Source organism: Marmota monax, unplaced genomic scaffold (assembly GCF_021218885.2).
Source record: "Marmota monax isolate L192 unplaced genomic scaffold, Marmota_monax_Labrador192_F-V1.1 WCK01_AAM20220418_F8-fsc00012, whole genome shotgun sequence".
NCBI lineage: Eukaryota > Metazoa > Chordata > Mammalia > Rodentia > Sciuridae > Marmota > Marmota monax.
Window position 1 is genome coordinate 34,904,987 of NW_026695227.1, and position 287,759 is coordinate 35,192,745.

Genomic DNA, 287,759 nt, shown 5'->3' on the forward strand with positions numbered 1-287,759 from the left:
AGTGAAATCATGCACAAAAGAATTTATAGCTTCTACCTTTTTCTTAAATTGCCCATTCTGGGGAATGTCAGTTGACATGTTGTGAGGACACTCAAATAGGCTGTACAGAGTCCCACATGGGGAGGAGCTGAGCCCTTTGCCAATAATCAACACTGACTTGCCAGATACGTAAGTAAATCCTTAAGCCCCAGCCAAGTCTTCAGAAAGTTGCTGCCTTGGCTGAATCTTGACAGCAACCACAGAAAGACCCCAAGCCAAGATGACTCAGCTAAGCCACTGCTGAATTCCTTCCTCACAGATATTGTGAAAGTAACAAGTATTTATTATTGTTTTAATACAGTGCGTTTGGGAGGAATCTGTTACATAGTAATAGATAACTAATGGATACAGTACAGGGCACAGAGATGAAATTAGAAAATGTATCTCTGAGATAAAGAAGAATAATGCTGTATGACTTAAAGAGTAAGGTAAGTTTGATACCAGTATTTTCTCAAGAAAGATGCAAAGTCATTGCTGAAAGTGTGTGTGGGGGGGAAGTAGGGGCTACAAAGTTGAGAATAGTAAAAGGACTGCAACAGTAACCAGATAAAGTCTAAAAAGCTTAATAGGAATGAATACCTGAGTTTAGAAATCATATCTGCTGTGGAGTCAGGTAGCATATTTGGTATTTTTTCTACGTATACTCAGTAACCTACAATTAAAAGGTGATGGTTTTATCTGACTTGGAAGTTGGGTCAAGGAGACAGAAATACAAAGGGGTCTAGGGAATTCAGGTTGCTGGTTTAGGCCACTGAAGAAACTGATCAAGGACTTCAAGTTGGCAGATACAGAAATGAGTTCAGGAAGAAATCTGTAGCGTGGGAGAATGAGAGGATGAGTACAGAATCAACATTTAGGGAAGTAGACTGGTACAGATGCCAAAACTGAAAAATTAGAAATCAGAAATCTCAGGTTACGGTCATAGTACATTATGACACATTGTGTATTCTTAGCAAAAATGCAATTTTCAGGTCTTTTTTTTCCCCTCCACCTCCTGGGTTAAAAAATGTAGAATGCTAAGAACAAACAGAGACTTACATATAGTAAGCACTCTGCAACTATTTTAACAATTATTCTTAAATGTTTTAGAATTATATATTACTTAATACACACATATGAAGCATAATAAACATCAAGAAACTATCTAACTTTTTGAACATACTACTAACATCCTTTTTCTTCCTGATCCCACCACCTTTGCCTCTTCCCTAGATAACCACTATTTGAACTTTGTGTTTTTCATTCTCTTTCCTTTCAAAAAATTCAGGTTTCACATTTGTACAGGATCAGTTTCTTCATATGTAAAATAAATCTTGGATTAAGTGCTCTCTAAGCTCTATTTCAGCTCTACATGAAATATGATTGGTGAACAACAAAATTACGTACCTAGTGGAATCACATCAATGCTTCTTTTTCAAGGGGTTCAAAAAGCTAAAACAGTGAATCGTTTGACAAAATCTCCAATTCAACAAAAGGATATCTTAATGGGGTTTCTAATCTCAAGATTTTCCATCACTTTCAATTTGCACCTCTGCTATAAAGATTTACTCTAGAGAAAACCAACACAAGGAGCTGTCCAATAAAAACTTCAAACTCAAATCTGAGGAAATAGAACTGGAACAGAGGAACTTGAAAAGCATACATTATTTCAGTGACAAGTATTTTAATGAAAATTAAGAGGCATGGTTGGGTTTGTAAGTAGCAGTTTTTCATACAACCTGAATTTCCTTATAACAATCAATTAAAATTGTCTTCAGATTTTCCTCAAAGTCTCTTATATCATTTTTGTTTCTTATAAGACAGTTTTAAAATAAGGAAAACACAAATGCAAACTGCTGACCAAATAGCTGTACTCTAGAATTGTTGTCTGGCCTAGATGCTGTTCTTCCTAGCTATAAACAACCTTAAATTCTGTATTTGTCTCACCAGTCACCCAGTTTTAAGGGTTAAGTGAGTGGAAACATGCAGTAGAAATTACTGTGTAAGTGGCAAATGTCTTTGTTTCTATCCAGGTTTACATTGATCAGATTTCAACGTGGCTAGAACAGAAAGTTAGTAGGGACTGTTGGTAACAGGTTAATGTGTCCTCAATGTTTCTGAAGAGGCCAACATTGTAAAGTAGGACGTCAATCTATTTAAATCCTACCAGTATCAAAAAGATAGTAATGAAAAGAATGAGCAAATACTATTGCTATATTATTTTTCTCATGGAATTTAAATACTTTTTCCTTATTCTACCATTGAATTGTCACATGAAATATACACATGTACTTTCTTAAGTCTCTTCTTTCTAAGGCCAGTCCAGCTTTGATCCTTTAAATATAGTACACAAGATCCCATATCAAAAAAAAAAAATTGTGTGTGTGTGTGTGTATGTATAGTATATATAGTTCTGGGGATGTAGGTCAGTGGTAGAGCTCTTGCCTAACATGCACAAGGCCTTGGGTTCAATCCCAGCACCAAACAAAACCAACCAATCAAAACCAAATACATAGTATACAAACTGCCTTGATTTTTATAAACTGCCTCTTTAAAAACAGTAAAAGTAAAATATTATTATTATTATTATTATTATTATTATTATTATTATTATTACTATTTTTGCCTATTCTGAAGCTTAACAGAATTGTGAAATGGGTGCTAGTATGGTATATACTACATACATTTTGTCTAAGTGACTAACACAAGCAGTTACTGTTCTGCCTCAGCAATAAAAGGGTAGTGCAGTGCATTATTTGAAATTAAATCCAAACACTCTCCCACTCTTTAGTTCAGATAAAACTGCCAGGAGAGTTAAGCATCACTTATCATCAACATGTGTTTATTCCTGGTGAGAACATTTGCAAATTACAATGGCACTTGTAGAAACCTTGCAGAGAAAGGCAATCTTCCAAAGAGCAAATCCTTTCCTTGAGGTAGAGTATGGAAGCCCTGGATAAGATGTAGAACTCAGAGTTTAGCTTTTTAGGCCAAGATTTTGAAACACTTCTGCTTTAACCTTTAACCATAATACTTGACTAATTGAAACTAAGGAGAATATTCAACTTTTTACCTTATACTATTGAGATTTCAAAGGAGGAATCTCTCTAAAAAAGAATGTTCCCAAGATAAGAGGGTCCCAAAGATCAGCAGCATCTCCCAATTTCTGACAGAAGTGGTAGAGATAAAGAACCATTTCTTTGTTCTGGTTTTTAGGACTCTCCAAACATTTCCAGAAAACTTAAATCCATACTAGTGAATCCTAGGCCCAATGAAAATTCCAAGCAGTCTTTTAAAGCTTGTGAATCAGACATAGTAGCATCTTTAATAATTAATTTACTAAGAAAACAAGAGGACTACTTTGTGAGCTATCAAAATTAACATTCTTCTATAATGAGTGCTATTCATGCTCCAGAAGGTTGGAAGATGATTTTGTGATTAGGTTCTAGTAGTCATGAGCAAAGAGATCTCCTCCCAAAATAAAAAACTAAGATTTTTTTTTTCATAAATGGTAGATATTAGTTTTCTTAGCCCTTTGGACATTGAAAAGAACACAAAGTAACTATTTTCTATTCAATTCCTTTGTTGAGTTTTATTGTGGTAAGATTCATACCTCTTGTTTTTCTTAACTAGTTAGGAGCTCCTGGTTACAAGTATTATATGGCCTGTTTTGTTCTGTCATCACCAAAATAAACAAAATCAAAGGGGTTTGTATCCAGTAGTATTCTTTAAAACAAAGTTACATTGTTGATTAATGCCCCAAAATAAATGTCCAAAATGAGGGACACCTGGGAGGGTTTTATTTCCTCAATATATTACCACCCTCTCCAGAAGAAATAATCTATTTGCTTAAGATCACGCAGGTAGAGGAAGAAATAGTATTGTACTGGGAGCTTATCTTGAACCTGTTTTTAGAGTTTGGAACAAAATAAATAAGACAGCTCTGCTTTTATTAGAAGAGAATCCTGTTTTGAGTCAAACTCTTGGAAGGAAGTATTGTAGTAGCCCATTCCCCTTCTTATCTGTCACCTGCAAACAATGCTAGAGAGAACATTTTTGGACGCATTTGTCAGCATGCTTCATCTCAGTCCATGTCTATACCAGATTTCAAGTCCCTCCCCAGGTCATATAGTTATAAAAACAAACTAAACTTCAAAACAACTGAAAAATTGGTCTAAATGTCTTGGAATGTAACTCAGGGATAGACTATGTATTTAGCATGCACAAAGCCCTGTGCGGGGAGGGAGAACCAAAACAACAAACTAATACAAAAATTGATCTGAGGAGATTCTGACATCTCTTTGTTAGGGCCCACAAAGTGCTATGACAGCCAGAACCTTGGGTGTTTCAGAAATCTAAACTGTTATGCACACATTCCACGGTAGTCACCAAGGCCCTCACATATTCAAGTTTCGAAGCTTAATCAAATTTCACACAACAGTGGAAAGCCTATCTTTTCTCCACACAAATTTGTTTCCCCCTCCATTTCAATCTTCATCCCTACCTAATCCACACCTCGTCTGACAGCTAGTAGTTTCTAGCTGAAATGTGGGTTGATAATAAAACGTTATCTACCCTATGTTGGAAATATTCAGACAGCAAGATGTCCTAAAGATTCTAAAGAAGAATGGGGTATTTTGCTATATAAATGCTATCAACACCTGAGAGAGTCTGGATTAATAGATCAGAAAAATCCCATTTCTATAAACACTTAAAAGGATTTGGTCCACATACATCATAAAATATAAATACATACTTGTTTTCTCCAATCCAAGTTTCCTGCCTATGTTACCTAGATTTTTTTTTTTTTTTTTTTTTTGGCTGTGTGTGTGTACACTAAGGATTGAACCCAGAGGCACTTTACCACTGAGCTACATCCTAGTCCTTTTATTTTTAGGCAAGGTCTTGCAAAGTTGCTAAGGATCCCCCTAAGTTGCTGAGGTTGGCCTGTAAAGTTGAATCCTCCTGCCTCAGCTTCCTGAATGGCTGGGATTGCGCGCGGGCACCACCATGTCTGGCTTTTGCAAGACCTTTTGACATAACTTCGAATCATTATGTTTGGGATGTGATTTTTGATTTTTGGGGCTGCACGAACTTAATCAAACTATCAAGTTATCTACCTTGATGGCTTATCAAGGAAGTCATTTTCAGAAGGATTGATGCAAGTTCTTCTGGGGTTCTTGCATCAAATGAATGAGAATTCAAAGCGGGGAAGAAAAAAAGGTACTTGTCAGTTTGAAAGTCACAGACAATTTATCATTCTATTATTAGATAAGGAGAAAAAAATGAAGAACCCTTGGGTAGCAGGAAGAAGCAAGAGTCTTCTAGGACCTGGCATCTGCAAGGAAACAAAAAAAAACAAAACAAAAACAGACAAAACAAAGAGAGTTTTTAGTTCCTTTCAAAGACAAAAGCACTAACTACATGGGACTACAGGCCACACAACTATAACCCAATTAAATTCTCTTGGTCAACTGGAGGAATCCAGCTGTTGTTAATAGCAGAACACCAAGGACCTTCTGACCTTCTTTAGTACTACTGGGCACACAGAAACTTGCTAATTGAATTGAAAACAACAGGCATTAATGTACAATTCTTTTTTTTTTCTTTGGGTACTGGGGACTGAACTCAGGGGTACTCAAATACTGGAGCCACATCCCCAGCCCTGTTTTGTATTGGATTTGGAGACAGGGTCTCACAGGGAGTTGCTTAGTGCCTTACTTTTTGCTGAGGCTAGCTTTTTTTTTTTTTTTCTTCCTTTTCAGTGCTGGAGATTGAACCTAGGGCCTTGTGCATGCAAGGCAAGCACTCTACCAACTGAGCTATATCTCCAGCCCTTGAAGGTGGCTTTGAACTCATGATCCTCCTGCCTCAGCTTCCCTAGTCACTGGTATTACAGGCATGTGCAACAGTGCCTGGTTTAATATATGCTTCATATATTAACAGTTTAATAAGTGAGGAGAACATCAGAATTGACTCTCTAGGCAACTGACACTTTCAGAGAATTTTTTTTCTTTTGGGTACTGGGGATTGAACCCAGGATTGCTTAAACCACTGAGCCACATCCCCAGTCCTTTTTAATATTTTATTTAGAAACAGGGTCTCGCTGAGTTGCTTAGGGCCTCACCAAATTGCTGAGGCTGGCTTTGAACTCATGATCCTCATGCCTCAGCCTCCTGAGCCGCTGGTATCATAGGCATGCATTGCCATGCCCAGCTCCTTCAGACAAGTTTGGACCAATTCCAATTAACTTTCATTGACCTTATTTTCCTCTTATATACTCTTTTTACTCATCAAGTCAACAATATTTTTTGAGCTGTTACAATGTACATTAGGGGATGAAAATTAATGTTATTACCTGCTTTTGAGTTACTTATGTATTAAAAAGTGGAATTGTTGATAGTGAACAAAACATTTTCATGTATATACATCCAAAATACTCCGCCCACACATAAATTCCTTAAGGGAATAAATCACATCTTCTATAATTCTTTTATATCCTCTAATGAAGCTAGAGAATTCTGCAACAATAGACATTCAAAAAATGATGCTTCATTTTTATTGAGGATAAGAATGTCTGTGGCTGCTTAAGGTTTCTTATTTAACCTGGGACAATTTTTTTTCCACAGAAAAAATAAATTTGCAGTGTTAAAGAATTTAATAGTCAAGAGTTAAGTTCTAAAGAAGTGTCTTAAATTATAAATAAGTTTCTACTAGGTTTTCATCTTAGAGTTGCCATTTTTACTAGCAAGCTATGTGTACTGCATGATCACCAAACATCTTGTGCAGCACATTAGAGAGGAATTCAAAGTTCACCATTTATCCAGGTCTGTTCAATGTATGCTTTCTAACATACCCCAATGCTATTGTCTCTCTTTCCCTTCTGAGGCTAAATCTTATTTTCTGGCTTTCAGATGTATTTGACAATTTTAAATCAGAATCTACAAAGAAAAATGACCAAAATTTACTGATAGATATTGTTGTCCTTAGCTAAGAGGTGTTTGCTTTTAGCATCTCTTTCCCACTTCTCAGCAGAAAAAAACATTAGTTTTGGTACAAAAATGAAACCTAAAACAGATTCATCCACTTCACTGTCCAGAGAGTGACATTGGCAAGCAACAGGCCAATTATTTATTCATTCAATAAGTATTTACCAAAGGCCTACTATCTGCAAGAGAGTTGGGATTAATCCCATTTTTCAGCCTTTATAATATTCCCTTTGCCAAGAGCAATGCTGGGCTAACTCAGCTAAGGCAGTATATGAAGCATGAAACTTGGCCCTGTCATGGGCACATATGGTAATCTAAAAGAAAGGCATCATCCTTAAAAAGTAAAAGTTTTGGGTTTCTTTGTATAAGTTTTGTGCGATTCTGTTAAACCAGATACTCAGATAATATCAACAGTGTAAGACTCTTAGAGATCCAAAACTTTTAACTGCTCATTAAAAAGTATGAATTTTTTGATGAGGATTAAACTGTACTGCACAGGGAGAGAATTGCTGAGCAGTGAAGCACAGCTGTCTGATTAATCTCAGTCCATTAAAAGAGGCGTGATAGATCTCAAATGCAACTTTGGTTAAAAAGAAAAAAAAGGCAATGTGTACTAATGTTAGCAAAAACAACTTAGCATGTTAACGGAATTCTAATTTAACCAGTAAATGTCTATTCATTAGCGTGTAAAGCCATAACAGAGGCTATATACTTAAAAAACATGTGCATACACAAAGCTTTAATTTGGTACCATAATCTGAAAGAAAATTGGACCGAAATTGCTTTATGTCCAGTTAAATCTTGCTACCATCTGAAGAGATACTGAAATAAAACTGAAACACTTACTTAAGATATTCAGTTACTGTGCATTTCCATCTGCAAGTAGAAATATTTCAAAATAAATACACCATGTCAATTGAAATTCACTCCATCCGCTATGCTTACTAAACACAAATGACTTATTTCTTGGAGTATACTGAATAATCATATAAAAGTAGAAGAATTTAAAGTTAGTGATCAAATTCCATTCAAGAGCATGGGAAAATAGTCCTTCACCTACCAAATCCTTTGGTGTAGAATTTGATGATTTCACTTTTTGGGAAATACAAGTATCCAGTGGGAGATGTTTTAAAGGGAATCCTCTGACTCCTCAAAAATTAGCTTAACTTGTAGCAAAGACTGAAATCAAGGGAATCTGAATTTTGGAATTAAATAAAAAATTACACTATTTTGGGTATTCTGAATGTGGGGATTTTGTTATCAGGGTAGTATAATTTGTATTTAGTTATCTCAGCATGTCCTTGGATATCTAGGGAAATCATCTTAATTCTATTCCTTATGCGGGCTCTTAAAACTTATTACTTCCTTTTTCTCCCTACCCATTTCTTTTTAGGACCTGCAGTACAATTTCTGATCCCAATTTCCTGTTGATGTTATGCCTTGAAAATCTGAGATGAACTCTTAGCCAAAATCAATAGTCTTTTTATTGGGCCCCAAATTTACTTAGGCTATTTCATGTCAATGGTCATCCTATCTCAAAATATTCTTTTGGTTTCTGTGGTCTTATACTTTACTCTTTATAATTTCTAATTTCTAACCAGGGCCAGGAGAAGTAGTGAGTGAATGAGGTGCTTAGAACACAAAGTTTAAGGAAGCACTTACTTTCAGGGTCATACAAGTGCAAGGTGTTTGGATTGAACACATCTGAATGATCAAGACTGTTTTTGGCATAACAAAGAAAGTAAAAGCATTTTGCTGCTATTTCACTTACTGTTTTTCCATGGCAGAACATACGGCAGAGACTTGGGAACCCGCATGCCCGAAGCCAGGTTACTCTTATGTTCCATGACTATGTTGCTTGCAGGACTGCAAAAATGAAGAGAAATTTGACCATGTCAGCATATCTGAATTCTCTAGGCAGGCACACAAAAGATAATCAAAATGTGTATTTTTGTAATTTGGGCAAAAGCAACAAGCTACATTCATCTGAAATGTAAACACATTTCCATTAAAACAGTCCTGCAATTAGGATGATCACCATTTCTCTGGAAAGTTCCCTGTTCTGTACAGGCATCAAGATGGGTCTAACCATTTTCACTTTTCAGAAATTGAGATAAACAGCAATGCCATCTACTGTTCAGTAGTATGACAGGCTCATAAACTCATTCAATAAACCTAAGAGATAAACTACAGTGCCATTCAAATTAAACAAAGGAAGCAAATCTCATAGAACTGATATAAAATTAAAGTTGCAACCAGTGGAATTTATCTTTAAGTTTTTCTATCTTAGGGCATATAGTTTATATTTAAAATTATCAGCTGATGGGGGATAGGGTTGTGGCTCAGTGGTAGAGTGTTCGCCTAGCATGTACAAGGTCCTAGGTTCGATCCTCAGCACCACATAAAAAATAAATAAAATAAATAAAATAAAGGTATGTGTCTAACTACAACTAAAAAAAAAAATTAAAAAAACTTTTCAGACTACTTTTTTTTGTAGGCATTAGTTTCCTAGAGTAAAAAATGATTCAAGAGGTATAACTGGAATTTTTTTCTAAGTATTAAAAATAATGTAAACCTCACAGAAAAACAATAACAATTAAACAAAACACAATAATGTCTAGCACCAATATCTCTCGTTAGACTCTATAGTAGTATTTTTGTATTCCCAGTGATCAGCATGGAGCACATGAGCTTTTTTATAAATCAAGGAATAAATAAGGGGAAAAAACTCCACTAAAATAATGTTTATACTTAGTTACTATCAAAGAACATTATCAAGGAAAAAAGGTGGATTTGAATTTTTTTTTTTTTTTTTTTTTGGTAATGGGACATTCTGATTTGGGGAGGCAATTCTGGGAATGAGACTATTTAATTTACCTGTTGTTGCCACAGAAGTTGGCTGTGCCCCAGACAAATGGGGTGCTAGTCTCTTCCCACAAATCTGCCAAAGGAAGCAAAACATAGTCTGTAGTTCTACTTGAGAAGATATCAGTTCATGCTAGTTGTGTTTGTAAGATGGGAAATAATACACCTAAGTTTGGAAATGCAAGTAAAAATTGATCAAGTACACTGCCGAAGTGACACAGAAGCAGGAATTTAATTGAAGGATATAAACACAAGCAACATAAATAATAATAAACGTGCCTAGTAACAATCAAACACAGATGGTACAACACAATTTATGGAAAAAAGCAGATGTAAAGGAGTGCTTTTTCCAATCAAGAGGGATAGGCTGTTCTACGCTGTCTGCACAGGGATACAAATGTGCTCATTTTGGGGCCCAATAAAAATAATAAGGCATTCTGAACAACATGGTATGTTCATAAAAAGGGAAAATCTTCCTTCTGTCTTAAGCAAATGACTTGGGATTTAGACATGGTGAAGAGAAAGATGTAGAGGCACTTTACCTTTATCCCAGTCTTCATCACAAGGAGGGCACTGCCATGTGCTCTCAGTCAGAGTCTCTTGTCCAAGGTTCCGGGTTTGGTTAACTGCAAGACAAGAGAGATCTGACATAAGAAGGGGACAGTGCCAAGTTATCATATTTAAAGGTTGTAGGGGAGCCTAATGGGTCTTTGTTTCTAAAAAATGGATAGTATAAAAACTAAAAAGGGGTCTTATCTCTTTGCTGACAGAAGACAAGAAAGAGAAGCAGAAACAAAGATATTTACCATATTTAAGACAACAAAAGGATTTTATTTTTAGATGGTTCATTAGTAAAGTGAATCAGACTATTCAGAAGAGAAAGGAGTATGACACATCAGAAACTGACAATCTATTGCTACTCTAAGATAAAAATCTCAAAGGCAGAAAAATATTTTTCTTTTAAAATGAAGACAGAAAAAAATTAAGCTGACAATGTAGCATAATACAGATCTTCAGGGGCTAACCTCTAGTACTGAAATAATTTAGCTAGTCAGGCTTACCCACATCCTGCTCGATACAACTCTTGTCATCACAACTTGAGATATGATGACTGATTTCAGCCCGAGGAACCTGGTGGCGAGCATTGAAGGGACAAGTAGCCAATTTGTTTGCGACATCAGGATGATTCTGTGGAACCAAATTGAGGGATTTGTCAGTTCTTTGGAAATCTTAAAGTCTAAGGGGAGTAGCTTAATTCTATAAATGGCTCCCTTAAAATTCCTCAATAAACTTACAGTTTAACTATAGTAGCCAAACTCAGAATAGAAAATTAATTTTTTTCGGGGGGGTACTGGGGATTGAACTCAGGGGCACTCAACCACTGAGCCACATCCCCAGCCCTTTTTTTTTTGTATTTTATTTAGAGACAGGGTCTCACTGAGTTACTTAGTGTCTTGCTTTTGCTAAGGCTGGCTTTGAACTCTCAATCCTCCTGCCTCAGCCTCCCGAGCTGCTGGGATTACAGGCGTGAGCCACCACGTGCAGCCAGAGTAGAAAATTAAGAGGGAATTATTTATCATTCGAATAGATCATATAGTCATTATATCAAAATGAAAAGATAAGCTTGTTAAGATTGTAGACTGACAATACAGATACTGGAATTCAAGTGGCTAACATAGAGCTACATAGTAAATTTGAACCATATCTTTTTCTCTGTTTCTGAAAGTTGCAAGATTCAGTTAGTGTAGTTGTAATGGTACCACTCTCTGGCTGTCTTTGCAAGCTGACATTCAGGATGAATAGTAACACTGAAACTCAGTCTGCAATGCAGTAGTGCCCTGCTATTGCAATCCAATAAGTGCTAGAAAATAGCTGTTGTAAGAGAGCTGCAGAAGAGACAAACCAATGATTTTTCAGATTAACATAGAGACACTTATTTAAAGCAATGATGCCTGAAATGAGGCTCTGAACAATTTAACCTTTATTTTGGCTATTTCACAAAAGAAAAACCCAAATGACAGAGACTACTTTGCTAACCAAGTTTCTTGCCTTAAACCTAAATAAAGGGTTTAATGTCATTCAAATCCTATGGCAAATATTCCAGCAATTAAGAAATTTATTTATTAGGAAAAGGAAAAAATATGTCACTAATAAAACTCAAAGTAAAAATAATGTAAAGCAGGGAAAAGGTTGAAAAACATTCTAAGAAACTTTTGAGGGAAGAAATCTCCATCAATTTCATAAGAGATATCAGAAATTCAATGCAAAGGTTTTGTGGCTAAAGATTAAGGACATTAAAAGACAGCAATTATAACAGTATCTTTATACCACTTGGCTCCCCTTCCCAATCTTTATCCTTGAGAAATATCTGAGAGCCTGGGTGTGGGTGTGTGTGGTGGTGGAATTATAGTAGCAAATGCTAATCCATATTGTTCACATTTAACTTTAAGGGATCCTTGCTCTACAGATTAAAAATATGGTAGAGCAATGATCAAAAAAAGGCATTTTATTTTAGAGATAATAAAATAAACACTTTTTCCCCCTCTTTTTTGGTGGTGGGAATCAAACCCAGTGCTTTTAAGCATCCTAGGCACACTCTACTACCGAGCTATATTTTTAGCTAAGAGAAACATTTTTTTTAAAGGATGTTAAGTCTGAACTGTATGCAGTTTGGATTAAATACTAAAATTTTTTCCAAAATAAATGCCTGCATAATTTTGGTCTCTGTATCTGACATTTGCATTCTAACAACCCTGTCAAAGTGCCTATTAATATAGCATTAAAGTAGTTTATATCAGCTAAGTAAATAAAAGAGTGACTAGAGAGAAAAATCCTAAATTTTCTTTTTAAAAAAGATGATGAAACTTGAAGAAACATCTGTTTTTAGGAATAGTATTTTCTTGGGCTAGTCTCTAGCTATTCAACTGCTCTAAAATTTCTAAACAAAATTGGAAAGAAGTGATTATAGCATTTGATTCTTATCAAGATGACGAATACATCAAATTTATAAGATTCATTGCTAGCAAAAATTAGTGTTTCTTTTGTTTAAAAAGGATATGAAAATTCCAGAGATGCTTTGTCACTAGTTAGGGGGAAGAAAAAAAAAAACAAGTAAAAAATTATGCACCCCAAGAAATAAACAAACTCCTTTCTATAAATGCTGGTGTTTAACACAGAGGTAGAGTCCCAAAACAATTCTGGCATTTGATTAAAACATTTATGCTAAAACTATTTGCTGCTTACAAAAGCTTGGCCTTTTAAAATAATTCAAGAGCGCATGAGAGGGCAAATTATGAAAATAATACCCTACCTTTCTGCACTTGATAAGATGATAAGGAAACCTGCAGGCCCTGATCTGGTGGTTTTTATCATAGGGGCACTGTAATAACTTTTCAGGGTCCAGGGAGTCGACTGAAAGAGAAAAATACAATGAGTATAAAGCATCACAGGTTCTTATAAAACTACAGCATTCCAGGAACACTGGATTTTTCAATGGACTATGTAATAATTGAATAAGATAGTCTAAAGAAAACTTATATTTAGCTGGGTGCAGTGGTGCATGCCTCTAATCCCAGCAATTTAGAAGACCAAGGCAGGAAGATTGCCATTTGGAGGTCAGCCTGGGCAACTAAGGGAGACCCTGTCTCCAAAAAAAAAAAAAAAGTTGGGGGAGCAGTAGGAATATAGCTCAGTGGTGCAGCGCTCCTGGGTTCAATCCCCAGTACTGCAACAAAATAAAATAAAACTTTCAATTTAAAAAAAGGGTGCCTAAACAAAGATGAAAATGTAACTTTGAGAAAATTTTGGTATCATTAAGTCTTTTTTTTTTTTCTACTTTTTTCCCCCTCTCCCATTCCCCATCCATTTTTTCTCTCAAGGTTAATAACTTTCTAAAGGCGGTATGACAGGGGATAGCCTTTTCCATAATATATCCTCTCCCTGACTGCTACAGTACTGAGTTCAGTGTCTCTTACTTATGGAAGCCAGACTTCCCAGGAAGGAGTGACAAGAGTAGATGCCCCTCCATAAGCCTCCCCATCACTGCCTCTGTCTGTCGGACTGGCTGAGTAAGACTATTAATAAAGGGACTGCAGAAACGGTTTAACTCCATGACTGTATCCTTTGAAAAACACCAAAGTTGCTTGAGGGGACAGGATTTCTCTAGTAGTCTCCCTCACCTCATAGTGTTTTCCCGGGACTTGGGCTTTCTCTGGGCTGGAAGTGGCTAAGAAGGAAGAATTTGGGGTCATGGAAGAAGAGTGAGGAGGAGCAAAAAGGGAGATGGAGGGGAAGGAAAATGAAACTGACTTCAGCCAGGGCAGGGAGTAAAGAAAAGGAGGCACAAGGAAAGCCCAACCTTGATGTCTCTCTGTTTCATCTAAAGAAAAGGTTTCAGACGGGTTTGCCTCCGATGAACCTGTAAGGGGAGTCAAAAATGTGGGGGACCAAGGAAATGGGACCCTGTAGATGCAGGAGGCTGAAGGTGGAGTCTTGAGGAGGAAGATGTGGTGCAAGACCAAGCCCTCCCCCATTACTGGATAAGTCCAGTGGAACCAGCAATTGTAGGGTATAAGGTCTCAGCTCATATTTGATTGAATATTGTTTTCAATGCTGGTTATCTTTACTACAAAAAAAAAAAAAAGAAGTTAAGCGGGTACAGTGTCACATGTCTGTAATATTAGCAACACCAAAGGCTGAGGCAGGACAGCAAGTTTGAGGCCAGATTTGGCAATTTAAGGACACCCTCAGGAACTTGGCAAGACCCTGCTTCAAACTAAAAAATAAAAAGGGTTGGGGATATCGCTCAGTAAAGTGCCCCTGGGTCCAATCCTTAGTAGCCACCCCCGCCAAAAAAAAAAAAAAAAAATTAAATCATCTTTTCCTGTTCTTTTTCTTTCAGAACTGGGGATTGAACCCAGGGCCTTATGCACACCAGGCAAACACTGTACCACTGAGATACATCCCTCTTTTCTTTTCCTAAAAGTGCTAATTAAGGATCATTTCTATTCTTTAGTCAGTCCAACCAGAATTTCCCAACCAGTGTGCTAAAGTTGGAATGGATTGCTCATGTGCCAATATAATATAATTTGCACTTGCAAATCCCACCATTCACCAATCCAAATGGTTGGGGCTGGTTAATTCCCTACATTAACATTGTAGTATCCCATGAACAAAGTTAGTAAGCACTGCTCTATGTAAACTTGAAAAATATTAGTGGATAGGTTTTTTTTCCCCCATCTGTCTACTTTAATTTACCTTTTTTTTTTTTTTTTGATCCTAAATCCTTGTACATGCTAGACAAGCACTCTACCACTGAGCTACATTCCCAGACTCCCTCTTAAACCTTTTTTATGTTGAGACAGGTCTCACTAAGATTCCTGTGCTGGCCTTGAACTTGTAATCCTCCTGCCTTGGCCTCTGGAGAACTGGGGTTACAGGCATGTGCATTCTTTTAATTTTCCCCATAAGTACTTCCTGGTGTTGGTTACTTTAGTTGCCTCTCAAATGAAACCATTCCTTTATCAGACTGGTGATTTTACTTTATATATTTTGGAACATGGATGAGAAAGAATACAAAAGAATAATCTAGTGACTGCCCAATTGGCCAGATAACAAATAGACAATCTGCAAAAAAACAGAACCACCTGAGGCTAAGACAATTGTAGAGATATAGAACTGCTCTATGAAAGAAAGCTTCTAACATATCTACCTTTAAAACTGTCTTTAGCTGGGGGCAGTGGTGCATACTTATAATCCCAGTGACTTGGTAGGCTGAGATAGGATCCCAAGTCAGCTTTAGCAATTTAGCAAGACCCTCAGCAGCTTAATGAGAACCTGTCTCAAAATTAAAAATAAAAAGAACTGGGGATACAGCTCAGTGTAAATGCCCCTGGGTTTAATCCTCAGAATCAAAAACAAACAAAACCCCCAAAATGTCAACATCTCTCCTGTCCTGCCTTTATGGTATACAAGATGCCCAGGCTGAGCCCCAAATCTTAACAAGCATGGCTAAGGAAGGGAAATTAAATGGTTAAGCATATTCTGAGGACAAGAGGCAACCCTCTTGCCACCCCTGAAGATAATGATAAAAGTAAAATAAGATAAACAATTCACAGGTGATAAGAAGCTTATAAACCAGGAGACTGCAATGAAAATCAGGAGCCAATAGGGAATTGAAACAGACAGTTTCACTGGAAGAGTGGTAAACATGGAATAAATTGCTAACCATGATCGTGATGCAAATGAGCCAGAAAGGTGACTTGAAGGACAGAATGAATAGGAAGAAAAAGTCTTAGAGGACAGGCAAGCTTATTATGCCAACCAGGCTCTTCTTGACCAGCAATCTTCTCAAATTTTGAAGCTTTAAGACACCCAGAAAGCATTTACAGATGAAATTCTTATTAGTTTCCCTTCATTTAATCTGTTTCATCACTAGTGAATGTTAGGCCATGTCAGCAACTGACAGACTGGACGTACCTTATGATTCATACACATCATACTGACTATACAGTGGCATATGTCAGATAATGAGAGCTTCCTACCATAATGCTTTACTTCTTGGTTTCGAGTAATTGCAGTCATTTCTAATCTGATTTTCTAGATTTAAATGTATTTTTAATTAAAACAATTACAACTGTGATAAAGTATAAAATTTACCACTTTTATTTATATATATATATTTTTTTTGCAGTGCTGGGGATCAAACCCAGAGCTTCATACATGCTAGGCAAGCACTCTACACTGAGCCACATCTCCCATACCCCATTTAAATAATTTTAACGCATATTCTTCAGCAGTATTAAGTATATTCACACTGTTATGCAACCAACCTCCAAAACTTTTATCATCTGGCAAAACTGAAACTGTCCATTAAATATCAACTCACCATTTTCTACTCTCCCAAGCCATTAGAATCATTCTAATTTTTAAAAATGAGTCTACTTTAGATACATAATTGAAATCATACAGTGTTTGCCTTTCTTTGACTGGCTTATGTCATTTAGCATAATATTCATAAGGTTCATCCAAGTTATAGCATGTGACAGGATTTCCTGTATCTTCTGAGATTAGCTTTTCTATTCTTTTTACTTAATGTTTCTTGGAGCTATTCCTGTGTCAGTACATATAAGGACCATTTCACTGCTTCATATGAATATACTAGATTCTTAATCAGTTCCCTTACTGGGCATTTAAGTTTCCAGTTTTTTACTACTATATACAATACTATGATTAATAATCTAGCATATGCTTCTTTGTGCATTTTATGAATATTTCTTTGGGCAGATACCTAAGAGTGCTGAACTGAAGTGAATGTACATTTAAAGTTCTTAACAAATACTATTAAACTACTCTGCAACAATTTTTTCTGGCTTCCCAAAAATATAACTTGCTTTGGAAAACAAAGTGGGTCCTGTTGACAAGCTTCCCCCCCAAAAGCAGAGACTCAGCTGTTACTCAAAATTAATTAAGGCTTAGAACTCATGGTGAGAAATTGAGGAAACTTCATGGGAATATGAAATTAGGCATGACAAAAGTATCACTGAGGTATAATCCAAGAATAGAACCTGAAGATCTTCGGGACTCTATCAGATTAAGATAAATGTTTCAGGTAAATTTGGGAAAGAGGTCAGCATTTCTGATGCAGCATTTCTCAAACTTTAGCAACATTCCCAGGTGTTAAATCACTTAAGAACTGTGTTAACATGTAGATTCTGATTCAGTAGGTCTGGGATGGGACCTGAGATTTTATATTTCCAACAAGTTCATAGATGAATTTTTTTTGTTAAAAAAATTATGCATAAAAAAGGAAGAACTGAGAGACCAAAAAGGGAGAGGTTGCTTTATAACTTAATATGTTGAGTAGAAAGCACCCAAGAGTAAATACATATACCATACACAAATTTCACTTTGCTTATGTGTGTGGACAAGCCCCATAAATATTACATTTTAAGTAAAAACATTTTAAGAAAAATAAAGAAGGTGGGGAGAATCCTAAAGAAAATCAAAAAGAATCAGCCTTCTAGATCAATGATTTTCAAAGTGTAGTCCTCAGATCAGCAGCATCAGCATCACCTGAAAACTTCTCAGAAATGCACATTTTTGCTGGGTGCAGTGGTACATGACTAATGCTTTCTACCTGGGAGGCTGAGGAAGAAGGATGAAAGTTTGAGGCCATCCTGAGCAATTTAGTAAGATCCTGTCTCAGAATAAAATAAAAGGGCAGGGAATGTGCTTAGTGGGAGAGCTGTTCACCTTGTAAGAGAGCCCTCACATTCAATCCCGGTACCACTAAGTAAATAAAGAAGTCCAATGGAGATTTTTATTACCAAAATATAGAAACTACAAAGAAATAGTCTTTACTAAACTGGGCATGGTGGCACCTGCCTGTACTCCCAGCAACTTGGGAGGTTAAGGTAAGAGGACGGCAAGTTCCAGGACAGCTTTGGCAATTTAGTGAGGAACTGTCTCAAAATGAAAAAAATAGCTGAGGGTGTAGCTCAGTGGCAGAGCACCCCTGGGTTTAAGAGAGAGAGAGAGAGAGATAGATAGATATAGAGATAGACATAAGACTCCTTCCCAGGATTTTTTTATCTTAAAAACTCAAACGCAGGCTGGGGTTGTGGCTCAGTGGTAGAGTGCTGACCTAGCACACATGAGGCACTGGGTTCAAACCTCAGCATCACATTAAAAAATGAAATAAAGGTATTGTGTTCACCTACAACTAAAAAATAAATATTAAAAAAAACTCAATGCACATCAATCAATTTTTTTTTTTGAGCTGTGGATCGAACCCGGGCCTTGTGCAAGCAAGGCAAGCATTCTACCAACTGAGCTATATCCCCAGTCCCACACATCAATTGTATTATGCATACTATATTACTTCTCAAAATAGAAAAACAGAGGTTACTATCCCTGTATCATAAATAAAAAAGGCAACCCACATTTTGAGTTAATAAGTCTAATTTAATAAAAATATTACTTATAATAGAATACATGCTTAGCATGTGCTGGGACTTAGGGTCAATTCCTAGTACCAACGAACAAAAAACAACAAAAAATTAAAAAGTAGTTTAACACAGACTTTTTTCTCCCTTGAAGTGCTGGGAAGTGCTCTACCACTGAGCTACATCTCCAGCCCTTTTTACTTTTTATTCTGAGATAAGGTCTCATTAAGTTGCTGGGGCTGGCCTTGAACTTTTCACTCCTCCTGCTTTAGCTTTTCAGGTCACTGGCATTATAGGCCTGCATCACTGCACCTGGCAACACAGGTGTCTGCCTTTTCAAAGCTCTATGACTTCTTATACATCTTTTAAGTAATTAAGTTTCAAGTGCCTCATTTAAATTTTGGGCACCTCTCTGTATTTACCACACAGACCTTTCCACACCAGCAGTTCAGGAAGAACTTTGAATTTTTCACAACACAATAAAAGCCTAGTTAAGACATAAACTACATGTAAATGATTTAACTTATTTTCTAAAAGCAACAGTAAGTACATACTGTAAGTGTCTTCCATGCTGAAAACGAAGGAGCTGAATCCAAGTGCTACAGGGGAAAAAGCAAGGTTCAAAGAATTAGAAATGAAATGTACCAAAAAGTAACCCTAAGAAGTAGAGTTACTTCTGGAATTGAAGCTACATAAATCCAGGAAACAAAATCTTTAGTGCATACCCTCCTGCCCCCAATTTTTTCCTCTGTAAAGCATTCTTTACTCCTTTGAAACATTTTAACATTATTGCTCAATTAATATTCTTGGAATAAATTTTAGGGTCCACCAATAGTTAAGAAAAACCAAATATGACTACTAATATGAACTCTATTAAGGTGACAAGATATCCGTGTATTTTAAGTGCTGTTACCCAGCCTGTCACTATTCACCTGCTATTTGGGTTTGATGTTATTTAACAATAGAGGGGGTGAATCGAGGCTATAAGACTACTCTTAAACTTCTGGATAGGGTACAGTTTTAAAAGCTCTCTTCCAAAATTCTTAAAAATTACAGGATGGGAAGGCTACTACTCTTGCCCTTCTTTGGAATATGGGAATGCTGGATGTCTATGTCAGACAGTGAACACCTAACTGATCCAAACCCTCAGAGACATTCTAATTTACCATATTCACGACTTAAACATAATTAGAAGTGCCACCCTGATAGTCCCCCTTTTTAGTGCTACTTCAATTTTACACCCCCAAAACTACTGTGCTAATATGACAAGACTTATGCTGGGCGTGCTGGCCCACATCTGTAATCCCAGCAGCTCAGGAGGCTGAGGCAGGAAGATTGCAAATTTAAAGCCAGCCTCAGCAACTTAGTGAAACCCTGTTTCTAAATAAAATATAAAAAGGGTTTGGGATGTGGCTCAGTGGTTAAGCACTCATGGGTTCAATCCCCAGTACCAAAAAAAAAAAGTTGTTGATTTAAGCCTCTCCAGTTAATAGCATTCCCTCTATTCACTGAGGGAAAACTTTTGAATATTAGGACTTAAGAACTATCTATGTTACAGTTAATACAGTTATAAGACAACAAACCTAACAGAAATGTAAAAGATTAAGAGAAATGGTTTTGTAGTTTGGATCCTTATTTACTAAAGTTCTCTTCTACTGAACATGTGATTAAATAAACTTCATGAGAAAAAAACTATTTTTTAATATAAAAGAACCCCCATAGGAAACTTCTGAAAATTGGTTACATTTACAGCTGTTGTCTCTAGGCAAGCTCTCCTTTGGCCTCTCATACAATTCCACACCCCTTCCCCTCATTCTATGACATAAGCAACATTAGAACCCAGGTTAGGAAATACAAGTGATGGGGCAGAGCCTCACTTGTTAATAACAATCATTAGTGAAACTATCTTAAAAATATTTTTCATGTTTGGATTAAGAAATCCTGACCTTTTTGGACACGTTTTACTTATATACAGTTACTTCATACCTTTTCACTAAAAATAAAAGGTTTGGGAGGATAAATCAAGAATTGTTTCTTGATTTCAAAGAATAAAAAGGAGGGATAAATGCCAGATTCAGTGACTTGTGGAAAGCCAATCTATTCCTTCCCAGAGAAAAGACTAAGGGCAATGAAATTCACAGCATCACCACTCAGCTGTGTTCCTTTAAGTATCTTCCACATCCAACTGTTGACAGGTGACTCTTTCCCTTCTCCTTAGCACTAGACCTGCGGTGGATTAGACACACTATGTGAAGCAGTTAAGTCTGGGAACTGGATCTACAGGGAAGCTACTGTTCAAATTTCTAACACAGAGGCCTCAGTAAAATAATTTTTCCTCCTTCAAAAAACAACCACCACCACAAAACCAAAAGCTGAACAGGGTTAAGCCGTGGGACTAAATACGAGAAGGCGGGGAAGAAGATTAACCTAAAAGAAGGGAGGAAAAGGTGGTAGGGAGGCCCTCGAGTGGACGATGGAGCGGAACCAGCCGAAAAATCAACAGAGCTGCGTTCAGAGTCCCAGGGCTGAAAGCTACTAGCGGAAAAGGGGAAAGAGAAGGTGTTAGATGGGGGAGCTATCCCAGTACTTTAAAGGTAGAGCGTTTGGAGGAGCCAAACCAGCGAGGGAATGTCCTTCCTACCTCAATCGAGAGGCGCTCTCCCCACCGCCGCCTTCGTCCTAGAGCCACGCCCCGGTAACGCCCACTTCCGGTCCCTGACGCTAGGGCGTGGGGCCCCCACTTCCTGTGACTGGCGTTCTTGGCGCGCCGGGGCCAATGGGGTCTCCTACCCTTGCCCCTTCTCCGCCAGGGCTCAGCTGCTGCTCTTTCCGACCCTCAGCACCTTCTTAGGCCCATCCTCCGCTGGCCTCCGGGTCGATAGTGTTTCTGCGTGGGTGGAGCTCCACCTTCCTTGCCTAGTCTTTGCGGCGGCCATCTTGGGCCTTTGAGGGAATGGGACTGGGTAGATGTGGGGAGCTGTTTGGAAGGAAACCTTGTTTGTGGAAATTGTTTAGATATATGATTAATGTTTTGAGGGGAAGAAAGAGCAATTGTAAAGGGCATAGGCAGAGCAGGCAATTACCAAGGGCAAGAATTTTTTTGTGTGCTTAGTGCGTGATGTAGAATTTCAAAATTCAAAGGGCAACAATATCAGAGAATGGTAGGTAGGTAATGGATGTGTTTGGAGGGTTAAAGGGATTTTTAGTTTGCTGAGGACAAGTGGGTCAGAAAGTTAAAACCTGATGAAAAACCAAATATATTGTGAGCCTTTGTTCTGCAGTTTTTAAAATTTTCTCTTTCTTTTCCTTTTTCTCTTTCTTTCCTCCCCCAGAGAATTGAACCTAGCATCTTGCATATACATGTTAGGCAAGTGCTAGTAATATATTTTTTAAAACCAAGTTGTAAAAAATGTTTTTGTACTGTCCAAAATGTAAGATGCAGTGTGGGTGCTAAACTATTGGTATTTCTGATACATTTCAGTGCGTTAGATTCTAAATATGAGTTGAGAGGACCTATTCTGACAGTAAAAACTATAGCTTTAATGAAAAGGATCTTGGAGTGGAACATATTATTTTTACATGAATAATTTGTAAACATAAATTATCAGGTCCCTTCCCACTCCAATTAGCAGTCCTTAGGTTGATGAGCATGTGCTTTTCATAGTCTTCAATTCAGATTAAACTCTTAAAAGATATAGGTGTTGATGGAAGACTGGGTTAAGCCATTCTTGTTGTGGGCTGGTGATCCTAATCATGTCTGCACATTAGAATCATCTGGGGAACTCTTAAAACATACCATGCCAAGTTCCATTCTCATTCCCTACCAATTAATCAGAAAGAGCCAGCCATAGTTATTTTTAAAAACCTACCCTGATGATTCTAATGTGCTGCCAGGACTGAGAACCACTGACCTAGGCACTGTTTTGAATTTATAAAAGCTCTTCTTTCACCTGGGTGGCCTGTATGATTCATAGGAAGGAGGAACAAGCTGTTAAAGTGCTTTTTCAAAGATAATTGCTAAGAATGAAAGCTTCATTGCAAGCTTAGCACAAAGCATTTTATAAGAGCTGCTGTTTTGGCAAGTCAGTTTCAGACTGTTAGGAAATAGTTTAAAAATATATACATATTTTTATTTTGTGGTACTGGGGATTGAACCCAGGGCTATGCCACCTCAGCCCTTTTTATTTTTATTTTTTTATTTTGAGACAAGGTCTTGCTGAGTTGCCTAGGCGGGCCTCCAAAATGCAATCCTCCTGCCTGAGCTTTCTGAGTGGCTGGGATTATAGTCAAGCACAACTGCACTTGGATGGTTTAAAATAATTTTAATGAAACACCAGACCTCTGAATTTATCATGATGTCTTTGAACCATAATTAGCAGGCCAGAGTGATTTGAACCAAAATATGATTTTCCAGGCTTTAAATTGCAGTAATTTGGTGCAGTTGTTGCCATGTTACTACAATCCATAAATTCTTTTCATTCAGTTACCTGCAGATTGAAATTTCTGAGGCAGAAAGAGCTAAAGGCATGAGAGGATAGATCCTGAACCTGAATCCAAAATCACGCTTCACTGTGTTCAGTAATGTCTTGTCAGGGTGACAACTGATAAAGATGTCCCATTTAGCACCAGTGAACAAGCTTAAGAATTTATAAACAAGAGCCAAACTGTCTTTTGGTGGTGATTTTGATATAAAAATGCACCACACATTTGTTCTTTCTACTTTTAAATGCTTTGTACATTCCTTTTCAATAGAAACATTCTACTTTATCTGAGATCCCTGCTGAGCTTTCTTTCATACTGGTCTTCAGTCAGGTTGATCATACTTGGAAAGGAAAAAAACAATGAGACCAAGAAACTTATACAAGCTTCATTCTAGGAGCTAGTAAGACTTAATACCCCCCAAATAGAATCTAACTCTTGTTGGTTCTACCTGTGTGTATACTAGATTTATCTCTAAATAATATATTTTTAAAATTAATAATTATAATTTAAAAATAAAGTCTATGGGCTAATAAGTGAGATCTGTATTTTGGTCATTGAATGTCTTTGTGAGAAGAATTTTTCCAGTTCTTAAGACTGAAGGAATTCCAATAGTCTTTGAGAGTCTACAGAAGTTTTCACTATTTCAGAAACCTAATAAAACTTAAACACTTGGAACATTATGACAGTTCCTCAAAAAATTGAAAAGAGAATTACCACATGATCCAGCAATACCACTTCTGGATATATATCTTAAGGAAATGATATCAGCGTACAAAAGAGATATTTGCATACTTGTTTTTGTTGTGACACTATTCACAATAGCCAAGATATGTTATCAACATAGGTATCCATCAATTGATGAATGGCTAAAGAAAAAAATATGCAGTGGAGAATTATGATTCAACTATAAAGAAGAATGAAATCCTGCCATTTGCAGGAAAATAGATGGAACTGGAAGATATCATGTTAAGCACAATAAGCCAGATACAGAAAGACAAATATTGTATGTTGTTTCTCGTATGTGTAAACTAAACGACAACAACAAACTGTAAAAGATGACATGAAAATGGAAGAGAGACTATTATGGTCTAGAAAGGGAGTGAGGGGAAAAGATAGGGAACATGATCAAAGCTTGATATATGCATGCATGGAAATACATACAGTGAAACCCATTAATTTGTACAATTAATATGAGTTAATAATCATAAAAATTAGCTTTTCCAGCAGCCAGAGGAGGCTGAGACAGGAAGATTGTGAGTTCGAAGCCAGCCTCAGTGAGGCACTAAGCAACTCAGTGAGACCCTGTCTCTAAATAAAATACAAAAAAGGGCTGGGGATTTGGCTCAGTGATTAAGTGCCCTGAGTTCAATCCCAGGTACCCCCCCCCCCCCAAAAAAAAATCAACTTTTGCTCATCAGAAAACTGAAATATTATCCAGGTATGGTGGCATATACCTGTAATCCCAGCTACTTGGGAGACTGAAGCAGGAGGATTATACATTTTTAGGTCAACCTTAGCAACGTAGCAAGACCCTAATTCAAAATAAAACTTAAAAAAGGGATGGGGTTTTAGGTCAGTGGTAGAGTACCTCCCTAGCATGTGTGAGGCCTTGGGTTCAATCCTCAGTATAACCGCCCCCTCAAGACTAAATTATTCTATTTCTTTGTTTCTGGCTTGAATTTTATCAACTAAGTCTTGATTTTCTCATCTAATTATGATTTCTGATTGGTAGTTAAGTGTATAATTCCAAGTAGACATTTGTAAAATCTTTGAAAACGAGGGATTATGGGGGGATGTAATAGGTGTTATTGGTGAGGATAGATTTGGAAATATTGCTTTAGAGGAAAATAAAAAGTTTGGATTGGTTATAACTGTTCAGGCAAAGTAGCAGGAAAGGTAGTGGAAGCTGATGAAAATTATAGTTCTAAAATTCCAATACTGCTCTTTGTCAGATCTGTTATTTTAAGGAACGTCAAATATTTAAATACAGGTTCATTTTCTCTCTGAAACTATCTTCTAAACTCTACTTGGGAGTCCTTACATTTTTTTTTTTTTTTTTTTTTTGGTAACATCTTTCTACCCTCCTCCCTCCCCTTGCCTTGTGCTGGTGGTTCTCAAAGTATGGTTCACAGTCCAGCAATATCAGCATCACTTGGGGACTTGAGGGAATGAAAATTCTTGCATATTATGGCAGATCTACTGAATCAGAAACTGGGGAACACGATGCCCTTCAATCTGGGTTTGGATTTCCAGTAGAGTTTGAGAACAATTGCCTTACACTGTAGTTGTTGATGTTGTTCCCTCATAGTAGACCTTGTTCCCTCATAGTAGTTCTTTTTTTTTTTTAATTGAGGTGCGATGACAAATAAATTCTCTATATTTAATTGTACAACATGGTGTTTTGATATAAATACACCTTATTCAATTATTCCCATAATCAAGCTAATTAACAAAACTACCATGGAACATAGTTACCTTTCTTTGGGTGTGGTGAGAATACTTGGAATCTATGCAGCAAATTCAGGCATACAGTACATTGCTGAATAGTAGATCTCTAGAACTTACTGATCTCCTAACTGAATACTTGTAGGTTGTGACCAAGTATTCCCCATTTCCCCTATGCTATTATACTTCAAACAGTGTTGCAAATACAGTAGATACTTATTTGACTTGTGAACACAGGTATATTTTATCTGGAGCTGCAGTAAATGTAAGACATCACGTATCTTGTAAGAGAGTATGTGGAAAGAAGAGACTGAAATATTTTTTTCTATCCTTATACTATAGGTGCATGGAAAGCCTGCACACAAAAGACCATAAAGTTTATATCAATCATAGGAGAGAGAAGGATGTGGAACCAATGGGATATGTTTTGGTACATATCTAGGACATGAGTAATGGGCCTTTGCAATGTTTCATCCCACAGTTCACAGTATGAATGGACGAGTGAAAAACATTGAAACTTGATTTTAGGGAAGAAACTTTATAGCTGGAAAATCATATTACTATTCCATGAACATAACTTGCCTTAATAGGACTTTTTGGAAAAGAGAAACTAGTTACCAAGATATTTAAAATGTTGATTTATTCGGATAGAAAATATTTAGCCTGAGTATCAAGTCTCTTTGTACCTCATCATGTCTATATAGATTCTTCACATTCAGTGACCTTGTTTGTGGGCACATAGTACATAGTCAAGATCATGTCTATCCTGGCGGGGTGGCTATATCAGTGGCTCAGAATTAGAGTCCCCTGGGTTCAATCCCCAGCCCAACAATAACAAAAAAGTATCATAAAAATTTTATAATTCAATAATAAGAAGACATGACAAAAGGTTACATGGAGACAGAGCTACCTGTTATGGAAGTGTGTGGGAATATTTAGGACTTTGGGGGAACCTAGAGAGGCTTTGAGGCAATTACTTTTAAACTTTACTTTTCTCTCCATAAGTTTGTTTATTCATTCATTCATTAATTCATTCTGGTACTGGGGATTGAACTCCTGGATGCTTTACTACTGAGCTAGATCCTTAACACTCCCCTCCTGTTTTGCTCAGGTTGGCCTTGAACTTGCAATTCTCCTGCCTCAGCCTCTTCAGTGGCTGGGATTATAGGTGTGTACACTGTGTCCAGCTCTTATTTGGATTTTCTTAAAGCTTTAGCTGATTGTTATATGAGAAGCCCAAAAATGATATTTTAGCTTCTGTTGTGCCTTCACCCAAGGACTCAAAACTTCTTAAAAAGTTTTAATAGGTATATGGCACCCATATTTTGAATGCCACAACTCCCTATTAAGTGATGTTTTCTCTCTTAAGAGTGGGGTGACTAATTGGTTTGTCTGGTTGTCCCAGGACAAATATTTGTAGAGCTCTTTCATGCTCAAAAGCATAAAAAATAAAAAAATAAAAAATTAAATAAAAATAAAAAGCATTCTGGGTTTAAAAGAAAATTTATATGGTGACCCTAATTAAGACTGGCCATTTAGGGGAAGATTTTGTATATTTGAAATATGATAAAGAAAGAATCTGGGACTGGGGATGTGGCTCAAGCGGTAGCGCGCTCACCTGGCATGCTTGCGGCCCGGGTTCGGTCCTCAGCACCAAATACAAACAAAGATGTTGTGTCCACCGAAAACTAAAAAATAAATATTAAAAAAATTCTCTCTCTAAAAAAAAAAAAAAAAAAAAGAAAGAATCTGGGCTGGGGTTGTGGCTCAGTAGTAGAGTGCTTGCCGCACACATGTGAGGCACTGGGTTCAATCCTCAGCACCACATAAAAATAAAAGTAAAGGTGTTGTGTCCATCAACAACAACAAAAAAGAATCTGGGGCTGGGGTTGTAGCTCAGTAGTAGAGTGCTTACCTAGCACATGTGAGGCACTTGGTTTGATCCTCAGCATTGCATAAAAATAAAAAAAAAAAGTATTGTGTCCATCTACAACTAAAATAATAAAAATAAAGACATCTGCTGCTATTGGGTCATCTTCTAAGGGAACGTTTTTTTAAAAATAGTTGTTAAATACCAAAATATAATTGAAAATGTGTAAGGCATTATTTAAGAAATGAGGACAAACTGGGTGTGGTGGCTTGAGCCTGTAGTTCCAACTACTCAGGAGGCCGAGATGGGAGGATAACTTGAACTCATATGAGTTCCAACCTGGGTAACATTGTGAGACCCTGCATGGAAAAAAAGTGTTTATATTGTGTAAACTTAAGGGAGAAAGTCAGTAGCTCTCCTTTATACACACCATACTAGGATGTACTAGATATTAAAAATGCCTAGTTTTTTTCCTTTCCATTTTCTGCTTTAAATGGAGAGAAAAAAAAAGATAATTTGAAAAGGATCTAGAAAATACTTGCATAAGGAAGAGACTCCAGGCAGAAGATATTAATTTGATTGTAATGATTTTTTATTTTTGTGGGACTGGGGATTGAACACAGGGCCTTAACTATGCTAGGTACCATTAAGTGCATTGAGTTGGGTCTTCCTAAACTGCCCAGGCTGGCCTCAGACTTGTGATCCTCCTGCCTCAGTTCCACCCTTTCACCTCCATAGTAGCTGGGGTTACAGACATGAACCACTGCAGCATAACTTACTTTTAATTATAAATCTAAATATACTTCGAATAATTAGTAAACTAGAAAAAAAAGCTAGTGTTATGTTTAAAATTAGAGTTTAAGGGAAAGTGATTTCAGTCTGCCCTAACTTAGGTCTTGGCATTTGAATATCTATTAGGTATACACAGCACCAGGCTTGTTGTGTAGCAGATACAAAACACATGATTGTGACTTCCACTATGAATATTCATGGTAGGATTGAGGTTGGAGATACTTAACTGTCATGTTAGAAGTCACTAAAGACAGGGAAATTTTAAGTGAGAAATAAGAGTTGTATTTTTTAAAAAAGCTAGAACAGGGATTTAAATAGTTGAAGAGGAACGGGCAACATTTAAAAATGAACAGAGTGACAAAGAATAAGGCATATTGGGCTGGGGATGTGGCTCAAGCAGTAGCGCGCTCGCCTGGCAAGCGTGCGGCCCGGGTTCGATCCTCAGCACCACGTACAAAGATGTTGTGTCCGCCGAAAACTAAAAAATAAATATTAAAGTTTTTTTTTTTTTTTTTGAGAGAGAGAGAGAACAAAGAATGTCAACAACATTCTGTCCATTATTAAAAAGAATAAGGCATATTAAGCCTGTAATCCTAGAGACTCAGCAGGCTGAGGCAGGAGGATTGCGAGTAAATTTGAGATCAGCCTGAGCAACTTAGCAAGGCCCTGTCTCGAAATGAAAAGGGCTGGGGGCTAGGGATATAGCTCAGTTGGCAGAGTGCTTGCTTTGCATGCACAAGGCCCTGGGTTCAATCCGTGCGCGAACGCACACACACACACACACACACACAAGTGGGGCTGGGGCTGGAAACGTAGCAAATGTAGCTCAGAGGTAGGACACTCTGGGTTCCATTCTTTGAGTAAATTGACTTTAGGGAGATTGGAACATGGCTCCAAATCTATCTTCCTAATTACAATTGTTATAAAAACTATTCTTTAAGCAGCACAGAAGATTTGTATAGAGAGTTGATTAAAGAAGGTTGGTCTACAGGGCATATAGTAAGTGACTTGGAGAAAAAAATTGGAGGATGAAGAACCTATATATGGAACAGCTTTTTAAACCCACAGGCTGACTGTATTTCCCCTGCTAAGAAAGGAAATGGGGAAATGAGCTCTGTAGCTGTTTGGTTGACAAATGAATGTGAAAACAAGGAAGAATAAGAAACCAAATGAAACTTGTCATTGGAAAAATATTCTTTATTTAAATAAATAAACATGTTAAGATGCCAATGACAAGAGTTGTTTCCTAAAATTTGACAGTTAAGATTTCCCTAAAGTTAAAAAAAAAAAAACTTAAAATTAAATCTTCTGTCTGCTGGCTCTTCAAAGTTCTCCATCAGTTTTTCTGACCTGTAAGGAGAAAGATTGAAGTAGTGTCATTTTGATAATGCTTTTATGGAGGATGTAAGCTTGAGGTGTGTTAGTAGCATTTCAAATATATATATTTAGACAGTATATTCCCCCCCCCCCAAAAAAAAAAAAAAATTGAGGTCAGCCTGAGCAATTTAGCAAGGCCAAAATCTCATTTGAAGCCATCAGGACTTTCCCTGTATTCTATTGTGGGTAGAGGAAGGACTTATATAATATGTTTAAAATTTTTTTTTCTTTTGGTTTGAATCCAGGGGCACTTAACCACTGAGCCACATCCCCAGTCTTTTTTATTTTTTAAATATTTATTTATTTATGCATTTTTTTTTTTTTAGTTTTAGGCGGACACATTATTTTGTTTTTATGCTGTGATGAGGATTGAACCCAGTGCCTCTTGCATGCTAGGTGAGCTCTCTACCACTGAGCCACAACCCCAGCCCCTCTTTTTTATTTTTTGTTTTGAGACAGGCTCATGTTAAGTTGTTTAGGGCCTCACTAAGTTGCTGAGGCTACCTTTGAACTTGTAGTGTTCCTGCCTCAGCCTCCAGAGCTGCTGGGATTACAGGTGTGTGCCACCATGCCCAATTTGTTTAATTTTTTTTTAAAGAAAGTTTGCTTAGTAATCTTTTTTTTTCATATTTATTTTTTAGCTGTAGTTGGACACAAATACATTTATTTTATTTATTTATATGTGGTGCTGTGGATCGAACCCAAGTCCTTGCACATGCTAGGCAAATGCTCTACCACTGAGACAGAACCCCAGCCTAGTAATCTCTTTTAAATACAGAATACTTCACAATTTGTGTGTCTTCCTTGCACAGGGGCCATGCTAATCTCCTCCATACCATTCCAATTTTAGTATATGTGCTGCCCAAGCCAGGACATGTCTAAGAATCTTTGAAGGTTTAGACTACAACATTAATGATTAGTGAAAACTCAGGTATTAGGCTGGGCATTGTGGTACATGCCTGTAATCCCAGAGGCTTAGCCAGGTGAGCCAGGAGAATTGGAAGTTTAAAGTCAGCCTCAGCAATTTAGTGAGGACCTGAGTGACTTGGCAAAACTCTGTCTCAAAACAAAAAGGGCTAGAGATGTGGTTGGGTGGTTAAGAGTCCTTGGGTTCAATCCCTACTACAAAAAAACAAAAAAACAAAAAAACAAAAACCCCCTCTGATATTAGTCTAAAAAAGTTATTTTACCTTTTCTCCAGGATTTATAATTGTTGGGATCATTATCATCTGTAACTTTTTTTTTTCAGGTCTCTTGGGTCACTGCAGGAAAAGACCATAAGTTATTTGGAAACCAGACTTAGTCTAGATAAAGTAATTTAGCCACTTAGAATTGGTTATCAAAGATAATTCTTATTAAGTCACAGAAATGATTGTTTGATTTTTTTTGCTAACTTATGCTTTATATGGTTTCTTTTTTTTTAAGAATTTTTTTTTTTTTTAAATATTTATGTTTTAGTTTTTGGCGGACACAACATCTTTGTTCGTATGTGGTGCTGAGGATCAAACCTGGGCCGCACGCATGCCAGGCGAGTGCGCTACCACTTGAGCCACATCCCCAGCCCTATATGGTTTCTTTAATTCCTTCCCTTCTCCCTGTGCATGTGGTGGTAGCTCCACTAATGGCTCCCATAACATTTTTTTTTTCTACTAGGGATTGGACCCAGGGGTGCTTTACCATTGAGTTACCTCCCCAGCCCTTTGTTATTTTAAGACAAGGTTTTGCTAAATTGCTGATGCTGGCTTTGAACTTGTGATCTTTCTGCCTTCAGCCTCTTGAGTAGTTGGGATTACAGGCATGTGCCACTGCACCTGGCTCCTTTAACTCGTGTTTGTGTTCTTCAAGTTAGATTGGTTGGGGATCCTGACCTGGTTCATGTAGCGTATGTTTATTCTTTCCCACAGTTTAAGGAATTGTTTTTTTTCATCTTTGAATATATTACAGATTCCAGAATGTTGTATATGCAAGTCCATCATGTAACACAGTCCTAAGTGGTGCCATTGAGAAGGAATGGCAAGTACTCAGCCCACCAGATCCTTTAAGTTCACGAGTAGTCCACACTTAAGCATCTGCCACCTAATGGCCTCCCACTTCAGCTCTCTAATAGATACTGAAAATATAGTTTCTTACCTTTCACAAACCAGCATTTTTGGAGTAAAAGTCTGAAGAACGAATGAAGGAGAATGATGCATGTTATCTAGAAAGAAGGAAAGGGAGAAGAAACAACACATGTAACTAGGCATTTTTGCATTGTTTGCAGCTTCCTTCCATAGTTGTTGCTGGGAAGTCACTACTCTGCCAGGGACCACATGCCCATTTCCCTTACATTTGGATGTGATCACATCGCTAGTTTTGCCAATGGAATATGAATTAAAGTATTTTACTCTAGGCTGAGGTGGCTAAAAGCAGTTGCACAGCAGGGCCAGGTGGCACACGCCTATGATCCCAGTGGCTCAAAAGGCTGAGGCAGGAGAATCACAAGTTCAAAAGCCAGCCTCAACAACTTAGCGAGAACCTGTCTCAAAATAAAAAGGCTGGGAATGTGACTCAGTGGGTAAGCACCCCTGGGTTCAATTAAAAAAAAAATGCAGTTGCACTTTCTCCATGTTCCTTCTGTAGAAGATAAATGTAAAAGGTGACAGCCACAGATGAAAAGAGCCCGTTGTCCTTGAATCAGTACCAAGTGAATGATTGTATTAGGATTTGCACAAGAAAACTTCTATTGTGTTAAGCCATGATATTTGCATGATTTGAAGTTTATATGTTATAGGAGGAGCTAGAATTACACTAACATACATTTTGAATTTTTTTTTTTCTTGGTGGTGATACAGATTGCACCCAGGGTCTTGCACATGTCAGAAAAGCACTCTGCTCCTCAGCTATATGTCTAGCTCCTATGTGATATTAAGGTGGAGGGCTGGAGTTGTGGTTCAGTGGTAGAGCACTTGTCTAGCATGTGTGGGACACTGGGTTTGATTCTCAGCACCACATTAAAAAAAAAGTAAACAAAATAAAGGTATTGTGTCCATCTACAACTAAAAAATAAATATTAAAAAAATAAAGGCCCATCAACATCTGAAAAAATTTAAAAAATATTAAGGTTGATTGTGAGGCAGGCTTTTAAAGATGAGGAAGATGTGCTGGGAAGCAACTTCCTTTAAGGTCACAGCAGATAGCCAAATCTAGATCTAACTGAAAGCCAATGAAGTATTCATTATAATATGATGCATCTTGAGATACAAAATATCACTTGAAATAAATTTCAACCTTTCATATTACAAGTCTTAGTTTATACCAGTAAAGTTTTCTGTACACGGGAAAGTGACCAGATACTGCTAATAAAAAACAAACAAACAAACAAACAAAAACTGTTAGGAGTGAATTTAGACTGGGTGTGGTGGCTCATGCCTGTAATCCTAGCAGCTTGGGTGTCTGAGGTAGGAGGATTGCCAGTTCAAATCCAGTCTCAGCAAATTATCGAGGCCCTAAAAACTTAGCAAGATCCTGTATCTAAATAAAAAAAAAAAAAGGATTTGGGGAAGTGGCTGAATAGTTACATGTCACTGGGTTCAATCCCTGGTACACGAAAAAAAAAAGTGTATTTAGATTTTACTTAGACTCCTTTTTACTGAGCTGCTTCTTTGGAGATTCTTAGATTTACTAATTTGATTGTTCTACTAAAGGATTTTATGGAAAGATAATTAAGACTCAGGGCTGTGCCTGTTAGCTATAAAGGCCTTAGGGCTCAGGCCTCCATTCATAATTATGTTCACCGTTTTACCCTTCCTCACCTTCGTTCCAGATATCAGTGTCAGGAATCTGATGGGCAGCATTAGAAGGTTTTTCATTTGGTTCCAAACTTGGAAAACTAACCTTTGGAAGATTAAATGGCTCTGAAATAAAGTAGACCAGAAATTACAGGAGTAGAGACTCCTTTTGTTTTTTCACTCCTCTCATTTGTTTAAGGATTCCACAGCCATGGGGTATGCAAAGCAATAGAACTTGATGTCACTTCCCTATCCCCCCAAATAAAAAACTTACCGTCATCTACTGCAGTTCTTTCAGTACAGTTAGCCTCATGCTCCTTGAGCCTTTCAATTGGGACCACATGACAAGCATTATATTTGCAGTTAGCCATCTTTTTAGCTATCTTTGGATTTTTCTAGAAGGAAAAAATTCTTATTAGGTTTTGCCTGCATTCTAATCTTTTTGGAAATGCTGAAGAGTTATCATGTTCCAACATTTAGACCTGGCAGGTACCACATATGGTTGGAAGCTGTAAGTTTTTTTTTTTTTTTTTGGTGCTGGGGATTGAACCCAGGGTCTCAGAGCATGCTAGGCAAGTACTCCACCACTGAACCACAGCTCCACCCTTTAAAAATTGCTTTATTTGGACACAAGATCTCCCTAAATTGTGATCTTTATACCTCAGCCTCCCAAGTAGCTGAGGTTATTGACATGTACCACCATGCCTGGCTTTAAAAAGAATTTTTAAAAACTTAATATTCTGAGCTTATTTTTTCCGTCTGGGGATTTACAGTTCTTACTAGGAAAACTTACCTTTTTGCATGATGCTAGGTGGTACTGTAACCTGCTGGCTGGCATCCTGTGGTTTGGGACATAAGGACATGTTTTTAAGTCTTCTGGCTCCATGAGGCCTAAATGGCAGGAACAATGGGTTAGCAAAGACAAGACTGACATTTAAGATCAAGTAGTCTTGATATAGGGCTTTTTTTTTTTTTTTTTAAATTCTCAAAAGTGACATGAGAGATATTGGTCTCTCAGGTCTTTTGAGAGAGAGAGAGAGAGAATTTTTAATATTTATTTTTAGTTTTTGGAGGACACAATATCTTTGTTTGTATGTGGTGCTGAGGATAGAACCCGGGCCCCACGCACACCAGGCGAGTGCGCTACTGCTTGAGCCACATCCCCAGCCCAGGTCTCTCAGGTCTTACCTATGAAAGTTTGAATTCTAAACCAATAGCCTAGCCAATTAGACAATAGGGGAAAGGTCTCCGTTTCCATGCCTTAGAAGACCAAAAATTAACATCTGTACAATAGTCTCATAGGTTGTTTTATTTATTCTGGTACTGAAGATTGAACCCAGAGGGACTTTACCACTGAGCTACATCCTCAGCCCTTTTTATTTTGAGACAGGGTCTAGCTAAGTTGCTGAGGCTGGCCTTGAACCTGCCTCCCGAGGTGCTGGGATAACAGGCATGTGCCACAACACTAGGCTTCACAGGTTATTTTAAACATAGTGCTTGGCTCCCGTATGAAGTATTAAATAAGGAGAAATCCTTAGAAAACTCAGACCTGGGATAAGATCTTTAACACTTTAAATGTGAGTATCAGAGAAAGCAAGGCTGGGGCAGCTGGTTCCTTTTCTGTTCATTATTGCTCCCTTCCCTTTCTTCTCCAGTTTATCACAATTGAGCTCTTTGTCAGGAAAGGATGCTAATTTTCAGGTCAGCAAAGCACTTCTGGGAGAAAGAATCAGAAGAATGAATAATACTATGGTGAAGTCTAGGTTACTTTGTAATTACCTGAGAATGCCAGTCTGAAATCTCTAAAGTTTTAGATATTAACACATGAAGACTCCTAGAAGTGTACTAAAAATATACCATCTCAAATCTGCTGCATTTTGTTGCCAATAGGAGGCCAACTTTCCCCTATGGCTAGCTGTCTTTAGCTATCCTAGCAGACATTCATTCCATTTCAAGGACTTCCAAGTTTCCAGGCAACAGCTAAATCTGAGATTTCTACAAAGCAGGGATGTATAGTATGATAGGGGGGATAAAAGATCAAGGCAGACTGGCATAAGCACTAGGGATAGAAAAATGACCCAGAACAGCCCATTTCAGTTCTGCTGTGCATCATGCCCAGGGCACAGATAAAGGGCACAGAGATAGACTGTTAAATGTCAGATTTTCCTGAGGGCATTTTTGTGATCAAATTCAGGGATTTAGATTCGGGTAGCTTTCAGGAACACAAGCCAGGTAGTTCTTTAAAGCTTTCACTGCATAGTAATTATTATATTAAAGCCATGAACAATCATAGTGAACTGACTTTCTAAAAAAAAAAATCAAGGCTGTAGTATATAACCCAATATTGTATACATTTTTTGTTGTTGTTTTGTGGTGCCAGGGTTTGAACCAATAATCATGCATCTTTATATTCTTAAAGATAAAGGAAAAGGGGCTTAATATTTAGATGTAGTCATTAGACAACCCCAAATCCTTATTTTAGCTAGCAACCTAGAAAAGTATGATTTTGACCAGCCTGGTAAGTATGGTCTTGATAAACTGACTTGCTTCAGAATAGACAGTGACAATTGGTGATGTTGGATGGTACAGCTAATGGTTGAAAGCCAAATGTCCCATGCAGGGATGCCAAGACTATGATGGAAGTCATTTGGCTTAACTCAGGTCAGACTTGGCAAGAGAATTTTAACATTGATGCCACCTTTACAACTGAACCTGGCCCAAAGGGTCTTGAGACCTACCTTATTCTCAAACTAGTGTCTCTCAAGAATCCCAAGAGGAGTGTCACTAAAAGAGGAAGACAATCTTTCTGTAAGGCACATAAGGTGAACAGCTGAGGTTTGAGGAAAGGGAAAGCATAATACCTTCCAGTCAATGGTGCGAATCGACGTGCCTTTTAAGCCTTCTGTTTAGTTCCTCTTCTCCCACTGTAGGTTCTGTGGTTTCTCAGAAGTTTGGAAGGTTTTGATGTCACAGTGAAGCCTTACAGAAGTGATTCTCGATCCCGTTGTGCATGAGAATCACTGAGTAGTTTTAAAGTGACAGATCCTTTGGTGCCACTCCAGAACTATTGGATCAGAATCTCATGAGTAGAGCCTGGCTGAGCGTGGCTTTAAAAAGGGTTCCGTTCCACAGGGGATTCTGGTTTGCAGCCAGGGTTACTAGGCCTTCATCTGCGGTACTTATATACCTTTAGAAGGGCTCCTCCAGCTCACAGGAGGAACTGCTGAATAATCTTTCCGATAAAGTTCCTTTGAAGACTACCAATTGGCATAATTAGCCCATCTTTAAACCTGGCCTTTTTCCTTATAAAGCACCTAACAGAACTCCACAAAAAGTAATATGAGAAGCTCACCACAAACTCAAAAATCAAAATTTTAATTTATTGTTTGCATACCTACTGCAATGTGCTGGAGCTTGAGCCAAATGCTTACATTTGCTAAATTATTTAATCACTTCCACAGTTGTATGGGATTATCACTATTTTATAGATTAGGAAACCACTCAGGGATGATAACCTAAAGTTACAAAGCAAAGCACTAAAAATACCCATCACATAGTGAATAACTAGGTTATATCACTTTGCTTGCACTATTTAATAGACATAATAGACCCATAAGATAAGAACTATTATCAATATCATCTCTATTTTACATGCAGGGAACCTGAGTTTGCTGGTTAATGATCATATTGGAACAAGAACTCAAGCTACCTGGTTCCAGAACCTGGGCTGTTAGCCTCTGTGTCATAAGGCTCAGCCCATTGTACTCAACTATGTTTGAGCCCAATTCTGACTGACAGCAAAATGTAGACTTCTCCTATATACCAAGTACAGGAGATTAAAATTTTCCAGGCTCCAGGGATCTTTCACTTTCATTGGGGAGGCAGTGTAATATAAAATGAACAATTAAAGTCAGAACCTGATTTAGGTGTGAAGGATGTAATATAGATTAAGTGCTATTGGAGTTCAGCAAGGGCTGGAGATGGGACTATTGAGCTAGATCCTGAAGAATAAAACAAGATTGTCTTGGTATGGTGAGTCTTCAACCAAATTTTTGGATAAAGAAATGCAAGTGAGAAAGAACCAATAGAACAATACTGACCCAGAGAAGGCTGGCACTCTGCTGTTGTTCAGTGGCCTACATGTTAGCATCTTACAGCCTGCCCTTTATTCTTCCTTATCAAGATAAAAAACAAATAGAAGTTCCACAAATGTCTTCAGTAGAAACTGGGTTTTGTTTGATAACAGCAGGTGACTCAAATCTTCAGGGCCAATATCACATTATACCAGGCCTGCTGTTAAATATACTGGAAGATAGATTCTCTTTGCATAACATTCAGAGTCTCATAGTTGGGTATGGGGGTTCCTGCCTGTAATCTCAGTGACTAGGAGGCTGAAGCAGGAGGATTGTAAATTCAAGGCCAGCCTCAAAAATTTAATGAGGCCCTAAGCAACTTAGGGAGACCCTGTCTCAAAATAAAAAAATAAAAAGGGCTGGGAATGTGGTTCAGTGCTTAAGTGTCCCTGGGTTCAATCTCCAGTACCAAAAGACCCCAAAACAAAGAAATAAAAAAACAAAAACAACAACAAAAAACAAAGTCTCCCTTAGAGATGTTTGAAATTTAACATGTTAAGCATTGCCATCTTTCTGTTTCTTTAAAGAAGATATTCTCTTGGGAGAAAACATATTAAATTTCTAAATAATAATGTTGATCATCTCTGTTTTTTTCTTACCCCCAGGATTTATTGGCTCTCTCATAGAACCACCAAACAGAACCTGACAGGGATTGATCTTGGTTTCTTAAACACCTTTAAGTATCACTGTACTACAACTGTGGTTCTCAAACTTGAGGGTGCATTGGAATCACCTGCAGTGTTGTTCAACTAGTGCTGAACCCACCCCAGAGTTTTGAGTTTAGTAGATCAGAAAATTTGCATGTCTAACAAGTTTCTAGCAGATGCTGATGCTGCTGGATCACACTTTGGGAATCACTGTACTAGAGCCTTGTGAAGGATATAAAGAATATTAGGTACAATTTCTGTCATTAAGAAGCATATGATGTAGTTGGGAGAGATTAGACAAAATTAACAAAAAATATTTTGTATATATATATGTGTGTGTGTGTATATATATATATATATATATATATATATATATATACACACACACACACACACACACACAATGTAATACAATATAATATTTTACATTGAATGGTGTAGCTAGGGCGAGATAGGATTTGACCCAGGTCCTAAAATCTGATAGTGCCCAAGGTTCAATAAAAAATAACAGAGTCTTTTTTTTTTTTGGATACCAGGGATTGAACCCGGGGCACATAACCGTTTAACCACATCCTCAGCCCTTTTTATTTTTTATTTTACTAAATTCCTGAGACTGTTCTTGAACTTGTGATCCTCTTGCTCAGTTTCTCCAGTTGCTGGGATTGCAGGTGGGTGCCACCATGCCTGGCTTAGAGCCATTTTTGATGGGATATAAAAGAGGGACAGTATAGAGGCGTGTGGGGTGGGGTAGTAGGTACTTCTTTATGTGGTGTAGGGCTTTTTCTAGGACTCTTATGGAGGAGTAAACCTAAAAAGATTGGTGCCACACTGTGAAGGGCCTTGAAAATCTGTCCCTTTCCCCAGCCTCCACCCACTTCACTGCCTTACCAAAAGAGGAAGTGTCCTCTGCTGAGTGTGCAAGAGGAAGAGCAAGAAGGCTCTGAGGGCCTAAGAGCCATTATAACTGCTTTCACCCATCAGCCAATTGCAGAGGCAACAGGAAGACGGGCGCACCAACCAGGCTGGGTCCTTCCGCCCAGAGGGAGGGTGTCACCACGTAAGCTGAAAGTATTTGGGGAGATCAGGCGTTGCTATTCGGATGCTCGTCTCTCTCAGAGGCCATCATGTCTTTGACCTCTGCTTACCAGCATAAATTAGCGGAGAAGCTCACCATCCTAAATGATCGAGGTCAAGGGGTTCTCATCCGTATGTACAACATCAAGAAGGTAGGCAAGAGACGGAACTGGTGCTAAAGACCCGGGCAGTAGTAGGGCGGGGAAGCCTTAGGCCAGAAGGTCCAGCAGTTAGATCCCCTCCTCTTACTGCTTTAACCGGCATTCCTCTACCCAGATGCTGTAGGCCAGTTCAGGGAGGCAGAAAGGGGCTTTCTTTCAAGCTTTCCCGTTTCTAGGTATGATTCTCACCCCAGTGAAAGCACCTGCTTTGCCCTGGGGCTGAGGGTACAGGTTGGGGTGGGGGTGGTAGGGAGAATAATTATGTTCTGAGTGATTTATATAAAGGTCTGAGGTTTAGAATTTTGGGCCTTATTATTTGTTGTTGACCCCTCACACTCCAAGGAGATCTTAAGGTGGGTCTCTGGCAAACACTTTTTTTGTGGAAGCATTTCCCTAAAAGGAAAAAAGTAAATAGATAAAAAAGGGATAGGTGATTTCCAAGGTGCTTCGGGGGCAATTCATGCTCTGTCTGTGTGAGTGCTTAGGATAGGAAGTGTGATACTGGGAGAAGCTGATGGTGAGCCAGGGCCTGGTTAAGCCAAAGGCAGAAAAGAGATAAAAGAAGGGGCATTGAGCTGGGCACCGTGCCCTTTGCCTGTAATCCCAGTGACTCTGGAGGCTGAGGCAAGTGGATTGCAAGTTAGAGGTCAGTCTGGGTAATTTAGTGAGACTGTCTCAAAATGGAAATAAAAAGGTCTGGGGGTGTAGTTCAGCGGTAAGGCGCTACTGGGTTCAGTCCCCAGTGCCAAAACAAACTACAACCTGAAAAAAAAAGGGGTGGGGGTAAATGTGGGAAGTTCCTGGAAGAGAAAATTGTGGGAGGGAGGGTACTTTTGTATATTTTGTAATAAAACAAATCACCAGAAACACAGTTTCTGAGTCCTCTAGTCTCCTATAAATGCCCTCTGGATAAGATTCTAATATAATGGACACACAATGAGTCTCCACAAAGCCTAACTCCTGAGCAGCTGGTTTTCTCATGCCTTCCGGCTTCAGTTGAGGGGGGGGGAAACTGCTTCCTCTTTGTGCTGGAAACAGTAAATGTTAAGCTTTACCTAGCAAGACAAGATCCCAGGTTGTTTATTAAGATCTGAGATAGTTGGCTTAATGTCTTAGAACGTGCTCACGACTTACTCACCTGCTTTTATAATAATTGTTGGATTGCCATTTCCTAAAAGAGATTATGAGATTATGCAGGAAGAGGTGTGTTTCCAAGGCGCAGGAGGAAGGGTAACATATTGGTATTGCGTGGTTTATCTGTGCAGACTTGTTCAGACCCCAAATCCAAACCGCCTTTCTTACTGGACAAGACCATGGAATCGTCTCTCAAGTACATCAACAAGAAATTTCCCAACATAGATGTCCGAAACAGCACGGTGAGCACTTGGTCCTGATTTCCCCCTTTCTCTGATTTCAGAGAAACTCCACACTGGGCTCAGATTCTGTCTTTTGACTGTTTCTCTACAAACTTGGCAGGGGATGGAGTAGCCCCTTTTGTTTTTCTAGGCTCAACCACAGGGCTTCAGGTTGTTGTAAAGCTTTAGGTCTCTAGGACTTTGAGATTAGATGGGAGTCCTCCAGGGTGAACTGGAGCAAAGCATCACCCCTTTCTCCATGAGAAGATTCATGAGAACACTTTGCACTTGGAGAACAAGGCAGCTCGACCCACCCAACAGGGTGCAATATTTTATTGTTGTTTCCGTTTCCCACTCAATATTTCCTTGCTACTTAGAGTTATGTATGCATCTAGTGGAATATCCCCCACTTTTCCTTTATTGAACGTTAGCCCTAGATTTTTCACCCATATTACCTGTAGTATCTTCTTATTCTGCTTCTTTTGTCTTTGACATAAATAGTAAACCTCTTCAGCTGAAAGGGACCTTGAAATTTCTTCTCATTTAACCCTCTGTATCACCTCAGGTTCAAATGCAACCATCCTACCTAGAGAGTCTCTTTTCAAAGACTTGGAGAGCATTGGAGACTTTCTAATTTCTCTGTCCTGGTTAATTTAACTCAGTGTTTAGGTATTACTCCTTGAGTTACTTTGATCAATTTTCTTCTTAGTTTGCATTTTTCTTTGTTTTGTTTTTCTCCCAGCAACATTTAGGACCAGTACATCGGGAAAAAACTGAGATAACTAGATTCCTCATCAACTACTACCAGTCATTTGTGGATGTCATGGAATTTCGGGTGAGCTCTCTTAAGCCCAAGTCCCCAACATAGGCACAAACTTTCAGAGGCTATACCTTCCTTATTAAATGTTCATTTATGTTGCTTAATACAAGTTCTTGACAGGAGAGAGAGAGAGAGAGAGAGAGAGAGAGAGAGAGAGAGAGAGAGGGAGACTGATATGGAAAGATATCTAAGTTGTATTGTTAAATGAAAGCAAATTGCAAAATAGTGTATGACATATCATATCTGTATTGTAAAAGATACATAAACTTGCTGGGCATGGTGGTGCACGTCTGTAATCCAGCAGCTCAGGAGGTTGAGACAGGAAGATTGTGAGTTCAAAGCAGCCTCAGCAAAAAGCGAGGTGCTAAGCAACTCGGTGAGAACCTGTCTCTAAATAAAATACAAAATAGAACTGGGAAGGCTGGGATTGTGGCTCAGCGGTAGAGTGCTTGCCTCGTATGTGGGAGACCCTGGGTTCGAGCCTCAGCACCACATAAAAATAATAAGTGACATAAAGGTGTTGTGTCCAACTACAACTAAAAAATAAAATATAAAAACAATATGGCTGGGGATATGGCTCAGTGGTAGAGTGCCCTGATCAATCCTAGTACACACCCCCCCCCCCAGAAAAAAAAAAGATACATAAACTTTTATGCACATTACTGTTTGTATTTACACAGGAAAAAGTTGGAATATTAGACATTAAACTGTTAAAAGTAACTATCTGGGGCTGGGGTTGTAGCTCAGCAGTAGAGTGCTCACCTAGCACATCTGCGAGGCTCTGGGTTTGATTCTCAGCACCACATAAAAATAAATAAATTAAAGGCATTGTGTCCAACTATACTTAAAAAATAAATATTAAAAAAGTAACTATCTTTGGAGATGTATTATGATTGGCTTCAATTTACTAAACTATACTTTAAATTTTTTTTCCTTAAAATTTTTTTTGTTTTAATTAGTTATACATAACAGAAGAATGCACTTATGCACTTTGATATACACAGATGGTATATGATTTCTCATTTTTTGATTGTACATACATGTTGTAGAATCACATTGGTCATGCAATCATATATATATATGTAATAATATCTGTTTCATTCTACTATCTTTCCCCATATTCCCTTCCCTCTCCTCCCTTCACTTCCCTCTATCTAATCTAAGGTAACTCTATTCTTCCTTAGTCTACCCACTCCACCCCACTGACACTTATTGTGAATTAGCATCCACATATTAGAGAAAACATTTGGCCTTTGGTTTTTTGGGATGGCTTATTTCGCTAAGCATGATATTCTCCAACTCTGTCCATTTACCAGCAAATGCCATAATCTCATTCTTCTTTAAAGCTGAGTAATATTCTATTGAATACACATACCACATTTTCTTTATTCATTCATCTATTGAAGGACACCTAGGTTGGTTCCATAGTTTAGCTATTGTGAATTGAGCTGCTATAAACATGTGACTGTGTTATTGTAGTATGCTGATTTTAAGTTCTTTGTGTGTAAGCTGAGAAGTGGGATAGCTGGGTCAAATGGTGGTTCCATTCCAAGTTTTCTGAGGAATCTCCATACTGCTTTCCATACTGGTTGCACCAATTTGCAGTCTCACCAGCAATATATGAGTATACCTTTTTTTCCCCATCCTTGCCAACATTTATTGTTGTCTATATTCTTGATGATTGCCATTCTGACTGTAGTGAGATGAAATCTTAGTGTGGTTTTGATTTGTATTTCTCTAGTTGCTAAAAATTTTTTATTGTAATACACAGGTCATAAAATTTATCCTCTTAACTGTTTTTAAGTATACAGTTCAATGCTATTAAATACTTTCATAATGTGATATACAATCATTCTATTCATCTAGTAAAACTGAAACTCTACACACTTTACACAATAACTGTTCATCTCCCCTGTCCCTCAGGCCCTGGAGACTACAATTCTACTTTCTGTTTCTATTATTTTCACTACTCTAAGTGTTTTATGTAAGTGGTATTTTTGTCTTCTTGTGACTGGCTTGTTTCACTTGGCAGAATGTCCTGAAGTTTCATCCATGTTGTAGCATATTGAAGAACTTCCTTCCTTTTTAAGACTGAATAGTATCTTGTTGTATAGATAAGCTGCATTTTGCCATCCATGCGTGAATGGACACTCGGGGAGCCTCCGTGTTTTAGTTGTTGTGAATAATGCTGCTATCAACATGGATGTTCAACTATCTCTTTGAGATCTTGTTTTTAATTCTCTCAGGTATATACCCAGAAGTGGAATTGCTAGATTATATGGTAATTCTATTTTTAATTTTTTGAGGAACTGCCGTCCTGTTTTCTACTGTGGCTATACCATTTTATATTCCATTAACAGTGCATAAGGGTTATAGTTTCATTTTTGCCAACGATTGTTATTCTCTGTTTTTTGGGTGTGAGATTTTTTTTATTTTTATTTATTGTGGTTGTAGACCTTGAACCCAGGCCCTCTACCCACTGAGCTACTTACCCAGTCTCATTGTAGTTCTGATTTGAATTTTGTTAATAATTAATGATGTTGAGCATTTTCTTATGTTCTTATTGGCCCTTGTATGTCTTCTTTGGAAAAATGTCTATGTCCTTTGCCTGTTTGTTTTGCTTTTTGAGTTTTAGTAGTTTTCTATAGAAAATATATTTTTTTTATATTCACTGAATTTTAAAACACTAAATTATTTTCCATCAATATTTTATTACAAACCTACTAAAAATTCCAAGAGTAGTATAGGTTGACCATCTTTAGTCTGAGAATCTAAATTCTGAAATGTTTGAAAATCTGAGAAATTTTGAGCACTGATGTGTGTGTCTACCATAAGTGGGAAATTCCATATCTGTCCTCATGTGACTGGGAGTGATCAAAACTCAAGTACATTTTTACAAAGTAAGAATATTGTATAAAGTTACCTTCAGGCTACGTGAATAAGTTATATATGAAACATAAATGAATATTGTGCTTAGCTTTGGGTCTTCAAGATATCTTACATGTGTATACCGGTATACTCAAATTAAGAAAAGGTGAAATATGAAACACTTTTGATTCTAAGCTTCTTGGATAATATATTCAACCTGTGCAAAGATCTCCTAATTACTAGTATCTTGTTGCATTTGATTATCACTCTATTTTTTCCTGAACCATTTGAGTTAGTAGCAGATATCATGTCATTTCCTTCCCCAAATATTTTAGCTATCTTTGCTATAGACTAAGGACAAGAATATTTTCTTACATAATTCTAATACAACTTTCATACTCAGGAAATGTACCATTGTCTGTATCACTATTGGCTGATACATGGCCTATATCCACATCTCTCCAGTTGTTAAAGGAGCTTTCATTGGATTTAGTTTTGTCTCCTTAGTCTTTAATCTGAATGTTTCCCAGTCTTTATCTTTATGACACTGACTTTTTTTTTTTTTGATACCAGGGATTGAACCCAGGGTTGCTTAACCACTGAGCTACCTCTCAGCCCTTTAAACATTTTTTTTTTAATGTGTCATGCAATGGTGCCATGTAAGCTGTGAAATATAGGTAAAGGGTCATAATCAGGAGTGAAATACAGTTCTTACACTTGAAAGTTTATGGGATATCTATGCTTTTAGAGTCTGGATAGGGAACTGGTATTGGAAGGTTGTATGAGGGAAATGTATGAAAAAATTAAACATTTTTTTCATTCTGAGATAGTCTTACAAAGTCCTTAGGGCTTCATTAAGTTGCTGAGGTTGGTCTCAAACTTGCCATTCTCCTGTCTCAGCCTCCCGAGTCACTGGGTTTACAGGCATACACCTTCGCACCTGGCTACTCTGACCTTTTTAAAAATTTGTTCTTTTTAGATATACATGACAGTAGAGTGTATTCTGACATATTTTACATACATGGAGTATAACTTTCCATTCTTATGGTTGTATATGATGTGAATTTACACTGGTCATATATTCATATATGAACATAGGAAAGTTATGTCACTCATTCTACTGTCTTTTCTATTCCCCTACCCACTCCCTTACCTTCACTCCCCTTTGTCTAATTCAATGAACTTCTATTCTCTGCCCCCACATTGTGTGTTAACATCTACCTGAGAGATCAGTTGGTCTTTTGTTTTTTTGGGGGATTGGCTTATTTCACTTAGCATAATAGTCCCCAGTTCTATCCCTTTACTGACAAATACCACAAATACCAAATATAAATTCTGAAAAAAAAAATATATATCACATTTTCTTGTTCCATTCATCTGTTAAAGGGCAACTAGGTTGGGTCCATAGCGAGCTATTGTGAATTGAGCTGCTATAAACATGGATGTGGGTGTGTCACTATAGTATGCTGATTTTTAGTCCTTTGGGTATATACTGAGGAGCGGGTTCCATTCCAAGTTTTCTGAGGAATCTCCATACTGCTTTCCATAGTGGTTGTACCAATTTGCAGTCCCACCAACAATGTATGAGTGAACATTTTTTCCCACATTTTCACTAACATTTATTGTTACTCAACCACTGAGCCATATCTGCAGCCCTATTTTGTATTTTATTTAGAGACAGGTCTCACTGAGTTGCTTAGTGCCTTGCTTTTGCTGAGGTTGGCTTTGAACTCGAGATCCTCCTGCCTCAGCCTCCCGAGCCTCTGGGATTACAGGTGTGTGCCACTGTGCCTGGCTGTTGTTACTTGTATTCTTGATAATTGCCATTCTGACTGGAGTGAGATGAAATCTCAGTGTAGTTTTAATTTGCATTTCTCTAATGCTAGAGACATTGAACATTTTTTCATATATTTGTTGACCATTCATATTTTTCCTTCTGTGAAGTGTCTGTTTAGTTCCGTTGTACACTGACCTTTTTGAAAAGCCCAGGCTAGAAATTTTTCAGAATATCCTTAAATTTGTATTTATCTTACTGTTAAAAAGTTTCTGGTAGCAATACAACACAGGAGATATTTATTTGAATTTTAAACAATAAGCACATACTTTTTTTTGTAAACATGAATAACCATTAGAGTTATTTAATACAATATTTTTAAAAAGACAATAATGTATTTCAAAATTGTTAAAAATTAATGAACTAATTCTACTTCTAGAAATTTGTCTTAAGGAGATAGATGTAAGTGCAAAGATAGATGTACAATAATATACTCTGTCGCATTATTTATGATAGTGACAACTTGATAATTGATATATCTGATAAAAACAGAGGTTTGGTGAAAAGTTCGGGGTATATACCTATAAATGGTTATTATGCAGTTGTTAAAGATGGTAACATATGTTTATATTAATTGACATGCAAAAATGTTCTTCACATGTTTAATGGAAGAGTAAATTACAATATAACCTAAGATGTAAGATGTCACTAAAATGTATATTTACACAGATAAATATGCATATTCAGAGGACTGGAATTTCTAATGGGCAGGATTATGGGAGGCTTAACATAAATTAAAATGAAGCTTGTCTGTATTTTCTAATTTTTCTACAATGAACACATATTATTTATATGTTCAAGAAATGTTGGAGCTGGGGATGTGGCTCAAGCGGTAACACACTCGCCTGGCATGCACAGGGCACTGGGTTCAATCCTCAGCACCACATAAAAATAAAATAAAGATGTTGTGTCTACCGAAAACTAAAAAATAAATATTAAAAAATTCTCTCTCTCTCTTAAAAAAAAAAAAAGACATGTGCACATTTTAGCCCTCTGAGCAGTCTAAGTTGTAGTGGTGGACTCTTTCTTCAGATGATGCAAGAGTTTGGGCTCTGCCTTGGGAGCTCCATGCCTACTTTGGGGAGCTAATCCATTTCTTAGCTCACATAGTGAAGAGAACAGTGGCAACAGGGGCGACTATGAGTCTGAGGGAGTGTCAGGCCAGAGAGTGTTCATCTTGGAACTGGGGTACCGGTTAGGAAGAGGGTAAGTGATGGTGGAGACAGTGGGAAAAATGTTGAAGCATACAAAATGTCTCTTACTAGGAAAAGAATTGGAATCCAAAGGGTATTTTATGGCACCTGCCAGTTGCCATGGTGGTAAAAGTCTGAGCCCAAAGTGTTTGGTATGGCTTGTTTAAGGCAGGAAGGGAAATACGGACACTGAATTAGGGTGCACTATAAAGAGGGTAAGCATTAAATTAGATGAGGTTTCAAATTTCAGCTTTACCACATACAAACAGAATGACTTTAAACAAGCCCCTCCCCCCATGGTTTGGCTTGAACCCAGGGCCTCATGCATGCAAGGCAAGCACTGTACTTTTGAGCTCTATCCCAGCCCTTCTCAGAGAAGTAATGTTTACTACATGTGGTATTTGTGAGAATTCAATGAGATAATGCATGAAAAATGTCTAGCTCAGTGTTTAGCATTAAGTAACAAGGCAACAAACATGAATTCTTTTCTCCTCTAATCCTTTTTTTTTAAGAAGTTCTCTGCAGACACAACATCTTTATTTGTATGTGGTGTTGAGGATCGAACCCGGGCCGCACGCATGCCAGGCAAGCGCGCTACCGCTTGAGCCACATCCCCAGCTCCTCTCCTCTAATTCTTGTCTGTAGCATATAAGACCTATGTAGTGACTGAAAGGGAACTTCAGCTATAACCTGTAGGCACTGGGTTGCAGACTAGAATGTAGAGAAGTGTTCCTAGCAAATGAGGCTGTGTATAGGAAAGGTCATAGGATCTCGGTGCTGTTTTTACCAGCTCTCTGATCCTGGGCAAGTTTCTTAACTACTCAGTCTCAGTTTCCCCATCTGTTAATTTAGGTATGGCCTTTTAGGAAGATAAGTTGAAAATATTTTTCTGGTACATATTAATAAACTTTGGCAACTGTGTATGCCTGTGTATCACCACTATAGTCAAAGTTAACATCATTACCCCCAAAGGTTCCCTGAGTCTTTTTTTTCCCCTAGTCAATCTCTACCTTTCCTTACTTGCCCCAGGAAACCACTGATCTGCTTGCTTGCTTCCTTCCTTCCTTCCTTTCATACTGGGGATTGAACTCAGGGACACTTATTCACTGAGCCACATGCCCAGCCCTATTTTGTGTTTTATTTAGAGACACTGAGTTGCTTAACACCTTGCTGTTGCTGAGGCTGATTTTGAACTTGCAATCCTCTTGCCTTAGCCTCCCAAGCCACTGGGATTACAGGCCTGTGCCACCATGCCGGCTTCTTTTTTTAATGACTCAATGGGTCCCTTTAAGACAATCTGCTTTCTAGAATAGAGTTTTCTTTTTCAGAAATTCAAATAAATGGAATCTAATTAGCATTTTTTATGTGTGTGTGTGTCTGGCTTCTTTCATGCAACATAATATTTTAAAGATTTATTTATGTTATTGTATGAATCAGTAATTCATGACTTATTTTTTGCTGAGAACTATACCATTTTATGGGTACAATTGGTTTATATGTTTACCTGTTGATGGACATTTGGGTGGTTTCCAGTTTTGGGCCATTATGCATACAGTGCTATAAATATTTAATTATAAATTTTTGTAGGGACATATTTTTCATTTCACTTGAGCAAATAATTTGGAAGTTCAATTGCTAACTCATATGGTAAGAGCATGTTTAATATTTTGAGTTTTTCTCCTTTAATTGACATAATAATTGTATTTGTGGTGTACAGTTTGATAATTGGCTTTTTGTACAATGTCTGGTGATCAAATCAGCATAATTAGCCTTTCCATCTGCTTGAACATCACTTCTTTGTGTTGGGAAACTTCAGACTCCTCTCTAGTTCTTTTTTTTTTAAAATTTTTATTGTTGGTTGTTCAAAACATTACATAGTTCTTGATATATCATATTTCACACTTTGATTCAAGTGGGTTATGAACTCCCATTTTTACCCCATATACAGATTGAAGAATCACATCAGTTACACATCCATTGATTTACATATTGCCATACTAGTGTCTGTTGTGTTCTGCTGCCTTTCCTATCCTCTACTATTCCCTTCCCCTCCCCTCCCCTCCCCTCTTCTCTCTCTTCCCCCTCTACTGTCATTCATTTCTCCCCCTTGTATTATTTTTCCCTTTCCCCTCACTTCCTCTTGTATGTACTTTTGTATAACCCTGAGGGTCTCCTTCCATTTCCATGCAATTTCCCTTCTCTCTCCCTTTCCCTCCCACCTCTCATCCCGGTTTAATGTTAATCTTCTTCTCATGCTCTTCGTCCCTATTCTGTTCTTAGTTACTCTCCTTATATCAAAGAAGACATTTGGCATTTGTTTTTTAGGGATTGGCTAGCTTCACTTAGCATAATCTGCTCTAATGCCATCCATTTCCCTGCAAATTCTATGATTTTGTCATTTTTTAATGCAGAGTAATACTCCATTGTGTATAAATGCCACATTTTTTTTTTTATCCATTCGTCTATTGAAGGGCATCTAGGTTGGTTCCACAGTCTTGCTATTGTGAATTGTGCTGCTATGAACATCGATGTAGCAGTGTCCCTGTAGCATGCTCTTTTTAGGTCTTTAGGGAATAGACCGAGAAGGGGAATAGCTGGGTCAAATGGTGGCTCCATTCCCAGCTTTCCAAGAAATCTCCATACTGCTTTCCAAATTGGCTGCACCAATTTGCAGTTCTTAATAAGAGTATTCGTTCCTTTTTTAAAAAAATATTGATTTACTTATTTATTTTAGTTGTAGTTGGACACAGTACCTTTATTTTACTTACTTTTATGTGGTGCTGAGGATCGAACCTAGGGCCTCACACAGGCTAGGTGAGTGCTCTACCACTGAGCCACAACCCCAGCCCCAGAGTATTCGTTCTTAATAAGAATTTAATTTTCTAAGAAACTGCCAAACGATTGTTTAAAGTTGTTCCATGTTACCCAGTGAAGGAATGGGATGCCAGGATGATAAGACCAGGGACAGTGTGTGTAATAGAGTTGTGACTCATGCCTGTGGATACATGGGCATGTGGTGGAGTCTCCTGACAGGGGCTACTGATGGCTTGCAAAGAAACTTCTCCTTCTTTTTAACAATGCCTCCCTTCCGTGACCTGGAGGTCTCTAAGGGAGTGCTCTCTCTCCCTCATATTCTGGTATTACATCTCATCTTCTCTATTCTTTTTTTAATTCATTGTCATCTTCAATTCCACCACCAGGATCACGTATATGAACTTCTCAACACCATCGATGCCTGCCAGTGCCATTTTGATATCGTAAGATCCATTGTAATTTTCTTTTACTATGGAATAGAATTAAAGAAGAGACTGGGTTTAGGATGGGACAGTATAGGGTGGGATGGGACTGAAAGAATGGACCATATAGTCCCTCTCAGGACCATAATTCTTTTGTAAAAACTGCCAAAGTTAAGATGTGCTTACAAGTTAAGTAGATAAGCAAGGTGATTTAATTAATTCAAAAATTACATAAAAACTTTTTACTTCACTTCCTCCAACCCTCAAATGCTAACTTATTTCCTGGTCTCCTGTTATCTTTGAGTTTGTATTTAGCTCCCTGGCTTTTGTTTCAATTTTCTTTTTCTGAATTTTTGATCCCATCAGTTCCTACTTCAAAACAGACTCACCCAGAGTCTATTTAGCACTCTCTGGAATGGCTGGGGAAGCAGGGAGACCCATAGTCATTGGGTTTCTGTCCTTGGGTTTCTGTATTTTTTTCCTTGTAGAGTCTCAACTTTGATTTCACTAGAAGTTACCTGGACTTGATTGTGACTTACACCTCAGTCATTTTGCTTTTGTCACGGATCGAAGATCGACGGATACTCATTGGCATGTACAACTGTGCCCACGAGATGCAGCATGGGCACAGGTGAGTGAAGGGGAGGTGAAGCCTCAGAAGTGGTGCTACGAGGTGGGGGTGGATAGAAAGGCTATGGATGCCATGACTTCTCAGGGGAGAACCTATGATCTACATACAGCTCAGGGAAAAGAAGGTACACTTTTACGTATAGTTAACTCTTGAACATCTATTAGTGGATTATCCAGTTTGCATTATCTCTGATCTATGTTTTTTTTTTTTTTTTTATCCTGGACTGGCTTCTACTCTGCTTTTCAGGTTATTGCAAAAGTCAAAGACAGTTCTTTGTAATATTGGTAGGACTAATACTAGTAAGGTTAAACCACCAGAGGTAAGTAATATATGTTAGTACATTTGAAGACAAATAAGAATGAATTTTGGACAATCTGCAGTTCTTCCCCCACTTCAGGAGTGCAAATATAAGCATTTAAGGGCTGATAAAATGAACACTGGAGGAATTTGAGTGGGAGGGCACATTGTTCTATGTGTGATGTTCATTCCCACGTGTCCGCCTGGCTACCTGGGCACACTCCCATTTGGTTCAGATATTTATATGTCCTTTTAGGTTGTGTACAGGCACACTACTTGATTTCTGACAAGTTGACACAAATTGATAGAATACCTATTATATATCCATCCCTATTTTGGATGCTTAAAAGGACAAACTTTCAAGGACCTGCCCCAAATTGTATGGTTCTGTCTAACCATGCCTGAGCCTGGAGTGGTTATCTGTAGGTGTAATTCACAGATTAGTCCGTCTGTCTTTGGAGGTGGTGGGAATGCCTGCCTATGCACAAGTCTTTATCCTATATGCAAACGTTTATGTTTCTGTCAGGGAGAAGGCCTAGAACTCCTCTGTCCTCTGCTTTCTTCCAGTGACCCCAGTTATGCTCGCCTGGGCCAGATGGTCTTAGAGTATGACCACCCTCTGAAGAAGCTGACAGAAGAATTTGGGCCTCACACAAAGGCAAGTTCCCTAAGAGAGCAGAGACTGCCTCAGGCAGAAGTCCTTGCACCCGGCTTTGACACTCGGGGTTGACATGCCTCTTCCTGCAGGCTGTGAGTGGCGCCCTCCTCTCTTTGCACTTCCTCTTTGTCCGGAGGAACCAGGGGGCTGAGCAGTGGCGCAGTGCCCAGCTTCTCAGTGTCATCAGCAGCCCCCCGGCCATGATTAACCCTGCTAATTCAGACACGGTGAGTTCCCTTTTCCTTCTGTTAAGGGAGGCATTCTCAGCCAAGGCCGTCTCTACAGAAGGTGCTTCTTTCAGGAAACGTCAGCCCTAGGAAGAGTTAGCCCTCTTGTAGGATATGCCTCTCGGTTGATCACTTCTTGTAGCTCAAAACCATGATTGAGCTTCCTTTGGGACCAGGATTAGTGTGTGTCTTCTCATAAAAGAAATTAAGTAACTGTTCATAGGATGAATGAATGGGTAGAAGTGGTTCACTGGGCACCAGTAGGAACTTGAGCTTAGGAGTCAATCATTGAATAAATTTTTTAACTACAATGGGCCCAAAGTCCTTCCCTCAAAGAACTTACTATTGCCGGTTAGAGTGGTACACACTTGTAATTCCACTGATTTGGGAGGCTGAGGCAGGAGGATTGTGAGTTCAAAGCCAGCCTCAGCAATTTAGTGAGGCCCTAAGTAGTTTAGCAAAATCCTGTATCAAAAAATAAAACAAAAAAGGGCTGGGGATGTGGCTCAGTGGGTAGGTGCACCTGGGTTCAATATCCAGTACCAAAAAAAAAAAAAGAACATATTGTTATATTGTTTAGGAAAGCTATTAGTCATGTTGTCGTAAAAATACAGCTGGTGACATGAGATTAGTAATAAGGGTCAAATGAGTGATTTGTGTGATAAAAGAATCCAAAGGAGAAAGAAACGATGAGGAGGTTTTGGATTCCATTCTCCTGTTAATAAAAGCCTCTGAACTGTTGAAGAGAAGTTATGTTAAACCTTTTGTTACCCACTTGAATCAAAGTGTGAAATATGATATATCAAGAAATTTGTAATGTTTTGAACAACCAACAATAAAAAAATTAAAAAAAAACAAAAAAACAAAAAAACCTTTTGTTTATCCTGACCTCAGGCTCCAGTTCCTTCTCCTTTTCTCAATTATGTCCTGTTCCCCTGGGTCCACTTCCAGCGCCTCCTTTTCATTGTTGGCAGATTTCCCAGCTATTGGCTTATCAAATAGCCCTATCCAGTGTGGTTAAAAAAAAAAAATTGGTGCTGGGGATTGAACCCAGGCCTTGGGCATGCCAGGCAGGCACACTACCCTGAGCTACACTCCAGACCCCAAAAGGTGGTTTTGATGTTCAGATTCTAGATAGATAGACTTTTGTCCTTCAGGGAACACTGAGTTAGATACCTGCTTGATGGTCTCTGTCTATCTGCTCTCAGATGGCCTGTGAGTATCTGTCCGTGGAGGTGATGGAGCGCTGGATTATCAGTAAGTTCTGTGGGTCACGTGCAGACAGATGTCGCAGTATCTTACAGGGAGAGCAAGTTCTAAAAGGCTTCTCTCACTCTCTACCCACCTACAGTTGGGTTTCTTCTTTGTCACGGGTGCCTCAACTCCAACAGCCAGTGCCAGAAGCTGTGGAAGCTGTGTCTGCAGGGTTCCCTGTACATCACCCTTATCCGGGAGGATGTGCTGCAGGTGCACAAGGTCACAGAGGACCTGTTTAGCAGTTTGAAAGGGTAAGAGGTGTGAGAGCCAAACTCATCTTTGGGGGAGTTTTAGCCTCTCCCAACATCTTTTTTTGTCTCAGTGTGTATTCTCAGAGTATGGGTGGTAAGGGGTAATTCTAACTATTGGAGTAGTATTTATTGAGTACCTACTGTTTCCTAGGTGCTTCACTGGGTTTTAGTGACATAATGATTAATAAGATAACAGAGGTGAAAAGCGAGGACTCTGAAACTAGACTGAATACATGCTTTACTATTTATTAGCTGTGTGACCTTAGGCAAGTTGATTAACTTCTTTGTGACATTGGCTCAATTTCCTCATCTATAAAATGTGGATCATAGTAATACCTTCCTATGACTAACCTCATAGGGTTATAAAGGATAAAAGAATCACTATTTGTGAAGCACGTAGAAGTGCCTAGTATATAGTAAGTACTATGCAATTATTAAAACCAACCAACCTAACCTGAGTCTCTGCTCTTAAGGAGTTTACAAATGATGGAAAATAGGCAAACTGTTGCAAAGGAGTAAGGAAAAGTGTTGTGGAGGTGTTTAGAAGGTCTTTAAACTGGCCTTGCAGGATCAGGAGACAGGTAGACCTAAGAGTTAAACAGTTGAAGAGTGTGTGTGTGTGTCTGTGTGTGTGTGTGTGTGTGTGTGTACACAGGGTTTCTTAAGGCAGGGAAGGGATTCTTTATTTTTTATTATTTTAGTTGTAGATGGATTCAATAACTTTATTTTACTGACTTATTTTTATTCAGTGCTGAGGATCGAACCCACTGCCTCAACTGAGCTCGGCAAGCGCTCTGCCACTGAGCTACAGCCCCAGCCTCCAGAAGAAGGGCTTCTAGGTAGAAAAATGATCAAAAATTTTGAGGCAAGAGTGCATGACCAGGGCTGGGGATGTGGCTCAAGTGGTAGCGCGCTTGCCTGGCATGCGTGCGGCCCGGGTTCGATCCTCAACACCACATACAAACAAAGATGTTGTGTCTGCTGAAAACTAAAAAATAAATATTAAAAATTCAAAAAAAAAAAAAAAAAGAGTGCATGACCAGTGCTAAGAAGTTCACAGGTTCAGGGAGTGAGCAACTGGTGACAGAGTGGGGACATCAGGAGATGGGTTTGGGGAGGTGAGTCAGGGCCTTCTGTGTTCTGCCTGGAGTCTGAATCTGTTCTGAGGAAGATATGGAGCCACTGAGTGAATTCGAACAGGACAATGACATGATCATATTTGCATTTTCAAAAATGTCACTCTGCTGCAGGGAAGAAAAGAGATTGGATGGGCAGAGGTAGAGGCAGGGATTAATTAAGTAAGTTAGGAGGAATTGAGGGTGATGTCAAGGCTTCTGACATGGATACCTGGCAAATTCCTTGACAGCGGACACATGAAGTAAAGCAAGTTTGTGGGGGAAAGTTTGTAATTTTTTTTTCCCTTTCCTTTCCCTTTTTGCTTTTTTGTAGTACTAGGGATTGAACCCAAGGTCATGTGCTTCTGTGCACACTAGGTGAACACACTACCCCTGGCTACATTCTCAGCCTTTGTGAATTCAGATTTTTTTTTTTTTTTTGCTATTGGAGATTGAACGCTCTGCCATGCTCTACCACTGAGCATCCCCAGCCCTTTTAATTTTGAGACAAGGTCTTGTTAAGTGTCAAGGCTGGCCTCAAACTGGCAGTCCTTCCTCAGCCTCCTGAGTAGCTGGGTTTACAGGTGTGTGCCATCATGTCTGATGTGAATTCCGGTTTGAACAGGTTGAATCTGAAGTATGTGAAGGACCATGAGGACAGATGTATTGAGCCTTTTGCTAGGTGCTCCTGGAAGTGAGGTGTGAAGTTTGGACTCAGATGTAGACTGGTAAAATGTTCACGAAGAATTGGATTAAGAAGAGTAGGGAAAATGTACCTCTGGGTATATTGAATTTTAGAGGCAGGGAAATCAGTGAGGGGCCTTGAGAAGAAGGAGGAAAACAGAAGCCAAGGGAAGAACACGTTGTAAGAAGGGAGGACTGGGTTTTGTAATGTTGATGGTGGTAAGAGATCCAACAAAATAAGGATTAAAAATGTGTGACTGGGCGTGGTGGTGCATGCCTGTAATCCCAGCAGCTCAGGAGGCTGAGGCAGGAGGATTGCAAGTTCAAAGCCAGCCTCAGCAATTTAGTGAGGTCCTAAGCAACTTAGCAAGACCCCTGTCTCAAAATAAAAAATAAAAATAAAGGGGCTGGGGATGTGACTCAATGGTTAAGTGCCCCTGAGTTCACTCCCTGGTACAAAAAAACATTTTTTTTATAGGGCTTGGTTTGGTTATAAAGATCATCTTAGTGCCCTCTTGTGAATAACCTCAGTTGAGTGATGAGGCTGAAAGCCAAGTTGCACCGGGTTTAGGAATAGTAGGAGATAAGAAATTTAATAACCACTTTGTTGAGTACTTTGACTGTGAAAGAAAGAATAGGGCTATAATGAGGAGGTGGTATGTGATCAGGAGGAGGGGGTATCAAGTTACCTATATTATTACTTCTGGTAGCAAATATGACTTTCAGGTGTGTACAGAATGTAAGCTGGCTACAATGGCACCTCCCAGAATAGTTTGATGTACATCCTCCAGATGCTTGTGTGTGTGTGTGTGTGTGTGTGTGTGTGTGTTTATATACAAACATAAAAGATGTGCATGTATTTTCAACCTTATATAAGTAATTTTTTAAAAAAGAAACATACCTACATTCTACATTATGCCTATAGTTTGTTTCCCCCCCTTACTATATTTTTGGGTATCTTTGAATATCAATCTATAGAGGCTTACTTTTTTTTTTGTTTTTTTTTTTCAGTACTGGGGATGAAACGCAAGGGCACTCGACCACTGAGGCACTCGACCTATTTTGTATTTTATTTAGAGGCAGGGCCTCACTGAGTTGCTTAGTGTCTCAATTTTGCTGAGGCTGGCTTTGAACTCACAATGAGGCTGGCTTGGAATTCACGACTCTCCTGCCTCAGCCTCCCAAGCTGCTGGGATTATAGGTATGTGCCACTGTGCCTGGCAAGACTTACATTTTTTTTTTTAACAGTTGAACAATATTCCATTAGGTAGTTATAACATATTTACCCAATCTCCTAATGGTGGATATTTGAACTGTTTCTGTTTGTAAAAAACAGTATAAGCCAAGTGTGATGGTGCATGCCTGTAATCCCAGCTACTCAGGAGGCAGGAGGATTGCAAGTTTGAGGTCAACCTGGACAAGTTAGTGAGACCCTATCTCAAAATGAAAATAAAAAAGGCGGGGATGTAGCTCAGTAATAGAGTACTTGCCTAGCATGTACAAGACCCTAGGTTCAATCCCCAGCACAGCAAAAATAAATAAATATATAAAAAATCATTATAAACAAATGTATAATGGACATCCTTAGACATATACCTTTGTGAACCTATGTGAATATTTCTATAGGGTGAATTCTCAGACGTGTAATTGTTAAGAATAAAGGAAATGCACATTTTAAATTTCAATAGCTTTTACCAAACTGCCCTCCAAATAGATTATATTATTAACAGCCTATGAGAATGCTAATTCCTAAGTATTATTTTTAGAAAGCATTAAGTCCTACCAAAATCTCAATGATGTTCTTTACCATACTAGAAAAAGCAAACCTATGATTCATATAAAAGCAAAAATGACCTGGTAGCGCGCTCGCCTAGCATGCATGAGGCACTGGGTTCGATTCTCAGCACCACATGAAAACAAAATAAAGATATTGTGTCCACCTAGAACTAAAAAATAAATTTTTTAAAAAAATGACCTCAATAGCCAAAACGATCCTGAGTGGGGGAAGAAAAGCATTGTTGGAGGTATCCCAATAGGCAATTTCAAAATATACTACAGAGCCATAGTCACATAAACAGCGTGGTTCTGGCATGAAAATAGACATGTAGACCAATGGAATAGAGTAAATGGCACCTACAGTCATCTGATTCTTGACAAAGGTGCCAAAACAAGTTGGAGAAAAGACAACCTCTTTAACAAAGGGTGCTGGGAAAACTGGATATCCTTATGAGGAAGACTGAAACTAAATCTCTCTCTCTCTCAATCTGCATAAAAATAAACTCAAAATGGATCAAAGAGCTACAGGTAAGACCTGAAACTTTGAAACTGCTAGAAGAAAACACAGGGGAGACACTTTAGAATATAGATACAGGCAGAGACTTCCTGGATAGGACTCAGGAAATCACAGCAAGAATCAACAAGTGGGATGGCATCAAACTAAAAAGCTTCTGCATGGCAAAGGAAATAATTAACAGAATGAAGAAACCTACACAAAGGGAGAAAATCTTTGCTGTATTTTAATTGGCAAAATTCTCTTCTGAAATAGATTTAATATAGAGAATAAATAAAGTACTAAACACACACACACACACACACACACAAACAGATAACCCAATCAATAAATGGGCAAATGAACTGAACAGACACTTCTTGAAAGAAGTACAAATAGCAAATTATTTATATGAAAAAAATGTTTGACATTTTTAGCATCAGGGAAGTGCAAATAAAAACTACATTAAGATTCAATTTCACTTAAGTCAGATTGTCTATCATCAAGGGTACAAAATGAGGGCTGGGGATATAGCTCCATGGTAGAGTGCTTGCCTAGCATGTGTGAGCCCCTGGGTTCACAGCACTGAAAAAAAAAAGTATAAAAAAACCAATAAATGTTGGCAAAGAAGTGGAGGAAAAAATGGAAAAAGGGACACTTATACAGTGTTGGAGGGAATATAAATTATTAGAGCTATAGTGGAAATTTGTATGGAGGTTCCCCCCAAAAAACTAAAAATAGGACCATCATATGATCTAGCTGTACCATGCCTTGGTATACACCCAAAGGGATCAAAGTCAGCATACTATAGAGATACTTGCATATTCATCCTTATTGTAGCACAATTCACAATAGGCCAAGTTATGGAATTAGCTTGTCAATGGATAAAAGTATAAAGATGGTATACATGATGGAGGATTATTCAGCCATAAATAAGAATGAGGCCGTGTGGTTTGCAGAAAAATGGATAGAACTGGAGATCATAATGTTAAGTAAAATAAGGCAGAACCAGAGAGACAAGTAGAGGGGAACTGAGTGTGCTACACATGCCTGTTATACAGCCCAGATACTTGGGAGGCTGAGGAAGGAGGATCATAAGTTCAAGGCTGGTCTTGGCAATTTAGCAAGGGACCTTGTCTCAAAATAAAAAATAAAAAGGACTGGGGATATAGCTCAGTGGTAGAGTGCCCCTGGGTTCAATTCACAGTATGGTGGTTGGTGGGACTGAGGGAGTGGATAAAAAAGCACTAATAAAAAAATCATTGCCAAAAAATAAAACAATATAAAAAGAGAAAAATCATTACCAGAGTTAAGAGAGTAAATTTAAGATTAATAATTAGAACTTGTAGAAAGTGGATTGGGGTATAAAGTCCTTGATGAAAAAACTTTGATGATGACCACTTCTAAGGAATGGAAGGTATAATTGAAGGTTGTTTATTTCCCCATCACTGAGAACAACAACCAATATATATGATTTATTGTTTAGGGAGTTCTTTGGCATAAGTGAGCTCATTTGATTTTCATGATAACTCAAGTGTTAAGTATTAATATACCTTTTTGTAAATGGGAAAATGAGAAGCTCAGTCTCAATGTCCCTCAGTTAATAAGAGGTGGAATTAGGAAAGAATTCTAGATTTTTTGACTCTTAATTCTGCCTGTCTCTTTCCTTTGTAATATATAAAACTTGAAATAATTATTCACCGGGAATGCTTTGGAGTTGAATCCTGATTTAATTAAGATACTTTAAAACTCCAAATTTCTTTGACTTCGTGCTAAGTTCAATAGACGAGTGGTTTGGAGAAGGGACATGAGAGGTTATGAAGTTCCATGTGGTGACGACAGGAATACTCAATGAGGAAAGACAGATATAGGGAACACAAAGAGCAAAGAGTCTGTGATTATGCTGGGATTCTGAGCACAGGTCACTAGTAGAAAAAAAGGAACATGGCCAAATGCTCCAGAGAAACCACAGGCAATGAAAAGGTTATTTAATTTGGTGATTCAGAGGTTCACATTGACCTCAGAGAGAGCGGTTTGTTAAGCATGGAAGGTCTTGTGGGATCCAAGGGTCAGTGAGAGGTAAGGAAGTAATAAGACGTCTCTTTGAAGGAGTTTGGTGGTGTGGGAGAATGGGTGAAATTCAGTGGCTTGTCAGGGTCATATAAGGTCTTTTTAGAATAAGGGACGCTTTGAACTTATTTGCTGGGAGAAGAGAACAAGTCCAAGGAGCGGGACAGATCACAGTAACAGAGATAACCCATAAGGTTACATTCCAAGAGGAAGTGGGTGGGGAGGGGACCCCTGGTACAGCTGGAGCAACTACTTTTGCTTGAGATCTGGGCCTGAGTGGTATTTTTGCTCTGCTTCTTTTATCCTACTTAAACTTGAAAGAGTATCTTGACTCCAAGGTGTCAAGGCAGGAGCACAGGGTGAGAAGTCCAGCCCCAGCTTTGCTGTTAAGGCCCTATGGGGAGCTTGGGCAAGTCATTTCCTTTCCCTAGATATTTTCTTTATCTGCAAAATAGAGGTAGAAGAGGGTGGCCTCTAAGCTCTGTGAGTCTTTCCCTGCTAGGTCAGGGGAAGAAGTAGGGCTCAGAAAGGTCCTGCTAGTGAGGGCTGCCTGTCCTATCCTAAGCCTATAGGTTGGAATCTGATGACATGGAAGGTGGGCAAGACCCCGGCCCCCCAGTGGTTTTATGCTCAACCCTGCTATCCCTCTATCAATCCTTAGGTACGGCAAGCGCGTGACAGACATCAAGGAGAGCAAGGAGCATGCGATTGCAAACAGGTAAAAGTGGGGGATGGGCTCTCTGAGAGGGGCTGGAATAGAGCTCTCTCCTGACTTCTGTTCTCACCTGTTTCAGTCAGCTTTTTCACTGCTGTGACTGAAAGACCTGACCAGCATGATTGTTGAGGAGGAAAAGTTTATTTGGGGGCTCATAGTTTTAAAAAGAGGTCTCTTTTCATAGATAGCAGGCTGCATTCCTCAGGGCTCAAGGTGAGGCTGAACATCATGGCAGAAGAGTGTGGCAGAGGGAAGCAGCTCACATGATGATCAGGAAGGAGAGAGAGAGAGAGACTCCACTCCCTAGATATAGAATATATACCCCAAAGCCACGGCCCTCAGTGCCCACCTCTTCCAGCTGCATCCTACCAGCCTTCAGTTACCACTTAACTGGGGATTGGGTTAAGATTCTCACAACCCAATAATTTCTTCTCTGAACCTTCTTGCATTGTCTCACATGTGAGCTTTTGGGGGACACCTCCCATCCAAACCATAATATCACCTATGACATCTTGAGTTTCTGGACAGACTTATTGCCTCAACCCAGGATCATGCTGCTGCCTCCCAGATTCCTGTATTTTATTCCCAAGGCTGACCTCAGCATCCAGCCTTCTTTCTTTCTGCCCGACACCCCTTCCTAAACCCTCTTCTTTCCTGCACTGCCTGTGGAGGGTTGTTACAGGCAGGAGAGGCGGTATTCTCTAGTTTCTGCTTTCCTTCCTCAGTGGCCAGTTTCATTGTCAACGGCGGCAATTTCTGCGGATGGCAGTGAAGGAGCTGGTGACTGTGTTAACTGATGAGCCAGGACTACTGGGTCCTAAGGCAAGAGGGAAATGTTGGGAGCAGAATGACGGCCAATGATAACTGGGGGAGTGACTTGGCATTCATGAGCCTTTTGCATTTCTGAATCTTTTGTGATCTATTTGTATGTGTATGTGCTGATTCCTTGAATTTTCCTAGAGAACCTCCCAACCTTTTTTAAGGTATTTTTTGGGCATTATCACAGAATGTCATGTATTATAGCTATTTGTGTACTTGTTCTTCTATATGAGTGTGGCTAAATGAAGACAGAGCTTGCTTTTGTGTGTGTGTGTGTGTGTGTTTTGTACTGGGGATTGAACTCAGGCGCACTTAACCACTAATCCACATCCCCAGTCCTTTTTTATAGTTTTTAAAAAATTATTTATTTGTTCTAATTTGTTATACATGACAGCAGAATGCATTTCAGTCCATAGTACACAAATGGAGCCAAATTTTTCATTTCTCTGGTTGTACACAAAGTAGAGTCACACCATTCATGTCTTCCTTCTTGTACCTAGGGTAATGATGTCCATCTCATTCCACCATCTTTCCTACCCCCTGTATTTTATTTTTAATATTTTTTTAGTTGCAGGTAGACACAATACCTTTTTATTTTATTTATGTGGTGCTGAGGATTGAACCCAGGGCCTCACACATGAGACGAGTGTTCTACCGCAGAGCCACAGCCCCAGCCCCTACCCCCTATATTTTATTTTGAGACAGGGTCTCGCTAAGTTGCTCAGTGTCTCACTAAGTTGCTGAGGCTGGCTTTGAACCTGCAATCCTCCTGCCTCATTCTCCCAGGTTGTTGGGACTATAAACATACACCACTGTGCTGGCACTTTTGTGTTTTAAACCATATAAGTGTCTAGTAAATATTTCTAAACTTTAATTTGATAGCGAGAGAGGGGGTACTGACTGAGCCAGTATCACATGCACACATATCTAATTTTGTGTCACATAGTTCAGGTTTTGCGTGGGTCTGTGTGTTTATTATTAGACACTGTTGGTAGGGCTATACAGTTGTATCCACATGCAGATTATCATGGTAGTTTTTCTCTGTGCTTTAAAATCTGTTTGTAAAGTTAAAAATTCTAACAATCCTTGCCTTCTCCTTAGGCCCTTTTTGCTTTCATGGCCCTGTCCTTCATTCGTGATGAGGTCACCTGGTTGGTTCGCCATACAGAAAATGTCACCAAGACAAAGACCCCTGAGGACTATACTGATTCGTTAGTACTTGACATGGTTAAGAACCTTGTCCTAAGATGGGCTGGGAAAGGGGAGAGGGAGGTGTCAAATGACCTCAGAAAGTTCTAGTTTCTAGAAAGTTTTCCCTGTTAGCACTGTCTCCATTCATATTTCTAGTCTCATCTGTCTCTCTGTTCTTGTCCTCAACTCCTCAGGAACATCGCAGAACTGCTTTTCTTGTTGGAGGAGATCAGGGCTCTGGTCCGAAGGCACCTCAAAGTGATACGGCAATACCACCTTCAGTATTTGGCCAGATTCGATGCTCTTGTGCTCAGTGACATCATTCAGGTGTGTTTACTTGATTATAATTTGGAGATTTCAATGTGGTCCCTGGTCATTTTCCTTTTGGAGTCATGCTGGTTGAATCTCATGCTCTGAAGATTAGGTGTCTAAACCCCCGATCTCCCTCTCTACATTTGTTAAAAGAAAAAAAGAAAGACAAGACTACTAATCCTATCAGTCCTTATCCCCCCTCCCACCCCAAGTGAAACTACATACAAATAGGAAAGAAAAATAAAGAAAAACTGATGTTAACATGGCAGGGTTTCTAGGAAGTTCTCTCCATCCCTTGCTGGCTTGCTCTGTTTTGGGCACTTGGCAATTCTTTCTGTTTTTATAGGCTTACGACCCTTATACTAGTTTATTTTTTTTAAATTTTATTTTAATTTTTAAATTTGTTCTAATCAGTTATACATGACAATAGAATACATTTTGACACATTGTACACAAATGGAGCCCAACTTCTCATTCCTCTGGGTATACCATAGACTAGTTCTTGTCTTGATAGAAACTATGCTCACTGACAGCAGCTCCAACCCTCTTTTAGAACCTATCTGTGTGTCCAGAGGAGGAGTCCATCATCATGTCCTCTTTTGTCAGTACCCTCTCCTCTCTGAATCTCAAACAAGGTAACTGGAGGTGGAGGGAGGTAGGGGAGGCAGGGTGTATATGAGTGTCATTATCTTTTTTTCTAGAAATATTGATCTTTTAGCCAGAGTATAGGGCCAGATGACTTTGAAAAGAACTTAGATTCTATGCAGTCAGATATTAGGGTGCTGTTTTATTGTTTCCTTTCACACTTGCTTCTGGTTTTCTGCAGTTGATAATGGAGAGACCTTTGAATTCTCTGGATTAAGACTGGACTGGTTCCGCCTACAGGTAATGGGCACCCCTCAGATTTTTCCTCTCCCACAGTCCCTTCTCTTTTATTTCCTAAGTTTTACTTTATGGAGTAACTGAAACTTGAAAACATATGACTAGATGGGAACAGCCAGGACAAATTGTAGTCCCAAAGCTGGGGACCCTTTTTATTCACCTTGCTTCTTCCTCTCTTTTCCCAACTCCAACCGCAGGCATACACTAGTGTGGCTAAGGCACCCTTGCACCTGCATGAGAACCCTGACTTGGCCAAGGTGATGAACCTCATTGTCTTTCACTCCCGAATGCTTGACTCCGTAGAGAAGGTGCTGGTGGAAACTTCTGACCTGTCTACTTTCTGGTATGCCTTCCCTGGGCTCTGTGGAGAACCATAATTTCCCTAGTCAGATGGAAAAGTCCTGTTTTCCTTGCAATCTTAAAGGTAGATGTTCAACTTCACAGCTCACTCATGCCCCCTTCTAAAAGCCAGTAATCCTAACAGGTAGAATTGAAGTTGATCCCCTTATGTTCTATATTCATCTTTGTGAGGAAAGTTCTTTAGACTTCACACTACTTCCTCTTCTTTAGGATAATTAAGCCACATGTCTTCTTCTAATCTTTTTGCATCTTCATTGTTATCTTTGGAAACTTCTTCAGTAACCCCCACCCAACTGGGGATCCAGCCCCTCACATGTGCTAGAAAGTGCTCTATCGTGGAGCTGCAGCCCAACCCCGAGCCCCTATAGTTTTTTTTTTTTTTAAAGCTCTCGGCACATTGGGTTTTAAAGAAATATGAAAAAATCTGGAAGTTTATGGTGAGAACTGAAGATAATTGAGAAGGTGAAGAATAGGACCTTTGGAGAATAAATATTTAGTTTGTTTTCTACAGGTAGCACCTGACATTTATTAGGTACATACCTGCATTCTTTGAAGGATCCAACAAACAAAACAATATGTTGTCTGTGCTCTCTGCAATCAATATAAATTGGGAGATATAATACTCATATGCCCAAAGGACATCAACATAATACTTGCAAATGTAAGAAAATAGAAAAAGAGACCATGAAGTTGTGAAGATACAGGGTTTAGGAAAGATTTCTTCTCCTAGAATTAATCTGTGAAGTTTTTCTGAAGCTGGAGTGTCAAACTTGGGGAGAAATGTGTATTTAGGACTTCTAAATTAGGAGGAATGGCCCAAATAATGCAAAGGTTCTGAGGGAAAAATAGCAAATTTTATGCAAAGAAAAGGAAGAAGATTCTCACTGAACAGCCTTGGGGCTTTTGTAAAGGTCTGGAAGGGTTAAGGTTCTTGGATTTCCTTCTATCTCCAGGGAAATTAGGAGGAAGTCATGAATATCAATAAATATTTGTTGAAAGAATGAATATTCTCTGCTTAGAGGGCTCAGCTCATAACCTTTAAGTCTCCTTCCCCTTGCTCTGCAGCTTTCATCTCCGTGCTTTTGAGAAGATGTTTGCCATGACCCTGGAGGAACCCAACATGCTGCGATATGCCATCGCTTTCCCCCTAATTTGTGCTCATTTTGTCCACTGTACTCATGAGATGTGCCCTGAAGAGGTGGGTGTCCTGAACTCTGAGCCCTGCCACCTCTCTAGTCATATCTCATGCTTATTCCCCCAAACACAATTCCAAGGATTGATTTTGGGCCCAGGAAGGGTACAAGCAGAGGTATGTGACATGAATCCCTAAGTATCTCAGTCTGATTTTGACAGTGTCTTCTCTTTCTGGACCTCAGTTTCTTCTTCCATGGCAATAGGCGGCTTAGGATTGGGGATGGGGGCAGTATTATGAGAAAGAAGTGGCTGTCCTGGAGATAACAAGTTCCCCTTCGGTCCTTTCGCCTAGTACCCTCACCTGAAGAACCATAGTCTTCACCACTGCAATTCCTTCTTGGAGGAGTTGGCCAAGCAGACCAGCAACTGTGTCCTGGAAATCTGTGCTGAACAGCACAACCTGAGCCAACAGGTGGGCAAAGTCTGTTTCTGTCTCCTCTCCAGCCCTTGGTGCCTTCTCCTCTCCTTTGTGTTCCTCTCAGATGCTATATTCTTCATCTCTTCCTCAAGTGGGGTTGAGGCTTTTGTGTATGTGAGTTGTCGGCAGGAATCCTTTCTTAGAGTAGTCCTGTCAGTCCTTTCTCCCATAGGACTAGATAGAGGTGTCTAAAAATACTCTTATTTGAACAGCTGCACTCCAACAGAATCTGTGTTCCATTTGAAGAGATCTGGAAGATGAGTTAACTTTCTCATTTACTCCCTCCCTCTCTTCTGTGTACACATGCTTGGGACCGTGGCCCCGATCCCTTGTCTTGTCTCCTCTGCATCCTCGCTTCCCCACTGGCTCTGTGGACATTTCCAGGCACCTCTTCTGTGTTTATTGTCAGGGATGCTTTCTTGTCTTTGTCTTCTTTTTCCCCCCTTCTCCTCCCTTGACTGACTCACAGCACCTGGTCACAATTAGCTCAACCTAAATTTCAGAAAATTTGAAAATGAGGAACTAGTTTTTGCTGTTGCCTTGGAGTGTTTTAGATTTCCCAGATGATCCACCCTTCCTGGGTTTGAATCAGGCTTTGTAGCAGCTTGGGTAGAAAGGGAGCCCATGTGCATTTCTGTGAAGCGTGTATTTTTTTAAGAACAGTTATACAGATTACTTAACCTTTTCGTTTTCTCATATGTAAAATGAAGATTAAAATACTTTCTTCCTAGAGTTGTTAGAAGGATTAGATGAAATAGAGTACGTTAAATATTTAATATACAACACTCAATAAATGTTAGCTCTTGTATTAATTGGTAGCTGCTGGACATTAAGCCCTTTGATAGATGTTTGGGGTAGGGAGGCAGAAGGAAGGCGCATGATCCCTGTTCTTGCAGAATGTTCTCATTTATGGCAAAGGGAGTAAAAATATATGTTTGAAGGAAATTTCAGTAATTAATGCAAGGAAGATGTGCAAGTGAGCACACTTATCAGCATATTCATTCCCAGGAATGTCTACCATATATGCAAGAGATACAGGTAAAGAGATTTGCTCAGTGCTGTACCAGGAATGCTAAACCTTAATGTGAATAATTGTTTTCACACAAGATCTTTTGTTATCTCTGGCCCTTCAGAATTAACATTTTGAGTAAATAATTAATGATGTTGCCATTACTGATATTGCTACATTTTAAGGACTGTTTATAGAATCTACCACAGACATTTTTATTATCTATCTATCTATCTATTTTTTGGTACCAGGAATTGAACCTACGGGCACTTTACCACTGAATCACATCACCAGCCCTTTTTATTTTTATTTTTTATTTAGATACAGGGTTTCACTAAGTTGCTTAGAGTGTCAGTAAACTGCTGAGGCTGGCCTTGAACTTGTGATTCTCCTGCCTCAGCCTCTTATATTACTGGGATTATGGGTCTATCATGCCTGGCCCCTACACACTTTTGGATAATCCCAGGGTTGATGCATTCTCAAGTCCATTAAGGTATACTTGTTTTTTAATTTTTCTTCTTGGAACAGGTAAGAGTTTGGATTTAAAAAAGAAAATGTGACCAAAAGTACAAAATTGTTTTTCTTGTGTGGCACTTTTCTATGTGTGGCTCTCAGAGGAATTCCAAGTGAGGAGTTTTCACACATGCTTTGCACATGCACAGTAGCTTTGGAATCAATGGAGAGAATTCCAAGGTGATTCTTTGAAAGCAATACCTGAATATCCAATTGTATCATATATTTTCTATATGGCTAACTGAAGAAGAGAAATGATGCAGGATTCATGTTTAACTAGAAAGAAATATATTTCTAAAAAAGAGGTGGGAGGGGAATGTTGGCCAACTCTTCACTCTGAGGTTTTGGAAGGCTTTGGTGCTGTGGGGAACTGTCTTCATGGAGCAGAATATGTAGGAATGTAGCAAGTTCCATCTAGCAAAAAATAGCTTTCCCAGGGTGGAAGACCCTAGAAGGTGGTTTAGGGGAACTTTTTGCTTGAGTTTTCCATTAGGAAAGTCTCTTTCAGGCTATAGGTGGGGAACATGGTGACCCCTGAAAGACACTGCTGTCTTGGAACTTTAAGGTTGTACATGGGAAGATATTTATGAAAACTGAAAGAAGTGAGCACGTTCCAAATAGGCCCAGATTAGATTAGAGAAAGAAAAGCAGAGAGAAGAGAGAACAGATGATAACGGAGAGACCTTCTTGTAACAACACTTTCAGCAATGAATCTCATTTCTCCCTTCAACTGTGTTTGTCTCTAAAGCTTCTGCCGAAGCACTGTGCCACCACCATCAGCAAGGCTAAGAACAAGAAGACCATGAAGCAGAAGCAGGCTCCCAGGAAAGGAGAACCTGAGAGGGACAAGCCAGGAGCTGAGAGTCACCGGAAGAACCGGAGCATTGTTACCAAGTATGAACCTGACCTCAGAGGGCTACGTGGGTGCTGCATTAAAGAAGGGAAGAGAGCTGAATGTTTTCTCTGATAAGTGGATGCTAATTCATAATGGGGGTGGGCATGGGATGAATGAGGAACTTTGGATGGGGCAAAGGGGAGGGGGCAAAGGGGTAGGAAAGATGGTGGAATGAGATAGACATCATTACCCTAGGTACATGTATGATTGCACGAATGGTGTGACTCTACTTCATGTACAATCAGAGAAGTGAAAAATTCTGCTCCATTGGTATACAGTGAATTGGAGAGCTTTCATGTGCCGCAGTCCGGCTGCAGCAAAATAACCGGGGGGGTGGGGGTGGGGGTGGTGACGAGCAACTTGTGTACATTGATACAGCAGGAGTGGGAGCCGTTTATTGTAGGACAGGAGGGGTATATATACATTCCACACAGCTTATCTTAATTAACATAAACTAGATACAGCAGTCAATCAATAAGGAATCTCCACACTTAATGGCTCGCTGGCATTACTTCACAAACCACTCCCTCTGGCAAAATGCCAGGCGCCATCCAGACTTGTTTACAGACTCTAACATTCATGTATAACTGATTAGAACTAATAAATAAATAAATAAAAGAAGGGAAGAGGGGAGGTGATAGAGGAAATGGAAAAAAAGTGGAAGCTGTGGGAAGTGATGGATATGGAAAAGCACTTTAATATTTATTTATTTATTTGTAGTTGTAGTTGGACACAACACCTTTATTTTATTTATTTTTATGTGGTGCTGAGGATCGAAACCCAGGGCTTTGCACATGCTTGGCGAGCGCTCTACTGCTGAGCCACAACCTCAGCCCCTGGAAAAGCACTTTCATGTGAATTTTCCACTTTGCTTTTGAAGGCAGCATTATGTGTACTATTCTAAGCTGAGGATCCCTACAGGATGAAAGGAGTCCAAGGCCATGTGCCTGGCATAATCCTTCTCACACCCAGTAGGCAGGGCCAGATCTGTAATCAAGGCTCATTTTATTTTCCAGCATGGACAAGCTACACCTAAACTTGACAGAATTGGCACTGACAATGAACCATGCATACAGCTTCTCTGTGTTTGAACACACTATTTTCCCTTCTGAATATCTTAGCAGCCACCTGGAAGCCAGGCTCAACAGGTATCACTCTTTCCTTGTCTACGTTGCCATTATTCTTTCCTTGTCTGGGTGGCAAAGCATGGTGGTCCTCAGTGTCGGACTTTTTTATTTCCTTCCTGGTGATTCTGTCTTGGTCACTCTGGCATAGATTCCAAGTTCCTCTGAAAAGCAAACAAACAACCCCAAACTTCTACAGGTGGTTTTGATGAACAGCCAGAATCCCTCACTCCTGGTTTAGTAGAATGAGCAGAACAGTTAGCCATCAGAGCTGTATAATATCCAGGCCATTAGTAATGACACTGGAGCAGATTAGCTTATTTAAGCCATTTTCCTTCCCTGTAAAGTAAGGATAATGATATTTACTTTGTAATTACAAATTACTTGTGGTTTAGAATTGGTAGATAATTAAAGATAATTATGAGTGCAAAGTTTCTGACATGTTATAGCCCTTAATAAAATAAATACCCTCTCCTCCTCTTTGCCCCTCATTGCATTGTTCCCTAAAGTAGGAGGAACACCCCCTTATATTGGAATTGGATGCTGCAGTCAGCGATTAGGGGTGCTGGATAGAATGATCATGAATAATCCTTTAGCCTTCTGTGTTTTGTTTTGGAATATGTAGCATGCTCATTCAACAGGTATTTATTAAATACCTAGTATGTGTCAGGAGTGTTCTAGAAGCTGTCAACACAGCAGTATACAAAACAGATAAAAATCTCTGCCCTATAAAGCTGCTTTCTAGTGCAGGAGATGGACAAACAAAATAAAAAGGTAGAATGAATGGTAGATAGTGATCATCCAAGTAGAAAGAGAGTGCAGGAGAGGGAGAATAGGGGCTGTGGAGGTGGGTGTGGGGAGGGTGGGAGTATTGTAGCTTTATATAGAGGGTGACCAGGGAAAGCTCCTTGAGAAAGTGACATTTCCCAAAGGAGCTAAGGAAGCCAGGGAAACCAGCATTCCAGGTGTAGGAAAAGCCAGTGCTTTTCTGAGGTGGGAACATGCCTGGTCTGTTGGATGGATGTGGAGGAACCAATATGGAAGAGCCATTGTGGCTGCAGCAGAACTAGCTGAGCCCTGTTGAGACTGGTGGGACTTGAGGTTAGAGAGGGTGGAGGAGTGGAAGACTGTAGGTGCTTACGTGTTGTTTCAAGGACTCTGGCTTTTATCTGAGATGGGGAACCTTGACTGGTTCTGAGCAGAGCTGTTGTAAGATTTGCCTCCGTATTTCTCTCTGGCAGTATTAGTAAGAGTTAGGACAGAAGCAGGGAGACCAGTTATGAGTCCCTGTTTTGTTTTAGTTTTGGTACTAAAGATTGAACCCCGGGGCTCTCTACCACTGAGCTACCTTCCCTGAACTTTTTTATGTCCTCCCCCGATTTTTTGTCCCTTTTTTTTTTTAAAATTTTTTTTTAGTTGTAGATGCCCACAATATCTTTATTTTTGTTTGTTTATTTTTATGTGGTACAGAGATGGAACCCAAGGTCTCATGTGTGAGAAGCAAGCACTCTACCACTGTGCTACAACCCAGCCTGTTCCTTTGTTTTGAAACAGGGTTTCTTTAAGCATTTTTACTTTATTTTGAGTGTGCTACATATTCCAATTTATTTTATTTCACTAAGTTGCCCAGGTGGGCCTCAAATTTGCCACCCTCCTGCCTCAGGTTCCAAGGTAGTGGGGATTATGGGTGTACACCATTGTGCTGGGCCTATGAGTTTGTTTTATTCATTTGTTTGTTTATTTATTTTGCAGTACCGGGAACTGAACCCAGGGGTGTGCCACAACTGAGCTCTATCTTTAGCTCTTTTTCTTTTCTGAGATGGGGTCTTGCTAAGTTGCTTAGAGCCTCACTATATTCCTGAGGCTGGCCTTGAACATGTGATCCCCCTGCTTCAGCCTCCTGAGTGCCATCATGGCCAGCTGAATCTGTATTTTGATTATGGGACAGGCAGATTTATTTTTCAATTAAGTTCTTTTTTTTTGCAGTACTAGAGATTGAATCCAGGGTTTTGTGCGTGCTTGGCAAATGCTCCACTATTGAGCTACATCTCCAGCCTCTTCAATTAGGTTTTTGCTTGGGTGAAGTAAAATTAGTTTGCATTCATTACATACACATTAGCTACATGGGAGAAAGTGTCTTAGTTGTATACACAATGTCAAGAAGATGGCAGTGTGATAATCACGCTTCAGAAACTGCTGGTGGTTGCTAGGTCCTGGATCAGCAGGGGTGTGAGAGTCTAGTTTCTCCATAATATCTCTGGTGCTTGCTTCATTGGGCATCCTGTTCCCACAGCCCCTAGGCTGGCCTGGAGGCTTGGCCTCAGTGAGAACTCTAACCAGGCTTGCCCTCAGTCCATCCCTTCTGTGGCTCAAGGGTCTTTTCCTTTTCATCTGGAGAGCAGACTCTCTTGTTCCCCATCCTGATTTGGCCATAAACATTAGACAAAAACAAAACAAAACAAAACAAAAACCCTAAATAAAAAAACTTCCAACAATTTTGTGGCTTTAAAGAAAATCTGAGGAACTCATTTATAATGGGATGCAAATGACTGACAAAGGCCTGGAGTGAGGTGTTCCTCCTTCTCCTACAGTTTACCTTTTTACAAGGACAAAGGCCTCAGTCAAAGGATTGACTTTAATGGAGACATCTCAGGTAACTGGGGAAGGTATTTTGGAAGGAGCTGGGGGCCTGAGGGGGAGGGGTTTGCTGTTGAGTACCCACAGTAGCGGAATGTGGACAGTTATGACTGTGGCCACATGCCCGCCGAGTGTGCTGCCATCCATGGCCACTGGGGACTGCATTGCACTTCCAGGGATTTCTAAGCATGTGTTTCCTTTCCTGTCATTGGTTGGAACCACTCTTTCCAAGTTAAGACAAATACTGGCGCTGAGAACAATGGAATTTGGAAGCTCAGATCTTTTACCAGCTTCCCCAATTTCTTCAGAGGAGGCAGAAGAGCATAATGGTTAGGCACCAAATCTTACTGGATTCTGCTCTTGCCTCTGCCACTTGCCAGTTGCGTGGTCTTCAACAAGTGATTTATTCTATGCCTCCGTTTTGTTATTTGTAAAGTGGAGATAATTGTCCCTACCTTATTAGGTTGCTATGAGGTTTAAATGAGATATTATGTGTAGTAAAATCAGAGCCCAGCATCTGGAGCATAGGACACACTCAATAAGTGTTATGTTATTTATCATTATGATTGTTATTATTATTATTATTATTATTATTTTTTAATCACTTAGAGCCATTGTGTGGCTGGCTGGCTACAACGCTGCAACCCAGGAGATCCTAAGGCCTTCTGAGCTATTGGCCGGAGTCAAAGCATACATTGGGTTCATACAGTCACTGGCCCAGTTTTTGGGTGCAGACGCTTCCAGAGTCATCCGCAATGCTCTTCTGCAGCAGACACAGCCACTGGACTCGTATGGGGAACAGACCATCACCACTCTCTATACGAATTGGTCAGTGTTGCTTACCCTTCCCCAGTGCCTTTCCTTCTTATTAGCACTTTTTTCTTTGTAGGGCCCAAGCATTTTAGCTTCCAGGATCATGGGCCCCCAAATGAAGGCTTGTTTCTGCTTGAGGATCAGGGCAGTAAGCTGGGACAAATGCTGACCGACTTCTGTTTCCCATGAGGTTTCTTTCTGAACTTCGAGATAACACCCATCAGCCCACCCTGCAGCCATTTGACCCCTTTCCTATTCATCTCCACTTCTTAACCTTCTTTTTCTAGATTCTTACTGTTTTAATTTTTAACTTCCTCTTTCAGATATCCTGATTTCTTTTTGCTCTAGCTTTTCCCTCTGAGAACATTCTACTGACTTCTCCCTGGAACTTTGTTTCCTCATCCCCAGACATGGCCATATCAAGTCTAGGAGATTATTCTTAATAGGAAAGGTGGCCTCCTTCCCCAGATTGGAGAAGGTGTAATCAATGCCATTTCCTCTGATATTTTTGAGGAGCTGGATTCCCTTTCTCAAGCCACTGGGTGGTGCTCTTAATCTAATATCAGTTTAGCGGGAGCCATCTGCAAAGAACCCCCTGAGTAAGGGGAGCAAAGTTTGCAAATACAAAGGTCAACAGGGATCAGGCAGGCAAGATAAGGGATGTCATGAGCTAGCTGAGGACTTTTAGAGGGTGGAGAGGGGATGCTCCTCTAAAGGGGACATCTACCATTTAGCAACACCTGAATCATACCCAGTAAACTCTTATTTTTGATGTAAAATATCTGATTAAAAACTTGATAACAAATTAAAATTGAAAGGGAAGAATATATTTGACAGTGGGGTTGGCCCACTGGTGGTTAACTTGTGACATCTGTAAAATAGACTCAGAGCTGGTGCCTGAGTAAGTAGTGGCAGGAGTTGGGCAAACCCTTCCCCCTGTACTGGCTGGCTCCTGGCTCCTCAAAACTCAGAGGTCAGGAGGAAATATTTGAAGAGTGGATGACCAGTGTTCATGGGGCTTCTCTCTGCCCAGGAAGTTTGACTTGAGGTTAACCTCCAGGTTCCTAGGTCCTCAGTCCAACCCTATTGTTGTTATCAGTTGACACTAAGTATATCTTAGAGGGCCCCAATTAGTAGGATTTTTTTTTTTTTTTTTGGTAGGAATTGAACCCTGAGTCTTGCACATGCTAAGCAGGTGCTCAAATACTGAGCTATATATACCCCAGGCCCCAGAAGAATTTCTTTTTTATGCCAGATTGAGCCTGTCTTATCTGACAGAAGGCAAGGTTGAAAGAATGCAATTGTTGGAAAAGAGTAGGGCTGAGGGATTAGACGTACGTGCCATTGCATTTTTCAGCATAGAGAAATACCCTGCAGATCAGAGGCCAGAGCTTGGGGTGTGGATTGTTGTATTGTCTTCTTTGAGTCTCTTCTCCCTACCCTGGTCTTTAGCAGAATTTCTCTTCCCAAGCCCAGTGGTAGTGGTAGGCAGCAGTGATTGGGAGAAGGGATTGGACACTAACTTATGCTTTCTTGGCCAACCTTGTAGGTACTTAGAAAGTCTGCTTAGACAGACAAGCAGTGGGACCATCATCCTCTCCCCAGCCATGCAGGCCTTCATCAGCCTTCCCCGAGAGGGGGAGCACAACTTCAGCGCAGAGGAGTTCTCTGACATCTCTGGTGAGCCCAGGGCCTGGTCTTTCCCTTCCAACAACACCTTGGCCCACAGACCCATCTAATTTTTTCTACCTGCAGAGTGATCCTTCTACATTCTCTTCATTATCTCTGCTAAGGATTTTGGGAAAAATAAAGAGATTCTAAGCAAGGCCCAGAATTGAGGAGTGGCCTGGGGGTGCTGAGAGTGGAGAAGAAAAAGAGTTTAGGAGCTAGGCAGGAATGTTGAAATCACTGAAGGGGTTTATTTTTCTACAGAGAATGCAGGAGCAGCACATTAGTGATGGGTAAAGCATAAGGAGGGCATTCTCATGCTTGAAATGATTTAACAGTGGTCTGATGCCATGGCATTTTCTTCCCTGGGGATAAATTTAGAGCCTTGCCCATGTTTGGATTGCTGATGTTTAATGATAACAATGATGATGGGACCATAAGTGACATTTATTGTGAGCAGAGTTCTAAATATTCACGCATAGTAACTCAGATAATCCTCACAACAGTTTGAAGTAGATACACTCATTATTCCCATTTTCCAGATGAAGACACTGAGATACAAAGAGTGTAAAAGCTTGCCTAAGGTCATGCGTTCATAAATGGTAGGACTGGAATTTCAACTCAAGCAAAAACTAGAACAATGTAGGGCTGCTTCTCAGTTGATAGAAAGCTTTTGTGTGGGGGTGGATGGGTGGGCAGGGGTAGATAAGGGCTGTGAAGGGAAAGAGTTGGGAAGCTGGTCTCTATTTTTCTATATTACTATTATTTTTGAGGTTCTGGAGAATTTAACCCAGGAGTATCTTACTACTGAGCTATACTGAGCTATATCCCCAATGTGTCCCCCACCAAAAGATTTTTTTAATATCTTCATTTTATTTATTTATTTTTACATGGTGCTGAGGATTGAACCCAGGACCACACACATGTGAGGCAAGCACTCTACCACTGAGCCACAAACCCAGCCCCGATTTTTTTTTTTTTTTTGACACAGGGTCTTATTAAGTTGCATAGGCTGGCCTTGAACTTGCCATCCTTCTGCCTTAATTTCCCCAATAGCTAGAATTATGGACATGTGCCACCATGCCCAGCAGCTGGTCCCTTTTTAAAGAGGGCTTAAAACCATACAGATCTTTTTTTTTTTTCTTTTTTTTTCTTGGTACTAGGGATTGAACCCAGGACCTTGCATGTGCTAGGCAAGTGCTCTATCACTGAGGTCTATTCCTGCTCTTTTTATTTTGAGAGAGGGTTTTGCTGAGGTTCCCAGGCTGGCCTTTAACTTGTGATTCTCCTGCCTCAGCCTCCTGAGTAGTTGGGATTATAGGCCGTGTGCCACAAGACCTGGCCAGATCCTTTTTAATGTTGTTTTATGGATTTAGTCATTCATGAACTATCCCTCCTTCTTCTTCCTCTCACCTCTATAAATCGTGGATTGTGCATGGTGACTGGGACAGGCAGAAGATGTTCCAGGGATCTTGTCCTCTATCTTTTTCCCTCCTCCTTTGAGGATACTAAGAAAGCCAGAGTGTACAGGTGTGTTTTTTTGGTTTTAATTTTTTTAGTTGTAGATGGACACAATATATTTATTTATTCATTTATTTTTATGTGGTGCTGAGGATTGAACCCAGTGCCTCACACATGTGAGGCAAGTGCTCTACCACTGAGTCCCAGCCCCAGCCCTACAGTTGTGTTTTTACACAGTAGTGTTTTCCAGTTCTGCCTCCTTACTGTCATCGTACCTTACCTGCTGGGGGGTTTTAGATGTCCCCTTCCCAACAGCTGTACTCCCAAGCTATAGGCAGCCTCTAAGATCTGCTTTAGGTCTTGCTGACAACTGACAAGCAGCAGGAGGTAATGTTCATTCCCCCTTCTGCCACCCCCACCCCAATTTCCTGGGGTTACCATGGCAATGGGGCAATGCTATTGCAAAAATAGATAGATAGAAGGAGAAGGATGTCCTGGGGTTACTAGCTGGGTGTAAGAAGACTGGAATAAAGAGGTTCCACAGATCCAAACCAGTAGATCAGTGTGTCTCCTCTCTGTCAGCTCCAGAGAAGGTGGTTCCCTTTCCTTCTGTCAGCCATGTTTAGCATTATCTAAGCTGACCAGTTAGGAAATTCTTGCATAATTCTTAGCTCAGTTCTCCCTATTACAAATAGGTGACTCTGAAAGAGTCTAGTGTCTACTTTGGACAATGTTCTGTGTCATCTGCTGTGATCAGGTTTGCTTCCTTCTTCTGTCATTGGGGGAGGTAGAGATCAAGTGGTCCTGCCTTCAAAGACTTGAGTGCAGGGCTTGACGCTTTTCTCCCTAAACTCTGATTAATGATAATCACCTTGCCTTTCTTCTACAGCTCTCTAGTTGTTGTTACTTCTATTCTTTTACGGTTTTTCCTGCTGGGATGGCCCATAGCCAAAGATCACAGCCAGAGTTCCTCCCTAGCAGAGTTTGTCACTAGTGCTTCCAACACGGAATTTCCCCAGGCAGGTTTTATTTAATTCACAAAGGGCAAAAGCAGTCTGGGTGGGGAGGAAGAAGGCACTGAGAAAGACCAGATTTAGAGGGGAAAAAAAATGAAAGGAAAAGAAGAGTGGAGACTCTGGGGATGTGTGTTGAAAAAAGAAAAAAGAAAAGGTAGCTTGGAAAACTTGGACACATTAAATAAGGAAAGTAAAAGAGGCATTGCATTGTATTTCTGGACCTGCCCCTGACGTGAATAAGAGACCTTGGACGAGCACCTAACCCCTCTTGTCTGTAAAGCCAGGATGAAGTGCCTGGGCCCAGACCTCAGAGAGCCGTTATTAACCAACACAAAAAGAATCCCTTGTTTGGGGCTGGGGATGTGGCTCAAGTGGTAGCGTGCTCGCCTGGCATGTGTGTGGCCCAGGTTCTAGCCTCAGCACCACATACAAACAAAGATGTTGTATCCGCCGAAAACTAAAAAAAAAAAAAATATTAAAAAAAATTCTCTCTCTGTCTCCCTCTCTCTCTCTCTCTTTTTTTTTTAAAAAAGAATCCCTTGTTCATATGTATCTTTATAGTTTTGTAAGGTTTTTCTAATGTAGCATCTTATTCTTACATCAACCCTGTGAGGAATTCACAGGAGACATGAATTTCTTAATTTTACAGAGAAGTAAATAGGCTCAGAGAGACTCAATGGCTTATTTGAAGTCTTAACAACTCATGAAGCTAGTATGGCAAGAGCCAAACCCAGGTATCAAGTGAAGGGCTTGGGAAAGTACAGATTCTTACAAGAAAGTGAGGTCATAGTTATCTTGGTGTGAGTCGTAGTGGGAAGAGGGTAAATTATCCTGTGGACAGACTAGACCTGTCACCTGAATGCAGGATTTCAAGCCATCTTTGCTCTTCAGCTTCCCACTTCCTTTCCTTGCCAGACATTTTAAAGTTCAAATTACCCTATTCTGTTGTACAAATGCCCCAGCATCCCCTGAGTCCCACTTGGGACCTCTAAAACTCTATTCCAGAGATGCGAGCCTTGGCTGAACTTTTGGGCCCCTACGGCATGAAGTTCCTGAGTGAAAACCTGATGTGGCATGTGACCTCTCAGATTGTGGAGCTAAAGGTACTGTGGAAACAGGTCCCCTGGAGAAGGGTCCCACCTTGGGAGAGAAGGGGTAGGTGAAGGAGGCTGGAGGAAAGATGTAACATTGGTGTCTCTCTCTCTCTTTTTTCCCCTACTTAATGTCTCACTGTTCCTGGGCTGCAGAAATTGGTGGTGGAAAACATGGATATACTTGTTCAGATCAGATCCAACTTTAGCAAGCCGGACTTGATGGCTTCTCTGCTGCCACAGCTGATGGGTACATATTTCTCTACAATGAGAAAGAACTATGCTATGGAAATGGCATTGTCGATGACAAGGGTTTTCAGGGACCTGAGGTTAGGCTGGGTTTGAAGAAGCAAAACTATCACTCTCTTAAGATCTCATCTCTAATATCCCTCTTTCCCCTCAGGAGCAGATAATGTGTTGAAGCGCATGACCATTATTGGAGTTATTCTCAGTTTTAGGGCCATGGCTCAAGAGGGACTTCAGGAGGTGAGTGTCAGAGAATCCCAGATGTTCTGTGGGTAGAGTTTGCATGAGAAGTTGTGAAAGGGATTGGTGAGCACTGAAAAGAAGCAGAAGTCCCAGGAGGTCCCGGTGACTAGATGAGCTGAGGAAACCTAGAGGCACGAGGGGAGGGATAGCTTGGATAGCTGATGACATTCTTATCTAAGTTGAGGCCCCTTTTCCACTTGTCCCCCCTTGTTTGGGAAGGTGCTGGCTGCTGCTCTGTGGACTCATTCATCTTTTCTTCCTCCAGGTGTTCTCTTCCCACTGCCCATTTCTCATGGGTCCTATCGAGTGCCTGAAGGAGTTTGTCACTCCAGACACAGACATCAAGGTAGGAAGGTGCCAAGTGGAATCCAGTTAGGAGACCTTTGCTGGGGGAGAATGGTGTAGCTAGGGACTGGGAGGGAGAGGGCTCTGAAGAACACTGCAGGAATCAGCCAGGATTCCAAGAGGAAAATGGGCAGCAGATATTCTTGGAGAGAGAAAGTGGAGCTAGGGAGACTTTGGAGGAATAGGGAGAGAAGTGGAGTCTGGGGAGGTTGGGGAAACATTCCTGGAGTGGAGATGTGCCTGTAGGCTTTCACCTGAGGTAAGCAATGTGCAAATTAGATGCCAAGCTGTATGCAGGCAGGTCCCCTCTTTAGACAGGAGCTCCAGTACTTTTTGTAAGGTTTGTTCTTCCCGTTCTCACCCACTCTGCCTCTCCTCAGAGTTCTTTTTTTTTTTTCCCTGCTCTTTTCTTCTTCCTGGTTCTTAACCTTTCTGGCCCTTTGTCACCTGCCTCAGGGCCCTTTTGCAAAAGAGGAAGAAGGGCTTCTACAGGTCACCTGAGTTAGATGTCCACACCCCTTGCACATCTTTTAGGCATCTTGTCTTTTCAATCATCTGGAACAAATAAGTATGTTACGTAGGAAATATAGCCAAAGCCTGGGGACAAGTTCTTTCCAATGCAAAAGCAGGTGGCTACTTTTATGATTCCTTTAAAGGAGAGAGGTTTGGTGAGAAGGAATAATTTAAGCTGGAGCCAGTGATGCATTCCTGTAATCCTAGCTACTCTGTGGACTGAGGCAGGAGAATTGAAAGTTCAAGGTCAGCCTGCGTAATTTAGCACGACCCTGTCTAAAAATCAAAAGGGTTGGGGTGTAGCTCAGTGGTAGAGTGCTTGACTAGCATGTGCCAGTATGAGGTTAAATCCCCAGTATTAGGGAAAAAAATTAAATTGGATATTACGAAAAACTTCCTTGCTTTGAGAACAAAAGAGTGAATGAAGTTTCTCCTCTACCTGCCTGAAATCACCTGAGGGGTGGTCATGGGGGCAGCAGGAGCGATGCCGATGCGTCTCTAGGTTGACTGCCCTCCTGAATGTTCTGATTTGGGACTGAGCCTGGGTTTTGGGCAGCTGCTTCTGTTGGGGCTGAACGCTCTAGCCTGTCAGGAGCTTGTCTAGCTGATATCTCCTGGGCAGCTGCGAGCTTGCCTGTGAAAAATAAGCAGGTGTGGGCAGAGAAGGGGGATGGCCTGTCCATCCGAGAGCTGTTACTTGCTCGAGAGATAAAAAGATTAGGAGGAGACAAAACAAGACCCTTTCAGGAAGTTACAGGCCATGGACCAGGTCCTGATCTGCTTGGCCATGGTTGCCACAAACAGGGTCAACTGGGGCCTAGGGGATTTAAGTAAAGGGCAGAGCAGAAGGTGGCTAAGGTTTGCCTTCTGGGTCAGTACCATGAACAAAGTGTGTGCATGTTGTGATGTCTGTATAAAGATGTGCTACTTAGAAGCAATTATTCTTGTTCTCTTGGAATATTGCAAAGTTTTATTGATTTTTTTTTTAATATTTTAAGCCTAAAAAGGAGTTTGAGTTCTTGGTGTGGGAGTGGGGGTTGGGGACCTATAACCTGGGAACCTTATTGTAAGTACAACAAGGGATTCAGGTATCAATCAATCAATCTTTTTGAACATCTTCTGTGTTCTTAGCATTGTATTAAATGCTAGAGAGGATAAAGAAAAATCAGAGTTCCTGGTTTTAAGATAAAGAGGAAAAGGCATAACAACATTTGCTCTGTTAGTCATTAGGGTAGACAGGAGCTTTGCCCTTGAGATCTAATTGAATTTTCACAATAACTCTGTTAGCTAAGTGTTATTATCCCAGTTTTACAGATGAGAAAATTGAGGCCCAAAGAGGTTAAGCCAAAATCATATTTTAATGAGTTGGTTGCTAGGATTTGAGTTTAGATCTGTTTTGTTCTAAAGTCACCTTCTCCCTTCACTATGCCGTGGGGTTCAAAAAGTTATAATCTATTTGGTGAGATCAGCCATATGTCTCACTTCCTTTCTGAAAAGATAAGCAATGCCAGGTGCTGTGTGTATCAATGCTAGAGGGACCAATTTAAGGGGTGGGGGGAGATGAGTTTGGGCTGAGGTAACCGGGGAGGCCTTCACAGGGCAGATTGAGATTAGAATTGAGCCTAAGGGATGGGCGTGACTTCGATGTAAGTAGAGGAAGGAAAGAGCCGAGAGGCAAGAAGTGAACCAAAGTGTAAAAGAAAGAAAGGAAGTTGTGGTTTGGGGACAGTGAATAAATTACCCTCGCTTCATTGAATGAAGCATTTAGGGAAATAAGATTGAAAAGTAAATTTGTACAGTGGAGTGTCCTGAATACCAAGTTAAGGCATTTGGGCTTTCTTCCTGGAGACTAGGGAAAGCTTTGAAAGAATATCTAGAAAAAATGATATAGTACACCAAAATCTTAAAATCTGTGATCCAGGAATTCAGGTTGCTTATAGCTTCTGTCAAGTACTTTTCTCCTGGATTCCTACCCAAAATGTTGTTTTCTTCTCTACCAGGTGACCCTGAGTATCTTTGAGCTGGCATCTGCTGCAGGGGTGGGCTGTGACATTGACCCAGCCCTAGTGGCTGCCATTGCCAACCTGAAAGCTGGTAAGATAGGGGACAGCTGGGATGAGGGAGGGCTTGTGCCCTACTTTTGGGAAAGAAAATGTCAATGTCAAATAAGCCTTTATTTGGGATTGTGAATTCAGAGGATATAAACTGGTAGGTATGGAAAGACCTGCAGTCTTTAGACCCCAACCTCCAGAAAATTAAAAAAAAATTTTTAGTTGTAGATGGACACAGTACCTTTATTTTATTTGCTTTTTTAATATGGTGCTGAGGATTGAACCCAGTGCCTCACATGTGCTAGCTCTATCACTGAGCTACAACCCAGCCCCAGAAAATATTTATGTAGGTGATTTAGGGTTCTCTGTATATTGCAAACAATTGATGTACCAATTAGCTAGATATGATGCTCTAAATGAGAGTCTGTTTGGCGCTCAGCAAGTGCTCACAGGAACTTATACACTGGTTGGGGAAGCAAAACTCATGCAAATGAATCAAAGAACAAGCCAAAATTGTACCTGATTTCCCGGGAAGTTGTGTGGTATGGCATCTGACTTCCCCACTCTGATCCTGTGTTCTTCCCTCCCACGTCATCACTTTGACACTATCCACTCCTTCCCCAGTCTCACACTTGTCTCTCATACTGTTCATTACACATTTCCTCTGAGTAGCATGTTCCTATGTACACACACCCAGAAGAGGATGGAATCCAGTGACTGGCAGTGAGCCCTTTTGAAATTGCCAGACTACCCCCCTTTCTCTAATGGCCCAGGAGTCTTCTCTCTCTTTCCTGCCTCTCCTTCCCTCCAGGAAGCTGACAGGTGTTTCAGGACTGCAGGTCAGCAGAGCCCTAGGCTAGGAGTTCTGCCCTGTCATCAGAGGAGGCTTACAGAATTTGAGCCATTGGCTTTAAGTGGATGCTAGTTCTGTCTCCTTTAGTCATAATCACTTTCCTATAGTGATTGACAGAGTGTGCTCATAGATATTTTCTCATGTGGTCATAATTCTGTGAAGCAGGACCCCTGCCCAGAAGATAACTCCTATTTGCTGACTTACTCGCTTTTCCTCTTTCCCTCTCACCAGACAGCTCATCCCCTGAAGAAGAATATAAGGTGGCCTGCCTGCTCTTGATCTTTCTTGCTGTTTCCCTCCCACTCCTTGCCATGGACCCTTCTTCCTTCTATAGCATTGAGAATGATGGTAAGTAAGGAGTAGGTGTGAAAAACCAAGGGTATTCAGGTTAGTGTCCTAGGGGTCACTTACCTGGAACATATAGATTTCTTTTTTTTTTTTTTATACCAGGGATTGGGTGCTTAACCACTGAGCCACACCCCCAGCCTTTTTTTTTTTTTTTTTTGAAAAGAGTCTCAGCAAGTTGCTTAGGGCCTCCCTAAATTACAGAGTCTGGCCTTGAACTTGTGATCCTCTTGCCTCAGCTTCCTGAGCCTCCTGAGCTGCTGGGATTATAGATGGGCACCACCATGCCAGGCTGGAACATACAGATTTCTGATTCAGGTGTAAATTTCTGTTTCAAAAAGCACTTCAGTCAAATGTCAGGAATATCCTTCCCCAAATGTCTTCTAGTCCTTTTGGTGTCAAATAGGGGTAGCCCAGCCTGAAAGAAATGAGAAATTACCTGTCGGGATCAACCTGGGGTGGCTCACTTTGTAATTTCTTTCAGGTTACAACAATAATATCCACTGCTTGACCAAGGCCATCATCCAGGTGTCTGCTGCCCTCTTCACACTCTATAACAAGAACATTGAAACTCACCTCAAAGAGTTTTTGGTGGTGAGTATGTCTAGATGATAAGGAATGGAAGATGGCCAAGGGTTGGAATTGGTTGTCCTCAAATCCACAGTTATTGTCAAACAGGCCTTCGAGGTTCACCTCTCACTGGAATCATTCAGTAAATAGTGAGAGGCTCCTCTGTGAAAGGCAGAAGTTTGTTCTAAACTCCCTGACAGCCGGTGTTTTGGCTTCTGCCCGAGTACTTGAAAAATCACTGTGCAAAGAAAAAATCTGAGTTCTGCCACTATACAAGATTGTATAACGTCTGAAGAGCTAACTTTTAGGCCTTCAGTTTTCCCATTTGTCAACTAGGGAGATAAAACTGAATCCATCGTTCATCACCTGGGTGTGCATCGGAATATCCTGGGGAACTTGTTAAAATAGATTCTTGATCTTTACCCTAGACCTACTGAATTAGAATTTGCCATGGGAAGCTGGGTTTCTGTGCTTCTAATTTGGTCTCCAGAAGATCAGATGCGCATTAAAGTTGTCAAGACACTGAATTTTATAACCTGCCAGTCCCTTTCCAATTCTATGTTGACAGTCAATGACTAGTTTTCAGATTTTACTGGAAATCAGAGTCACCTGGAGAGTTTGCACTTCCAATGAGTTTCTAGTTAAACTTGATGTCCTTTGTCTTGGGCTCTTACTTTGAGAACCACTGATCTAGATTTCTGTGGACTGGGGTTCACAACCAGAAGGCTGATTCCTCTATAGGTTATGTCCAATTTGTTTGAAAAACTGTTTCAAAAAATGTTTTCAGCCAAAGTTTGACTCCTGTAACTATCACCATTGATCTTAGTTTTGCCTCCGGAAAGACACAGAATAAATAATCTCCTTCCATAGTTGAAAGAGGCCCTAGTGTTTTCCATTCTAAATCCTCCACAGAGGAATCCTGTCCATACACTTCTTTTTTTTTTATTTTTTTATTTTTTATTTTTTTTATTTTTTATTGTTGGCTGTTCAAAACATTACATAGTTCTTGATATATCATATTTCACACTTTGATTCAAGTGGGTTATGAGCTCCCATTTTTACCCCATATACAGATTGCAGAATCACATCAGTTACACATCCATTGATTTACATATTGCCATACTAGTGTCTGTTGTGTTCTGCTGCCTTTCCTATCCTCTACTATCCCCCCTCCCCTCCCCTCTTCTCTCTCTGCCCCCTCTACTGACATTCATTTGTCCCCTGTCCATACACTTCTGATACATGGTCCATTATCCACTGCCAGTTTGAGCATTCTCAGTAGCAGGAAGTTTTTTCCTCTGAAAAGCTTGGTCCTGATTTAAGAGCTGGAGCCGCAATTTTTTTTTCTTCCAGGAGGAAACAGTAGATCATATTGTTGTTTCAGGAATTATACCCTTGTCCTGAGAAGTATATGTCAAGGTCTGTAGGTTGGTTAGAGGGACTCTAAACTGGGACAACCAACCATACAGAATGGGCTCTGAACATCTGAAATATAAAAAGAATTCACATCAGATTTCTAAGATGGGGTGAGAATGGATTCCCCGCCTCCTTTTCCTTTTTATCCTATTTGTTTGCTAAATGCAGGTAATCTAAGTATGGGATGTGAATCACATTTCTCTCTCCTGCTTTGATCTGTTGGGGGCCTGCAGGTGAATGGAGATGACAGCCCCTGGGGAGTTGACAGGAGGAGAATACCAAGAGCAAGAGTCTGAATCAGAGGCCTGGCTCTGGCTCCAGTCGTGAGGGGAGTCAGCTGTAAACAGCCTGATGACAGAGGTGTCTGGAGGCTGCCAGGGAAAAGAGAGATTAATCTCCTGGCACACAGCATCGCTGGCCTGTTTTCTAGGTTCTTCCTTTGCCCTGTGCAGCTCCTCCTCGGGCACCCTCAGCCACCTCAATTTGTTGGCACTGGCAGGCCAATGCGATCTGGGCTTGTTTATAGGCACTGTGCGTCTCTGAAACTGAGGGGACTTGCCTCTCCACCTGGAGTCCTTGGGAACATCCTAGCTGGTTTAACTCTCCTCCTTGGTCTGTTCTTAACTTCCTGTAGCCTGAGGCTGTCCTATTCTGACCTCCATAAAAATCTGCTTCTTTATAAATTCTTCCCTTCCAGGTGGCCTCTGTCAGCCTCTTGCAGCTGGGCCAGGACACCGACAAGCTGAAAACCCGAAATCGGGAATCCATTTCTCTACTCATGCGCTTGGTATGTATCTTGTTTAAACTGGTCTGAGAAAAGAGAAGACGACTCCTTTTTAGGGTCTTTGGGTCCCTGCCATTGTCGTCACCCCAAAACATTAACTAACAATTAAATTCTGCTTGGCCCTGTGGGTCTAATGCTCACATTCTGGCCAACATTTTAGATTTATGCTATAATCCCAGAGCAGAGTCTTCCTGGTCCCTTGCTGACTGGGCTCCTTGTCCTGCGTTGTTTGTGAGTCTGACCTGATGGCACAGCTGTGTCCCTTATCAGTAACTACCTGTTCAGCGTGTGTTTGGTTTTATTTGACAACTTCCTACTACTGTATTTCTTGTCCTTCAGGGTACTGTGAAGAGAGTCCTAACTAGCACAGAGTGGAACAGAAGAGGTTTAAGGGTAGGGCTCTCAGGAAGCAAAGGATTTTAGCTGTAAGGCAGGACCCAGTGGGCCATCAATCAGCCAGCACCTGCTGTCACTTTTTGCTTTTCAAGCTGTGGGTTTGCCTTTACTCTGGCAGAAAGTTCTGGAAACTCGACTTTGTCTCTCCCCCCACCCCTGTTTCATGACCCTCTTCAACATGCTTATTCACTCTTTTGTTCTAAAAGTGTGATTCTCCATGTTGGTACCACACTTAGATATGGACAGGAGTGGCTCCTGCCTTTGCATATGTTCTAGAGACCCTCCTGTGGGCTCTGGGGAGAGGATATGTTCACCTAGAGTCCCTGTCCCACCTCAAAGCACACACTAAACCTGTGTGGGTGTGGAACTTCTTTTCCAAGTCCATCCTACTGAGCCAGACTATGGGTGTACCTCTAGGGCCTAAAGTATATGTGACAGGAGTTGTATATGTGTATACAAAATCCCTCAAGCTGGGAGTGAGAAAAGTACGAGGATGGTGTTAGAGCCTGGTTCCCTCCTTTTACTCTGTTCTGTCTGAATTCTGAGGATTTTAAGGTTTGTTTGTTTTTTTAAAGTACTGGGGATTGAACCCAGGGCGCTGCCACTGACCTAAATCCCAGCTCTTTTCATTTTTCATTTTGAGACAAGTATCTTGCCAAATTGCCCAGGCTGACCTCAAACTTGCGATCCTCTTGACTTAGGCTCCCAAGTCACCCGGATTACGGGTGTGTGCCACCATATCTGGAAAAAAGCTTTATTGTTATTTACTTATGTGTGTTTATTTGTAGTAGTGGGAATCAAACCCAGGGCTTAACACATGCTAGGCAAGTGCTCTGCCACTGAGCTACATTACCATTAGAGTTTAAGAATTCTTAAGCTCAGACTTCCATGAAATTACAAAGGTATATTATAAAGGCTGAAAGATAGAAGATAATAGTTTGCTAGTTTATTTAGTCATTTGGTAGGTGGGCCTCCATTGGTACTATTGGCCTTGGTCCAGAAATTTTGGAAGCAGATATTCCTGGGACTCATTCCAGGTCCCCAACTCTAGAGTGGTATCTGTGTTTCAGTTTCTCCAGCTAGGAAGAGGCCTAGGCTGATCGGGGATAGGATGGAGGAGGGAAGGACATGGTGGTGTGTATGCGTGTGGGCTGTGTGTGGTGAGGGGCAAGAGGGCTGAGGAAGGGCAAAGGCCAGAAGTGGGCTAGGTGGAACATAGTCTTTGGAGCAGCATAATTCTTTATCCATAAAAGTGGGTAATAAAGCCAGGTGTGATGGCACATGTCTGTAATCCCATTGACTCGGGAGGCTGAGGCAAGAAGATTGCAAGTTCAAGGCCAGACTCAGCAATTTAATGAGACTGTCTCAAAAAAAAATTAATAAAAGGGCTGGGTGTATAGCTCAGTGATAAAGTATCCCTGGGTTCAACCCCCAGTACCAAAAAAACAAAACAAACAAACAAAAACAAACAAAAAAAAAAAAACGGGTAATAATCCTTATGATAGAGTGGTTAGGATTTATGAGATAAAATATACAAAATTGCTCAGTACGTTATAGGTTCTCAACAAATGCACTTCCCCCTCTGTCTGCTGCTCATTTTAGTTTCCAGATGATTTAGGCATTCTTCTTGTGGTTTTCCCTCAGTAAGGTTGGAGGTGGTTCTGAATTGCCACTGAGCCTACCTCCTCTGTTTTGTCCCTGTCCTCCATCCCACTGCCTCTGCCCCCAAACATGGGGAAATGTCTGTCTCTTGTTGCCGCCCAGGGAGGCCAGCAGAATGGCAGTAGCAGAGTTAGGACCTGGCATTATTTGTTGGAGGTGGAGATTGGAGGGACTAGCTGCTGCAAAGCAATTTAAATGCAAATGTTTCTACAGATAAATTGGAAATGACTGGAGGGGAAGGAGCTATGTTCTGAGTTAAGAGAGGGTAGCCCCAAATTCTGGCCAATACTTCTCTCCCTGGGATTTTCTGTCTTCACTGTCAAGTCTGGGCAGTGTCCACCCCGATGTTGCCAGCCTTTCCTGGCATGGTTCCTGGGGGCAAGAGATGGCTCTCTCAGAAAATCATGGAATCTGTGATGTCAGACCAGACCAGATCTTGGCCATTAGTCCAGGACTTAAAATTCATAGGAGGGGAAACTGAGGGAGAGGGAGAGAAAGATGATACTCAAGGTCTCCCCTGTGATATGAGAGCAGATTTGAGACTAGAACCTTAAGTTAATTAGGCTTCTACTCTAGGGCTGCTTTCAGTACCATATACTTCTACCAGTTCAGAACTCTGTTATTCTCTTGTGCTTCTCTGGGAACAGGAAGTCATGGGCCAGTGGATCCTTCTGGAAGTCATCACTCATTTCCCTGTACCTAAGAGTGATATCCTGGAGAGGGAAGCTCATCTCTCTCCTGCCTTACAGTTTGAAAGTCTTATGAGCAAGGAACTCTTTCTGTTATGAGACCTGGGATCTGCAAATTTGCCCAGGAGCATTCCTTTCCTTCAACCCACAGTGTCTGCTCTTCTGAGGCCGTTCTGTGTATTACCATGCGCATGTGTTTGAGAAGAGTAAAATCTTATAACTCGTAAAACTTGAAAGTACTTCAGATAGAGAAACATATAAGAGTAACTGTGGCAGATTCTCTTCCCTTGGTGGATTTTCAGAACTTGAAATTCCAGACATGTTGGGAAGGGGCCCATCTGTGTGAATTGCCAGGGAATAGGGGACACACCTCTCTATTGCTTTCTCTCTTTTTTTTTTCTTTCTTTTTGAACTGGGGATTGAATTTAGGGCCTCATGCATACTAGGCAAGCATTCTACCACTGAGGTAACCCCCAACCCTTATTATTTTATTTTGATAAAGGTCTCACTCAGTTGCCCAGCCTGACCTTGAACTTGTAAGCCTGCTGCCTCAGCTTCCCAAGTAACTGGGATTACGAGTGTGAGCCACCACACCAGGCCAGAGCACATTTTTAGTTCCTTAACCTCTTGGACACACTGCTTTCCCCTGCAACACAGGGCTGTGCTGCTCTTAGGGAACTCGCTCCCTTTGCCCATCCTCACCCCTCACCCCTACCCTCACCCCTACCCTCACCCTCACTCTTATCTGGGCATCTTGATCTATCTTCCTGCTTGGCTGTTGGAGCTGCTGGGATTACCATAACACACAGGCTTCTAATTAAACTAATTAATCATGCCTGCTTCTTTATGCAGCATCCTTAGTGTTCCCTAAACACGACGGAGCACGGGAGGAGACAGGCCCAACACAAGAGGACCCATGTGGATTCTAGACCCCTCTTCCTTGGCCTGCAGTGGCAATTGTTCCTCTCACTGCGAAGCTTTGTAATTGGCACTTTTATCTATCTTTACCTGCATCTGTGCTGCCCTCTCCCATATAATTTAATATCCAGGAGAGAATGTTTTTTTCTGCCACCAGGAAGAAAAATTTTTTTTCCACTGCCTTCTTCTTCTGTTTTCTTTACAATAGCCCTGATGAAGGGGAGAGGGGCCATTATAATAGATCTGAGGAGTCCACATTGCCCTCCTGGAGTCACACTAGGTGAGGGAGGAAGAGGGGAGTGTGATTTGGAACTCTGTTCTCTTGGAGCTCTTAAGGGCCTCAGAGATCCCGGGAGTTGCATGAAGAACAGTGTCACAGACATACATAATGCTGAAGGTTCTCATCTCTCGCCCTGTCTGTTCCAGGTGGTGGAGGAGTCATCCTTCCTGACCCTGGACATGCTGGAGTCCTGTTTCCCTTACGTCCTGCTTCGAAATGCCTATCGGGAGGTGTCCCGGGCCTTCCACTTGAACCGGGTGCCTGCCAATACCCACTGAAGGGCCCTTTGGACCTGCCTAGACCCACGCCATGGTGGAAGCTGTGGTCATTTTCTCAAGGGTGGGAGTGGGGATGGGGTCACTAGGGAGAGCAGGTCAGGCACCAATGCTGATGAACTGGTATGCAGAGTACAGGACTGAGAACCCAGAGAGGTGGGGCAGGCTCGGGGTGTGGAGGACACTTTATGGACAAAGTTAGGGGATTGGATATATATATGAATTTTTTTTACCAGAAAAAAAAATGAGTGACATACAAGTATATTTCCTATTCTGGTGACTAGAGCTTGGGCTCTGATAGGCATGGGTCTCGCCGACCTTCATCACTATTCTAGGATAATGCTGGCGGGCAGAGATGATCAATCATCATATTAAACCATAATGAGCTTATAATCCTCCCACTGGAGCTGCTATTGTCTCCTGCACATTCATTAGGACGATTATCTCCTCTCTTCCTCTTCCAAATGCATTCAGCAAACATGCAGCCTGCTCCCACTGCAGAGGGGCAGCAAAGGGACCCCTCTTCTCCTTTGTGGGGTTCTTCCTCTGCCTCTGCTTGACTGCCTTTCCCACTGGGGCAGGGAGGAAGTGCTCTCCAGAGGGTTTTGCTGCCTACCTGCTGTCCTACCCATTGTGGATAATGAGCAAGTTCTCTGCTATCACCCTGCCTGCTTTTTCTTTGATATCTCCCCAACCCATTGCAGAGGGAAGGTCTGGGTCAATCCTAGGTCACATGGCAGTGAAGCAAACCAGACTCCTATGGATTTTTCCTCCCACACCATTTGGGGGCACTCTTCTTCCTATTTGGAGGGACTCATTTAACCCCAAATCCTCTTTTCAGCCCTGGGTACAGCTGTTGCTCCAGGCAGGGATTTCTCTTCTAGATCTTAAATTTCACAGACCTCATTAGGTTGTAGGGCCCTGAGAGTGGGTATCCTTGAGGGACTACAAGCTGTTTCAACTTAGCCCTTTTCTGCACTAATTAGAATTTCAAGTGTCACAAAGCCTGGGGCATTCAGGATAACACTGAACTAGGTTTAGTTAACTCCATGGCAGGAAACAGTGGCCCATCCATCACTGCTGAGCACCCACTGCCAGAGAGGATGAGAGCAACAGATCATGTATGTCAGAAGTCCAGAGCAGTTGGAGTGGGCAAATATAATTAGCTCGTCGATTAATTAGGGTCATGTCCATACTTCCACAATGAAAGGGAAGCAATTGTTGGCTTTTGGCAAAACCATCCGGCCTTCATTAAACCTATTTGATATCTGTTGTTGGATTTTGAATGTGTGTTTGCTTTTTATTTCTCCAGATCCATGCTTAGTTAATACTTTCTTGACACCCGAAATCAACACACAAATTTTTCTTAGCAACGACTGTCTGTTCTTTAGGAGAGAAGCAACGGAATCCTGCTTCATGCATCAGCTAATCGTCCTTCCTTGCTACCGGAAGGACATTGTGTCGTAAGGAGTAATTCAGTGTCAGGCCTACTGAGACAGTGAACACAGCTGAGGAGGAAGAGAAGACTCAGATCTGATCAATGACCCCCACCTTCATATCTCTGCTCCATTCTTCTGCTTGAGAAGATAGAGACCCCTTCTCCATCTGCATGGAGAACTGCTTATAAAGTCCCTCCTAGAAGATAGCGAGATAAATTGTTACAAGAAGATGGAGGGTAGACATGATCTCTCTCTCTTTTTAGTTGAAAAATTTATTGAGATAGTTAATCCATATACACTTGAAAGAAGTCATTCAGAATGATCCATGTATCTTTGCACAGTTTCCCTCAATGGCAACATCTCACAAAACTATAGTACATCATCACAACCAGGATATTGACATTGATCTAATCCACTGATCTTATTCAGATGTCCCAGTTTTACTTATACTCATTTCTCTCTCTGTGTGTGTATTCAATTCTAGGCAAGTCCCTTATCTGCCAGCTCAGTCAGAAGACTGAGCAGTTCCTTCACCCAGGATCCCTCACGTTCCTCTTTTGTAACATGTTCACTTCTCTCCCGCACCTCCTTCCCTACCCCTCATTCCTGCCGACACAGATTTGTTCTTCATTTCTGAAATGTTGTGGTTTGACATAATATCTTTTTGTAAACGTATAATTATATGCATTTATCTACCACCTATACTTTTTCAAAGTGCTTTTGCATTCTTACAGCGATTCTGCAGGGTAGCCGAGGAAGGCTTCCTTATTTCAGGTCAGGAAACAGACTCAGCAGTGGTAAGTGACTTATTAAAGATCATGTGTCTAGTATTAGTGGAAGCAGAACTGGGACCTAAGTCTCATGTTCATTTCTAGACCTCGCTACCTGACCAGACCACCTCTTCATACGGCAAGACTTAGAAACCAGAGACCCTAGAAAACAGGAGGAAATAAGAGAAGGACACTGATGACCTTATCACCTGAAACAAAAAGTGACTGTCTGAGCTGGACACAGTGGCACATGCCTATAATCCCAGTGGCTTAGGAGGCTGAGGCAGGAGGATTCACAAGTTCAAAGCCAGCCTCAGCAAAAGCTAGGTGCTAAGCAACTCAGTGAGACCCTGTCTCTAAATAAAATACAAATAGGGCTGGGGATGTGGCTCAGTACTAGAGTGCCCCTGAGTTCAATCTCCAGTACTTCCCCCTCCCAAAAGAGTGACTGTCCAGAGTGAAGGGACAGACAGCTAGGGAAAACAGGACCCATCGGCATTTCAGGAAGTCTGCTTCCTTGACCAGGATGGTGTCCGACTTCTTACAACCTAGACACAATCAACTCTGAACTGCTTTTTTTGCTCTCAGATCCCCGGCTTGCTTACTTAGGCCACAGAAGAAGTGAGGAATGATGATCAGGAGAAGCTCTGACCCCAATTGTTTTGTTTTGCAGGCAGAGCGTAGGTTCTAGCCTCAGCATTTTCATTAGTGCGCGTTTTCATTAAAGTCTCCATTAACTTGTTTGCAGCAGTGAGATGGAATTACTCCTCCAGCAGGCTTGGCGGAGAGGCTTGCCAAGCCGCTCTCTTCCCTTTGGGCAACAGAGACACTGCCTCTTCCTCTCTGGATTCAATCCTGTGGGCAGGCTGGGAGGGCAAACTCAAGGGGCAGAAGATGCAAGGCATCTTGCCCTTTGGCACTTTTGCTCTGCAGGAAGGGAACAACTGTATTTTGAGCACCAGGACCCAGGAGAGAGGAAGGTCCCAGGTAGGGACAAGGCTTCCTTTGCTTAAGATCCTCATGCCTGCATGAGTTCTTCTGCAACAAAGTTTGACTTTGAGAAGAAGCTGGCACATGGTTGAAATGTACTCACGTTGTTGGGGGAAGAACATTCTTCAATCCTCCTCCCCACAGGGCCTCCTGCTTTCCCCAAGTACCTGTCATCAAAGGAGATGAAGATGAGTCCCCCCTCAGCCCCCACACCTCAGTGAGTTGTCAAGTACTCTCCCTCCCACCTGAATAGGAAGCAGGAGCAGCAGGCCAGGTTGCAGGTTGAGGAAGTCAGAAGTTAACTTGAGCTGAGTTTGCAGCACTGGAGAGATTGAGGAGCAGGCTTTTCTCTTGTCACTTTGGAAAAAGAGGATTGTGGGGCTGCCCCTTTAAATAGCATTCCTGTAGGAGGCAGATCACATCCATCCGTCACCTGCTGCCAAAGCATCATTTTTGGTCTCTATCAAACTCTGAGCTTGTTAGAAGGGACTATGGGGTTAGGGAGGCGAGGAGGCAGGGTTTCCAAGAGGGTAGGGGCAGTTCAGAAGCTGAAAAGGAGAGGACTGAGGTTGGGTAGAAGGAACCTGGGAAAGGTGGGGGTGGGGGCCAAGAGAAAAAGGCAGGGAGAGGAGAGTTGTCTTTTGAGTCTATGAATGGAACTATACACTATTCTCTCTTTAGAGGTTCGATAAAGCAGAAGTGGGATTGGATTGCCACAAGAGTAATGGGGTTGAGGCTAAACACCAGGACTGATGACTAAAAGTGAAAGGCCACAGTGTGGGAAAAGGCATTAGAAGAAGCATAAAAGACCTGGCTTTGGCTTTGTCACCGACTCTGTGGGACTATACAATTTTTCTGATCTCAGTTTTCCATTTATTAAGTGAAAAAAATGAGATGGACTGACTCCAAAGTCTCTTTTACAAACGACCTGTTTCTTAAAATTGGTTAGGAGTTGGGGTCCTGGGAGAACCAGAAGTGCCACTGTGTTGATAAGGAATGTTGAGGGATCTCTCTGGAAGTACTGTTTTCTGCCTTTAACCATGTTAAATACCTACCTAAATAGGGAGCTCCTTAGTTCTAATCCTAATTTCCTAATTAGAACTCTTTAGCTCTAATCCCAATTTACAGTCTTTTTAAAAAATTTCCAGCCCATTCCTCTTTCAATTGATTTTACAAAGGAGATTGCTCTGAAATTTTGAGAACTGGATTGTGGAGGAGTGTGTGACTTAGATGTAGCTGTTTCTTGGTTGCAACTGTTAACTCTGGCAGGAGAGACGTGGGATATGTGCTGAAGTTAGATGGACAGAGGGGAAATCCCAAGATTCTTTTCACACTTTTCTCCATCTCTGACTTTTCCCCTCTCCCTCTGCCTCTGTACTTCCTGGGAGCTGCTTCTGCCAGATCTGAAGCCCTGACCTAAGTTGGCAATTCTTTTATGTTGAGAGTCTCAGCTGGGACAGTCCATCTTTTTCTTCAGCTACCACTTCACCTTTGTTCTTTTCTTTTCCTTTGCCTGAGAAAGGGGGAAGGAATCTCCACCTGATATTTAGAATAAATACTTTTTTCCTGATTACCTCTCCTTCCAACCTCCAGAGTTCTTGCAATTAAAAGTCAATTTTTGGGATCCTGGATTAGGGGCCACATCTTAACAAGAAATATTGAGAGATCCTTCTGGAACAGGGACCTATTTTGAATGCAGCAGGTAGTGAATAGTCTCCACTTTCTGTTTACATTGAGTTTCCATGCAGATGGTCATTAGGGGAGAACAATACTAAGAAAGAGAGGTGGTTTCTGCAGGAATCCCAGGTAGTACTCAGTTGGATGGAAGAGGTTTAGCCCTGTCACAGGGTCTTGAGTTCAAATTCCATTCCCTGATTCCACAAAAATTTGTTAAGCAGCTAGTCTGATTTGTGCTGGGCCTTTAGCCCTTAGATTTCTTTCTGAAGACAGAATAAGAGGAAATGAGCTGGAACGCTGCAGCCTGGGTTGAGGCAAGCTCTCAGGAGTGATTTCCCGGCAGTGTGCCGTTATTATGTAGTCAGGCAAGATGTGGGGCTGCCTACTCTGGAGAGCTTTAAATTTGGAGAAATTTCCACAGGTCAGGCAAGATGGCTAGAGACACCTTAGGGGCAGGCCACAGCAATGGAGAGACAGGTCAGGGAGACCAAGCTGAGGGAGGCCAGTGGAGGTGTGGACCTTGTCCACAGCTCAGAGTGGACCTTGAACTTTTCCCTTCAAAGACAGAAGCACGGTTGGGGTCTGGTCTTTCTGGGTTCTGATGGTAGGTAACTTGCGCAACCCTTGTCCCGGTACCTCAGTGGGGAGATTATGGGCTTCTCCTCTACCAGTCCCTCTCACATGGGACACACAGGCAGTTGGGCACTCGTGGATACATGAAACCACATATGCACACACACAGAAACTCCAAACAAACACAGAGGGAACCCACACAATCACCCACACCGTCCTGCCCGCCGCCTGCGCTGCACTCTGTAAACACGCACTCACATTCACCCGCTCAGGGCACACGCCGCAGCCACTGGTGCCGGGTGCCCGTGCGCGCGCGCTCGCCCTGGGGCACTTCTGTGTGTGCCCCCGGTTTCCAGTTGTTCCTTTGGGAGGGGGAGGAGTGGCTGCGCGGAGTGAGAGACGGGCGCGCGGGCAGGCCGAGAAGGGAGGGGAGCAGAGGGAGGGGGGACCCGGCCGGCGGAGGAGGAGAGAGGAGAGGAGGCGGCTCTGGCAGCGCGCGGCGGCGGCGGCGGCGGCGGAGGTAGCGGCAGCGGCGGCGCGTAGAGCTCGGACTGGGAGCCCAGAGCTCAGCAGGGCAGCGGGAGAGCAGCAGCCGCAGGAACTGCAGCTCTGCCAGCTCGGGCTGAGCCTAGAGACACCGGCCTGGCTGGACCACGCCAGCCGCAGGTGGGAAGGGCCTGGGGTAGGGAGCGAGGGTCTCTCGGCTAGGGGCTGAAGCTGAGCCGAGGTGCGATCTCCTCCCTCTGTTCTCTAGACAGTGGCTGAGCATGGAGCTGTCCCCCCGCAGCCCTCCAGAGATGCTGGAGTCGGATTGCCCGTCACCCCTGGAGCTGAAGTCAGCCCCCAGCAAGAAGATGTGGATTAAGCTTCGATCTCTGTGAGTCCCTGGTCGGGAAACAGGGGGGAAGGGGCCGTAGGATCTTGGAGTGTGTGTGCGGGGGGCGGGGAGGGGAACCTGGAGCCCGGCTGATAAATTCTCTTGGGCACACATATTGGCAGGTGCGAGGAAACACGGCCCTGACACGCGTGTCCAGGCCACATGTGCCAGGCATGTGCGGAGCAAGCCGGTTGGTTGGAGCAGGTTTGGGAGTTACAAAGCTAACGATATACCAGTGCCTGTGGACCCCCGGGTGACACACGCAGCGCGAAGAGGCGGCACAGTATGTGCGGTGTGGCAGGGCTGCAGACCGGCAGCATTCAGGAGGTGCCAGGCTGACTCACACGTATCCATGTGCAGGGTTGTGCAGATGTGAGACACATCACATGCGTGTGCACGAGTGTCCGTGGGTCACAGAGCTGTGTTGTAGTGATTACACACAGCTGCAAATGTAGTGCATGGGGATGCTTGTGCCAACCTGTGGGTCATATATAGGTTGGTTGGGATTGGTAGTTTCTGCCCTCTGCATCCCACAGGGAGTAGAGGTGAGGGTGCCCCATACTTGGGTTGCTCATTTTTCTTGGGGCCTAGAAACTCACTCTGCATATTAATGACCCACCTGGAATCTGGAGGAGGAGGTGGAGCCCCCACCTGGGAGCTGGAGGAGGGGGTGGCAGTGAAGAAAGGATGAGTGACAGGAGCCAGGTAATTGGCTTAATCAAAGCCTTTTTGTTTATATAGGATCTCCCGGGATCTCCAAGCACATTTTGGCATCATTTTTTATTGTTGCAGGATCAGGGCTTGTGGGGATGAATAAATGGGGAAAGGAAGGACTCAGGTGTCCCACACACCAGTCTCAGGGAGGAAAGGAACTTTTCTTTTGCTCCTCAGAGGAGGAGAGGATTGGGTCAGAGACAAGCCATGCACCATATTTACTTCCCAGTCAGTTGCTATCGGGTAATAATCTCCGCAGTCTGTTGATTCTTAATCAGAGAACAAGGGAGGATGCCCCTTTCGCTGAGATGACTCCCTACAGCCACCAGGAAAGAGGCTGGATAGGAGAGGATGGATACTTGGTGATGAAATAGTAAGCATAACCTCTGAACCCCATTTCCCCCCAGTCACCTTAGTAGTGAACACTGAGGCTTTCTATTTCTGGGTTCTGATAAAGTGAGAAATGGAGGAAGGGGATGGATGGATGCGTATGGCTGTGTTCTTCAGATACTTCGCCTGTGGTGACAAGATGATGCTTTTATATTGGGTAGGTGGGTCTGATTTATACTCTCACTGCTTAGAGAGGCCTGAGGGAGAACTGAGGCACGGTGGGCAACAGAGCTTGGACTTCAAATGTGCTCCTCAGTCCCCCTCCTTTGCTGCCTCTGGCCAATGCAATTTGCCAGGTTCTATGAAGCGCAGCCTTGGAATGAGTTCTGGGATGAAGAAATGGAAAACTGGATTGAATTGATTTTTGTTGGGAGGAGCAGTAGGTGATTTTTGATAGAAAATGATGCTTTGCAAACGGTAACGAAGATGAAGAGAGGGGCAGGTAAGAAAGTATTTGAATGGCAAAGTGGGGGCCTTAGGGTCTATAAATGGGGGAACTCAGTTTCGCAGGATGACTTCCCCATGGCACTGGTGGCTCACCATATATTCACCTTGCCTGCAGGTAGTGGGGCCCTGTAGAAGAGAGGGTTTTACCATCTTTCACACCTTTCTAACTAAAAGTCTTTCCTGAAAGCAAATTGCTGTCTCTGCCTTGATTGTGAGAAATGCTCAATGATGACAGAAGAGGATCACAGAAGGCATTGAAACCTGGGGAAGAGAGGAGAGTGGAGGCAGCTGACTCTCTAGAGTGTCCCAGCTGAGATGGCCTTACATGGTGGACAAGGATCGTTAACCTTAGTGATTAGATTATTCTGGTTTTCACTCACTTCAACGATCTGGTCCTTAGGTCTATCAGGATGGCCTCCCCACAGCATAAATAGCTCATCCTATATGCACCTTGCCTCCATTCTAGCCAGCTATGTGTGCTAATTTAAAAGTACCATATTCCCATGATTAATCAACAGGAATAAATTCTCAGTCTCCTTTTCTCAAAGCAGAGAAGGATCTTTTTTTAAAAAAATATTTATTCTTAAGTTTTAGGTGGACACAGTATCTTTATTTTATATTTATGTGGTGCTGAGGATCGAACCCAGTGCCTCGTGCATGCTAGGTGAGCACACTACCTCTGAGCCACAACCCCTGCCCAGAGAAGGATCTTAATATCAAGGTAGATTCCAAATTGATGGCTTTCTGGATCTGGCATTGTTTGAATATTGGGGAGGTTTTGAAAAATCAGATGAAAGGAAATAAAAGGATTTATGGATTTTGCTGGCTAGGAGAATTTCCCTAACTTTCTGGGTCAGGTGGTTCCTAAAGAGGTGAGAAAGGAGGAATACCCTTAAATGGAAATATAGTCCTCCCTCCCTCATGAGCTAGGGAGGAAAAGGTTGTACAGTCTGGAAACAGGGGGTAGACATGATTATCTCAGGACTGGGTACTAAATGGAAACAAAGACAGATGGAATATCTAAATATCTATCTCTTTCTCTCTATATATGTCTTGATTCCCTTACTCAACACATCCTACCCCCCCCACACACTTTAATTTCTAATCTAGGATATCTAGATTCCTTTCAGAGGGACCATGTCTGGTGTTTCTGCCTCTGGTTAAAAAACCCCCTCTAATATAATTGTGGAGGAAAATTTCTTTTTGGGAAGAATATCCAGGAATTTTTTTTTCAACCCCAGGACCCTGTCAAGAGATAAATTCAGAATATGGAGCATATGAGCTGGAAAAAGTCTCTAACTATGGGATTTTACCTCTGGCTAGCCGGAAATTTTTCCTAACTAAGCAGACTCATAAACTGAGGCATGAGAGAGGCTAGAGAGAAAGTCTGGAAATGATGTTTTGGGCAGGAGGATTTTCAGAATCTCTAACCCTAAGATGAAGGATTTGACTGGACTGTCTATTGGTCCTCAAGACCAGAGGGCTTTGGAGAGTGTGTTGGGAGAGATCAATAGAGGTAGAAGGAGTTTCTGTGTCTTTTGTGAATCAAGAAAAACTATAAGCAGAGACTGGTTTGCTGCCTCAGCTCATTCATTCATCTAACAACTATTTGGTACTCTCCTGTGGGCCAGGTGGTATGCTTGATGCTGGGGTTACAGTGGTGGACAAATGGACATGGACCTTGTTCCCATGGAGCTTTGAATCTGGTTCAGCTCCATTCAGTGGTACGGAGAGTGAGGTAGGCACCCTCCTTTTGCTGTACCTACCCAAGAAGTAAAATTTTATCACTCTGGGTTTCTGCCTAATTTTGTCTTTTTGGGGGAGTTATATACACATAGGAAAGGCACAGATATGAGTTCCCTCTCCCAGGGTACTACAAGAGTCACTCTCATCTGTCTGCTCCAGTTTCTATTGGATTTTTATATTTTACAGATAGAACTGCCTCCTTCCTGTGGGACAGAATAGACATAATCCCTTTTTTTTTCTCTCCCTGATTGATTCACACACAGATCTCTGAGGTCTAGGTTCAATGTCCTATGCTGTGGTTCAAGGTCATTACAGATGAGATTGGAGCAAGGACCCAGTTGGGGATTATTTTTGTTCGTCTTTTTTCATCAGAGTCTTCTCTGGTACCTTGAGCATGATAAGCCTCAATAAATAGTCTTAAAGTAAGGAATGAACAAATGAATTAATGATTATACATCTATATGCCATGGAACCCAGTTCTGCCTCTGATTCTGTGGTGTGTGTACCTCCATGAAGGAGGTAGGAAATAGAATGGAGGAAAGGGAGTTTCTTTTCTTTTTTCTTTCTTTCTTTCTTTCTTTCTCTCTCTCTCTCTCTCTCTTTTTTTTTTTTTTTTTTTTTTTTGGAGAAAGGGTGATCCTTAAAAGGTAGGAGGGTTTGGGAGGACACAGCCTGGAACTGAAGGAATTATAGATAGGATACAAAAGCTATGGTATTTGGACTATGTGAATAATATATGTCAGGATGAATCTGTGAACGTCTGACATGTATACGTTAAGTGTTTGGGTAAAGGTTGATGTGCATGCTGGAATCAGGGCTCAATGATGACATCTCTGTTTTTGTGTTTCTAAATGGCATGTGGAATAGTAAATGGGTTTGGAAGGTATGTGCTTACCTGAGTATGTGAAATTGATTGCCCTAGGTATGAATGGGATGATTTATGTGTGTGTGTATATTAGGTAATGGGATAATATGTATCGGTGATCTTGTGCATGTATTTGTGACACACTCACCAAAAAAATAAGACTTTTTTTTTTTTTTTTTTTTTTTTACAATCCTAGGGTAATTCAGAGGGCAGAACAAGGATGCTGAGGGCCTGGACTGGGGGCTTCATTGATTTACCCTTCCTTTTGTCTTCATTTTGTATATGCGCTGTGAAGTGGTCTTGTGTGGCTCTTACCAGTTTTGAAAATCATGCTGCTATCCTTCATTCTCTGTATGTAACTGTGGAGCTACTGTGAAGATTGCAGGGTAAACTGTGTTTCCCTGGACCTCTGGAGAAAAGGGAGCATCATTTCTCTCCGGTCTCAGTGGGATGATTTTTTTTGTGTGTGCCGTCCTCCCTGGATGAGTCCTACCTTCTTCACTTCCAGCCATGGCACAGGGAATCTCTTCTCCCTGGTTTTTATACCCCCTCACCCATCAGATGTCTCCTATCTTGATTCCCTCCATCTGCTTTATTTGAATGAGGATTGCGTGGCATCTCTGGAATAGTGGAGGGTGGAAAATTCCTGCAGTAAGGTGAAGGGGAGGTGCAGAGACAGGGTAAATCAAACTCAGACCAGAGGAAGAATTCCACACACCTCTGGTTGGAATAGGTGGGAATTAGGGAGGCAGGATGATGATAGGAGAAAAAGCAGTGAATATGTTAGGATCCTGGAGTTTGAGTTCATATTCCCACTCTGGTAATCACTAGCCCTGTGATCTTGAGGTCTCAGTTCTTCATCTGATATCATCCATACGAAAGTGACTTTTAAATGACAATGGCTTTCAGCATAGGAGAGCTTATGAAGAGGCAGGGGGAATAGGAATGAATAGGTGACTACTGGCTGGGATAGGGGAGAAAGATAAAGACTCAAGAGGAAGGAATATGAATTATCTAAGAAGTTCAAGTTCCTGTGTTGGAGACATGATTTGGAAGACTTTTGTTGACAAATGCTTACCTGGAAGGGGCGAGGGCAGGTATATGAGCTTAGGAAATAGAAGGTTGGGTGGTGATGAAGGAGGGCTATACCACAAAGAATATGGGCCATTGAGGTCCAAAGAAAAGAGAGGGACTCCTTGTCAACTTGTCCCGGTGGTCAAACTAGAAGTTGGTGGAGAAATTGCAGTTCTGAGACGTGGTGAGTGTGGGGGACCTTACATGGGTGTATTCTTCCCCAGTGGCTTTCATCTTAAGTCCTAGGCCTGGGGTAATGCCTTCAGGCATGCCACATCCTATTTTAGAGAACCTCTAAGAGTTTTTTTAGAAACTAAATATCCCTCTGCTTGTCCAGGAGCCCCAGGAGGCAGGTTGGAAAAAGACAGAGAGGAGATTCCACCTCTGAGGTTGCATTTATCTCACTTTTGCCCAGAGGAGGGTGAAAAGGAGGTTGGAGATGCAGTGAGACTGAAGCCAAGGTGACTCAGTTGGAGAGGCCTGGACACTTTCAGATCCTTCTCTAGATCCTTCCCTACCTGCTCCTGCCCAGGGCATTATTACTAAAACCCCTGAACTGAGCGGTTGTCTCTAGCTTTCCCTCTTTTATTTGGTCACCCCCCTGCTTCCCCACTGGGATAGAGGAAAACAAAACCTGGAAAGAAGTCTTGCCTGTCTTTTGAACCCATAAAGGAATCATGGAGGATTTGTCTTCGACTCCTCTGCTGTCTCCTTTCTTCTTTGACTCTTTCCTGCATCCTCTCCTCTGTCCCTTCCCTCCTTTGCCCCATATTTCTTTCCTAGGTTCCTTTGCTCTTTTCCTGTCTGCCTTCCTCTCCCTGTTCCTGTTCCCTTATATTTATCTTCTCACTCTTGCCTTCTCTCTGCTACTCCTCCTTATTTGGGCTAGGAACCAGAAAATCCCTGGGGCACCCTCCCCTCACCCAGATGTTATGGGATGAGCTGGCTGCGGGCACCCTTTGGAGCCTTCGTAGGAGTCCAGCCTCAACTTCTGTGTCTGCAGGCCTTTCTCCTGCCTTTTCAATGATCTCATCCTCCCAGCTCCTCCGGGAGGAAGCCAAGTAATTGCCTTTGAATCTCAAGGGGCTGATTTTCTCAGGTACGGAAGTTGAGTAGCTATTTTCCAACTCTCTTCAGGACAGCGGCAGAGAAAGAGGGCCAAGACCAGGGCAGCAGGTGAGGTAGAGGTGAGACAACAGGGAGACTGGAGTTTGTTAGATAATGAGATTATCCCCTATGGGAGGAAGGCTAGATGGTCCAAGAGAACTGGGAGAGAATCCTAGGAAGGGGCATAGATGGAAACTGCAGGGCAAAGGCTCCTGAGCAGGGAAAAGGGGAAAACCTTTTTATCCACTCAATGCAGGGCTGTTCCCAGGGCCAGTGCTCTTGCCCCTCTGCCCTCATTCCCTAGTGCTGCAGCTGCTCCTGTCCCCCTAGCTCCTGCTGCATCTTGAGCTTATCCCTGTCTGAGAAGAAAATTTTGGGTTAGGATTTTATCTCAGCATCCCAGACCTGGCAGAGGTGTGTGTGGAGGGAGCTGTGTTGGGGTTTTGGGAGAGAGACAGGCTTGGTGGGGAAAAAGCCAGGGTGTATCCATGGAAAGACCTGGGGTTGGGGGCTGGGAGTTAGAAAGGGGGTGATTCAGGTTGTTGTTGGCTCGAACCTGGCTCTTAGGTCGGTTGATTTCATAGTTGCAATGAGAAGTCGGATTTGCAAATAATGATAGTGGCACTGCAGTGGGATGATTGGGCTGCCAGCTGGTATTGGCACAGTTTAGGTTGGGGAGGGAGCTTGGCCTGCTGGGGTGGGGGTGCTTGGTGATTCTCTGGCAGCAGGACCTGGAGACTAGGGCAGTTTCTTCCTTCATTTCTCTTCCTTGGCTTCCTGCTCCCCTGTTTATCAGCTCTTGCATATCTAGCTTGGCACCTTCTCCCTAGTTCTCTCCTTCATGCTCACCTTGTTTGGAAACTTCCTGGGGCCTGGGCTGAATGAGCACACATGCCAGCCCTGTTGCCAAGCTCTTGAAACCCTGACCATCTCTCTATAAGCAGGAGCTTTAGCTGTCCCAATGTGAAAGATAGAAGATAAAAGCCAGTCGCACTAGCCTTTGTCCTTCCCATTCTCTCCTCTTCCGCTCTTTGAAATGCCAACAAAGTTAGCTGTTGTTTTGATTGCAGCAAAATAGATTGGAGATAGACAGATATGCAGGAGAACTTCCTGAGAAATTCATGGAGGCCAGAATGTGACCTTTCTCTGACAAAGAAGAAAGTACCCTCCTCCTTTAATGCTTAAAGCTATGATTTGGGAGAAGCAATGAGTTAGAAAAAAACCTGGGAACCAAGGTCCAGGTTTCCTATGTCCCTAATGTCTCCACTCCAGGCCTGAATTCTGAGAGTCCTAAAGGGTTACAGAAAAGGAAACGGATGCCAGAGATAGATGGAGGCAGTGCTGGGACCAGACTGAACTCCTGCTGGTGCACAATCTAGTGTCCCATCACACCTGCAGCCATCCCTTGCCAAGCTTCCAATTCTCTTTTCCTTCCCAGGCCACCTTCAGCATCTGTTAGGCTCCCTGGAAGCAGGGCATCTGCTGGAAACATCTGTTGGGATGTGGTTTGGAGGGCTGGTGGGGTGGTCCATGTGGAAGTGGTTAATAAGAATTAAATAGCATAGGGAGGGAGAGAGGTGGACAAGTGAGCCAGGGGAAGATTCTTCTGGACTGCCTCCTGGGAGCTCCTCTCCCATCTGCCTTCCTCTGACATTCTTGCCCACTCCTCCCAACGCCGCTGCCTTCTCTCAAGGGCTGAAGCCCAAGGGAGAGGTGACTCCTTTGTGCACTGGGCTGGGAGCTAGGACACCTGGGTTATTATTAGTCCTGGCTAAGGCTCCAACTGTTTAGATTATTCCCTTCCTCATGTGATCGGAGCTGTGCTGGCTGTTGCTAGGAACACCTGTTAGAAACAGCTTCTGGGTAGAAGGCAGAGGGGGAGCTGCCTTCAGACACCGAGGGTGGAGCAGACTTCCCCCTCTTACCTCCCGTACTCTCTCCTGAAGCACCTTCCAGATCTTTCCTTCCCTCCCTGCTTTCTTAGTACCTCCTGCCCCTCAGATCTCATCTCTCTCCACTGCCTGGTTTCTGTGCTTCCCCAACTTATCTTCCAGTCTTTCCCCAGCCCTGCCCAATCCCTTCCCCGTCCCCTCCCCCTCCCATGCCTAGAGATCTCTCACCACTGCTGCCATGTCAACCTGAGGCCTGCTGCCTCCCAGGATGGCACCCCAGCTCTGCCACCAGGGGGGCTATTTTTATCTCTGGAGCCACCCCCGCCACTCTGCCCAGCCAGCTGCCAGAATTGGGGCTGCTCCTATAGCAATGGGAAGCCAGGGGAGGGACGGGAATGCTTGAGCGACGAGGGCTGGTTGCTCTTAGCTCTGGAGCTCCATGCTCAGCGAAATCCCTGGCTTCTGCTTCCACGGCTTCCCTGGCTTCTGTGGAACATGAAGCTAGAGAGAAGCCCCGGATGTCTAGAGTGCCCGTGGCAAGGTGACTAGAACTTTTTTTCCACCAGTAACCCAGCTACCACTTGGGGCCCAGATGGAAAGTTGGGTCCTAGGTACAAGGGTGGACACATGGGACTTTGTTTATGGAGGACTCTTGATAAATATTTGCTGGACTAAATAAAGGATTATATTAAATAATAATCCTTTGCATTCATGTATCACTTTATAGTTCCCAAAGTGTTCTCATACAATATCTCATAGGGTCTTTGTGAGAATTCTGTGAAGTACATTTTATTTACCTGCGATAGGCGAGAAAGTTAGACCTCAGAGTGACTTGCCCAGGTCACATATAGTGAGAAAGTCCAGGCAAATTCTCCTGACTTTAACTCATATTCTCTTCTTATTGAATTTGGATGATTTCTTTCAATTTCTGAGATTCTAGACCCTTGAGATGAGCAAGTTAGTCCCTTCACCAGAACACCCCAGGCCCTTACCCACTCCCTTCTGTGATGGGAGACAGTTTCCCATCCTTTGTTCCCTCTCCCAATTCCTGTTCCTCAGCATGGGTGGGGAAGCTGGGTGTGGGCAGGGGAGAGAGGCATTATGGTTGGACCCCTTTTTGTTTTTTTTAAATGTATTTTTCTTTTAGTTGTAGATGGACACAATATCTTTATTTTTACTTATTTATTTTTATGTGGTGCTGAGGATCAAACCCAGGGCCTCGCGTGTGTGAGGCAAATGCTCTACCACTGAGCTACAACCCCAGCCCCTCCTTTTCGTTTTTAACCTAAATTTATGGACTAAAGGAAAATGGATTCTAGACCCTTTGCTGGTGTCCTCACATCTTCGTACTTCCTCCCAGGTGAGTGACAGTCTCCTTAGCCCAGATAGAGGTAGAGTGTGGGCATGTGGAATTATTTTCTCAAGGAAGAGGTAGTGGTTGACCAATAGCCCTTCTTATTAGGAGCAATAAATAATAATAGGCTAGAATGAATGACATAGCATGTGCAGTGTGTGTGTATGTGTGTGTGTGAGAGAGAGGGAGTGATGGTGAGCAGTCATTTGTCCAACCAACTTAGGTATTATTGAGCAAGAGAGCAGAAGAATGGCCTTTTTTTTCTTTTTCTTTTTGGTACTAGGGATTGAAGCCAGAGGGACTTAACTAACCACTGAGCCACATCCCCAGCCTTTTTTTTTTTAAAAAAAAATTTATTTATTTTTTTTTTAGTGGACACAACGTCTTTATTTTATTTTTAAGTGGTGCTGAGGATCGAACCCAGTGCACCGCGCATGCCAGGCAAGCGCACTACCGCTTGAGCCACGTCCCCAGCGCCCCCAGCCCTTTAAAAAATATTTTATTTAGAAACAGTGTCTTGGTAAGTTGCTGCCTAGTCTAAGAAATTCCACCTTTCAAAAGGAGGATTGAAGTTAGTATATAGCAGGCCCTGGAGTGAGGCCACTTGGGAGAGAGAGGAGCTGGCTTGACTTGGAGGTGGCTGGTGTTTCAGGCTGAGTGTGACTGGCTCTCACCTGCCCCAATTCCCTTGGCCACCTCTCCAAGCAAGCATGTCCGGGGAATAGGCTAAATGACTTGTCCCTCATAACCTGAGTGACAGTTCTGTGTCTCTGACACTGAGTCCAGTCCCTTTTCTCTGGAAACCCATCAGCTTGTGGTGGATGTGGGGAGGGTGGAGGTGATGGGGCCCAGAGAGAACAAGATGAACAGAGTAGGTTTCCTTTCTTCCACAATCTGCAGAAGCCCTCTTCATATGGCCATCAGGAGTTCATTAAGAAAACCACAGGAGGTCTTTGACCTCCATGGCTCTTGTTGCTGTTGAAGTCCACTTCCACTCCAAACTTCATGTATTTATAATCCTTCAAGACTTTGGCATAGTGACAAGTTATTTTAATTTCTTTCTGCTTTTGCTAGGGACGAGGGAGAAGACTTCCTGTCATAAAATCCAAGCTCTTGGCCTGTTCCTTCCCTTTTCCCTTTCTCCCGCCATGCTCATCTGCAAGAGCCCGCTTGCTCGTTTCCACACCACTCCCAGCCTTAGACCCCAGATTAAGGACACTGTAGGTGCCAGGAACTCTTCACTGCAAAGCCTTCCTCTTCACCCACGCCCTCTCCTTCTTAGCCCCGCCCAACCCCTCAGCTGACCAATCGCGGCCCCAGTGTTCTTGTATTGGTGATGTCATCTCACAGCCAATCGGGAGGCTGCTGGGGCTGTGTGCGCACATCCACTCCGCGCTGCAGAGGCCGGTTCTTGCCTTCTCTGCCCGAGTGAGAGCGAAGTGTAGAGGTGGAAGGAGAGGGTTTTGGTCTCCAGGCTTCTTCTGGGTGACTCTTTTGGTCCCTCCTGGGCCATCTCATTACTTCTCTACCTTTGCGCTGGGTTGATCTCTCTCAGTTAAAATTCACCACTTTCCCATTATCTCCATTTTACAGATGAGAAAATTGGGGCTGGGAGTGTTAATTTGTCCAGTCTCTTGGTTTTTATGAACAGGACCTCCTGACATTCATTCACTTCATTCCTTCCCTCCCTATGAAACCTTGTCTCAGGATCACCTGGCTCCAAGTTTCAGCAAGCCTCACCCCTAGAGTTTCTAATTCTCTCTGGGAAGTTCATTCTCCTGTCTTGCTTCTCTTCTTTCAGGTGGGTTAGAACTCATTTTGAAGAATGGTCCCAGAAAAAGACCCTGAGAGGGAGCTGAATCTGCTTAGCCCCTCTAGGGGGCTTTATCAGGGCTCCTTCCCCTTCCACTCCAGACTTCTTTGTGACAGATTCAGGATAGTTCCTTGTTCCTGTATCCTAAAGCCTCCTGCTAACCCCTTCTTCCCAAACAGGAGCCCCACCTCCTCAGAACAAGGGGCTGGACTATGCTATTTCTGTCCTTTCTGGGATTCTTCTGACAACAGATTCTTGTTTTCAGTCTGATTCAGATGTGAAACTTTTCCCGCGGCCTCTCACCCAGTTCCTGTAAAGCTGAGTCTCTGCTTCTTCACTCAGTTCTTCCTCTAGTTGGGCCCCCTAAAGTGTTTTCTGGTCAGTCGTTGAGTTCTGTTCCACCTGAAGGAGGAACTTGGAGGCTCAAGAGGGAGTTGTACCCTCGTGGGGGCCCTGGGTCCCAGGGGTCAGCATTTTGATACACTAAAGTAGGAAATTTCGATTCCATGGCAAACCCTGTACCTGTTCAGAGGAGCCATCTCCAGGGTCCCATCCTCAGGTAGGTACTGGGGATGAGAGGGGAGGGGAGGGGAGGAGGAAAGAACAAGCTGTTTGTAGGTCCACCAGTTATAGTTTGGTGGAGGGGAGGGACCAAGACCTGAGAGTCCCCGTATGAGTTGTGTGTCTGTGTGCACCAACTTCTCCACCTTTTACTCCATCTACCTGCCTTCCCCTTAGTCTCCTCCCATTTCCATCTCTTTCCTTTTTTATCACTGCCTCCTGGCTATGGCAGGTGACTTAGCAGGGTTTCCTCCTCTTTCTCTCTTTCCTGATCCTCAGCGGTCTGGGGACCTCACATCCCCTTGAAGTTTCTTCCTTTTGTCTTAAGAACCCGAACTGGAAACAGAATTCTTCCTCTGACTCCCAGTCCTCTGGCTGGAGGCTGACTTGTCCTAAGCTCCCTACTTACAGTGGGTGATCTTTTCAGAATGGTGGGTGCTGGAAGTAGTGGCAGAGGGTGTTGGAAATCCCCAGAACATCAGCCTTGTGGTGATCCAAAGAAATGAGCTGGTGGGGGCTGGGGAAGCTGGGCTTTTCTGAGGTGTTGGGGTTTTTACTGCCAGGAGTCTTCTCTTCCAGCTGGCTGCCTAGAGATAGGAGAGGCTGGGCTTCCAGGGGTGAGGATCTGAGGCTTTTTGTGTCATACAGGGACCAAAGGTAAAGGAAAAAAAAAAAGTGGTGGTTGGGAATCAGGGGTAGGGATGGAGGTGGGAGGACTATTGGGAAGCTTTCTGTTTTCCTTGTGGCCGAATGAGAACTAGACAGTGCTGAGTATCTTGTTCTACAGGGAAGGAGACCAGTCCCTGCCAGATTCTCTGAGGCCTGAACCAGAGGGTTGAATTAAAACCGATGTGGGTGGGAAGAAGGACTTCCCGCAGGATAGTGAGGTGAGGGCTTTGGGTAGGTTTAGGAAGATCCTAACTCTGAAGGATTTTGGATAAGTGAAGCCCTGCTGACCAGAACGCTTATGTGTGTGTGTGTGTATGTGTGTGTGTGAGACTTCAGGAGGGTGCAGTCAACACCTGGATCTTTTCAGCTGCCTGAGTGCAGATCTCTTCTTGGACTCCTCCCTTGTCAAATTTATTCTTTAATTTTCCTTCCCTCCCTACCTCCTTCCTTCTGGTGTCCGGATCGTGTTTGATTCAGATTTCAACAGAAGCTGTACGTGAGCTCCTGGGTGGGATCTAGAGGCGAGGGAAGGAGGAACTTGGGGAGCAGTGTGTTGAAAGTCAACCTGCAGTTTCATTCTTCTCGCCAGGCTTCCCATTAGAGTTTCAGAAACTGTGGCTCAGGGAGTTCCATGGTGAGCTCTGGGAGATGGCCTCACATCTGATTAATCTGTCCCCTTCCCCTGATATTTATTTGTTGAGCTGTCACTAAGCACATATTATGTGCTTTGAGTATGGCAACCAAGAGAAATCAGTCTCGGTCAGTGTCATCCAGAGACTCACCTCCCATTGTCCCACCTACAAGAACACTTAAGGTTAACTGGCTGAGGCTGGAGAAGTTGTGGTGAAATGCTCTCCACATCTGTCCAAGCTAAGTACATAATTGACTTGCTTTGCCCTTCATGGTGTGGGGACAGAGGCAGGTCTTTAAGTGTGAGTTGGAGGCCTTGCCAACCTGAGATTGATTAATTGTGTGGCCTTCATAAGGTGCTTGAGAGAAACAAATGAGTCTTTTAATCATAAAGGAGAGATCATAGTCATTATCATCTTCTGTGTCTTCTGTTAGGGGGCTTCCTAATTATCTACCTCCATCCAAACGCAACTCTCTCTTCTCTACTGGACTTGGGGGAGAGCAGGCAAGTTCTTTGTGGGTTTGAAGGGAGTGTGGGGGGAGCCTCACAGGGCCAGTAAGATGCTGGTCACTTAATTTCTATTCAAATCAGATTTATGGAGACCTTTTGCATGTGCCAGGTCTTTTACATATATTATTTTGTTTAATCCTCTTAATAGCCTATGAGGCTGCTTCATTATCATTTTCACCTTTTTACAGATGAGGAAATTGATGCCCTAAAGAAAGTTCTTGAACTCTAGAGTATATTGGAATCATCTGGAGTATTAGTTAGAAATGCATATCCCTGGATGATCCCCTCACATCCTGGTTCAGCAGGTGCACAGTGAGGTCTAGAATCTAAGTTTTAACATGTCCCCAAGGTAATTCCACAGGGAGTCTCTGGGCCACATTTTAATAAATACTGATTAAGAGTTAGAGACTTGCCCAAGGGCTCACAGCAGGAAGTGACAGCTTTGAACCTGGGGTTCCAGCCTCCAGCTTGCTGCTTGGGTGCCCTGGGCCAAAGCAGCCTCCTGAGCCCAGGGTTTTGCATTGAAAACAGGGCTAGCAATTCCTTCCCTCCTCCCTCCCTCATAGGCCCATTGTGAGGATAAAATGAGATAATGTAGGAGAAAGCTCTTTTTAAAATGTAGAGCTGGCGGCATTGTTAGTGATTATGCAAATACACGCAAATGAGCACCCGCGGGCGTGGCTGTTCACTTGGGAGCCTGTGCTGGGAGGTGTGTTTCCAGAGGTGGATTGAGAAAGGAACCGGGAAAACTTTGGTGGTGGGCCTTGACCCCTGGGGACAGAGTTTTTGATTGTTGAAAGCTGAGGGACCTACAAGATTAAAGTAGAGGGAATCTGGGGGATAGATGGAACCATAGCCCAGAGAAGAGGGCTTTCTTTCATTCTGGAGAGTATGTCCCCAGATTCCAGGGTCCCTGGCCACCGGGACTGACCAGGAGAGGGAAGCCCTGGATTATGCCTGGGTCCTCAGGGTCCCTCTTTGTTCTGTGATCCCTGGTGTGTTTTGAAGATACAAGGGCCTGTGGCTCCTTTCTGGCTCATTTGCCTGGGAAAGCCTTGGTGAGGTCTATCTAGCCTCTCTGTCCATTCCTCCTGATGAAGCTGAGCTGGGGCTGAGCCTTGCTAAAGCCAGGAGCCCTCCCTCTTGTTAGACACCCGGCTGTCCCCACATGGAAACGGTCCCCAGGCCGGCCGCCACAGCAGCACCCTCCAGGTCCTTCACCCTCCCCGTCTTTCCTTCTGTCCCCTTTGCTCTTAGGCCGGCCAGGATGGCCAGGACTGCCAGGCCCTGAGGTGAGAGCTGGCCTGTAATACTTGCTGGTGCTGGCTATTTTGGGCACCCCTATTCCAGAGCTGCAGAGACCCCAGGATTCTAGAGCCGCTTCTGTTCAGGAATGCCATTGTTCAGCCCTCCCGCGGCATCCCTGGGAACTGATGCTAATTTCAGCCTCTGGTCCCTGACTCATTCTCTTTCCCTGACTCATGGGTGACCTTGGGTTTCTGAAGCCCCCTCTCAGTGGGGAATTGTAAGGGCTGTGATCTTACCCTGGTGTGGGCTTTTGGTGGGGCAGGGAGGGTTTTGGAGAAGAGGGAGGAAAGAGTGTTTAGTCACTTTTTAAAAATCACCATTTAGAATCAGAGAGCTTCATTTGCTTTGTGACAGCCTGGGCTGGACTTGCCAGACTTCTAAGAAGCCCCTCAGTTAATCACTGACCCCCAGAACTCCTAAGTGCAAAATGTGATTGTCCCTTTAGGGAAAGCATCCAGGATGTGAGATCCCTGGCCTCAACTCACCACTTTTGCCCTGAATGAAGCTTAGACTGGTCACAGGCAGGGAGAGGATGGGGACAGTAACTGCCAGAGCTGATGCACGACCGGGGAGGCAGGGGTTAACCCAGCCTTGTCCGGGTTGATGGATTCTGGAATCATAATCCATTAGCTCTGCCTGCGTGGAGTGAGGCCAGGCGAAAGCATTCAGATTGGTCTTTGTTCTGTGCCTTTGCCATCCCTGCCAGGGACAGAGGGGCTGTGGACATGTTCCCCCCTTCCTGCCTTGACCAAGAGACAATGAAAGAATTCTGGGGGCTGTTTTGGTTCCTGTGGATCCTCAGACCTTTCTCCTGGGTGACATAACTCTAGGTTATTCAAATGATGACACAAATCATCCCCAAAACATCACCCCAGAGGCTTGTTCCTGGCTAATTCTGCGGGACCCCGGCAGTTTAAAGAAGAGTTTGCAGGAAACAGAGATCAGATGGTGGATGGGAATGGTAGAGTCAGGAGAGCCTGGGATGAAACTTTGGGGTAAACCTACTTCAGGCAGTAGCCATAACTCCAGAAGAAAAAATTAGCTGCTGTTATCATTGATGATAGATTATTAACAACTTATAGAAGACTGAAGCTCTTTCAATAAAAGCTGTCCTATTAAAGAGTTTCATGACAAGGTAGCAATGTCTGAGCAGAATAATTGTCCCCATACCCTCTTGCAGGTTACGCTACATGGTGAAGCAGTTGGAGAATGGAGAGGTAAACATCGAGGAGCTGAAGAAGAACCTGGAGTACACAGCTTCTCTGCTGGAGGCCGTCTATATCGATGAGACTCGGTGAGCGAGACCTGCGCTAGCAGCTAGGCACACGTGTTTCAGAGACAGGGAGTAACAAAGTAGGAAAAAGGCCAGGTGGTGGCGCACACCTGAAATCCCAGCGGCTGGGGAGGCTGAGACAGGAGGACTGAGAGTTCAAAGCCAGCCTCACCAACTTAGTGAGAACCTAAGAAACCCAGTGAGACCCTGTCTCTAAATAAAATATAAAAAAGGGCTGGGGATGTGGCTCAGTGGTTAAGTGCCCCTGGGTTCAATCCCTGGTACCAAACAAAAAAAAAAAAATGCAGAGCAAAGACAGAGTCTGAGAGAGGGGAGGCAAATAGAAAGAACTCTTGAGAGAGATAAAGAGCCAGAGGAAGAGACGGATGCAGAGATAGAGGCAAAAGATAACCAAGAGGGGGCTCAGGGTGTAACTCAGTGGTAGAGCACTTGCCTGGCATTTATGGGAAAGAGAGAGAAAGAGGAGAGTTCATCCAACCTTAAACTTCCCAGTGCGGAGTATTTCTCTAGACCTGTGCTGCCCGCATAGGAGCCGCTGATTCTGGGTGGCTCTTGAGCTCTTGAAATGCTGCAGGGATGATTGAGATCCACATGTAAGTTACATGCTGGTTTTTCAGAGTCTTGGAAGAAAGCTTGTAAAACACGTCCTTCGTACATTTTCTATGGATTCACATTGAAGTGATATTATTTTAAAGGTATTAATTAGCTCAAATCCAATTTTTCATTAAAACAAATTTCACCGTTTTCTTTTTACCCTGTTAATGCAGCTACTAGAAAATTAAAAACTTCATCTATGCAGCCTGCAGTTTGTTTCTTTGGGCTGTGCTGCTCTGTCTGTGGCATCCCTTGGCAGATGGCATTCCACGGCCTGCTTGGATACTCCTGTGGTTGGGACGCTTACTACCTCATATAGTGAGCCGTTTCCCTGCTGGGGATGCCAGACAGTGAGACCGAAATAAAAAGATGTAGCAAAAGAAAGGACCGGGTGGGCAGAGACGGAGTGAGCTGGCATGTTACTAAGCGTGGCGTGTGGCTGGGTGCAGGGTCTGTAGCTGTGGCAGCACCTGCTGTCTCTCCTCTATGACTCCCCTCTGGGCTGCAGGCAAATCTTGGACACAGAGGATGAGCTGCAGGAGCTGCGGTCCGATGCTGTGCCTTCCGAGGTGCGGGACTGGCTGGCTTCCACTTTCACCCAGCAGACCCGAGCCAAAGGTCGCCGAGCAGAGGAGAAGCCCAAGTTCCGGAGCATCGTGCATGCTGTGCAGGCCGGGATCTTCGTGGAGCGGTGAGGTTTGCCCACACCCAGCCTCCCTTTGCCTCTAGCTCTGCCCCTCTTTCCCCACTGTCCTGGTCTTTTATGAGCCCACCAGCCCTGAGACCCCACATGCTCGTGGCTCGTCCCCAGGGCTCCACCTGGCCAGGTCCCTACTGCCTGGACTTACAGCAGTTTCTCCCTGTTCTGTCTTTTCACTGTTCTTTCTTAGGATGTTCCGGAGAACATACACGTCCGTGGGTCCCACCTACTCCACTGCAGTCCACAAGTGTCTCAAGGTGATCCTTGGGTTTTGGGGAGAGAGAAGATTAGGGGTTGGAATAGCCATGGGACTTCCAGACTCTCTTTATGATGTGATTTTTACCTCCCCTTTTATGTTTCCATAGTCCTCAAGTCAATTTTTGCCTACCCCAGAGGCAAATGCTTGCCTTTTCCCCTCTTCCATACTGAGAGATTTAAGGGAAGAAAGAGGTCCCTTTACCACCTCTTTGTTTTCCTGCTTCCCAGTTCTTTGTAATCTTGGTGAAGTCCTCCTTGAAGTCTAACTTCAAGCTGTTGCCGCAAGGAAACTCCCCAAAGGGAGCTTCTCTGCCTAGTTCATTGTTTCTCCACAGAACCTGGACCTCTGGTGCTTTGATGTCTTTTCCTTGAACCGGGCAGCAGATGACCATGCCCTGAGGACCATTGTGTTTGAGTTGCTGACTCGACATAACCTCATCAGTCGCTTCAAGGTTGGCCAGCATTCTGCCTCAGTCTCCAGGCAGGAGTCTCCACTCCTCTTATTCCTGTTCCGAAAGAGTCTCAGGAGTAGACTCCACAGGCTCCCTCTTTCAGTCTCAGTGCCAGGGCAGCCTCCCTTGCTGGCCTTGGCTGTAGTCCCAGCCTCTGACCTTCCTGATTGCTTCCCTAGGGGGATTTCAGGTCTGTACCTGTCTGGCCTGGGATTTTGCTCCCCTCTCCGCAAATCTGGGCGCTGCTCACCTCCCTTTCAGCTCCTGTCTGTGACTCTGGGGGCCTAGAGTGCAGATGCTGTCAGCCAGTGTCCTTTGGGACTAGAGTCTCCTTTTTTTCCTGGGCAGGGAGAGGGACACATTTGGTTACCCCTTCCCTTGACCCCCAGCTCCGGCCTCTGCAGCGAGGGCTTTTGTGGAGGGGACCAGCTCTTGACAGGGCTGGCGGGGTGCGTGGGCAGGAGGGGTCTCCAGGTCCTGCACTGGGGGGGAGCAAAGACCAGGAGGCAGCACTTCCACATGGAAACACCACACTGGAAGTGGGGGTGAGGGTTGAAGAGTCGCTGTGGGGGTTCCTGGCAGCTCCTGGGTGCACGGTGGAGGTTAGAGGCAGAGGGAGAGGCCAGTGTTCCCAGACAGCGCCATAGAGAGGCGCAGTCCAGGGAGTCCAGGCGGAGGGTCCCCTCCTAGCCAGGCTCTGGAAGGCCACTGCGGCCATCCTCGCCCCGCTCACTGTAACAGACCACAGTCCTCGCATCCCCGTGAGCCTCCCCTTGACTCTCCCGTCCTCCCCTCCCAACAATTCCCAAGACAGTTTCCAAACTTTCCCGTGGTGCTCAGCTGAGTCGTTCTTCCGCATTTCCTGCCGCCTGTCCTGCGGCTTCATGATTTTCCCTCCAGTCCTGCTGTCCCCGTCCCAGCTCTGCACTGGTCACAGACATATACATCAGCCACCAGTTTCCCCCAACTCTGCCTCTCTACCTGGAAGGGGCACCAGGCTGGGTTTGGCCCACCTCATCTGCGAGCTCGAGGCAGTCAGTGTGTGTGAGCGTGTGTGTGTGTGTGTGTGTGTGTGTGTGTGTGTGTGAGTGTGAGTGTGTGGGGTGTGGCACACACAGGCTTTTTGTTTGCTGGGCAGAGCCTCCGTCTTGAGCTCCACATTCTCTTCCCGGGCACCCAGCCCCTCCTTGCTCCTCTCTTTCCCTTCCCTTCCCTCCAGGGATGTCATGGCAACGCAAAAGCAAGGGCAGTTGTCATGGCAACAGTCCTTTAAAATTCCCTGAATTTGGGGCACAGCCCTCCAGGGGTAGGGGAGGGGGATGCGGGGTCTGACTAGTGGCATGTCTTCTGTCTCTGCACTTTAGAGCTCATCTCTATAGAAGCTTCCCAAAGTGCGGAACCTTGGTACCTTCTCAGCCTAGGACAGGTGAAGACGTCAGCTCCGCCCTCTGGGAGCCTTGAGCCTTTTGAAGGAGGCAGAGACACCCAGGGCATATATAGAGACAGGGCTAGACATGTGGATGTGTGTGCGGTGGGACCTTTGGGTGGATGGCAGTGAGTGTACTAGGGAGGGGTCAGGAAAGGCTTCTCTGAGCAGAGGGTGACCCACATCTGCAGGATGGGTGGGTCCTCTCTCCATCAACTTCTTTCCCCTGCTTCTGAGCCTTTTCCTGTGGTCCTGGATTTGGGAATGGGGCTATGTGGTTGGAAGGTAGGAGGGAAGCTTTCTTTCTTTTTCTTACAAATCTCCAAGGAAATAACAATAATTATAGCTACTCTTTAGAGAGCACGTTCTAAGTGCCTTGTACTTATCTCATTAAATTCCAGGTAGGTGGTATTATCTTCGTTCTGCAGTTAAGTATCCAAGGCACAGGGAGGCACAGTGACTTGCCCAAGGTCGTGACTTGCCCAAGGTCACACAGCCAGCAGACGATAGAGCTAGGATGTGAGCCCAGGTTCAGCTGGCTGTCACCCCTGTTCTCTCCCTAGGTCACACTGTCTTCTAAAGGACAGTGGACTTGCTCGTTGCTGCCATTCCTGCAGATCCTGATATTTCTCCATGTTCTCCCTCCTACCATAGATCCCCACTGTGTTTTTGATGAGTTTCCTGGAGGCCTTGGAGACAGGCTATGGGAAATACAAGAACCCTTACCACAACCAGATCCATGCGGCCGACGTCACCCAGACGGTGCACTGCTTCCTGCTCCGCACAGGGATGGTGGTAGGTGCCCGGAGAGCGCTTTCCCATAGCTCAGGGTCACTGTGTCAGCGTTGGGAGTCTAGGTCATCCTCCAGCTCCATTTCCCCCTTTCTGCTTCTTCCTTCTTTGGCATCCCAAAGCCTTTACAGAGTCAAATTGGATGAGCTCACTCTAGAGAATTCCCAGAGATACCAGAATTTCACAGGCAGTGCTTGGGGACAGTGCGCCGGGATGCCTTAGGACTGTCACAGGCTGGGGTGGAGGAGGGTCCTTGGCCATGACGGGAGCTAAGGTACCTGGATGCATTCGCCTAAGAGCTGGCCATGAAGACTGGAAGACGACCTAGTGGGGAGCGTCCCTCATGCTGACTCTTTCCCCCAGCACTGCCTGTCGGAGATCGAGGTCTTGGCCATCGTCTTCGCCGCAGCCATTCACGACTATGAGCACACGGGCACCACCAACAGTTTCCACATCCAGACCAAGTGAGGGGCCGGGTGGGGGAGGGGAGGCTGCCAGGGCCCCCCTCCGCGAGGACCAGACAGGACGACCCTGGCTCTTTGCAGGTCGGAATGCGCCATCCTGTACAATGACCGCTCTGTGCTGGAGAATCACCACATCAGCTCTGTCTTCCGCCTGATGCAGGATGACGAGATGAACATTTTCATCAACCTCACCAAGGATGAGTTTGTGTGAGCAGAAGCCAGCCCTTGGCCTCCTCAGACCCCTCAGCCCAGCCGTCTTCTCCCACCTCTGGGACTTCCTGTGCGGCAGGACTGGGAGGGCCCATCACCTGTCTTTTTCTCTCCATGCAGAGAGCTGCGGGCCCTGGTCATTGAGATGGTGTTGGCCACAGACATGTCCTGTCATTTCCAGCAAGTGAAGACCATGAAGACGGCCTTGCAGCAGCTGGAGAGGTGGCGCGGGCTGGGGAGCGGCTGGTGCCAGGCCAGAGGGAGGGGCATGTGAATCGGGGTGTGTGCTGGGAAGTTGGTGTGCTGGGTCTTTAGCTGGGTGTGGAGACTGCAGGCTCCAGACATCTTCCTGAGTGTATCCCTGTGTGAGAGTGAGTGTGGCACGTCTGACCGTGGCCCTGGGTTTGCGGGCAGCTGGTCACCTGACCTGCTGGAGGGCACTTGGCCCGGAGTCCAAGATGGGTCTCCCTTGTAGCCCGAGGATGGGCTTCCTCCACAGTGTCGGGAAACTCGCTCAACTCTTACGGATCCAGCGTCCTCATCGATGAAATGGCAAAAATGATACACTTCTCGCCACATCCGCTTGCCACTAGCTCCTGCTCTAATAGGGCCATTGGGAGAGTCGTGTGAGGTTAAGAAAAAAACCAAAAAACCCCAAACAGGACAAACCAAATGCTATAATTACATCTAGTGCTGCTTAGACATGGGGCGTATCTAAATGTAAAAGAGAACAGAATATGTTTGTGTGTGCCCTGAACGTGTGTGCCTATCTCTGTGTACGCTCTGTGTGGGAGAGTGTACAGTGTCACGGCGGGTCATTGTTGAAGGTACTATAATAATAATGATTATCACTATAAATAACATCAACTGAGCATTTATTATGTGCCAGACACTCTTCTCCATACTTATTTGTTGTATGTCATTTAATTCTTAGAACAACTCAACATGTGGTAGAGTTATTTTCATTTTAGAATGGAAGAAAATGAAATATGGAAATTTTAAGTAACTGGCTCCGTGGCACACAGCTAGTGTGCTATGGGTTTGGGGGATTCAAACCCAGGCCCTTAGATTCTAGGAGCCTGGCTTCCCACTCCCAACCTGTGCTGCTACCTGTATGCATATAGGTGTGTGTGTGTGTGTGTGTGTGTGTGTGTGTGTGTGCAGCTCAGAAGGTGTTTGGAGTTATGTGAAAGGATTTGTTTGAATGGGTCTGGGAGAGGGCATGGGATTGGCAATGGCCCAGGTTTCCTTTCTCTAAAAGTTCAGTTTCCTTTTCCTTGACACCTGCCCCACCCAGGATTGACAAGTCCAAGGCCCTGTCTCTTCTGCTCCATGCTGCTGACATCAGCCATCCTACCAAGCAGTGGTCAGTCCACAGCCGTTGGACCAAAGCCCTCATGGAAGAATTCTTCCGCCAGGTAGAGTGGCATCTTTGGCCACCCTCTGCCCATGGGGGCCTTCTCGTGGCTTTCATTCCGCAAGTTCCCTACTCCTGCTCCAGATGGTTCAGCCACCTTCTGCTGCTGACCTCATCCCGAATCTGGGGTATAAACTCCTCCATCCTCACAGCTTCACGGTGGTTGCCACAGTTCCGTTCCCTTGCACATCAGTCACTTCCAGGTCCCAGGCACAGAAACTCCCCTGCCCTCCTAAAGCCCCTGCCGTCCCAGCTGCACACCAGTCTGGTGGGGCTGAGGCACTCTCTCCAAGCTTCCCCACCTGTCCTGTCCCTGCAGGGAGACAAGGAGGCAGAGCTGGGCCTGCCCTTTTCACCACTCTGCGATCGCACGTCCACTCTGGTGGCACAGTCTCAGATCGGTGAGTGCCTTGCTACAGGAAAGGGGGTGTAACAGCAAGGGTCAAGGGTGCTGTGTGGGCCTGGGCCAAGATTTCTTCAAGTCCCTAAATACCCCCGAACCAATCCTCCTGCAGAGGCAGGGCTGCTTCTGCGCTCCAGCATGGGGTTCTGCCATGGGAGGCCAGGGGCCGCAATGGCAGGAGTAGTTCTCTGGGCTCACAAAGACATCATCCCAAAGTCTGTCCCCGCTGGGAAGGTTCCAGCCCCTGGTTACCTCCCCACTCTGTTCCACCTACAGCTGGGGGTCATGGCCGTGTCAGCTGTGTCCTCTGCCCCGGTCCTCTGTCCAGGTAGGACTCCTCTGTTGTCCTGCCTGCAGGTTTCATTGACTTCATTGTGGAGCCCACGTTCTCTGTGCTGACCGATGTGGCAGAGAAGAGTGTCCAGCCCCTGGTGGATGACGACTCCAAGTCTAAAAACCAGCCCAGGTGAGGGGGGCTGGAGTAAGCAGGTCTCCTGGTTCGGGGGGGAGGAACGTTCGATGTGCGGAGGACCAATTCCTGGGGACGGGGTCCAGCCATGGCAGGGCCGTGGGGAGGAGCACACTCCAAGCTTGGAGCCCGTCTGCCTCTTGTCATGCCGCGGGGGTAGACGATGGGACTAGGGCCTGGGACGCACCCTGCACCTTGCCACATTTTTGTTTCTTCCTTTTGTGGTCTTTACTGCTTTCCCAGTAGTCTTTGTTTCCAAAGAGAAGGCGTGGAGAGGGAGGGGTGACACTGGGGGGTGAGGGACAGGGACTTGCAGCGGGCCTAGTAGAGGGAAAGAGGACCTGGATCCCTAGGCCTCCTCTGAGCCACCCGTCTCCTCTGCTCCGCTCTGAGGGCTGTGAAGGTGGTACTGGAGTGGCTTGTTCTAACTTCCGGATCTGGGGTGGGGTCCTGTTCCCAGCTTCCAGTGGCGCCAGCCTTCTCTAGACGTGGAGGTGGGAGACCCCAACCCTGACGTGGTCAGCTTCCGTGCCACCTGGACCAAGTACATTCAGGAGAACAAACAGAAGTGGAAGGAACGGGCAGCAAGTGGTGGGTGGCCTTGCGTGTGGGGGTGAGCCTATCTGGTGGCGGAGAGAGCAGCAGCCGGCCTGGGCTCTCATAAGCCCTGGGGCAACTCTGACCCCCTGGAGTTGGGAAAGGAGCCAGTTAGACTAAAGTTAGGTCACAGGAAAGGTTGACTATCTGAGTGGCCTGGGTTGTTCTAGAATGGATGTGTGCCTCTGTAGATCTGGGTGACTGGGTGGCTCTGGCTCTTCCTTGTGGGGTGGGAGCTGTGGGATTTGGCAAGGCTAGAGAGGATCTTCCAAGGATGATGGGTAGAGGGGAGCTCGGCTGGGAGGAGGCAGAGCAGTGGGTGAGAATTCCCTATTTTTTTTTTTTTTAATTTTCTCCTTCACAGTTTTTTTCTTGGGGAAAAAATACTTCTTGGTCTAAACTCGGCTTCCTTTGCACCCCTCTGCAGGCATCACCAACCAGATGTCCATTGATGAGCTGTCCCCCTGTGAAGAAGAGACCCCGTCCTCCCCTGCAGAAGATGAACACAACCAGAATGGGAATCTGGACTAGCCCCGGCTGGCCCAGGTGAGCTGGTGGTGGAGGCAGGGAGTCGCATCAACACGGCCTCTTGGATGGGTCATTTATGGGCACCAGGGGATGTGAGGTTCTCCTGTCCCCAATTCAGGCAATAAAGTGGAGGAGGTGAAGGCACAGGGCAAAGGGGTAGGAGATGGGAAATACTTCCACCCTCTTTGGTCCCACAGACCCTGCAGGAAGGAAGGGCAGAACTGTGCAGGGTGGCACCTGCACCAGGCTTTGTGAGGGTTAGGGACAGCACACCCACTGGGGTACGGGCTTGGTGAGGTCAGGTGAGCCCAGCTCATACCCTCGGCTGGCTCGCTTCTGAAGGGCATTTTTGTACAACTGTACTTGGGACCAGTGGGGATCTGGCAGGACCTGGAGAAGCAGGTTGGGCTGGAGATGAAGGCAAAGACCAGAGCACTGAAGCTTCTCCCTCTTTCCCCAGGTCCTCACCGAGTCTGAAGTGTTTGATGTCATTAGCACCATCCATCGGGACTGGCTCCCCCATCTGCTCCCAGGGAGCATGGAGGTCATGGAAGAGACAACCCACCAGAAGGCCAAATGCCAGAGATTGTGGGGTTGGGGGAAGGGCCCCTCCCCATCTGACACCCTCTGAGGTGCACTTTAATTTCCCAGCAGCAAGACTGGGGAACTTCAGGCTCCCAGTGGTCACTGTGCCCATCCCCCTGCCTCTGGGCTCCCCTCATGGCCAGATGGCTACCTGGAAGAGGGGAGCTTCCTGGAGGCTTCCCAGGGCCTAGAGGGGAGGGTCAGAGATGCCAGCCCCCTGGGCCCTCCCCTATCCTTTTTGCCTCCAAGTTTCTAAGCAATACATTTCGGGGGTTCCCTCAGTCCCCCACCCCAGATCTTAGCTGGCAGGTCTGGGTTCCCCTTCTCCTCCCTTGGGAAGGGCTGGAATAGGAATAAAAGGGGGTTTTCAAAGCCCTGTGTGCAGGAAGGGGAGGGGGTTCCTTCAGGGCATGGTCCCTTTTTTGGACAGGGGTGGGGTGGGATCCTTTTGACCCCACACTTGCACTGCTTCGGCCCCATCTCTTGCCTGACTCCCTGTGATTCTCTCTCTCTCTCTCATGCCCAGATGGTGACTAGGGGAAGAGAGGAACCATGGGGGCCAAGGTCTGAGGGGAGGCCTGTCCTGAGGGCCTCAAGAGCTGGGGGCTTGTTAACCTGCCCTGGCCAAGTCTTGAGCCCTTTGCCTCCTTCCTGTCCCCAGGGCTAGGAGGCTCCCATCCGACCAATGTCTGTAAAGTGCTTTGAGGTCTCCACAGCAAAGCACCTTCAGGGTGTATTTTATGAGCACAGGCAGGAGAGACCAGCTGGGTTGGGGTTCAGGGCGTGTGGGGAGGGTGAGCTATAATCCAATAATCCTGTATTACTAACAGAGAGGGTCCCTCCCCTCCCTCCATCTTCCAGAACTGGCTCAGCCGCAGGCACCAGAAGACCCCTTCCCTGGGACCTTGGTGGGCAGAAGGCAGACAGTGGGGGTGGGGGTGGGGTCAGGGCCACTGCTGTCATAACCTCTGGGGAGAGCCCAGCCAGGCCCGGTGCCCCTTCCTCTCCTCAGGCTCCTCTCCCCCCCACCTGGCCCCAGGAAAGGCCAAAGTCCAGGTGACTGGCTCCTCCTTTCTTGTAGATAACCACTCATGCATTTGTACAGTGGACCCTGTTCTTGTGAAGTCCATATTCATGGTCTCTCAGACCTGCCATCCTGAAACTTGCCCTTCCCACCCCACCCTGAGTGGGGAGAGACGCATGTGACTCACCCCTGCCCTTGGTCTCCCTGGCCCCTGCTATAGCCAGAGATCAATAAAGAAGGGAGACTGGGCCTGGCTGTGTTTGTGTTCACTGGGTGGAAGTTGGTGGAGCTTCGTCATGTGCTGGATGGGATGCTGGTGGGGTGCTCCCCCTGAGCGTGAGCTGAGGGACACCCAGAGCTGAGGTCTCGTCAGAGGCACAGGAGGGGCCTTCAGAGTGCAGCTTACACCTCCCAAACTGTGCCCTTTTTCCCTCTCCACAACACTGCTGCTTCAGCAAGGAGGGCAAAAGAATGATCATCTCCTCTCTTTCTCTTCTCTACTACCCGGGAAAATCAAAGTCAGTGGCAGGAGAGGCCTGGCTGTGGGATCAGAGGACATTTCTTCACTTATGCTTGGTCTTTGTTTAACTCTGGCTCCTCAGTCCCTAGCACAAGGGAGAGATGACTCTTTACTTCCCTACCAGAGCCTCTTTATCCATCTTTTGCTAATGGATTGGAAAAAGGGCTGGTGGTCTGTCTCACTGCCGGAGGAGGGACACATCAATAAATGCCTCTTTTTTCCATGAGCTAAGGGCCAGAGTGCACTTCACGCTTTGTCCAGCAGATGGCGCCTGCAACCCAGTCACTGCTGGACAAGGGCACAGGCTTTAGGCTCCATGCCTTCCAGCTGCAGGGCATCCCTGCCAGGTGGCGCGATCTTTCCTCAGTGAAAATGAAGAACCAGGGGCTGTCCTTCCATCTTGGGACCCCGGAAGGTATACCTTGTACCTGAGACCCTTGTCTTTTCCCACATCAAATCAAGGGGAAGGATTCCCCTCTCAAGGCTTCTGCCCAGTTTCCGTGTTTCCTTCACCCAGAGGCAGCTGGTGAAGTGGTGGGGGATGCAGGAGGGCAGACAGGAGGGGAGGGAGAAGGATTCTCCAAGCCTGGAAAGAAGGAAAGTGCCAAGGACCTAACACCAAATTTATCACTTTTTAAAAACAAGAGATTTTCCCCAAAAGTGAAGAAATAAGAAACAGATCCAGTGTCCATGCATTGTCAAACTGCAGTTGTGGGTCCAGGATGCCTCCTCCTCTCAGACCTGTTGTGGGGGAAGGGGCAGAAAGGGAAGGTGACTGAGGGGCCAGAGGGTCATCTTGTCCCCTCTGGCCCACCCAACCATCTACTTCTCAGGAAGCTAGCTCTGGTGTCACAGATCTTGGTCCCTTGCCAAAAGGTTGTCTCGGCAATGCCTCTACCTTCAGGTAGGGCCGCTGTCCACTCAGTGTGGGCAGGTGGCAGTCTCTATTTGGATTCCAAATGCCCTTGATGAAAAAAAATCTGTGATCCACTTTTATTACCTGTTCCAGGAGCCAAAAGTCTTGACACAAAGTCTAACCTCAATCCCTCCTGTTTCAGCTCAGTCCCATTTCTCTTCATTTGTCTGTCAGAGGAGATGCAAGTCCTTTGCCCTAAAGGCTAACTTTTCGGCCACAGAAGCTGGTCCTTTGCTTCCCCTTTCTCTGATTCCAGATATTAGCCTCTTGCCCTTATGTACATAGCCTGTTCTCCTGGAGGCCTGGTGGCCCAGCCCTGGGCTCTTACCGAGTTGGCTCCCTGGGAATCCAATGGTGGTATATGGGTGCTGGGTTTCTCACTGCAACGCTCCTGAGTTTTAGGGATGGGTTCTGCAGGCTCTAAAGAGGGAAAATGGGAGGTGGGAGGTGAGGTAGCATTTATGAAGGCCTTGGAGAGAAGGGACTGCTTCTGCTCACTGCATCCTCCGGCCCAGTGATCCCTGAAAGGGGCCCAAGACTAAGCTGGGAACAAACTGGAAAGACCAAAACAGGGGTTTCTCTAATCACAATTACTGCTCTAGGCTCACTATCTATCTATTTATTTATTTTTAGACAAGGTCTTGCTAAGTTGCTGAGGCCAGCTTTGAACTTGCCTGTCTCAGCTTCCCAAATTGCTGGGATTACAGGCGTGCACCACGGAACCCTACTCTGTACCCCAACTGTTAAAAACATTTTTTAGAGTTTGTTTTTTCAATTTCTGAGAGTAGATTAAAAAAAAAAAGGCAAAACAAAAAACCAGTGAACCCGGTGGTGCTTGTCTGCGATCCCCAGCAACTGGCGAAGCTGAGGCAGCAATTTAGGGAGGCGCCAGCAACTTAGTAAGAACCTGTCTCAAAATAAATAAATAAATAAATAAAAAATAAAAAAGGGCTGGGGATATAACTTAGTGGTAAAGTGCCCCTTAGCTGAATCCCAGTTACCCCCCCATCCAAAAAAAAAAAAAAAAGTTGGGATAAAAGCTTAAGATGTAGCTAAAGCTGACCTGAACTGATATGAGGCTATTTTTAGTCTTTATGTATCCCAATTAGTAAGACTATACTTTGGATTATAGGATATTGATGTTTGATTATAGTGTATTATATAACATACAGTATACACACACACACACACATTGTATCACTTTCACAAAATTGGAAAACTTCTGAATTCTGGGAATTCATGTGGGATAAGGGACTGTGGACATGGATTAACACCACTGCCACCAGATGCCATTTACTGCAGGCTTTGTATGTGTCAGGTGCTAAGCTAAGAATCAGACTCATTTCAATATTCACAAACAACCCAATGAAATAGGCACTGTCATTATCACGTTATCATTTTACGGACTGAGGTTGAGTTGCTCAAAGCCTCTTAGCTGTAAAGTGGCAAGTGGCAGAGCCAGGATTCTAGCCTGCGAGTGGTGTTCCCATTGTGTGGGTTCTCCCGTCCTGCCACAGCAGGGACCTCTGGGGTCCAAGTTGGAAGGGCTCAGTCATATGGTAAGGAAAGGTGATGATTCAAATATGTGCAATGTGTGGACAGACAGACATCCACGGGTCGATTTTGGCTAGGTGAGAGCCCTCCCAGGCACCAACTCTTTCCCTTCCCCCAGGGGATAAGGTGTGCCTCTTGCAGGGCTGGGGGACAGGATGCCTGGGGCCCTCCCTGGCCTGCGCACGTACTTTGTGCTGTCCCAGAGGTGCCCAGGCGTGGCTCTGCTCCTGTGTCTGTGATCCCAGGTGGGCAGGTCTCCTGGGTCCCTGTGCTCTCAGTGGCTCCCTCAGGCTCGTCTCCTTGCTTCTGTTGCCCCAGGTGATGTTCAACCATCGTCTGGAGCTCTGGGGGCACACAGGAAGGGAGGTAGCATTAGACATACTGCCCAGAAACTCCCCTGTGGCCCCCAATCCAACAGCCCCACTCACGGACTGGTGACACATGGCTGGGTGTTTGACTTTCCCATTCCCTGAGATCTGAACAAGGAGGGACATTAGTTGGGCAACAGGGAGAAATACAAGCTAGAACACAGAAAGCCTTCTTCCAAAGGGAAGGGAGGCGCAGGGGAAGAGTCTTTAAGGATACCAGACAGATACTCCTAGCTTGCTGGGCTGTCTGGTCTCCCCTGGGGTAGGAGAAAAGACTCAATTTGGATTCAGGAAATAATTTAAGTACCTTCTTTGTGCTGTGCACTATGCTGATGAGTTCACATATATTATTTATCTGCCATACTGAGGTGGCATTCAGAGCTGGGTAGGTTAAGCAGTTTCTCTAAGGTCACTTGCTAGATGGTGGCAGAGCAAGGGTCTGGGCCCAGGACACCTAGCAATAGCTCCAATCTAATTAAAGTAGATTCAGTGTCCTCTCAAGCGCTCCTTCCAAAGGGTCATTGAGTCTGCTCCCGGGTTTCAGGCATAGAAGGGCAAAGAGAGATGGAAGGGTCTGCCAAACCTTTCATTGTGGGTGTGGTCCTTGTCGTCTTCTTTCGTTGTCGTGGAGACATTGACAAAGTGGACTATGAAGGACACAGAGCACAGATGGGGGTCAGCGCTTCCCACCGCCCCCTCTGCCTTACCGGCTAGGTATGGGCTTCAGAAAGGGCAGGGGGTGTTGGGGGAAGGAATTTCCTGCTTCCCAGCTGTTTCTACCATGGTGAGTAAGATGTGTGTGTGTGTGTGTGTGTGTGTGTGTGTGTGTGCAGGGGCATGGGTTCGGGTCCACTTGAGCACTTTTGGGGGACTGCAGGGAAGAGAGAGTCAAAGATTCTGTAGTGTTTTTTTTGTTTGTTTCGTTTTTGTTTTTCAGGGCTGGGGCTTGAATTCAGGGTTTTGCACATGCCAGGCAAGCACTCCACCACTGAGCTACCTCCCAAGCAAGATCTAGAGTATTAGGGTTTGGAGGAAGAATCCCCTAATGCCTCTGTAGGTTCTTTGGGCTGGGCTTAGTAGGCAGGGCCAGCTCACCTTGAGAAGTGGGTTGGGGATCCGGTCTTCATCTACCTCTGAGAGGAACAAGGGGAAGGAAAAGGTGATATGGACAGGAAATCCAGGGGACCCTGAAGATCTGACATCTAAGGGGAAAGGACTCTGAAATCACCCCCTTCCTGATCTGCCCCCCGGAAGCTGGTCTGCTCCCTCTAGCTCCCCTTCTGCTCTTCTGGCTGGCTCTGTCCTGTGCATCTAGTCCTATCCTTGACTCTGTGGCCCATCTGTGCCTACATCCTTGCCCAGCCCTTGAGGTTCCTGAAGGCAGAATTTGTGGTCTTCTTGCTTTGTCTCTCCCTCTGAAGTATCCATGTCTCTTTCTTCCAACTGTTCCCCCACCCCAAGGCCTGAATTGAGCCCTGCATGGGAAGGCACATCTGTAGAGAACAGTGGCTTTGTTCTGTGTAGGCTCCACGATAGTGCAATCATTTTGACGGGTGGAGGGAAAGTGGAGACCCCAGCATCATGAATTCTAGGCTGGCTCATTAGCCTGGCCACCATTTCTTCAGTCCTTTGTCAGGCTCCCCTGACATTCTTTGAGACCTTGTTCTCTCCCCAGACCTTGATGGGGACACTGGTGGCCAGAATCCCAGCTGCTCCCTGACTGTTTCTAACCTTCCCCGTCCCCTCTGGGGGCCATGAAGATAGCTGATGGAGGCGGGTCCTCCCCCTCACAGCTGTCACTGCCTCTGGGGGTGGGGGCAGCACATCTCAGTTGCTGGAGAAACCTGGAAAACTGTTGCCGCAGCAACCAGCACTCAGTTGACCATCCCAATTCCTGAGGGGCTTGGGAACCAGGTGGTCCCCCTCTCCTTCCTTGCACTGCTCCAGAAAAGGATATTCTGCTTGTCCAGCTACCACTTCCCTTCCTTAGGACAAGGAGATCCCTGACTCCTCACATCTGCCTTCTGCCTAGCACCCATCTGCTCTCACCAGAACCCTGCTGTCTGCGGTGGCCCCTAGTTCCTTCAGTGACCCATCCTTGGTTTACCTGGGGATGACTGGTCACTGGTCAGCACAAGGGTGGCCGGGGTGGGGCGGCGCCTCCGAATCTGGGGGAAGGTGGGAGAGAAGGAAGAGGTCAAATGCACATGGAAGTATTAAGCCTCATTCAAAGCCACTGAGAAACATAGTGGAGGCCAGTTCACTTAACCTACCTCAAAAAGTGCCATGTTATACTGACCCACTATTGTAGGGCAGACATCCTTGGATCCATCCCCCTCCTCTGGGGAGAACTACTCCTGACAACCCAAAAGACCACCTCTGCTCCCTACAAGACCCCCAGCCCCCTGTTCTGTCTCTCTCTCTCCCCCTAGTCCTGCCCCAGCTCAGCAGCTTTATCTCTCTAACGCATCGATCTTGGCCTGCTGTCCTTCCGTCCGTCCTGGATCAATGGTCAGAAATAACCTGAGAGGGCATAGGGCTTTCCCTCAGCCTCCCATCCTATCCCTCAAGCAGATATTAACTGTTTGGGGGCCAGCACCTGCAGGGAACATGCCTCAAGCCAGCGCAGTTGGGGAGATTATTTCCAGGAGGGATGGTATGAATGTGCAAGTCCCCTGGCCGTGGAATCCTATATAGGACCCTTGTCAAGGCCTAGAGGTTAGCTAAAAAATCTTGTCCCGGGTTCAAGGTCCCTTCTAAGATATAAACATATAAAGCTGATTGACTGTTGAGGCTCTGAGTTCCCCTCAACCCCCAACCACACCACCCGCTGCTGTACTTTTGTCCTGCAGTCAATAAAGTTGATTGTTGTTGAAGTCAGTCCGAGGACTCCTGGGATGTGTAGTTTTTCTCCTTCTTGGGATGCTTTAGAGGGTTGGAAGAGAGTGAAACAATGGGGTAGCAGAGGGCAGAAAAGGCTACTGGGGTTAAGAAAGGGGCTAAAATTACGCAGGGCTCAGAGGATCAGGGTGAGGATGAATGACCAAGCCCCTATCTTTGTGTGTCCATTATTCAGTATCATTACCTCTGGCAGTGAAGGCTGGGGTGGTAGACCAGTCCCCTTCTCTGTGTCTAGAAAGTGGGTACCAGCTACAGCAAGAGGGACTGTTTAGCCTGAGAAGGGGACTCTCCCCAAAGAAAAGGTAGCAGCACAGAATGACGGTCTGTGGGGGAAAGGCATCATTCCACGAGAACATAGTAGCATCTGTTTTTAGTGACATTTCAAGGTTCCTGGCAGCCTGAGTCCTGTGTATGTGTGTGTGTGTGTGTGTATACACATGCACAAACATTAACTGTGAGTTGTCTCTGGCTGTTTCTGGTGTGGTGGGTGGAAGACAGGCTACCTGACATTCATGTCTGACAGGTGCTTCATGGACGCGCTGGGTGGAGACCATACCTTTACTAGGAGAGGACTCCTCAATTTCTTTCCTGTCCTGGGTTTGGGGAGTGGTGGAACAGACAGGGAGCTCAAGGTGACTTTAAGTAAAAAAATGGCCTTTGAAAGGACAGCAGGGCTTTGTGATCTTGGATGGGTCCCTTTACTTAACCTATTTCCTTGCCTTGGATAAGATTTTGAGGCACTCAGAGACCTTGAGAACTTTGATATCTTTGAGAACTTTGAACGGCAGGAGGGAGGAAAGTCAGACTTCTGAAGGCACCTCCCAGGCACCTGAACTATTAGGAAACGAGTAGATGGCCACTTTTGTTTTTTGTACCTATCTCAAATCCTAGCTACCAACAGTACGTGTGACTTCCCCTTATTTATTTTCAAACCCATCATGCCAAAGTTCTGGTCGTTTGGGGCCCTTTTCCACCCCCTCCTCCTGGTACTTCATCCTTCTTAACTCAGAACTCCCAACTCCTTTCACCCTCCCTTTGGGTCTGGGCTAGGCTCTCCTGTCCCCTCTGGATCTTTTTGCCTCCGCACTTGGTAACACAGCAGGAGGGGCTGAGCCGGGTCTGCAGGTAGAATTTTAGGGCTGAGGAAACACAGATTTCTGAAGACTAGAGAAAAGCAGACCTAAGTCTCAGCTCTTCTTTTCCCTCTGGCTTCTTTGGACTGCCTGGTGTTCCTCCCTTGCCCCCTAAGTCCCCAAACCAGTGGGCCTGCCCCCCCCCCCCACTACTACACCTGCCTCCTCCAACACCAAACAGGAGCAGGTGTTGGGCCTGTCTGTCTGGTGGGAGGTGGTGCTGTGTGGACTGCCCCCCCCCCCCACCTGCCCACACTCCTGGGACTCTTTCCTGGATTAGGAGGTATTTTAGCAAGTCCCTTGTCTCTGGGCAGAAAAGCCTATTTCCTGACCACAGGGGAATGCTCCCCATGCTGGTGGTTCCTCATTCCCCACATCCTCAGGTCTGTAAGGTCTCACCACAGTCCCTCCTGCAGTCACACTTTAGAGTCTGCAGAGGGGCTCACCTTGGCCAGGGAGGAGGGCACCTACTGCACCCCACCTTTGGGAAGCTAGTTATAGAGAGGTACCCGCCTTTCCCTTCACATCTGGACCTTATTTTACCCAACAGCTGGGGCAGCAACAAAACTACTCTCTCCTGCAGGTCCCAAGGGGTCCCCAAGTTTTTCAGTAGGGGGCCTAGCCAGAACCTGGCAGTTGGCTGGGGCAGAGCATTGACCTTGTGGGAACTGGATAGTCTTAGGAATGGGGAGGTCTGTGTGAATGCACAGAGAACACAAAAGGAGATGGAGCCATGGGCAAATACGCAAATATTTGGCCACCCACGGCAGGTAGTAGCCCTCTCCACACACACCCGCCCGCTCTCCCCGAGAGACACCACTCACACACTGCCGCCTCTGCCTGGCTGCGTGAGCTAAAAATAGCCCAGGCCAGGAGGCTGGGCCAGGGCCCTGGTCTCCCACCCTTGAGCCAAGGCCCGCACAGTGCCTCGCGGATGGCTCAGCTTGGACCCCCGGTCCCTAGGCGGCACCACCTTTGGCCCACAGTGTCACTCCCTCTACACTAGCCCCGCTGCCAAGGGCAGGAGTTGGGAATCAGGACCCACGTGTCAAACCTCGCAGAAGGGAGCCTCAAGTCTGCGGACCTCCCAGCCCTGTCCCCTAAGCCCCCGGCCCGCTGGGTGACCTCAGCCCCTTCCCGTTAGCACTCTCCGGAGCTCCAGTTGGGAGGAGGCAGAGAGAGCGGCTCCTCCTTCCCCAACTCCCACAGTACCAGGCTCCCTCCATTACCGACCCCCGCCCTGCCCTCCCTCCCCGCTGCTGTGGGCACCCTGGGCGCCGCCACCCAGCTCAGGAACTCCGGCGGGGGCTGCCTGGGTGGGGGACGCGAGCTTGCCGAAGGGGGGAGGGGTCGCGTCCTCGGGCAGGCCCCCTCCCCCAGGGCTGGGGAGGAAGGGAGCCACACTCTGGGGGACCGACAGCGCCTGGACGCGCTCGTCCTTCGCTCCTGCTCAGAGAAGCCCTGATGGGCGACGTGGCTCCGACGGTGGGGGAGGGGGCAGGAGACCCCCAAACTGAGCGCGTTCACCCTCCTAAGGGCGCACGGCCGCGAGGACGAGGCGGGGGCCCCGGGTCCCCCCAGGGCACGGGGTCCCTGTCCTTGGCCGCGAGTCCCCCTGCAGCCCCGCCCTGCTCCGCACCTGCTCCGCCGCCTCGGGGTCCAGGTGCGGCTCCAGCAGCGGGACCGTGAACTGGATCTTCCGGGGACTGTGGTCCTGCTCCATGGCTGGGGCGGCGGCCGCTGGCCCGCGCCGCGGGAGGGGGGACGGCGGCGGGACTCGGGCTGGGGCGGGCAGCTCCCTCTCCGCTGCGCTCCGGCCCCGGCCCCAGCCCGGCGCGCTCGGCTCCGGCTCCCGGCTCAGCGCTCCCCGCTCGCCGCCCCGGGGACTCGGTGGCCGCCGATTGGCTCCGCACCCGCCCCTCCCGGCCCCCTCCCCTCCCCCAGCCCGGAGCCTTAACCCCGTCGTGGCTGCGCCAGCGGCTGCAGGGGTCACCGCCTCCGGGCGAGCGAGCCACTCCGTGGCCCGGTCACTGTCCTGGGCGACAGACAGCCGGGGCGGATACCCAGGTATCTTCGGAGTTCAGAGCAGGCAGTGGGTGTTGGGAGCCGTTACCAAGAACTTTTTCAAGCTGGCGCAGGTTTGAGGGTCTGGGAAAGTGGAGAGGCGCGGCGGGGAGGGGAGGCTGCAAACGCGAGAGGAAGATTTCATTTCTAATCCAAAGGGAATGATCCCATGGAGAAAAGATGGAAAGGGAATTTAGGCTTGCAGCAGGAGGAATTAAGGTTAGACTTGGAGAGGAACTTTCCTCTGAGAGGAAAACCCTAGAGTGGAGGTGAACACTTGGAGGGGAAGTGGGGGGGGGGTCTAGACCCCTGTCCAGTGCTCACTCAGCAACAGGGAGAAGGAGCTGAAGGCCCCAGAAGGTCTTAAAAGGGAGCCTCCCTTCAAGTGCCAAAGGGAGTGGGTGGAGGGCTTCGGGAGAGAGGACCATCTGGGGCTCGGCAGAAGGAGTAATGGGGGTGGGGAGCCGCTAATGCTTGTGAAATAGATTTCACTTTCGGCTTGCTGAATTATGGGGATCTTAAGTGGGTGAAAGGCTTGCAAAGGGAGAATGCTGAGGGATGGAAAGGAAGACTCCTTTGGTGGGGTGGCTTGTTTACAGACCGGGTTGGTTTCCAGTTTCATTATTGGCAGAATAATGAAAATCATCTGCTGTAACTGAAGGCATGGAAGTTAGACTATGTGAAGAACTTACTGGTTTGGTGTAGGACCAAGATGCCAATCAATACTAGCCAGTGAGGGAGATAGTATATTCATAGGAGCTGATGTGCCCTGTGCTAGGGAGGGACTGGGGATCATTGGACAGCTGGAGGGGAGGTGCTGGGGTTTGGGGAGGGAGGGAGAATGAAGTGGGAGAATTGGGGGGAGGAGGAGGGAGAGGGAGTGCTGGAGGAGGGGCAGCCTCCACCCGCTTTCCAGGAGATCTGTTTCTTTTTAAACTTAAGCCAAGCAACTGGCAAGTTCTTTACAGATTTACAGCTGGTTCTCCTGGGGCCGGCGGGGCCATCACTGGTCCTCCAAGGGGTCAGCTTCAGCGCTCAGTGGCCTCCTCTCCTGGTCGGGATTTCACGTGGCCCCTTCCCCTCTTACCTCCCAAAATAACCTCTCCTGCCTCCTCCCCTAGCCGGATCTCTTTACACAGGCCGGTCTCACTTTTCTCACTGCCAGGCTGCGGGTGTGGGGACCCAGTGGGCCCTGAAGGCTGTGGCCAGCACTTGCATGTTAAGTGACCCCTTTCTGCTGTTGACAGGTAGAGAAGTGCCTCCCTCTACCTGGTGGCCACCTGCAGGGCCTCTTTGCTCTGTCAAGGTAGCAGGGTCTGCCCCCAAACATCTGGTTGGGCTTCCCAGTCCTCCAGGTCCCCAAGTCTGTGCACCCGCCCCCCACCCCCCACCACCAAGGACATGGAGGAGGGCTTGGGAAGCAGAGGGTGGCGGTGCTGCCCACCCAGGGGCCCATCACCTCCCCTCCTGCCACATACAGAGCAGGACCTGAAGCCAGGATCCCTACACACTTATCTTTGTGGACTCAGGCTCCTCTCACTGAGCCTGGATCTCTTTAGTAAAAAAAAAAAAAAAAAAAAATGGCAGAATGGTGTCTGCCTCATGGGGCAGGGGCAGGTCATGTGAGGTGGCTACCTGGCCCCTGGAAGGTCCACGCTCACTGACAGCTGCAGGTTTTGCCCCCTGGTTCTCTCCTGGCAGGATGTCACCTTCCCAGGCTTTCAAGAAGACACCCCCCAACCTACAGCACCAGGTCACCCAGTGTGCCCAGCTCTCTTCCATGATCCCTTCCTTCCCTCAAACTTTGGTCTGGTCGTGGAGAGGCCTCCCAAAGTCTCAACTCATCTTTCCCTTCTCAAGCCCAGACCCTCAGAGCCCCTTGTCCTGAAAGCCACAGGTCGGGAGAGGGGCCCTGAGAGCTCAGGCCTTGGAGAGATGGCTGGCGAGGGGTTTCCTGGGAAGAGGGGGCTTTGGGAGCAGCTGGTGGGGGGTGGAGCAGAGGAGGAGAGAGTAGAGAGGGGGAGAGAGCTCCTGGGAGTGGGAGATGGGGGTGGGGAGCAGCATCTGTGGGTGGCGTGGTGGCGGAGTGTGTCTGTCTGTGAAGGTGTGTGTGTCGCTTTGACCTTTATTCATGCCCAGAGCCGGGTGAGTAACTGAGGGTGCCTGTTGGGTCTGCGGGTGTCGGCAGGCGTGGGCTGCTCACACGGGCTGGGAGTGGCAGAGGGCCTGTCACTGCACTTGGTAAGAGTGAGTAAGAGTTCGAGGTCAGCCTTTGCAGCCCCCAGCGTTCGCGTGTCTGAGTGTGCAAGTCCCCGATGCAGCCACAGCCTGGTGGCCGCAGAGCAGCAGCTGTTCTATGGCGCACTCTGGGGCCATGAATATTTAAGGTTACAGGGATGTGACTCGCTGATGCAGTCACTTAACGGCTCCCACTCTCCCTGCCCTCGTGCCTGGGCTCTGGGCTAATGGGGCCACTCTGGGTTGCTCTGGGTTTTTTGCTTCTGCTTATCTACCCCTCCTCACCCTGCTAACCTCCCCACGCCTGAGTTCTCCAATTCTCACAACCAGCCGGGAGGGCGGGCAGGCGTTATTCGTATCTTTATTTTACTTTTTGAGGGCAGAGTGGAAGCGTGGGGCCTTGCTGAGATGGGCCACCTGGGCAGGGATTTGGGAGGCCAGGTTCAGCCTCGGCCTCTGCTACCAGGTCCTTGGGTGCCTCTGGGATCCCCCAACACCTCCCTCCTCTCGCTGGGCTCAGTTTCCTCATCTACAAAAGGGGGGGACCAGGTGACCTGCAGATGTCTTTGTATTTTTATGTCTGCCCTGAGTTAGGGATGTAATGGTCCCTTAGCCAGGAAGCTTCAAAACCAGGTTTAGAACCCTGGAGGCTGGTGTGGCCGAGGCAGACTCCCGTGTGCTGAACACAGGTGCGCAGACCCGTGTTCACACACTGTTCTTTGGAGGTGGTTAGACTCCAGCCTGCTTTGAAACCCCCAAAGGAGCAATGACCCCATCCAAGTGGTTCCCCCCGGGGAAGCCATATGCTGTACCAGGGTGCTGCTGTTTCTCCAACATTTCTGGAAACTCTTTTGGAATCATCTCAGAGCTTGTGGCATATGCTCTGAAAAGCCTCACTGGGGAGTGCATCTCTGTCCTTTAGGGTGGCTTTCCTCTTTTGAAAATGACTGAGGGTCTTTAAGGGCCAAATCTTGGGAAGAAGGAAGGAGGCCAGGTGGGGGGCAGGCCTGGCCTGGAAGAAGTGTGGATGCCCTGCGGAGAGACTGTACCCTACAGGGCCTCACAGGAGAAGTTTCCAGTGCTTTTTGTGGGCTCCAGGTGCACCAGAGGTGGATGTGTGGCCTCACCTGGGATGGGTTAGAAGGCCTGGTGCCCTCTGACTGTGGAAGGCCCCATTGGCCTGTGAAGAAGCCCACGGCTCCAGTTCTGCCGGGCGTGGGAGCTCACCACCCCTGCAGCTGGCGCTCTTGGGAATGGGGCCAGAGCTGCTGATTCAGACGGGCTGCTCATTTCCACAGGGCTTTGTCTCTTCACCACCGCAGATACCGCTGGTAGAGGTGGAAGAGACCTCAGCCAACGCCACCCCCTAGAGCTACAGAGAAGCAGCTGCTCTCCCAAGGGCCAGGGCCAGGCCAGCACTTTTCCCAGTGAGACAGATTTGGTGGCTCTGGCGGGGCAATGGCTAGACCTGGAGCAGGGCATGGGCCAGGTGACTTTTTAAAAAAAATTTTATTTTTATTTTTTAGTGGTAGATGGACACAATATCTTTATCTTATTTATTTATTTTTTTGTAGTGCTGAGGATGGAACCCAACGCCTCACATGTGCTAGGCAAGCGCTCCCCCCCTGAGCCACAATATCTTTATTTTGTTTATTTTTATGTGGTGCTGACGATCGAACTCAGTGCCTCACACCTGCGAGGCAAGCACTCTGCCACTGAGCCACAACCCCAGCCCCCCCAGAGGGCCTCTTGACATACATTTTAATCATATGATCATCAAGACTCTGGAAGACCCAGTCCCTAGACCCAGTCCCTCTAGCTAGCCCCTTCCCTTCCCAACTCTGTAACAGGTTCAGTTTTTTTCCCCAACAAATACCGATCAGGTATTCATATATGCCAGTCATTATGCTAAGTGCCAGGGATACCGTGAATACAGTGGGACACAAAATAGATACTGTTTCTATTCAGTGACAGTTTTCAGCCTAGTCAGAGCCAGGGGATCAGTGGGGTGGCCAAGTAATTTTCAGCCATGAGTATTACAAAAGTGAAAGCACGAGACGTTATGGACTAAGGGGCAGCAGGAAGGAGGAAGGAGGTCAACATGACCTCTGGCTGCTTAGATCCACTGCTCCTCCTCCACGCTCAGTTCCCTTCATTGTGGTGGTCTGCCTGTGTTCACGTCCCAACTCTGCCATTTAGTAGCTCTGTGATCTTAGATAAGTTGCTTAACGTCTCTGAGCCTCAATTTCCTCAACCTTAGAACTGGCTTAAACAACAGGCATCCCTACCATAAATGGTGAGAGATGGGATGAGGTCATGTCCCCAAGTGTCTGGCACCTATTAAGCACTTGCCATGCTTTCTCCTTTGGCTCCTGCAGAAACAGGAACGAAGGAGGGGGTTTCAATGTAGTCGGTACTCGGTACTCGTACTCGGGAGGGAGTAAGGAGAACACCTCTTCCTCTTCTTAGCCGGGTCCTGTTCTTCCTCACCTTTGTCGGATCAGCTGTTCTTGATGTCCAGCTGTGTCCTCATCAGCATGGACGTGGACTGTGGATGATCACCCAGCCCTGCTAATTAACACCCACCCTGTTAATGATTAAATCTAATGACTTTGACTTGGGGGTGGGAGGATGGAAAATTCCCCTGCCACAGGACAGGACGAGGGGAGGTGGTAAGTGGTAGGAATGAGGGGAGGGAAGGGCCCCCTGGGCTGGGGCATGTTGTTGTAGGTGGCTGGGGAGCAGATGCCAGGTGTTCTGGGGCTGCTCAGCAGGGGAGTGTGGTGGGAGGGGGTCATTTGGAAGTTATAGCCCAGCACTCCTCCCAGGCTGCCTCTGGAGGGCGCGGGGCCTGGCCCCAGCCTTACGCTCCTCTTGCCAGGTGAGCCTTGGTGAAATGACTTCCTAGGACTGTGACAAAGTGCCACAACACTGGGTGGTTTAAAACAACAGGGGGTTATCCTCTCACAGTTCTAAGAGTGGGACGTCCAGAATCAAGGTGTCAGCAGCCATAGACTCTGGGAGGGACCCTTCTTTGCCTCTTCAGCTCTAATGACCCCAGGCATTCCTTGACTCATCCCAGCAGGACTTCAGTTTTTACTTTTATCCTTTTTTTTTTTTGGGTACTGGGGATTGAACCCAAGGGTGCTTAACTACTGAGCCACATCCCCAGCCCTTTTTTATATGTCATTTAGAGACAGGGTCTCGCTGAGTTGCTTAGAGCCTTGCTAAATTGAGGCTGGCCTGAACTCATGATCCTCCTGCCTCAGCCTCCCCAGCTGCTGGGATTACAGGTGCCACCACACCGGGCTTCACATCTGTCTTTTTATGGTGTCTCCCCTCTCTCAGGCTCTGTGTCCTCTCCTCTTATAGGGACACCATCATTAGATTTAGGGCCCACTCATAATCCAGGATAATTCTTCTTGAGATTCTTAACTAACTACATCAGCAAAGACCTCATTTTGTCTTCTGAAGTTCTGGGTGGACATGCATTTTCCTGAGACACTATTCACCCAGGATGAATGGTGCAAATACCCGACAGGGTAGGGAGAGGGAGGACCCTGGGATGCTCAGGGTCTGTGCTGGGACTGGCACAGGAGGTCAGTGGCACCAGAGCTCTCGCTTGTCCCCAAGAAGTGGAGGAAGAGCTGAGGGCCCTGGTTGAGGTTGGGCTGGGTCTCAGGAGATCTTGAAGGGGAGGCTACTAGGGGTGAAGAGGAGAGAGACGAGACCAGGGAGTTCTAGATGGCAGAAAAGAAGGCTGAGGGGCTTGGAGGGGAAACTCTTGTGTCCTTGTGATGCACAATGAGAACTTGTTATAATTAAAAAGTCGCACTTGATCACAGGACGCGAGGCACATTCTGTTTTCATGGTCTTGTTTCCCGCCATCCTTTGTGTAGTATTAGGGGGTGGGCAAGGGCAATTTTTTCCTTGCTCTTGGGTGAAACCTAGGAAAGCCTCCTCCCTGAGCCTCAGGTAAGGCGTAGTCTCAATTCAGACATTAGGACAACTGGGCTCATGTATGATGCAAATCCTGGACCCACCTACTCCCCTTCTCTAGCCTGCAGGGGTCCCCGCTTTGGTGGCAGACTGCAGTGGGAAAAGGCTGAGGACTGGCCTCCCTTATCTGTCCCATTCTCTCTGCCCTCGGCCCCACCCAGCCCTTCTCCTCCTCTCATAGGTGCTGTACCAGAGTGTGCAGTAGTGCAAGGTGGCCGAGGTGGCCGAGGTGGCCGTGGTGATGGTGGTATGGGGGGTGGGAGGGGTGCGGAGCAGACAGACAGCTGTGGATCACGTTACTGTGGGTTTGCCAGTCGGTGCTCAACCTTCTTTTCCACCACCCAGTCTGTCCTCAGAACTCTGTACTCTTTGGGGACCATTCTCTGGTGGGGGGATCTCTTGGCTCCTCAGAGCTCCCCTACCAGCCTCTTCTTCACCTGCCATCTTTTGTTCTAGAAGCTTGAGATTCTTTCTTCAGCTACAAGGTCCTTTTGTCCCTTGAGGTGGTCCTGTAGTCAGTCAGGTCCTGAGCTGGACCCATGACGGTGCACCTCCTCCCTCTCCAGGGCCCATAGCTTGTTCTCCCCCTTCCAGGTGAATTCTGGGAGCCAGGGTGTCTCAGCAGCAATCCCAAGGTGCCCACAGGGAGATTCCTCAATCCTCTCTCTTCTGAACTTCTGTTAGCACTCAGACTCCAGAACATTCTGCTGCCTACCTTAGGTGACACAATCACAGCTCTGGGGGTTGCCTCTGCCAGTGTCCCCACTAGGGCTGCTGTCAGGGTGGGTCGTGAGGAGATGGGGATGACAGCACCATTTTTTTCCTCACAAAATCCCTCCTCCCTGCTTCCCCTCCATACCATAATTCCTTTTTCTGTCTTTAATCTGGCTGAAGGAGTCAGAAACTTGTTCTTAAAGATTTCCTTTGAAATTCTTTGTATGAGATATCTCACTTTGAAGTTTCACCTATTGTATTTTGGTGTCTAGTTGAAATTATAATTTTAATTTCTTTTTACAAAAATAATGGGGGTAGTTACCATTGTGCCCAGGGAGAGGGAGGTCAGCCTCGAAGTCTGTACCAGAAACTTCTCTTTGACCAGAGGAGCTAAGCTCTTAAACAAACTGCGATGAAGTGAAATGGCCACCAGAGGGCAGAAGATCCTACTTCAAATCCTGTTTCCTGGGACTCCTTGGAAAGAGATGGCGTTATTCAATCTCTTAAGGTTGGGTCCCCGCAGGTGCTGAGGTTTCAGCTCTCTTGGTATTGTTACCCCGGTTACCAGTGACGAGTTCTGCTTCCTCACATGTTGAAGTTTGAAGATTAGAGAAGCATGACGATGCCAGCATATAAAGCAGGGTTTATTTAAAAAAGGGGTAACATAGACTTCCATAGATTTCTCCTGGGAGGGAGAAGGGGGCCATAGCTGGTATCCTGCTATTCCAAGAAGCGAGGTATTCTGCCCTTTTTATGTGTCCTAGGCTTCCTTTGTTCGCTTGCCCTCTTCCCCTTATCTTTCTCCATCCTGCATATGTGACTAGGCCTAGGAATGCTCATGGCATGGCTCAAAGGTGGGAAACAGGTGGGCTGAAGGGGGAAAGGCAGGATGGAACAGCCAAGGACACATTAACCACCTCATAGCTCCCTGTAGGGAGAGCAATTTCTGGGTTACCTTGGCAACAGGTTGGAGCAGGGGCAGGTTCTGATAAGGGTGGAGGATGGGCTCTGAAGGAATTAACAATCCTTCTGGGGACAGTCTCCAACTTCCCGGACTCACTCAGAATTGGCCTCCTTGATCTGATCTGACTCGATTTACCTATCTAGGCTGACTGCCTGTCTCATTCTGGCTTCAGTGTCACCTCTTGATTCCTGACATTGGCCTGCTTCTTGGATTTCTGCAGTCTGACCATTGTTCTTCCAGCTGAAGTATCAAAAATAAATCTGTTTGCATTTGAAACTGATGGTCATTTACCGAGTACCTATACTGTCATGGGTGAAGAGATTAAAGCCATAGTTTCTGCCCAGGAGAAGCCCAACTGGGAGAGAGACCTGAGAGCAAACACTCAGAACTGCAAAACAAGAAATAAGAAATAAGGGCTTTGTAAGCATTTAGGAAAGAACAATGGAAAGAAATTGGAGAAGACTTTTTAGAGGAGGGCACATAGGAGTTAGCCTGCGGGTCTTTCTTCCCTCCCTCTCTTCCATCCTTCTCCCCTCCCTTACCTCCCTTCCTCTCCCCTCCCCCTTGCTTCTTCCCTCCCTCCCTCCCTTCCTTCCTTCCTTCCTTCCTTCCTTCCTTCCTCTTCCTTCCCTCCTTTCTCTGGATGAGCGGGACTTTGAGGAAGAAAAATGTGAGAATAAGGGAAAGGCAGATTGACAAATTCCTGGGGACAAGGGAGGTAAAATGTTCAAGGGGGACTGAGGGGACAGCAGAAAGTGGCAGTTTGCTGGGGCTGTGTTTGAGGACTGAGAGGAGATTGGGCCCTCTCTGTAGCAATAGAACTTTCCCCCTGCTCCCCGTTTCACGGAGGAGGGTATGAGGCTCTGGCTGCAAAGATTTCGTTGAACTTGAAGCTTATGGGGGAAAATGGGAGAGGATGGGAGCTTTAGCTTTTCAGAGAAGAAACTCTTGAAGGACTTGATGCTGTTCAGTGGGCAGAGAAGGAGGCTCAGTTTGCTGGGGTGCAGGGAGTGAGTGCAGCTTAACAGAGGGGCGAGGGTGTGAGCTTCAGTCTGGCCCTGGAACAATCCTGCTTCTTCCAGTATGCAAGTGACCTGGGGCTGGCTGGCCGCTTTGCTTCTCTGAGCTTACTGCCTTATCTATGGAATGGGAAGAATGATCTCTACATTCTCGGGATGTTGTAGATATCGAATAAGGTAATGTACATAAAATTTTCCACACAGTACCTAGTAAGAGTTTGTTAAATGGTAGCATTTATTAATGAAATGATAATTGTTTTCAGATATTTTTAAAGTTGTCACATGGATGGCACTTAACTGTGCCACTCAGCAGGCTGAACTATGGATATGTGATGGAGAGAGTCTGGGGTTGGCTGGGAGGGAGAGTGCTCCATCCGAGGCCCAGAACCTGGAGGAGATCTCTGTTGCCGGAAGTGCCCAAGTGGAGGCTGTCCAGGGGCTTTTCCCAACAAAATGCTTTGGAATCCTGGGTCTTTCTGAAACTATCTATCCGAGTACATGGATGAAAGACTCTGAAAAAGGGCCCGGGGATCCAGAAAAAAGAGCCAGTAGTGGAATGAATCAGTGCTCTGCTAGTCTAGGGCCAGGTCATCTGAGGCCTCAGCTGTCCTGTCTCCTCGGGTCGGGGAAAGGCCTGCAGCAGGCTCAGTAGAGGTTGTCCTGTCCCTTCTGCAGATTCTGTGAAGGGAATCTGGGTGTGGTGAGGGATGTTCTGTTTTCCTAAGACTCCACCCTCAATAAGAGAAAGTAATCATCGAGGTTCCCCTGCCCCTGTGTGTGTCGAGAAGCCTTCCTGAAGTGGGACCTTGGCCTCCTCACTCTAGTGTCTGGATTTCTGATTCTGTGTCAAATTCCCGGGGCAGCCAGCCTCTCATCTCTCCAGGAATGCAGAGGCTGGGACCGGAGAGCTGAGCAGGACGCCTTCTCAGCCTTTCCCAGGGGTCTTCTCTTCCCAGACACTCTGAGAGAGGAAGGCCCTTATCTGCTCCCACTCCCTGTGCCCACTTCCATCCGAAGAGAGGAACTGGCAAGTGCTGGACAGAACCCTCTCTTCCTTACTTATGTCTTTCTAACAAGGAAGCAGCTGATTTCACCATTCATTCATTGAACTCATGAGTTCAATTCAGATTCATTCATTGAACTCTCTTTTCCCGGTAATATTGTTCAAGGTCTTGGAGAGAAAAGAGTAAATAATAGCAACTGGTAAGTTCCCAGGTTTCATGGAGCATAGGTTTTGTGAGGCGAAAAGCCTAAGAACAAGTTAACAAATGTATACATGAGATCACTTCAGAGCATAGGAAATGCAAAGAGGGGATATCAAGGGGAGGTGACAGAAGGAACTGGGGAGAAGGTGTTAAACGGTGTGGCCGGGGCAGCTCTCTATGAAGGCAGTGTGTGAGCCAAGGAGAGGGGGCACCTGCGCGAACAGCAAGAGGAACCCAGGATAAGAGCCTCGAGCTGGGGAAGGATGCCCTTGTGTCCAGGACCAGGGAGAATGGCAGCGTGGCCATGATGTATCCGGCAGGAGAGCTGGATGGTGTGAGCTGGGGGGTATTTGGGAACCAGATTATGCAGGGCCTTGTAGGGCCTGGTGGAGTTGGATTTTATTCGAAGTGAAATTGGACACCTCCTAAGGGTTTTTGAGTAGACATCTAATTAACATGATCTGATACATTCTTTACAAATTTCACTTGCCAGAAACAAACAAACAAACAAAAGATCACTTGTCTAAATGCTGAATGGAGGATGGATCAGAAGAAGAAGAGTGGAAGAAATCAGTCAGGAAGTAACTGCAAAAGTCCAGGTGGTAAATAATGGTGGTGGAACTAGGAGATGGGGAGACAGGGAGGAAGTCGAGATATGTTTTGGAGATGGAGTCTGCAGACTTGTTTATGTCTTGACTGGGGGCACTGAGGGAAAGACGGGAATCAAGATCAACTCCTAGGCTGGGTGCCGTGGTACACACTTGTAATCTCAGTGGCTCCGGAGGCTGAGGCAGGAGGATTGAATGTTCAAAGCCAGCCTCAGCAAAAGTGAGACCTCACTTTTGAAACCTCTCACAAAAGTAAGACCTCAGTGAGACCCTGTCTCTAAATAAAATACAAAATAGGGCTGGGGATGTGGCTTAGTGGTTGAATGCTCCTGAGTTCAATCCCTGTGCTGCCCGCCCCAAAAATTGACTTCTAAATTTTGGCTTGGGAAATGGAACATAGGTGGTGATATTTAATCAGTTAGGAAGACGGGGTGGGCAAAGGTATTCAAGCATTTGTTTAGGTGCAGTACTTAGGTCATAATGACATGGTATGAAAAGAATGGAAGTTAAACGGGGTGACATGGTGGCTGCACAACACCTGGGACTTCCTATCCTTCTGCTTTGTTTCACGATGTGGCTTCTCGTTGGTGGCTGCCCCAGCTTTCACCTCGGCATCTCATTCCAATCAGTGAGCAGGGTTTAGGAGACCGGGAGGACAGACTCCTCTTCTGTCAAGGACACCAGTCATAATTTGCCCTAATATTCGCTCACATCTGGTTAGATGACGGCATCCAGCTGTAGGGAAGCTGGGGGTAGTCATCAGGTACACGGAAAAAATGGCGGGGTCACTGAACTGGAGGTCAGGAACAGGTCAAGGATCCGTAACAAGGGGACTCTTGGAGTAATGGAGGTGGAAGGACAGGAGGTTGTGGCAAGAGGGTGGGTCCTTGAAATCAGGATTTTGGAGGTTCCTGTGGCACTGTGTGGGCTGAGGTGCAAAGATCAAGGACGGAGAAGCCAGAGTGTTGGTGAAGTGATTTTCATGAATGCTCAATGTCCTCAAGAATGAGGACAAGAGCAAGTGAGGGAAGAACAGGTGCTAAGGTCATCGATGAAGAGTGAGAGGGGCTGAGGGGCAGGGCAGCCTGGTCCTGAGCTTCCAAGGAGGGAGCTTTTTAAGGAAAGAAAGGAGATATGATATGGTTTAGAAGCAGTGATACAAAATAAGGAGGCCACCTCTTTGCACCTTCTGGTTCTGAGGTGATTAGCAGCTAAGGGAGCAGACAGTTTCCACTTGAGAGCACTGTAGAGGCTGTGGGATTCTCAGGAAGTCTTAAAATGTTATCAAGTTTAGTTGACAGAAGTCAGGAGCAATGGAACACAAATGTAATCCCAGCAATTTAGGAGGCTGAGGAAGAAGGATTGCAAATTTGAGGCCAGCTTCGGCAATTTAGAGAGACCCTGTCTTAAAATAAAAAATAAAAAGGGCTGAGGTTATCGTTCAGGGGCAGAGTGCCCCTGGGTTCAATCCCCAATACTGGGAGAAAAAAAAAAGATTAAGTGGTAAAATATACAAAATAAGACATTGGGAATATCAAAGAATTGCTGATTACAGGTCAGGAGTTCCACAAGCCACAATGAAAGGGTTTGGGAGGGAGAGACTGGGTAGAGATTGGGTTGGACCAGGGGCTGGCAGAGCCAAGTGGAATTGGGGGTCTGGATAACAAGATCCCTAGAGGCTTTGACTTGGGTCCTTGAGGTCAACATTAAGAGGTGTGACATTAGGAACGTGGTAACTAGCCCTCTTTCCTCTGAGAGCAACCGGGTTAAAGTGTAGATCTCAGTATCTGCCTAGATGGTTTAGAGTATCTTCAGAGACTGATTCCTGTGACCTAAGGTGACGGCCAGTCCCATAGGAGCAGGAGATATGTGCAAACAGAATAAATTTCCCAAATGATGTCTACATCCTAATCCCCAGAACCTGTGAGTAAGTTCATTTCTGTCGTGAGTGGAGAAATTTGCAGATAGAATCGAGGTGGCTGATCCACTGGCCTTAAAATAGGGAGATTATCTAGATTATCTAGGTGGGCCCAAGGTAATAGGAAGGATCCTTTAATGTGGACAAGGGAGGAAGAAGAGAGAACCTGATTGATGGCGGGTGAGAAGCCTTGACCAGATGTTGCTGGAACAGAGGGAAGGGGCCATGGGCCAAAGAATGTTGGAAAGAGCGAGGAAGCAGATTCTCCTCGACAGCCTCCAGGGAAGGAATGTGGCTCTGTTGACACTCCTTGATTTTAGCCTAGTGAGACCCTTCTGGGACTTCTGAACTTCACAACTGCAAGATAATAAACCTGTGTTGTTTTAAACCAGCAAGATGGATCATGGTAATTTGTAATTAGAAAACCGATACCAGATGAAAGGTTCTCCTCTCCTGGTGACCGCTCCCTCCTGTAGGGTTGGATGCTGTGACAGCTGGTGAGACAGAACTTTAGACCACGTTTCACAGAAGGGTGGAGTTAATGCATGAACAGGAATGTTCCTGAATAACTTGCCTTTCTCTCCTGCCCTCTCTCACAAGGGCACAGGCTTGGACACAGCTTCCCTTCCCCCCTCTTTCTCCTCTGCTAATTCCTTCTCTGTTTGGTGGCTCAGGCAGAAGGAAGGCAAAGTGGTCCCTTTTGGGCTGTGTCTCAATGACAGTCTCCAGTCCAGCTTTGCCAGCGAGGTCAGAGTGCTCTGGGTGGTGTGGCACTTGTCTGGCCGTTAATAAAATGGACACTTGGGTCTCCTTTTCTGTTCCTGTTCTCGTCCCCTTCTCCATTGACTGGGCTCAGAGGGATGGCATGCAGGTGGAGCTCCCTGGGGCCTTGAGGGTAAGCTTAAAGGGGATTCTATATAGTGGATTTTAATAGGCAAAAGCTCTGAAAGTAACTCTGACCAGCTGCTTTGTAAATGCAGCTGAAGCTAGAATGAAATTTCCCCAATTCCGTGGAGTATAGACAACCAGACTGTGAAATTTTGGCTTCAGATTACGTGTGGCAGTCTTCAGTAGGTGATGCTAGGTTGACTGTCCCAGTTTCCTGTCACTTTGAGATTGCACTCACGGCCACAGCAGGAATCATGGAGGGATTTAATTTATGATCTGATCACAGGCTTCTGGAATTATTTCCTGCCACATAATCTCCAGTTGGCTTGGAGTTGTACATTTATTAAGCTCTGACTGGGGCTGGGGATTTCAGAGGCCCGCTGTGGGACTAACCACAGTTATAAAGGAATAGGACCCCTGTAGAGAGGAAATGTCATTGTAGGAGAAAGTGGAAAAAACCTCAGTGGAATGATTACCAACCTGAAAGAACAATGAATAAGTCCTGTACCTGGAATGCTCTGTCCTTATAGAACAGACTTATTCAGGGAGCCTGGGGTTCATGTCAGAAACAAGTCTTGGTCTTTTTCCTTTTTTTCTTTTGATGCCGGGGAGAAAACTCAGGGGAGTTTAACCACTGAACCACATCCCCAGCCCTATTTTGTATTTTATTTAGAGACAGGGTCTGAGTTGCTAAGCACCTCACTGTTGCTGAAGCTGGCTTTGACCTTCCGATCTTCTGGCTTCAGCCTCCCAGGCTGCTAAGGATTACAGGCCCTCACCACAGTGCCTGGCTCAAGTCTTGGTCCTGTAGTGAGAAAAGTCAGAGAGAAAGGAAAAGAAAGAAGGTGTTTCTGTTGATTGAGCTGGGAGAAAGGATGAGATTTTTCTGGGAGAAACGTTGAGCTCTTAGCGTCCATGCTGAAGATGGATTAAAAGGAAAAATTAAGTGTTTATATGCTTAAGTACTTTTAAGGATAAAACTATAGAAGAGTAGAAGATTCATTCCTTACTAGACCAGGAGGGTGAAGGAGGCCCCAAGAAATTTAACAAGGATGCAAAAGAGAAGGAGGCCACTAGAGGGAGCATGGACCCAGGAAATATTGTGGACAGTGGCTCAGACCTAGAGGTTTAGTGTAGAGATTGCAAACGCTACTAGGTAAGTTTCAGAGGGACACAGTTGTTCATTTCTTTCTTTCTTTCTTTTTCTTTTTCATTTATTTATTTATTTTTTTGTGGGGATATTGCCCAGGCCTTGAAGAAACATGCCCAGGAGCCTTGCCTCACAGTTACTGAGAGGATGAAACTCGTGCACAAGAGAAATAGGTCTAGTTGAGTTAAATTGGGACTTCTGGGAACAATACTTTAAATCTCTAACTAGAACACGATAACCCAAAAGACAGTGCGCAGTACCACCCTCTAGTGGTAACTTCATGCCAGAATTAACCCTCCTTAGGAGAGTTCTCTGTTTGAGGTTCAAGTTTAAGTGGTGCAGACTGAGAGCATCCTCACTGGTCTTTCTCAGAAGTCTCCAGGTTTCTGCCACGTGTGTTGCTGGCATTACAAGCCAATTCCTGCTGAGATCAAAGCTTCTGCCTGTCTTTTGGAATTTGAGGAGGAGGGAGAGACTGTCACTGAGATGCCTTGGCATCACCGCTTCCCTTCCAGCTGCATCTGTACCCTGTGCCACCATGAGCTGCCTGCTGTTGACCCTCAGGAGGAACCCAGTGAGATATACACGGCTGGAGACCTTACAGCCACACACACAGAAAGTGCTATGGCTGACTCTGGCCTTCCATCTCTTCGTCATGCCCCTTGAACCTGTGTTAAAGGGTTCTCCCTGACCCCCCTCCCACCCCAGCACCACCAAAAACCATGCACTAGGTAATGGACACAGAATTTCCCTGGGACCTGAGAATATGCTGAGTTCCTAAGTTTTGTAGGTGTGGAGCTGGTGCCATGGACTCCCATGTGTCCTAGTTACACTGATTTTGAAAAAGATGGATCCCTGAGCTGCTTGGGGATGGAGTAAGTGAACTTTGAAGAAGCTAGAGGAAGTACTACCACTTCAGGGGGAAAAAGACCAGGATGTAGCCAATGGCCAGATCTAGATTCCTTTGCAGTGAGTCCCCCTGGCTAATAAGGAGCAAAATAAGAAATGGGTACCCGGGGAGGGTGTGCGTCAGACTTTTATTTCCTTTCATTTTAGTTTAAAAGAGAGTTTAATTTCAGTTTTATTATTTGCTCCTCTTGAAATTAGGAGGGAGTTTATGTTCAAATTAAGGGCATTTTATCGTTTGCTGGGGTTGAAATGTTTGATATTTGACGCTGTCACTCAGTGCTTATTTGGTAAGCCTCAAGGGAGCTGTATTGAGCCATGGGACTGAGCTGACTGCAGAGAGGAAGTAGAGTCTAGGGCACGGTACAGTTTTGGAGTTAATTCCTGTCCTACTAGGACCCAATCCAGAGGTCTCTGGGGCCGACGGCAGCTTGGCAACCTCACTGATTCCAGGAGGATACAAAGAAGAGTGGGTGAGAACTTGTACCCCACTTTTCCCCCCCTGGAAGTGTGATTAACAAATATTAAAGTCTTTTGCAAGGGTTGGGTGAGAAAATATGTGTAAAGCACTTGGAAATAGGGCCTGCCACATAATGAGAGCTTTATAAATCCGCGGGCCACATGGTCACGTGTTTGGTCACAAATGGCCAAATGTCTGCAAAATGGGTGGTCATCCTGGTGCACGGTTGGTCTTCTCCCTCCCACTCCCATTCCCGCCTGTGATTGATCACAGGCCCATCAGTTAAGCCTTCCGCATTGAGAAAAGAGCAGGTGCTCATGTTGGGGGCTTTCTCCTTTATATGTTCCCTTCAGACAGAGGAGCAGGTTGGAGGGAGCCCACCTTTGCATTCCTTCCTCATTCCCTCCTGGGGGACAGGAGATGGCCTTGGGAGTGAAAGCCTGGCAGTGGCTCCTCCCACTCTGTCTCTGCTCACTTAGAGAGTGGGCTGGGGTGGGGAGAGTCCGGGAGAGAGGAGAAGGCCCCTTTACTCTTTGGCCTCTTATCTAGTTTTAATAGGAAGCCCTGCATTTGGGCCTTATTGGCACAGCTGTCTAGTCATTAGTCAGGTGGACACTTTGCCACTGGGCAATGGGCCTCATGTCATTTTCTGTAGTGGTCTGAACTGGAGAGTGTCTTTCCTCCAAGACACTTCGATTTTTCTAATTTAATCTTAGGAAACCTTCTTTCCAGTTTCTTCCTGAACTCCACAATCTTTGATATTTTGGCAAGAATTTTTTGCAGTGTCTCAAGCAATGGCTTGAGAAAAATTCTTAGTAGAAATTTTCGTCTGGTTTGGTGGCATTGTGGGAGTGGGTACTAAGCAAGGGAAAGTGGACAGGTGGCTACTTTCTACACCAGGAGAAAGCAAAGGAAGGAAGGAGATTTTTGTATCTGTCTTCGGCTCTGAACACACTTCTTGCAGATATTCCTGGGCCAGGATACTGCCAGTCCTGCACTGTGGTAGGTCAGCTGCTCTATTGGTATCCTGAGTGCCTTTCCTGTGTCCTTGGAATAGGGTGCCAGAGACCAGAGGTGTCTTCCTTCCTGCCATCCTACCTGCCCTTGAGCGGACAGCCTTCTCTTCCTTTGGAAGACACAAAGAGACTTTCATTCTCTCATGTTCTTTTTTACCCAACGAGTCCCGCATGCCCAGGGCCACAGGGAGATGGGCACATTCTAGGTAGATGGGTCTGGCACATGGTGGATGTTAGCGGAGTGAGTAAATCAAAGTGATCCACCTTGAGAAGTTCTGGCAGATGAGGGTGGAGAGGAAGGAGGGTGGAGAGGAAGGAGGGTGGAGAGAAGGCAAGAAGGTATGACATTGGACTCTGGAACCCACTAGGAAATGTACTAGAAAATAAACAGGGAGTTTGGAGAGTGCAGTGTCCTGGAAACTTTCGAGGGGAATTTTCTAGAAGGGATCCAGTCCTCCATTGACAATGCAGAGTCAGGACTGAGAGGGAGCTGTGAGACTTGTTGTTGTCAGTGATTTGGGGGGGAATAGTGGTAGGCTATGGGTGGGCAAGGGCAGACTGCAGGGAGGTGCCACTCTGATGACGTGGAGGGGCAGGGCGAGCAGTGTCAAGGCTTCGCCAAGGATGTTGTGGGATGCAGAGACTTGAACAGGTCTGTAAGCAGAGGAGAATGAGAGGTTTGAACTCAAGGGGGTTGGGGAGTTGAGGAAGAATAGTGGGGGCCTCCTGCCTCCTTTCCCACAAAGTCACCACAGAGCTGCGTTTGGGTTGAATGCTTTAATGCCTGGATTTGAGGGGCTGCGAGATGGTGGTTGGGAAGAGTGCAGTGTGGGTGATGTAGGCACCTCTCATGGCCCAGCCTGGGATGCAGAGTCCTTGTCCTCAGGGCCTCATGACATCATTGGCATCAGGTATCAGGCTTTTCAGATAGTCCAAGATTCCTTTGATTGCTTTCTTCAGATCCTTCCCCATTTTATTGCCAAACTTGTTCAGTTTTCCCTCCGAGGTGGTTGCTGGGAAATATGGAGAGAAAAAATGTCAAGTTCAGGCTGGTTCTCTCCCAACCCTTCCCAGCATTCTGGCAACAACCTTCCACAGAACTAGGAATCAGTGGGGTCTTTTGATCTCACTTATATGTCATTCTCGTTCCCCCTCTATCTAACCCCGCTTTATTCCCATCCAAGTGGCTCCCCCACCCCTGCCCTTTTCTTCTCAACACCTCCCCAGTCATGTCCTCTCTTCCCTGGCTCATACCAGCAGTAGGAGTGAATTCTGTTGTCTCTTCTGTGGAACTTTTGGAACTGTCCCCTTGGAGTATGGGGTGAAGGATTTCAGGTTTTTGACTCATTGGTCTGGTGGATTTTACCACCACGTTCTCTTTGGAAATCAGCTCTTCACTGAAGAGGAAAGGCTCCACGGTGAGGTCCTCACTGGAGATAGAGGCTTTCCTGGGATGGTTGTTAGAAGCAAACTGGGAAGCTGGGACTAAGGAGATGGAGGGAGTATGGGGCAGAGAAACAGCTCCTGGTGAGAAGCAGTCAGCCATTGCCATATCCGTCCCTTAACTTGTTCAGGGCATCAGGGTGTATCCCACTTGTATGTTGCTGAACCAACATACAAGTGGGATAGATGTCCTGTGCCAAGCCAATTCTATGAGCACCGCCGAGGTACCTATTTGAGTTTGAATGACATTGATTAGGAATTACACTCTTCTCACCGAATCCACCTAACCAGTTAAAAGAAATTAACTCGGCTAACATTTGTCTGGTTCATAGGAGGAATTCATAAATATTGTTTTTTTTTCCTGTGAATTCTGGATATTATCACTTGAGATTAACCCATGTCTACAGATAATCTACAAAGTCAGACCTCCCCATGTGCATGGTTTTGGGATTATGGGGGTGAGGAGGCTGGAACTGGTGACCCTACGGCATCCTTGCCTTAGGTGAACTGAGGCCCTTTTCTGGCTAGCATTTGGATGTGAGGTGTGGTCCCACTCCAGGCTCTGATGACTAGTCAGCATGAACGCTGTTCAAATGGTTCCTGTTCCCCAGATCTTGGCCAGTTATTGCAGCAGGAAGGATTAAGACCAACACCAAGAGGGACTGTCTTTACTCCACTTCTTCAGGTGAGGAATTTGTCATTTATCGAACAACTTTTTACCCCCACCATCTTATTCTAAAGGACACTAGTGTGAGACTTACAGTCACTGATGACTTGAGTCTTCGAAGGGATTTCATCTTCTGATTCTGAAAAAGAAGAGATTAAAGCCTCCAGGGGTCTCAAGACAGCTAACATGTGAGTCATTCCTCTATAACCAACCCCATACCCCAACATTCCCAATCTCCCTTGCTTTTCTAATGTTTTTTTTTTCTCATTTCTAACCCTCTAGGTAATTTATTTAATGTTTATTATATTTTCTTTCTCCTTGAATATAATCTTATGAAGATTGAGGACTGTCTAGTCTGTTAGTGGATCCCAAGTCCTTAGAGCTGTGTCTGACACAGAGTAAGTGCTACTAAATAGCTATTGAATGTGTGTGTGTGTGTGTGTGTGTGTGTGATCATACAGAGAGAGAAGGAGGTCCAGGGATGGTACTGACTCTGCTTGGGTAGTTCACCATTGCCAGAGGCTGAGATCCAATCTGAATCTCTGTTGACCCATATTCCACCCTGATTTGGGCCTAGCTTATCTCCCTTGGCCCCAGTCTCAAGCTTTCTGGGTTTCAGGATCCCGAGGGTCATATGCCTTGGTTCCCTACCTCCATTCCTTGGTCATCCCAAGTGTGGACTTTCTCTTCTGCATCTCCCCATCTCTCTGCATAGCACATTACAAGGATTTAGAAAGGGCCTCCCTTGTGCTGATTCTCCCAGATGACAACTCGATGACCTCTAGGGGACTGAGGGAATGAGAAGGAGGCTATACTCACCATGAAGGATGGCCAGAGAGGTGGAGGCCAGGCTGGCCAGCAGCAGGACAGCGAAGAGCTTCATGGTGGAGCTGGAGCAGGAGCTGTTTGTCCTGGGGGAGGCTCTAGTGAGGAGGCAGTCTGGAAGGGGCCTTATTTATTTTGGGGGTAAGAATGGACTATGGGGAAACTGGCTTGGGATTGGAGCAAACCAGGTTTCCCCTTCTAAGTTCCCTGTTCTGAATATGTTTATTTTTGGGAACTGGAGATTCTGGGAAACTAGTTAACAGGAAAGTAAGGCCCCCAGCCTTCCCCCTGGCCAGGGCCATACCACAGGTGTGCCAGCCCCAGGCTCCATTGTGTATGCCTATGGAATAATTTCCTGGGTCCGAGTTCCCCTCCTTCATGGTACTCATGACTGGTATTTTTTTTTTTTTTACTTTTATTCATGCAATCATTCAATTAATATCCATCTCCCACAGAAGAATGGATCTTCCATGACGACTGGAATTCTACCCATTTTGCTGGCATTGTTTTCCCAATACTTTTCAAGTAGCTGGTACAAAGTAGGAGCCTGGAAAATATTAATTGGGTGACTGAATCAAGGAGGGGTCAAATTGCCCTCTAGGGTGCAGATAAATCTCCCCAACAGTTCAGGAGTGAGGCTGTTACAGGAATTCCAAGAAACTGTCCAGAGTTTGTTCCCGTGGGATATTTCATTTAATTCGTGACAGGAGGTTATTTATTGGCATAGAAATTCATATTCACGGAGGTGAGGTGATTTGTATAAAGTCACATATTTGGGTGCATTTGAACCAGGTCAGACTAGTTCCACATCCAGAGTCTAGTGGGCAAGATGAAGCAGGAGGTTTCCTGAGGAGGGATCTGGAGAGGAGGTGGAAGGTGGGCCTAGGACTTGGGTTCTGGTCCTGGGCCTAGGGACTGAGTTAGTAGATCTCCTCTGTCCTCATGTAGCTGGAAGTTTTCATGACCCTCTGAAACCTCTGTTTCTGGATCATCTCCTGGCAGGAGAGGGCTGCCAACCCTGAGACGGAGCGTCCTGCCCTCAGCAGGGAGCATGCTGGCTGGGCATGTGGGGTCCCACGGAGCGCAGCATAGGCCTATAGACCACAGTGAGCGCTGGGCTGTGCCAGTTCATTAGAGTCCTTCCTTTCCTGGAGAGGAGAGCCCCAGGAGCTGGCAGTTGTCCTCCAATTGCTGCAGGACAGTCCTCTCCTTAGGCAAGATGGTGAGGTGAAGGAAGTTTGTCTTGGGCTACCTCTCCCCTCTCCTTCCTTCCTGATTCCCTCTCTTACCATCAATCTTCCCTCCCGTACCTCAGGGGACGTAGGAGCAGGACATGGACAAATAAGGGCAGTCACAGTGTGTCCATGAGGACAGGATTTCAGTTCTGTAGGCTTATTTCCTGATACACCTAAAAACCCCCCATCACCGCTCTTCTGGCCTCCATTCTGTCTCCACCAAAATCCATCGTCCACACTAATGCTGGGGGGATCTCCTGAATTTCATGCAGCTTCCTACTTGACAGTCTTTAATGACTAGCCATTACCCAGGAGATCAAGCCCAGTATTCTCAGCCTTCCCAACCTCACCTCTTACTTCTGTGAGTTATTCCCCAGTCAGTGACCTTTTAGACCTGGGTTCATGCTACTTCTCTTTCAGAATTGCTGTCGCCTCTCCTTCTTCTTGGTATGTTCCTGCATCATGATCGAGACCAGACCTCCCCACTGGAGGGAAGACAAGCACCTTGGTCAGTCATCTCACCTCGGTGGCTCCACAATGTATTGTTCATATTGTTATCTTTTTATTATCACATTCCAGTACTATTTGTTGAGGAATGACATGTGCAAGTTTTGGAGATGTAATGGCAAACAAAACCATCTGGTCCCTGGCCTTATGAGGTTGATTGTCTAGCACTTATCACATTCTATTGTGATTTGAAATCTGTTGGTTTTACTGGTCAATTGCCATGTCAAGGACAAGAGCCAGAGTTTGTTTATCTCTGCATCTCGATTTATTTAGCATAGATCTTAACATTTGCAGCATGCTCCAGTCTGGCTTTATTGAATGAGTCAATTTGTTTATTCAAAGATGGCCCCTAGGGACATGTTTGCCCAATGAAGTGTCTCCTGAGTGTGTTTGAGATCTTTCAGAGGCTTTCATCAACAAATAAATATTTCAAAAAGAATTCAATGAGTGCCTGCTGTCTACCAGGCATGATGCGGCTTTTAGAGCTCTAACAAAACAGATCTTGTCCCTGTTCTTCCAGCTCAAGGTACCGGTTAAAATAGAAGTCACTCAGCCAAATGTCGATTTAATATAAGGAATGGAAAAAAAATTCAGAATAAGTATGTCTCAAATATTGCACAAGCCATAATAAATATGTCTGAAAACATATTTAATGTGCTCTATATTTATTTGCTAAATTTGGCCTTCAAGACTCCAGGCCAGCATCAGACTAGCAGGAGAAGCAGGGAAGACTTCCCATATATACTCTTTCTGACCTGTCACTCTAAGGTCCCGGCCTCATCCTATGTGCTTGGTTCAGGTGTAGGGAAAGTTGCCTGCCATATCGTAACTTCCTCCTGAGAAAAGAGGTCACAGGGGTTTTTGCATATAAATGTCAGAGTGACCTTATTATGTTGATCATTCCTGTTTTGTGAGGAATCTGGACTTTATTCAGAGGCAACTCTCAATAGGGTGGATATAAGGAAGACCAGTAGCTTCTGAGGAGGCCAGGGTGAGAGAGCTGTCTTTTCTGGTGCTCCATATTGGATGGTTTCTAAGTCAACAAGGTCCTCCTCAGTGAATTTTGAGACAGAGATACAAAAATAAAGAGACATAAACACAGTAGAGGAAGGAAGGAGGAAGCAGAGAAACGGAGATAGAGTTGGGCATGATGGTACATGCCTGTAATTCCAGTGACTTGGGAGGCTGAGGCAGGAGGATCTCAAGTTCAAGGCCAGCCAGGGCAACTTAGTGGCATCCTGTCTCAAAATAAAAAAAGGGCTGAGGATGGAAGCGAATGGCAGAGTGCCCCTAGATACAATGCGCAGTATCATGAAAAAAAAAATATGGAGACAGAGGAGAAAACGCATGCCTAGAGGAGCTCTGGACCTGGCGTCAGATTTGCCAGAGCAGCTAGAGGGGCTTATGGCTCAGTTACGTTTGTACCCTGTACTCCAGGAGGCCTCCTGAAATGGTTCCTGTTCTTCCTTCCTTCTGTCACTGGTTGTCACCTGAGTGCATCTTATAAATGGGAAGAAAATCAATTTCATTTGACGATATTAACTCAGAACACATGCATCTAAGGTTCAGCTCTGCTACCCCTTCCACTATATGGCCTCTATCCAGCCATGCCCTTTCTCTGGGCCTCAGTCTCCTCCTCAGCAAGGAGAGGGAAGGTCCAGATGGCTTTCCAGGGCCATCTAGGGTTCTTGTTCCAATATCTGACAGCCCCTTGGGTCCAGGGTAAACTTCTTGGGAGGTTTTCATTTTAGAAGGAGAAGGGCATCAGGCTGGTTAGACTCAAACTTCAGTGCACATCAGAAACAGCTGAGGGAGTTTTTTTGAATTTCTTTCCTCTTCATTTAGTAGGCCTGGGATGCAGCCCAGGAATATTCTTCTAAAACCAGAGTCCAGGGAAGTTCTGAAGTGGAGGTGTTGGGGACAACCCTATCTTAGGTTGACAGCATGGCTTCTAAGCAAAAGCTCAAACTTCTTCTGTGGCAAAGATTTGGGGAGTCAGAGAGTGTTATTGTGTGTGTGTGTGTGTGTGTATGAGAGAGAGAGAGAGAGAGAGAGAGAGAGAGAGAGAGAGAGAGATTCAATCATTCAATACCTATGTTATTAGCATTCTCAAGGCCCTGGTTAATCCCCAGCACTGCAAAACAAATAAATAAATACCTATGTTTTAAAGCCAGTACATCCTTAAACAAGGGCCCCTGTAATAACCCACACACATATCCCCTGAATAAATTAATAGAAATATGAGCATCCTTGACACATTGATGTGACCATAATGGGTCACAACCATATCTGTTTTAGGTTTTTCCTCAGTTCTCCTCAATAGCAACCTCCATCCCTCCCACTGTGCACTCAGCCATTTTTTATCATGGAGGACAGACATCCTGCCCCCAGGCTGCTTAACATCCAACCACGCTGATGTGTTATAGCCCTTCTCACAGCCCACAGTCCTCACACCAGGAGACAATCCCACAGACCAGAGTTCTGGACACAGAGCCTTCAATTTGGGAATTGCTTATGTAGCTTGAGGAGTCACTCCTAAGGGCTACAAGAGGATAGAAAGATGACAGCCCTGACCTTCATAGGTTGGGGAGTGACCGAGAGATGTGTCCATAACTGCAGCTTCCAGTGTAGCTAGCCTGTCCAGTTCTCACACCCAGGGTCACTCACACACACCGGATCCAGCTCACTGAGCTCCATGGGGACATTGAGTGGCCAGCCCACATGGACAACGTTTTTCAGAACCCATTCTCTTTCATATGGAGAGTATTTTCACAGACTGCTCAGGCGGAGCCACGTCTGGCTCAGACCTTCCTGCAGAGACAGTGGCTATGGCTGTGACATATGATATGACACATCAGCCATTGGCTCTGAAGGAGGAACTGGAGGCTCACTCAGGAGGAACCATTCGAACGTGACTAGAAATAAGGCAAAAGCTGCTCTCTCCCCAGCTGCTCCAGTGTGCTGTGAAAGTGGGGTCTTCCTGTCTCTGAGCTCCCCTGAATGTCATTCAGAACACTCCGTTTCCTGGATAACCTCAGCTGGGACCCTCTTGCCTGTGAGTGATGGACATTCTAATTTGGCTAGCTCAAACAATAAAAAAAGGTGCTATCTCACCTAACAGGAATACTGAACGAGGCTTGGTTAATTCAGCAGCTCAATGAAATCATCAAGGACTTCAGATTCCTTTTCTTCCCATGGCTCTTCTCTGTCCGGGAGCCTGTCTTTCGGCCATTTATCTTCAGTAGCAAGCTGGCTGTTGCCACTCTTTGCAATATTCAGAGGCAGAAAAAGACTCTTCTGTTGTAATTATGTATTTTTTTTGTCAGCAGAACCCACACATTTATTCTTTGGCTTATTGAGAACTGTTATGGTTAGAAAGGCCAAGTGGAAGTAGAAGTCTCTCAAACTGTTTGAGCCCATTGTTTGGCTAACACAGTCCATCAGAAGTAATCATGCACCAGATGGAATGGTAGAGAACAGTACTCTGTTCAGTTCTCTGGTATAACCCTTGCAAAAGCTGATTATGTCACAGCAGATGACAGTAGACTGTCCTAATTTAACCAAGTGGTAGCCTTAATTGCAGCTGCTGTGCCAGATGGAACATCTTTACTAAGACAGAACACTTGGTATGATGCTTTTGATCTTGCAAATGCCGTCTTTTCAGTGGCTACCAGGGAAAAGGCTCCAAGCAGACAGTGTTTATCCGTGATGGACAGCAGATGATGTTTATAGTCCTACCTCAGGGATAATTCTCCTGCTTTCTATCCCAATGTAGTCCTAAAGCCAGGAACGATGGCACATGCCTGCAGTTCCAGCTACTTGGGAGGCTGAGGCAGGAGGATTGCTTGAACCCAAGAGTTTGAGACCAGCCTGGGCAACAAAGTGAGATCTCATCTCAAAGGAGAAAAAGAAGAAAAAGAAAAGCAACAAATAATAACAATATAGTCCTTAAAAACCTTGATTACGTCTGGGGATATAGCTCAGTGGTACAACACTTGCCAGGTTTACAGAAGATCCTGGGTTCAATCCCCAGCACAAAAACAAAGAAATAAACGATACCCAATCAGCTTGACACAGTGATCCTACTGTAAATCATTACCACCTTGAAGCTGGCTATCCTGACAAAATGTTAGAATTATCTTTGAAAGTCACAGTAGAGCCTGGTATATTGGCACACATCTATAATCCCAGCAAATAGGGAGGAGGCAGGAGGACTGCAAGTTCAAAGCCAGTCTCAGCATCTTGGCAAGGTCCTAAACAACTTAGCTAGACTCTGTTTCAAAATGAAAAAGACTGGGATGTGTCTCCAGTGGTTAAGCACCCCTAGGTTCAAATCCCAGTACCAAAAAAACCAAAAAAACAAAAAACAAAAACACGCCACAGAGGAGCTACAATCTGCGGCATCAAGTCTAAAGCTACTCCTTTACGCAAGGTTGTGGTTAATATTATAAATTCTTTCTGCTATCCTCTCCATGTTTATTTTGCCTTCTGCTGGGACTTTAGCAGGTTAGTGTTCTTTATCTGGTAGACTGACTCAAAATTTCATTTCCAAAGGATCTGAATTCTCAGTGGTCCTATTTGGTTGGAATTGCTTAAATTCCTGTTAACATTTTGTTTTCTGCCATTAACTTTTACTAGTGAACATGGGAGTACTAAGAAGTACCATATAGAATCCTCTGGGTTCCAGATATCATTTTTCTGCCTCTGTAACAGCAATTCAAGTTGATAACTGGAGTGAATCATCACAGACAGTAACCTTTTTCTTCACCAACTGACAAGTGCAACGTGTCCAGATTTCAGTTTAATTGTGCCATAATTGTGTCCCCTAATACTATTTCTCCCTTGGGAACTAAGACGTTTCATGGGAGTTTGAAGCTGTTGGAATTTTCTCTTATTTTCTGACATATATATATATATATATATATATATATATATATATATATATATATACACACACACACACATATATCCAGGGAGAGGGGCTGGAGATCAAATTGAAGCCCTCACATGTGCCTGGGCAAGCACTCTGGCACAGAGCTACATCCTGGTCCTTCATCATTGGCTACATATGATATTTATAGCATAGACCAAATTGTGTAAGACAGATCCCATACTTTTATTAAGTGTTTTTTCCCCTCCATTGGGCATGAGAACAGAATCTCCAGTAAGCTGTTCCACCATTCATTTAAGCCAGCTGCTTCTCGGTGACAAATTACATGCAATATTAGTACAATCATATGCACACATACTTGCTGCTACTATTTGTTTGCTGGGAAATTATTCCTTTCATCAGAAGCACTGTGGTATGGATTTCCATGAAAGTGCATTCAGTGTTCTAAGTCAGTGGATGGTGATGTTGGCTGGAACGATACATGGGGAAGGCAGATCCTATTCAGAATGCATGTATTTTCTAGCAAGGGCAAATGGTGGTCTCCTCTGTGATAGACGGGGTCCAACGTAATCAGCCTACCAACACAGGGCTGGCTTGTCCCCCAGGGATATGGTGGACCAGTTTAAAATTTTGATCTCCCGTCTAGTTCAGCACTCATGTTCTCCATTTCCTCCTTCCTCTTGCTGGTCCTCTCTTTCTCCCAGTGTCTTTGGGTCAGGAGAAGGGGCTGGATCAATTAAAAGAAATAAGAGTCCCTATCTGACTCACTGGCCCAGACCAGATGACCACATCCTCTGCCTGGGAAGAGCTGCCTCAAGGAAGGGGTGTTATTTCGAGATCTTGGGGGTTCTATGGGTTTTCCTCACGGTACAGTTTTACCTTCCAACCTCTCATAACAACTGTTTCTGGCAGTATTTCCTGGATCTTTTCTCATTGGGGTCCCTTGTCAATTAACCACCCTCTTTGGGTGGGATTGCCAACAAGGGGGCTCAAGTCACAGATCTACCGACCTGCAGGGGACGCTCGCCTCCTTTCCTCACCAGTCAGTGGATGGCAGCTGGCTTGCCCATCACACTCTCCGCCCCTCCTGCCCTGCTGCACCTCTCCAATTACATGGTATTCTGTGTTCAAGTGGCACAGAGGGCAGATCAGCAAGTCTGCCGGGCAAGCAGGTGTTGAGTTTGGAATGAGACTTCAGTATTTTTTCCAGAAGGCCCTTGCTTCTTGGCTGGAGGGGAAAAACGTGACAATTCACGATCCCGATAAAACTACATTTTTTTTTCTCACTTATGTTCTTTACTCATGCTGGGAAGTAAGGTGACGGTGATACAACCAATTCGGCGACTTCTGAATCAATCCTCTGGGATATGTCTGGTGGTTCCTTGCTGGCTGTCTTTAGGTTATGGAGTGCTCCCTCTTTTTCACCTTGTAGCTCTAGTCTTAATGATGTTTATAGTCCTTAATAATGGGGATTTCTTATTCAGCATCTTATTTCAGGTACACACTTGAATATTTTTTGCCCTATGTGAAACACATTGCCTTCTCTGAAAGAAGACACCCCAGAGGTGCTCATCTATTTACTGAACCTCGCTGTAGATCTAGATCTCAAGTCTAGTTGTCACTCCTGATGTCTTATGGCTATGGTAAAAATTCCAATAAGCAATAGCGGAGGAGGAAGAGAATAAAGAAAATCCCATTGCCATCAGCCAATGATTCACAGTGCTGTTAGAAAGAGCAATGGTACCCTAGCTAGGATTGGAATGGAACCCTTGGTCAGCCAATCTGGCAACCTCCAGATCTGCTCTCCAGGAGGATTTTCCTTGTCTGTTGTCTTTTAGAACCTTTTCTAGGGTGGACATTGAACAGAGTGAATGCCTGCTATAGTTTAGATTTGGAATGTCCCCCAAGCCTTGGTACCCTGTTTGGTCTATTGGGAAGTGGTGGAAACTCTAGGAGGTAGGGCCACTTGGGAGGTTTTAGGTCAGTGGGGGCATGTCTTCAAAGAGGATTGTGGGACCCCAATCTCTTGCTTTCTCTCTCTCTCTCTCTTTTTTTTTTTGCATCTGGTCGGTGGTTTTGTTATGTCACACACTTCCTCCATGATGTCCACACAGACTGAAAGCAACTGAGCCAACTGACCATGTTCTGCAACCTCCAGAAGTGTGAGCCAAAGTAAACCTTTTCTATTTATGAATTAGATTATCTCAGGTATTTGTTACAGTAACAGAAAGTTAACTAAAACAACGTCCCTTTTGGGGAACAGCTTGGTTCTTTGCTCAACTTTACTAACAGCCAAATCCATTTAAAGAATTCTCTGTACTCATTTTCACCAATTTCTTCAAAACCCACTCTAAATCAGGCTTCTACCCACGCCACGCCCCCAAATTACTCTTGTCAAGAGAGTCCTGTTGGGGCTGGGGTGGTGGCTCAGTGGTACAGTGCTTGCCCAGCACACGTGAGGCACTGGGTTCAAACCTCAGCACCACATAAAAATAAATAAATAAAATAAATGTCTATCAACAACTAAAAAAAAAAAAAAAGAGAGAGAGAGAGAGTCCTGTTGTTGATTCTACTAGTCTCCCTGGATTGCTTTATCTTTCAGGAATATTTAACACATTTGATCACCTCATCCTCTTGGAAATTCATTTTTTTTTTATTTTGGCTTCTAGGACACCACATTTTCCTGATCTTTTCTTATCTCACTGTCTCTGTTTCTTTGCCTTTTTCTCCTAGCTTTCTCCAACCTCTAAATATTGGAGGAGATATTTTTCCTTCTATTTTTGCTTTCTATTTATAGTTCTCTCCTTTGGTGGCTTTAAATCCCATCTATGCCCTATCTATGTACTTATTATTCTTAAAAATGTATTTCCAGCTCTGCTCAGTGGCACATGCCTGTAATCCCAGTGGCTCAAGAGGCTGAGGCAGGAGAATTGAGAGTTCAAAGCCAGCTTCAGCAAAAGCCAGCACTAAGCAACTCAGTGAGACCCTGTCTCTAAATAAAATACAAAATAGGGCTGCGGATGTGGCTCAGTGGTTGAGTGTCCCTGAGTTCCATCCCTGGTACTAAAAAATAAAATAAAATAAAAATAAAAATAAAAAAATCTCCAGCCTAGACCTTTCCCTTTAACTCTGGCAGAGAGAGAGTGGAGAGAAAATGTTGGTGGGAAGAATTGGAGCTATGGGTATCTATATTTCTTCTCTAATGGGACAGGTACTTTATGCTTCTTTGTCCCTTTAATCTATTCCTCCATATCCTACCATGGTTGGTATTTTCCAGAAGTTTAGTTTTATATTGTAGATCTAGTTCTATGGTATTTCTTTTTTACTTGCTGTAGTCCTTTAGGTAATTATTTAATTATTCTCATTTTCCATATCTCTCAAAGCATCTTTCTGGATCAGTTTGTTGGAATGTGTCTTCCGTGATGGTTTTCCAAGTGGATCTTTTGGTGGCAAACCTTCTGAATGTGGTTTTTGATTAACAGTATCATTTAAATGAGAACATCACCTTAAAACATACGAATGTTGAAGCGTCAAATTACATTGCAGCACTTTTGGAATATAAACCTATGCTTTTTCTTTGTTGATCTTTGGTGCCTGTGATATTCACACATTTCCTAATTCTTTCACTGCTGGTATGGATTCACTCACAGCTGGATTCTGTTGCTCATACCTCATTTAGAATTTTGCCTCAATGTTTATAAGTGAGAAAAATTGATCTACTTTTAATGTTTTGGTGGGCACTCTTTGGCATTTTAAAATCAATGTCCTGCTGGCTTTGCTTAAATATTTGGAATGCTTCCTCCTCACTTTGTTCTGGAGAAGTTTAAATGAAATTGGGTTGTATTAAGAAATAGAAGGATTCACTTGTGAAATTCTGTGGGTCTGGGGCTTTTTTGTTGTGGGATAGTTCTTGATATTTTCTATTTCTCCTATGTGTTTAGGGAGTTTATCTCTACTGGGACAAGTTTTCTTGGATATGTTTACAGAAAATTTATTTCACCCATGTTTTAAAAATTGATTGCACAGATATAAGCAACATAATATTCTAATTGTTCAAGTTTCCTTTTTACCTTTATTATGTTCTAATTTCAAATGTCTATTTTTTTTATGCCCATGCTCTTGCTCTCAGTTTTGTTAGGTTAGATAATGGTTTATCTATTTTATCCCTAAATAATTAGCTCTTGGATATTTTAAGTTTAGGTCCTATAATTTTCTGTTTAACTAATTTCTGTTTATATTAAATTTAATTTGTTCTTAAGGCTTTTTTTGGGTGTTTAGTTAATTTTTAAAAGAATTTTTATTTGTTCTTTTTAGTTATACATGACAGTAGAATGTATTTTGATGTATTATACATACACAGAGGGTGCTTATTTATTTTTTAAAACCTCTTCTTTAATAAAAATGTTTAAGATTTTGATTTTTTATGCTGTTTTAGCTGTATCTCACAGATTTTGATATTCAGTGTTTTTATTGTTATCATGTTCTAGCTCTTCATTAATTTTGGTTTTGTTTTCCTATTTTAATCAAGAGTTGTTTAAGAGGATTATAAATCCTCATATGAAATAAGATTTTTTCTAGTTCTGTTTTTAATTTCTAGTTTTATGACCTTATGATCAGAGAAGGTCCATTTGCATTATTACTACATTTTAGAGTTTATTAAAGTATTGGTAAACAGTGTAGACTTAGATCCAGACTGCTTAGGTATACTTATAACCCTGAAAGAAATCGGCTGATATTAAGATCAATGCTCTCTTTTTCAAAATTGGTGTAAAGGGCTTCTGCTGATCTTTCAACTTTCAATCAAGTTAAAAACTTTCAAGTTACATGATCCTATTTCTATTGAATTTTTTGTTTAATTTCTACAAACAAGGACATCCTTATTGTCATCTCAAGGCACCGGTTAATATCAGGAGACTGTTCTATTGCTTTTCCCAACCATCTTCAGCTGCTTTGGTGCAAGTGGGTGTAGCCTATCCCCATGATTTGTTGTAACAAGTATTGAGCTTGACCAGGAGAAAGTCAAGGAAGTTCCAATTCTTTGTAAGTGATGACATGTGGGGTCATTAAATCCAAGTGTATTAAGGAAGGAACTAAGGAGGAAGGCCTGGTGATAGAATGTGCATAGACTAGGGGTCTTCAGGAAAAGAATTGCTGAGTGGGAATCAGCCCATGATTTAAAAGTGGGACTCAGAGACAAATGCTGCAGTCAGGAAGTGACACCGCTAATGGGGACAACAAGCTCAAGGGTGATGCCAAATGCCAGGTGAGGTGGGGGCACCTGTGGCCCCAGATACCTGGAAGCTGGGGCAGGAGGATCACTTGATTTCAGGAGTTTAAGACCTGCCTGGGCTCAAAGAGAAAAAAGAGTGATGCTTAAGTGATTTGGGGGCAGATATTTGTGGGTCTTTGATGGTTCATCCAGGAGGATATGGCATTGGATGAGAATTTCAGGGATGTTGTTAGGGCCCCAAATGGTTGTAAGAAATGTATTTTGGGGGGCTGGGGTTGTGGCTCAGTGGCAGAGTGCTTGCCTAGCACGTGTGAGGCACTGGGTTCAGTTCTCAGCACTGTACATAAATAAATAAAATAAAGACCTGTTGACAACTCAAAAAATTTAAAAAAAAAGGAAATGTATTTTTTGGGTGTCATTAATTTTCATTGAGATAATTTTTATATTGCTAAGTTCTCTCTTCACTCCCCACATTCCCTTACCCTTTCTTTTTCTTCTTCTATAGTTAAAAATTTTGCTCTGTGGGCTGGCAGTGCAGCTCAGTGGTAGAGCACTTGCCCAGCATGAGCAATGCCCTGGGTTTGATCCCCAGTTGTTGGGAGCCGCTCTGAACAGAAGCTATGTACACAACTGTAAGCCCTGAGTAAAGGGGTGCTGAATAGTTATTGCACCCCTCAATACATTGGGCTTTACCTCTGCTCAGATAAGGAAGGTGTGGCTCCATCAGTGGGCATCACACTATGGGGTTGAATTACACCCATCTGTTCCTTTGTCATCCTGCTACTTTGCCCTTTTTGGGATAGAATGTTCCATGGAAACTCCCCTTGTGTGTCCCCTATATAAAAATAAAGAATTCCAGTGGCCCTCTGTCTTTCAACGAACCCCTAAGGTCACAGAGCCGTCCCCCCGTATTTTAAAAAGGTACTTCTGTGTGTTTGCATGCTTTCTTCACTGTTTTCTTAAGTTATTAGAATAAGATTTTGTGAACCCAGCATAGGTCGCCAGCTTGGATAAATGACGGTATCCAGTGCCACAAAAATAAATTTGCTTTGTTACCATTAAAAAAAATTAAAACTTGTCAGTTGTCCCAATAATATCTCTGTGACAAAAACATCCAGTTCACCCTTATGTATAGCATTTAGCTGCCACACTTCCTCAGTGTTTCTTTGACTATCATGACATTGCCACTTTTGAAGATGAGAGGCCATTTATTCTATAGGACATCTCCCAATTTGGGTTCATCTGAGGTTCCTCATGATTAGACTCAGGTTGTACACTTTTGGCAGATATATCAAGAGGTCACACTAGGTTCCTCACATTAAGTTCTATCAGGTGATACATGATTTCAATTTATCCCAGTATTGTAATGTTAACTTTGAGCACTGATTAAGGTGATGTCTGCCAGGTTTCTCCACTGTGAAGTTATTCTTTTCCCCTTGTAATTAATAAAATTATTTGTGGGAAGTTACTTCAAGATTATGTAGATATTCATTTCTCATCATAATTGAATCAATTAGTTTTAGCACTCATTGATGCTTCTTGGCTTAATTGATTATTACTGTGGTTGCCAAATAGTGATTTCTAGTCCAATCACTCCTTCTATATTCATTAGCTGCCATTTTGCTATAAGAAAAACCTTCTTCACATCTCCATTTATTCATTTGTTTATATCAATATGGACTCATGGCTTCCTATTCATTCAATGAATTATATTTATTATTATAACCTTTTACGATTTTTTCTCTTTTCCATTGAACTTACTTTGCCTGGGACAATTCATTCAATTGGGATTAAGCTAACCTTCTTGTTAACTTCTGTATTCTTTGGATCTCTCTCTATCTTTCTCTAAGCACTACCTTACTTTCCAATACTAGAGGTATTCTGGGCTCCTCATGTGCCTTTCTCTGCCCTATCCCTGGTATCGGCCATTTATCCAAGGATCCCTGTTCTCTTAATAGTTATTTGAAATTGAGAATATAGGCTGTATGGGTTCTTATTTTTCTCAGATGTCAGTGCTTCCAGGCCCTCTCAAGGGTCAAGCTAGGAAAAGGATATACGTATTTATATACCTGTGTGTGTGTGTACTTATGTATATATGTGCATTCCTACAAATAAATAATACGTATTTATACCAAAATGCCTATATCTAGTGTATACATATTCATGGAGAGGTAGTCACTTATGGATGTATACTGAAGACCATAATTTCTCCTTGTTATCTCCAATTCCAGTCCAACATAACAGGGTAATGCACCTTGCACTATGTAGACCCCCTTACCCTATTTGAGCTTCAGCACTCCAAATCAGGCTGCATGGGTGTTCTCCTCATTCTCCTTGGGCTCACACCCCATGCCCTGTCACCCCTAGCAGACACTCTACTCATCTTCAGTTCCAACACTCGCTCCAGCTTTCAAGAAACCCCCCACAGCCTTCCCAAGCAGAGGCCCAGCTTCCTTGGCTCTACCTGTTGGCTTCTGCACTGAATTATGCGGGGAGGCAGGCGGGAACACAGCAGGCAGGAGGGGAGACAGCAGAAAGCATTGACTTTGTTCTTGATGAGGCTTTTAATCCATTTTTTATGGTTAGGTTTTGTGATATTATCCAATATGAGGATCATCTGCTTTTAAGACATGAGTTTGTGCTATTTTTATTTGTCATTTGAAAGGTGGGTTTGGAATGAGCTTTTTTGTCTTACTACTCTCCTTCTGTTTTTTCAGTTTTAAATTATTTATATGTTGCTATGTGATCTGTGTTTCTTTTTTTCTTTTTTTGTGTGTAATTATGATAATTAAAAGAATTATTTTTCTTTAAAGTCCTATTGATGTCCACAACTTCAAATGATGCTCTCAATTCCTTATTTATTTAGAGTTGGATTCCCTCTACTAATAATGATTAAAATAGTGTACTTTCCTTTCTTCCTCTTCGCCAGCTCATTTTCATGGATTATATTATTATTGTTACTTCTTCTACTGATTTACTTTATACTTTTATTACTTGATTTAGCAGATTAAAATATTTTTTGATCCTCTAACTATAAAAGTTGCATAAGTCTGCCTACTTACATTGACTCCCTTTCTCTAACATCCCCGTTCTGATCTTTTGTTAAATTCTTCTGGTTTATAACATTAGCTCTCTGCTCTGTAATCATAATTTCAATAGCAGTTTGAGCTTTGTCTTGTGCTCAAGTGGATTTATCACCCACAACTAATCCTTTTACTTCATTTTCTCCATTTATCTCTTAACCGGCTGAAGTTTATCTTCTTACTCTTTTCTTTTTGAGAAAGATGTTCATAGGAATGAATTCCTTGATTTCTGGTGTGCTTGAGAATATTTGTCTGTTTCTTTAATCTAGTAAAATAGTTTAAATACAAAATACTTGTCTATCACTTTTCTTCCCTCAGAGGAGTTGTAGGAATTTCTCCACTGTCTTTTGGTGTCAAAATCTGGAGCCAGACTGATCCCTACCCCCTCAGTACGTGTGTTGGTATTTTGCCTAAATACCCCAAAGTTCATTTTTTTCTTATTTGTTTTTAAAATAATTAGTTTTTAATTGACATAGTAGTTGTAATTATTTACTGAGTATAATGTGATGTTTAAGTACATGTATACAATGTGTAATGATTAGAGCAGGGTAATTGGTGTATTTATTACTTCAAACAAATTTATCATTTGTGTTGAGAATAGTCAAATCCTCTCTAATAAGCTATTTTGAAATACACAATTAACTGTAGCCAATCATAGTCGCCCCTCTGTGATTAGAACATCAGAAGTGATTCCTCATACTAGTGTCTGTTGTATTCTGCTGCCTTTCCTATCCTCTACTATAGCAATATGTAAATCAATGGATGTGTAACTGATGTGATTCTGCAATTTGTATACGGGGTAAAAATGGGAGTTCATAACCCACTTGAATCAAAGTGTGAAATATGATATATCAAGAACTATGTAATGTTTTGAACAACCAACAATAAAAAATTAAAAAAAAAAAGAAGTGATTCCTCTTGTCTGACTCTACCCCTGTGCCCATTGCCATCCTCTCTCCATCGTTTCTCTGACCCATCACTCTACAAAGGATTTTTTCTTTGTCTTTGAAAATAAGAAATTTTGTTAGTCCAGTTCTCAAATTTGGTCTTTTGGAATCAGTTTTTGCTCTCAATCTGTAGATTCAAGTTTTTTTTTTTTTTAAGTTAAAAGTCTTACTTTTGGTAAGATATGCCTAAAATCGACCATCGTAATTGCTTTTGAATACACAGCTCAACAGTGTGTTAAGTATATTCAGTGTTGTGGAACCAAACTCCAGAACTTTTTCATCTTGTAAAGCTGAAACTTTACACCCATTAAACAACTCCCTGACTCCCTCCTCTATCCAGATTCAAGTTTTCTTTTATTTTTAAGGAACATTTCCTTCAGTTATGTCTTCCTCTTCCATGTATTCTTTTCCAGGAGTGTTATTATACACATGTTCGGTCTGGTTACAAACAAGTCGTCCTTGTTCTTGCCTTCTGGATGTCTTCTGTGCTTTAGAGAAGTCCATGCCTGTCTGCTCCATCCATGACCCGTCCATATGGGACACTGACTCAGCACTCTGCCATTTCCACTGGACCAGGCAGAACTTTTCATAGAAAGTGTTACTTGGGATTATAAATGCTTTTGATTTTTCTAAGATGACATTTATATATCTGTCTTTATTTTTCTTATTGTAATCCTTTCAATTGGTTTTAGAGTTAAGAACTTGGTTGATCTGTCTTTACTCTTCTTCCTTACACTTGGAATTATGTTGTTGAGTGCTTTCCCCATATTTGTATCATTTGAATTTGCATCTGAACTTCTAACCCCAGGAAACAGGGAAACAACTGCAAAGCCAGAAATAGGCCTGTTTTTCTATAACAAAGTGTTTTTGCTCATTTTGTGAGATTTGGAGTAGAAGCGGAGGAGAAGGCTATCTGGTACGGACAGTTTGCTCCTACCTTGAGTAGTTCCTTCCACACAGTCCACCATCCCTCCCAATAAGGGCACATGTTAGAGTCTGCAGACCCACCCTGCAGCAGGGAGCTGACTGCCTCTTGTTTATCACAGGTCCTGCTCTTGCCACTGTAGGTTGAATGAGATTTCATCAGGGCTGAGAGAAGCTATTTTTCCCTCCATCTGGTTTCATTGTCATCGCTGTGTAAACAAAGTCACTGATCTGTGGGTGTGAGATGGTTGAAGTTTTCTCTCTTTGAGGGGAGTAGATCTGGAGTATGTTGGGGTGCTGCAGACAGATAACCCCAGAGCCTGGGTGGGGAGGACAGAAGTGTCATATGCAGCTGTGGCCTGAATGGACTGTGCCCTTATGACTCTCTTTCGGCACAGACAACTTGCTCACCACCTGTCACCTGATGAGCATTCGCCCTCCTGACTGCATTCTGCACAGACTTGCTTCTCAAGAGTTGCCTATGGTGAAGAGTTAGCAGACATGCAAAAACCTCTTCTGAGAACAGAACAGAGACATTAATTTCATAGAAAGGAACGGGGAGGTGGGTGGAAAGGGGAATTCACTCAGCATTCAGTTTCTGCTTCTTGAGTACCTGCTGTGTTCCAGGTGCTGAGGTCACAGAAGTAAAAAAGACAGACAGGTATCCTTACCTGTCTGTATTTACATTTGAGTGAAGAAAACAGACAATGAATAAATAAATTATGTGGAATATAGATAGTGAGGAATGCTAAGGACAAAAATAAAGCAGGGAATTCATGGGGGAGCATTGCAATTTTTATAAAGGCTGACCAGGAAAGGACTCATTGAGGGGGGAGCTGAAGGAAATGGAGGAGTGAGGCACCCAGTTACCTGAAGGAAGAGTGTTCTAGGAAGAAGAAAAAACAAAGTCTTTGAGGCAGGAACATGATTGGTGTTTGAGGAACAACAAGGAAGTCAGGTACAGATGGAACAGAATGAAAGGGAGTCAGTACTGGAGATGAGGCCAGAGAAGAAATGGCGGCTAGGTCTTGGGGCATTAGAAAGACTTTTACTTTGAATGACATGGAAAGTTTCGGAGCATCACAGCAGTAAGGTGGCATGAAGTAACACAAACAGCCATTGAGAATGGCTGCTGTGTTGAGAATAGCCTAGGAGATGGCCAAGCATGGAATCAGGCAGACTGGTTAAGAGAAAATTACAGCACTTCAGGCCAAAGATGATGGCAGCTTGGATGTGTTGGTAACAGTAAAAAGAATAAGAGGGAGGGTGGACTTCAGAGAGGAAGAAAGGAAAAGAGGTGGAAGGGTTATTCTGGGGCAGGAAAGATGTGGGCACTAACCAGGAGAAGGAACATTGGTAGATTGGAAGAATTTCCGTGTGGCTCATGAAGAGGGTGCATGAAGAGGAATAGAAGAAACAAGTTCAGAAAGACGATGGGAGCCGGGTCATGGGCCGCTTTGCTTGGTAGGACTACCACGGGTCGCCTGAATCAGCCCATGAGGTCTTGATGTGCATGAGATATGATGAGAACTTCCTGACTGACTTCTCTGTTCGTCGTACTCAGTATGAACCTTCTCATCACCATTATTATTGCTTCTTTCCTTGTAGTCCTGGCATTTAGCCATGGGAACACTCTTCATTTCTTCCTCTGGTGCTGCCCTGCCCACTCCTTACTTCCCATTTGGAAGCCCTGAATACCTCTTTTCCTATACAAGTTGTATTTTTACACCCTTCCTCTATTCCAACCTCAGCAACAAAATTGTCCCCTTGTGCGTTCACGCAGGACTGCGTGAGGGGAAGCCTGGTCCATAGGCTCCTGGGCAGGAGCAACCTCTGTGGGATCACAGAAACTATTTTCTGCAAAGGAGAAAACCGACTATGAGTCATCAGGTGGGAGCAGAGATGAACTGAGTTCATCCAGGACTCCTCAGAAGGTGTCCCAATTCAACACCTCAGCTTAGGATGAGCCAACCAGAGCTGCAGGTGGCAGTGGTCCCCCGACTGGCCTCCAGGCATTCACTCCTTCACATCCCTCTCTGGTCCAAGGATTGTCCATTCTGTCTAACTTCAGGATGGTCCTGACGTGAGGCAGAGTGAGAGTACTGTAGTCTTTAGATGGCTTTCTTGATCTGCATGGATTTCAGGTCCTGAGGTTAACTTGTCCATCCCTCTGACTTGGAACAGGTCCTATGTCAGCTGGATTGATTCGAGGGCACTTTCCCAGAGTGACCTGAGCCCACCCCAGGAAACCGCTCATGAGACACGAAGTGTTCTTATTCTTTGCAGAGGAGTTACTCTCTTAGAAATATCTGGTCCAGGTTAGGGATAAAGGGAGTTCAAATTCTTGAGCTTATGTGAATTGGGGATTAGGAGGAACTAAAAGTTTGCCAAAGGATGAGTTTGGGAGTGAGAACATTTACTGATTTCCCAGGGCTACCATAGCAAAGTGCTGACTACTGAGTGGCTTAAAACAACATAAATTTATTGTCTCATAGTTTTGGAAACTAGATGTCCAAAATCCAGGTGTCAGTAGGGCCATGCTCTCTCTGAAATCTGTAGAGGAGAATGTCAGATCAGGCGAGGCGGGCAGTGACCAAAGGAGGCAGATTTAAAAGGCCGTTGAAGGAGGCTTTATTGAGATATCACTCCCGGGCGGAACTCCATCAGACCCACAGAGGGGACAGGGGAAGGGTCTGAGGAGAAACTGCGTGGAAGCTCGACCGAACTGGACTTTTATGGGGCTTACAGCAGGAAGGTAAGGGCTTGGGTCAGGAAAAGGTGTTTTTAGGGTCCCTTGTCCCTTTGGAGTTGGTCAGGGGAATTGGCTGAACTCCAGGATTGGCAAGGGGGTCCTGTTGATTGGCAAGGGGGTCCTGTTGATTGACAGGCGTTAGTCAGGAGATCTGGCTGATTGATAGGCATTTCCACCGGCATCTGACTGATGTTCTTTTCCAGCATGGGCTGCTTTGTTCTAGCCACTAAGTCACCATCACCGACCTAACAGAGAATCCTTCCTTGCTTCTTGTAGCTTCTGGGGTTTTCTAGAAAGCCTTAGCTTCTCTTGTCCTGTACATGTGTCATTTTAGCCTGCCTCCATTGTCACATCACCATCTACTTTCGTTTGTGTGTCTTTACATTGGCTTCTCGGCTTCTCTCTGTGTCCAAATTTCCCTCTTCTCTCTTTTTCTTTCTTTCTTTCTTTTTTTGTGGTGCTGGGGATTGAACCCAGGGCCTTGTGCATGCGAGGCAAGCACTCTACCAACTGAGCTATATCCTCAGCCCTCTCCCTCTTCTCATAACGATATAAGTCCTATTGAATGAGGGTTCCACCCTACTTCAGTATGATCTCAATTAATCACATCTGTAATGACCTCATTTCCAAATAAGGTCTCATTCCGAGGACTGAGTGCTAGGACTTCAACATGTCTCTTGGGGAGATAAAATTCAGCTTGTAACAGGGCAGAGTCTACTCAATGTGAATGCTGTGTGTGCTCAGTGATGACTATGATCTATGAGCAGAGGGGTTCTTTCCCCAACGTACCCCACCCCTGCCTTGTGTCTTTGGCATTGCTTTCAGAAATGGAGGATATGTGTGGAGGTGAAAAGGGGGATGTGTTTCTTCATTTATTTAAAACAGTGTCTAGGCTGGAAGCTCTCCACACCCAGCACAGAAGGGGAGGGAAGAGATGGGGTAGGAGGGGGAGCTGTAGAATCAAGGACTCCCTAGGGATGTTAAAGGGCCAAGAGGCCACACACCTGCCCTGGGGAGGGGGCTGGCAGGAGAGCCGATTGTTCTTCCCTGGTTCATCAGTGTGCAAGGTGAAGTCCTGAACTATGATGGAGAAAAAAAAAAAAAAGAAGAATTCAGGGGGAAGAGGTGACCAAAGCCCCTTTGAGAGATTTTAGGAGAAAATAATTCACATGTCTAAAATACAGTCATAAACAGATTCTACACACTACCTGACAAGGATGATTTTAATGGATTCAGTTGGCCTTTTTTTTTATCAAGTGCCAATCACCTCTACCTCCTGTCTGACCTCATTAGCCATTGCCATTCACTTTGGCCCAGTGTAGACTGTAGGAAAAGAAGGCAGGATGGAAGAGTTTCTAATAAAAATACTAGACAGCAGCTTTCATAGAAATGGCCCTGACTTTGACTATTTTCAGGAGGATGAATCCTGGTTCTTTGGAGGTTGATTTAATTTTTAGAAGTGCTCAAATGTCACCTAGAGCCACGTGTGAGGAATAGGAGGCGGATGAGAACTCGAGTGGCATTTGGACTAGGAGACTCAGTGTGTGGACACGTGGCTGGGTGTGAATAAAAGGGCCCATTTTCTGCCCCGTGGGCAGCCTGGGACTGGCTGTGGGTTTGGGTTTGTTGGGTTTGGACCAGGACACCTTGGGTCAGAGCTCTTCTCCTCACAGCCCACTCCACAGAGCACAGGCACACAGTGAGTTGGATGCTCTCAGTTTAATGGCTTTAGGGCACAAGGGTGTTAGGCTTTGAATCCAGTGACCTCATTCTTTTCATTGTTCAGATAGAAAACGGGATTTACCAAACCGTTCTTTCAGTCCTTTTATAAATTCATTTGCATCTGAAAGGAAAGTGGAGATGAGAATGAGGCTTCAAGGGCCCCAGGCACTACCTCCACCCCCTCCATTCCTCCTCATCTCCATCTCTGTCCCCCAAACTCACTGAGCCCCTGGAGGGGCCACACAAAAGCTGGGGGGATGGAGGTTCAATACACCAGGGGTTGAAGAACCTTGGGAGGGGCAAGAGGAATAGGAAAAGGCTGGGATTAGATCTCAGGGAGAATCAGTAGCAGAGGACAGTAGAGAGAAGTTAGGGACATTTGAAAACACAAAGGGAAGGAGGCATCGGTGGCAGGGGCTGTGGCCATCCTGGGTTTCACACGTCAGAGAGAGTCTGGGAGGTACATTCTCTCCCAACTCCCACCTCTGGATGGTGGGTGGTGAGTATTATCATTCCCATAAAGCCTTGCCTTGGGATGCACTCACCTTCAAAGACTTTGTTTCCACCTTCGGCCCCAGTTTGTATTCCTGTTTTTGCTTTACTAGCGCCAGTTTTTGCTGCAGCGACACCTTTCACTAGGAGGAGTTCTAATTTGGGGGCAGAAGAAGAATCACATCAGCGGAAAGGCCACATCATTTAAAGACACCTCCTCCCAGACATCATCACTATACAAATTCCTAACATGGAGGTGTTTTGCTGAGGGGCCACATATGGTGCAGGCAACAAAAATCCACCATTGCAGAAACCCTGTGTGTGGGTGCAGCCTGTGCCCCCTTGTGTGCCTTTGTGTGCAGGTGTATGAGTCTGTCTGACTCTCCCAGGCTTGCCTCTGTGGGTGGAGATGTCACATGGGCCTGCTGTGAGAGACTTCTCTAGCTTGTTGATCTGGCATAGGGACAGAGACTTACTGAGGAAGTTGAGTTCATCAGGTAGATCTGGGAATTCTTCAGAGTACTCAAGGTCAGCAGAGTTTTTTTGAGCTGTGTTATCATCAGTAGCTACAAACACACAAATTTATTGATTTTTAACAAAATCAAAGTGTTTTCTTTCTTTTTTTAAAAAAAATATTTATTCTTTAGTTGCAATTGTACACAATATCTTTATTTACTTATTTATTTTTATGTGGTGCTGAGGATCGAACCCAGGGCCTCGCACATAAGCACTTTGCCACTGAGCTATAGCCTCAGCTCAAAATCAAAGTGTTTTCTTTTCCCTTTGGAATGGGTGGAAGGACCCCGAGATACCTAATGTGTGATAGGTGCCGAATTCAGAAGTGATATGGCATAAACCCTGCCCATTCAAGGGAGATAGGATTTCTATGTACCATGTGCCTCCTAAGATGTGCTGGGTATTGTTGGGCACTTAGAGTGGGTAGGGTTGGGAAAGGACTTGGTTGAGGTATGGTGAAAATCAGGGAGCACCTGACAGAGAAACTGGGTCTTGGAAAGGGGATCCCAGGGGGGCAGGAAGTGAGTCAGCAAGAGTTTGAGGGGAGGCAGGTGTGGGCCAGATGTAGGCCAGGTGTGGGGGATGGAAACAAGTTCAGCTGAGGGGGTGTGGTGGTACATGAAGGAGGGTCATGGAAAATGAACCTGATGCAAGAGACCATGGATACCATGATAGAGAGCTGGGAGACATGGAAGGTGTTTGCTGGTGAAGGTGTTAATACCATGTGGGATTGTTTGCCTACCTGGTTATCATTTAACCTGATGGTCCTCTCCCTTTTATTCAGAGCAGAACTTCCCCTCCTGCTCCCCACTGGCCTTACCTGCCTTGGTATCCTCTTTTATCCTAAGCCTTTCCCACCGTAACCCCAGCACCCCTCTTGACTGCACGATCTGCTCTTTCAAGAGCAGGGGCTCAACCCCTTCCTGCTAGTTTCTTCTTCCATCCTCTGCTCACATCCCCGATTATTAAACCCTCCCACCAAGGGCAGGGTTGGAGGGAGAGGAGGACTCACAGGGCACAGAGTCAGGAACAGAGTTGGGAACAGAGTCAGAGGTGGCAACTTCTGTAATGGAGGAAACAGATGTGAGATTTGAGTGAGGACGGACCCAGGCCTACCTGGGCCACCTTCTTCTTCCCTTTCTCCAAACACAGCTCTCAGAAATGTTTGGAGACAGAGAGGAATCAAGTTCCCTTTTGGTTGAATGTGTTTTTTTTTTTTGCCACATTAGTAGGTCCACCAGGGCATCTCTTTGAGGTTTACAATTTAATTCCTTCTACATTTTTTAAAAAATGGATTCTCTGCTAGGAAGTATGGTATCTCTGAGAATACTGCCCTCTTTTGACTTGCTCTGAATCATGAAACTTCCCTGAGATTGTGGACAAGGGACCAGACATGGTCAGAGGGGCTCAAGCTCCTTCAAAGTAGGAGAGGATGGTGTGGGGACCAAAGGTCATGCCCGGTAATTTCTGAGATTGGAACCCCAGCTCTTATTTCCTCTATTTTTAAAAAAAATCATAACATTTAACAAAGCTCTCTGCCAATGGTTGGAGATACAGTGCTGTAGAAGACAAACAAGATCCCTACCCTGATGAACCTCATGTTCTATTACAAAATTATTTAATTACAGTTGTGATGGCACCAGAGGGAAATAAACAGCATGGTGTGATGAGGGCAAACCGAATCCGATTTGTTCTGCGTGTTAATGGAGGGCTTTCCCCAGCAATCATATCTAAACTGAGATTGGATAGATGAAAAATTATTGGCTAGGTGACATTAAGAATTGGTTGGTTTGCAGGAATCAACAAATGGGATGGATTCAAACTAAAAAGTTTTTTTCTCAGCAAAAGAAATAATCTGTGAGGTGACAGGGAGCCTACATCCTGGGAACAAATTTTTTACCCCTCACATATCAGATAGAGCTCTAATCTCTAGGGCATATAAAGAGCTCAACAAGATAAGCACCAAAAAACCAAATAATCCAATCAATAAATGGGCCAAGGACCTGAACAGACACTTCTTAGAAGAGGATATGCAATCAATCAACAAATATACGAAAAAATGCTCATCATCTCTAGCAATCAGAGAAATGCAAATTAAAACTACTCTAAGATACCATCTCACTCCAGTAAGAATGGCAGCCATTATGAAGACAAACAACAAGTGTTGGTGAGGATGTGGGGAAAAAGGTACACTCATACATTGATGATGGGACTGCAAATTGGTGCAGCCAATTTGGAAAGCAGTATGGAGATTCCTTGGAAAGCTGGCAATGGAACCACCATTTGACCCAGCTATTCCTCTTCTCGGACTATACCCAAAGGACCTTAAAACAGCATACAACAGGGACACAGCCACATCAATGTTTATAGCAGCACAATTCATAATAGCTAAACTGTGGAGCCAACCTAGATGTCCTTCAGTGGATGAATGGATAAAAAAAAAATGTGGCATTTATACACAATGGAATATTACTCAGCAGGAAAAAAGAATAAGATCATGGCATCTGCAGGAAAATGGATGGCATTAGAGAAGATTATGCTAAGTGAAATTAGCCAATTCCCCCCAAATCAAATACTGAATGTCTTCTCTGATATAAGGGGGGGTGTCTCAAAATGGGGGTTGGGAGGAAGAGTAAGGGAGGAAGATTAACTCTAGATAGGGAATAGGAGTGGGAGGGAAAGGGAGGGAGAATGGGAATAGCATGGATGGTGGAAGGAGACCCTCATCATTATACAAAATACATGTATGAAGATGTGAATTTGGTGTCAACATACCTTATATACAAACAGAGATATGATAAATTGTGGTATAAAGGTGTATTAAGAATTGTAATGCAAAATAAAAATAAGAGAGCTTATGTATAATGGCATATTTTGGTGTGAACATACTTTATACACAGAGTTACAAAAAATTGTGCTGTGAATGGATGACTATGATTGTAATGCATTCCACTATTGTCATGTATGTAAGAAAAAAAAGTAAAAAATTTTAAGGACCAAAGGATCTTTAACTGATAAATGAAAACCAAAAATTGTCCAAAAAATAGGATACCAAGAGATGTGTGTAAGAAAGAAATGGCAAATGTTTTAGGAGATAGGTATATATTCCAAAATATACAGTGTTTTAGAATATACACCTATCTCCTAAAACATTTGCCATTTCTTTCTTAATTGGTATATATTAATTATACTAAATAGTTGGTATTCTTGTGGCATATTCATACATGCATACAACACATCACTATCCAAAGTACATGTATAAAGACATGAATTGGTGTGAATATACTTTGTATACAACCAGAGATATGCATTCCATTGTCATATATAAATTTTTAAAAATTAATAAAAAATTAATCATGCATTGGGTTTAAAAAAAAACAAAAGAATTGATTGGTTTGTTGGACAGGGAGAGGAGAAACATCCCAAGCAGAGGGAATAGCAAGAAGGAAGGTCCCAATGTTTGAGGAGCAACAAGGTAGTGCTGGCTCAAATGGTGCTTTTGGTGATTAGAATAGATGTCCCTTCCTTTTGAGAGATAGTCCTAGCAGGGCACACTGCTTGGCAAATGGAATGTGGGCTAGATTTAACTCCAGTCACCCCTCACCTTGACACCCCTGTGTAGGGGCCACCTGCCTAACTATTTGCAGTGCCCCAGAGGCAGTGGAAGAAGGTTGGTATGGCTGGAGCATCACAGGCAAAGGATGGTGTGTGGGGAGATCTGTGGGAGCAGGCTGGGGTCAGAGAGCTCCTGGTTCCCTGCCCAGGATGGTAGAGAGGCCATGTGTGGAAAACTGGGAGCAGGAGTCACTTGAAGAAGCAGGGGATCCAGGATAGCATGGGAGGGGAGGAAGGCAGGAGCTAAGGCTTCCCTGGATTATGAGGTCTCTAGTGGGGAGCCATACTTACGGACACAGTCCAGGGCCCCTGCCAGAGCTGTCACCAAGAGCAGAGTGGTGAATTTCATGCTTTGGGATAAGGAGTGAGTGTAATCTCAGAATCTCCTGAAGATCTAGGGAGTGAGTACTAAACTTTTGGGCCCTTTTAAGGATATCAAGGGCCAATGGGAATCAAGCTTGGAGGGGTGTGACTTCTGCATCCTCCTGTCTTTTCTAGAATGTCACCTGCTAAGTCAATAAGGGCTAGCAGGTGTCCTGCGGGCAGATTCTGGATAAGAGCCCTTCCCTACTAGCTTCCAGCCATCCCTTTCCTTCTCCCTCCTTCCTTCTTCACCCTACCTGTGTGGGCTCACAGTCCTGGAATCTCTAGGGCTGGAGGAAGATCATTTCATTTGGGGCTATTCCTGAACTTGCCTCTTGAGGGCGCTGGTGTAGGACTCAGTTATCTTTCTAGGAGGAGGTCAAGGGTTCAGGAGATCACATTGTGTATGTCCTGCCTCAGTCCCCACAGGACTCAATGTGGGCATGAAGGTTCCCCAGACTAAGTGAGCCTCTTTCCCCAGGAGGCTGCATCCAGGACTTTTGAGGACTGAGTATGTGGCTGCTTTCTCCTTTGTTCTGGAAATTGCTTGATCCCCATGAGGGAATCTTCAGCCCCATATGAGCCCCTGGGAACCCACATTTCTGGGAGTGTCTCCTAGTCAGAGGATGATGGGTAGTCACTGAAACTGGAGCTTGTTTCTCCCTTCAAAAGCCAAACTGGCCCATGGTGTGAATGATCCAGAAAGACAGATGATTCTCAAAGTAGTTTTCTCTGACTTAGGATTTCTTCTTTTCCTGATCTGGGATCCATGAGGATTAAGTTCTGAATTCTGGCTTTGTCACACACATATGACGATATACTACCATATCTTAAAATATGTTGGGATTTTCATTTATCACCTATGATTATGGCTCCTACTTACAAGGTCGTTGAGATTTGAAGTGAGATAATCTACACAGGAAACATTTGCGGGGACAGAAAGCTGCTTCCTGGCAAAGGGGCCTTGGCTGGGACAAGGGGTTTCCAGTCTAGAGTTCAAAAACATGCACTTCCCCCTTCCATTCTTACACAACTGTGCGTGGGTGAACCTCAGGATATCTTGGAACCAGGGTTCTCGTTTTGACATTAATCGACACTTACTCTCTGACCTCTTGGAAGTTTTGTTTTTTTTTTTTCTTTTCAGCCTTAAATTCTCTCTCTCTCTGAAGAATAGGAATTATCTTCCTGCCACCCCAATCTCCCAGGGCACCTGTGAAATGGACTAAGATGCTCTCAACAGGCATTTCTTTCTTTCTTTTCTTTTTTTTTTGGGTGGGGGTACTGGGGATTGAACTCAGGGGCACTCAACCTCTCAGCCACATCCCCAGCCCTATTTTGTATTTTATTTAGAGACAGGGTCTCACTGAGTTGCTTAGCACCTTGCTGAGTTGCTGAGGCTGGCTTTGAACTCATGATCCTTCTGCCTCAGCCTCCCTAGCTGCTGGGAATAGAGGCGTGCGCCACTGTGCCCGGCCTCAACAGGCATTTCTTGAGTTCTTATTCTGTTCTTTACAGCTTGGCTCAGGAAACTCAAAGAAATATTGTCTTGGCCCTTGTTTCCCCTGTGACAAAAGCTTGGACAAGCAAAGAAAAAAAAATATCAAGAGACAGGTTTATAATCCCTTTTTGGAAGTTTTGGGGTCAGATGTGTTTTAGAATGCTTCATTTTTCTAATTTTAGAAAGTATTAGGGAGCACATATTGTATATTCTAAGGTCACCTCATTGCCAAACTCATCACTATTTCAGTGACAGAACCTATGACTATTCATATAAAGTGACTAGAGAAGGACTATAAATAACATGTCAGTTTGAGTCAATCTTTTTTTTTTTTACCAAATGAACAAATCATCGGTCAGATTTTTCCACCAAATGATTTGTGAAAAGGCTTTTGGTTGTCAGAGCTTTCTGGATCTCAGAACTGTTTATAAACTGTGGGCCTGTACAGCAGGGTAATATTTAGAGAATGGAGGGAACAGGCATTCTCAAGTCCAAGGACCTGGAGATGAACTTTTGTGTCATCGTTTGGGGTAGGTGGAGTGATTTTGGGAAACATCAATCACTTATCTCTCAGTTCTTGCATCTGAAACATGTGAATGGTAATTCAGAGCTATTAAGAAAATGGATGGAACAAATATGCATGAATGTGCCTCCTCAGCTCTCTAAGGCTGATTGGCAGCTTTCCTTTCAGAGGAAGCTGGGCCTCATTTTTTGGGGGAGATATATATATGTTTTTTTTTTTTTTTGGCAGACACTGGGAACAGAGGATTGTTCATAGCACATCCTTATCCTTAAGGAACTCAAAGTTTACCTTGAGATTAAAGTTGGGCTATAGGTTTGACATTTGATATTTATTTGACATTTAATGGTGGGCAGTGGGTGAGGAGTTGAGCAAAGAATAAAGGGCTTGGCAATCACTCACTGCCTGAGGGACTGGGCCTGGGAACCTCAAAGGCTGTCTCATGTAGAAGGGGAAGACTAAGGGACAGGAGAGAGTGCCCTGGATGTGTGAGCATGTGTGAGTGTACATGTGTCTATGCTGCAGGGGAGAAACCCTGACTCCAGGTCCCAAGCAATCTCCACAGCCCATCTCAAGAGTCAACAGAAGCAAACTATGCTATTTGCACAAGCTTTTTCTAAGAGGAAATCAGAACTTTGGCATCAACACTAAAACTGTCACAGATCAGGGTCTTTCCAAATGTCAGCGCTTGGCCTCCCCCCGCCCCGCTTTAATCCTCCTCCTGGCCTTAGGAATTAAAGAGGCAGAAATTCACATAAATAGGGATAAGGCGGAAGGTAGTGACATTCATTTTATATAAAAATTTTATTACTTTATAGCAATGCCAAGTTGCGTGTTATCCCAAATTTTATGGCCTGGGAAAGGCCTTAAAAAGAGAAGAAAAGAGATACACCCACATGTTTTGGGTTGGGGGACTCTCCTGTTTGCTGTCTTGTCTTCAAGGGTATTTGACTTTCAAGATATTAGTTTGCTGATACATTTCCTTCACATTGTGCTGCTTGTTCTCTGTTGTAAGCTTCACTCCACATCTGCCCATCTCTGCCTCAGTCTGCAAGGATGACCTCTGTGGGCTGCATAACTTGGGCTTTTTTAATCTTTTGGCTTCTAGGTGAGTTTGGCTAATGGGAAACACTGATGGGAGATGAGAGGATGTGAAAGAGGAATAGATCCAGGAGTCTGTACCTCCGGTCCCCTGCTGTGCCGTGTGTGTGTGTGTGTGTGTGTGTGTGTGTGTGTGTATGTGTGCGCGCGCTTTTAATATAGTTTCCAGTGATGCCCCCTTCCTGGCATTCATGCCCTTTTGTGGTTCTGTCTGCTTAAGCATGGGCTGGACCCAGTGTTTGTTTCTAACAAATAAAAGATAGCAGAAGTGATGGGATAATTACTTTTGGGATTATTGTTATCAGATACTATGACTTTGATTTTGCTTACATTCCCTCTGGATTTTCTCAGCTTGCGTGTTCTGTACAGTCAGCCGCTATGGTGTGAGCTGCCCTATAGAGAGGGCCAGGTGGCAGGGAACTAAGGGCCTCTAGACCACAGCCAGTGAGGAATGAAGGACCTCGGTGCAACAGTCTGTGATAATACAGAAGGTAAATTAGATTACAAGAGCTGTAACCTAATCAGTGGGTTAATCCAGTTGGTGGATTAATAATTTTAATGAACTAACTGGGTGGTAACTGTAGGCAGGTGGATCGAGGCTTGAGGAAGTAGGTCACTGGAGTAGGCCACATGCTTTAGGGGTTATATATTTTGTCCCTGGAACCTCATTTGCTCTTTCTGCTTCCTGACCACCACGAACTTAGTAGCTTTCCTGTGCCACATGCTTCTTCCATGATGTTTTGCCTCAAAACAAAACAAAACAAACAAGAGCAAAAAGAATGGACCTTGATAGCAATCTTGACAGAGACTCTGAATCAGAGGGCACAGTAAAGGTGCACCTGTACCCGACTCACAACCATGGTGAGGTAAGAAATAATAGTGTTCAAAGCCACCAATTTTGCAATAAATTGTTTTGCAGAACAGGTGATTATGAAGCATGGTGTGGCAATGACCATATTTCTCTATGACTATAGCTTGTGACTGGCGACCCCCACAACTTGATCTCTCAACTGGTTTTAAGTAACATCATTTTCTTTCCCTTGTTGTTTCAGTTTCAAAGATGGTAATTCCTTTGTGCTATTGCTAGTCCTTATTTGCATCTTTGTAATTTTTTTTTTTAAATTAAAGAGTCTCTTAAAAAAACCCTTCTGAGTCAGATGCAGCGGCACACGCCTCTAATTCCCGCTACACATGAGGCTGAAGCAGGAAGATGGCAAGTTGGAAGCCAGCCTGGACAACTTAGCAAGACCTTGTCTCAAAAATAAAAATCAAAAAAGGGACTGGGATGTAGTTCAGTGGTAGAGTGCTCACCTAGCATGTGGGAGACCCTGGGTCCAGTTCCTGGCACTGCAACAACAGAAAAGGGCCCTTTTTTAGTGTGCTGTCTGTTTTCTTCTAGGACCCTTCTCCTCTACTGATATACCCCTCCCCATATTATCTGTGCAGAAAGTCTTTTCCTTGTTCCTCTCTTTGTGTGTTTGCACCCTATTTTGGGGAGTCAGAGGGGTAGCAGAGACTCCAACAGGTGGGCATGAGCTAGACTCTTTGGGCAAACAGCTCATACATTCTGGACATAGACAGGAGTTGTCTCTGAGAGCCATTGTACTGTATTCCTGTGGCTGACATGGTTTGCCTTCTCTGCCAATCTCTCATGGGCTTGCCCAAGGGCTGCCTCCCTCCCCTAATGAACTTGCTCTTCCACCTTGGCCAACCCAGGAGATGCGAAGACACAGCAATGGAGGGGAGTTTTTGTGGAACTACAATTCTGTTTCCTTAACACACACACAATAGCTGTACATGCCCAGCACTGTTCTCAGAGTTTTACAAATTTTAATCTCATTTAATTCTCTTAACAACCTAGTGAGATAGGTACTATTAATACCCTCACTTTGCAGATGAGGAAACAAAGGCAAAGGCAGGTTAAGGAACCAGCCTGTGATGACAGCTGGTAAGTGGCAGAGCTGAATTTCAAACTCAAGGCTTCTGGCTCCAGAATGTATACATTCAACCAGGACTCCCTGTTGGAATGGTAAATTCCATTTTTATAATATATGTTGGCCTCTGTAACATTGTTTCTCTAGTCTTAACTAATTGGTATCTGTTTTAGTCATGCTTCTTCAGGGAAACCACCAACAGTGTGTGTGTGTGTGTGCGTGTGTGTGTGTGTGTGTGAGAGAGAGAGAGAGAGACAGAGAGAGAGAGAAGACACACAGAGAGATATAGAGAGTTGTTAAGAAATTGGCTTACATGATATCATGGAGGTTTGCAAGTTGAAAATCTCAGTGGAGTCCGAAGGCCATTTGCTGACAGAAATCCTACTTGCCTGGGGAGGGTTGATCTTTTGGTTTAGTCAGGCCTTCAGCTGATTAAGCGAGGTCTACCTAAAGCTTGAGGGCAATGGGCTTTACTCAAAGTCCACCAATTTAAATGTTAATCTCATCCAAAAACACCCTCACAGAAACATTCAGAATAATGTGTGATCACTTATTTGGGCATTGTGGCCCAGCCAGCTGGGCGCATAAAATTAACCACCACAGCACCCTTTGAGATTTTGATTCTGGAAGATTTAATGGACACCAAGTGGGGCCCAGAGAGGAAAAACAGATGTTATGTGCAGCTTTAGAAAGTGTTTTCTAGATCACAGGTGAAGGACTCTTTTTTTATATTCCTAGTTTCATAGGTGAAGGGTGAGTTCCAGGGAGCCACAGGAAAGTTTATGAAGAGAACCAAGGAGCTGGCTCTCCTTCTTCCTGTGGTCTAAGCAGAAAGAATTCTCATGGCTCCTGTGGCCCAGTTACTTCACTTGGCAGAGTCCAGATGGGGACTTGGGGTCAAAGGTCAACATTAGAATTGCAACTTTCAATGGCTTTTGGAGTCAATAGGTAACATAAATGAGCCAGGCAGCCCAGGTGTGAGTCAGGCAAGAGCATAGGTGCAATGAGGAGTGACAAAGGGCCTTCCAATTTCAGGTCAGGTAGAGCTGGAGCAACCTGGAGTGTGCCCGCCCCATCTGGAGTGTCCAGCCATACCTCTCTTGAGCTGATTGCTGTCAGGCATTCTCTTTCTTCAAGAAAAGTTGGAAATCCAGATTTTCTTGTGAAATCTCCTGATTTCTTTTTATTTTAAATACATTTAATGTAAAATTTTCCTTTTTATTATTTTTTAAAAATTAACTTTTTAAATTGACATAAATCATGTTTATCACACATGACACGATGTTTTGAAATATGTATGCATTGTGGAATAGCTAACTAAAGAAATTATAATGTGTATTACCTACTTTTCACTTTGAAATTACTGCAGAGAATTTGCAAAAATATTTACAAAGAATTTCTACATACTCTTCCCAGGTCCACTGGAGACTAGAGTTTCCAGATGTTAACATTTAATTATGCTTGCTTTATCATTCTCTTTTTCTTTCTCTCATCTTTTTTTTTTTTTGTACTGGGATTGAACCCTGGGCACTTAACCACTGAGCTACATTGCCAGCCCTTTTAATTTTTTGTTTTGAGTCAGGATCTTGCTAAGTTGCTGAGGCTGGCCTTGAATTTGTGATCCTCCTGCCTTAGCCTCCCCAGTTGCTGAGATCATAGGCACGCACTGCCATGCCCAGTTATCCTTCCTGTCATGGACAGTCATAGAAGAAAGAGGAGATGAGATTGGAAAAGAAGAGGAAAGAGAAGAAGTCAGAGAGGGAGTTGGGGAAGGAGAGGAGGAGGAATGAGAATGAGGCTTCAAGGGCTCCAGGAGTCAGCTCCACTCCTTTCAATCCCTCAAGTTTCCTGATGCTCCAACCCCCCATCCCCCTTTTCATCTCTTCTGCCAGCACCCCAGGGATTCTTTCTCTGCATCCCTCTGCTACTCCTCTCTGCCTTCCCAATCATTAACCCTCTCACCCAGCGCTGGGGCAGGAGGGAGAAGAAGGACTCACAACTCACGGATCCTGGGGCACAGGCAACCTCAGGGTCACCTGCAAAGCAGGGAACAGAGACCATGTCAAGCATGGTGCAGCAGATGAGCCAATACCCAACGGGCTGCCCAGAGTTCCCAGACCTAACCTCAGGATGCGACCATGGGCAGACAGAGAGCAATCTCTGCTGCACAGGGATCCACCAGAAATGCTATTTGATATCTAAACCAAACCCCGATTTCTCTTGCCCTCCCCAGGGACCTAGGCTATGAGTAACAGCCCCACAAAAACGGAAGCATCCCCTCTTTTCCATAGCTTGTTAGATGTCCAAGCCTCATAATTAAAATTGAAGGAGCATGATCTGGTTGTTGTGATGGGGCTGGATTAGTTTGGCTTGTCACCTGATATGAGGACACTCTGTCTTTGTTCTGCAACAGTATGAATGAGGCCACGATACGCACCTGATAGTGTTCTAGAAGCCAGGGACATAGCTATGAGGAAGACAGGTCTTTGCTTGGGGAAGCTGGTAGTCAACCTGGGGATCTGGAAGCATTAACATAATTACATTAGTAATTATTAATGATATTTGTGATAATGCAAGGAAGAGAAAATACAGGAAGCGATAAAATAAAACAACCAGAAATCCCAACTATTCTGGGGCTTCAGGAAGGCTGAAGTAAGGCTGCTTGGAGCAAATGCATTGACACAGTGAAGAAAAATTTAAAAATTGGGTAGGAGGGATGTAGACCGTGGGTGAATGAAAGAATAGGGCAGGGAAGAGGCAAAATTGGCTCATTGAAGGAAAAAAAAAAAGAGGCCAGAATGTCTGGAGTTGAGTGGGCAAACCTGAGACAGGGAGGAGACGTAGCTGTGGAGCCAGGCAGGGGCCAGAGGACTCTTCATTCCCTCTGATGGGGGGAACAGGGTCTTTGTGAGGAGGACCCAGCGGGAAGCAGGAGTGGGCTGCAGAGACAGATAGGGGAGAACTGCTTCTGCTGCTGAGAGGAAGAAGGGAATGAAAGTTACAAGGGTGGGTGCAGGGGAAGGGCCATATCACTGGCACAGACCAGGGCCCCTGACAAAGCTGCTAGAAAGAGGAGAGTCGTGAATCTTGTGCCTCTGTGTGCTGGAGCCCATATGCTACAGAATCCTTGGAGACCATTGGAACTAGGATGTCAGTGCTCTCTGTCTGGGCTTCTTTTAATCATGACAGGGGCCAATGGGAGTCAGTCTCCCAGTGGTGTGTTTTCTGCTTTGCTTTCTCTCCCACCTCGGTGACCTGCTAAGTCAGCAAGGACTCGCTGGGGCTGGCTAGTGCCTACCTTCCCTGCAGGTAGGTTCTGGTCAGGAGTTCTGGAGCTGCCGCCATCTTGAATGGCATTCTTTGCCTCTTTCTCCCCCTTCTCATCCCACCTATCACCTGGGCTTCCATCTTTGAGGACATCTGGGGTCTTGAGCGAGACTGTGAGGGGTTTCTGGAGAGATCTGTGGTAGGAAGACTGTGACCAGAAATCTCTTCCTCCGTTTGGAAACAGGAGGGTGGCTCGGGACCTCAGGCTCAGCCTTCTTAGGGTAGAGTCCCAGTGGCTGGGGCTTCTCCAGAGTGGGCCAACCACTTCCCAGAATGCTGCAGCTGCTAAGGTCCAGGGATGTTGGGGTTCTCTCTTGGGGTCTCCGTACTGTAACCAGGGTTTCCCAGTCACTGTAGACTCCAGTAAGGTGTCTGCAATCCAGGGTAACAATCTTCAACTCTGGAAAAATTCTCCTGGTAAAGTAATAAGAGTATGAAGTCAGTTCCCAGCTTATCCTTCAGATAGGGGAGGACAGCAGGCAGTGTGGATCATCCACATTGTGGGGGGCGGGTATAAAGGTGCTTCTCTCTGCCTCAGAATTCCTTCTTATTTTACTTGTGTTTGCTCTGGGATGGTGGAAACAGCCCTGGAGATACAGGTTTATGACTTGATTTTGTGTTTACCAGCTGTGTGGTCTTGAGAGGCAACTTCTATGCCCTCCTTTGTTTTATTTATAGTTCTTAAGCTACAGGTTTACTGTGAGGGGTACGTATATAAAGACTGGTCATCTCCCTCTTCCATCTATTCTCAGCAGCTGAAGACAACATGATCCCAACAAAACCAGTTACTTCCTGAGATGTCTTCTTTTTATGGAGTAGGTCCTGGGGGTGAGTCTTTGTCCATTTCCTGGGGCTGTGGTGAAATGGACTAAGATTTGTTTTACAAGATACGTTCTCTGTGCCAGTGTAAGGAGGGCCTTAGGCCTTACCTTAAGCAACTCCATTTTAACACTCCAGTTTGAAACCTGCAGTCTCACCAGGCACTCCTATGGAGCCCTCCAGTATGGCTCTCAGGCACAAACAAGTCACTTCTCCCCACCCTGACAAGCTCAGAGTGTAGGCTCTGTCATGTTGTCCTCCCCAGATGAGGGGAAAAGGCAAGAAAATCAGGGTGGGGGCCACCAGACCAGATGCTTTAACCCCAGGGCAAATGACATCCCTGAGAAATCCGGTGGCAGCTGATAGGGATTGAAAGGGTTGTCAGAAGACCCCAAATTTAGTATCAATAATGGAACAAATGAACAGACATTCAGTCAGCTGACACTGATGTACATAAGCCTGAGAACCTGATGAGGACCTAAACTGACATCCCAACTCTTCTCATCTGCCTGATCCTCTGCGTTGTTCTCACTACTCTCAAACTCTACAGCAGCCTGTTGACTCTGGTGAGAAAAGGACTTCTTCCTATGACCCTCATATCAACTGGCCATCATCTCCACCCCAGGAGAAGCCTGCCTTGGTTCCTGACCTGATCACTGTGGTCTGAATGAGTGTGCATCTGCTGGACTTAAAGCCTAAGGCTTGAGACTTCTGATCTGACACTTGAGCTTAGCATGCAGAGGGAATGTCTGTCATGAGCCTGTCACAGTTTAGTGTGTCTGCAGTGCTTAGAATTAATCTAGAATTGTTTGCTGTGAATTGATTATGTCTATTGCAGTTCCTAGCATTAAGAATTGTCATTTTCTTGTTTAAGAACCTATAGGGGCTGGGGTTGTGGCTCAGCGGTAGAGTGCCTGCCTAGCATGTTCGAGGCACTGCGTTCCATACTCAGCATCACATAAAATAAATAAATAAATAAATAAAATAAAGGTATTGTGTCCAACTACAACTAAAAAAATAAAAAAATAAAAAAAATAAAAAGAGAACCTATAGAGTGAAATTGTATTGAGTGATTTGAGTGAATAAAGTATTGAAAAGGGCAGAAACATGTGGACATTCTTTATTTCTCCCCCTCGACTGCATAAGTTACGACTTTTGCCCATTGCAACAGCCAGGCACTGTGCTGGGCCCAGGCAGACATAGAATAGGTTGTGTCTTGCTTGGACCACGGCCCCAGACAGGTGAAGAGACTACTGGGATGAGTGGTGGTAGCAGGAGACTGATGTCCTGAAAGAAGCACATGCCCTTCCTCATCCAAAAGGTTGGAATCTGCCCCACCATTTGGTAGCCGGGTGATTAGGAGGGTGTCCCGTAATCTCTCTGACTCTCTGTCTTTGCAATGTGCAGAATAATCCAGGGTATTTGTGAAATTCAAATGGGAGAAGCTCAATTGGAAAGCCTTCTCAGGCTCTCCCTGTGCCCTGGGTGTCTGTCCCCTCACCTCTGCAGAGCACTATTCTTCTCTCTCCTGTGTGACAAATTGTGAGCCTCTCTTGGATTTTTTTTTTTACACTTCAACATGTGGATATTGTAGGTAGAAACAAACAAAATGTTCCCTTTACAATATCCCTTTCTATCTTCTTCCCAGTCCTTTAACAACATTGCTTTTGAAAACAATTATATTTTTGCCTCAACCTCCTTGTTTTCCTTCATGTTCTCATCTGGAGTATTTCTACCACCCTCCCTGGAACAGAGAAAAGTCCTTGCCAAGGTACACAAATATAATTGCCACTTTTCATCTTTATGTTATTTGATTTCTATGGGCTTGTGACACTGTTAACCACTCATCCCTTGAAATTGTGGGATTCTTCCTCTTCCTCCCCCTCCCCCAATCACCTTTCCTGCCCCTTCAGTATTACCCAGTGTTCTATTCTTAGCCCTTTTCTTCTCTCTCCTCTTACACACTCTGGTGTATAATTTATTCCTGGAGTCACATTTGTGACTCTCGAACCTTCATTCCAGCCCAGACCCCTCTTATGAACATTAATATCCACCAGCTTGTGGGCAATGACAGGATGTACCAAGCCCGTACAAACCCTGTGGGTTGTACCAGTCTCATCTATTTCTCCCGTCATATTTCCCACCACCTGCTCACCCCTTTCCACTGTTTTTGTTTCTGATTAACAGTACCAGCATTCACCCAGTAATCTAGATAGAGATCAGAGAGCAAATTTACAATCTTCCTTACTCCCACATGGCAGGGATGTGGGTTCTACCAAGTCTTCCTCTTCACATGCTGCCTTGTTATCAACCCCAGGGCCTCTGGCTTAGAAACCACTGTCTCTGGCTCTTGCCATTTCTTATCTTCTCTAAACAAACAGCCCAACCACTGATCACTTCACCTTCCGTCTACCTGCCATCTGAGTGATTCCTGGTAAATTGTGGTGGAGCACACATTGCCCCTGGTGAGCTGGCTCCTGGCTGCCCTTCTTATCCTCCTTCCTCTTCCTAGATTGGGTGAGGATTCTGGGTGAGATGCTCCTGTAGGATCCCTGCTCTTCTATCTCTTTCTGTGCTTCAGCCAGCTTGTCCTGGATGACCTATTCATGGGTGGTCTCTCACACCAGACAAGCTGTGCAGTGTACATGCTTGGTTTGTTTGTGTTATGCTAGCCTCATTAAGATGACTGTCATGCAGTAGCTTTTGGTGAAGTGAAATCAAATGAGTGGTGCAAGAAACCCTTAGAATTGGGGCCAAAGGGATGTGAAGCTGCTGGATGGATCTTAGGTAAAACCAATAATATTAATCTGTCGGAAACTTGGAATTTCACTTACATGCCCAGATCTTTTTTTTTTTTTTTTAAATAAGATTCAGTATTGGCTCATACTTTTAAAAAATGAGGTAGAATTAATATACAATGAAAGCACATATTAACAATATGTTGGAGTTTTGACAAATCCATCTACTGACTCTAAACAAGTTATAAACATTACCAGCAACTCAGAAAGTTCCCTAATGGCCCTTCTTAAGAAATTCCTGTCCAGGCCCCTAAAGATAAATGCAGCTGCTTTTTAAATGTACTGTTCACTGGAATATTTGTAGGCTTTGCTTTAGGAACCTAATCTGACAGCCTCCCCCTCTGTCTTGCTGGGTGGGCTTGTGTTTATAGAAATCTGGCAATTCAGGCCATAGGTTTCCTTGAGTCAGAAGAGATCTTTGCATGTCCTCAAAGCTTGGAGAGCCTCTTTGGGGTTCCATGGTGAACAGGGCTAACACTGGCCCTTGACTTTCTGTGTGGCTCGTGGTGGGGTTCCCCAGAAGGTTCCAGAGGAGTGGCAGGGAGGGGGCAGAGGTTTGTATGAAAAAGACCCTTTACCCTTTACCAGATACTTTTTGTGAATTTAGAATAGGTCTGTAATGATCCATTGCCAAGCTGAACCTGCTGTCCAATATGGAGATGAAGGCACCAGATGGGAATAGGGGCAGATGATGCCTGGGAGAGTAATACCTTTTTCCCTGGATGTGGTTAAAGAAAAACATACCCAAGTTCTCCATATTCCCTTAGAAGGGAGCTGTCCCTGGATGCCTGGTTGAAGATCCTGGTTACTGTTGGGGTGTGGATTTGACTCTCCTCCTCTCTTCTGTGAGTTCTTTTCCTGTTCATTCCTACCTGGAGAGAATCCTATCCCAGACATTAGGGTAGGAAATGTAGAATACTAAAGGAGAAGGTTACCCTACTTTTAAAAGGATGGGAGTGATACTTCCTGCATCTAAGACATAACGTTCCCATACCTGTCCATCTCACACTGAACATGTCTCCTGAACTCGCTGTTCTTTCTGTTCAGCACCCATCAGCCTGCAGTGATGAGCTGCTTCTCCAAACTGGTAGAAGCTCACCAATCATCTTAGTTGAGTGCTCTAGGTATGACCAGGTAAACAGGCTGAATTTTACACTGACAGAAAAGTATCCTCAGAATCATTATCCCAGATTTAAATAATCTCAAGGTGACACATAATGTACCTCTATAATTTTAGAAGCCCATATAGGATTCGTGTGACTTCCCAAGACTAGTTTAAAGAACTAGTCTCATGGAGCTGTGGAAGTTCTAGTTATTTATGACATAGCTCCTCTCTCCTTATTACCACCAAGTTCATACTTTGCTTCTGGAGTTCTTTAGCCCATTTAGTATATTCTGGTTTCTTCTATGCTGAGGGAGTAGAGAGTTGAGGAATCATCAGACCTTGAGATATTACTGGAGAGAATCAGTCTGGGGAGACTCTGTAGGTAGAGGCCTGTGGCAAGGAGATGGGAGAGTGAGCCTTCAGTGCTGGGGACTTGTTAGTGTGAATCTTGGATGCAGAATCAGGGCACATCAACTATGTGGAATTGACTTTGAAGACCCTTAAAGTGAGGGCATAACAGAGCTGAAGGCAACAGCTGTTAAAAAAATAAAGATAAATGATTACAATGGAGTTTTGAACAGGAGGAAGGAGATGCTATCTTGGTCACCTGCCATCCTTTGTTTCTGGATAACTGGACCCAGTTCTAAAGGATTAATAGGGCCCGAGGACTAATAGGATCCAAGTCTTCCCCAATTTCTAGGCCTTGTGATCTATCTCTGTAATTCCCAAGAGTACTAGGGGATCAGATGCGGATGCACAGAAAGCCAATTTCTTCATGGAAATAATCTGAACAAATAGGATTCTTATGTTCTTTTTCATTCACATGTGAGCCTGGGGCATTGTGAGCTGGGGGCTCAGGAACTGAGTTGCCACTGAGGTTTGTAGGAGGGAACTGGTCTTGTTTTCTGTTCGGATTCTAGGAACTCTAGAAGGCTGCTCTCCTAAAATGCTCCCAATTGGCCACAAACCCTGGCTTCCTCTAGTCCTCTGGCTCTCTCCTGATAGAGCCAGGCTCTTTCTCTTCCCTGCTTCCTATTCTGAGTTAATGACAAGGAAGGGACCAGCTATATAAGTGGGAACATATAACCCCTTCAGAGGTCTAAGGACACTTAGAAGGGCAGATTGTGGAGAGAAGTTGTTCCATCCATCTCCATGAGACTGGCAGAGAGGGGGGAAGCAAACCGGCCAGGTTGAGGGTTTAAAGGAGGGAGTGAGTCATTCCTTTTATCCAGAGGATACCAAACTCTGCAGGTGCTCAAGACCTCTACATAAAATGGTATAGTATTCACATATAACCTGCACACATTCTCCCATATACTTAAAGGCATCTCTACATTACTTATAATACATAATACAACGTAAATACTATATAAATAGTTGCAAATCCGTACTGTTTAGGAAATAATGACAAGAAAAAAAAATCTGTATATGTTCAGTACAGATACAACTTAAAAATATTTTCAATTCCTGTTTGATTGAATCCTGAGGCTGCAGATGAACGCCTACACTTGTTTTTAAAACGCAATAAATAGACCTGACTCTTCTTCCCACTGGGAGAAATCGAACACACTCATCAACATCTGTTTGGGTTCCCAAGAGCTCTGGTGGTCACTGTTTCCATGACTTCCTCTTCCTGATGAAGCATCCGTTTCTTTTGCATCTTGATTCTTTCAGCTGTTCTCAATGTCCTGAATCCCTACAGACATGGCGCACAGCCCCTTCCTCTGATTTCACTGAACACACCGAGACAAGGTTTTTGTCTTTGCTAAAAATTGGGGTTTAAATTCCAGATGCACGGCACTTTTGTCAGTGACTATTAGTAATACACACCCAAATTTCAATGCTCCTGGGGATGTTGGACCCTTGCAATTCCTTGCAGTAGGGACTTTCATACAGTCCCCTTTAGACCCTCTGTCTACCCTGGCTGTTGTCCTTCTAGCCCGACCCACCCAGTTACTTAATTTTATTCTTTATTCGTTCATCCATGCATGTTTATTCAGTGCCTGCCACGTGTCAAGCACTGTTCTAGTCTCTAATTATTTTAAATTGTTTAGTTCTTTTTGTCTCCCACCACTCAGGGGAACTTTACCTTTCTCCACTGAGAACTCAAAACTGACAGTTGTCTATGCTGACATTTTAATCAAGCATGTGTGTCACACAACTCAGAACAAACCAGAACTCCAAACAGAGACTTGACCTCCATTCTGTGAGTTGTTGGCTGCCTGGTGGAAAGAACTTACTTCTATTACAATACCAATGTCTGCAGATGAGGCCATGACCTGGTGGGTACAGCAATCATGTGAGGAACTGCTATTTTTCTGCTAGTGAAATAAGAAACAGATCAATTGGTATTTTGCTGTTTCTCTTTACCTGCTGTGTATCTTATTCAAAAGGCACAGTTCTTCTAAATGAATTCCTTGTAAACCCTGCAAATAAAAATCCTTTATTTTAAATATTCAAATTTACCTCTGAGTTTTTTTTCTTTTAATCTTGTTCAAAAGGTCTTTTGATATTACTCAAAGCTCACTGAAATATTTTCGTAAGCACAAAACCATGTACGTCCGGATAAATTATGCCATTATTTGGGGGGTGGGTAGGAGGTCTACAGCCAGTCATTTCCGTTATAAATATGATAATAAGAATGATACAGTTTGGTTTGTATGTATGAGGCAGGCCTTGGGAGAAGGCGAAAAGTCACCACCTGAAGGGTGAGGTAACTCCCTGGGCCATGGTTGTCCCTCAAGTCCCTGCTGGTCTGATGTACTAAGTCTCTGGCACAGTCTCACCTCTCCTCTGTGCCCCCAGCCCCCTTCACCACCATCAGCAACTTGGTGTGCACTCCCTAGATTTCTGGATGATGCCACAGGAAACTAGAACTGGCTAGCCAGTCCTAGGAGAACTCATGAGCTTATGGGAGGCCATTATCATCATTAAGTTTCTGGGTGGGAGGAGGCAGAGACATCTTTGGCAGGAACAAGAACCAGGGGTCAGAGAGGATCAGAACCCAGGCAGAGTATCTGTAGGTTTCTGTTAGCTATCAGGAAACCAGGAAGCATCCTTGTGAGTTATAAGACAGCCTATGAGCCCTGGCAGGTAGCACTCCTGGGTAGGGGTAGGATTCTGTTGATCGGCCTGTGTGAATCCAGGCTTTATTTTTTGTTTCTTTTAATTAATTAATTAATTCTAATTTGTTATATATGACAGCAGAACGCATTTCAATTCATATTTCATGCTCTGGTTGTACACAAAGTAGAACCACACCATTCATTTCTTCATACATGTACTGAGGGTAATGATGTCCATCTCATTCCACCATCTTTCAGGTTTTTGTTTCTTAATTCCCTGTATATTCTTCATAAATAAAGGAGCTAGGGTGTGACCTGTCAAGATGTCAACCTGCTGACTGCAAGACATCACAAAGCAAGAGCACTCCTGCTGGGCCAGATGAGTTAAAGAAAGCCTGAGCTGGGAGGACTCCAGGGGCATTATGTGCTGGCATGGGAGCAATATTCTCCAGAATGACTCATGGGGACAGATTCTGGCTGCCTGGTCTGGCTCTCTCCCCTCTCTCTTCCATCCCCAAACTCTTAGCATCTCTGAGTTTAGAACTAAGGAAAGAGGACAGTTCCTACATCCAGGACTCATTTCTTAGTTTTCACAGGGGATCAGGGACTTGGGGAACGACATGAAAATTCTCCTTGTCTGGGCACAGCATCTGGGCGAAACACAGGATCACGTGATAAGATAGTGTTAGTCAGACTGTGGAAAATTCTCAGTGTGGGTTGGAGCTGTCTTAGGGATATGCAGCCGTCTGGGCTAAGTCATTAAGCAAAGCCACCCCTTACTACTGCTCTGCCATTATCTTAGAATGTTTTCCAAGTCTGTTGTAGCTAGTGTTTACAAGCTGTGCATTTCTGACTACAGGTATTTGCATGGGAAATATCCTGCCATGTGTATGGTTCACTTCTGGTTTACAAATAACATTTCCAGGGAACATATTTGCTAAGTGTCTGAGAGAAACTGCCTTCCCACTGACTCACTGGGTCTTCCTGGAAAGCCACTTTGGCCTCTGTCCTCTCCTGTGATAAACAAGTGGCTCCATCAGATCCTTCTAAGGCCTTCACCAGTTCCAACAGTCCCAGTGTGTGGGTTGGACCCTCCCAGGTCTCCCAGTGCTCCCTGGCTGATGCAGGACTGAAGCTTAAGGCTTGAGCCCTGCCTGGGTAGATGGTCCACTCCTCCAGAGAGCATTCTGAGTTATGTCCTGGACTGGCCGTCTTCACCCACCTCACACCCCAGCTCCAGCACACTTCTGCTTTAGAAAAATTTACTTCCCTCCCCCTCCCCCTGCAGTTTTGTGTGTCTTCTGCCTCTCCAGGTTTGAAGATCTATTCTCAAGATGTGGAGGCTCTTCCTTGAGTGAATGAGGACAAAAGTGCATGTGGAAGGCAATGCCTAGCCTCTTCCCCAGGCTCCCCCAGAATTAAGAGCTCTGTCTTAGCAGGCCTAGGAAATCTAGACCAGCAGATACCCTATTGGAACAACCTGATGGCCCTGGAGGCCCTGTTGCCACCAGAGGTATCTCAGACAACCCTTGCCTTTAAGCCACTCTCCTTCCCATAGCCCAGTTTAGCCCCTGCCCTTTCCATTTCTGTGATTTCCATGGTGTACACAGAAGGTGTGTACTTGGTGCATATTTGTCAAATGAATGAATAGATGCAAGAAACAAAAATCACTTATTAGTTTCTACCTTGTATGGGCAAGGAGAGACACCCTTCTCTCATCCATGTTTTACACTGAGGCCTGCCTGTTGCTTCAAAGTGACTGGAGACCATGGGCACAGGAAGGTCCAGACCTGAGCAGCAGTGTTGGGTCAATGCCCTGGTTGTGTTTGGGTTCTACTCTTTATTTGTCTAAATTCTGGAGAGCTTCATCCAAATTTAAGAATATTTCTGAGGGAGAGAGGGAGAGAGGGAGAGAGGGAGAGAGGGAGAGAGAGAGAGAGGGAGAGAGGGAGAGAGAGAGAGAGAGAGAGAGAGAGAGAGAGAGAGAGAGAAAAGAAGAATAAGAAGAAGAAGAAGAAGAAGAAGAAAGAAGAAGAAGAAGAAGAAGGAAGAAGAAGAAGAAGAAGAGGAGGAGGAGGAGGAGGAGGAAGAGGAGGAGGAGGAAGAGGAGGAGGAGGAGGAGGAGGAGGAGGAGAGAGAGGAGAGACTGATTAACAGAGAGTCATGGAGTCAGTGAATTTCAGACCAGTTCTGGGTCCTCACTGGCAGACAGGTGAGAACTGCTTTCCTGCCATCTCATGGCTGAACACCAACCAATGACTTAAAGTTCTGGAAGACATGGGATAGCTTCAAGGGGAAGACAGCCAGCATTGGAGGGTTCTTTTGCCCTACCCAAAGGAATCCAAGCCACCCTAAATAGCCACTCTAAGTCTTAATGTCTCAAATAATTAATAAATAATAAAACACAAAAACCCAGAAATGTATTTCCAAAAGTGAAGGTCCTGATAGATCTAGTCCACATGGGTTCTTGAACTAGACAAAGACAAAATGGCTCTGGTGGTTTATTTAAGGGGGTACATTAAAGGCAGGGGTAAGGTTCCAAGGGCAGAGTCTTGCTTTGTGATGTCTTGCAGTCAGCAGGTTGACATCTTGACAGGTCACACCCATCTCAGGTGCTGCATGGGATTTTAGGCAGAGCTTGAGGGGGAAGTTCACCTGCATCAGGTGGTCAATCCCTGTGGGGGTGCCCAAGGGAGTTCCCAGTGCCAGGCTTCTCAGGAGGCTACTATATGCAACATAGTCCACACAGAGCCCACAGGCGGCTCGTGACAGGACAGGGAAAGCATGTCTTCTTCCTGCTCTGCAGCTGGTTCTGGTGCTCAGTCTTGGGTGAGGCCTGATGTAAGGAAGGGTGGGGTTATGGCCTTACTGCTGCAGTCTCGTCCCTTGGGGAAGAACCCAGGCTCTGGGGGTTTGGTATTGGGTATTTTCTTTAAACACCTGCAGAGTGCCAGGTGATATACCAATGGATGGGTTAGGCTTTCCAGGAGTGCACAGTTTAGCAGTGTGGAGAGATTGAAGGAAGAATTCTTCAGGGGTGATCTGTGATATAGTGATTCTAGAACTCAGGTGCAAGGAAAAGAGATCAGTAGGAGTGAGGAGAACTCATGGACCAGAGAATGTAGCTAATTCAGGCAGGAGAAGGCAGGGGATTGGGAGCTGAGACAGGGGATAGGGGGACCTGGTAGTGGTGGTAATGGGGACATGTTGCCTCTATCTGCAGAAAGGATGCTCTGGATTATAGTGAGAGTGGAGCCTGAGTGGGTCATTGTGGCTAGATTATGTATAAAGGGGCAAAATTTTCTTCAATTTTTAAAATTACTGTTTTTGTTTGTTGGTAGGACTGTCTGAAAACACAAGGGTATATATTCCCTAATGAAGAAAGCATGCTAGCAACATGCATTACTGTTTAGAGCACAAACTCACTGATTCGATAAATTCCAAGTCCTCCTCACATCACTCTCTCCTAAGCCCAAGCTGCTATTTGTAGTGAGCACAACCTCCTAACTGGTTTCCTTGTCTCAATATTTCTTCTTCCCATTGTTCTCATGGAATGAGATTTTTTTTTTTGTACTGGGGATTGAACCCAGGAATGCTTTGCCACATCCCCAGTCCCAGTTCTTTTTATTTTATTTTTTTACTTTGAGACAGGGTCTCATTAAGTTGCTCAAAGCCTAAGTTGCTGAGGTTGGTCCCAAACTTGAGATATTCCTGCCTCAGCCTCCCTAGCTACAGGGATTACAGGCATGCGCCAATGTACCTGGCCTCAGAATGAGCTTTTGAAAAGGTACATCAAATCACACTAGCTTTCACTTTCAGAATCTTTGTCAGTGCAAGTAATGAATTGTAAACTTCATACCATGGCCTTAGGTCTTAAAAAAGAAAAATTAGTGCCCATTTAGAGGCTTCTGAGAAAATGGGGCAACTATGGCATAGATTTTGAATTTTTCCAAATCCCCAGTTGGGAGAACTAGATAGGAAAATCCCAGACATGTGGACAATATGTACAACAAAACTAGTTAACAAATATCCTGAAAAACCCTAAATAAAAGGGAGAGGACAAAGCACTAAGTGATGCAAACCTCTGTTTTGGTGTCCACAGAGGAGAAAGCTGAGATAAGATGTGGGAATCCCAGCAAATTTAGGGAATCCTGGCAAATATCCAGCAGGTACTTGCAGGGAAGCAAGGCAGATCCCCTGAAGGAAAGCAGCAAGGGGGGAGATTTTTCTCTGTCCATTAGTGCATGGGTGCGGGGGATGCAGGGTCAGGTCCAAAGGGGCTGGTCGCTGTGATCCAGCCCTGAGCATTTCAGAAGCTGAGTGCTTTGTGCTCTCTTCCAAATAGGAGAAATGCCGGGAGTGGATGAAAATTGAGCAGGCTGGGGACAAGAGTGACAACAGGTAGGGAAGAGAAGGTAAAAACTGAATTGGGGCAGAGCCAGTAAATCTCAGAGAGCAAGCTGCCAAGGGTTTCCTTTAATTCTACATGAAAAGAGCAGAAGAGGGAGTTCTGCGAAGTTGGAAAAACTACCCTGAACCACTTTTCCACCTAAAGAGCCAGGAATACTAATTTCATGTGAAAAATGAGCAACAAGAAAGTATTGGGGTCAAATTTTCTAAAAATTTCTTTTTATAAAAAAGAAAAAGAATCAGAATATCATCCTTGTAGATGAGGAAAGCATGCCAAGAACACATACCCACAGAGCAAGGTCAAAGATTGCAATCTTTTATTTCAAAATGAGCTAAGAAGCATTGAGAAAATGTAAGACATAAAGGAAAAACACAAATTAGAATCATGACCTCAGAAACAAGGGGACAACAGGAGGGAGAAATAAAAGAAAAATCATTTTATAAAGGAACTTAACTAGAAGGAATGTAAGAAAGAAGGAACAGATAATGCCTAAAGTAAAGAGAAAAATAGGAAAAATTTAAAAATAAAAAGGAATTAAGGAAAAGATAAAAGGGACTCAAGAGTAAGTGGCAGATATTGAAAACAGGCAAAGAAGATCTTCATATATAACAGAAATCCTTGAAGAAGAGAACTAGAGAGGAAATAGGACAAATAGGAAAAATCATACATGAAGAGTACTTTCCAGAAACAAAATAATATTTGAAACACTAATTGAGAGAGTATAGCATCTACCTGAGAAAATCAACCCAGAATGACTGATACCAAGATATAGTGTATGTAATAAAATTGTTAGACTTTGGGCTAGTAGGCAAAAATGGTGGCTTGGGAAGGAAAGATAATTAGTTCAATACTAGGCTTTTGAAATAATGCCATTTGTGCATGAAGGAAATACAGTAACATATTTAAGGCTGCTAGGAAAATGTGAGCCAAAGTTTATTTATCCAACAAAACAGAATTTAAAATATAAAGGGTACAGACAGACTGCAATTAATGTGCTATTCTGAAGAATCTACAAGAGAAGGAGATACAGACAATCAAAATAAGAGGGAGCTTACCATAAGGAATGGTAGTAATCTTAAATTCTTCTTCTTCTTCCTTTTTTTTTTGGTACCAGGGATTAAACCCAGGGGCACTCAATCACTGATATATATCCCCAGTCCTATTTTGTATTTTATTTAGAGACAGGATCTCACTGAGTTGCTTAGCACTTCTCTGAATTGCTGAGGCTGGCTTTGAACTCTTGATCCTCCTGCCTCAGCCTCTTGAGATACTGGGATTACAGGCATGAACCACCACACCTGGCTTAAATTTTAAAAAGAGTTACACATTGAATTAAAATGAGATGAGAGTTAGATAAAAAAAGAAAACTCTGAGATGGTTGTTTTTTTTCAGTCAGTTTAGAGATGGGGTAAGAATAAGGAGAGGGCATTGGCAATTAAAGACAACTCTTCTGAGTATTGAAGATGGTTGTATTGACATTGCTATGCTCAAACTATTGTGTGTATAATGTGAACAGAGTGAATGAGTAATTATGGGCTGCTCTATCATCTTCTTGTGGCCTATGAACCAGGATTTTTTAAAAAATATTTTTTTAAATTATTGATGGACCTTTATTTTATTTATTTATATGTGGTGCTAAGGATTGAACCTAGTGCCTCACACGTGCTAGGCAAGTGCTTTGCCACTGAGCTATAGCCCCAGCCTCTGAACCAGGATTCTTGATGTGGAAGAAAGCTGATATAGATATAACAGAGAAGAATGGGTGAGAAAATTCTGTACTCTTAAAATGAATGTAAAGAATCAATATAAATTTATGAGGCATTTTAATATTAAAATATGTATACATATATATATATTGATCTGTGTGTGCATTTGTGTAACAATGAGCAGCTATGACCATTGGATCAAGGGGCTGAAATTCTATTTTTTTTTTTTTTTTACAAAAATAAACCAGGGCTTATTGAAGAAATGACTGATTCAAGGTCTGGGGCAGGAAACGTACAACATGAACTTGTCATACCAGTTGGTGAGGAAGCTGTCAAAGAGTACTGGGATCACATCAAAAAGAACACAGGATTCAACCTGAAGAGGTCCCAACTGGCCCAAGAGAGGACAGTCTTGGACAGGGTAATAACTGTAATGAAAACCCACAATTGTTTAAATTCTTGAATTCCTACTGATGTTAAAAATACTAACTGGTCATTTTTAGAGGATGATAGGAAACTAGTTCATATTCTTTAAAACTATTAAGTAAAATCAGATTAAGAGAGGGGGAAGAGAATAAAAAGGGGAGGTAATGGAGAATGAGATTGATCAAATTAAGCTATGTGCTTATACAAATATGGCATAATGAATCTTACTATTATGTATAATTATAATGCACCAATAAAAATAACTTTAAAAACTATTAAGTAAAAGAGAAGAATTGAGTATTTTTTCTGCTTTTCCTATTTGAACTACCACTGAGAAACCAAATAGTAAGGGAGGAAAATGTCTTTCTATGAATACATTCCAACTGATAAATGAAAAAAAATGTTAGAATATCACCACTTTGAAACCTGAGTTAATTTTTTTTACTATTTATTTTTTAGTTGTAGTTGGAATAATACCTTTATTTGTTTGTATGTGGTGCTGAGGATAGAACCCAGGGCCTCGTGCTTGCTAGGTGAGCACGGTATCACGGAGCCACAACTCCAGCCCGAAACCCCAGTTAATTAAAATTTAGATATTAGACATCAATAACTGATAATGTCACTTGCAAAACAAAAAATAAAAAACAATCAGGCAGGTATTACCTGCCTCTTGGTGAATGGACACACTACCTCCTATAGAGTCTTACTAAAATGGTTGAGCATCAGTCTGACCCAGTCAGCCTCTGGATCCAGTCGTCAGTTTTTAATAAAATACAGAGAAGAGAGAAATGGCATGAACTGAATCATAAATGTGGATTTGACAAAAATCGAGACTATCTGGGCACGGTGGCCCATGCCTGTAATTCCAGTGGCTCAGGAGGCTGAGAGAGGAGGACTCACGAGTTCAAAGTCAGCCTCAGCAATGGCAAGCAACTCAGTGAGACCCTAATCAACTTGAATTATGAATTATAAATCTTTAAATAAAATACAAAATAAGGCTGGGGATGTGGCTCAGTGGTTGAGTGCCCCTGGGTTCAATCCCTGGTATATATATATATAAAAAAAGACTATCAGGAATTGTGTAGATCAAATGTCTATCCATAGGCCAAACACCTATCTTCAATAGACACATTAAAAGGAAAAGAAATGGATGGAAAGGAAATTGATAGATGAAAAGAGATTTGAAAAATTACAAGTTAAGAAAAAGGAATTGTAAACTATGTACACTTGGGTGAACATCAGATAAGCAGAAGTAAGCACAAGGAAAAGATTACAAACATCAGGACGCTGGCCACTTTGGGTGGGAGGAAGGGAGTGTGATTGAGATGGGGCACTTGGTGGTCAGCAAAACTCTAGGACATCTGAGGTACATGGGTGTTTGCCTTAAAATAACTCATTAAGCTATATAATTATTTTGTGTGGTTTTCTGTACTATGTTTTATCATAAAAAGGTGAAAATAAACCTAACCCTTTTCTATCAAGATCTCCTCTCTGTATGCCAGTCCCCATGCACCCCTTTGATTTCTTCATTCTGAGCACTAATGACCCTCTGAAAGACCAGTGCTCTTTTCCCACTTTAGGACTTTGTATATCTGTTCCTTTTGCAATAACCCTTCCAGGTGCAAAGTTGGCATGGTGTCCCTGGTTGGCTTATTCCTAGACCTGGCCCATTTTGGTAGTGTACACTCTTCCTCATTCATAATTCAAATTGATTCAGAAATTCGCCATCATGCAGCTGTTGCGATTTCGTAGGTGACAATCTCCTGATCTTGCTCCATGAAGACTGAGATGGGGAAAGGGGTGGGGGTATCTTTCTTTACCTGCTTTTGTTCTTGGAGATGCCCATTTTCTTTAAGGGCCTGTGGCTTTGGAACTCAAGATTCTTCCTTCTATTCATTTCCTTTTGGGTTTATGGTCTTTGGCACTGCTCATTTTCCTCTTGGCAACCAGAGAAGTTTTAATCTTCTTGGTCTTAACTTTAGGCAAGAACGCACTGTATGTATTTTGGCTTCCTTTGTAGTCTCCAGGTCACTCATTTAGCAGTTGGGAAGGCTGATGAATCCAAAGCAGGTGAGTGCCTGACCTTAAGTTCTTGCACCAGAGAGGTGGCCAGTACAGAGAATGACCAAGGGCCAGCAGCACAGTCGTTCCAAGGCTCAAGTCATGGTTCCTTTATTTTTCTTTTAAAAGTGACAGATAAAATTGTAGGCATTTGTCACATACAACATGATGTTTTGAAGCTTATATACATTGTGGAATGACTAACTTTATGTAATTAACACACATTAGCTCACATGGTTATTACTTTTGTGGTGAGAATACATCTACCCTCTTAGAATTTTTAGGATAAAGGTTCCTCATGTCCTGCCCTTGTTCCTTAAACTCAACACCAGGCAAGAGTTTCTATTGAGGGGCTTTTGATCATAGGCACATGTTGGGTTGGAACCAGCTCCCCGCCATACCCCACCCTAGGCCTTGTTTAGTAAATTCCCTTGGAGGCCTCTGGAGTCCTTTTCTATGAACAGATCCCTTTGGGATAGCCTGAGTCAATGAGAGGGGAGTGTACTACTGTGTAATTCCAGAAGTCAAGGAGCCAGGGTCTCCATACCTTTCTCCTTGGAATCATTGTTGTTATTAACCCACTTTTACTCTGGGAATCTGCTCTAGCTATTAAGAGTTGTAAATAAACAAGTCTTATTTAGGCACATATCAAAGTTTTAATGACACCATTTGTCTCTGTTATGGGCCAGGCTATGTGGGCAATGACCAAACAGACTCCATTTTACCCTGTGACTCCATATCATGTAAGAAATGCTTCTCCCATGGGAAAGCCCCACCTCTGTACCCGTTAATAGTTACCTAGCATAACATACTTGGAAACACAAAATACCAATTCTTATACAAGGTAAAATTGTTCTCTTTGGTTTCCATTTTTCTTGGGCAATGTACCTTGACAGAGATTGATTGTCTAGTTGGTTAGTAAGCATTCTCTAACATGGGTAGGGTCATTTGATTCACTTCCCTTCTGCTTGCTTGCTGCTAAGCCAACCTGGGAAGTCCCATGGGAAATACCAATGTACCCATTGCATTGTCTCACGAACTGCCCAATCCAGCTTTTGTACCTGCTTGCTTGCAGCTACATCAACCCAGATGTGTTTTTTGCCGTTAAATATCCAAAAAGGCTCAGACTCAGGGCTGTTCCTTGCAGAGACGGTTATGGGTCCTGTGGGGAGCAGTTGCCGGTTGGCCAGCTAAATAGACTCTTCAATTTGGATAAAACTGGGACTTGGTGTGTTTCCTGAGTGACCTGCCCCACAACAGCCCCAAGAGAGTGAATACTTATAGGCTTTGCAAGTGCATAATCAAAAGTATTATTCAATGATTTCTAATAATACTACTAAACTGCTCAAAGTGACTTCTTCTCTGTAGATGTTTAAGAGACTGGTGAAATCTTAAGTTCTGCATTACTAAGCATACATAAATACTGTACAAATAGTAATTTCAACATGTGTATTTATGAAGACACTTATAACTTGTTTGCTATAGCTAATTGGGGTTGGCACATTAATTTTATATAATTCAAAATAAAAGGAGAATTTCATATTTTGTTTTCTTTGCATCCTTATTAGTTACATGTGTGATTACCATTAGAGTTTTTGAAAGAGGACAAGTGGTTAGAGGACTCCCATTACCACTTTCATGGACCACAAAGTTTTGTGGGTAGTCCAGGAAGGGAGATGTTTTATGTGACACAGACAAACAATATATTCCATCTCAACCTTTGCTAAAAGGAGATGCTGCTTTGTGCCTATAAAGATGCATATCCTGCTGACATGCTTGTCCATGTCTATCACAGGCTCTGCTGGGCAGTGTGTGTGTTTGTAGTATACATTCCAGTCGCTCAATGGGAGGGGCATGTACTACTATGTAATTCCAGAAGGGGAAGAGTCAGTATCTCCATCCTTTATTATATACATATGTTTGTGTTGTAGAGCATTCATGGGGGAAAATAATAACTAATGTTTCAAAACAATTAAAAAATTTAAAGTCAATATATTTTCACATACATTAGATTATTCAAATTTTTTTAAATTTTTTTAGTTGTAGATGGATGCAATACCTTTATTTATTTATTTATTTTCATGTGGTGCTTAGGATTTAATTCAGTGCCTCAAACGTTCTAAGCAAGCACTCTACCACTGAGCTACAACCCCAGCCTACATACATTAGATTATTTAAAGTGACTCCAAGAACAGTTTATCCAGAAGTAAAGATAATGCTTGGGTTCTTCAGAATTTAGGTCAGGCTTCTAGAATAGAGAGAAACACCATGTACGTGTGTGTGCATGTGTGTGTGTGTGTGTGTGTGTATGAATGTGTATGTACATACATACCAACACATATCAGAGGACTCACTGAGAAGAGCATAATTCACATGGTCAAGATAGCAGAGATTTGATATCCACTTGAGACCAAGAGGCACGTACGTGTTGGGAGACTCCTTCCTTTTTTCCACAGTATAAAATTGTTGAGCTCCTACTGTGTACCTGACATGTTTGTCCTGGAAATCTAGCTAAAAAAAGAGACTCATTTCTTGACTTCCAGAGTCATAAGATAGTGGTGGGAATAGATAAAAAAACTCATGATTATAGTGCTGCTTCAGAGACTGGGGCTAAGTGGCTAGAGACTGGGTAGTGTGTAGATTTGAATCCTGCCTCTTCTCTATAAGAAGCCATTGTGATTTTCTATGTAACTATCCAAATCTTTTCCTACCAATTCACAAATATATGAATAAGTTTGAAAATTAAGAATAGGATTACTTTCTATCTACAGCTAAATGTTTTAATGGTTTGACTTATCTTCTTGTATAATTTAATTTTTTTTGTACTTGTAACCATATCTCATTCTTATATAACTACAGCCCCATATTTCCAAGTATACTATTTTTTTTTAATTTAACTATTTCCCTATTAATGGATTTTTTTGGGTTGTTTCTATTTCCCCCCTCTTTTAAGTAATGCTGAATTGGAATTCTTTATGTATAAGGATAGACTCAGAAGTTGAATTGCTGGTTCAAAGGATATGCTTATTTAAAGTCTTGATATTGATACTGTCTTCCAAAAAGTGGCCCAGTTACATCTTTGCTAATAGTGTCTGAAAGTACCTGTTTCCTACACCTTGATCATCACTAGTTACTGTTCGTCTTTAGATTTTGGCTAATTCCTTGGGCAAAAAATAACATTTTGTAGTTACTTGGATTTGCATTTTTCCTAATTGCCAGTGAGTCTGAATATCCTTTGGTAGGATTATTAGTCTTTGGTATCTTCTGTTCTGTGAGTCATCTGTTTATGTTCTCAGGCTTCTTTGTTGTTTGTTTTTAAACTTTTCATCCCTCTGACAGTAGCTCCTTAAATATTTTTCTAGCGTTGTTTTTGTCATATATTGTGAGGAGAGTGACCAGTTTTCCTCAATCTGAATGTTTTTATGCTGAGAAAACTCCATGCATAATGCTCTCTCTTCACTTCTAAGTAAGAGTGACTTAATGCTGTAGGGGAGTTTGGATAACTGGATAATTCTGGGTCCAGTGATGGAAAGTTTCTTTTATAAAGATATGAACTTTATTCTTATCTTTTTATATAATTCCATTTTTATTTCCCTCAACATTGGAAACTTTTCTTCCCTCTGTCCTGTAGGCATACTCACTGCCTACAATCTCTAATCTTCCACAGAAAAGGACTGACTGAGGCGCAGTCTGAGAGAAACACATCTAGATTCTTCCAGGCATAACAAATCAAGAGACTTAAAATGAAAGTAGAGAAGTAGGTGCATCAGGACACTGAAGAGAGACTTTTTAATACCCGTGTAACATAGGAAAGAAAAAATGCTTGCCAAGGACCAGGTGTGTCCCATTTTTGGAGAGAATGAGCAATGTTTCAGGATTGCTTTCACTTTGTCTAGTGTGTAAGGTGTCTCTTCTCTTTCATTAGCATTTTCCTTCTTCAAAATTACTAAGTTCCTGGAAAGTAGAGATTTGTTCTTTTTTTTTAAATTTTTTATTGTTGGTTGTTCAAAACATTACATAGTTCTTGATATATCATATTTCACACTTTGATTCAAGTGGGTTATGAACTCCCATTTTTACCCCATATACAGATTGCAGAATCACATCAGTTACACATCCATTGATTTACATATTGCCATACTAGTGTCTGTTGTGTTCTGCTGCCTTTCCTATCCTCTACTATCCCCCCTCCCCTCCCCTCCCCTCCCCTATTCTCTCTCTACCCCCTCTACTGTCATTCATTTGTCCCCCTTGTATTATTTTTCCCTTTCCCCTCACTACCTCTTGTATGTACTTTTGTATAACCCTGAGGGTCTCCTTCCATTTCCATGCAATTTCCCTTCTCTCTCCCTTTCCCTCCCACCTCTCATCCCTGTTTAATGTTAATCTTCTTCTCATGCTCTTTGACCCTACTCTGTTCTTCGTTACTCTCCTTATATCAAAGAAGACATTTGGCATTTGTTTTTTAGGGATTGGCTAGCTTCACTTAGCATAATCTGCTCTAATGCCATCCATTTCCCTGCAAATTCTATGATTTTGTCATTTTTTAATGCAGACTAATACTCCATTGTGTATAAATGCCACATTTTTTTTATCCATTCGTCTATTGAAGGGCATCTAAGTTGGTTCCACAGTCTTGCTATTGTGAATTGTGCTGCTATGAACATCGATGTAGCAGTGTCCCTGTAGCATGCTCTTTTTAGGTCTTTAGGGAATAGACCGAGAAGGGGAATAGCTGGGTCAAATGGTGGCTCCATTCCCAGCTTTCCAAGAAATCTCCATACTGCTTTCCAAATTGGCTGCACCAATTTGCAGTCCCACCAGCAATGTACAAGTGTACCCTTTTCCCCACATCCTCGCCAGCACTTGTTGTTGTTTGACTTCATAATGGCTGCCAATCTTACTGGAGTGAGATGGTATCTTAGGGTGGTTTTGATTTGCATTTCTCTGACTGCTAGAGATGGTGAGCATTTTTTCATGTACTTGTTGATTGATTGTATGTCCTCCTCTGAGAAGTGTCTGTTCAGGTCCTTGGCCCATTTGTTGATTGGGTTGTTTGTTCTCTTATTGTCTAATTTTTTGAGTTCTTTGTATACTCTGGATATTAGGGCTCTATCTGAAGTGTGAGGAGTAAAGATTTGTTCCCAGGATGTAGGCTCCCTATTTACCTCTCTTATTGTTTCTTTTGCTGAGAAAAAACTTTTTAGTTTGAGTAAGTCCCATTTGTTGATTCTAGTTATTAACTTTTGTGCTATGGGTGTCCTATTGAGGAATTTGGAGCCCGACCCCACAGTATGTAGATCGTAGCCAACTTTTTCTTCTATCAGACGGCGTGTCTCTGATTTGATATCAAGCTCCTTGATCCATTTTGAATTAACTTTTGTGCATGGCGAGAGAAAGGGATTCAGTTTCATTTTGTTGCATATGGATTTCCAGTTTTCCCAGCACCATTTGTTGAAGATGCTATCCTTCCTCCATTGCATGCTTTTAGCCCCTTTATCAAATATAAGATAGTTGTAGTTTTGTGGATTGGTTTCTGTGTCCTCTATTCTGTACCATTGGTCCACCTGCCTGTTTTGGTACCAGTACCATGCTGTTTTTGTTACTATTGCTCTGTAGTATAGTTTGAAGTCTGGTATCGCTATACCGCCTGATTCACACTTCCTGCTTAGCATTGTTTTTGCTATTCTGGGTCGTTTATTTTTCCATATGAATTTCATGATTGCTTTCTCTATTTCTACAAGAAATGCCGTTGGGATTTTGATTGGCATTGCATTAAACCTATAGAGAACTTTTGGTAATATCGCCATTTTGATGATGTTAGTTCTGCCTATCCATGAACAGGGTATATTTTTCCATCTTCTAAGATCTTCTTCTATTTCTCTCTTTAGGGTTCTGTAGTTTTCATTGTATAAGTCTTTCACCTCTTTTGTTAGGTTGATTCCCAAGTATTTTATTTTTTTTGAAGATATTGTGAATGGAGTGGTTGTCCTCATTTCCATTTCAGAGGATTTGTCGCTGATATACAGGAATGCCTTTGATTTATGCGTGTTGATTTTAATATCCTGCCACTTTGCTGAATTCATTTATTAGCTCTAATAATTTATTTGTAGACCCTTTTGGGTTTGCTAGGTATAGAATCATGTCATCTGCAAGTAGTGATAATTTAAGTTCTCCTTTTCCTATTTTTATGCCTTTAATTTCTTTCATCTGTCTAATTGCTCTGGCCAGTGTTTCGAGAACTATGTTGAACAGAAGTGGTGAGAGAGGGCATCCCTGTCTTGTTCCACATTTTAGAGGGAATGCCTTCAATTTTTCTCCATTCAGAATGATGCTAGCCTGAGGCTTAGCATAGATTGCTTTTCCAATATTGAGGTATGCTCCTGTTATCCCTAGTTTTTCTAGAGTTTTGAACATAAAGAGATGCTGTACTTTGTCGAATGCTTTTTCCGCATCTATCGAGATGATCATATGGTTCTTATTTTTAAGTCTATTGATGTGGTGAATAACATTTATTGATTTCCATATATTGAACCAGCCTTGCATCCCAGGGATGAATCCTACTTGATCATGGTGCACAATTTTTTTGATATGTTTTTGTATCCGATTCGCCAGAATTTTATTGAGGATTTTTGCATCTAGGTTCATTAGAGATATTGGTCTGTAGTTTTCTTTCTTTGAAGTGTCTTTGTCTGGTTTAGGTATCAGGGTGATGTTGGCCTCGTAGAATGAATTTGGAAGTTCTCCCTCTTTTTCTATTTCCTGAAGTAGCTTGAAAAGTATTGGTATTAGTTCCTCTTTGAAGGTTTTGTAAAACTCTGCTGTATACCCATCCGGTCCTGGGCTTTTCTTAGTTGGTAGTCTTTTGATGGTTTCTTCTATTTCCTCAATTGATATTGGTCTGTTTAGGTTGTCTATATCTTCCTGACTCAATCTGGGCAGATCATATGACTTAAGAAATTTATCTATGCCTTCACTATCTTCTAATTTATTGGAGTATAAGGATTCAAAATAATTTTTGATTATCTTCTGTATTTCTGAAGTGTCTGTTGTGATATTGCCTTTTTCATCCCGTATGCTAGTAATTTGAGTTCTCTCTCTTCTTCTCTTTGCTAGCATGGCTAAGGGTCTGTCGATTTTGTTTATTTTTTCAAAGAACCAACTTTTAGTTTTGTCAATTTTTTCAATTGTTTCTTTTGTTTTGATTTCATTAATTTCAGCTCTGATTTTAATTATTTCTTGCCTTCTACTTCTTTTGCTGTTGTTTTGCTCTTCTTATTCTAGGATTTTGAGATGAAGTATGAGATCATTTATTTGTTGGTTTTTTTCTTTTTTTAAGGAATGAACTCCATGCAATGAATTTTCCTCTTAGAACTGCTTTCAATGTGTCGCATAGATTCCGACATGTTGTGTCTGTGTTTTCATTTATCTCTAAGAATTTTTTAATTTCCTCCTTGATGTCTTCTATAACCCATTGATCATTCAGTAACCTATTGTTCATTCTCCAAGTGATGTATGCTTTTTCCTTCCTTCTTTTATCGTTGGTTTTCAGTTTCATTCCATTATGATCAGATAAGATGCATGGTATTATCTCTACTCCTTTATATTGTCTAAGAGTTGCCCTGTGACATAATATATGATCTATTTTTGAGAAGGATCCAAGTGCTGCTGAGAAAAAAGTGTAACTGCTTGATGTTGGGTAGTATATTCTATATATGTCAATTAAGTCTAGGTTATTAATTGTGTTATTGAGTTCTATAGTTTCCTTATTCACCTTTTGTTTGAAAGATCTGTCCAGTGGCGAGAGAGGTGTGTTGAAGTCTCCCATGATTATTGTATGGTGGTCTATTAGACTCTTGAACTTGAGAAGAGTTTGTTTGATGAACATAGCTGCACCATTGTTTGGGGCATATATATTTATGATTGTTATGTCTTGTTGGTGTATGGTTCCCTTGAGCAGTATGTAGTGTCCCTCTTTATCACTTTTGATTAACTTTGGCTTGAAATCTATTTTATTTGATATGAGTATGGACACTCCTGCTTGTTTCCGAAGTCCATATGAGTGATATGATTTTTCCCAACCTTTCACCTTCAGCCTATGTATGTCTTTTCCTATCAAATGCGTCTCCTGTAAGCAGCATATTGTTGGGTCTTGTTTTGTGATCCATTCTACTAGCCTGTGTCTCTTAATTGGTGAGTTTAAGCCATTAACATTTAGGGTTATTATTGAGATATGGGTTGTTCTTCCAGCCATATTTGTTTATTTATGTTACTAAACATGGTTTGTTTTCCTCTTTGATTATTTTCCCCCCCTTTACTGTCCTACCTCCCACTGTTGGTTTTCATTGTTATTTTCCATTTCCTCTTCCTGTAATGTTTTGCCGAGGATGTTTTGAAGAGATGGTTTTCTAGCTGCAAATTCTTTTAACTTTTGTTTATCGTGGAAGGTTTTAATTTCATCTTCCATCCTGAAGCTTAATTTCGCTGGAAACACAATTCTTGGTTGGAACCCATTTTCTTTCAGTGTTTGAAATATGTTATTCCAGGATCTTCTAGCTTTCAGAGTCTGTGTTGAAAGATCAGCTGTTATCCTGATTGGCTTACCCCTAAATGTAATCTGCTTCCTTTCTCTTGTAGCTTTTAAAATTCTCTCCTTATTCTGTATGTTGGGAATCTTCATTATAATGTGTCTAGGTGTGGATCTCTTATGATTTTGCACATTCGGCGTCCTGTAGGCTTCTAGGATTTGGGATTCTGTCTCATTCTTCAAGTCTGGGAAGTTTTCTCGTATTATTTCATTGAATAGATTGCTCATTCCTTTGGTTTGAAACTCTGTCCCTTCCTGTATCCCAATGACTCTTAAATTTGGTCTCTTGATGTTATCCCATATTTCTTGGATGTTCTGCTCATGGTTTCTTAACAGTCTTGCTGAGCTGTCTATGTTCTTTTCCAGTTGAAATACTTTATCTTCATTGTCTGATGTTCTATCTTCTAAGTGTTCTACTCTGATGGTAGTATTCTCAATTGAGTTTTTAAGTTGGTTTATTGCTTCCTGCATTTCTAAGATTTCTGTTTGTTTTTTATAACCTCTATCTCCCTGTATAGTTGATCTTTTGCTTCTTGGATTTGTTTATGTAATTCATTGTTGAAGTGATCTTTCATTGTCTGATTTTGCTGTCTGATGTCTTCCTTGAGACTCCAGATCATCTGGAGCAGGTATATCCTGAATTCTTTATCTGACATTCCATCTGCTGCAGCTATTACCCCTTCTAACGTTGAGTTGACCTGCATTGCTTGTGGTCCTTTCTTTCCTTGTCTCTTCATACTGTTCGCGTTTCTTTCTGCTTGGTGAAACTGTTGTGCTATTGAATTTTCCCCTCTATATATTTATATTGGTCTTGTATAGTTGCAAAGTCTCCCTCGCAGGCGCGGGCGGTGGCTCTGTCCCTCTGCGGGCCGCTAGGCTTGTTCTGTTGGTGGTCCCAGTTCTGCCTACTTTGCAGGTGCAGGCAGCGGCACTGCCCCTCTGCAGGCCTCTGGGCCTGTTCTGCTGGTGGGTCGCAGGTCCGCCTACCTTGCAGGCGTGGGGGGGGGGTGGCTCTACCCTTCCGCAGGCCTCTGGGCCTGTTCTGTCTGTCGGTTGCAGGTCTGGCCTGTTTTGTTGGTGGTCGCATGTCCGCCTACCTTGCATGCGCGTGGGGCTGCTCTGCCCCACCGCGGAATTCTGGGTCTGTTCTGCCGGTGGGTCACAGGTCCGCCTACCTTGCAGGGGGGCGGCTCTGCCCCTCAGCAGGCTGCTGGGCCTGTTCTGCCGGTGGTCACAGTTCTGCCTACCTTGCAGGCGCGGGCGGAGGGGGCGGCTTTGCCCCTCAGCAGGCCACTGCGCCTGTTCTGCCGGTGGGTCACAGGCCTGCCTACCTTGCAGGCGTGGTTGGCAGCTCTGCCCCTCCGCGGGCCACTGGGCCTTTTCCGTTGGTGGTCACAGTTCTGCCTACCTTGCAGTCGCGGGGAAGGGGGGCGGCTCTGCCCCTCACCAGGCCGCTGGGCCTGTTCTGCTGGTGGTCCCTGTTCCGTCTACCTTGCAGGCGCGGGCGCAGGGGGCGGCTCTGCCCCTCAGCAGGCCGCTGCACCTGTTCTGCATGTGGGTCGCAGGCCCGCCTACCTTGCAGGCGTGGTTGGCAGCTCTGCCTCTCCGCGGGCCACTGGGCCTTTTCCGTTGGTGGTCACAGTTCCGCCTACCTTGCAGGCGCTGGGATTGGGGCGGCTCTGCCCTTCAGCAGGCTGCTGCGCCTGTTGTGCCGGTGGAGATTTGTTCTTCGTTCCTAAAAAGTGAAGGAAAACACTCCTTGTGTGGAGACTGGAGCTGCTGCCTTGAGGTTATGGGAAATGTATTGTACATCACACTAGAGGCCCTAAAAAAGTGCTTGCAGAATTATTCACAAACTTTAGTTGTTCTTCCCAAAGATGCCTGTGGTACCCACACTCGGCCGCAAGCAGGTCCGCCCCTAGAAAACATTTATTCTAAGGATCTCTGTGCAGACATTCTTGGGAAGTGGTTCCCCTCCTGGATTCTCGAATTTTATGCTTCATTACCAATTCTATCAGTAGAAAAGATGATATCTTGATCATCCTTTATACTACTCTTTAAGAAAAAGGTGAACTTTTTATTTTGAAATGCTTTAAAACTCTAAGAAAAGTACAAGACTGGGGCCATAAGTAGAATAAGATATACTCCGTGTTTGTATAAACACATCAAAAATATACTCTTCTGTCATGTATATCTAAAAAGAACAAATAAAATTCTAAAAATATTTTGTTATAATACTAAAAAAATCATGTAAACTCTTCACCCAGATTGCCCAAATGATAATAATTTATTGAATTTACTTTATCACCTTTTCCCTAGTTTTAAAAAATATATAGTACATTATTGTCTTCTATAGTCATCTCCCTGTGCAATACAGCACTCCAGAACTTCTTACCCCTATCTAGCTATAACTTAGCACCCATCGATCTGCTTTTCCTCACCCCAGCCTTCCCCTACACTCCCCAGCCTCTGGTAGCCACCATCTATTCTTGACTTCCAAGAGATCAACTTTTCAGATGCCATTTGAGCAGCATCATGCGATACTTTCATTTCTGAGGCTGGCCTCACTCATTTAATGTACTGATCTCCAGTTCCATCCGTGTTGTCACAGAAGATAGGGTTTCATCCTTATTTTTCTGACTGAATCGTAGTCTACTGTGGACATGTACCATATTTTCTTTATCCATTTGCCAGTAGATGTTCACTCAAGTGGTTTCTGTTTCTTAGCTATTCTGGATAGTGTGGCCATTGTGAATTTCAAGCTTTCTTGAGCACGTGTGAAAGTGAATTCTGAACTGATAATTTATTGCTTCAATAACTTTGCAACTAAAAGATGTTGGTTTTGGAGGTAGGTGACCCTGGTCCCTGGTGAGTTGGAGCTGCGGCTGTGGTGGCGCAGGCAGGCCTGAGGGAACTGCTCATAGGGGTCTGGCCATCACGATGGCCCTGTCTGTTAATTTTGGAGGAAGCCACTGCATCATGTACCGCGTGGAAGAGCTTCTGATTTCTCATGGTACAAACCATCAAGGAACTCCCAGCACCATGTAAGGATAATCCTAAGGGGCCAGTAAATGAGGACAAGGACCAGAGCTGCCCATGACTTGCTGAATGGGTAGGAGTGTGGCCCTGTGGCCTTTGAACACAGTAAACATTTATGGGGAAAGGAAGTGTGAATGACTCTGAAAACCATGCAGCAGCACTCTGAGAGGCATGGGAGTGCCACAGTGCTTCTGCTTCTAGAACTTCTTAGGTGGGGTTTTATAAGCTGACCCACCTTAGCATGGTCCTTTTGGTCCCAGATGGGTTTCCTCCAGGCCCATTAGAGAAGAGGAGGACAGGAGATTGATATGAGCTTGGCAGAGCAGAGAGGATGGGATGAAATGCTAGTGAAGCCTGGGATCACCTTAGTTTGCTAACTGCTTATTCTCTGATTGAGTCCATCTGCCCATTTTGCCCAAGCAGAAGCTGACAGCTGCTGGTTTGTAGTGTATCAATTCCTCCTTAATCACTGTCGGTAGGGGACTCCTCGTCCGTCCGTATAGAATTGTTTATGGAGATAAAGCAATAGTCTGTTGAAACCATCTGTTTTTCTAGCATGAAGATCTAATACCTATATGTAAATAGGAGTTTTCACATAAACTCTTCTTCCTGATGAACTTGGCCAAGCTGATAAATAGTTTGGTGTTCATCTGGTTCTATGTGAAAATGTAAACATGGAAGATGTGATGAATGATTTTGCAAGGACCCTGAATGATACCAGTTCTCTTCTGTGTCTTCATGGCCTGTGGTCCACACTTACACTCAGTGGGTAGGGACATAGGCCTGTGCCAGTGTTTGGGTACTTACAGTAGAAGGTAAATGTGAATGAATATATATGACCCATTTCGGGCTGGGGTTGTAGCTCAGTGGTAGAGTGCTTGCCCTGCATGTGTGAGGCACTGAGTTCAATTCTCAGCACCACATAAAAATAAATAAACAAAATATATGATCCATTTCTAATCCATTTGGCCTTCTGCTGCAGGGAATAACTTTATTTTTTTGTAAGTAACTTGCCATTAGAGAATAAAAAGCATTATATTTTTTTTAAACATTTTTTTTAGTTGTATTTATTCATTTTTATGTGGTGCAGAGGATCGAACTCAGCACCTCGCACATGCTAGGCGAGCACTCTACCGCTGAGCCACAACCCCAGCAAAGGCATTATCTTTTAAGTTTCTAAAATGTAACATCTATCTGTACTGCAATATACTAAGAGCATTATTTATCTGGCAATGAAATACTTTGGTCGTTTGCAAACATTCTGTGGTCCGCTTTGCACTCAGGATTATCTAATTTTATTTTCTGTACAGATGTTTAGAAATTCTTTATATGAAAAATAATTGCTGGCTTAAAATAGACCATTTTAACAAAGTAACTGTATTTCTTTTTACAAAATTGTTATTTTTTTTCTATGATGTAAACAGTTGTTAGGTGGCAGATTTTTAAGAAAGTGCTATTTTATTTAAGAGTCTCTCCCTTTGTGTGAGAGGAACCCAGAAAGGGTCCACTTTTGCTTTAAAGTGTATGTCCCTGACCCATTCTTAACTCTGCTTCTATTTCATTTTAGAAAATGTCAATATAAACCTATCACAGGGTTAATAAACATTCACTCTTTTTGCAAATGTGGCTGTAAGGTTATATTAGAAAATAACCCTCTCAAAACCAACCTACATCTCTGCCACACACTTTACTATCATATCAATTAAAATTACCAAAAAAAACATTGTTTCATCTTTGTATGTCTGTGGGGATCTGCCCCAAGACTATACCTCCCTCCCTCACCCCAACCCTGCCTCTTTAAAGAAGTATGTATTTTTGTCTAGAATGATTTTGAATTTGTCTCACATATTTTTGAAAAGTGCTTGGAGACATTACAAAAGTGTTATAGGTTTATGTTTTCTACTATGATTAATATTGCATTAACCTGCACAAAATTTATGCATTTTTTATGAATTTGTCTCTTTTTTCTAAGTAAGGTATTCTTGTTAGCTAACATTTTCTAGATGGTTTCTTATCTGCTTCTCTTTTTCCCTTCCTTTCTTCTTTCCTTCCCCACATTCCCCTTTTATGGTTTTTTATTCTCTCTTTATTAAATTTTTAATAAAATCTATTTTTAATATCATCTATTTTTAGACATTTCATTGGCTGGTTGGTCCTTTAACCCTAAAGAAACTAATGGGGCTTTTTGTGGCCTACTCTTACCTGTCCCATATGATTTTATTTTATAAGAACCTCATGAATTTGGATTGGAGCACACAAAACAGAGTCTAAGTCATCTTGACAATTCTTCTCAAACACACTTACCTGCTGTTTTGGTTCCTGCCTAGTCCATTCAGTCACCTCTTTCCAGAGCTTGGCTCTTATGAGAAGTTGGAGGAGAATCCAGCTTTCTCAGCAGCAATCAGACGGGCCCAGTCTCTTCCCAGGAAAAATCTGGTGGGGAAGAGGTCAATCCTTTGTTATGAGTGAAGAATCACTTAAATCATCTGATAGAACTAAATGAGGGCTGAGCCACTTTGAGGTCTCTGTGGGGTTTAACTTCGTTCTTTAAAAAAGCAAATGAAAGGTACACGCATAAATACCTAAGTGCACACACCAATGAATGCTTATGTTCATATGCATTTCATATACGTGAGCTTTATTCTGACTTCTTAATTTTGTTCAGACCAATTCAAGATTTTTTTTTTTAATAAAAAGAATTCAATTTTAGCTTCTACTGCAATGGAAAGAGAAGGGTCTTCAAGAAAAAGAAAAAGTCATTATGTATCTTAAGGCTCTTCTGTTTTTATTCTATTCTAAATTGTATCAATTTTCTGGAGCCATTCTATATTTGGTAAAAATTATTTACTTATTATTTTTTAAAAAATATTTATTCTTAAGTTTTAGGTGGACACAATATCTTTATTTTACATTTATGTGGTGCTGAGGATCGAACCCAGTGCCTTGTGCATGCTAGGTGAGCACTCTACCGCTGGGCCACAACCCCAGCCCACAAATTATATTTATATTTTTAATATTAGTTTTTCTGGATTCAAGCCTGTGTCATTCTTTTGGGGGAGAAGGTGACTTTAAAATTAGTAGCTTGAAAATTTCACTTTTAAACTTTCATATTCTGAGATAAATAACATTTTCTAATAAAAATTGAGGTTTTGAATTTAATATTAATTATTTTTCATTAATTCTATTTCTCATACGTACACATCTGTGGCTAGAAAAAAAATTTTCATGTTTTACGTTTGTCATTATTCTCACACACATGATTTCATGTTGTGTTTAATGGTTTTGAACTTGTAAAATTAAATTAAAAGTTCTAATTTTGACCATTTGAAAAAAAGATGATGATTTTACATCAGGGTTCTTAGGCATTATTAGAATTCTAATAATGTTTTCATTCCCCTCCAATTAATTTCTAGAATTAAAGCAAATCTTTTAGAAGTTTATTTGATATTATTGTGAATACTATTATAAATTTAGCAATAAGGTTTAAATTTGAAGCTAACATGCTTTTTTGTGGTGAAAATAAAATTTTTGGTGGATCACAAAATTGTGATAGGAAAATTTTAAAATAAAATAACTTATGGAATAAAAATTACCCAGGTGTACATATAATTTCTAATTGAGGACAAATAAATGACAATGTTTTATCAATCCCAAAATAGCTATAGTAGTCAAAATTTATAAAATGTAACATATATGTTGTGTATGTGTATATAATTTGTGTGGAAGTTGCTTTTAATCAATTTAAGTGTTTTACAGTGGCATTAGAGTTTTAAAAATAAGTGGAATAACAATTATTATATGTTCATGGAAATTAAACTGTAAATTTTGAGTGCATTTGAATTTTTTTAAACCTTTATTTTATTTATTTTTATGTGGTACTGAGGCTTGAACCCAGTGCCTGGCATGTGCTAGGTGAACACTCTACCACTGAGCCACAACCCCAGCCCTTCATTTGAAAATTTTATTAATGAAAATTTTTACCAGTAAAGTGCTGGAAACTTTAGCTTTTGAAGGAGATTTTGGATTGAAAACAAGAGCTTCAAAGAGGAAGAAACTGAGATTTATCTGCCAAAGATTAATTGAAAAACTGAAAAAATTAAGTGATGAGTACTTAAATGGTTTATAAGCTTTCAGATTTCAGACCACCTCAACTTTATAGGAAGAAGATTTTGTTAAAGTTTTTACATTTAAATGAATTAATTAATATTATTTTATGATATTTGATGAAATTGAGAAGGCTTATGATTTTAGCATCTAAATCTACTGAAACACTCAAAGAACCATAAACAAAAATAACATTAATTTATCTTACCTTTCAAGAATATTTGTACTATTACTCTGAGCTGAAATATTTACACTGATTTTAGTGCAATAAAAATATTCTTTTATTTAATTCATATATATTTAATACATATATATATGTGTGTGTGCGTGTGTATATTAGTTGTAGATGGACACAATACTTTTATTTTGTTTATTTATTTTTATGTGGTGCTGGGGATTGAACCCAGTGCCTCACACATGCCAGGCAAGTGCGTTAAGCCACAGCCCCAGCTGAGAAAAATATTCTTTTGGTAGAATTTTCTGAGTTTATCAGGTACTATAACAATTGTGTACAAAATGTTTTCTCCTTACAATATTATGCTTTGTAAAAAAGTGTAATTGAAGGTGTCCATAATTTTAAGTTTATTAATCATAAAATGCAACTTTGTCAAAGATTGCAGATTTTTTTTTTTTTTTTTGGGCATTGGAGATTGAACTTGACCACTGAGCCACATCCCCCAACCCTATTTTGTATTTTATTTAGAGATAGGGTCTCACTGAATTCTTTAGTGCCTCGCCATTGCTGAGGCTGGCTTTGAATTCACGATCTTCCTGCCTCAGCTTCTCCTGCTGCTGGGATTACAGGTGTGCGCCATGGTGTTCGGCAGAAAATTTTGATAAAAATAAAATTATTTATTCTTTAATAATAAGAACATGTAGAAAAATACTCTTCAGAACAAAGTCAGTGACATGGTATTAGAGGTGAATAGGCTGAGAAACAGATAAATGACTGTGCTAATAATTATTGTATCAATGTTATTTTCTAAGGTATGGATTTGAGGCACGATATAGCTATTGCATTCTGGAAACATCAATACTTGAATTATATTAACTTCTTAAAACCTACTGTGTGATCATGATTCTGTAATTTTCTGTGTTCTTTCTTGAACTGTTGGAAATCAATATAGTCCTTTAACTCTCTAGGTGGGAGTTGTTTAATCACATGCCAACTTATGGGGACTTGAGGAAAATTATCAGGCCATCAGAATGAATATTTCAGAATACTTAATACTTGAAATGATTTATCTGTCAGGAATAGTCCACCTAAAAGTTCAGGCCTTGGAGCTGCCCTGTTGCCCCAGGCCTTTGTTGTCTGAGTCTTACTATTTAGAACAAGAGAAAAACATCAGTGCAATGTCCAGGGACAAAGGTAGCTCTGGATTGTCAGATCTGACCTGCTGAGAGGGAAGAGTCAAGGCAAGATTGCAGGAACTTCCTTTGCCAGAACTCATGCCTTACAGAATTCAAAAGGGATGGAGAACTCAGGAAGCTATCCACAGAGTTTTATTTTATAAAATGTCAAGCAACAATTTCAACCATTCCTGAGCTTTAGGAGTCTTGGATCATGATTTGATTCATCTGCACAGGTGATTCTCTACTAATCTTTTTTTAAAAAACCAACAACTCAGCTTCCCGGCTTTTGCCGCACTGCCCCATCCTCCACCCGCCGCAGTCGCTCGGGCTCCCCGTTCCACTCACCCCACCCTGCCCTTCCCCCACCCTCAGCTTCTCCAGTGACAGCTCAGGCGCTTGGCTCCCGCAGCCAGCTCTCAACCCCGCGCATCTCAATAAGCACCTCCGTGATTGGCCCCTCCGCCTCCCAGCAAAACCAACACTGATCAGAACAGTGGGCCACCATTATGCCCATCAACTCTAAGGCCCGCCCCCCGGCTTCCTTTCATGGGACCCGGTCCCAGGAATGCCCTGAAATGAAGCCTTTTCCTTCGCGCCTCGGTTATCCCCGGGCCTGCCAGCCAGATCCGCGCCTCTCTAGCTTCCCTGAGGAAGGCACTGGCGAGACCCAACCTTTTTCACTTCAAAGCGCTTCTTGCCCGGGCCGCTGTTGGTGCTGCTCGGGGTATCCACATCCATCGCTGCCGCCATTCCTCTGAAATGGAAATGAGGACAACCACTCCATTCACAATATCTTCAAAAAAAATAAAATACTTGGGAATCAACCTAACAAAAGAGGTGAAAGACTTATACAATGAAAACTACAGAACCCTAAAGAGAGAAATAGAAGAAGATCTTAGAAGATGGAAAAATATACCCTGTTCATGGATAGGCAGAACTAACATCATCAAAATGGCGATATTACCAAAAGTTCTCTATAGGTTTAATGCAATGCCAATCAAAATCCCAACGGCATTTCTTGTAGAAATAGAGAAAGCAATCATGAAATTCATATGGAAAAATAAACGACCCAGAATAGCAAAAACAATGCTAAGCAGGAAGTGTGAATCAGGCGGTATAGCGATACCAGACTTCAAACTATACTACAGAGCAATAGTAACAAAAACAGCATGGTACTGGTACCAAAACAGGCAGGTGGACCAATGGTACAGAATAGAGGACACAGAAACCAATCCACAAAACTACAACTATCTTATATTTGATAAAGGGGCTAAAAGCATGCAATGGAGGAAGGATAGCATCTTCAACAAATGGTGCTGGGAAAACTGGAAATCCATATGCAACAAAATGAAACTGAATCCCTTTCTCTCGCCATGCACAAAAGTTAATTCAAAATGGATCAAGGAGCTTGATATCAAATCAGAGACACGCCGTCTGATAGAAGAAAAAGTTGGCTACGATCTACATACTGTGGGGTCGGGCTCCAAATTCCTCAATAGGACACCCATAGCACAAAAGTTAATAACTAGAATCAACAAATGGGACTTACTCAAACTAAAAAGTTTTTTCTCAGCAAAAGAAACAATAAGAGAGGTAAATAGGGAGCCTACATCCTGGGAACAAATCTTTACTCCTCACACTTCAGATAGAGCCCTAATATCCAGAGTATACAAAGAACTCAAAAAATTAGACAATAAGAGAACAAACAACCCAATCAACAAATGGGCCAAGGACCTGAACAGACACTTCTCAGAGGAGGACATACAATCAATCAACAAGTACATGAAAAAATGCTCACCATCTCTAGCAGTCAGAGAAATGCAAATCAAAACCACCCTAAGATACCATCTCACTCCAGTAAGATTGGCAGCCATTATGAAGTCAAACAACAACAAGTGCTGGCGAGGATGTGGGGAAAAGGGTACACTTGTACATTGCTGGTGGGGCTGCAAATTGGTGCAGCCAATTTGGAAAGCAGTATGGAGATTTCTTGGAAAGCTGGGAATGGAGCCACCATTTGACCCAGCTATTCCCCTTCTCGGTCTATTCCCTAAAGACCTAAAAAGAGCATGCTACAGGGACACTGCTACATCGATGTTCATAGCAGCACAATTCACAATAGCAAGACTGTGGAACCAACCTAGATGCCCTTCAATAGATGAATGGATAAAAAAAAATGTGGCATTTATACACAATGGAGTATTACTCTGCATTAAAAAATGACAAAATCATAGAATTTGCAGGGAAATGGATGGCATTAGAGCAGATTATGCTAAGTGAAGCTAGCCAATCCCTAAAAAACAAATGCCAAATGTCTTCTTTGATATAAGGAGAGTAACGAAGAACAGAGTAGGGTCAAAGAGCATGAGAAGAAGATTAACATTAAACAGGGATGAGAGGTGGGAGGGAAAGGGAGAGAGAAGGGAAATTGCATGGAAATGGAAGGAGACCCTCAGGGTTATACAAAAGTACATACAAGAGGAAGTGAGGGGAAAGGGAAAAATAATACAAGGGGGACAAATGAATGTCAGTAGAGGGGGCAGAGAGAGAAGAAGGGAGGGGAGGGGAGGGGAGGGGGGATAGTAGAGGATAGGAAAGGCAGCAGAACACAACAGTCACTAGTATGGCAATATGTAAATCAATGGATGTGTAACTGATGTGATTCTGCAATCTGTATATGGGGTAAAAATGGGAGCTCATAACCCACTTGAATCAAAGTGTGAAATATGATATATCAAGAATTATGTAATGTTTTGAACAGCCAACAATAAAAAAAAAATTAAAAAAAAAAGAAATAAAAATAAATAAAACAGTAAAAAAAAAAACCAACAACACACATATGAATCTCTTTTCAGTGGATTTAAATGTTTAAAACATTTTATTTCTTTATTTTTAACAGCGATAAGACTTGCATACAAATAGTAAAGTATCATGTGAAGATGCCCAGAAAGGCTGAAAAAGTCCCTAGAGATGGGTTTACAATAATCTGGGAAGAATGAAAAATGTTATTTATGGACACTCAGGGATTGGGATATGACCCAATATTGTTTATCCTTGTCCTTTGAGGTAATAATGTAGTTTATGTTAAATTGGTCAAAATTTAGTTTAAATGAAAAGAAGTCTGGCATAGAGTCCCAAGCAAATATGTAATGATTGTTTGAGAATTCTAACCTTGTGTACTTGGTGTCTATTTCTATAGCTGACCATTGGTGGATAAAATCATATGCTCACTGGTCTTAGTTTAAACTGATTACTACAAACCTACACTGGGCACTTCTCATTGTCTGACAGCTCTGCAACATAGCTCTAGTAAATGTGCTTCACCACTCATAAGAAGGATGAGAAATCATATAGACTCCACAAAAAACTGTTAGAACTTGTCTTAGTTTGCTATGATAAAATACTTGAGTCCAGGTACATTATAAAGAGGTCTATTGAGTTCACAGTTTTCAGGGTTAAAGTCCAAGGATGGCAGCATCATTTGTTGGGCTTCTGGTGAGTCCCTTTTACATGTGTCACAACATGGAGGAGAAGTAGAAAGGGACATGGCCATGTACAGAACAGGCCCAGCATATGGAGTGGCCTCATGTTATAACAACTCACTTTTAAGAGAACCAACTCAGTCACACATGATCTAACCCCTTCCTGGAGACAATATTGATGCATTCTTGAGGTTGGAACTTCCAGGACCTTATTACTCTCTTCTAGGCCCTACCTCTTGAAGGTTCCACCACCCAAACACTGAAATTTGACCAATTTTCCAGATCTGAACCTTTTAGGGGACAAATCACATTCAAACAATATCAGGACTAATAAATGAATTCAGCAAAGTTGCAAAATACAAAATCAGTTACACAAATCAATTGTCTTTCTCTATGCTAGCAATTCATTATCCAGAAAGGAAAATTAAACAACATCCTGTTTATCATATCATTGAAAAGAATAAAATACTGTACTAAAGGATAGCCTCTTTAACAGATGGTGTTGGAAAGCTAGATAAAAATATGCCAAAGAATGAAATTGGACTCATCTTACATCATATGCAAAAATCAAATAAAATGAATTAAAGATTTACATGTAAGATTTAACACTTTCATAACTCCCAGAAGAAAACATAGGGGAAAAACTTCACTTTGGCCTTGGCAATGATTTCTTGGATATGACACCAAGAGTAGAGGTGATGAAATTAAAAATAGACAAATGGGATTATATTGAACTAATAAGCTTTTGCAGAGCAAAGGAAACAATCTGAAAGTGAAAATCAACATAAGGAAAGAGAGAAAATATTTGTAAACCATATATTTGATAAGAGGTTAATATCCAAAATACACAAGGAACTCCTGCAACCCAATAGCAAGAAAACAAATAACCCTATTATAAAGCACAAAGAACTGGAATATATGCATCTCCTAAGAAGAACTACAAATGGCCGATAGGCATATGGAAAGGTGCTTACCCTCACTAATCAGGGAAGTGAAAATCAAAATCACAATGTGATATTATCTCACCTGTTAAGATATATTCCAGAATAGTTCTAAAAACACAAATATGGTCCCATCATTACTTGCTTAAAATTTTCCTGAGCCTCTCAACTGCTCTTAGGGATAAGACTGTCCTGGATATTATGTGCACTGCATGTTGAACTCAAAACGATCAGGAATTAGAAGGTCTAGAGGTCAGCTGATTCTCTGGTCAAGAGTGTTTGGGGGAGACTTCTGGCAGTGTGGGAGGTAGAATGTGGGGGTCATAGCTCGAGATGGGAGAGGGTAGGTAAAATTGCCCTCCATTTATCTCTCAAACTTTTGGTAAGTTATTATTAGGTAAATGTGGCAGATTCCTGTTCTTAAAGAGATTCATAATCAGGTATAGCATGAAAATTTACATAAAGAATTTGAAGTGAGTCTGGTTTCTAATGGAGAACCTCCCAAAAGAGGGAAAATGAGGTTCTAATGTACTTCATGGCCAGTGGGTAGAGAATAGAGGATATTTTGGATAAATATTCAGAGGCAGCATGAACTCTGGAGTTGATGAGTTGAGTGAGGAGAATGTCTTGGGGCTTGAGTCTGGGAACGTGTGTGTGTGTGTGTGTGTGTGTGTGTAGCATTTGGGTGTGTAGAAAAAGGGAAAGGCTCTGACTCTAGGACCCAAATGGTCTTGATGGAGCAGAGTATTGGAACCAACCCTTGAAAACTTTGAAATTTGCTTGTCTTTTCTAAGAGGAAATCAGATCTCTGGCACCCACACCAGGACTGCCACAGAGCAGGGTCTTTCTAAATACCACGACTTACCATTCACCCATTCCTCTAGTTGCTTCACTCCTGGCCCCTGATTTAGTGAGAAATAATTCATAAAAATGGGGTTATGAGAAGTACGGGTATTTCCCTCATTGTTTTATATTAGGTCCCAGATTCAATACCTTTCTAAAACTATTGAGGGAAAGGAAGGAATTAAATGTGCACATTGGCTGGATACTTTCTGGAACCTGTTAAAAAGAAGACTTCTCCCTTCTTATGTGTTCTGTCAAAGGCCTGTTTTCCAGGAAACCCTGTGGATCTGATGAACATTAGAACTTGTAGCAAGAAATCTCTAGTTTCGGCCCTCCCTGCCTTTCTCCCCTGCCCAGGGTCAGGAATTAAAGAGGAATGCACTCCAGGGATGAAAGGTAGGGCAAGGATCTGTGTGGTAAAGACTTTTATTAATTAGGAAAATAAACACCTAGGTCCAATGTCAACCCCTGATGATGTCAGAGGGGAAGTCATAAGGTGGGAGAAGTAGGGGTTACATCAAAAAGGGTTATTTTGTTTTTCTTTTGAGATACGCTCAAGAGGCTATGCTCAGCAGAAGCCTAGTGGAAGTTCCTAATGCCTAGGTGTCTGACTGTCCTGCATGTACCTTCTCTAGTCCTCATACCTATATGTGGAGTCTTGCCCTTATACTGGGGAATGGAGAAGGTAGAATCCCATGGGAGGGAATGATCCAGATCTCTCAAGGTGCTTCCCATCTGAGGGTGAAGATACCTTACATATTCAAGACACTGATAGAAACTCTCATGACATGAGCACCTTTCATGGATCCCTTTGACTTTCTGTCAAGCATCTACTGGCACTGCAGGGGTGTTTCTTGAGCAGATGCAAGTTGGCCATTCAACTTGGTCTAGAGTATTAGGTATGATCAGAAGGCAAAGAGGTCGAACTGTATATGAACTTACCAGAAAAACACCTTAGAATGAGTTTCTCATGCTTTGAATACTTGCAGTGTAATATATCACAGACCTATAGATGCTGGGTTAATATTTGGAAACAGTCAAATGCTATTAAGAATTAATTATGGGGACTATTAGGAGAGATTTAAGTTGAAAACAGAACTTGGCTACACTAATACAAGCTTTCTGGTTTGGATCACCTGCTAAAAATGTTCTTAAAGTCATTATAAAAAAGAAATTTCCACAGATATTTTTGGATCAATGGGTGATTTTTTGGAGTAATTGCTTTACATCCAAGAGTGACTAGTTTGAAGAGGATAGGGGCCACGTAGACATAGAAGTGCTTTTCATCTCACTATCTCCTACTTGGACTCTTGCTTGGCATTAGCAAAATCACTGAAAGCTAAGCTCCTTTGTCCCAGAGGGATGGAGGTGTGAGGCACCATTAGATCCTGGGAAACTGGAGAGACAATGAATTTCAAGGGACTTCCTGAAGGAAAGAACCTATGTGATAGAATTAAAAAGGAGGGGAGGTAGAAGTGAGGGTCTCAAGGGTACTCACAGTACTCATGGTACTGTGAGTCTTGGATACAGAGGAGGGAGGCAAAGCCAGAATGAGCTCACTAAATTGATTTTGGGGATCTCTGTAAGTAAAGGATGACAAAAATGTGAGGTGGAGGGTGGTTTCCTTAGTGGGAGGTTATAATTAGATGGGGTTCTAAACATGAGAAAGGGGGCTTCCTGCTTGACCCTCTGTCTCTTCTACTTTTCGCATTTGGAGACACCGCCAAAGTACTGATGGGGCCTTGCCAACTTCCAGTCGTCCTGATCTATCCCTTTAATCCCTGAAGGCACCAGGGAGTCAAGCCAGGTACACAAATTGCACATTCCATCATGGAAATGACTTGGATAAATAGGATTTTTATGTTTCCGTTGGTTCACGGGTAGGGAGAGGGAGGTGGGGAGAAATGAGCTGCTCAGTGGGGTGTGAAGGACAGGAGGGTTCCTGTTCCCTTCTGAGATTCCGGGAACCATAGGAGGCCAGTGTGTCCTGAAATGCTCCAAATGGCCACAGTCCCTGCTTAGTTACCTCTGGTTCTCTCTTGGTAGAATTCCACTCCCTCTCCCTCCTTCTATTCTGAGGTGGTAACAAGGGAGGGGCCAGCTGGATACGTGGAGGAATTTAGTTTTGTTAATGATTCAGGGAGACTTGAAGGGAAAGGGCTTAGGTGGGCGTCATTCCATTCATATCTGTGAGACCGACAGGGAGGAGGGAAGCAAATACCCTGTCTGTATGTAGTGGAGTGTACTGTGCATAATTGAGCCAGGAGAGAGCTCTTTTTTGGTACTGGAGATGGAACCCAGGGCCTCACACATGCTAGGCAAGTGCTGTACCACCAAGCTATACCTCAGTCCCAGGGTGAATTCTTTACTTTGATTTTACCCTTTTCTGTAGGTATGTAACTTTGCTGTATGCCTAGATGCCGGATTGTGTATTTTTCTCATCTATCTCAAGGCTGGGAGTCTCCTTATCTTTCAGACTTCTAAAATATCTCCTTTTAACATATGGGGCAAATCCAGCGCACTCCCCAATATTGTAACCAGTGGTACTGGTTACAGATGACAAGTCCTGCTTCCCCACATGTTGAAGTATAACATTAGAGAAGCACGCTGAGGCAAGCATATAAAGCAGGGTTTATTTAAAAAGGGGTAACATAGATTTCTCCCTGGAGAGAGAAGGGGGCCATAGCTGGTATCCCGGTATCCCCAGAAGCGAAGGTGTTCTGCCTTCTTACACGTCCTAGGCTTCCTTTGTTCTCTTGCTCACCTTCCCTAATCTCTCCTTCCTGCTGCTTGGTGGGGTGAGAAGCAGATGGGCTGGAGGGGCCAAGTTGGAGTGATCTGGGCAGGAAGGGGTGTAATTAACAACTCCCTGTAGGGAGGGACAATCCCTGGGACAGGTTACCTTAACAACAGGTTGGAGAAGGGGCAGGTTATCTTGGAAGGGCTCTGAAGGATTAACATTTTAATTCCTCCATTCTTTTTTTTTTTAATTTTTTTAAACACAATACCTTTATTTTACTTATTTATTTTTATGTGCTGCTGGGGATTGAACCCAGGGCCTTGCACGTGCTAAGTGAGCATTCTACCGCTGAGCCATAATCCCAGTCCCTCAATTCCTCTATTCTTGATTGACCCTTGCCTATCTGCCTAATTCTGGCTTCAATATTGCAGATCCTTGGGCTTCTGTTTTCAGGATCCTCTATCCCTGTGGTTTCCTCTTCTGTCTCAGGGGCACCTAGTTCCCTGCAGCCAACCTGTCAGCCTTGCATTCCCCAGATGTGAGCTCCAGTCTCCTTTTTCTGAACCCTCTGAGCAACAGCAACATGAAGCTGCTGTGTGACAGGCCCTCCTTGCTGAAGGATTGGGTTGATATCACAGCATGACAATTTATGTTGACCATCAATCAATCACCTACAACTCATGTTCATTAGCTGTGCCTGACAGAGCTTCTCTCCATCCTGCCTCCTCTTCAGGTCTCTCATCCTCCCTCTGTCTCTCTCCTTGGACCTCTCTCCTGATTATTTCCATTTTCTTTTTGGCTTCTTATTTACTAATGAAACAGGAGTCCCATACACAGGGACCTCGTGCAGCCAATTTGTTCCCCTGCTGGCTTGTTCACCTCTCACCAGCAGCAGGCCTTTTTAAGCAAAACAAAAACAAAAACAAAAACAAAACAAAACAAAACAAGAAAAAGAAAAGCATCTGCTTCAGAGTAAAAGTTGTCAGTCTTCTAGATGGCAGAAGGTCTGCAGTCAATTATTTTATCATGGTGTTTCTTAATTTCTGCTGTCCATAATCAGGACAAGGCTACCAGGGGTTGTGTATGTGTGTGTGTGTGTGTGTGTGTGTGTGTGTATGTGTAAAGACTGGGAGAACAGGTCCTATGAAAGCTGAGGAAATTCCTTGGGCAGTAGTTGATAGTATTTGTTCATAGCAGGGCTCTAACCTTGACCTCAGGATCTGGTCCTCCCTCTTTCCCATGCTCCTGGTGTATGCCTGGTCCTCTGGTCACCTACCTCTCAGGGGTTGCTACTGCATAGCTGATCGTACATAGGAGACAAGGTAGTCTTATGACTTTAAAAGAGGAGTAGTCTGTGTCGGTGACCAGCTCCTGGGAGATGCGGTGTAACAGCTTCCAGGCAAGAGTGGAGCAGGTTCAGGAGATTCTTGCTAATTGTTTTTTTTTTTAATCAGGAGATTGAGCCTAGGGGGCTCCCCTGAGGCACATTTCCAGCCCTACCTCCCCAGTGCTCTTTTTTTTTTTGGTACCAGGGATTGAACCCAAGGGCACTTAACCACTGAAATCACATCCCTAGTCTTTTAAAATAATTTATTAGAGACTGGATCTCACGTCCCCAGCCCCCCTCCTCCTTTTTTAAAGTTTGAGACAGGGTCTCACTAAATTGCTTAGGGTCTTGCTAAATTGCTGAGGTTGGCTTTGAACTTGAGATCCTCCTGCCTCAGCCTCCTGAGCTGCTGGGATTACAGTCTTGTGCCACTGTGCCTGGCTTGGTCATTCTTTTGGAGGAGCATGGGGGCATTTGGGGAGGCAGGAGGCAGAATGGATCAGTCTTTGAGCTGGGGCTGTGAGTTCCCCAGCCTGAGGCCAGGACCCCATTTGTATCAACATAATATAGTCTTGAGGGACAGAGTGCCTGGTTTGATTCCCAGCTCTGCCCCTTATTTCTTAAGTCACTTTTAGAAGATCCTAGGCTTTTTTTCTTTTTTTTCCATGTGGATGTGCATGGAACATGGATGTGCAGGGTTTTTACCTTTTAGCCTGACTAAAGTTGAATCCAAGAACTGGAGGTCAGTGGAGCCTGTAATGGAAGGGAGAAGGCCAGCAGGGAGAGGGTAGAGTCTGATACAGTTCAAGGTCAACGGGTACTTAGAAGAGGGGATGCATTAAGCAAATTACAGTGTTAGCAAGGACAAGGCTTGGCATCTGAGTGGACATGGGGCCCAGGGAGAAGGAGAGGTGCCACAAGCCAAAGGATTTCAGGGTAACGGTGCTGAGAGCAGTGCTGCGGTGAGCACGTGTTGTGCCTGAGGAGTGTGTGCCCATGCTATATGTCTGCATGTGTGTTGTGTGTGAGTGTGTGTGTGGCGTGGGGTCTCCAATGTGTGGTGTGTGCATATTGTGTATCCGTCTGTCTGTGAGTATGTGCACAGGCTGCATGTTGATTTAATTTAATTTTACTTTTCCAGGGTCAACTTTAGAAGAACTGCCCCAGGCAGGAAGAATGTACACAGGGAGGCCCATAATTGAAGAGGACGTTTGTGGAGTGTCTGGGCTGAGTCAAGGAGGCCCTTTGCATGGGGTCCTATTGCTCCATTGCCTCCCCAAGTCTCCCGAGTGACGTTCTGAGTTAGGGCTTGGGCTGTGTGGGTCATCTGTCAGGGGAGATAGGCACTCAAGGAGATTCAGAGAAAGCCTTTCCTATAAGATCAGTGTCCCCACCACAGTCCCCACCATTCTGCTTTTACCATGACCTTGGGAGAGTGAACTGTAGGGCAATAGTGACGTCAAAGTAAATGCCAAGCTGGTGCTGGCTCTGAACCTGGAAAAACACGCACCAAAGAGCAAAGAAGATGTCCTTGGGCAGCAAAAGGTGGCTCAGTGGACTAGGGGACAGGTGAAGGATAGAGGGGAAAGGAACTGAAGGAGGATCATTTTGGCAAGGAGGCCTGAGCCCTGTGTGGGCTACTGAGTATATTCATTCTGGTGTTTATGGATAAGGCCTTTCTGGTAGAACTCACAGACTTCTGGGTGTAGATTTTGGTGTAGGATCGTCCCAGGGAATGTTCAAATGAGTCAGGAGAGAGGGAATCAGGAAAATGGGATGAGCAGGGTCTGGCCTGAGGGTGAGGCATAGAAAGTGTGGATGAACAGACCCAAAGAGACAGACAGACAAGCAAAAAGAGGAAGGAAGAGACCAAAGGGAGGGGGAGACATTGGGAAGATAGAATAGTAAGAGAGATCAAGAAGGGAGTTAAAGAGGCAATAAAAAGAAGATTCTGAGAAACAACTTCCTCTTCAAGTTTGAGTTCAGGAATAGAGAACTGTGGTTACTCTGGTGGCTGCATTCTGAAAAGGTCCAAAGGTCCCTGCGAATTGGGATAGAATTGGTACCTGCACCTACCCAGGATGGTGTGCTTTACCCAGCTGGAGAGAAGCTGGGGTCTGGGAAGGTGGGAATCTGCTGCAACCAGCAAACCCATTAATTCAGGAACTTAAGGGGCTATGGGGGATTGAGAAAAACACACACAGACACACAGAGAGAAAAAGCTGGGTGGGTGAGGCAAGCCCCGGTGAGGCTTGACTGTGCTCACCAGAGCTAGCTGAGCACATGCAATACATAGGTTTTATCATCAGAAAGGTTGTTTGTGAGACAATTTTAGCAAAGCAGGCATTCCGAAGTACACAGCGAAACTGGCAAGACATCGAGGTCATCTTGTTTTGCCCAGAATCCTCTAGTTGTGGGAGAAGGGCTGAACTCAAGGACTTGTTAAACTCTTAAAGCTGCATGCCTTCACATATGGCCAGTATTACCATAGCAACTGGGGCATCATGATCTATATTTTGCATAGTCAACTCCCAGTGCAACACAGCCATAAGGGAATCAGAGACCAGGGTTCGAGTCACTACTTTCCACAAGAATCATTCTTCTGACGGGCGTGGCCCCACTTCTCTATGTCCAAAAGGGAGGATGCTCAGGTTTCTCTATGTCCAAAAGGGAGGATGCTCAAGGTTTCTGGGAGACATCTCTCTACTTGGGTGACAAGGAAGATAGCCCAGTGAGTGACGGGCCTTGAAATCATTCTCCCCTATTGGGGTGGAGGGTTCAAACAGAGTCTTAGGTGGCATCTGATTCTCTTAGGGTTGGTGACAGACTACTGGCAACCTGCAGTGGACATCTGTGCTGCTGCCTCTTTGGCTGTGTCTACCACCTGCATGCCTGCTCTGGAACAAAATGATGAGCAGGGCACATCCAGCAGGCCTCCTCCAAGTGTATGGGAGAGGCTGAGAATAACTTGAACTACTAGACCAACCTTGCCCTTGGAAACCCCAGCCTCCTCTCAGGGTTTTCTCTGTAGGGCCCCATCCCTGTGTCTCTCCCTGGGAGCTACAGCTGCAGCCCCATGGGCGAGCTTGCTACCACCCAAATGACCTTTCTTGTATTTTCACCCTCTTCTCTCCCTTTCATCATTCTTTGGATAGTTTCTCAGTCTTGCTCTTACATGCTTTAAATAATCAGATTTATTTCCGTTTCCCAGGTTGGGACCTGAACAGGATAGAACAGTGATCAGAACAGACAAGTCCCCTGTAGTCCTGGAGCTTATGTACTGGTTGGGGGCGGGGGAGGTCACAGAAAATAAATAAAATAAATATAACATGTCAGGAGGTGATAATAACATATGAAAATAGGTAATAGAGAATCCCATGCTGGGGTTGGGGTGGGAAGGGAAGACCTCTTTGATGACGTGACATGTGAGCTACAGGAAGTGAGAGAGTGAGTGTGGTGGATATTGAAAGAAGAGATGCCAGCAAAGGCCCCACAGTAGAATGTCCTGGCACACTGGGCCAGCAAGAAAACCCTGTGGCAACAGTGGGGTGAGCAAGATGGGTAGTGGTGGGAGGTGCATTCAGAGGAGGAGAGGAGGGCACACCATACAGAATCTTGTGGACCACTGCGAGGACTTTGGCTTTTGCTTCCAATGAGAAGGAAAAAGACTTTCAGAGGTGATATAATCTGACCTACATTAGAAAGGATCATTTTGGCTGCTGTGTGGAGAATAGATTATAGATGCAGATAGACTGGTTTATCATGTAGGCTTGCTACATATGACAGAAAACTCAAGATCTGTCTTTATTTTCATATTAAAAACCCAGAGGACTACACTGCAGAGCTGGTGAGGTAGCTGTGTGAAGTCTCCAAGGATGCAGAGCTCTGTAACTCCACTTCACCATCCTGCCATCCATCCTCCTGGGTGCCTCAGGCTCCATAATGAAGGCTGAAGCTGCTGCCCCTGGGCCCTCTGAAGGCAGCACAGGAGGAAGGAAGAAAGGCTGGCCTGTTTCCTTTGAATAAGCCTTCCCAGCATGCATCAGTTCTAAGTCTATCATGGGGACCACAACTTAGCCCATGGCCCCACCTAGCTGCAAAGGAATCCAGGCACCAAAGCTTATCTAGCACACATGTTGTGTAGGTTTTCATCACAAGGAAGAAAAGGAAGATGGACATTGGATAGCAATTAACATCCTCTACCAGGCAGCAGGGAGGCCATCATAGTAATCTAAGGGAGAGACAACAACAGCTTGTGTCAGGTAGTTGTGGAAAATAGTTGTAGGTGGTCAGATTCTAGATTCTGAAGGTGAATTTGGCAGCATTTTCTGGAACATTTTATGTGGGGGAGGGGGGAAATGGGTGCATAAAGAAAGAGAAAGGGAGTGAGGGAGAGGGATCAAGGATGAGGCCAGGTTTTGGACCTGAGTGGGTTTGCTGTGGATGGAACTGAGACAAGAGCTCTGTGTGTGCCAGTTGGGAAGGAGTGCTATCTTGATGGTGTCACATCTGAAGGGCCCATTAGAAATGTGGGTGGAGCTTTCAGGAAGGCAGTTTAACATACAAGGCTGTAGTTCAGGGGAGATTTTTGGGCTGAATGGTATCTGGAATCAAGCAATGAGATGAGGTCACCCAGAGCATGAATACAGATAGAGAAGAGCCTGAGATTCAGGAAGATGGAGGAACCAGCAAAGGAAATGGGCCACAAGGTCCAGTCAGGAAAAAAGGGAATGGCGATGGATGTACAGGAGGCCTCAAAGATAGAGTTGTGAGGAGGCTGTGGCTGCCTATGTCATATGCTGCTCACAGGCCAAATGAGACCAAGGGGGTATTGATCACAGTCGAAAGATGATTGATCGCCTTGATCAGAGCCTTTTCAGTGTACTTGTGGGGAGCTAAAACCCGATTGGAGTGAGTTCGAGAAAGATTTTGGGAAATACTGTGGACTGTAGATTCTGAAATTTCCTTCCATGATCAAGCAAGTATAACCTACATAGAATATATCTTTTATCGCATTATTGGGCTTACAAGAAGTCAAAGAATTCTCCAAGGGGTGAAAATTGTCAAATAAACCATGCCCTAAGACAAGAGAGATGAGCAGTAGGCTGCTCCCATGGGCGAGGAGACAGGGTCATCGGCAGCCGTAGTCATATCTACTCAAACATCCTCCTTCCACGTTCTTCTCCTTCTGCATCAGCACCCTATCTTTAGCATGTGACACCAGGACGGGTGAACTTTTGATTGGTGTCATGGCTCTGAAACCTCTGAATCACACCCTGGTTGTTTTCTTCAGCTCTGTCTTCTCTGAGACTATAGGAAATAGGAGAATCCTTCAAAGCTGCCATGAAGGCCTCCAGTTTCCCACATGCACTTCTGGTTGTAAACTCATAATTTACAATTGCTCTCCCTTTTTCCCAACTACACTCTGGCACTGTGAGAACAAACCAGGTAACTCTATAATTTTTTCTAAAACACCACCGTTGTCATGGCAACTAAGTGCCCGAGGCACTCGCTCTCCTGTTGCCTTCTCTGCCCTCCACCTGCACTTCTTCCCATGTTACCACCAGTGATCGTTTGAGTAATACGATGTGGCAGGCTCAAAACATGAATTTCTAGACTTTTAGTTTCTCGCAGCAGGGAAGGTTATCCTGCCTTCTGTGGAGAAAATCACCAGCCCTGAGGGACCTTGCCAGGCTCGAGGCACAAAACCACAGGAGAGTAATAAATAGAATGCAGAAGGTGTACCTGGGACACCACAAATTTTTCCTATCACGGTGATAGGGTGCATGGTGGAGTGTTGACAGGATAGGGCCTCCCCTTCTTCTTGTCCCTTCCTCTGCCCACTAAGTCCATGACAGACAAAAATCTGTGAGTAGTTCAGGGTGCTGCTGGCCTGGAGTTTATTTTTCTGATAGCATAGAAATTATCAACATGGTTGCAAGGATATTAAAAAAAATGAACAGATGAATCACAGTAGAAGAATTTAGAAGGTGACTAAAACTTGCATTAAAAGGGTATAGGGATCAGCTGATTTTAGAGCTGAATTATAATTCAACTTTAGAGTTGTGCTTCTGAGTCCAGAATGCTAACCCAATATGTAAAGGAACTGCCACATGCAATTATAATGCACATATTATTATAATATATTCATCTTATTGTGGGCCAAGAATATAGTATACATTTTTCAGATTGACACTGGTATGGGGACCACATTTTAAGTAGCAATGCTTTAAAAAGCACTTAGTTTGGTATTAATTGAATTATTCCAGACCATAAACAAGATAACCAAGTTTTATGAGGCTTGGATAACTAATGGAAAATAATAAAGGAATTATAAAACTAAAACTATAAAAAACTTGTTAACAAAGAGGCAAAGATATCTAAATCAAACATTAGCAAATTAAATAGGCATTATATTGAGTGTATTAGGGCATATTAATAAACATAAGCATGATTCTTTATATAAAATCTTATTAAGAAATATTTCAATGTGTTTTATCAGTTCAACAAATGCAAGGAGAAAGATTATATTAATAGATTATTTCAACTTAATAGATTCTCCAAAGGCCATTATGATATTCATGAGCCATTCTTAATTAAACTCTCAGAAAAAGTTAAGGCAGGAAACCACAGAATTATAGAGGATATGTATTAAAAAGCAGTAACAAACATTGTACAAATGACAAAATCCTAAAATGACTGCCATTAAAATCAGGAGAATATGGGGTACTTGGCATCTCCATTATTATTTAACATTGTTTTGATTTAATATATTAAATCAAGATAAGGAAGTAAACAGAATTAACATGACAAAAAGAGAAAATTTACTTTCATTTGAAGCTGATTAAATGATACATTTCTAGAACATCTAAGATATTCTGTTAACAGCAACCTATGAAAAAGCTATAAAAGAACTTGGCAATGTTTGAATGTGAGATAAATACAAGAAAAGCCAATAACTTTTCCCTAATCTGGAAAAATAAATCCAGTTAGAATTAGAAAAGGGAAAATACATTCTTTCCTCAATATTGGGGAAATGTGTGAGAACAGGTAGCCACTTTTGGAAAAAGAAGAATTAGAAGAGAACACCAATGTTCCAAATATTAGCATTCCACTGTTATAATTCATTCATTTATCCAGGAAATGATTTTTGACCCCTACAATGGAGAAGACATTTTTTTTGAGGTATTTGACATTTTTTTAGGTATTGGGGATACAGGAAAGAGAATATCAAAAGCAAAGTTGCCATCCTTATGGAAGTTATATTGTGGTTTCCATGGGGGAATAGACAAATAGACATTTGGTGTGGGACTGAGTGGAGAATCCATACTGCAGAGAAAAACTCTAATTGGAATTCAGATAAGAGATACAGGGCTGGGAATATAGCTCAGTTGGTAGAGTGTTTGCCTTGCATGCACAAGGCCTTGGGTTTGAACCCCAGCACCACACACACACACATACACACACACAAAACAACAACAAAGAGATACAATAATAATTGACTTTTCAAAAAGATGAAAATAGTTTATTTTCTCATTTTATGTATGAAGTATATTCCAGATGGTCTAAAAGTATAAAAACAAAAACAAAAAGTTAGGTAAATGTGAACACTTAGAATATGTAAATCACTTGGGGGTTAAAAAGATAAGCAAAAGAAAAACAATTTAGAGAAACTATAAAAAGGAAACAGACATTCTTGATTACATACAAGTTTATAAGTTGTTCATGTCAGAAGGTATTGTAAATATTAAAAGACAGAAGACAGACCAAGAACATTTTTTTGGCTCATATGATATTCAGAGGTTACTATCTTTCTTATACAGAGAATTTTTATAAAATGACAAGAAGGAAGAAATGATTACAATCATAAAATAGTCCAAGTTTCCAGAAGAAATCTACTGAAGAGCAATATATATTGTTGGAAAAAAAATGTAGAAATCTCCTCTTGTTAGGGCAATAATGATTAGAACAACAATTGAGGAATCATTTATCACCCATTTTATTGATGGTAAATAGAAGACTGATGGCACTGAGTATGGTTAGATATGTGGGAAAATGGGTATTCATGTCCTGTCAGTGGGAACATGGTTGTCCAAAACCTTTTTGGAAAATAATCTGATCATATCTATTAAAATTAAAAATGCATACATAAACTTTTTGTCCTAGTACTCCCATTTATGAGACTTTATCCTATGGAAACAAAAGTATCCTTACCTAAGTTTGAGTAGATGAGGATGTTTAATCACAGACTAGTAGCAACAAAAATAGACACATAATACATACATGCATTCAATTAAAAAAAGGAAAACACAACTAAAACCACAGCAACAAAATACCTGGGTGTCTATCAATAGGAGGATACCCTGAAGATTATGGTACAATCCCAGTACTGAATACCATACAGCTGGTAAAAGGGCGAATTGGATTAGCCTAGTGAATCTGGAAGGATGCTCATACCAAATCCTTAAGTGATAAAAATGAGTTATAAGGACATATGGTAAGATTTCATATGTTAATACAAAATAGGACAATTTAAAAAAAATATGATCTTAGATAAAGATGTGGAAGAATATATACAAAACTATTAACATGTTACATCAGGGACTGCGACTAGAGAATATGAGAGAATAAGAGATTGTGACCTTTTCCTGTTTCTGTGGAATTTATTTATTACAAGAAAATGAGCTTTACCAAGGACAAGATTTTTGCCTTGTTCATTGCTAGCTCTCTAGTAACTAAAATGTATCAGTCATAGTGGATCCATTCAATAAAACAGGTTGAATAAATAACATTTTTTATTTCTTTAATTTAAAAAAAGAGAGAGAAAATAATGGGATCAGACAATGGAGAAATTAGAGGAGAAATAAGAGCAACCCCAAAGAGACAGGAGATAGCTACTGCAGAAATAAAAGCTCTCTTCCCAGAGGAATCAGGGGGAATTTTTAAGTCAGGAATCAAAATGATAGAGAAGAGGATAGTAAAGGTGAGGCAAGTGCTTTACCATTGAACTATATCCTAGATTATTTAGTTATTTACTTACATATTAGTACTAGGAATCAAATCCACGGGTGCTTTACCATTGAGCTATATCTCCATCCTTATTTATTTATTTTTATTTTGAGACAGAGTCTTCCTAAGTGGCTGAGGCTGACCTTGAATTTGCAATCCTGCTTCAGCCTCCCTAGTAGCATGTGTCACCATGCTCAGCAAGATCTGATGTAATTCCAAGTCTCCAAAATAGTCACAGAAAGAAAAAAGTCTACGTTACAGAGGAACAAGATTACTAGAGCCTGTCCCTAAGAGCAAGATCACTGTGCGGTGCCTGTTGGCTCTCATCCCCACACCCTAAGGGAACATCACCAGCAGTTATCCTCATCCCATCAGCCTGAGGCTGCAGTGTGCCCGCTCCAGGAGACACAATCTTCCTGCACAAGTACTGAAGGGTCCAATGCCTGGTGTCCACAGTATTCAACTTAGCTTTTCATTTAAAGCAAATACTTGAGGAAAACGTGCATCATAAACACAGAAGGGCCAAGAATAGAAAGGATGACAAAGGTATAGAAGATGAAGAATAGTTTTAAAAATTATATCTGTATTCAGAAAATGTTGAGTGGATGTAATATTCATAAATCAAGGGCTAACCATATATAAAAAGTTCTTGCAAGTTAAAAAATTGCTTATCAGAAGAAAGCTCCAAACTACTGGAAGACATGGCTGTAAAGTGAATCATGACTGTAAGATGGAAATCAAGGGGTGCTCCGAAACAGAGACAAGGACCATGAGGATAAAGATAAGAGACCTGGAGGACAGGTCCTGAGCTCTAATACTATATATATATATATTGGCATATATAGATAGATATTAGTATATATTATATATAATATATATTGGTGTATATATTAGTATATATTTATTTGTATAATAATATATTAATATATATTATATATAGTATATATAACTATTATATAGTATATATAACTATAATATAGTATATATAACTATTATATAATATATATAACTAAAATATAGTATATATAATATATTTTTATTATATATATTATTTATTATATATTATTTGTTTCCACACAAATAAACAAAATATATATAATATATTGTATATATGTATATATATATATATATATATATATATATATATATATATATATGCAGGTTAGAAAGATACTATTGGATAAGGAAGAAGAGGAAAGTTTAAGAAGTGAAGAGACACTTAATACTTTGGATTCAAACTGCCTGTTGAAGGTAGGAGGGACAACCAGGTGGAAATTCTACATTCTAAATTTTTGGGTTGAAGAGAATAATTGACAAGGTTTCAGAAAAAATATACTCAAATTTGCACCAGTTGTAATGGCATAAGACTTGTCTATAAAATTAAATGCCAGGAGAGAGTCGAAGATGGCCGCTGCGTACGGCGGTTGCTGAAGTGCTGAGCGTGGTGCTCAAAGCAGTGGCTTTAATAGAGATTTCGCACAGTCTGTTAGAGCTCCTTTTACCGTTAATCTGTAGCGGACCACTTTGCCAAGGAGCAGGAAGAACAAAGAAATCGAAAAAGAGACGCTTGGCTGCTCAGAGCCGCGGGCGCTTTGCTCCCATCTGCTTCCTCTTTCGCTTCGCTCCGGGTGGAGAAGCTGAATGTGTAATCAGCAGTGGATTGTAAGTACCCGAGGCAAAGAAAGCTCAGTGCGCCCCGCCTTTTTTTTTTTCTTCTTTTTTTTTGAATATTTTTTATACAGAGAGAGTTTGTAGATTGGGATTGTTGGCGGGGCTGTGGTTTCTGTGCCGAAAATCCACTCCGCAGGAGCCGCCATTTGCTTTCTGCTTGCTGTCTTGATGGCTCTGTATACACTGTCCGGCAGCCACACCTAGAGGTTGGAGCTGGGCTGCGTGCCGAGCCCTGTCCTCCGAAGGCTGGACTGCAGCCTCGAGTGTCTCGGTGGCCTGTTCGCTGCTGCACCTTCGGGCAGAGCCTGCTCTGGGGTCGTTCTGCACCCCCCTGCCAGGGGACCCGTGCTCCTGAGGAGGGGGACGGAGAGCCGCGGCAGCAGCCGCTTGGGCCCCTGGGGCCGGGCACCGGGCTGAAGAGCTGCGGAGGCCAGGGCGGCTCTGCTACGGTCGCAGACAAGCGCGGCGCTCGTGAGCACAGCCCAGAGACGGAGGCGACGGCGGCAGGGTTTCATTTCTAGAAATCTGGACTGGAAACAGAAGCAGCAGTTTGTATAATCCCAAGAACTTGCTTATACCAGGAAGCTGTAAGGGCAACATGAATATCACTGAGGAGATGTAACATGGTGGCAGGCGCAGAGAGATCAAGTCTCTGACATCTTCAACTGCGCAGGCATAGGGAGCCGTAAACTGTCTAAATGCTGTTTGCTCAGGATCACTAGGCAATGCTGAGCTGACGTGGATCTGGGGTGTACAGGCTGGGCCCCTCAGAACACACACACAGAGCCCGAATCGGAGGCAATTAAGCTCCGGTTCTCCTGCTTCGTGTGACTCAGCACTAACGATCCCACTGAAATAACTGGTCGGCCCTTCTGAACTTACAGAGGTAAAAGCCAACCGAGCCTTCATAGGCAGTGGCCACAGGACTGAAACGGGGATTGGGAGAGACAGTCAGGACCCACCCGTTGCATTGGTCATCCGGCAAAGGGAACAAACGGTCACCATTTGCATGGGATATCACCATGGCAGAGAAATGGCATCACGGGCGGAGGAGATAACTGCATTGAAACCAGCGCGACAGGTGTGTAATCCCCTAGCCATCTCTCTCCACACAGCGGGGAAACCTTAAGGGCCACTCCCAGCTCTCCTGTGAACGCAATAACCAGACCGAGGGAATCAGGAGTGGCGCGGGACTCGCGGCACGGAACTCCCGGCTACCGCTCCCACCAGTGCTGACAACTGAGGTCTCTTGCACCAGCTACCGGGGGCGTGGCTACAGGAGGGCAAGCAAATTCGCTGGGGGATCTCAGCCCCAAGCTCTACAAACTTAGGGTCTGAGGGAGGCAAACAGGGAGAGTGAGCCCAGGTGTTCATGAAAACAGGGCTCCCAGGAGCAGCAGACCTGGCATGTAGCCAGTATTGTGGTGAGCGCCACAGGTGAGCACGGCCTGGCTTGAGGAAACACAAGACAAGGCCCTAGACACTCAGGATTGGAGACCCGCCCAGTCTAGGAGAAAGAGCTGCTGCACAGTGAATGGTTCCCACCTATTGAGAGGAGAAGCTTGGCCCAGTGGGCACAGCTCCACCTACTGGAAGAGAAGTTAATAGAACTCTAGGACTGCATTTATTATTATTATTATTATCATTTTTTTTCTTTTCTTTTTCTTTTTTTCTTTTTCTTTCATTTTCAATTTTTATTTGTTGTTGTTCTTTAACTTTTTTTCAATGTTTCTATTTTTTTTTAATTTTTAAAATTTTATTATTATTATTTTTTTTAAATTTTAAATTTCATTTTTTTATTATCGCTATTATTTTTGTTAAAAATTTTTTTTAGTCTTTTCTTTCTTTCTTTATTATCTAATCTTTGTTATTCTTGTTTCTTTTGTCTTTTCATTTCTTTTCAATTTTCTTATTCCCCCTTCCTTGAATTCTACCTGCCTACTCTCATTCTCTTTAGTGACTTCTTCCCTTCCCTTCTAATATCTTTTCTCTCAAGCATCAAATAAATCTATAAGAGTAAACAGTAACTCAGCAGTCAAACAGAACAAGAAGTAACATGAGCAGCATAAAAAAGCAAGGAAAAAAAGGAGTACAAACAATGAAGGACAGCCTAAATATTCAGGAGGACCTAGAGTCAGCAGAAAAATGGTCATATAAAGAACTCAAGGAATACCTTAGACAGATGGAATGGAACCTTAAAGAAGATACGAGACAGCAAATCCAAACAGTGAAAGAACACTTTGAAATTGAATTACATAGACAGATAAAAGAAGAAGTTAAGCATCTTTATCAGGAGATTGAGATTATAAAAAAAAACCAAACAATAATTCTAGAAATGAAGGAAACGATAAACCAAATTAAAAACTCAATTGAGAGTATCACTAACAGAGTGGAGCAAGTAGAAGCCAGAACATCAGATAATGAAGACAAAATATATCATCTTGAAAAGAGCCTAGCCAACTCAGAAAGGCTGGTTAAAAACCACGAGAAAAACATCCAAGAGATATGGGATAACATAAAGAAACCAAACCTACGAGTCATCGGGATAGAAGAAGGTACAGAGATTCAAACCAAGGGAATGAGTAACCTGCTGAATGAAATAATTACAGAAAACTTTCCAGAAATAAAAAAGGAAACGGATATACAAATTGTAGATGCATGCAGGACACCGAGCACACAAAATCACAGTAGACCAACGCCAAGACACATTGTTATGAAGATATCCAATATACAGAACAAAGAGAAAATACTAAAAGCTACAAGAGAAAGGAGGCAGATTACATTCAGGGGTAAACCAATAAGGTTAACAACGGATTTTTCATCACAGACGCTGAAAGCGAGAAGATCCTGGAACAACGTATTTCAAACACTGAAAGACAATGGATGCCAACCAAGAATTCTGTATCCAGCAAAATTAAGCTTCAGGTACGATAACGAAATAAAAATCTTTCATGATAAACAAAAGCTAAAAGAATTTTCAGCCAGAAAACCAGCATTGCAAAGCATCTTGAGCAAAACACTACACGAGGAAGAAATGAAAAACAATAACCAAAACCATCAGTGGGAAGTGCCTCTATAAAGACAGAGGGCGGGGGGAAAGCTAACCATGGAGAAACAAACTAAATTAAAAAAAAAAAAGAAGAAGATAAATAATCAAACATGGCTGAAAGTAAAAACCATATATCAATAGTAACTCTAAACATTAATGGCTTAAACTCTCCAATAAAGCGACATAGGCTGGTAACATGGATTAAAAAAAAACAAATCCAACAATATGCTGCCTCCAGGAGACACATCTGATTGGAAAAGACATATACAGGCTGAAGGTGAAAGGTTGGGAAAAAATATACCACGCACACGGTCCTCGTAAGCAAGCAGGGGTGGCCATCCTCATATCGAATAAAATTGACTTCAAGACTAAGTTAATCAAAAGGGATAAGGAAGGACATTATATACTGTTAAAAGGAACCATTCACCAACAAGACATAACAATTATCAATATTTATGCACCAAATAATGGTGCTGCGACGTTCATAAAACAAATTCTCCTCAAGTTCAAGAATCAAATAGACCACAACACAATAATTATGGGTGACTTCAACACACCTCTCTCACAATTGGACAGATCCTCCAAACAAAAGTTGAATAAAGAAACTATAGAACTCAATATCACAATCAACAACCTAGACTTAACTGACATATATAGAATATATTAACCATCATCAAGTGGATATACTTTTTTCTCAGCAGCACATGGATCCTCCTCAAAAATAGACCATATATTATGCCATAGGGCAACCCTCAGTAAATATACAGGGGTGGAGATAATACCATGCATTTTATCTGATCATAATGGAATGAAACTGGAAATCAATGATAAAAGAAGGAAGGAAAAATCCTACATCACATGGAAAATGAACAATATGTTACTGAATGATCAATGGGTTACAGAAGACATAAAGGAGGAAATCAAAAAATTCTTAGAGATAAATGAAAATACAGACACAACATATCGGAATCTATGGGACACAATGAAAGCAGTTTTAAGAGGGAAATTCATCGCTTGGAGGTCATTCCTCAAAAAAAGGAAAAACCAACAAATAAATGAGCTCACACTTCATCTCAAAGCCCTAGAAAAGGAAGAGCAAAACAACAGCAAATGTAGCAGAAGGCAAGAAATAATTAAAATCAGAGCGGAAATCAACGAAATTGAAACAAAAGAAACTATTGAAAAAATTAACAAAACTAAAAGTTGGTTCTTTGAAAAAATAAATAAGATCGACAGACCCTTAGCCATGCTAACGAAGAGAAGAAGAGAGAGAACTCAAATCACTAACATACGGGATGAAAAAGGCAATATCACAACAGACACTACAGAAATACAGAAGACAATTAGAAATTATTTTGAAAACCTATATTCCAATAAAATAGAAGATAGTGAAGACATCGATAAATTCCTTAAGTCATATGATTTGCCCAGACTGAGTCAGGAGGATACTCACAACTTAAACAGACCAATAACAATAGATGAAATAGAAGAAGCAATCAAAAGACTTCCAACCAAGAAAAGCCCAGGACCGGATGGGTATACAGTGGAGTTTTACAAAACCTTTAAGGAAGAATTAATACCAATACTTTTCAAGTTATTTCAGGAAATAGAAAAAGAAGGAGCTCTGCGAAATTCATTCTATGAGGCCAACATCACCCTGATTCCGAAACCAGACAAAGACACCTCAAAGAAAGAAAACTACAGACCAATATCTCTGATGAACCTAGATGCAAAAATCCTCAATAAAATTCTGGCGAATCGGATACAAAGGCACATCAAAAAAATTGTGCACCATGATCAAGTAGGATTCATCCCTGGGATGCAAGGATGGTTCAATATACGGAAATCAATAAATGTTATTCACCACATCAATAGACTTAAAAATAAGAACCATATGATCATCTCAATAGACACAGAAAAAGCATTCGACAAAGTACAGCATCCCTTTATGTTCAAAACATTAGAAAAACTAGGGATAACAGGAACTTACCTCGACATTGTAAAAGCTATCTATGCTAAGCCCCAGGCTAGCATCATTCTCAATGGAGAAAAATTGAAGACATTCCCCCTAAAATCTGGAACAAGACAGGGATGCCCTCTATCACCACTTCTATTCAATATAGTTCTCGAAACACTGGCCAGAGCAATTAGAGAGACGAAAGAAATTAAAGGCATAAAAATAGGAAAGGAAGAACTTAAATTATCACTATTTGCAGATGACATGATTCTATACCTAGAAGACCCAAAAGGGTCTACAAAAAAACTACTAGAACTCATAAATGAATTCAGCAAAGTGGCAGGATATAAAATCAACACGCATAAATCAAAGGCATTTCTGTATATCAGCGACAAAACTTCTGAAACGGAAATGAGGAAAAACACTCCATTCACAATATCCTCAAAAAAAATAAAATACTTGGGAATCAACCTAACAAAAGAGGTGAAAGATTTATATAATGAAAACTACAAAACCCTAAAAAGAGAAGTAGAAGAAGATCTTAGAAGATGGAAAAATATACCCTGTTCATGGATAGGCAGAACTAACATCATCAAAATGGCGATATTACCAAAAGTTCTCTATAGGTTTAATGCAATGCCAATCAAAATCCCAATGGCATTTCTTGTAGAAATGGATAAAGCAATCATGAAATTCATATGGAAAAATAAAATACCCAGAATAGCAAAAGCAATTCTAAGCAGGAAGTGCGAATCAGGCGGTATAGCGATACCAGACTTAAAACTATATTACAGAGCAATAGTAACAAAAACAGCATGGTACTGGTACCAAAACAGGCGGGTGGACCAATGGTACAGAATAGAGGACACAGAGACTAATCCACAAAGTTACAACTATCTTATATTTGATAAAGGAGCTAAAAGCATGCAATGGAGGGAGGATAGCATCTTCAACAAATGGTGCTGGGAAAACTGGAAATCCATATGCAACAAAATGAAACTGAATCCCCTCCTCTCGCCATGCACAAAAGTTAACTCAAAGTGGATCAAGGAGCTAGATATCAAATCAGAGACTCTGTGTCTGATAGAAGAAAAAGTTGGCTCCGATCTACATATTGTAGGGTCGGGCTCCAAATTCCTTAATAGGACACCCATAGCACAAAAGTTGATAACAAAAATCAACAAATGGGACTTACTTAAACTGAAAAGTTTTCTCTCAGCAAGAGAAACAATAAAAGAGGTAAATAGGGAGCCTACATCTTGGGAACAAATTTTTACTCCTCACACTTCAGATAAAGCCCTAATATCCAGAGTATACAAAGAACTCAAAAAATTAAACAATAAGAAAACAAATAACCCAATCAACAAATGGGCCAAAGACCTGAACAGACACTTCTCAGAGGAGGACATACAATCAATCAACAAGCACATGAAAAAATGCTCACCATCTCTAGCAGTCAGAGAAATGCAAATCAAAACCACCCTAAGATACCATCTCACTCCAGTAAGATTAGCAGCCATTATGAAGTCAAACAACAACAAGTGCTGGAGAGGATGTGGGGAAAAGGGTACTCTTGTACATTGCTGGTGGGACTGCAAACTGGTGTGGCCAATCTGGAAAGCAGTATGGAGATTTCTTGGAAAGCTGGGAATGGAACCACCATTTGACCCAGCCATTGCCCTTCTTGGACTTTTCCCTGAAGACCTTAAAAGAGCGTACTACAGGGATACTGCTACAACGATGTTCATAGCAGCACAACTCACAATTGCTAGACTGTGGAACCAACCCAGATGCCCTTCAATAGATGAATGGATAAAAAAAATGTGGCATTTATACACCACGGAGTATTACGCAGCACTAAAAAATGACAAAATCATAGAATTTGCAGGGAAATGGATGGCACTAGAGCAGATTATGCTTAGTGAAGCTAGCCAATCCCTAAAAAACAAATACCAAATGTCTTCTTTGATATAATGAGAGCAACTAAGAACAGAGCAGGGAGGAAGAGCAGGAAGAAAAGATTAACATTAAACAGATACATGAGGTGGGATGGAAAGGGAGAGAAAAGGGAAATTGCATGGTAATGGAGGGAGACCGTCATTGTTATACAAAATTACATATAAGAGGTTGTGAGGGGAATGGGAAAATAAACAAGGAGAGATATGAATTACAGTGGATGGGGTAGAGAGAGAAGATGGGAGGGGAGGGGAGGGGGGATAGTAGAGGATAGGAAAGGTAGCAGAATACAACAGTTACTAATAGGGCATTATGTAAAAATGTGGATGTGTAACCGATGTGATTCTGCAATCTGTATTTGGGGTAAAATTGGGAGTTCATAACCAACTTGAATCTAATGTATGAAATATGATATGTCAAGAGCTTTATAATGTTTTGAACAACCAATAAAAAAAAATTAAAAAAAAAATAAAAGAAAAGAAAAGAAAAAAAAATAAAATAAAATTAAATGCCAGTGGACAAAACAGGCAGGGGTTTCTTGGTTTTGAGGAAAAATAACTAAGAACCTGAATTTATGTGGTTAGAAAAAAAATCAGAAAGTCTAGGAATGTGGCTCAGTGGTAAAGTTCCCCTGGGTTGAACAGCCATTACAAAAAAAAAAAAAGAAAGAAAGAAAGAAAGAAAAATGTTGTAAATAATGTATAAAAATTAGGCAAAACCACAGGGGTTTTAAAAATGTGCTATTCATACACCATTTCTGAAAAAATTACTCTGATAAAATTAAAGAAAGAAAATAGTGTAGATTATAATAAGTATTGGTAACGAAGGAAGCTATTATAACTTAAACTATTATGACTTAAATTATTATAACTTAAACTATTATAACATATTATATTGTATTTCATACAATTGTTAAGAACTAGTTCCTATAATTATAGAGTATATAGTACAAAAATTGATCATAATTTGGAAGCATAATTTCACTAATATTAGGAGCTATGTTTGGGAAACACAGAAGATAGGGAAAGACATTTCTTATTTTGAGGGGCGATCACAATGATTAATTGTTGGTATTTATAGAAAAATACTTTTTAAAAATTAAATGTAATAGCTGTTAAAATGTAATAGCATGTTGATTTTGGCTGAGCTTTCAGTTGCCTATCTAATATCTTTTCTCGTCTTCTTTCTTAGAAACAGAATGAGGTGGAGCTAGCCTCACCTAAGACCATTTTTCCAGCTATCCCTTTTTCTGGTGAGGTATATTCTAAATATATATAGTCACATCCATGTGGCTGTGTTCTAATTATGTGTAAGGGGAAGTCTGTGTGGAACTTCAAGGGAGAATCCTCCACTGGAGCTCACTAGTGGAGACACACCCTTTCTTACCTTCCCCCATGTCTTCTTCAAGATGCATAGTGCTTGGACCTAGAGGTGGGAACACTAGCACCCACCTTATGACTTTGAGAAACGAAATTACTCTCTATGAATGGTGTAGCAGAAAAAAAAAGAGTGGTTAAAATATGTGTGCATATACAAATATTGATGTGTGTGTGCATATGTGAAACAATAAGCAGTTATGACACTGGATCAAGGGGCTGAAATTCTATTTTTTTTCCCACACAAATAAACCAGTGTAAGGGACCCGCGAACGATGGAGGAAGAGACCACCAAGAGACTGACTCATGCAACAGCAAAAGGGGGTTTATTGAAAATCCAGCGTGTTGGGGCTCCATGCTCACTCAAGGAGGGAGAGCAGCCAAGAGCCCCGAGAACAACTTGAGCAGGGTTTATATACATTTTTTTAGGGAGGGCAGGGACTTTACATACATCACAGTCCCCTTCAACAAATCGCCATACACCGCGGGAAAATCAAACAACAACATGATTAGTACATTCATTGGCGGGAACAGGTCGTGTGGGGGTGATAGGTTAGTCCTAAGGTGGGGTATACATTCAAACTGATTGGTTTAGGCCCCGGAGTGCGTACGTGCTGAGCTGCTTGGGGTCCGGGTTGTTAAGCAACTAGGTAGTCAAGGGGGGGGGGATTCCGACACACACCTAATGGGCGGTTCCGGGAATTGTCTTAACTGCCACAGGAATGTCAGGCTTTGAGTGTAGCTTAGAAACTTTACAATACCTGGTCCTTTACATTTTAACTCAGGCTTTGCAGCTTAGAAGCTTTACAATGCCTGGTCTTTTACATTTTAACTTCAATTTCTTTTATCCTTTCACCAGGGCTTCTTGAAGAAATGACTGATCAAGGGCTGGGGCAGGAAATGTACAAGATGGACTGGGAACATCTTGTCATTCCAGTTGGTGAGGAAGCTGTCAAAGATTACTGGATCATGTCAAAAGTTTTCAGAAAATACTATATATATATATATATATATATATATATATATAAAATACTATATATAGTATTATATATATGTAAAAGGTTCAATTGCCAAGAAGCTAGAAGTCATGAACTTTTATATATACTCAGGATCTAACTAACTTGAAGAAGTCCCAGTTGGCCCAAGATGGGACAATCTGAATGTCAAGCAGGGTAAGGGAGCCAGTGTCAACGAACACAGTGTCATCTCATCTCATTTCTGTACTGCCACCCCCAGACTTGTATGTGTAAGAATATATGTTCTTTAGCTACTCTTATTTTGGGGATTCTGCTTTACTAAGTGGAATTAAGTACTAACTGATAGATTCTTGAAACCATTTGAAAAGAGAAAGAAAGAAAGAACAGCAGAAAACTCAATCAATCTTGTAAAGGTCAGTAAGGGAAAAAAAATACAAAGAAGGAGAAAAAGCCACAATGACATAATAATTGGCAGACTCCAAAAGCAAAATGCAGAAGTATGTTCTTTATGAGGTGTGCTAAAAATAAACGGACACAGCAAAGTTGAAAAATACATAGATTGGTAAATATATATGAGGGATCTACTAACTGAAAGAAAACAAGGTTAGCCAGGGAACTTTCAGACAAGGTAGAATCAAGGCCAAGATCTTTGAATGGAATAAAAAATACTATTTTATATATATGTAAAAAGTGGTTCAATTGCCAAGAAGCTAGAAGTCATGAACTTTTATATATCAAAACTACCTTGTGTTGAGACAAATGAAACAAAATCTGTTGAAAATAGAAAGAAAAAATAATCACAGTAGGGGACATTTAAAACACTTCTCTTCAAAAATACAAAATAAAACAAAAATAACAGGGAAGATTTGAGTGCTATATTGAAGAAGTTTTGTTAGGGTTTTTCACCCAATAAACAAAGAATAAACATTATTTTCAATTCCCAGGGGGTGTTAAAAGTGGGACATTGATCAATACTAGGCACTGAAAAATCTCAATAATTCCCTAAGGTTGAAAAAGGTACAGGCCACATTTTCCAATCCAATGCACTATTGGTAGAATTCAAAACAAAATTATGATTAAATAATCTTTAAACCTGTTGGAGATATTTTAAACAAGGTTTTCTAAGTATCTCTTGGTGAAAGGGAAAACAAGTACTCAGTTCCTGGCTATTTGGGAATTGACATTACAGGCACTTGGCATCTTAGCATGGAGTTGCAGAGCATTTTTTGTGTATTGTGATTTTTATTGCAAAATGAGATATGTTAAAAGTAAATGAAAAAACATTTAATTTTCAAAAATAGAATACAAACTCAACTAAACTGAGAAAAATAGGAGGGAATTAATAGATATAAAAGCAGAAATAATTTCAATAGAAAACTGCAAACAGAACAGAGTGGGCAGGAGACCCTTTCCTGGGTGGCCCCAGCAGGACAGTCTCTGGAGCTCAGAACAAGTTCCTCAGGGCAAGAAGTGGTGTCCACATTGGAGACCTTGGTCTGCACTTCAGCCTCCAGACAGGATGGCTCCCCCCTTCTTCCCCAGGCGCCTGTCCTCTGGCTAGCCCCGCTGATTGCTTCATCTGCTCACCTCCCAGGCACTCCTCTTCCTTCATGTAAGGCTTTGACTCCTGGATCACCTACCCCACACCCTGCCAACATCCTGGATAAATTTTGTTCTCTGGAGCCTCCCTGTTTTTTGGCTTCATCTCAACTGCTTTGGCATAACGCAGGCCTAATTCATTTCCCAACTTTTCCCACTTATGAAATCCTTAGTTCAAATATCTCCCAGCCCTGACCACACCCTCCTCTTTTTCCCACATGGATATTTCCTTTGTACCTTTCTTTCACCTTTAGTTCCTTGGCTGCTTTAGTTTCCCTACTTCGGTCTTTATAATCTTCCCTTTCTGCATTAGATTTTGGATCCAATACTCTCAATCCATGAAATGTGACCGACGTGTTCTCCTCACTTATCATCATTCCTTGGGATGAGCTCTCAGCAAGTCACTCGCTGACTTACTGCAAAATTAAATTTTTATGTCTAGGGAATCATCGGGAGCCCTGAGTAGTCCTCAGGCTTTGGGAATGGGAGGATGATGTGGGGAGGCTTCAAGAAGGGAGAGGCCTGAGGTCTGGCTGGTGGGGCACTTGCCCGTAGGGAAAGAGGTGCCACAGGTGGGTAGGAATGCCTTTGGGTGCCCAGAGAAGTGAAAGGCTGGTGCAAGCCTGTGAAGGGGCCATAATGTCACCACAGTCCCATCAGAACAGAGGGAAGATGGAAGTGCTTGGCACAGAATACGGGTGAGGGAATAGTTCTGATCTCTTTCATGATTCCAGGAACTCCACCTGGCAATGAATCCAGAAGTCCTCCAACCTGGCCATGTACCCTGGACCCCCGTGTCCTCTGACCTTCCCCCAGACAGCATTTCAACTCCCTTTATCCTAAAGAAGTAGTTAGCAGGGAACAGGACAAGCTTGCTAAGGTAAAGCACAATCAGAGGGAAAGAGACTCAGGAAAGTGGTCCCATCCATATCCTGCTCAGGTAGGAAGAGATTGGTGTTGTCCCTCCTGTCCTTGGGTGCTCAGGGGATGCTAGGGCGTGTGTGTGTGTGTGTGTGTGTGTGTGTGTGTGTGTCTGCTTACTAGGGACAGAGGAAGAAGCTCTCCATGAAACTCCTATCAGTCAGCCAGGCCTTGGGGTGGGAGGGACAGAGAGGAAGGAGACACACTAATGTGGGGACATCATCTCAGACTGACATCCAAGGCCTTTTACAACCTGATTCAAATCTCGTTCAGCCTCATTTCCCACCCATTTGCCTTCCATTCACAGCTTGTTCAAAACACATAGTTCTTTTCTGCACCTTCTGAGAATGTTCCCATCTCCTTGCCTTTACTGATTCTGCCCCTTCTGCCTGGAGGACTCTTCTTTTGCTCTTGTCAAAATATTGCCTGTTCTTATGGCCTGCACAAAAGCCATCTTCTCTGTGCATTCTCTAAGTCTCCCTGGATCAGCATCAATTATTTCCTCTTGGCCTTCTCCAGTGCAGGGCTGAGCTTTGAAAGTACATTTTGTGTGTGTGTGTGTCTCTGTGTCTGTCAGTCTGTCTGTTTTGACCTGTGTTATAGGCACTGCTTTCCAAAGGCAGGAAAATTTGTGCACCATGCTGGCATAGCATAGGTGCTCAATAAGTATTTCTCAAAATGAAAACAATTCTTGTTCCTCTATGTCCTGAGGGACTGCAGAAATATTCAAGAAGTAGAATGACCTGGAGCTGTAGGGGAAGGCCAGGAGTTGAAGTGTGCAGCTGTCTTCATGCCAACACTGGCTGTGACTGAAGTGTGACAGACAGAAAAATGCACCCTCCACTTAAAGATGTCCACATCCCCAGGACCTGAGAGATGGTTGTGTAACATGGCAAGGTGGAATTAAGTTTGCTATCACCTGGCATTGAGATGGGAGGATTATGTAAGACTATCTAGGTAATTGCAAGAGTCCTTATAAGTGGAAGAAAGAGGCAGGGGGTTAGAGTCAGAAGAGATGTGAAATAGGGGTAGGAGAGATGTGTCTGCTGGCTCCAAAGATGAAAGGGGGCCATGAGCTGAGGGATGTGGACAAACTCTAGAGGGAAAGGCATGAAAATGGCTTCTCCCTGAGACCCTCTTGCTGATGCCTTGATTTTAGCCCTGTGGGTTCCATTTCAGACATGTGACTTCCAGAACTGGAGGATTTATGCTCACTACTAATTTGTTTCACCACTCACTACTAATTTATTTCAGCAGCAATAGGAAATAGATGCTGAGGCAGATCCCTTTTGGCAGGCTACTTTGCCCAGCTGCCTTGCCCCCAGGGAGATTCTCCTAGAGCAAAGCCCTGAGCAACTCTCAGTTTTGAGCCAGCATGGGAGGACACTTGTGTTGCAGCTTCCTTGTGCTTATGGGGCTGGCGAGGGTGGGGAAGGGGACTGTGTTAGCCAGACCTGAGCACAGCATCTCTGTAGATAACCGTGGACTTGGTGAGACTCATGCTCAAGGGCAGAGTGCAGCCATGTGTCTTGTCCCTTCCCCTAAGTGCATTTCTTCGTGTGGTTTGGAGTCAATGGGTCTCTTTGGACTGCAAACTGCTTATTTGTAAAAAAAGGACTGGGTCAGATCCCTGTCAGGCCACTGGCAGCAGACCCTGCCTGTGCTCTTCACCCAGTCTGACCGAGTCTGTCCCCTCGGCCCCACTCACCTCTGAATTCTCTTGCCTTTGATACACCCCCACTCACACAGCCTTTGTTCCAGGTGTGTTCCCTCAAGGACAGATCTCAAGCTCTGGGCTCCCCATTTGCTTGACAGAAACACTTTGTACCGAATAATTATCATAAAATACGATTTTGCCATATTCTCCAGATCCCAAAACATGACTCTTCTGGGGCAGAGGCTGCTTCCTGCTAGAGTGGAAAGCAAGGAGATATGTGGCCCACTCCAGCTTTTTCAGGGTTATTTTTGCTGTAATTGTTGGCCATAGTCTAGGTGGAAAGCAGAGGGCGCAGATGGACAGAGACATTGTCATAGGTAACAAAGGCTGTGTGATCTCATTTTTCATAATCCTGTGATAGCTACTCAGAAACCAATCATAGTTAACTATTTTGTGAAATAATTCAAATAAGCAGACAAGAATAGAGTAGTATATTTAATATAATATCTATGTCACATATCCACTGTCATCTAGATCAAATTTTAGTTGTATGTGTATTTAATTCTTAAAAAAAAGGAAAAGCACCAATTGAATCCTTGAATCCTTCCCCTTTCCACCCAGAACCAGCTACTATTGTGAATTTAGTGTTTGTGCCTACCTTTTATGCTTTTAGTTTTTAAATTATATAATTGCACATCCATTTGTATTATAAAGTGTTGTTTTGCAGATTTAAAATTTTGTATAAATGGTTCCATACTTTTGTTTCCTCCTGAAATTTACTTTTTTTCCTTTTACCATTCCATATGTACTGCTAGTTCATTTATTTAAACTGCTGTATAATGTTTCATTGTGAGAATGTAGCCCATTTATTGACCTATTCCTCACTTGATGGATGTTTGGTTTTATATTTCCTTTACAAAAATATTGTAAGGATAATATGTGCATAGGTTAGAGTTGTGAGGTTGTGTGAGGTGGGACTCTTCAACTTCAAAGCATATTACTAAGGTGTTCTTCAAAATATTCGAACCAAATGCTCAGCAATGGTGGGACAACCAAAGGTGCTTGATTTTTCCCATTGCTCCAACAACACTGGATATTTTCAGACTTTAAAAGTTTTGCAAATTGCCAGACTTGGTGGCACATTCCTGTAATCCCAGTGGTTGGGAGGCTGAGGAAGGAGGATCACAGGTTCAAAGCCAGTCTCAGCAACTTAACGAGGCTGTAAGCAACACAGTGAGACCCTGTCTCCAAAAAAAAAAAAAAAAAAAAGCAACGGTTAACCACCCCTCAGTTCAATCCCTGGTACAAAAAAATATGAATATGTGGATATGAGAAGCATTTTCTTGCTTGAAAGCAGGTGGTTTCTGGTGATATACCCTGAGAGGCTCATAGGCTCATATATATATATATATATATATATATATATATATATATATATATATACACACACACATACACACACTTGGAAAACAGTTTCTCATAGTATTAGTTGAGTTCCTTTTCATATGTCTATTGGCTATTGCATTTCTTTTGTTTAAGTTTGTGTTCATATTTATGTTGGGTAAAGAATAACTTGCCTTTGGTTATTAGTTTATCAAACTTTTCTATTACATTCTGGCAACTATTGTTTTGAATATATGGTTCACAAGTATCTTCTATATCTGTGGCTTTTCTTTTAGATTAGTTTATGCTGGTGATTTTGTCTTAAATTTTAATGTAATTAATCAGTATTCCTCACTATAATTTTAGTTTATTTGAGTCTTATTTAGGACTTCTATATCCATGTATGACACAGATATATTATTCTATATATTTCTAAAGATTTTTAACTTTTGTTCTTCACATTTAACCTTTATATGATCTGGATTAACATCAGTTGCTCTGGAACCACTGATGAATAGTTCATTCTGTACCCAGTGACCTGGCATGGCTCAGGTTTCTTATATGCAAAAATCTGTTTCTGGGACTTCTGATCTACTAGACTAGGGGTTTTCAACCTTGGTACTATTGATATTTTGAACCAAATAATTCTTTGTTGGGTGGGGCTGTTGTGAGCATTGTAGGCAGTTTGGTGGCATCCCTGGGTTTCCTCACTGCACACCAGTCGCATCTCACAAGCTGTGACAGTTAAAATATCTCCAGACATTACCCTTGGTGAAAATTACATTACAATAATATCTGTGCCTATAACAGTGCTAGTGTGTGTGTGTGTGTGTGTGTGTGTGTGTGTGAAGATTCCTAAAAATGCTGGTGGTGCTTATTCTTGGTCACCAAACTACTATGGGTATACTCTGACTTATTTATTCTTCATTTAACTTCTCAGGGATGGGGTGAGAAGGGAATAGATGCTTGTGTTCCATTTGCAATCTTGGTTCAGTCTCTTTTACTGCCTTACATTATTTTAACAGAGTATGTATGATTTTTAAGAGTAGCATATGAATCTTGTATGATGAAAATATATTTATGTTACTTGTGTAATAAAAAGGCAACCAAAAGTTAATGGTAGCTAGAACATTATTTATCAGGACTAATGGATAAAATGAGACAGACAAGAGAAGGGTTTTTTTTTTTTTTAAATAATATCAGTTATAAAATAAAAAAGAATAAAAAATATTTAATTTACAGAAATAACAATGAAATAAACTAAGGAATGTAGAGCAGCAGCAGAAGAAAAAGCAGAGATTAGTAGACTAGAATATAATAATGAGGAGAGATAATAAATGAATTTAAATATTTTTTTAAACAGGCAAAAGACCAAACACCTATTAATGAAAATTACATAGGGATACAAAAATAGATACAAAATTTGAAGTTGTAAGATGTTTCTTTGCTAATATGTTTTAAAATATCAAGGGAATGAATACTTTCCAAGAAAAGATAAATTATTAACATTTATTCTGAACAATTAAGAATAGAAATAGACAAAAAATTATAGGAAGGGTTTTAAAATTTGTTGCCGTAATTCCAAAACTCCTGCATCCTAAGCATCAGACCTGCATGGTTTACTGTTGAATGCAATCAGCCCTATAAGAAAGAGATCATTCTTATGATATTTAAACTATTTGAGAACATTCATGCACTATAAAATGATAACCACCAGCAATGACCATATCTATTACCTCACATAATTCCCATTTTTTTTGTGTGTGATGAGCGCACATGAGATAAACTTTCTTAGCAAATTTCAAGCATACAGTACAGTATTTTTAAACTTAGTCATATTACATTCCTTAGAACTTTTTGTTAAAAATTTTTTTAGTTGTTCATGGACTTTTAAAAAAAATTTTATATGTGATGCTGAGAATTAAACCCAGTACCTCACACCTGCTAGGCAAGCACTTTGAGCTACAACCCCAGCCCACATTCCTTAGAACTTATTCACCTTATAAAAAGTCTGTACCCATTAACAGTACCTCTGGCAACCACTGTTCTACTCTCTACTTGTGAATTCAAGTGTTTTAGATTCCATATGTGAAATCATATAGTATTTGCTTCTGTACCAGGATAATTTTTACTTAACCTGATGTCCTCCAGGTTGATTCAATTGTTGTTTGTATTTTTTTAATTGATTTTATTTTTTTCAAAAACATGACAGCGGAATACATTACAATTCTTATTACACATATAGAGCACAATTTTTCATATCTTTGTATATAAAGTATGTTCACACCAATTCATGTCTTTATACATGTACTTTGTTTTTTTGGCATTACAATTCTTATTACACATATATACCACAATTTTTCATATCTCTGTATATAAAGTAGATTGATACCCAATTTGAGTCTTCATACATGTACTTTGGATAATGATGTCTATCATATTCTACCATCCTTGCTAATCCCCTACCTCCTCCCTTTCCCTCCCTCCCCTCTTCCCTATCTAGAATTCATCTATTCCTCCCATGTTCTCCCTCCCTACCCCACTATGAGTCAGCCTTCTTATATCAGAGAAAACATTTGGCATTTGTTTTTTTGGGATTGGCTAACTTCACTTAGCATTATCTTCTCCAACGCCATCCATTTACCTGCAAATGCCATGATTTTATTCTCTTTTATTGCTGAGTAAAATTCCACTGTGTATATATACCACATTTTTTTTTATCCATTCATCCGCTGAAGGGCATCTAGGTTGGTTCCACAGTTTAGCTATTGTGAATTGTGCTGCTATAAACATTGATGTGGCTGTGTCCCTGTAGTGTGCTGTTTTTAAGTCCTTTGGGTATAGTCCAAGGAGAGGGATAGCTGGGTCAAATGGTGGTTCCATTCCCAGATTTCCAAGGAATCTCCAAATTGCTTTTCATATTGGCTATACCAATTTGCAGTCCCACCAGCAATGTATGAGTGTACCTTTTTCCCCACATCCTCACCAACACTTATTGTTGTTTGTCTTCAGAATAGCTGCCATTCTGATTGGAGTGAGATGATATCTTAGAGTAGTTTTGATTTGCATGTCTCTGATTGCTAGAGATGATGAAGATTTTTAAAAATATATTTGTTGATTGATTGTATATCATCTTCTGAGAAGTGTCTGTTCAGGTCCTTGGCCCATTTGTTGATTGGGTTCAAGGATGCTTTTTTTGAGGAACTATGAGAAAGGTTTAGAGGCCAGGAGTGAAGCTCAGTGGTAGAGCCCCTGTCTACTTGCCTACTTGTCCTGGGTTTGATCCCTAGCACTACAAAAACAGAAACAAACAAAAAAGGAAAGGCTCAAGGTTATGATTTAACACATCACAAAGCAGATAGAGAAATGCCATTTCATCTTGGTATATCTATAATTAATCTTTACAAAATAAGATAAAATTTTAAACTAAAATAGCCATAATGGAAGCAAACTATCTTATCATAAATAAAAATGTGTTATTATTTTTAAACTGTAAAGTCTCATAAATTATATTAGTTAATATACATTTTTCTGAAAATTATGAAATACCCCAATTAGTAATAGCTTAAGCAAAACAGTGTTTATTATCTCACATAAGAATTGCAGAGATGGGACAGTTTCAGTCCCAGGGTTAATTCCAAAGCTCAGTGGTGAAATCAGGAACCCAGTTTCTTTTCAACTTTGGGGTGCTGCATCCTCAACATAAGAAGAGTGTCCTTCCTCACAGTGGAAAGATGTCTCCAGCAGTTCTTGTCCATCCCATGAAGACATGTCAATGGTGAAAAATTAGAATCTTTGGATCAATTCTTTTTATTAGGTGGTGGGAAACTGTCTAATTTTTCACCATTGACATGTCTTCATGTCCCACACAATGCTGGAGATGGGGTGACCTGCTGTAGCCACATAGATACACAGCCTCTCAGAGATGGGTGTGGCTTGCCAAGATGCCAATCAACCTGCTGACTGCAGGACACCATGAAGCAAGACTCCACCCGCTGAAACCTTATCCCTGTCTTTGATGTACTCTCTTAAACAAATGACCAGGGCCATTTTCTAGATATTCTGTTCCAGCTCCTGTATGGGCGCTCTGCTTTTAAAACTAATTCTTGGCTCTATCTCTTAATTCTTTACTATTTCAGACTTTATTTTTCTCAAGTGGCTTATCCTCTTCTAAGGAGGAAAAATTACCCTGGCGAGGTGCTGGCCACCTCTCGAAAGGAAACCTTTCCCAAAAGTCCCAGTTAAGATATTTTTCAGCTGCCATTGGCCACCCAATGGGAAAGTGAAGTTGAAAGTGAAGTAAGAAAGTGGCCATCTGCCTTTGAATCTTTGATAGAGCAAATGTGGGATGGCAGCAAGGAAGAGGGTTGAGCAGGTGAAGACACAGGCTCCCATTCATGTTGGCGGTCAAGAGTGCTCACCGCACAGAGTGTTCAGAAGAATTTGAAGACTCTAACAGAAAATTGTGCTAAGGATATGACAAAAAAATTTAATGACCAAACAACTGAAAAATCTTTAGCTTTGCTAGGAGTAAAGAAATGCAAACTAAAATAATGAAATATTACCTTTTGCCTATCAGAAAAGATGGAAAAGAAAAAAAAAACTTAGAGGGGGTTCAGATATGTTGGGAGCACATCATGTTGAAGGATTGTAAATTTGCTGGTGTATATTAAAATCGTTTAAAATATATGTCTCTGGTCTAACCCAACAATTTCACATTTGGAAGTTTCTGTTGAGCAAACAGTTGGACAAGACACAATTATGTTGTTCTGCCTTTATGGAGAATTTCATGACTACTCTCCATGATTCATTTCTTTAGCGGTGGACACCAGGTTTGGTTCCAACTCTTTGCTACCACAAACAATATTGCTGCATATACTAAGCTGAGTTCTTTTGTGGGATTGGGATCAATCAGTTTGGGGATGTATACATCCCTAGTATCACCCTGGACTGCCAGATTCCTTCTGGAAAGATACATACCTTCTACTCCTGCTGCTTGTAACATGGTGTGATAACTGAGGATAGTATAGTCATCTTGGACCACAAGATGGAAGATACATGGAGAGGATCCTAGAATAACAGGATCAAAAACCCATGATATCCAAGGTCCCTTATGGTGAACTGGCCATACAGACTCTAGAACTGCAGAGAAGGGGACAAAGAGGGGAAGGATGGGAGAGAGAAACAGACGGAGGAGTGGGGGGAAGATGTGTCTAGAATGGTTAAAGCCACAAATGGATTGTTCATTTCATGCTGAATCCAATTCTAACTAATTTATGTTTTGGTACCTGGAAATGGGTTGGTGATGACTTGTGGGGAACGAGGACCCAGAGTTTGTAGGCAGAAAGTCTAGTGACTAGCCAGGTGGGGTGACACATGACGGCAATCCCAGTGACTCAGAGGCTGAGGCAGGAAGATAAGTTCTAGGCCAGAATGAGAAACTTAGTGAGACTCTGTCTCAAAATAAAAATTGAAAAAAGGGTTGGGATGTAGCCCAGTGGTAGAGTGCCTGTGGGCTCTATCCCCAGGCCTCTCTCCCCACAAAACACACACACACACATACACACACACACAGAGTCTGGTGACTACTATTAGGCAGTAGCAACACATTTGAAAAAAAGAAGCTGTCACAGAGAGCTAATCATATACCAAAGGAGGATGTGGTATTACTGAGGTGATGGGAAAACTAGAATCCTGGGTGGATTCACTGCTTCTTTCCACTTTCATCAATGTTTGAGGAGAATGACGAGTGGAGCCTGGAGCTCGTCCACTTGAAAGCAGAGATAGGAGGAGGTACTGTCCTCTGGGAAGTGCTTGCTGCCTGAGGCTGGCCTTCAGCTCAAATTGGTTGAAAATCTGAATTTGGAGCTGTGCAGTGTGGAAAAGATAATCACTATAGTACCCCCAATGAGGCAGTGATATGTTTCAATGGCTGTGAAAAAACAGCCTAAGAGGAGACAAAACTGGGACCCCAAGTTTTCTGCCAGACAATGGAAGCCCAGTACATAGCAAAAACCAGATTAAGGATGGCGCCTGTATGCTAAAACTATCTATATTTTTGTTTTCCTCTGAGGGTTTCTAGAAGCCATTAAGTTGGTAGAGAGGGACCTGGGCTGAAGAGACTCCAGTGTCCACAGAGTTAACAGTTATGTGAGAACTCTATGTGGTTTGGTGGGTGGATATTTGCATGTGGAGTATTTGGAATGGAGCAAACGCAAACAGCTCATTTGTCTACTAAGTGTTTGGAGGAATTATATTGACAAATATAATTACCATGAGCCTGGCTGTGAACACCTGAGATTGTTCTACCTCTGAAGTCCAGGCCTCCAAACCACAAAGGACACTGTGTATTTCCCAAGAAGGGGATACTTTCCAATGTCCACCTCTGTTTTGGCCATACAAGATAACGGACAAGGAAGGACAGACTGGAGAGCCCAGTGAACCAGGGAGGAACTCTCCATGGGCAGAACCTGGGGAATTCAGTAGCCCAAACAAGGACTTTCTCAGTAACAAAGAACAATGGAATCGGTTAATTGTAGACTAGTGATGACTATGTACTTGTACCTGCTCCCCTTTACCTAATCATATTGCAGTTGATCTGTTTCTTACTCTTCTCCTGCATCTTGGGGGCAAATAACATCTTGTAGTCTGTAGGATCACAAAGAGCCATATCTAGACTTGGCTGGGAAAGAGTTCATCACTGAGACTCTGGACCTTGATCTGGAAGAGGTACCTGGTTTGCATTTTGCTGTAGTATTTTGAGGAAGGTGAGTGTGTGTCCTGTAGGAAATGGAAGGGTGTGTGTAGATAGTTTGGTAACCCCGTGGGCAGATTGGGTTAGAGACTGCAATGAGTCCCTAATATTTATTCTCCATTATTCCTCAATAAGCACTCTCAAGTGTTAGCTAGAAACTGGGCTATTGGACCCACCGATCTTTTCTCAGCTGCCACTTCTGCTTGTAAGGCTACATACTGAATTCTAAACAAGAGTATATGAATGGCAGTGGTTGGCCCATCTATAGAACAGTGTCCTTACAGGACAGAACAGAAATGCCTTCCTATATCACCTTTCTCCTTCTTATTGGCCAGAGTAAGAACCTGTTAACTGAAGTAGGAAAGATGTCATCAACTGGGAGGAAATGTCACATATACATGATGAGGACAGTGGTGGAACAAGACAGCACAAAACTGGGTTACCAATAATTGTGGAGCTCCAAATAGCCATGGGTTGCCTATGCTTATATGAGATAAAAATATATTTTTGGATCTAGTCCTAGCTAATATATATTTCCCGCTCAATTTAGATAATCAGGAAAAAAAGAAATCCAGTGCTGTGTTTTAAAAAATGACCAAATGACAATGACAGCAAAAGCAGGAAAAACCAATTGGAAGGGGGCCAAGAAGGAAATGTGAAGTTACATTTAGTGTTCAATGTGACTATCAAGAGACATAAGCAAGTTTGTGTTTTCTTTTCTCTCAGGGGCCATCTTGTTGAGTGAAGGCATCTACTGCATTGCTGGGATTTGGGGTGGGGATGTTTTGCAATTTGACTGGCAATTAGGCAGCAGGTGTGCCTCCCTGGCGTTGTTGAGATTCTTCTCCAGCGATGTATGTTTCTTGAGTGCTTTCTCTAGTGTGTGATATTATTCATAAGCAAGCTTTGATTTTTTCAACATCAGGCATAAATTGCATTTATAAACAGGCAAAATAGGTTGATTTTGTGTTAGAGGGCTACACATAAATAATTTAAACGCTGCACAAATGCCACATAAAAGTAAAGTACTTTAAGCAATGCAGTTATCAGCCCAGTTATGATAACCATATAACAATAGAGTACATGATGCTGGCTACTCTAACGATAGATGTGTCTATGTTCTATGCATATTAAAAATACTCTGTGATTTATTATTTAAGTGGAATTGTTATACAACCTTGAAAAGTCTAATGCTAAAGAGTAATATCTGAAGCATTTATATGTCATAAACATTGGAAATATATACGGAAATAAAGAAACTGTAATAGCCTTTGCTTCAAGTAAAATCTTACTCTGAAGTGTGGTGTTTAAAGAAATTTCAATTTGAGTTCCTCTGCTAAGTCCCAGTGGGTGAGGGTCCCTGAGCCCTGCTCACACAGCTTTCCCCCCAGTCCCTGCCAGGGCTCCCTCAGCAGCCTCAGGGCAGTGCCCAGGATCTACAGACTGCAGTTAGGCAAACTTCTCAAGTTCTAAGCCTTCATTTAATGTAAGAGGGACTACAGCCAAGAGGTGAAGTTTTGCTTTTTAGATGATACTATGTGCATTAAGGATGATCCATGTCTCAGGAGCTCTGTAGTGTTACTGCCACAGGTTAGGCTCCAGTATAACCTGAGTTTACCAGAGAAAACCTGCAGGTAGAGGAGGGGCAGAGAAGGGAGAGGAGAGGTAACAGGGCAGTGGTGAGGGAGATGTGCCAACATTACTCTTTTTTTTTTTTTAAATTTGACTCAAAACTGAAACATCTTCTCCACGTATAATGAGCATTTAAAAAGTATTAATGAGATGCTTTACATTCTTGTTTGCACATCAAGCTTTGGAAATCCAGTGTATATTTCATGCACTGGACAGGCCACATCACAAGTACCACCTTGTTGGATCCCGCGGAGATGCAGCTGCACTCTCAGCCACCATGCCCCCTCCCACAACTCCGTGTCTGACACAAAAAGTTTCTTTCTTCCGTCTTTCTTTCCTTACCTCCATCAATCGATACTTTTCAAAAAGTTAAAAACCAAAACACTTTTATATAATATATTATTAGAATATGGTAAAAGACCTAACTCATTAATGAGGGAAACAGCAAGACAGAGATTGGCTTATTTATTTAATTAAAGAAAAATTCTGGAATAAGATTGCAAAATTAGATACAAAAATACTAAAATATTCTCTGTTGGATAGAAAATCACTTGCAGGGCTGGGGTTGTGGCTCAGTGGTAGAGTGCTTCCCTTGCATATGTGAGGCACTGGGTTTGATCCTCAGCACCACATATAAATAAATAAAGATACTGTGTGTTCATCTACGACTAAAAAAATATTTAAAAAAAAAGAAAATCACTTGCAACTTACCAGTCTCTTTCAAATGGGCACTTACTTTACAGAATATGGACCCTATTCAGAAATAAATAGTAAGTCCAATAATACTATATTCCCCAGAGAATCAGATGATCCCTTTAAGAGCTTGTTAGACTGTGTCCTAGTATGACTTTGAAAGGGTTCACAGTAATCTTTTTATCTTATTTCCAAGTTTTAGAGAACTTTTCTTAATATAGTATTTCTTCCTCTTTTCCAAATATCTTTACTTTCTTCCTTTCTCCCCTTAAAACTTATAGTGCTTTATATTGCGGTCATGAGTCATGTCTGGCTCTGGGGTACAGTGGGGAGAGACATCTTCAGAGCTCTACCAACTGTAAGCTCCCTGCAGCTTTTATTGGAGCCATAGCTCTGCCTCCCCACCCACTCTGGGGTGAGAGGTAGGGACAATCACCCATCAGCCTGCTAGAAACTGGAGTTCTTGAGCTTCACATGGACTTACCCAGATATTTACCTTTTTTAAAAAAATTTTATTTGTAAGGCATTTCAAAATACACATGTGCAATATTGTGTTCATCATTCACTCTTTCTCTACCCTCTAACATTCCCACCTCCTCAGAGTGAGTCCTTGTCCTTTTAAAAAACAAGTAATAGCTGTTATTTTATTTTGTTTGAACATAATTACATGACAAAGAACTTTCAAAGTAACTCCTATGACAGATAGAAAAACTGTGACAGTGGCTCATTATTTTATGGTTTCCAGCCAGTGATTTTGTTAATTACACTGTGCTTTATTATTTTCTGAGCAAACAACTGAAGGGCATGACCCAAACATGATGGTTATAGTTGCGTGAGTTTCCTTGTTGCTTTTCACAGTTTATGAATACAGTCATCCTTGGTACCTGTGGGGGACTGGCTCCAGAACTTCATGGATACCAAATTCCTTGGATGCTATTATCGCTTAGATAAAATGATGTGTTATTTGCCTTTAACCTCTCTGCACATCCTCCCATGTACTTCAGATCATCTCTACGTTACTTATAATACTTAATGCAGCATAAATACTATGTCAATGGTTGTTATACTGTATTGATTATTATGAGAAAAAAGTCTGTACGTGTTTAGTACATATTTAGTACATAGTATGTTTAGATATAATTTTTTCCAAATTTTTTTTTTGTATCAGGGGTTGAACCCAAGAGCACTTAACCACCGAGCGACATCCCTAGCCTTTTACAATTTTTTATTTTGAGACAGGATCTCACTAAGTTGCTTAGGGCCTTGCCAAATTGCTGAGGTTGACTTTGAATTTGCTATCTTCCTGCCTCAGCCTCAGCCTCCTGAGCGCTGGGATTACAGGCCCAAATGTTTTTTTTTTTTTTTGTATTGGTTAAATCTGTGGATGCCAAACGCATGGATATGGAAGGTTGACTGAGTTTCTACACCCAACTTCACTATCCCTGTGAGTCCCAGAAATGTCTCTGAAAGCAAGTGAAGGATCTGTATAGGCATCTGATATAGAAGATACTGAAGAAAAATGCTTAATAGCACCTGTAAATACAACCCAGTGGCACATGCAAAAGAGAATTTTGAACCTAGGATGAGTAAGTTTGGGAAAATATTAAAAATCTTTTTTCAATATCTGAAAATAACTTTCAGTTCATTTTTTCCCCCCGAGGCAGTATCCTCTCACATTATTCTCATGAGGTCTGCTGGTTTGAGGTTTGGTGAGTGAGAACACATGGTTTCTAGTATTCCCGTAGTGCCTCCTGATCACTTTCCTGTTTTATTCATAGCCTTTGTACACTTGACTGACACCTGGAGAGAAAAAACAATCTGATTTGTGTGAGAGCATAGATGTGACTGACACATACTTGAAACACAACTTACCTGGCTTGGTGTTTTTTCTTATTATGAAAATTTGAGCTGAAAATGTTGACATTCTGTTTTTAATTCATCTTTATATGTTGTGAAAAATTTCCAAATTAGAACTATTTTCATGTAAGACTCATGGTCTAGATGCAATAAACATTATAATTATTACGGGCTATTTTTTTAAATTTTATTTTTACTTTTTTTTTTTTTTGGGTACTTGGGATTGAATCCAGGGGCATTTACTACTGAGCTACATTTCTAGTCCTTTATTTTGTGACAAGGTCTCACTAAGTTGCTTAGGACCTCACTAAATGGCTGAGGCTGACCTTGAACCTGTGATCCTTCTGCCTCAGCCTCCCTAGTGTCTGGGATTACAGGTGTGGGCCACCACTCCAAACAATTCTATAAATATTAATCTTGACTAGTTTTCCTTTTAATATTATCCTTTCAAAATATTTGTAAGTATTCATTGGCTCAAAAAGACATAATATTCTTTTAAAATTCATCTAGCCAATGTACTCTGTTCATATTTGTATTCATTAAAAATCAATTTATTGAAATATTTAAAAATTCTTAAGAATAGTTTTCAATACTAATGAATGGATTTGATAGCCACTCTTACTCCTTGCTAGGCCAAGGATCTCCAAGACAACTCTCAGGTTTGATGAGACTCTAGAAGGACTCGCAGAACTCGGAAAGGATGTTATATTCTCAGTTAAGATTTATAAGAGAGAAAGAAGGCAGATTAAAATCAGCAGAGGAAAAGGTGCATAGGATAGAGCTTAGAAGGAACCAGGCATGAGCTTCCCGTTGACCTCTCCCAGTGGAGGTGAATGGACAGTGCCCACTTCTTTCAGCCATGATGTGTGACGACATGTATAAAGTATTGCCAACTAGGGGGACTCATTGGAGCCCTGGTGTCCAGAGATTTATTGGGGTCAGTCACATAAGCACCGAGCACACACATGACTGACCTTAGCTGTTCAGTTGCCGGCCTTCTAGGGTCAAACTGATGCATTATGGCCCAGAAGCAGGTGAAAAGAAACAGGCATTCACCACAAATCACATCATTAGAATAAACTCTCTGGTTAGGCCAGGGTCTCATTGGGAAAGACATTTTAAAGGTTCAGAGGTTATCTGCCAGGGGCCAATTAAAGGTCAGTCCTTTTTTTGGGGGGGTGGGGATGTTCATGATTTTGAGGCCAGAATTAGACAGGCAGACAGCCAAGGGTTGGATCCACAGAATGGAGGAATTGAAATACAAATTCCTTGAGAGCCCTTCCTCCACCCTATCAAGGTAACCTGCACCTGCTCCAAACTGGTACTAAAGTAAACTGTCCCAAGAATTGCCCCTCCCTACAGGGAGTTATAAAGTTATTAATTAATGTGTCTTGGGCTGTCCCTTCGCCATCTGCTTCTCACCTTTTGGCCATCCCACTGAGCATCTCCTGGGCCTAGTCATATATGCAGGAAGGAGAGATAAGAAGAAGAGAGCAGGAGAACAAAGGGAGCCCAGAACATATAAAAAAGGCAGAACTGCCTCACTTCTTGAGATACCAGGATACCAGCTATGCCCCCTTCTCCTTCCTGGGAGAAGTCTATGTTTCCCCCTTTTAAATAAACCCTGCTTTATATGCTTGCCTCGGCATGCTTCTCTAATGTTCAAACTTCAACATGTGAGAACTCTCACTGTCACTCGTAACCAGGGGTATCAGTTTGAACATTCCAAACCTGCTGAGTTAACCCTTTCCTGAACACTCACAGAATTTACTCTTTTACCAGAATGCTTATGTGAGGATCAGCAGTGCCTGTGAATGGCACAGCTTGTTTGTATCACTGAGGCAGTTAGGTGGCTAGCTACGGTGGTACCTATGCGATGACCTGATCATTGGTCATGCAGAGCTTCAGCAAGCCAGAAATGGATGTTGAAATGGGTGTTTAGATAATGGCACAGGCTGAAGCCAAAGCCAAAGAGCAGAATCAAAGACAGAGGAGTTCTTAGTTTTTATAGATTCTACAGCTTGTATCTTCCTGCTCTTCATTCTTTGTGCCAAGTCATCAGGAGTTGTTGAGTCCTTTCTAAAGACATTTTGGAGTAATTAACATACATATACTCTTACCATAAATTAGACATTTCTCTTCTGAGCACCTCATATATATCTTTTTTTTTTTTAATTTTTTATTGTGGGTTGTTCAAAACATTACAAATTTCTTGACATATCATATTCCACACTTTGATTCAAGTGGGTTATGAACTCCCACCTTCACCCCATACACAGATTGCAGAATCACATCAGTTACACATCCATTGATTTACAAATTGCCATACTAGTGTCTGTTGTGCTCCGCTGCCTTTCCTCATATATATCTTGCATATATATCTTGTTAGAATATTTTAAATCCTCTTCTCTGTTCCTCAGATGTATTGGTTTTCCGGGAATGATGAGATTATCGGGTAATATCAAGATGCTGTTACGCTAGCAGGAACAGAAAAACCCAGAATCCTATGTTAACTCAGCTAGTTAACTGAAGAAGTTCTTAGAGATCCTAAGGGACTATATGTAAGTATGAGAAGAAAAGCAAAAACAAAGTTAAAGCAAAATTCAACTCAAAGCAATTGTTCGTTATTAACAGGGTCTTTGTGGCAAAGTCCAGTGCAGAATTCCAGCAAGCTGGTTGGGACCACATAATCCTTTCTCCACAGTTTATTCCTTCAACGAAATTTTACTGTGAGTTAACTATGTGTCAAGCCTTGTTTATATAATGGGGAAATGGAGTTGTCATAAACAACAGTCAGATAAGCAAGGAGATTGATTTTATTCAGTTTATTGCAAAAGGAGGGCACCCCAGAACTGAAGAGCAGAGTCTCAGCAAGTGGTTTTGCCCTAGGTGAAAGGGGGAAACAAGTTGCAGAGAGGGGCAGGAGATACAGCTGTACAGCTCAAGTGGCTTTGAAAGTAGGGGAGGGGGTCAAGTGAGTTATCTGAGTAGGAGGTGGTTGAGGAAGAAGTTGAGGCAGAGGGGATCACAAGTTTGAGGTCAGAAAGTGTTGGGTACAATCCTCTGTGTTTAGAAAGTTTTGGGTACAGTCTGTTCTAATCTTAGCTAATCAATTAGGAGGCAAGAACCGGAAACTGGAGGTTTGGAGTCTGGCTTTGTCAGCAGATTTGGACCAAAGTGGAAAGGTCTGTGTTTGCTTTATTGGAACTAAACAAACCTCCTGCACATAAAGAGATTCTAGTGGAGGAAGAGAGAAAAGTCAACAAGTAAACATAAATATATGTCAGATGACTAAGTGCTTTGAAAAAAGGCAGAATCAGAATGTGACCCTTTTCTTCATAATGGAATGATTAGAAACAAAGTCTCTGAGATGATATTTAAGAAGTTACCAGAAGGAAGGGGGCAATGAACCTAGTGGATCTGTGGGGAAGACTGATCTAGGCAGAAGGAGGACCAAGTAGAAAATGTCTGTCAGTAATCACAGCTATGGAGGAAGCTGAGGTAGGAGGATCACAAGTTCAGGTCATCTTAGGCAACTTAGGGAGACTCTGTCTCAAACCAAAAACATAAAAAGGGATAGGGATGTATCCCAGTAATAGAGCAACCCTGGGTTCAATTCCCAGTACCCAAACCAAAACAACCAGCCAACCAACCAAACAAACATCATCCTCCCAAGCAGACATGTCTGTCCTTTGTGAGGAGTAGAAAGGAGATGGCCCTGGCTGGCAGAGGCGAGAAGGTGGGAAACTGAGAATGGATACGTGGAGAGGTGACTGGAGGCTAGGAAATATAGGACCTGTAAGAAATGGGAAGTCAAGGGAGGTTTGCGGGTTCTCCATAAGCTTAAGGCCATGCATTGTGGGTGAAGTGGTACCCACTTTCTCCACTGAAAATTCTTAACTGGGCCTCTCCAGAAATCTTTACCCAGACTGATTTTAGGACTGTCAGCAAGAGTCTCTGCAAAAGAGTCCAATGTAGATAAACTTCCTATTTTCGTGTCGCCCTGTTTACTTGGCCACTGGCCGAGAAGATACCAGCACACCAGGTGCTGGACACCCCTTACTAGTTTTCACAAACATATCCAGTATAGTACTTTGGAGAAATGTGCAAACAAGGCCTCTGGCCTTGAGCTGGGCTTCACAGAGATGTCTACATTTTTAAGATAAGTTACAAATGGGCTCCATGGTAACAGCTGGCAGAGGGAGGAAAGAAAGGGGAGAAGAAGCTCTCCCCTTCTCAGGTGTTGTCCTTGAAGGGTTAACTTGCCCAGAACAGTGAAAGAAAAAGCTGCTTTTATGTGAACTCCTGCAGACTGAACTTCTGAGCCCCTCCCCTTACATGCTGGATATAAAACTCTGAAACTCCTGGAATGTGGGGTTCAGGGGGATTGACTGATTACACCAAAAACTGTGCCCTCTGAACCTGGCTGCAGCCAAATAAAACTGTTTCCTGCTATCTTCGGTGCCTTGCCTCGTTTGTCCCTACAACATGAATTTTGGTGATGCAAAACCGTACTCGAGGAGAAGAAAGGAATGTGTGTCACTTCCCATGGCAATCCAGGTTAGACCACACTTTTTTGTACACTAAGCACTGGGTCTAACTTGCATTCTTGCTGGTCATACCTCCTAATGCATTCCTCTTTTCTGGAGTGTGAGGGTGGGGATTATTCACCTTCAGTTTTTCTCTTGTCCCAATGAGTTCAACAAACTCTAGCCAGCTCCCTGGAGGAGTAAGAGTCAAACTATTTTGATCACTTCCTATGCACCAGGCACGATTCTAAACAATCTACACAGACACATTAGTTTGATTCTCAAATGTCCCCTTTGAAGTGGGCACTGTTATTAACCTAATTTTTTAAATGAGAAAAACTGGGATCAAGAGAAGTTAAATAACTTATTCACGGTCCTCTAGTGGCCAAGTCAGGCAGCCTGGCCTGAGCCTGCTTTATGCCAGTATTCTAAAGGTCAAGTATGCTCGACCTTTAGAATACTGGCATATTGATGCTGTGAAAAATATACACACATTAGAGATCAGGCAGCTGACCACACATGTTCTTTGATGTTACTAGAGAGGCTTACTGAATGTGTCAGTTTGATTCAGTTGAATCCAATGCAGTGCAATAAGAATTCACTCTGCTGGTCGTTCTTTTTTTTTTTTTCTGATTTCACTTTTGGACAGGGTCTAACTTTGCTCATGTCATAGCCTTTTTTTTTTTTTTTCCCCCAGCACTGGGGATTGAACCTGGGGATGCTTAACAACTGAGCCACGTCCCCATCCACTTTTTATTTTTTTTATTTTGAGACAGGATCTTGCTAAGTTACTGAGGCTGACCTTGAACTTGTGATCCTTCTGCCTCAGTCTCCTCAGTTGTGGCAATAACAGGCATGTGTGCTGTGGTGCAGGGCTGGCTGCTGCACAGCTTCATAATGACCACCAGATGACAGTATAACCCAACTTAATACAATACCAGGGCTAAGACATACCCTCCCTTGAACAATTCTGTGTTCCTCTGATGTTCATGTCTCTACACTAAAGTAACATCTCTAAATTGAGTATTCTCTCCCTTGATCCCACAGAGAAATTAGCTGTTAAGAATTTTTCTCCCTTTCAATCCCCAGCACCACAAGGGGAAAAAAAAAGAAAAGAAAAGAAAAGAAAAGAATTTCTCTTCTTTTCCTCAGTTAAAGCTGTGAGAGTCTGCGGCAGAGCCTCAATGGCATTTTCCCTTTTACCATCTGCATCAGAAGCTTATTTAGATGAGGTGATGGATATGTTAATTTGTTTGATTTGATCCTTTTACATGCTTACACATGTCAAAGCATCTCATTGTGCCCCATAAATACATACAATTACTATTTGCTAATTAAAAAATACTTGTTGGTGAAACTCATCCAATTATTAGGGGAAGAAAATGTTTCATTTGAAATAATTGCATTTAAAGTATTAATATTGTGATTTTGATCTACAGGCCCCCTTCTTTTTCCTTAGGGTCCTCTGATGAAGCTTAAAATTCTGACTTCTCCCTTTTCCCCTGGTTCCAGAAATCCTGGCTTCTGGATGCTGCAATTAGTGTCCCCTCTCTGGGTCCCTGCTGTGGGAAGAATGTGGCATCGGATTCAACTGAATCAAATTGACACATTCAGTAAGCCTCTCTAGTAACATCAAAGAACATGTGTGGTCAGCTGCCTGATCTCTAATATATGTATATTTTTTGAAGCACCAGCTACTTGACCTTTAGAATACTGTCACCTATAGCAGGAGTCACCTGTTTCTCCATTTCATGAAGGGACATGGAAGGTGTTTCAGCTTGTCATGTTACAATGCCTCCAAGAAGTTTTATTTTATTTTATTTAAATTTCATTTTGTTTTAGTGCCAGAGAAACCTGTTTCTACCTTGGCCAAGTCATTTCTTTTCTCTGCAACATCCCGTAGGGAGATGAATCTACAAAAAAGTCTAAAACCCAAAGCAATGAGGTATATGGAGTGTGGTTGACACTCCTTCCCGAAGCAGGGAGACACATGCTTCCTTCCTACTTTCCTGTCTTAACTGAGGTCCAGCTTTGTCTTGTCCATACTTGTATTCTTGTGGCCTCTCAAGGAGAGAATATTCTGGATCCTACATCCCAAGTTCAAACAAGGACCTTCATTTACCTCTACCAACGTGCATCCTAATATCCCTGGTGCACACTGAAGACTTCAGCACTTGTTCATAGTCCTCCTGTCCATTTTAAGCCCTGACATCACGACACCATCACTCAGTGTCTCCACTTTTATTTGTCCTTTCAGAGTATTTTAACTACTTTACTCTGGGAAGGGCCAAATCATATCCTTCTTATTCTTACAAACTGCTACTTAGTAAGTAGTTATTAAACAGTTATTGATTAGATTAACTGAACTGCTTATTATCTTTTTATGTGGTTTCTAAATTACAGATATATAGTAATCTGGGCTAGGCAGATAATTACAGGTAGCTTAAAGGGAAAATTAATTCCAGACACTTGGTTTCTACATGTTGAATGTCAAATATGTTTGACTGATAACCAGCCAGTGATAAAGAATCATGCTGATGTGCCTTCCCCATCTCCCCTTTCCCAATGGCTCTTCTACTACTTTAAAAAGTAAAGCACATTTATGCCAGGAGGCTGAGACAGGAGGATCACAGGTTCGAAGATAGCCTCGGTAATTTATGGAGGCTGTACGCAGCCTATTGAGACCAGGTCTTAAAATTTAAAAAAAGGGCTGGGGATGTGGCTCAGTGCTTAAGAGCACTTGGATTAAATCTCTGGCACCACAAAACAATCAAAACCCGTTTCTCATCCATGCGGAATAGATGCATTATCCTGAGGCATAAAAACCTTCAGGGCATCAAACAGGGATAATTGAAATATGGTACAAGAGTTAAGAACATGAATGGCTTTAATGACTGAATAACAAATCATTATGTAAACCAAGTGGCATCTCATCTTTGTCAGTTGATCAATTCTTTAACTTTTTGATAAAAGACAAATATGTGACATTTTCAAGCACAACATAAAATAGTATGAAGTCAAGGGACATTGTGAAAACAAAAGTTTATTTCTACTAATTAATTGTTTTGAAATTGGTTAGTGCTCACGTATAAAAATAGAAAATAGAAATAGTATTGATTCTGAAACCTATGAAATTAAGTAATACTCATTTTGGGGTTAATGGATTGGAAAAAAGTCACATGTAGGAGGCGCATTTCTCAAGTTTGATATTTGTCAAGATGTATGGTAGTTATTTTGATTAACAACAGGTAAGTAAAATCATAATAATTAAATTCAGAAGTAAATTTTTAGTACTCGGAACTTTATGACTACAGAAAAATTTAAATAAAATGCATATTTTGTTGCTGGAGAATATGATAAAATAACAAATAAAATACTTTGAAGCACAAACATATTAAGATAAATTTCTGTGGGAGAATGTAAACACAAGTTCAAGGAGAAAAGAGAATTTTGTGAAATTTTTAACTTTGAAAATACCTTGTCTTTTAAAAATGTTTGATGGTGGGAGTCAAATTGCTCTGGCATTTTGATTCCATGGGATACAAGAGCAAAGTAGCAGTTTTACTTAAAATGTCAGTATTATAATGTGCTGGAAGTTATATCACTTGCAACTATTCAAACTTAAACAATCTCTTTGAAAATCTTAAATGTCAGTTAGAAAATGTGTGAGAGGATAAGTAGTTCTTCCAAATCCTTTTAGGATACGTGTGAGTAAGGTGTTGAGCAATCACAGGGCAGGACCCTGGTGTCTCCTTTGACTCCAGGGGTAAGCAACTCCCTCCTTCCTTGGCCTGATGAAATCTTGGAAGTTACTGCTTAATTGGGATGAAGAGTTTACCCCTGTAAAGAGAAGAAAGCACCACAGTGAGGCTTTCCCCATTGTCTGTACCCCCCAAAACATGTCTTCAGTATTTGTTCTGAGATCTGACCAATCAAAGCAGCACTCTTTTCTAGAGAAAAATGGACGTTCTCAGTTGTAAGTAGAAACAGAAAGATACTTTGTACAGCCCTCAGAGGCCAGAAAATGATACTGTGAAACTAAGGGATAAAATAAATGAACCTGGGAATAACAAATTAGGATATGTTTGTATAATTACAGTTGGATACATTCTTTTTTTTAGAGAGTATCTAATGAAAATGCTTCTAATTTGAATGGGAGAGATGTTTAGCATTGTCATTATTGTCTCATCCTGTTGAATTATGTATGCTTTATGGAGTACGCATTATACTATGGAACCTGGTAGGCTGTGGCAGGTCTCATCCATGTTCACATTTTGAACATTTGCTACCATGATACCTGCCATAGCATTTGCTGTCCCTCCCTGCCTTAGAATGTGAGAGATGTCTTAGAATTTGTCCTGTTTATTCTTATATTGAGTACATTTACCTTGAAGATGTTTGGTGTTTAGTTTGTTAAATTTTTTGATGTTTTTGACTGGGTATTTTAAAATCAGATGATCACCCAAGGGACTCATCAGCATTATAGTTATGTTAATCAGTAATAAATAAATATTTACAGCTGCTTGGGTCGCTATAAAATCAGACCATACTGTGTCCCATGACTCTGGGCACTTACTGCTTTTCTGGGGATTAAGGAGACCTAGATGAAATCATCAGTGAAATTCCTTCTAAGAATGGACATTGTTAATTCGCAGATGAACTCTATTAGGATTGAAAAAAGGAGATATAACCATTGATGCTGCAGAGACTAAAAATGTAATGAAGTTGTCACAAATAACCTCATGATAACAAATTAGAACAAGATTAAAATGTGTAAACTTTTAGAAAATATGAATTAATAAAACCACCTCAAGAAAAGGAACTCTCTGTGGTGTATGACAAATAAATGAAATTAGTCATTAAAAATCTTTCCTGTGGAGAGTTGTGACAGAGAATAGGAGAGCAGTGTCTGAGATAGGGTGTGGGACGTCATCCTCGCACCTGATTTGAGTTACCTCCCTGGCTGGGTGAGAGGCGTTTAGACACAGCGGTGTTAAAAGCCTTCCCCATCTTTTCCCAGGTCTAAGGGCTTGTCCGTGCAGAGGCGTGCCTGGCCACTGACCTGAAGACCCAATCACTGCCCCTGACCTTGGGATGCTGCCCGCCTTAACCTTCATTGGATGGGATTTACCCTTGAATTTTTTGTTCCCCAATAAAAGCTCACTCCCTGGCGTGCTCTCCCTCTCTCGCTAGTCTCTTCTGTAAACCTCACCACCACATTAGGTGGCTGGAGGCGGGAGCTAGGAGAAACCGACTCCCAGCTGGGGTTAAAGGTAATGAGAGTCTGTCTCTTTAATTTAAAACTCACTAGCAATTACTTATGAATCAAACCTTTTTTCATGAAGCTCGCGCTGGACGCCTGGCAGATTAGGGGTTTCTGATGACTTCATGGCTGTGGCATGCTTGGTGCCTGGGAAAGTTTCTGTGCAAAAGTATAGGATGCCTAGTTGCTATGGTAATGCCCTCCATGAGGAGGCTCTCTGCTAGAGTCTTATCAGCCTCAACCTTGATCTCAGGCACACAGCTCCTGGGAATAAAGGACTTTTCTTGCTAGACAATGTTTCACCAGCTCTGCTGCTCCTGAACCTGCCAGCATAATAGTAACTTTAAATAATGAACTTTCTTGAGAGCTACACAAAGCTCCTAACATTGCACATTGCAAATGTAGAATGTAACTGCGGAATAAGCTGCATAACGTTGTTAACTCTGTGACTTTCATGAATACAAAAATAATGCTTGCTTAAAGAATCTGGTTAATTAGACATATAAAAATAAGATTGCTGATGTAATTCTTTAGACCTGCTTCTCCATCAGAAAGCAGTGCTCCACCCATCCCAGCTGTTATCTCCAAATCTGCTTATGTGAGTCTTTATTTTTCTAATCACCCCTCCCTGGAATTTGCTAATTTGGCTGTGCTTGACTTTCCATAAAAAACACAAGTAAGCAACCAAGCAAACAAATTTCAACTAGATTTCTACAATTAAGTCATGCTAATAATTTCAAGAATAAATAATTCCAAACATAGAGAATTCTTTTTGAAGATATAAAAAAGGGAATACTATTCTACTCATTTTATGAAAGTAGCATAACTTGGATATTAAAACATTTTAGGGAAAATAAAAGGATAATGTGTTATAGGCTGGTCTTGCTTATGAAAAGGTGTAAAAATCATAATCAAATCAATAACAAACAGAATCTAATGCTCTTTAGAGGCAAGATACTTCATCAGGAAAACTGGATTTCTTCTTGGAGACAAAGTTATTTTAACGTGTTTGTTATTATAATTCATCATATTAAGAGATTAAAAGAAAAACCACAAATGATTATTCAATTAAATGCAGAAATAGCATTGGTAGCATTCAACATTACTCATCAATAAAAGTCTTAGGACACAAGAGATAAACAGGAACTTTCTAATACAAAGAGTTGAGGTAATTTGTAAATAACCTGTAATATCTAAAGGCAGAAACTTAAATCTGTGTCCACTGCTTAGATTTCAACTTTGCTTTCAATTCTGCTCACTGGGCTATCATTTCCTTGCCAATGTTTACCAGTATTTTACCACCTACCTACAAGACCTGCTTGGATATGTCTTCCTAACAGCAACATGGTCCTCATTCAAGAACTGGGTCTCAAGATGACTCAGTTATACGTCTTTTACTGAAAAACTACAGAACCCTAAAGAGAGAAATAGAAGAAGATCTTAGAAGATGGAAAAATATATCCTGTTCATGGATAGGCAGAACTAACATCATCAAAATGGCGATATTACCAAAAGTTCTCTATAGGTTTAATGCAATGCCAATCAAAATCCCAACGGCATTTCTTGTAGAAATAGAGAAAGCAATCATGAAATTCATATGGAAAAATAAACGACCCAGAATAGCAAAAAACAATGCTAAGCAGGAAGTGTGAATCAGGCGGTATAGCGATACCAGACTTCAAACTATACTACAGAGCAATAGTAACAAAAACAGCATGGTACTGGTACCAAAACAGGCGGGTGGACCAATGGTACAGAATAGAGGACACAGAAACCAATCCACAAAACTACAACTATCTTATATTTGATAAAGGGGCTAAAAGCATGCAATGGAGGAAGGATAGCATCTTCAACAAATGGTGCTGGGAAAACTGGAAATCCATATGCAACAAAATGAAACTGAATCCCTTTCTCTCGCCATGCACAAAAGTGAATTCAAAATGGATCAAGGAGCTTGATATCAAATCAGAGACACGCCGTCTGATAGAAGAAAAAGTTGGCTACAATCTACATACTGTGGGGTCGGGCTCCAAATTCCTCAATAGGACACCCATAGCACAAAAGTTAATAACTAGAATCAACAAATGGGACTTACTCAAACTAAAAAGTTTTTTTCTCAGCAAAAGAAACAATAAGAGAGGTAAATAGAGAGCCTACATCCTGGGAACAAATCTTTACTCCTCACACTTCAGATAGAGCCCTAATATCCAGAGTATACAAAGAACTCAAAAAATTAGACAATAAGAGAACAAACAACCCAATCAACAAATGGGCCAAGGACCTGAACAGACACTTCTCAGAGGAGGACATACAATCAATCAACAAGTACATGAAAAAATGCTCACCATCTCTAGCAGTCAGAGAAATGCAAATCAAAACCACCCTAAGATACCATCTCACTCCAGTTAGATTGGCAGCCATTATGAAGTCAAACAACAACAAGTGCTGGCGAGGATGTGGGGAAAAGGGTACACTTGTACATTGCTGGTGGGACTGCAAATTGGTGCAGCCAATTTGGAAAGCAGTATGGAGATTTCTTGGAAAACTGGGAATGGAGCCACCATTTGACCCAGCTATTCCCCTTCTCGGTCTATTCCCTAAAGACCTAAAAAGAGCATGCTACAGGGACACTGCTACATCGATGTTCATAGCAGCACAATTCACAATAGCAAGACTGTGGAACCAACCTAGATGCCCTTCAATAGATGAATGGATAAAAAAAAATGTGGCATTTATACACAATGGAGTATTACTCTGCATTAAAAAATGACAAAATCATAGAATTTGCAGGGAAATGGATGGTATTAGAGCAGATTATGCTAAGTGAAGCTATCCAATCCCTAAAAAACAAATGCCAAATGTCTTCTTTGATATAAGGAGAGTAACTAAGAACAGAGTAGGGACGAAGAGCATGAGAAGAAGATTAACATTAAACAGGGATGAGAGGTGGGAGGGAAAGGGAGAGAGAAGGGAAATTGCATGGAAATGGAAGGAGACCCTCAGAGTTATACAAAAGTATATACAAGAGGAAGTGAGGGGAAAGGGAAAAATAATACAAGGGGGACAAATGAATGTCAGTAGAGGGGGCAGAGAGAGAAGAGGGGAGGGGAGGGGAGGGGAGGGGGGATAGTAGAGGATAGGAAAGGCAGCAGAACACAACAGACACTAGTATGGCAATATGTAAATCAATGGATGTGTAATTGATGTGATTCTGCAATCTGTATATGGGGTAAAAATGGGAGCTCATAACCCACTTGAATCAAAGTGTGAAATATGATATATCAAGAACTATGTAATGTTTTGAACAGCCAACAATAAAAAATTAAAAAAAAAGAATACAATTTCCTTTGGAATTTCTCTTACATGAAAGCACTAATCAACACTTACTTAGTATGAATGTTTAGTGTGATTCCAGCACTCTCCTGTCAACCGACCCACAATTATTTTTTTCTTTTCTGCAATGACTTAGAAATGAGAGAGAGGAAAGCAGCTTTTGCCATCTGGGAACTGGCCTGACTCAGCCTGCTAGGCTTTGGAGTTGTTAGGGCTGACCTGGTGCTCACAGGTAGCCAGTGAGTTCTTGTGTTGGGCACAAACAATCTCACAAGACACCAGTATCATACAAGGTCACTTGGTTACCATGATGAAATGTGATCAAAACCACAAGACCAATTCATTTTCTTTTCAGCACAGATAAAAACAGAGCTAGTGTTCAAACCACAAAAACCTAAACCTATTCTCCTCAATGATTGTCTGTGCTTCATCACCAATTCCAGGTTTAGTTTCATCTTAGTTGCCCTTCTAGGCAATGTTTGTCTAGTTACCCAGTCTCCACTTTGTTCAAGCTCTCTGGCAGCATCCAATCTAGAGCATGGCCTCACTTGCCTGATCTCACCTCCCTATCTCCTAATAATTATTCAAATTATGTGAATCACATGTGTCAGATTATCTGGCCTAACAAATATTTCTCTAAAGGATCAGGGAGGAATTGTAGAGAATAGTGTGTAGTAGAGATCAGGGGATTACATCATCCTGAATTGAGCTGTAAATTGTGAATCTTTCTTTTCCAAGCACACTAGAATTTCTCCCATGTCCCCTCCTGTTGCCCATCTTGCTTACCACTCTCATTCCTCATAGAAAGGTTCTATCCCTAGGACAATCAAAGGACATGAAATTGGAGTTCATCTGGTGGAAATCCCTCTGTAGCACAGGGTCACTAGACAGGATAAATGGCAACTTTTATTGGTGCAGTCAGGACTACAGACTTCTCTAAGCATGGAAGCATATCTGTTTCATCTTCCTCTATTTTATAGGGTGAAGGCCTCCAACTTTTCTTCTCACAAGATCCCTAGCTTCTGTAGCCAGGGTAAAGTCAGGGAAAGGCAAATAGAAAGGGTAGTAAAACTCCCCTCTTCTTCCCCTCCTTCCCCTTCTTCTCCCTTCTCCTCCCCTTTCCTTTGATTGAAACCAGGCACTTGACCTACATCCTGAGCCCTTTTAAAAATTTTTATTTTGAGGCAGGGTCTTGCTAACTTGCTTAAGTTGTTGAGGCTGGCTTTGAATCTGCTATCCTCCTGAGACTTTTGAATAATGTGTTGAAGGCATGAAAGGAGGGACAGCAGATTGAGAATAAATGCTCTGGGACAAAAGCTGAGCCTCTAGGTGGAACTAATTCTTTGCTCCTTGGAAACAGTCATTTCCCTCTTATTAAACTCTTCCTCCTAATATCAGCTGCCACTGTGGATGCCCTAACTCTAGTTGACATCATCATGATTGTTGCCGACACCATCACAGATCAATTATCACCACCATTCCAGGTATTTTTAAAAAATAATCACTTTCAGAAAATTTTAATTTCAATTGACAAATAATCTTTCCACCTAAGTTTTTTTTTTTTTTTTAATGTGCCTCTTGGATCACCAAGAATTCAGTATCTCACTGGGTGTGGTGGTGCATGCCTGTAATCTCAGTGGCTGGGGAGGTTGAGACAGGAGGATCGTGAGTTCATAGCCAGCCTCACCAAAATTGAGGAGCTAAGCAACTCAGTGAGACCCTGTCTCTAAATAAAATACAAGAATAGGGCTGGGGATATGGCTCAGTCATCAAATGCCCCTGAGTTCAATCCCCTGTACCCATCCCCCACCCCTCAAAAAGAAAAGAATTCATTGTTTATCAGGAACCTCTATAGGAAGATAAGGAAAAAAAGGCCCAGTTTTCCCCACAGTCTTCTCTAACTCTTTTTGGTGTGTGTTTTTTTAAAAAATTCTAGTTGTCACATAATAATTATACCCATTTGTGGGGAATAAGGTGATAATGCAATACATGTATGCAATATGTAATATAATGATCAATCAATGTAATTAGCATACCATCTCCTTAAACATTTATCATTTCTTTGTGTTGACAAGCTTCAAACTACTCTTTTCTAGTTTACTATAAAATATACAATAAATGTTATAAACTATGCTACTCTACTACTCTGTTGTAAAACACTAGCATTTATTCCTCCTATTTAAATGTACTTTGGTTCCTGACAAACAACTTCTCTCTATCCCCCCATCTATGACCCTTCCTTAGCCTTTGGTGACCACTGTCCTATTTTCTACTTCCATGAGATCAACTTTTTTAGTTTTCACACATGAGTGAGATCATGCAGTATTTGTCTCTCCTTGGCTTCTCTCACTTAACATACTGTCCTCCAGTTCCATCTACATTTGTGCAATAATAGTTTCATTTGTTTTTATGGCAGAATAATATTCCCTTGTGTACACACCACACACACACACACACCACATTTTCTTTATCCTTTTGTCTTCTGATCGGCATCTAGGCTGATTTCATATCTTGCCTATTAGTGCTACAATTAACAAGAGAGAGCAGGTATCTCTGTGATACACTAATTTCATTTCCTTTGTATAGATGCACAGAGCTGGATCATGCAGCATTTATGTATTTGGTCTTTTGAGAAAATTTAAGATTGTTTTTCATTGTGGCTGTACTAATTTATATTCGTCTCATCTGTGTATTAGGGTCCTTATTTCTCTGAATCCTCATCTTTATTTGTTATTTTTTAAAAAATGACATCTTATAATTAAAGAATACATCTTATTCCTATTTCTAAAAAAATTAAAATATTCCTTATTTGTGGTTTAGTTGAAGATTCCTCATAATTATATTTATGTGTTTTCAACCAGAGTATTACACAAGAGATATTGTGCCCTGTGCAGGGCAGATGTTACGCTCTTATGAAACCAGTTCATGTAGATTTCCAATAAGTTCCCTCAACTCACAGTGAAATTATTCTCAGATGCTAGACTTGATTCAGTGAAGACTTTTTGTTGAAAATATCTGTTCTTGAGATATGGAATGAATTCTCACCATTATAGAACCCATTGTTTTTGTTAAAGGTGAAATGTTAAATTCGTTGTTTTTATTAAAGATTGACAAGAGGTGCTGAATATCAACAAGAATGCCAGAGATAAAACACCAGAATATCCAAAAGACTTGAACAGGTTTCTGAATAAATATTTCCCATTGTGCAAAGCAAACATAAGCAAATGTGATGAGCAAGGACTGATATGGCACTGTGTTAGGGTAAAGGGAGGTGAACAGGAAGAAGTTGGCTCCTTTCAGTATTCCAAGGTCAGCCTGGTATTGAATTCAGATTGCTAATTGCCTCAAGGCATCAAGAAGACTTTTGTAACTAAGTCTTGTCAGATGTTCAACAGGGTCAGGTGATGATCAGAGACTGGTGAGGTTCATGTAAGGGTAAAAGAAGGTGAAGAGGAAGGAGTTTATTTCCATTATGTATTCCAGGGTGAGTCTGACACTATTCAGAAGGACTCTTCCTCAGTGGGTTAGGGATGAGACCCTCAGAATATAATTGTTTTCAGATTCTAAGAAGGGAATTTGGAAGCCTGGAATGTCATGCAGTTGGCAAAATTTACCTAAATAAAATGAAGGTAATGTGTTAGCAATGTTCAGGGTGGGATAAAGGCTGATGGGAGGTACAGATCAACAGAGTAGAACATAGACCTTCTGAAGGACAGTGAAATACACAGAGAGAGCTTCCAATTCTGAAAAGGGAAATGAGCACAAGAATAATAAAGAAGGGCTATCCAGTGAGATATTCCCAGAAAGAGAGGAATGAAGAAAAGTGATAACACAGGAAATTTGTTCTCTTCTGAACGTTTAGGTTTTTGAGAGCATTTGTGTTTTTTCCTGGATTCTCTTGTTTGGAGCAGTATTTCAAAATTAGTGGGAGTAAGAGGTGATGATTACAGAAAATGGATACAAAATTGTCAGTGTGATGGACTGTGCATGGACTGAGAAAAGAATGAGAATTACGAAGTTATCTCCCTCAACTCCTAAGATCCCACAGTAGAGTGATTTTTGTTTAGAAGAAAACTTTTCTGTCAAATAATGAACTGGGACACTGGAGCTTTGGAAAGAAGATCTCTCAATTTTCACTACAGGAATTATTTACAAGGTATTGTAGGGACAGCTGAGTATAGACTTCCCTTGTGCGTGTAGAATTCCTGCCTTCATTTGGAATTTCATGCTCCTTTTGGGTAATTCTGTGTATGTCCAGATATTTGCCGACTATAAGGTCTTTGAGACTCTGCCTCATGGTAGAACCAAGGTTTCCTATGACAAGTATACCCAATTTCCTTTCAGAGGATGAGGACCACCTTTTCATAATTTCCCTCCTGCCCTTCTCCAGTCACCAGTGGGGACCCACCAGCATGTCCTGGCAAGTAGAGTGGCTGGTGTTGCCCAACAGACTTTCTGAAAAAAGAGGAATAGATGTTCAGTGCTGTTGAGGAGACAGAGATCCTTCCAATGAAGGTATGAGACCAGAGGCATTGTTTATACAAACAAGAAGAGCTTTTAAGTATTGAATTACAGGGGCTGGGATTGTGGCTCAGCCTTAGAGCGCTCGCCTAGAACATTTGACGACCTGGGTTCGATCCACAGCACCACATAAAACTAAAAAAAATAAAACTATTTAAAAAAGTAAAATAAAAATTACTTGCTAAAACATTTTAAAAAAGTATTTAGTGACAGGTAACTACAGAGAAGCCTTTAGAATGTAGAGAATTCCCCACCAGTCTGGGTTCCAAATGTTCAGCACTGCTCCTCAGGACCCTGGTTGGGTCCAACACAGGGATATGATCAGAATATGGATTTTCCCCTTGTTGCATTAAACTTGTAGCTTGAGTTCATAACACCAAGGGATAAGTCTGTGTGATATGTTGGTACAGGCTGAGCCTGAACTAACTGTGGAGACACCTAAAAGACCACAGTGCACACAAACTCACTGTTTCCTCTCCTTGGAATGCACTCTTCAGCATATTACCTGGGTGACTTCTCGTCTCCCTCTAGTCTCTGCTCAACTGCTCCCTTTTGGTAATACCTTTTTTATTCACCTTATCTAAAATTACCATCCCACTGTCCACTCCAACTCTGCTCTCTTTCTTTCTTTTCCTGTATTATTTATGGGACTTTTTGAATTCACAAATGACACTTTGTATGTTTCCTTTTTTTCCTTCCTCTTTCTTCTTTTCACTTTTTAATGTACTAACTGTTCTAGGTAGGTAGTAGCATGGGATTTCCTGTGCTTTGTTCATTGCTATTTTTTAAAAATATCTATTATTGTGCCTGGACATGATAATGCTCCATTAATACTTGCTGATGGATTCACTGATTCAGTGTGTGTGCTAATTAAGAAAGGCTAGTTCAGTTGTATGTTCTCTTACTCTGAGATTTTGAGTTTTTTACAAGAATTGCTTAGACCCAGCGGAGGCCAGATTTGGTTCTTTAGATCAGTGGTGACCTCACTCACTCTGTACATGGTCAGATGACCCTTACTACCTGTATAGGAGGATGGTCATGGTTTGAACAATGCACATGGTTTGAAGAATTATGTCCTCTGAATTGAAAACACAGGATGGTCCTTGGATTTCGCTATTCTACCCTGATTATTCCCTTGGAGGAGACATAGAGCTGCACATGCTCTCAGTTGATAACTTACAATGCCTTTCGAATGAACACTGCCGATATCAGAGAGATTGGTTATGGGCCTCTTCAACTTGTCAGGATTGATAACTATGGAGACACTGTTCCCTACAAAGAAGAGGAAGCCTGAAATAGAGCTAGTTGCCTAGAAAATATTTAATATGGGAAATGCTTGAATTGAAACCTCTGTCATCAGAATCAAGGATTTGATGTCATGAACTTTTCCAATGGCTTTTGGCTGTGCCATTGATTCTCCTGTTTGCTCTGTATCCTAACATTTCCAGGAATTGACTAGCCAGATTCTGGCCTGGCAGCTTCTGATTGGTGTGCTGTGAGTATATAGTGTCCTGGAATCTTGGAGTTAGCACCTTGCCTGTTCCTGGTATTTGTTGTCTGTGCTTCTTGATCTTTAATTCACCACCATGAAGTCTTTGACCCTCTTTGTGTTGCTGGGAGTTTGTACTATCCTGGCCTCTGGCCATAAGTAAAGATTCTTACCAGAACATAAGTTTGGGGTTTAGTATATGAAGATATGCATTCTGTGGGGATTGTGTTTAAGGGTGCCTTACCTGCTGGGACCTCCTGTCCTCTAGTCCACTACTTGGTTCCATTGCCATTTTGACTGACCATTTAAAGTAAAGTTGACTCTGTGCTTAAATTTCCTGGTTCAGTCAGACCTTTACTCCAACCTTGGTACTCAACTGCATTGTTAGCGTCAGTGTGTCAGTAATATGTTTGAGAAAGTAATCAGAGATTATTTCAGGAAAGGAGGAATGACCACATATTTGGTTTTTCAAGTGTTTTATATTATATATGCATCTGCTTGACCTCAATGTGCTCACTCAGGATTAAGGGTTGCCAATGATGAATATCTACAATATCGTTTATGTTCTCTCTTTCCTCTCAAAGCTGTTGTTCATGGTACGTTTTTTCTTCTCTTTCAGAGACTACAGCTGTTGCTGCAACTGAACCTGCTACTGGTGAGCCTGTACATGCTCCCATCTCTTTCCTCCCATGACCGTTTTCTATTCCTCCACAATTTGTGGATTGTGTGCTTTGGTCATAAGAGTGTTGACTGAGTTAGATCCCACACATGGAGTCACATGTTCAACTGTCTAATGGGACTAACTGTAAGAATATTGTCCTTCCTGAATGAGAACTGAGACAGCTATGTTAGAATGTAGGGAGGAGATAGTGCTATTCAGCTGCTGAGGAAGATTTAATCCACAGATGTGGAGTCTGGTGTTTGTTCTTTGTCAGTCATTCTGGTTTAGAGAGAGAAAATTTCTCATAACTCTTGACAAGTTTCCCTTTAACATCAAGTACTCTTTATTATTATTGCCATATTTCTTCATTATGTCTAAAATCAGTCTTGTAACTTCTTCTCTGATTGAGGGAGTCCACATGATCACAAAATATGAAATAAATATGACTTATTTCCAGGCTACGAAGCAATGGGAGAAATTTCACTGCACTTAGAACAAGAGTCGGCATGACTTTAATCTGAGAGAATCTTATTCTTTTTCCTCTCCTCTAAATTTTGTCCTTCTACTTGCCCCTGTTCATGCTGCGATGCAAAGTGTTCATTTCCAGGTAATTCCATGGGAGGGTATCAGAATTTCAGGCCCCTGGAGCTTCCTTTATTGCTTGGGGTCAGTAATGTCCACCTGTGGATTTGACCTCTTGGGCTCATGTCTGGGACAGAGTTCTTGCACGTCTCTACTGTCATTGTCCTCCCAGGGAAAACCCAAACTCTTGGTGTTGTAGCAAGGACGAGGCAAGAAGAAAGTGTGTAGGTAGATTAAAGTCATGACACAATTGATGACAGATTTGCAAAGATTAATTCAGAATAAGGAATACATTTACAGTCCTGGGTGGGAAAGAATTCATTCGCTGACAAAGAGGCAATGTCTCAGCTGGAACTTTCTTCTTGATGCAGGTCCTGCAGAAGAGAGCTCCACTGCTGCTGCTGTTGCCCTCATTGATGCTGAGGCCACTGATGCTGCCACCGTAGCCGCAGCTGCCACCACTAAGAAACCAAGTAAGAACATTTTATCCATGTGTGTCCATTATGGAGCTTCTGGATGCCCTGGGCTCCCTGTAGCCATAGTAGACTGTACTCTGGGTGGCAGAGGGAGAGAACCAATGAATATAGTCGTGTTTTCTTTACATTGCTAATTCCTTGTGGTTTCCCAAATATCAGAGAAGCCAGGATGTTGCAATTTGTACATTATCAGTTTTAACTGTATCACTGTTGAAATGTTGGCCTTTATTAGAAAACACTGATTTTTAGTAGAAACCATTGGAAAGAAAAAAGTGGTTGCCATGTAGCATGGGAACTGTTAATGCATATTTTTTTTTCTGAAGATTCTATTTATTTTGGAGAATATTACAAAAATAAAAAATAGCAAATGGCCTTAAGATGGACTTTCCTTAAGCGGTACTGGTAAATTAAAAAAAAAAAAAAAGGTTTTCCTGAGACAGATTGTTTTGAGTGTTATTCAAAATATTTTATCACAGTCTGTTTCTTCCTATTTTAGGCTAATTTTCCCCTACCTTTCAATTTTCAGGCAACATTGATTATAAAATCTATAAATTTAAAATATATACCAGGCACCATGGCATAAAATTCACACGTGAAATGTAATTTAAAACTCACAGTCACTCTATGAAAAGAACATTTTAAAGATAATGAAATGGAAAAATTATAGCAAGAAATTTTCTTTGAGTACACAGTCAGTAAGAAAAGTATTGGAATTGTACCCAATCGAGTGTGAGGAATCTGTTTCAAGTATTGCTTTATTCTTTCATGTCTGGGTCAATGCTTGGCATCTTGCTAGATGATCTGTAGTGGGCAGACTGTG

The 287,759-nt window shown here is 42.7% G+C and overlaps 6 protein-coding genes and 1 non-coding gene across 9 annotated transcripts; 2 read left to right on the plus strand and 5 right to left on the minus strand.

Annotated features, from left to right (window-relative positions):
* Window positions 1-1,682: 1,682 nt before the first annotated feature.
* Gtsf1 (gametocyte specific factor 1) lies at window positions 1,683-21,540 on the minus strand. 2 transcript variants are annotated; one of them, XM_046436017.2, is made up of 9 exons: window positions 21,459-21,540; window positions 19,372-19,416; window positions 13,183-13,283; window positions 10,934-11,060; window positions 10,415-10,498; window positions 9,885-9,948; window positions 8,779-8,873; window positions 7,854-7,883; window positions 1,683-5,356 (listed from the first exon to the last, which is right to left on the minus strand). In XM_046436017.2, the coding sequence occupies exons 2-8, from the start codon at window positions 19,385-19,387 to the stop codon at window positions 7,867-7,869; spliced, it is 504 nt and encodes a 167-aa protein (XP_046291973.1). In that variant the 5' UTR covers window positions 19,388-19,416; window positions 21,459-21,540; the 3' UTR covers window positions 1,683-5,356; window positions 7,854-7,866. The 2 variants fall into 2 exon arrangements, with proteins under 2 accessions (XP_046291973.1, XP_058432265.1); XM_058576282.1 differs by lacking the exon at window positions 7,854-7,883.
* A 9,011-nt stretch (window positions 21,541-30,551) lies between these two features.
* LOC124087489 (U6 spliceosomal RNA) lies at window positions 30,552-30,657 on the minus strand. The gene has a single exon (XR_006850079.1). It is a non-coding gene; the product is annotated as a U6 spliceosomal RNA (small nuclear RNA).
* A 351-nt stretch (window positions 30,658-31,008) lies between these two features.
* LOC124087030 (gametocyte-specific factor 1-like) lies at window positions 31,009-34,436 on the minus strand. The gene is made up of 5 exons (XM_046435621.1): window positions 34,344-34,436; window positions 33,825-33,945; window positions 33,575-33,676; window positions 31,914-31,980; window positions 31,009-31,045 (listed from the first exon to the last, which is right to left on the minus strand). The coding sequence occupies exons 1-5, from the start codon at window positions 34,434-34,436 to the stop codon at window positions 31,009-31,011; spliced, it is 420 nt and encodes a 139-aa protein (XP_046291577.1).
* A 4,940-nt stretch (window positions 34,437-39,376) lies between these two features.
* On the plus strand, window positions 39,377-91,320 carry Nckap1l (NCK associated protein 1 like). Its single transcript, XM_046436006.2, has 31 exons — window positions 39,377-39,556; window positions 40,831-40,941; window positions 41,663-41,755; window positions 50,836-50,892; window positions 51,360-51,502; window positions 52,367-52,457; window positions 52,547-52,684; window positions 53,893-53,941; window positions 54,036-54,192; window positions 60,992-61,048; window positions 61,771-61,867; window positions 62,966-63,075; window positions 63,250-63,382; window positions 63,921-64,002; window positions 64,194-64,252; window positions 64,447-64,592; window positions 65,675-65,807; window positions 66,096-66,215; window positions 68,492-68,637; window positions 69,655-69,786; window positions 73,009-73,227; window positions 74,762-74,892; window positions 78,363-78,460; window positions 78,605-78,698; window positions 78,852-78,934; window positions 79,203-79,283; window positions 81,796-81,889; window positions 82,931-83,047; window positions 83,529-83,638; window positions 85,728-85,817; window positions 89,906-91,320. The coding sequence occupies exons 1-31, from the start codon at window positions 39,455-39,457 to the stop codon at window positions 90,035-90,037; spliced, it is 3,405 nt and encodes a 1,134-aa protein (XP_046291962.1). The 5' UTR covers window positions 39,377-39,454; the 3' UTR covers window positions 90,038-91,320.
* Window positions 91,321-95,991: 4,671 nt separating this feature from the next.
* Window positions 95,992-122,904, plus strand: Pde1b (phosphodiesterase 1B). Of its 2 annotated transcripts, XM_046436050.2 has the most exons (16): window positions 95,992-96,149; window positions 96,238-96,360; window positions 112,622-112,735; window positions 113,838-114,020; window positions 114,220-114,286; window positions 114,623-114,739; window positions 116,820-116,960; window positions 117,321-117,421; window positions 117,503-117,628; window positions 117,752-117,853; window positions 118,929-119,049; window positions 119,368-119,449; window positions 119,809-119,917; window positions 120,381-120,511; window positions 120,945-121,063; window positions 121,506-122,904. In XM_046436050.2, the coding sequence occupies exons 2-15, from the start codon at window positions 96,251-96,253 to the stop codon at window positions 121,046-121,048; spliced, it is 1,608 nt and encodes a 535-aa protein (XP_046292006.1). In that variant the 5' UTR covers window positions 95,992-96,149; window positions 96,238-96,250; the 3' UTR covers window positions 121,049-121,063; window positions 121,506-122,904. The 2 variants fall into 2 exon arrangements, with proteins under 2 accessions (XP_046292006.1, XP_046292007.1); XM_046436051.2 differs by lacking the exons at window positions 95,992-96,149; window positions 96,238-96,360 and adding an exon at window positions 108,008-108,321.
* An 879-nt stretch (window positions 122,905-123,783) lies between these two features.
* Ppp1r1a (protein phosphatase 1 regulatory inhibitor subunit 1A) lies at window positions 123,784-131,887 on the minus strand. Its single transcript, XM_046436052.2, has 7 exons — window positions 131,686-131,887; window positions 128,120-128,180; window positions 127,108-127,145; window positions 126,596-126,659; window positions 125,833-125,988; window positions 124,419-124,510; window positions 123,784-123,915 (listed from the first exon to the last, which is right to left on the minus strand). Exons 1-7 carry the CDS (start codon window positions 131,767-131,769, stop codon window positions 123,910-123,912), a joined length of 501 nt encoding a protein of 166 aa, XP_046292008.1. The 5' UTR covers window positions 131,770-131,887; the 3' UTR covers window positions 123,784-123,909.
* A 17,964-nt stretch (window positions 131,888-149,851) lies between these two features.
* LOC124086919 (glycosylation-dependent cell adhesion molecule 1-like) lies at window positions 149,852-152,402 on the minus strand. The gene is made up of 4 exons (XM_046435409.2): window positions 152,125-152,402; window positions 151,400-151,444; window positions 150,450-150,680; window positions 149,852-150,208 (listed from the first exon to the last, which is right to left on the minus strand). Exons 1-4 carry the CDS (start codon window positions 152,186-152,188, stop codon window positions 150,078-150,080), a joined length of 471 nt encoding a protein of 156 aa, XP_046291365.1. The 5' UTR covers window positions 152,189-152,402; the 3' UTR covers window positions 149,852-150,077.
* Between the last annotated feature and the right edge of the window lie 135,357 nt (window positions 152,403-287,759).

Excerpts from the sequence above, each read along its gene's own strand:
- Gtsf1 (XM_046436017.2), bottom strand. Across the intron at positions 11,061-13,182 it reads ATCTTATCAAGTGCAGAAAG|AATCATCCTGATGTCGCAAA; the intron begins GTAGGGTATTAT and ends TTGGTTCCACAG. Across the intron at positions 9,949-10,414 it reads TGATGAAGACTGGGATAAAG|ATTTGTGGGAAGAGACTAGC; the intron begins GTAAAGTGCCTC and ends TTCCTTTGGCAG.
- LOC124087030 (XM_046435621.1), bottom strand. The coding sequence starts at position 34,436 with ATGGAGCCAGAAGACTTAAAAACATGTCCTTATGTCCCAAACCACAGG. Across the intron at positions 31,981-33,574 it reads CACTGATATCTGGAACGAAG|ATAACATGCATCATTCTCCT; the intron begins GTGAGGAAGGGT and ends CCTTCTTTCTAG. Across the intron at positions 31,046-31,913 it reads AAAATGCTGGTTTGTGAAAG|TGACCCAAGAGACCTGAAAA; the intron begins GTAAGAAACTAT and ends CTTTTCCTGCAG.
- Nckap1l (XM_046436006.2), top strand. The coding sequence starts at position 39,455 with ATGTCTTTGACCTCTGCTTACCAGCATAAATTAGCGGAGAAGCTCACC. Across the intron at positions 63,076-63,249 it reads CCTGAGGACTATACTGATTC|GAACATCGCAGAACTGCTTT; the intron begins GTTAGTACTTGA and ends TCAACTCCTCAG. Across the intron at positions 64,253-64,446 it reads TGGACTGGTTCCGCCTACAG|GCATACACTAGTGTGGCTAA; the intron begins GTAATGGGCACC and ends CTCCAACCGCAG.
- Pde1b (XM_046436050.2), top strand. The coding sequence starts at position 96,251 with ATGGAGCTGTCCCCCCGCAGCCCTCCAGAGATGCTGGAGTCGGATTGC. Across the intron at positions 117,422-117,502 it reads AGTTTCCACATCCAGACCAA|GTCGGAATGCGCCATCCTGT; the intron begins GTGAGGGGCCGG and ends GGCTCTTTGCAG. Across the intron at positions 119,050-119,367 it reads TGGAAGAATTCTTCCGCCAG|GGAGACAAGGAGGCAGAGCT; the intron begins GTAGAGTGGCAT and ends CTGTCCCTGCAG.
- Ppp1r1a (XM_046436052.2), bottom strand. The coding sequence starts at position 131,769 with ATGGAGCAGGACCACAGTCCCCGGAAGATCCAGTTCACGGTCCCGCTG. Across the intron at positions 125,989-126,595 it reads GACCACACCCACAATGAAAG|AGCTCCAGACGATGGTTGAA; the intron begins GTTTGGCAGACC and ends GTGTGCCCCCAG. Across the intron at positions 124,511-125,832 it reads CACCTCTGGGACAGCACAAA|AGCCTGCAGAACCCATCCCT; the intron begins GTACGTGCGCAG and ends TTCCCTCTTTAG.
- LOC124086919 (XM_046435409.2), bottom strand. The coding sequence starts at position 152,188 with ATGAAGCTCTTCGCTGTCCTGCTGCTGGCCAGCCTGGCCTCCACCTCT. Across the intron at positions 151,445-152,124 it reads CTCTCTGGCCATCCTTCATG|AATCAGAAGATGAAATCCCT; the intron begins GTGAGTATAGCC and ends CTTCTTTTTCAG. Across the intron at positions 150,209-150,449 it reads AGAATTCACTCCTACTGCTG|CAACCACCTCGGAGGGAAAA; the intron begins GTATGAGCCAGG and ends CATATTTCCCAG.